Source organism: Mercenaria mercenaria, chromosome 10 (assembly GCF_021730395.1).
Source record: "Mercenaria mercenaria strain notata chromosome 10, MADL_Memer_1, whole genome shotgun sequence".
NCBI lineage: Eukaryota > Metazoa > Mollusca > Bivalvia > Venerida > Veneridae > Mercenaria > Mercenaria mercenaria.
Window position 1 is genome coordinate 66416335 of NC_069370.1, and position 287786 is coordinate 66704120.

General features: G+C 35.5%; 3 protein-coding genes across 12 annotated transcripts; 2 read left to right on the forward strand and 1 right to left on the reverse strand.

Annotated features, from left to right (window-relative positions):
• Positions 1 to 7460: 7460 nt before the first annotated feature.
• On the reverse strand, positions 7461 to 52935 carry LOC123561375 (SID1 transmembrane family member 1-like). 3 transcript variants are annotated; one of them, XM_053553249.1, is made up of 23 exons: positions 52630 to 52935; positions 50036 to 50166; positions 49143 to 49289; positions 48445 to 48586; positions 45503 to 45586; positions 40551 to 40704; positions 39516 to 39609; positions 38197 to 38252; positions 37512 to 37568; positions 36201 to 36412; positions 35624 to 35697; positions 33660 to 33726; positions 32832 to 32980; positions 29821 to 29869; positions 28819 to 28936; positions 28292 to 28428; positions 26334 to 26436; positions 25096 to 25169; positions 23595 to 23641; positions 21604 to 21718; positions 20092 to 20202; positions 18530 to 18643; positions 7461 to 16384 (listed from the first exon to the last, which is right to left on the reverse strand). In XM_053553249.1, the coding sequence occupies exons 1-23, from the start codon at positions 52876 to 52878 to the stop codon at positions 16322 to 16324; spliced, it is 2547 nt and encodes an 848-aa protein (XP_053409224.1). In that variant the 5' UTR covers positions 52879 to 52935; the 3' UTR covers positions 7461 to 16321. The 3 variants fall into 3 exon arrangements, 2 of the variants coding, with proteins under 2 accessions (XP_053409224.1, XP_053409225.1); XM_053553250.1 differs by lacking the exon at positions 21604 to 21718 and adding an exon at positions 22812 to 22917; XR_008372831.1 differs by lacking the exon at positions 7461 to 16384 and adding an exon at positions 22812 to 22917 and having other exon boundaries at positions 18625 to 18643.
• A 9493-nt stretch (positions 52936 to 62428) lies between these two features.
• On the forward strand, positions 62429 to 78222 carry LOC123561374 (transmembrane protein 147-like). The gene is made up of 6 exons (XM_053553251.1): positions 62429 to 62580; positions 68988 to 69123; positions 75385 to 75521; positions 76265 to 76349; positions 76868 to 76989; positions 77665 to 78222. Exons 1-6 carry the CDS (start codon positions 62504 to 62506, stop codon positions 77798 to 77800), a joined length of 693 nt encoding a protein of 230 aa, XP_053409226.1. The 5' UTR covers positions 62429 to 62503; the 3' UTR covers positions 77801 to 78222.
• Positions 78223 to 103224: 25002 nt separating this feature from the next.
• Positions 103225 to 219164, forward strand: LOC123561373 (uncharacterized). Of its 8 annotated transcripts, none has more exons than XM_053553253.1 (100): positions 103225 to 103325; positions 106028 to 106148; positions 106750 to 106919; positions 111138 to 111325; positions 111782 to 111907; positions 112535 to 112756; positions 113449 to 113597; positions 114068 to 114179; positions 114850 to 114971; positions 116813 to 117010; positions 119247 to 119478; positions 119791 to 119910; positions 123932 to 124099; positions 124323 to 124426; positions 125516 to 125594; positions 126123 to 126413; positions 126783 to 127018; positions 128007 to 128085; positions 128470 to 128613; positions 130326 to 130502; positions 131508 to 131603; positions 133167 to 133339; positions 134008 to 134152; positions 134652 to 134792; positions 135526 to 135648; positions 136333 to 136545; positions 137810 to 138021; positions 138337 to 138384; positions 138900 to 139071; positions 139301 to 139454; positions 139733 to 139896; positions 140668 to 140844; positions 141240 to 141449; positions 141965 to 142100; positions 142420 to 142563; positions 143462 to 143613; positions 144084 to 144282; positions 144838 to 145088; positions 145639 to 145732; positions 146244 to 146417; positions 147049 to 147356; positions 147611 to 147754; positions 148135 to 148594; positions 152641 to 152745; positions 153372 to 153386; positions 157780 to 157890; positions 164128 to 164181; positions 165262 to 165540; positions 169513 to 169533; positions 172029 to 172228; positions 172716 to 172873; positions 173698 to 173815; positions 174433 to 174546; positions 175674 to 175815; positions 176197 to 176354; positions 176782 to 176952; positions 177155 to 177444; positions 177979 to 178105; positions 178404 to 178612; positions 179365 to 179473; positions 179841 to 180004; positions 180442 to 180613; positions 181331 to 181567; positions 181979 to 182221; positions 185285 to 185320; positions 186285 to 186490; positions 186790 to 186956; positions 187363 to 187513; positions 188211 to 188367; positions 188827 to 188931; positions 189319 to 189493; positions 189808 to 190042; positions 190243 to 190483; positions 191631 to 191850; positions 192488 to 192606; positions 192915 to 193056; positions 193275 to 193387; positions 193658 to 193760; positions 195091 to 195250; positions 201155 to 201303; positions 201752 to 202116; positions 203126 to 203356; positions 204011 to 204203; positions 204639 to 204825; positions 205310 to 205419; positions 205818 to 206060; positions 206185 to 206364; positions 206983 to 207143; positions 207863 to 208055; positions 208632 to 208865; positions 209348 to 209625; positions 211360 to 211507; positions 212302 to 212407; positions 213233 to 213512; positions 214176 to 214377; positions 214980 to 215185; positions 215620 to 215756; positions 216233 to 216356; positions 216732 to 217012; positions 217443 to 219164. In XM_053553253.1, exons 2-100 carry the CDS (start codon positions 106051 to 106053, stop codon positions 218005 to 218007), a joined length of 17205 nt encoding a protein of 5734 aa, XP_053409228.1. In that variant the 5' UTR covers positions 103225 to 103325; positions 106028 to 106050; the 3' UTR covers positions 218008 to 219164. The 8 variants fall into 8 exon arrangements, with proteins under 8 accessions (XP_053409228.1, XP_053409232.1, XP_053409231.1 ...); XM_053553254.1 differs by having other exon boundaries at positions 103276 to 103348; XM_053553257.1 differs by lacking the exon at positions 185285 to 185320.
• Positions 219165 to 287786: the final 68622 nt, after the last annotated feature.

Genomic DNA, 287786 nt, shown 5'->3' on the forward strand with positions numbered 1-287786 from the left:
TTCTCCAAACTTTAACCATATAATGTCAATAAAAGCTTTAGAAATTAGAATATTGGGTGAACTCGATGTTCAATGTCACCTAACGGGTTTATATATTAAAGTGGATTGAAGTCAAAGAATTACCTATACCTTCAACAGTAGAAATTATGTATTGATATATTGAATTTCAGTTGTTGAGGAAAAGTGAAATTTTGACAGCTATTTAATTTTATCTGCATTATTTCATAAAAAGGGCATTGTTCACATGCAGACAGTTTTGTGAATGCTGTAAAATGATATATTGTTTACTTATTTTTGAAATGAAATGTACATTATGAATAACAAACAAACAATATTACCCTAGTAAACCATTCGACAAATGTAAATGTAGAAATAATCATGACAGATTAAATTTTTGCTAAATTCATGGTTTTTGATGTTTTGCAAAAGAAGAAAAAAATAAATAAATTACATTTATTTTGTTATATTGTATAAAAAATTAACAGCTTACATAAAGATTAATCCTACCATTACTACACTAATTTTAAATTTGTGAAAAAAATCTAATATATTAGATTTTGTACATAGTATGACCTGTGAGCAATACTATAGTGTATATGCTTCTTTATCTAACAACATTTTTTTCCTCAGCCCTTTTTTTTTTTAAGTATATCAGTTATATAATGGTAGTTAGTAAAACTGAGGCTGCTTCCAGTTATAACTAATACATACAGTCTTATACATTACTAGTCAGTCACATCTCCCACACCTGAAACAAAGGAGTATGTTGACTGAATTTGGAGATACTGTCTTTTAGTCAATCAAAGTATTTGATTTATTTTAAGGATCAAACAGAAGTCTCCAAGCTAGCCAGTTTCAATTCTCACAACTGTTCAGACTAGTTGGATATTGTTTTAGTTCATAGTGTAGTAGAGTACCATATAGTTCAAATCTAAGTGCCCCCAGTAAATGTTTGCCTATCTGCACTTATAATTCTATTCACATATTTACAAACAAAAATTTTAAGTGCATGCATAAAGTATTATTTTGCACACTTATTTTTTATTAATATGTGTAAATATATTTGTGCAGATGTTTATATATAGCTCTGTCCTATTAATAATGAACCACAAATACTATTTCAAAACAAGTTGAGAAACTTGGTCAATTTCATTTCAATACACAAGTGCGATCAGTCAGAAAATGATGTTGATGTTAACATAATACAAGTCTATTTTCTTTCATTCATATGTAAATCTGATTAAGTCAGACTGTGATGGGTGAAAAAAATCATGGAATGGGAGCTCAATATTCACAGCAATACAATTATCCAGTTTTCAAGCTGCGCTGGTTTCAAGTCAGGATGGCTTTACAAATTATAAACAACTTTTTGAAAAAATAAGACCAATTGTTTTCAAGTGGTTCATAATTATGACTCTTAGAAACTAATATTTTATGAGAATTTATTGTAGAGCAAGTAACTAGTTATATATTTATGGTGCAATCAAAATATTTATGGTTTTATATTGCACCATCACAGTAAAAAAGTCATGCTTTGTTATGAAGTTTGATTATTCTTCATAATATATATGTGTATAAATCTCCATGACTGACTCACGATTCCAGACTTGTTCAAGAATTTCCCATAACCATGAGAAACTTAAAATCATGATTATGCTAATTTCTGGTCAATCTATAGTTTTCATGCCTGCAAAACTAAACAAAAGGGTCAAGGTGACCACACGCCGTTCACCTGAAACTGACACATGAATGGTAATATCATTTTGTGTTTAGAAAAAAAGTTTTTCATTTTAAGGTCCTGCAGTCCTCATAATCAGTCAAGCAGAACCATTTGAATAAATTTAAGAGAGTACCATATAAAGAGGCTACTGACCAAGTGTGGTGGTGATCCAAGAAGCAGTTCAAGAGAAGGTTATTTAAAAGTTTTTCTATATTTACTTCTGGTGGCTCCAAAAATCAGTCAAGTGAAACCACTTGAACCAAACTGAAAAAGGACTTCAAAAACATTCTACATTCAAGTTTGGTAAAAATTCCTCCAGTAGTTTGTGAAAAGAAATTGTTTAACCATTTTTTCATTCTTAGCTTTAGTGGCACTAAAATCACCGAAGTAGAACTACCTGAAAAACTAGATGCCCATGGGCATTATGTCGAGCCCGCTCCTAACTGTGACCTTGACCTTTGAGATAGGAACCTGGAGTTTGCGCATGACACTGTCTCACCGAGGTTAACATTCTCACCAAATATAAACAAGATTGCTCCATGCATGTAAAAGTTATGGTCTGGACAAACAAATCTGGACGGATGCATGCACCGACAGACGCAAACACCTACATACACCAAACCGAAATTTGGACGACTATGTCTCCACTTCCGTTAGTGGGCTCGACAAAAATTGAGGAGGACCTTACAAAGGTGCTACAGGACATCCATTTAGTAGTTCATGAGAAGTTGTTTAAAGGTTTTTCTATTTTTAGCTCTGCAGCCCCTAAATTCAGTCAAGCAGAACCATTAGGATAAATTTGAGAGAGTACCTAACAAGGGTGCTACAGACCAAGTTTGGTGATGTTCCTTCCAGATTGGAAGACATTTAAAGCTTTTTCTCATTTTAATCTGGTGGCCCTTTGAATCAGTCATGCAGAGCAATTTGAACAAACATAGGAGAAGATCTTATGAAGATGCTACTGACCAAGTTTGGTTATGATCCATTAAGCAGTTCATTAATTTAGAAGTTGTTTAATGTTTTTTTTTTACTAAATTATAGCTCTGGTGGCCCTAAAATAATTCAAGCACAACCATTTGAACAAATCCGAGAGAGGACCTTATAACAATGCTACAGACCAACTTTGGTGATGGTCCATCAAGCCGTTTACGAGCAGATGTTAAGCTGAACCATTTGAATAAATTTGAGAGAGGTCCTTACATGGCTGTTACAGACCAGTTTTGGTGATTATCCATCAAGTGGTTCATCATAAAAAGTCGTTTCAATGTTTTTCAATATTTAGCGCTCTGACGGCCACTCAAATCTGTCAAGCGGAATTATCTGAGGACCACACCTCAGAAAGGTGCTACAAGACCAAGTTTGGTGATTATCTATCAAGCAAAGGTTTTTCTATTTTCAGATCTGGCGGCCCCTAAAAACAATTAAGCAGAACCAATTGAAGAAACTTGAGAGAGGACCTCACAATGATGCTACAGACGAAGTTTGGTGATGATCCATTAAGCAGTTCATGAGAAATTGTTTGAAGCTGAAAAGCTAACCCCAGACAATGGACGATGGACACAGGCCAATCACAATAGCCAACCCTGAACTTCTGGTTCAGGTAAGTTAAAAAGGTAAACAGTACATAACAACATGCAAGTTACCCATTACTTCAGTCTGCTTTTACACTATCCTGCACAGCCATTAGCATTCCCATTAGATTTCACGTATCCAATAACAAAATCATTAACAGTTCAAAAAATCACTTTGTTAACACATTTCTGTATAAAATAAAATAATAACTGCAATAAAACATTTCTTGTAATTTATAGTTTTTATATACTTTCCACTTTATTTCTTATAATCTATGTTTTCTTTTATATGAAGCAAACACAAAATTACAAACTATCACTCACGATATATTTATCATAAACTGGCTTTGAACAAAAGGAATTTTCGCAATTAAATATGCATGTTTACAAGTTTCAAAGGGACTCTTTTCAATACCTCAATTAAGCTAAGGTTTATAAACATAACCTTCAAACGCTATCATGCCTTATATATCATGCACGTTTCACGACGACAAATCTTGCGGAACAGTGAAATACATCGACCCCCAAACCCAAGCTCTGAACAATGAACTTATTGTTTTTTTTTCACAAGATAATATTTATGCTTATGATAATTTTTTGAACATGATATAAAAGTGTATGTGTGATTTTGGCCAAAATTGGTCCGAATTAAATGAAAAAAACAAACAATATTCCTTAAAAGGGCAAAACAAGTGGTCAGGTCTTTAAATTGTATTCTGAACTTTTTTATGAGAAGTTACAGTAAGATATAAGCAATAGCAACAAAGATATGACAGAAAAACAAAGGTTGCCAAAAAACTTTTACCTTAAAAATAACCTAAGTATAACATCTTGGTGACCTTGACCTTGGGTACAATGGGCCCAGCCCCTGCACATACTTTGTTTGCATGCTAAACAATGTTAATGTGAAGTTACAGTAAGATATAAGCAATAGCAACAAAAAGAAACAACTAGAAATGTGTCACAGACACTGGTGTCCCCGTAACATGAGAAAGGTCACAGGCATAAGATATTTAATGTAACAACTAAGGGAAGTTAATCTTAAAAATAAAAAAAAAATAAAAATGTCTTAAGTCCACCAAAAATCCTTACATTCTTACCAGGCAGAGATAGTGGAGCTAAAAATGTGAGCCTTTAGTATTAGGAACCCATTTATGTATTGTCAGTTTTATTCTAAGTGAAAATTTATAATTCCATAATAGGAAAGAAAAAGATCAATTTCAGGTCTATGTCTCAACAATTAAATCAATAGAGCCTTCAAACTTTTTCAATCATAGCTACCGAACAAGTGCGTGGGCAAATAAAAACTAATTTAAACCAAAATATGTTTATAAGCCTTGAAAAGGGTAAGATTAATACAGATTAAATATTACCAGAGAGTAATATTTTGTCGGTATGTAGTAATTATGTTTAAAATTTTCTTATACCTGTTGTATATAAAATAGAAAATAATGACACAGATAAAAGATAAAGATGCAGCTACTGTGTCACTATCACTGAGTTCACATTTTGGTTCAGGGACTATTGAATCATACAGTAAATATTATCTCAAGTATTTATTATAATTATGGTGAGCGGAACGTAGGTTGTCATTAACTACCTATACAAACTTTAAAACACCTACGTTTACCGTTGATATTATCAAATATTGGCATATAAAGTCCAAATACTAGTAAACGCATAGTTTGCATTTTCTTTCAATATGATAATTATTGTCAATAAAACAAAACTATGCTTTTGTTTACTTTGAACATTAACGAAAACCACAAGGTATAAAAAATAGTTACGTGGGCCCTGGTGCCTCCACTTACTGAAACTGTACTGTCATATGTTACCAAATGTAACACTGGGTAAAGTTTCATAATACCATGGGGAGTGGGATGTCAGTTGGTTAGGAACAGGGACACTTTTAAAATATCAGACACAAGTAAAGGAGTAACAAACATTTTTGTGGGCTGGGTAGGGGACCAGGAGAGTGTGTGTGTGGGAGGGACACTGCAGGGGTCATTATTCCCAAATAAAACTTCTATTGCACAACTTCTTTTTTAAGCTTTCTCACTACGTCAAGGGCCACAACTTTGGGCTGGTTGAGTGAAATCTCAAACAAAGCCCCAGGTCCATAATTTTGTATACTGAATATATTCCAGTAAGGTTTCACTACTCTAGGTAAAATACTTTTTGAGATAAGGACAATTTTTCAGTCCCTTTAGACATATTTTGACTAAGTCAAGGACCATAACTCTGATCCTACTGAGAGAAATAAAAGATTGAATTTTGTTTTGTTTGTGTTCATACATGCGTAAAACTTGCATAATAATGCACATTATAGGGCTTTATGTGAAATGTGAGCATTAAAAGGAAGGCACCGATTTTTCATTTCTTAATGATTCTGCTTTCTGTAACAAAGCAAATCCTATGCAACACCTTCATGATAATTCAACAAACTGTAAAGAAATTAGCAATGCAAATGTAGAAATTCCAGCTAAGTTCACTCAAAGTGAAATAAGACTTTAATTTTATATTATAGTAAAATTTCACAAGTATTTTTTCATGTTTACATGTATAAAATGAGCATCTAGGGTTTTCGACTTACTCTTGCCATACTTAGTTTAACTCCGACTATTTACTATGTTAACTGTATCTGACTCCTATTGTTTTGTGGTCAGTATCTCAAAGGTTACTTAGAAAACTTAGGCTTGTGGCTATCAATGTTGCATTTATCTCATGCAAAGAGCTCTGGCATAAAATTACATGTTAAAAAAGTATTTATAGACTTGTGTCAACTTTGTTAATTTTCACACTCATATTATTGCATGCTTTGACCTTTAGCCTGCTAAATTTTAAAAAATGGCCAGGTCCATTATTCAGTTTAGGCAGTACCACTTTTTATTTGAAGGGGTGTTCACTGAAAATTTACTGACTGAATAGTGAACAGTTAAGACCATGATCAACCTGTACAGATGTGCAAGCTGCTCTTGTTCTTGCATACCAGACTTGGATTTCTGGGGATTTCACCAGTGCTGGAAAACTCCATCCTTTACCCTGGGGTGTAAGATGACTCTCATACTGTAAATGACGTATAACAAACTATATATATGTACAGAAAATTTGTGTAGTAATAATAATGTTTTACATAAAATGGGATAAAAATAAAATACCTTGATAGTTTCTCTTTTATAACATATCTCTCTTATAACATATTTCTCGATTCGAAAAACATCATTTTACAGAAATAACATAATGTTTCAATGCAGATGATAAAACAAAACCGGAACTATTACGTTGTTTTCAACTTTGTAATGTCATGACATAAAGTTCCCGCGTTTTATTAGTATGCTACATTAAGACAAAAGTGCTATAAGAAATCATTTGTTTGAATATATTTTTAGTATTATTTTTTTTAATATGGCATGCAAGAAAAAGATTCAATCACTGGCTGTAGCTGATGTGAATATCTGGCTCTCAGGTAACTGTTAACACGGTTACCCTCAAGCCAGATATTCCCATTTGCACCTACTAGTGGAAGAATCTTATAATTTGCACTGGTCGCAAAGGCAGAATCCCTTGCCACCAGCAGGCTAGAGGTTAAATAACAGAATAAAGTACAGTAGTGACCAATACTGGCCATGCTATACTAATGGAATCATACCATCAATTGTGATAAAGTGCCTTGCCCAAGGACACACCGCAATGGAAGTAGTCAGTATTTGAACTAGGGGCCTTCACCTCCGTAGGAAAGCGTCTTAGCCCTCTTGACACGCAGCGTCCACTATTTTGATTATAATCAATTTTATTCGATTTAGTATTTTTGCAGTTAGTTACAAAATATATCTGAAAATTGATTCACATTTTTATATTTTTTAATGTGGTTGCAATCTGTTTGAAAAGTTTTATAGGATGAACTACATCTTAAGTTATGCCCCTTTCATATTCTAACCAATTCCATGATTAAGGATGTTAGTCAAAACAATCCCCATTTTGGTCAAAACATCCCTAGAGCGAAACATAGGTTGTTACAAAAAAAAAAAATTACCTTTTGTTTTTAATATTCCAAGTTCAGGAAAAGAAAAAAATCATGTAGTTTACTTGCCTTCATTAACGAAACAGAATTAAGAATAGTCCCCTAACACACATACACAATTGTCACAGTAATAAATCAAGAAACGAAATTCTTCAGTATAAAATGTTATTCACACATTTTATTTACGAAAATTCATCCAGCAATACATAAGAGGTATAAACCTTAGGTCTAAGGAACAATAGACATTGTAATGTTTATCACGAAAACAAATTTAGTCCTTGCTTTTCTCATATACAATAGGCCAGGACATGATGTAACATAAAACTTTAATCATAAAAATACTGCATTAACAATACTATAACAATAAATTAACACTTGCACAGACAAGTTCAATAAAATTTCTTAACAATATATCTCTGTTGGAGTCAGACTTTAGACGAAATCATACACAGGTAAATACACAGGTAAATAAATATGGCCTTTTTTTCTAATTTCTGCACAAGGAACTTTATTATATGTCTTTTGAAAAGCACACAATATAATTATATTTAACTGAAAATAACTATTACACCATTTCATTCTCTACTGAAAAGACAGTTCCCCACTTTCTTGTGGAAGGATTATACAGTTATTTCTTTTCAATATTTCCTAAGTTTTTGCATGTAAATGTTGCTTCTACACTATGATATCATGGAAGTTTTATAAAAATCCATTAAGAAATAAAGTGGTAACTGTCTTTTTTTTACATTTTGTGTGTGAAAAATAGCTGAAATTTACAAAGCAAAATTCCAAATCAAAATATTTCAAAACTTATCAAGATGCAAGTTTTGAACATTTAAAAAAGATTGTATTATCAGCCAAGGAGTTATTTTGAATGATATATAATATCTATGGTATGGTCATATCTACAGAGAAATCAAGGAAAAACTTATTACAGGAAAGGGTGGATCAAACAGTAACAGACACTGATCATACATTGTCTACTTTTTATCATGAATGTTTTAATGAACAGGAAATTTATTTTCCGTTTTGGAAAACAAAAGTAGAAGAGAATATGTTTATCAACTTTTATCCTAAATGTAACTATACAGCTGATTATCATATGACTTTTATCACATATATACAGCAAGACTTTTCATGATTTCTTTCGAAAGAAAAAATATATATATACTTCTTACAGACACAAAATACCAGTGCACATTTTCATCAGTTATACAGATTTTTGTCAGTCTGTCTGAGGAAACTCTGACTAGAATGCAACATTTACAGGTGGAATGGTGGAATGGTGTGTCTTTGGCAGTAAAAATATATTTGTAGCTTGTCAAGTATTTCAATGATGCACATATAATGCATAGAGAAAACTGAATTTTGATCCCATAACCTTGAATTTTGAACGACCCAAAAAAATTAATAGGGATCTTCCTCCAGCCCACTCGTACAAGTATAAACTGCTTGAGCAAGTAAGTCAACTGGTACCAGACCATTTTCCTTATATTTTCCCTGTCCCATAGCTACTTGAATATTCAATGTTTTACAGTAATTAGTTCCAGAAAATGTTCTTATTGGAAGCTGGAATATTAAACTAACATAAGCATAAAAGAACTGAACAAGGAACTGAAAAAATACAGATTTATCATCATCTGTCTCTTTAAGAATATGACTGAACAATTACACAGATAACTATACAATATCATTTCATGATCTGTTAAATATGATATAAGTACAAAGAAAGTATAGGCGAACAAGACGGGGATATAGTTAAGTATGGCTAAGTACAAATAACAATGCACATGAAGAAACAGATTTGAATAGATTTGCTCGTAAGGTATGTAATGAACATTTGGGCAAAAACATTTTTTCCGCACCACAGGATTTGATTAATCCTTAATTAAGTTTTCAAAATTTCATGATATTCTGTGAACATTTAGCAAAAAAACAAAATTGTTTGTTTGCAGCTAGACTGAATTCAAAGGTATAAACTCTACAAAAAATGTAATTCTACAGCAGTTTATAGAATGTGAGTCTTGGCAAAAATAAGTTTTTTTGATCAGCATTAATGTTTAAATCTATTATCCATAATGTTGGTTTTAACAGACCTTCTAGCACATGGTTCTGTATGATATGAGTATTTAAGCTGAGTTTCATGACAGTCTTTCAAAGGGTTTAGGAGATATCAACAAGATACAAAAGAAGTAAAAGGATTGATCGGCCGATAGATGGACAACATAAAAGCTATTTTTGTCTTCAACAAGATTAACAATTCTGGGAATGAATCTCCATCCCACAATCCCATCAAAACTGTGAAGGATCACAGTAAGGTAAGATAGACAGTTACAGATATGTTTAAAGGGGCATGTATCACACAAGAGGGTCATTAAACCTAAAGCGCTCACCTGTGTACAAGGCTTCAAGTGTTTTTATAAGTACAGAGTTAGGTTTCTTCTATGTTAGCCTATATTATATACATGTAACACGCACTTTTGAACCTAGGGCAATAATTTAAACAATTATGGTAGACATTACAAATCTGATATCACATGCCAAATATCAAGGCTCTAGCTATTATTGATTCAGAGAAGAAAAGAGACCATGTCCCCTGGCATCCATGTTTTTTAACTAATCAGAATAACTTGAACAATCTTAGTAGAGGGTCACACAAGAACCATTTGTGTAAAATTATTTTAAAATCGGGCTTGCAGTTTCAAACAAGAAGATTTTTAAAGTTTCCACTATATACATATAGGGAAAAGTGACCACGCCCTCAGGCAGCCATGTTTTTTGACGAACAAAATAACTTGAACAATCTTGGTAGAGGGTCACACAAGGACCATTTGTGTAAAATTATTCTAAAATCGGGCTAGCAGTTTCACACAAGAAGGTTTTTAAAGTTTCCACTATATACATATAGGGAAAAGTGACCACGCCCTCTGGCGGCCATTTTTTTTTGACGAATCAAAATAATTTGAACATCTTGGTAGAGGGTCATGCAAGGACCATTTGTGTAAAATTATTCTAAAATCGGGCCAGTAGTTTCACACAAGAAGATTTTTAAAGCTTCCACTATATACATATGGGGAAAAGTGACCACACCCTCTGGTGGCCATGTTTTTTGACAAATCAAAATAATACAAACAATCTTGGTAGAGGGTCACACAAGGACCATTTGTGTAAAATAATTCTAAAATCGGACAAGCAGTTTCACACAAGAAGATTTTTAGTTTCCATTATATACATATAAGGGAAAAGTGACCACGCCCTCTGGCGACAAAATAATTTGAACAATCTTGGTAGAGGGTCACACAAGGACCATTTGTGTAAAATTATTCTATTATAATATATGTATTATATACATATAGGAAAAAGTGACCACGCCCTCTAGCGGCCATGTTTTTCGACGAATTGGTATAATTTGAACAATCTTGGTTGAGGGTGACATAAGAACCATTTGTGTGAAATTATTTCAAAATCGAACCATTGGTTTAGGAGGAGATGTTGTTTGAAGTTTTTTCTATTTTTAGCTCTGGCAGCCCCTATGTGCAACCAAGTGGAACCGTTTGAACAAATTTGGTAGAGGACCACCCAAGGAACATCATGGCCAAGTTTCATCAAAATCCACTCATTGGTTTTGGAGGAGATGTTGTTTAAACACAAATGTTGACGATGGAAGGATGAATTGACAGACACAGTGTGGTCACAATAGCTCATCATGAGCACTTTGTGCTCAGGTGAGCTAAAAAAGAAAAAAACATAACAATATCTTAAATTATAAAACAGACAGTAAAGCAAATAAAATATCAAAATCAAATATATTATTATATGATACTATATACAGATAAATATTTTTTCATTTTACATAACATTTCTATGACTGAAGCTTTAAAGATTTTCTAGTCATTGTGAAACCTTTAACATGTTTGATTTATCTTTTCATGGTTGAGTCAATCAACGAAATTAAACCCCAATGGACAAGTAAAATTTCCATTCCTTTTGTATTCAAGCTGAAATCCATGACAACTTATCCCAACAAAGTAAAGTCAAACCTGTGTTAAAGACCACCTGTGAACAGAGACCACCTGGCTCTAAAGACCACATGTTTTGTTTCCCATTTTAACATTTACAGTGTATTTAACCTGTGAATAAAGACCACCCACCAATAGACAACATTTTGGCTCTCCCAAGGGTTGACTTTATAGACAGGTTTGGCTGTACCTGTTCTGGGTCAAACCACAGAATTTTGTGCTTACAAATAAATGGTTTTACTGTATTCTAGTAACTCAAGAAGATTTTTTTTTATAAATATATACTGTCTAGGACTAACTTTCTTATTTACAAGTTAGTACTAAATAATGGAAGTGTTTTCTAAATTTTGAAAATTTGACATTAACCTAAAGGTGTGCCCCTTTAAAGCTACAAATACAACAGTAAAGTTAAATTGTGCTCACACTGGATTTGTTATTCCTATATCAAATAATAACGCTCTTATTGTTTAAGCTTATTCCTTTACTTGTCATGGATTTTTCATGTAACCCAGCTTATTTCTGTAATAAAGTTACGAGTTAGTCAGAGGTTTCTGAAAAGCGTTGTTGCAGTCCAACAAAAACTGGAGACTCTATGTGCATGACCAAGCTTAACCTACAAATTAATCTGGTAATTTTATAATTCAATGCAAGATCTAAACAAGAATTTAAAAGTCACTCTCACTCAGACTTTATATATTAAAATTAGGAATGTGTCCATAGGTCATTGAGTGGCCCACTAAATCATGTTAGGATACAGAAGTTTGTTTCCAGTAAGTAATTTCCCTTTGACAATAGAATATTACACTTGAACCCAAAGTGTGATATTGAACTTTCAGCAGGACTCTATTCAGATTCATGCAGAAAGACAGGCGAAAGAAAAACAACATAATTATGTAATAGTTTGAAGCAGATATATGACTCTAATGCCAGAAAAAGTCAGACATTAAAAATAATTCTCATATCTAAGACATAATATTTATTACTGTAGCAAAATCCATTATCAACAACAAGTTATTTTAATATACAGTTGAACAATGCAGTTGAACCTGTCATAGTGGTCACCTGTATTAAGAAACAACTTGTCTTAAGCAGTCAATCATTCTTCTTCACCAAAAAAAACTTGTATCAGTCAGTCATCTTCTTGAAACTGACAGATTGTAAAACACCCTTGGCTGACTGCTTAATACATGTTTTACTATATATTATACACTGTATTGAACCAGTAAATGATTTTTGTCTTTCTCTCATACAAACAAATACATATGAGATGATACATACATAATCTACATATAATTTTCTTTTAATCATAATTCATGTATCTTATAAAACAAAAAGTGTCATCACTGCATCATGTAATTTATCATTCAGCTCTTCTCCAAGGTAAACAAAACTTACACTCTTCAAATAGTAGAAGTAAACTTTTATCTAGTATGAAAATTGTAGCCATTAATTATGTAATGTGTCATCTAAGTTTTAAAACTTAAAAAGTTTCAAAGATATTAGTTTTGAATAGAAAATGAACGCTCAATTTAATATTGATCTAGTTCTGTGCAGAAAAAAATCAAAATTCCTTTTATCGCCTGAAAACATTTTCTGCGGATTAAAGTATTTAAACAAGAGGACCATGATGGTCCTGAATCGCTCACCTATCCCCACAAGACCCAGTGTTGAACTGAGTATGACGTCGTTATTTCTATTATTTGACATAGTGACCTAGTTTTTGAGCACATGTGACCTAGATATCATCAAGATAAAAAATTCTGACCAATTTTCATGAAGATCCATTGAAAAATATGGCCTCTAGAGAGGTCACAAGCTTTTTCTATTATTTGACCTAATGACCTAGTTTTTGAAGGCACGTGACCCACTTTTAAACTTGACCTAGATATCATCAAGATGAACATTCTCACCAATTTTCAAGAAGATCTCATGAAAAATATGGCCTCTAGAGAGGTCACAAGGTTTTTCTATTTTTCGACCTACTGACCTAGTTTTTGACCGCACATGACCCAGTTATGAACCTGACCTAGATATCATCAAGCTGAATATTCTCACCAGTTTTCATGAAGATCCATTGAGAAATATGGCCTCTAGAGAGGTCACAAGGTTTTTCTATTTTTAGACCTACTGACCTAGTTTTTGACCCCACGTGACCCAGTTTCGAACCTGACCTAGATATCATCAAGGTGAACATTCTGACCAATATTCATGAAGATCTCATGAAAAATATGGCCTCTAGAGAGGTCACAAGGTTTTTCTATTTTTAGATCTACTGACCTAGTTTTTAACCCCACGTGACCCAGTTTCGAACTTGATCTAGATATCATCAAGGTAAACATTCTGACCAATTTTCCTGAAGATCCATTGAAAAATATGGCCTCTAGAGAGGTCACAAGGTTTTTCTATTTTTAGACCTACTGACCTAGTTTTTGACCGCATGTGACCCAGTTTCGAACTTGACCTAGATATCATCAAGGTGAACATTCTGACCAATTTTCATGAAGATCCATTGAGAAATATGGCCTCTAGAGAGGTCACAAGGTTTTTCTATTTTTAGACCTACTGACCTAGTTTTTGATCCAACATGACCCAGTATTAAACTTGACCTAGATATCATTAAGGTGAACATTCTGACCAACATTCATGAAGATCTCATGAAAAATATGGCCTCTAGAGAGGTCACAAGGTTTTTCTATGTTTAGATCTACTGACCTAGTTTTTACCCCCACGTGACCCAGTTTCGAATTTGACCTAGATATCATCAAGGTGAACATTCTGACCAATTTTCATTAAGATCCATTGAGAAATATGGCCTCTAGAGAGGTCAAAAGGTTTTTCTATTTTTAGACCTAATGACCTAGTTTTTGACCCCACCTGACCCAGTTTCGAACTTGACCTAGATATCATCAAGGTGAACATTCTAAACAATATTCATGAAGATCTCATGAAAAATATGGCCTCTAGAGAGGTCACAAGGTTTTTCTATTTTTAGACCTACTGACCTAGTTTTTGACCCCACGTGACCCAGTTTCGAACCTGACCTAGATATCATCAAGGTGAACATTCTGACCAATTTTCATGAAGATCTTGTGAAATATATGGCCTCTAGAGAGGTCACAAGGTTTTTCTATTTTTAGACCTACTGACCTAGTTTTTGATGGCACGTGACCCAGTTTCGAACTTGACCTAGATATCATCAAGGTGAACATTCTGACCAACTTTCATAAAGATCCCATGAAAAATGTGACCTCTAGAGTGGTCACAAGCAAAAGTTTACGGACGCACGGACGGACGACGGACGACGGACGCCGCGCGATCACAAAAGCTCACCTTGTCACTTTGTGACAGGTGAGCTAAAAACAAAACAAAAAAAAACAGTAGTAAAATCAAAGCATATGTCATCAGAGAGGCAGACATTTCAACAGGTGTACATGTATACATATGTGAAGTAAATCATTATAATATTAAGAGTCCACTCAATGTCTAAATAGTTTATCAATAGGCTTACCACAGGTAAAAAGACATGTTCTGGCACAGCAAAATAAGATATGGCAAATGTTTTATAAATGTGTTAGTCTAAATTTCGTTAAAGAAGCAATATTCTCTAATTTAATAGCAATGTTTTCTACCTCGACACACAGGTACTACACATATTGTGTATATTATTACAATGACTCCTTATATAAATTGCTGGTCCACAGTTCGTGCTACTCGCCAGTCAGTAGAACAATACTAAATTCAAACTTGAAGAAAAAAGGAAAGAAAATATTTCTGATGTCATGTAATGAAACAGTTATTGAATAGCATGCAGGTCAATAGTCAAAACTACTGGCCCTTGGTACTTCAACTCTTGGGCAATAGTTTTGACTACTGACTGGCAAGTCATTCAGAAAGAGTATACTGGTAATACAATTCTACATGTACACATACTCACATACATATTAAATCTTAGCATGTCAAATATTTAGGAAACAGCAGCTTCTAACAATGCAGAAAATAGCAATGTGAGTTTGGCTTAGCAATATATCAGCAGTTATGCATGATAAAAAAATGAAATAAAATGGAATGTCAAATGACATTCAGGTAATGTTTGGAATGTGCTGATATCAAGCAGACAGGTTATCAGGAGGTAATAGCATAGTTGTCATGGACAGAGTCTAATATTTTAGAATTTAGGACATAATCTTAAAATGGTGGAATTGGATCTACATACTGAATACACAAACAGCTTGGGTACCATATATTGCAAATTCCTAGTTTTTTTGTTGTTTTTTTAAGTCATAAAAGAAACTAAAAAAATATCAAATGAAAAAAAGGCAGACTTATACAATATATTTGTCTAGATTTAAAAATCTAAGATTGTTTGGCATCATGGGTTGTATAAACATCAAACAACAAGGAACACATTTTATACCTGCCATATTATTACTCATAATGGAATGTATAGAACCAATGCCCCATTCTTTAAATTACTATGAACTTAAAACACTTTAAGAATTCAACAGAAACTTCATTCAGGTATTCAACAATACCATCAAACCTGCACATACATCTGGACAAGCCAAAACATGGTCTTTTACAAGGAGGAAGCTGTTATTCACAGGTCAAAATACACTACAGATCAATGTTCACATTAGTTACCCGAGTCAAATACTGGTTTCAATGTTTAAATCAGAAATAAAACTGGAGGTGTTTAGAGTCACACGGTCTCCGTTCACAGGTGTTGTCTTGCAGAGTTATCTGTAAAGTAACTATTATGGAATATAAAAAATCTCACACATGGTTATTCAGATACTATAAGTTTTTGAGTATAAGTTCCATAGTATTGTGGAATGTTAAATCTCACTTAAGATGAGCTGAGATACTTATTCTGGAATATCAATCAGGATTAACAGACACTAAACACTAAAGCACAATATATGTATCACATGAGAAGGCTTAACGTGGCACTGTGGGTGATATTTTCGTAGCATTGAATTTTACCCAGTAATCAGAACACTGGGATTTTGTCTCTCCTTGTCAGGATGATTTCATCGTCTAAGGTGAGTAAAATCTGCAAAGAAAAACATTTACAATGCATCAACTGGAACAATACAAAACTATTATCAATATTCCTCTGTGAAAATGTCTTCATTCTTTCTATAGCCTTTAAAATAAATTTGGATGAATCAGAAATAAAGCCTTTTAAACATGAATAATTTTCTGTGACTGATAATTAAGAACTTACACTGGTGTGAAACCACAGCAAAACATGTTATGCATATGTAACAAATGCCCTGGACAAGGAGTGCTCTTGCATGTGAGACTTACTTTTGAGATGCTGACCAGGCACACTTTATTATGCACAACATTTACCCAAAGTTTCATTGGAATTCCTTGAATTGTTAAGTTGAAAAGTGTTTCAGATTGATCGACAAACTAATAACCCAACTAAACAAGAGCTGTCTGTAAGACAGCGCGCTCGACTTTTCTCTGAATTAGAGCTTTGCCAGTAAAAAAAATTCTAAGTTAAAAAGGGACATAACTCTGTCAAAATTCAAATCAGAGTTATGGGAATTGTGTCTCCTGGTGTAGACTTTGATAGTCAATAACTGTTTTGAGTTTCAAGTAAAAAGCTTGAACAGTAACAGTGATATTTGACTTTTAACAAAAAATTCTAAGTTAAAAAGGGGAATAATTCTGTCAAAATTCAAATCAGAGTTATGGATATTGTTTCTCCTGGTGTAGACTTTGATGGTAAATATTGTTTCTCCTGGTGTAGACTTTGATGGTAAATAAGTATTTTAAGATTCAAGTCAAAAGCTTTGATAGTAACAGAGATATCTGACTTTATCAAAAACTTTAACCAAAAATTCTAAGTTAAAAAGGGGCATAATTCTGTCAAAATTCAAACCAGAGTTATGGGAATTGTGTCTCTTGGTGCAGACTTTGATTGTATATAACTATTTTTAGTTTCAAGTCAAAAGCTTTAATAGTAACAGAGATATTTGACTTTATCAAAAAATTAAAAAAAAATTCTAAGTTAAAAAGGGGCATAATTCTGTCAAAATTCAAATCAGAGTTATGGGGATTGTTTCTCCTGGTGTAGACTTTGATAGTAAATAGCTATTTTAAGTTTCAAGTCAATAACTTTGATAGTAACAGAGATATTTGACTTTATCAAAAACTTTAACCAAAAATTCTAAGTTAAAAAGGGGCATAATTCTGTCAAAATTCAAACAGAGTTAAGGGGATTGTTTCTCCTGGTGTAGACATTGATAGAAAATAACTATTTTAAGTTTCAAGTCAATAGCTTTGATAGTAGCAGAGATATTTGACTTTATCAAAAACTTTAAGCAACGGCGACGCCTACTCTGGGGTGAGTGCAATAGCTCTACTTTTTCTTCAAAAAGTCGAGCTAAAAATGGACAGACAGGGTAATTACTATACACCTCCCTTTGGAGGGCATAAAAAACAACAGTTTTCAATCCATATTTACCTACATTATGAAGTCTGAACTAGATGCCCAAGGGCAACATGTCGAGCCCGCCAGCTGTCGAAAGGACTGGGAGTTGCACACAAAACTCTGTCTCACCGAGACAAACATTTGTGCCAAATAAAAGGATTGTGCCAGGTTATTTTATAATCCCACATTCAATGACGAAGTTATTGTCCGGACAAGGTCAATTATAGCCATATTTGACCTTTAAACTCCAAGTGTGACCTCGACCTTTAAGATACTGATACTGGTATTGTGCGCAACACACCGTCTCATGGTGGTGAACAATTGTGCCAAGTTATTTTAAAATCCCACAATCAATGACAAAGTTATGGTCCGGACAAAGAAATCTGGACGGACGCACTGACGCACGCACGCACACCGAACAGCCATTTGGACAACTATGTCTTCGCTCCCTTACAGGCTCGACAAAAATAGTATTAAGAACAGCCAATATTGAATTTACCAAAGCTTTGTTTATAGCAAATTTATACCAATGAAATTTTTCTGGTCAGTCTGTAGCTGTAGAACACACCTTCATGCAAGGTTTCATTAAAATCTGTGCTGAACTGAACAATGACATAGCAAAAAGAAAACTTACCTCTTTAAAGTTTAAATTTCAGACATATCAAACACGGCGAATATGGGCCCTGCCAACCATAAGCTAGCCTCTTTATTCTTTAGAATAACTATTTATTTGTGACTGTAAGACTGACTTACCAGGAAGGAGAAAAAGAGGCTTATTGCAGACAGGAAATGCCAGACATCATGTTTGTCATAAAACTGGAACAGAATACATTCCTTGTTCCCTTCACGTGACCCAGCAGGTGATAGCTGCAATATATGCATTGCATTTCAGTATATCATAATAGGCTTCATTATATGACAACATTTTGAAGTACATCACATGTTACAGAATATATGGGCAGACTCTAATTACACCAGATACCAAGTGAATTCTACACAATGACTGCACACATGAACAAAATTGCTCAGTGCAACACTACAAGTGGCAACTGAACCGGATGATTTAGTCATCTATCTGTTTCTTTGTTTTGTTGGGCTTAATATTACACTGACACAATTATAGGTCATAAGGCAACTTTCCCGCTTTGATGTTGGAGGAATACCCCAGGTATCCCTCAGTGCATAATTTCATCACGGGCAGGTACCTTGGTAGAACCATCAACCTTCTGTAAGCCTGCTGTATGGCTTCCCCATATGAAGAATTCAACACCCACATGGGTCAAACCAACATCGGTGAGGGGCAAAAGTCATTCAAAGTCAATGATCTTAACCGCTAGGCTACTGAGGCCCCAGATTTCATAATCTATGATGAACAACATGTCTCACTGTAAAGCTACAAATGGTAACTGAACACTTGAATGAATTTTTTCAGTGTAAAAATACATCTGGCAACTAAATGCATGAATGAAAATAACTCAGTGGAACACTACAAATGGCAAATGAATATATGAACAAAATAACTGAATGAAACATTGCAAGTGGCAACTAAAAAATGAATAAAATGCCTCAGTGTAACACCATAAATGGCAACTTAACACATGAATAAAGTGCTTTTGTGCAACAGTACAAATGACAAATAAACCCAAGAATGAATGTCTCAGTGTAACACTCTATGTTGCCACTGAACATATAAAAAAAAATGCCTAACTGAAAAACTACAAATGGCAACTATACACATAAATAACATTTTTCAGTGTAACACTACAAGTGGCAACTAAATGCATCATATTATCTTTTATTATTAAGTGCATTGACACAGGCTGACCTTGTTATCATATTAATAGTCCATTTAAAATGCCACAGCACAAAATGTTGATATTAAAAAAAAAACAACCAAAGAGTAACAAATGATGATAACTGCACATGAAAAATAACAAGAGTAGGACAGTCAATGCTCGACTATTCAGATTGTTGTCCCAGAAGCATGAACATTTCCCTATATGACAAAATATCTATAGAGTTTCAATCCAATACCAGCATTAGTTTTGGAGATAGTAACTTGCAAGCCAAAAAATTTAATGCTAAAATTTCTGTTTCCTTTTATAGCACCTGCAGATATCCTCTAAGATATGTTGGTGCCATTACCCTAATGGGCTCAGGTGCAAACCAATCCTTCAGAACTCTGTACAAGTTGTAACACAAAAAAATATGTTATATCCGTATTAACTAACAAAAGTAAAATATTGTTTCTTTACAAAAAAATGACATATATTAACATAAAGTGTATCTCAGCAGAAAGAAACTCAGGAACCAACCTGCCAGGTGGTTAGATGAGCCACAAAGAAATACAGAGCAAATCCCCAGGTGACCGCAGCAAGTAGTATGAATAATATTGTCAACTTGGGTATCTTCTCTCTCGCCCACATCTAAAATATGAAATATAAATGATATTCTTAGTTATATGGCCAGCAGGAAAAAATTCTTGAACCTGTTTTCAAAATTTATTGTTCAAATGCATTTTGTTTGATGAAACTTGGTGCAATGATATGAATTACACAAAGCATGTGGCCAAGGAAACCAAACTGGACTGACAACCCTTGTCAGATCATGTCACCTCTGAATATCAGATAGTTGTATTTTACCAGTCACTGCCAAAGGAAAGCCTACTTCTGATACTAGGTATGAAGGACATTTTTATTCCTACAATTACCATCAATGAAAGATAATTAACAACTGCCTTTTGTGAAAGATTTTACCATTTATTAATAACAGATATAACTCATACAAAAATAAAACAATATGAAGGAGAATTAAAACAAAACTGTTATAAGAGAGTTGTTTGTAAGACACAACCGCCTGCCAGAGGAGGCTGGGTATGTAAGCTTCAGTTTCAAGTCTCCAGTAACCTGTGCCTAGTAAATCCAGTAACCTGTGCCTAGTAAATCCAGTGACCTGTGCCTAGTAAATGCAGTAACCTGTGCCTAGTAAATCCAGTAACCTGTGCCTAGTAAATCCAGTGACATATGCCTAGTAATCCAGTAACCCGTGTCAAGTAACCCCTAAACAATAAGGCCCATCATTCTACTGAACATAAGACATCATTCTATGAAGACTTTCTGCTTGACTGCTGTAGATCCAAGCTTTCCTCAGACATTTACAAACTGAGCACAACTTTAACCACATTGTGACAAAAACACCATAGTGACTACAATACCTCTCACTTTATACAAGTAATCACAGTAAATTGGATATGATTCACAACTGTTTTATTTTCGTTAACATTTGTTAACAGAGCAACATAAGAATACAATACTCTTGTAAATATAAATCAATACTACTGTTATAAAGTCAACTATGAGGAGAGAACACAGTGAAGCACCACTTGTTTGAGCATGGATGGCTCGAGCACCCATCCTCACTTGAGCATGTATGGCTCGAGCACCTCGCCTCACTTGAGCAAGGAATGCTCGAGCACCCAGTCTCACTTGAGCATGGATGGCCCAAGCACCCAGCCTCACTTGAGCAAGGATGGCTCGAGCACCCAGTCTCACTTGAGCATGGATGGCCTGAGCACCCAGACTCACTTGAGCATGGGTGGCTCAAGCATCTGGCCTCACTTGAGCAATTCATGCGACTCAAGAATGTTTTTCTTACATTTTCTATATTTGATCTCTACAAAGCCTGTATTTTTTGCTCATCCCCTTGTTACCTTGAGTAATTGATGTTATACTGTACCTAATGTAAAAACACTGGGTGTTTTTTTAAATTGCAAAATAGAGATGATGTGAAAATTTATCCAATTTACAGTAATTAAAGATTCAACTTACCTTAGAAACAAGATAATAAATTGTATACAGAAGAAGGTTGACAATGAATATAGAAAGCAGGTAACTGGCAAAATCTGAGGTCTTGGTCTGGTTCTTGGCTATACCATATATTGCACTGTAAACAGAGGTACCAGCATGGGGAAAGTCACATATATATTTGGCAAGGGAAAATGTTTTGCATGAATATTGTATATTTTTGAAGAAAGGAATACCTTACTAGTTCTGGTATATAATTCATCAGTACTGTTATAATATATAGGTCATACTAGCACATGTACTAAATATTATATTTCTTTAGATTTCTATCAGGCCAACAAAATTTACCTGCATCTTTGTCAGTTGTGGGAATGCTTTTAAAACAGACCACTGATAGGTAAATATTTTAAATGTCCCCCTTTTTTAAATCCTGAATTTCAACATTTTTTGTGGAACATTTTTCTGCTGATTTCTGCTAAAATAGCCATACTGGAAGTGATTTAGAGACATTTTGCAGGGCATATAAAGGCTTTATAAGACTAACATTTTTATATACATTTAAGGATGCACATAAATGTTCCAGAACTTTGATTAGCCCTTTTTTCATTTTAATGAACAATTTCACACAAAGAAACACTTACTCCTTTAAGAAGTTTTTATGTTAGTGTGTAAAGTAACCTTTGGTTAAAACTGGAATATGACTATTTCATGAACGAATCCTTATGAGTAAATAAATTCAGACCTATCCCTTTTGAGTTCCTTTAAGATTTGTGCTTTGGAAATGTCTTACTGGCAATTTCTAAGAACAATTATAATTCAAATCACCATGACAACTAGCAAGGTATTACTTTCTCACATGTAAAAGTGTTCTGTAATATACCCTTCTGAAACACCCTAATTTGGGCGGCTGACGGCTCTACACATGAAAGTCTTCAAAAACTGATAACGACTCAAGAAGATAGTCATGACACTGATCCAAAATATCTTATTATTTTTCTTCCTTTTTCAAATAACACCGGTATTAAACAGAACAACTGTAGACTGACAGTAAGCTCACTATGTAGTTTTGTTGATCTGTCAGAAAAGGAAGCTGAACTCAGACTGTGTCCTCTGTCAATATTACTTTCAGGTTGGTTAACAATCTACATATTGACCAAACAGTAAGTCTATGAAGGTGTAATATCCGTGTACATTTGCTTGGAAAAAAGCTGGGAAACAATCAAAATGCTTACCTTCATAAACACATAAAATCCCATATATAACGCCAAATTAACAATGAACACGGTTAGTAAAAGACTGGCAAAATCTGAAGGGGCTGTAATTCCTGCGTATAATCCTCTGTATAAATTATTCATTTGAGTAAATTTTAACCTGGTAATTATTTTATTTACTTCATCACACAAATATAAACGAGATGTATGCTTATTTTTTCATTAGCATTTTAAATCATCACCTTTGTCCAAAACAATTGCTACAGTTGAACAATATACAAAATTGGGATTTTGCAGGCACTTGACAATGAGTTTGAGCAAAGTGTGGTGTTCGAATTATCCGTGTTCAAGTGAAAACAGTTTGACTGTATTTATACAAGTATCTGTCAAATAACATTGAAAGCCTGAGGACTGTTACATTCATTTTTCTTGTTATCTAACTTTCAACCTCATACCATGAACCAGTCTGATATTTCTCTTTTAAGCATCAGGTATTATCTTTTCTTGTTCTGTCTGTGATTTCACTTTGAAGTATTACCTCACATCTTTATGTGAACCAGTCTGAAACTTCAGTTTCAAGCATTACCTCAAGGCAGGTCTCTATTACTATGTGAATTGCATTTAACTTTTAAGTAACTAAAGAATTTTGAAAATATCAACATAATTTGGCTAAAGTTTGTCTACATAACAATACTTGACTCAAATTTGACTGTTTGTCCAAAGAGTAGCAATCAAGGGGAGGCCACCCTCATGGTTTTACAAAATAACACATCTTTGTTCCAAAATGAATGAAATTGCACTTACATGCCCCAGTTCACAGCATTTCCAAGAATGAGTAGGATAAGGCGACTCTGAAATATTTCATTACAAATCTGACCGCAAAACAAAGTACAATACCATTCATATCATCTATAAACATCCAAGTCTTTCTTTGCTTTAACTTCTGAAAATTATGGGAATATTTACTCAAGTCTACATAAATTATTTTCTTTGACTCTAGGTATTTACATATGAATAAAGGAGCAAAACATTATACATAAACATTATACATAAATTTATTTGAAACAAGAGGGTCATGATGACCCTGAATCGCTCACCTGAGTAATATGAGCCACATGTTTAAAACGGCAAACTGATGCTAAAATATTAGAAAGTAGGTCAGTAAATCACATTCATGGTCACTGAAAGTCAGTTTTCAGACCGGTGTGCAAAACTGTACATGTCATCCAAATTACAAGACTGTATCTTAAAAAACAAGAAAGTAGGTCAAGGTCATGGTCAAGTGACCCCTAATCGCTTGGGGTCATCAGGTAATTATAATTAAACAGTGTAGGAAATGTGATCTGGTAATTTTTGAAGTATTTATTCCTATATAACTCATATAAAAAGTGACCCCCAGGGCGGGGCCTCTTTTCACCCCAGGGGCATAATTTGAACACTCTTGTTAGAGAGCCACTAGGCAATGCTACATACCAAATATCAAAGGCCTAGGCCTTGAACTTTCAGACAAGAAGATTTTTAAAGTTTTTTTTTCTATAAAAGCCTATGTAAACTTGGGACCTCCAGGGCAGGGCCTCATTTCACCCGAGGGATATAATTTGAATAATTTTGGTAGAAGACCATTAGGCAATGCAACACACCAAATATCAAAAGCCTAGGTTTTGTGGTTTCAGACAAGAAGATTTTTAAACTTTTTTTCCCATATAAGACTATGTAAAATTTGTGACCCTCGGGGCGGGGCCTCTTTTCACCCCAGGGGCATAATTTGAACAATCTTCATAGAGGACCATTAGATGATGCCACAAGCTAAGTATTGAGGCTCTATGCCTTGCAATTTCGGACAAGAAGATTTTTAAAGTTTTTTCCTATATAGGTCTACGTAATTACTAAAACTTGTGACCCCCCAGGGCGAGGCCTCTTTTCACCCCAGGGGCACAATTTGAACAATCTTCATAGAGGACCATTAGATGATGTCACAGGCCAAATATCAAGGCTCTATGCCTTGCAGTTTTGGACAAGAAGATTTTTAAAGTTTTTCCTTTCGGTTGCCATGGCAACCAGAGTTCTGCATGGAATTCAAATCTTTGAATAATTTTGAAAGGGGGCCACCCAAGGATTATTCCTGTGAAGTTTGGTGTAATTCTGCCCAGTGGTTTTCAAGAAGAAGGTTTTTTAAGAAAAAGTTGACGGACACACAACTAACGACTGACGACGGACACTGAGCGGTCACAAAAGCTCACCATGAGCCTTTGGTTCAGGTGAGCTAAAAAAATAATAAATCTTTATGTAATAGTTCCATGCTTACCCCATAAACTGGCCTGCTACATTTCAACCAGTCCGATATTATCATTAACCAAAGTCTGTTACATATGTAACGATCTGAATAATAAACCAATAATATTTCTTTACAATAAAGCTATCATAATTCAACACAACTGTCAATCTAAAATGATCAAGATTGTTGATTGGCAAGACCTTCAATACAGTTGAACCTGTCTTACTGGCTGCCTGTATTAAGAATCCACCTGCTTTAAGCAGCCAGTCAGCTAAATTCCCTTTTTTTCTTAATTCAACTTGTCTTAAGCAGCACTGTGCCTTAAGCAGCCAGGTCACAGGCGCTTGAAGCTCTATCAATAAATATATGCATTACCATACCCCACCCACCTAATATACTATGAAATAGTACAGATCTATGATCTCTTCAAGAGATCTAACCTGCACATATATTTCGTTGATAGAGCTTCAAACACCTGTGGCCAGATGGTGTTCCTTCACTGTCTGGCAACTTTATACAGGTTTGAGTGTAAACAAAAGATATTATCAAAACATAAGTCTTTACAGGTCAACTAGGTATACAAACTACTGACCATACAATTTCCTGACACAAAACCTTATGCTTTGACTTTTGATCTAATGAGGTGAAAAACAAAAAAGGTCATCCACTGGTTACAGATAAATATACTATCAAGTTTGAATGCTGTAGACCCAAGCATTTACAGTTTTTTTTATCAGAAAACTTTTTCAGACTTAAAATCACTTTGACCTTGACCTTTGACCTTCAAAGCCTATGAGTTACACACTTACATAATGAACCTATATAGAACTGGATTCAGTCAACCATTCTCCTAAAGTTTGACAGAAATAGGTCAAACTCAACACAGGTCTTCAACAATAAAACAAAATATTCATTGTTGACAGACAGGCCAGTCCACCAAAATAAGCAGAACAATATATATGCTTTTCTAAATAAAGAGTGAGGCATAATTAAGGATGATATAAGCATATCCTTTTTAGGAATTTTTATGACCGTATCCTAAAATCTCAAACAGATAAGTTATATGAAACATAGCCTCTGTTCATCCTAATTCAGATAGGGCTGTGGTTAGACAGGCAATTCATGGCTTTTACAAATAATATTTCTCCAGGTGCCACTGATGTCTCCCGGTGCCACTGATGTCAGGTGTTTTCACCAACGTTAACATCAGCTATCATGGTTATAAAGCATTTTTTAAAGAAACCAAACTGTAACTGTTATTCCCTTACCTATTTGCCACCTGCCCATGTAGTATAGGTGCACACTGAGAACAAGTGAGGCTCCAAGATACACTATCGCAAACAATATCCAGAATATATTTGTTCCATAGACCTGGAATTGTCAAATGTGGCAGCATTAGCATAAAATTGTGATGTAAATACATAAACCTGATATAAATGTCTCTAAACTACACAGTATTATGTCTGTATATCGAGGGCTTTGAGCGAAACTGGTCTATCTGCTTCTATTTCTATGTACAGATAGACCAGTTTCGCTCTAAGCCCTTGATATATTTATCCAACATGTCTAATGTATGTGCACACAATGGCTGAAAGGACCAAGATACTTCCCAATAGAGTAAAAATACCTGGGTTTGATTCCTGGCATCTTCCATTGCAGAATGACCTTGAGCAATGTAATTTATCACTAATGCCTCAGTTGACCCAGTTTTAAATGAGTACCAGCAAGTTACTAGAGACAAGGTATAACTAGTTTTAATTGTTCTCAAAAATAGGATTGCTGAAAGCTACATACGCAAAGTTCAGGTTTGAATATCTTCATTTGATACTGAGAATTGACAGAGGAAGTGAAAATGGAGTTTATAAACCTAAGTAGAATGTTGATTTTGTTTGTTATGAATGCATCTCGGTACTTTTGAGTTACTATTTTTTTTTAAATATTTTACAGAGGACCCATTTACACACTACAGTACAACCTCTCCAGAGCGGTCCTCTCTTAAGCAAAAACCTCTCTATAACATCATCAACAAAATTTCCCTAAGCTGGAATATACTATCAAATTTACCTCTCCAGGGCAACAACCTCTACATAACTCAATATTTGTATCTCCCAAAGGGTGTTGCTCTACAGAGGTTGCTCTGTATATACTAATGTGTTAACAAATTTTTGAGGAATTCTTACACCCCATGCCCCAAATATTGTGAATGAGACAATGAGTCATTTTCAATGAAAGCAGTCAAGCTACATTTTGGACTAGTTTACATCAATAGCAGTGAAAATACTTACTATCTAAGTTTACTACACTCAATGGCAGATTCCTGGACTTCTGACCAGTACTTGTGCCTAAGTAGAAACAGTAGAGAACTGATCAATTCCATTCTCACCTGCCAACTTTGAGTTTAGGAGTTGGACGCTTTACTCCTACACCACTTCATAGGGCAGACTAGAAAAAATAACATAACTAGAGCTGCTTTTGAGAAAAGTGCATGTCTCTCACAACTGCCTAATCATAATAGATTGGCATTTCTTTTCCTTTATGTATCTGAGTCAACCACGCACCAATACATGTATCACTGGCATCAGTGTACAGAGTGATTTTCAGTAATTCAATGGCCATAATTCCAAAGTGGCTGGGCCCAATTGGCTAGTTATCGAACTTGGCTGAGAACTTATTGGCAAACACATTTTGTTCAAGTTTGATGAAGATCAGATGAGAACTGTTCGACTTAAGAGCGCGGACATCAGTGTACAAAGCCATTTATGGTAATTCAAGGGCCAAAATTCGGAACTGCTTGGGCAGATTTGGGTAGTTATCGAACTTGGCCGAGGACTTATTGTCAAACAAATTTTGTTCAAGTTTGGTGACGATCAGATGAGAACTGTTCAACTTAAAGAGTGGGGACAAGAACTGTGACTGACAGACAGACACACACAGACAGGAGTAAATCAATATGACTCCCACACCACGTGTACTGTGTGCTGGGAGACATAAATATTTGACCTTTGTGACCTTGACTTTTGAGCTAGGAGGTCTCGATTTTGCATGTGACATTGTCTTGTTACAGTGGTTATTTGTGAAAAATTATTTCAAAAGCCAACAAAGTTATCAGCTAGGCTAGAGTTTATGCACACAAACAAACATGGAGATGTACACACATGCATGCATGCACAAACAGGGGTAACACTATAGTACATGACAGGGCATAATAAATAGATGTATAACATACCACACCAATGACAGCTATAATAATGACTATGGCCATGACAGTGTACGAGAAGTGAGCTTTAGCGCTGATATCTGGGTGACGATTCTGGTAGATCTTCAATATACATAGACATGCTATGATATACATAAATGATGTGTCTGAAAGTAGTAATATTTACAGTTCAAATATGTTTCCTTGTTGCATTCAAAATGCCATGAACATTTTTGACCACAAAGGCATAACAATTCAAAGTTAACAATGCTCGACTGGATACGATTTTTTACATACCCGTATCTCTTATATCCAATAAATGCATTTTACCAGCCATTGCCCATAAGGTGGGTTGTGTTATGATATTAGAACATTTGTTTTTCCAACAGCAGTTGTTAACTTGAGTATTGTTGTCAGGGATCTATAAGTTCAAAAACATGTTACATTAAGTAAGTATCTGGTAGCTCTGTCTGTATAGCATCAAAATATTATTCCAAGGTCATAAACTAAAGATTTTTCGAGCAATTCATTTCATAGACAATATTGGTAGAACTTACCAAACTGAAAGTTAGAGACTGTAGGGCACACATGGTAACAAGCACTCATAATTCCTTCCATACACAGGGCAAACCCCATTGCATAAAACAAACCAAAATGCTGTGGTATTCCAAACTTCTGCAATAATAATTAAACAACAATAAAGATCATAAATCAACTTTGATTGAAAACTGAGTCATTAGTTCAAGTGCTTTCTAATGATTTTTCATTACATGCGTTTCACACCTACCATAAACAAGGCGATTTGTAACAGATTTACATCAATTTTTGACCAATAAAATTTGCGGTATTTACTGCAGGTTACAATGTCATCACCATAGTGATGTACAATCTCGCAACGCTAATATACAAAGTGACACGTCTGACAGCGACAGAAGCCATTTTCGCGTGTATCTACTATGAAAGCGAAGTTTGGTAAATTATATAAACGAACATATTTGATCTTTCATTTGGATTTTATTTATTTCTTATGATCTTATATTTTTTCCGAATATTCGAATAGTGAAACAATATTCAAATATTCGTGTCATGAACGAATATTCGAATATTCGTTGCCATCCCTAATCATAATGTCAGTGGGTAAACACGCCAACATTAGTAGATCTATGTCTCTAACACAAATCAAAGTTCCCCATTTCTGAATTAGTTTTTTAGAAAGTAAAACAAATCTGAAATTGTCATAGAAACATAACTTAGTGTAAAATCTTGCTAAATCTTGTGATAAAAAACGTGACATCTCCTTTATTGTTGAATAGGTTTTTTTTACACTTAAATCAGAAGTTGTCTAGGTGTTTAATAAACTCATTCGTATGCTCCTATCTGAACTGTTTGAGCAAGAAAACAATTGTATTCAAAATTGACTCAGATGTTTAAGAGCTATAACTTGCCTTGGACTTCTGTAGGATTTCAGCAATTTAACTTTAATAACTCTATAGACATTGTGTTTACATAATAAATCAAGTAAGCAGCAATGAAAATAATATGCAAACAGCACAACTTACCTTGTGTCTACCCTCACTTCTCTCTACAGCTTTCCTGTGTAACAATTCCCTAAAAATCGAGGTAAAATACTGTAAAATAACTTAGTTTCGAGGGCATAAAATTTCATACCTTCCACACAAATTCCACAATTTTAAGATAAAAGGAGATTATAGAATAAGGATTTTTGTACTGCTTTTCCTATATAACTACTTGGATTCATACAATGACAAAATCCACCAAAAAAAGACCCCACTAACTATAATGATTTGACAGTAATACATCTAAAAGACACTTCTGGGCACTTACGTAAATGAATGAGGAAGATAATGTTACACTTAAAACGTCATACCAATTTCACATTGATATTCTTAAGAAAAGCATCTTTAATGCATAAATATGGCAAATATATTCCCTAGAAATGAGTGCTCACCAAAACAAGAGCTGTCACAGGAGACAGCATGCTCAACTATTTCGATGCTGGATAGTGAAACTGGACACATCTGAGGAAACTGGAGCTGTCACTGGAGTGACTCCAATGGGAGATGAAAATATTGCACAATAGCCCGAGTCAAAAATATTAAGTAATAAGAGAGGTAAAGATAAAGTGTATTAAACACTATATAAGTATATTCTAAGCACAAAGGGGCCATAATTCATTAAATATTGGTGCAAAAGTTATGCATCTTGTGTCATATGATGTGGGTGACGATGTGGAATGACTACTTCAAGTCTGAATTAAATATGCCTTTCATAATAACTGAGATATAGTGAAAATGCATCAAAATTAACCTTAAATTCTAAGTCAAAGGGGGCTTAATTCATGAAAATATTGTGCCAGAGTTATGCATCTTGTGTTATATGATGTGGGTGATGATGTTGAACAATTATTTTAAGTTTGAATCAGATCCATTCAGTAATAACAGAGACAGAGTGAAAGTGCATCAAAACTTTAACCTGAAATTCTAAGTAAAAAGGGGGAACAATTCATGAAAAAATTGTGCCAGAGTTATGCACCTTGCTTCATATGATGAGAGTGATGATGTTGAACAACTATTTTAAGTTTGAATCAAATCAAATCCATTCAGTAATAACAGAGACAGAGTGAAAGTGCATCAAAACTTTAACCTGAAAATCTAAGTGAAAAGGGGGGATAAATCATGAAATATTGGTACCAGAGTTATGGCCCTTAGGTCAGACAATGTGGGTGATGATGATGAATAACTATTTTAAGTTTGAATCAAATCCATCTAGTAATTACAGAGATAAGTAGAAACAAGGCAGTCTGAAAGACAGCTAAATTCCCCGCCACTGCTATGGATAGTGAAAGGGTAAACCTTTGATTTTAGCTGTGACCTTGACCTTGAACTGACATGGTTGACTCATGAATTCTGCACAACGTCTTGATGAGGTGATCATTTGACCCAAGTTTCATGAAAATCCTTCAAGGGGTTTAGGAGATACAGAGCTGAAACCTTTGACCTTCAGTTGTGACCTTGACCTTGAGTTGACATGGCTGACTCATGAGTTCTTGATGAGGTAATCATTTGACCCAAGTTTGATGAAAATCCTTCATGGGGTTTAGGAGATACAGAGTGGACACAAAATGGAAGGCTCAAACCTTCGACCCTTAGTTGTGACCTTGACCTTGAGCTGGCATGGTTGACTCATAATTTCTGCACATCGTTTTGATGAGGTAATCATTTTACCCAAGTTTTATAAAATTGCTTCAAGGGGTTTAGGAGATATAGAGCGGACACGAAATGGAAGGCTCAAACCTTTGACCCTAAGTTGTGACCTTGAGCCGGCATGACTGACTCATGGGTTCTGCACATCATCTAGATGAGGTGATCATCTGACCCAAGTTTGATAAAATTCCTTCAAGGGGTTTAGGAGATATAGAGCGGACACAAAATGGAAGGCTCAAACATTTGACCTTGAGTTGTGACCTTGACCTTGAGCCAACAAGGCTGACCCATGGGTTCTGCACATCGTCTTGATGAGGTGATCATTTGACCCAAGTTTCATGAAAAACCTTCAAGGAGTTTAGAAGATATAGAGCGGACACAAAATGGAAGGCTCAAAACCTTTGACCCTAAGTTGTGACCTTGACCTTGAGCTGGCATGGCTGACTCATGGGTTCTGCACATTATTTTGATGAGGTGATCATTTGACCCAAGTTTTATAAAATTCCTTCAAGGGGTTTATGAGATATAGAGCGGACACAAAATGGCAAGCTCAAACCTTTGACCTTGAGTTGTGACCTTGACCTTGAACCGACAAGGCTGACTCATGGGTTCTGCACATTGTCTTGATGAGGTGATCATTTGACCCAAGTTTCATGAAAATCCTTCAAGGGTTTAGGAGATATGGACCGGACACGATTTTGTTACGGACGGAAGGACGGAAAGAAGGAAGGATGGAAGGATAGACGGAAGGACTGATGGACGCAGACCATTCCTGTTATCCCTCCACCACGGCGGGGGATTAAAAAGAGAAAGTGTAAAAAAACTTAAACCAAGGTGGGGACGCGGAAAGACACCAACGCTGGGTCGAGTAGGATAGCTCTCCTTATACTTCGTATAGTCGAGCTAAAAACAATTTGTCAAAGAAGTATTTATTTTTTTTTTTAATCATATAAGATTCTTTCACTTATTTAGGAATGTGTGAGCATAACCAGCTCAAGGATACTGTTTAGGCAGCAACAAAGCTCTTTGCTCTTCAGAGTGACTGGTTATGTTCCTTTGGTTACTCAGAAGATTCAGAATATACTCCAAGTCAACTGAGTGTAAAAAGTAGTGTTCTGGAAAGTTCATGAAGTGTATGGACTGTTTTAAATGAAACCTGGCTCAGAAGAACAGTCATGTGATAAATATTTATGATAATGGAAAACAGGTCTTGGTTCCTGGCCACCATGGATGATCTCAACAGGGCTGGGTACCAGAGGCTCAGGAAGTGAGAAAATCTTTCTGCACTCTGATTTCTAAAAATGTTAGGACATTGTGTAGAATGACTAATCACTTGAATGGCTTACCTTCTTGCAACAAGGATAAGGAAGAGTATGCCCAGGAGAATATATCCTATGTTACTATAGATGTTGTTGAATGAGCTAACTCTGCCCAGTGGATGGGCACATGCAAAGTTGTAGTAACATATATCCTGGTCCCCAGTGAAATTCAAAACCTGAAAATTTTACAAAAGTAGTTATACCGGTTCAAAAGGAAGTAAGTAAAAAATCTTTTCATAAATCACAGGTAAAACAAACAAACAAAAATATCATTATCAGGTGAGCTTAATTGACATGTTGTATTAATCCTCCATAGTTTTGGTTTAAGCTACAAGTAAAACTGTTTCAGATGAAGATGATATCCAAACTGCTTCAGGTTTGTACTCACCAGTACAACTCACCTCTGGCACAAGTCTGCATAAAGTGAATTTTTCAGAACAACAGGTTTTTATTATGGGAAATGATGCATCATCAACAGTTAAAACAAAAGAGAACTAAATCCATAGCATGCCTTAAAACCTCTAACATGACTTTTCACAATGCTATCAGCTCGCTATTTCTGTAGTGTTTAGGCTTATTATTGACAAAATGATTCCAGCAGTACCTTGTTTTCCTTTCAAATTGTGCAGCTATAAAGATACCATACAGTCTAGTTTTTTTATAGTCACTGTCTTTGATTCAACTGCCACTTTCTTGTAGTAAGTTTGTATGTAAGAAGGAATCTGAATCTTACATGTCACTGGGCTAGGTTCAGGCCTGTGCATCTAGGGTGTACCTTCACCATTTCAAGCTGTAAAAGTTACCTTAGATACAAGAGTCAAATATAATTCAACAATACGATCAGCTACGTCTTACCGTCTGATAGGTCATAACAAGCTGTATCACTGGCAACCCATAAAATACTGCAATGATGAACAAGTTTCTGAAAGAAAGAAATATCAAAATACAACAAGAGTAAACATGCTACTAATAAATGATACCGGTAATTATGGAAAAATCATTATACCTGATGAAGATCAGTTAAGGTTGCAAACAGTCAAATAATAAAAGAAGTTAACCTACTCAAACCTAGTAATGTCTTCCACTGAATTCTTTTTCATTTAGGAACTACTGAAGTAAGTAGGTTTCTCACCATTCAAGATACTACAGTAGTAATCAAAGGTTTACATATTGTAATTTTCACATGTGCCTATGAGCATAACATTACTCAGTCTGGCAAATCCCTTAAAATATTCTGAAATATTTGAATATTTATAAACTTGTTTTTAATACAACATCATCCTGTCCATAAAACAGATGGTATAACCACAGGCATTGTTGCATATGGCACTGAATATGATTTAGGTATAAGGACATATTTTACCTATTACACTGTTCTGATCAATGAATTTGATAAAACTTGATTTTTATTTGATATTATATAACAAATAGTACATGACACTTCTGTCCATATATGGTTTGTGAACTGGGCAGTTAGACCAAACATGCAATATGAACAAAGCAATATTTTTGTTCAAACTGCTCAAGTCTGTAACTTGCCTATTATAAACCTTACTATAAATAGTTACAAAGCTACAAAGGACAGAATCTTGTAACCAGCCAAATAACTGAAGTAGGTAATATTACCAAAAGTGTGCACTATAACAGGTACATTTCCTGCCAGGGAGGTGTGACCTTATTTTTGACGTCAGTTTACTCCGAGTCCTTGTGATAAAAGTTTGTTTACTACAATATCTTATATAATTGATTCCAGTAATAAAGTGATTGTTACTGTGTTAAGGTATATTATAAATAAACAAATCATTAAAAGGCAATGACGTTCCCTACTAGGTCGTTAGTACAGTTAAATTTATATTAGCACCCAAGTTTAGTCTTGCTCATGACCACTTCCAGACCAACATTGCCATTACTAAGTGTATAATATGGTCCTCAGTACTATGTACAGTGAAAAGTTGGGTCAATCAAAAATCACTGCCCCAATCAAGAAGCCCTTCATGTGCTTCTGTCTGATTTATTTCTGTATGAAATTACCATAGCTGGGCTAAACATCTTTAAGTGTTGTCCAAGTGTAATACCTGGCCCAAAGCTCACAAAACATTATTCCAGCTCAGCAAAATTATGCATCACAATTTCTTCTTACATCTTACACCGCCTCGGTAGCCTAGTGGTAGAGCGTCCACTTTGAGTGCGGGAGGTCGTGGGTTCGATCCCCGGCTGCATCATACCAAAGACGTAAAAAATGGTACTAGTTGCTTCCTCGCTTGGCGCTCAGCATTAAGAGGATAGTGCTAGGACTGGTCAGCCCGGTGTCAGTATAATGTGACTGGGTGGGGTATCATGTCACGTGTCTACGGCGTGATATTCCAGTGAGGCAGCACTATAAAGCTGGGCATTGTGCTCACTGTTTCAAGTAAACACCATCGTTTATATGACTGAAAAATTGTTGAAAAAGACGTTAAACCCAAACACACACTTACATCTGTTGTTAGGGTCGCAAGACTTCAGTCTTCTATAACCCCCTCATGGATTTGTACCAAGTTCTGTTCCGGATGGGTGGTATACTTGGCATTTCCCATATAGGTATCGAGTCTATTCTTGAAACTGTTGATCAATGGTGCACTAACAATAATGTTTAGGAGTCCATTTCAAATGAAAATTGGAAAACAAACTTAAATTTTCTATGTAAGTACACTATGTCGATATGTGGTTGGTTAGTAAATAATGGTAACTCAAGCATTTTGCTCATTCCCATGCATCTGTGAGTGATCAGTGTTTTACTATAGTAGTAAACTAATGAAGACAAGAAAAGTAAAACTTACTTGTAGTAGAGTTTATAGGTTTTATCCGCTCTTTTCTCATTTTTTCTTGCAAGATCAACTACAAACAGGGCAGTCTGCAACAAAAGAAGTAAATAGTTTTATGGAAAAGTATCAATGTCTGAGTTAGATATTTACAGACTTCTTGGTTATAGCACAGACATTTTATACCACTAATACCATAGACAGTAGATAGGGTACTAAATCATGAGTGGAGAGTGAACAATTTGCAAGTAAACAATTTCAATCTATTTGGTTTAATTTTACAGAAAAGCCAGTGAAGTGGTTGTTATGAATGGACAACTAATGGGGCAAAAAGTCTATATATATCTTACAGTTCTTCCTATGTTTGTACTTTGTAATCAGGTGAGATAAAAATTAACAACCAATCGGATAAGTGTCATGTTCATGGACTGACACTTTACCCCTGGCTTGCTAAAGAACTTTTTTGAAATGGGAGTGTCTTTTGTATCTTGTACTATCCTCCAAATTAGATTAGTAACAGTTTTCGCCATAATGGTTTTCAGTGGCGACTATAATTGCTAGCAACTCTTATTTTTATAATAAATGAAAATTTTACTTTTGTTCTGAAAATATTCTTATCCTGGTCAGCATCTTTGACCATGTCAAAATCTTCTGAATTGATTGACTCCTGATCTTCAGCCCTGGCATTTGATTGGTCAGTTGCTGATCTAGAGGCAGGATTTGAGGCGGGATTTGAGATAGAACCATATCCTTGGGCTCCACCTCCCATTCCACCTCTATTTTCTATAATAGGTTGTCTTGTGTCATCTGAAAGGAAGAAAATGACAAAAATACAGAAAACTTTCATTGAAATATTGAGGATATTTGTTTTTATTCCATGAAAGATCAACTCAGTTGTTACCCAGATTACTTAGTACCTAATTTTGTCTACAGTTAATTAAAACAAACAATGACCATGTTTTATACTAATCAGGAAGATCATTAACTAAGTTAGGAATGATATATCTAGTGACCTAGTTTGAGTTTTTCCATGATTTGATCCAGTAACCTATTGCTTAACCTTAAATAATCCAGTTTCAAAAATGACCTAAATTTCATACAAACATTCTTACAGAGATACCAACGGGAATTATTTTTCAAAACTTTGAAACGATCGCAAATTTATCTGCCAAAAATATTTCCTATATACATTTAGAAGGAACATGTTTTAGCATGAGAATTTAAAATCATTTATTGCCCTACAATGTTTTAAATATACTAGAAAATTCCTGACAATGGCAGGGAACTTATTTTGTATATATCTGCATCAGCAAGACAAGAGATAAATATAACAAAATGACATCACAGCGAACCCTTCTAACATGTCATGTCAACGAAAATACTGGGTTTTTGTATTGCCAAACAATAAACACATCTTTAAACAATTTAAGGATGTATTTTTACAACATAACATCACCCATGGTAAAAAAGGTCATAGATATATGGTTGACATTTTTTTTATGAAAAACAGAAGAATTAAAGAGTCCAATTTTTTTTTATCAAAATATAGAGTATTTGTTATTTGTTTTCATTACATTAAGGATTGAAATATTTTCAAGAGTTGCTCAGCCGCAAGTGAAAATGAAGTCATCTGTTCCCAGGTGAAAAATCAAACAAATTTTCTTTTATTATATGTTTTTGGTGATTTTAACCACATTTCAACCAATTTTTAGTTCTGTACCAAGGAAAACATATATTTTTTTTCACTCAGAGTCAATAACCATAATGTATTTTCCAGTGCAATTTACTGATATATATCACTGTTTTACTTCAGTTTTGTATAACAGTTCTCCATTGGTCATGTAAGATGTTGTATTATTTAATCGCGAAACATGAAACAAAACTGAAGTAAGAAATAGACCATAACCTTGGGTTCTGCTCCCACGTATGGCACTACTATCTGCAACAGGTTCTTTTAACTCTTCTGAAAGAAAAAAAAATAATAAGTAAACATTCTTTTAAAGACCTGTGGAAAAAAAATCTGAAAATTACTGGAAAATATTAAGGGCTGTCATTGACTGTACAAATTTTATCAATATTTTTCAAACAGTTTTCCTTTAATGATATTCTAAAATGCTGTATTAAAACCACTGACCTATAGCCATTTTGTTTAGATACTGATATCACAACAGCTGGTTCATACAGCCCCATTGTTTGTAACAGACTGGATACAACAGGAGAGATATTATGTTACTGAAAGTATCCTTTCACCAGCGAAAAATGTCTTACATTACCATATATCTAATTTTGTTCAATTTTAAGTCACAATGGCATAATATATGTCATATGGCAACGTTTCAGCTTTTACTGGTTGAGGAAGACACAGAGGTACTAATCAACAAATTATTTCAGGCACAGGCAGGCACCAGGGTAGAACCAACAGTCTGCTGTAAGCCAGTTGGATGGTTTTCTCACATGAAGAAAGTATACAGTCATCCTACATGGGGTTTCACACTCACTGAGTGAGAGGCAAGTGACTCGGAGTCAGCAACCTTTACAGCTCAGCCACAGAGGCCGCTGTCTGATATATAAAAACTATGAAGGCAACAAACCTTGATTCATTGAAGTTTCAAATGTTGTCAAATCAATGATACCCCAATTCTCCTTGCTGAAAACAGAAACAATTATGTTACTAAAAACACAACTTGGGCAAACAGAACAAAACAATAACTACATGAACCAACAAGGCACCTTTTTAGTATATTATGTTACAGTACAGTAATAAAACACTGAAAATTTTAAGTTCACCCATACCTATATATATTTCTCCTTCCAGAAATTAAAATTGTAGAAACATGTTTAAATGTATTTATACATAAAATAGATTATAAGCCTGCTGAATAATTTCATGAAGGTGTGGCCTGAGTCAATTATTCTATGCAGTGTATAACCAGTTCAGAGTGTTTAAATATATCAAAACAAGATCCTGCTATATTTATTTCCATTCTATTGTGTCTTTCATGTAAATAAGTGGATGAACATTGAAACATTATTTCTTAGTGCATGTAGAGCACCAAATATAGTAGGTCTACATGACATTTCAATAACATTAAAACCTGGGAGAATAATTAAGAAGTGTGTAAACATCTAGCGAGTTAGTGAGTTATTCTGCCAGACTAATAATTAATTCAGTGTGTGTGAATTAACTGAAACACCATTCTGTTATATCCTTCAATTCTGAAATGTATTTTATGTCAAACAGTAGATCCAATGTGGTAGCACTTTTTCTTCATGCCTGTATGGTGCCACATAGTATGTCAATGTGATGTAAATACGAACATCTTTTAAGGAAAATGTACAATGATTTTTTTCACATCAGAATGCTTATCAAGCAACTTCTTACAAATCTATAATACATAAAGATTCTGCATGCATTTGGTGACTGGTGAAGTAGAAAATCCTGATACATTTATTATTATATTATTGTAATTCCAGAATAATATAGCGTCCTTTTCATGGTAAACACGTTCAAAGGAGCTCTACATAATATAGCAACCGCAGCCACACAGGGCGCGAAATTCATCCTCCACTAGTACAGACACAGAGTGATCTGATCATAGGGACAGAGTGAGATAAAGCCCCTAGAACAGATAGAGAGAAATCTGCTTTTTAGATACAGGCCTGCCTTGCTAACTTAGCCTACCTCTTTGCCAATAGACAGTCTGGTTCTTTAACGTGTCCGGTGTATAGCACCGATACATGCAAAGCCACCTTTCCTGGGAAGAACCAGTACAGGCCTCTTAGGTGGGAGACACTCAAGAGCAACTCAGAAATTTTCAGTGACTGGACCAGGATATTCATACCCGGACCTCTGGATTGACAGTCAAGCGTGTTAGCACTAGACCACCTAGTAGAAGAACTCAGATCTTACCATCCATGATAGAATATTCCTATCAGAAGAGCAACCACATAAAATGCTGCAAAAAATGCTGCCGCAATCAACGTGGCTCTGTAATACTGAGAACCTGAAATAATTTTTTTTTAAATTTGTGCAACTGTTTACATTCTAAATGAATGATTAACTTCACACTTTTCATGAATATTTCACATTTTTAACCATTTTCATACTGTACATGACTAATTCTGCCTCTGTGACCAGTATAGATCATGATCAGCCTGCACATCTGTGCAGTCTGATCATGGTCTGCACTGTTTGGCTGAATGTTCGCTATTCAGCCAGTATCTTTTTGGAAAGCACCCCTTTTAACAGTTAATGGTATTGTCCAAATTGAAAGATAGACAAGTTCATTATAGAAATTTAGCAGGGTAAAGGTTAACAATAAGATGGATAAGGATATTTGTTTGTTTTGAGTGAGTATTGCATATAGTTATGAGACATTTTTTATATTTTTTACAAGCACTTAGCACAACTGAAAATGGAAGAACTGTGAGATGCGGTGAGATACATTCCATAATCAGGGAAACAAATTTTCTTTTTATTTTATTCTAATCTGCATTGAAATACACATTTTGCAACAAATTTTAATCTCAGTACTAGAAACAGACATGAAAACGACAATACTGTCAGATGTCTTGTGATGTTACAACGCAAATGACAGAATGTGCCATTTCATTGTATTAAATACTGGTACAGCATAACATTATAAAAAGCTTGTCAAGTAACTTCCTTTGACTATCAGGACAAACCATGACTACAAATTTCATCCAATATTACCTGAAAACTTAGAAGGAAAAAACAATCTACAGTTAGATTGGAAAAGCTATTTCACGCACAATGTGTGATATGCAGTGAGTGCTATTTCATCAGTTAGCATAAAATTTTAAAAAATCCAATTCTAGTTGCTCAGTATGTTTCACCGTATGGATTCAACATGACAAAGAGATGCATGAAAATCAAACTGACTTATAGGTAATTAAGACACCAACAAAATAAACAAATGCTTACTTGATATGGTTTTGCTAATGTTTATGGTGACATTTTTTTGCCTGGTAGTACTGACCCCTGCTGGTGGCATCTGATTAATTCCATCAGTACAGTCATAATCATTTGGCTTCACCACAAGAACAACAAAGAAAGAGCCACTTTTGTAATCTGACTTCTGAAATAAACAGCAAGTTTTTCTTATCAATTACAGTTGTTCATACTCTGAAATTACATATAAATTTTAAACGTATCGAAATCACTAATTCATGAATATGTAGCATTGCCTGCGGCACAAAATGTGCCGCACTGAAATGAAGGCATCGCGCTCAAGATGACTGCCCCCCTCACGATGCTAGCTGCGGCACCATCGAGATGCCTGCGGCATTGGACTGGAAAGTCGGCAGAACGAGTGGATATGCCTTTTCCTTGACATGTATTTTATCTCATTCAAGCAGATATCATGTCTTTTTATAATATACTACAGAAATACATCATTCCCTTTTTAGCAGGAGGTGAAATGACTTGGAATATTCATTGCTTCTGTAATTTTCACGTTACTGTATCCGATGAACAAGAGCTGTCCGTAAGACAGCCAAGCTCGACTATTCGAAATATTGTCACAGAAGCAGGAAATTATTACCCAAAATGTTAAATATCAAAAGAGTTTTAAGTTCGAAAGGGGACATAATTTGACTAAAATACATATCAGAGTTATGGGACTTGATGTTATCAACTAGTTTTATAACCCGAAGAAACATGTTAAGTTTCAATTCAATATCTGCATTAGTTTTGGGGATAGTAACTTGCATGTTAAACTTTAACCAGAATTTTCTAAGTCCAAAAGGGGGCATAATTTGCTCAAAATACATGTTAAGAGTTATGGAACTTGACCCAGTGAGGTTGGTAATTGACCTTGAAAAAGAATAAATAAGTTTCAAAGCTATATGCCTTTTGGTAATAGCTGTATGTACTTGCACGCAAAACTTTAACCAGGATTTTCTAAGTCCAAAAGGGGGCATAATTTGCCCAAAATACATGTCAGAGTTATGGGACTTGGTGCTATCAACTAGTTTTATAACCCCGAAGACATATGTGAAGTTTCAATTTAATATCTGTAGTAGTTTTGGAGATAGTTACTTGCATGTAAAACTTAACCAGAATTTTCTAAGTCCAAAAGGGGGTATAATTTGCCCAAAATACGTGTCAGAGTTATGGGACTTGACCCAGTGAGGTAGGTAATTGACCTAGAAAAAGAAAAAATAAGTTTCAAATCTATATGCCTTTTAGTAATAGCTGTATGTACTTGCACGCAAAACTTTAACCAGAATTTTCTAAGTCCAAAAGGGGGCATAATTTGGCCAAAATACATGTCAGAGTTATGGGACTTGACCCAGTGAGGAAGGTTATTGATCTAGAAAAAGAAAAAATAAGTTTCAAATCTATATGCCTTTTAGTAATAGCTGTATGTACTTGCACGCAAAACTTTAACCAGAATTTTCTAAGTCCAAAAGGGGGCATAATTTGGCCAAAATGAAGGTCAGAGTTATGGGACTTGGTGCTATCAACTAGTTTTATAACCCCAAAGACACATGTGAAGTTTCAATTCAATATCTGCATTAGTTTTGGAGATAGTAACTTGCATGTAAAACTTTAACCAGAATTTTCTAAGTCCAAAAGGGGGCATAATTTGCTCAAAATACATGTCAGAGTTATGGGACTTGACCCAGTGAGGTAGGTAATTGATCTAGAAAAAGAAAAAATAAGTTTCAAATCTATATGCCTTTTAGTAATAGCTGTATGTACTTGCACGCAAAACTTTAACCAGAATTTTCTAAGTCCAAAAGGGGGCATAATTTGGCCAAAATGAAGGTCAGAGTTATGGGACTTGGTGCTATCAACTAGTTTTATAACCCGAAGACACATGTGAAGTTTCAATTCAATATCTGCATTAGTTTTGGAGATAGTAACTTGCATGTAAAACTTTAACCAAAATTTTCTAAGTCCAAAAGGGGGCATAATTTGCTCAAAATACATGTCAGAGTTATGGGACTTGACCCAGAGAGGTAGGTAATTGACCTAGAAAAAGAATAAATAAGTTTCAAAGCTATATGCCTTTAAATGATAGCTGTATGTACTTGCATGCAAAAACTTAACCAAGGTGTGACGCCGACGCCGACGCCGACGCCAGGGTGAGTAGAATAGCTAGACTATTCTTCGAATAGTCGAGCTAAAAACAAGCGCAGAATAACAATATTACACATTTTTCTTCACAAACTTGGCATGGATTTGTCGACAAGATACAACTACATCCCGCTGCATTCCCCGATTTCGAAATAGTTTTTATTGTAAAAGACAACAACAGCTGTCCGTAAGACAGCCAAGCTCGACTGTTCGAAATATTGTCACAGAAGCAGGAAATTATTACCCAAAATGTTAAATATCAAAAGATTTAAGTTCGAAAGGGGACATAATTTGACCAAAATACATATCAAAGTTATGGGACTTGATGCTATCAACTAGTTTTATAACCCCGAAGAAACATGTTAGGTTTAAATTCAATATCTGCATTAGTTTTGGAGATAGTAACTTGCATGTAAACTTTAACCAGAATTTTCTAAGTCCAAAAGGGGGCATAATTTGTTCAAAATACATGTTAAGAGTTATGGAACTTGACCTAGTGAGGCTGGTAATTGACCTAGAAAAGGAATAAATAAGATTCAAAGCTATATGCCTTTTGGTAATAGCTGTATGTACTTGCACGCAAAACTTTAACCAGAATTTTCTAAGTCCAAAAGGGGGCATAATTTGCCCAAAATACATGTCAGAGTTATGGGACTTGATTCTATCAACTAGTTTTATAACCCCGAAGACACATGTGAAGTTTCAATTTAATATCTATATTAGTTTTGGAGATAGTAACTTGCATGTAAAACTTTAACCAGGATTTTATAAGTCCAAAAGGGGGCATAATTTGCCCAAAATACATGTCAGAGTTATGGGACTTGTCCCAGTGAGGTAGGTAATTGATCTAGAAAAAGAAAAAATAAGTTTCAAATCTATATGCCTTTTAGTAATAGCTGTATGTACTTGCACGCAAAACTTTAACCAGAATTTTCTAAGTCCAAAAGGGGGCATAATTTGGCCAAAATGAAGGTCAGAGTTATGGGACTTGGTGCTATCAACTAGTTTTATAACCCCGAAGACACATGTAAAGTTTCAATTCAATATCTGCATTAGTTTTGGAGATAGTAACTTGCATGTAAAACTTTAACCAGGATTTTCTAAGTCCAAAAGGGGGCATAATTTGCTCAAAATACATGTCAGAGTTATGGGACTTGACCCAGTGAGGTAGGTAATTGATCTAGAAAAAGAAAAAATAAGTTTCAAATCTATATGCCTTTTAGTAATAGCTGTATGTACTTGCACGCAAAACTTTAACCAGAATTTTCTAAGTCCAAAAGGGGGCATAATTTGGCCAAAATGAAGGTCAGAGTTATGGGACTTGGTGCTATCAAATAGTTTTATAACCCCAAAGACACATGTGAAGTTTCAATTCAATATCTGCATTAGTTTTGGAGATAGTAACTTGCATGTAAAACTTTAACCAAAATTTTCTAAGTCCAAAAGGGGGCATAATTTGCTCAAAATACATGTTAGAGTTATGGAACTTGACCCAGTGAGGTTGGTAATTGTCCTAGAAAAAGAATAAATAAGTTTCAAAGCTATATGCCTTTAAATGATAGCTGTATGTACTTGCATGCAAAAACTTAACCAAGGTGTGACGCCGACGCCGACGCCGACGCCAGGGTGAGTAGAATAGCTAGACTATTCTTCGAATAGTCGAGCTAATAACCAAAACCATTCAATTTTACTCACCGTGCTCGTTATTTTTGTAAACATCCTGCGCAATGCCTGTGTCGTCAGAAGCACGATGCCTTCATTTCAGTGCAGCACATTTTGTGCCACAGGCAACGTTTCATTACCGTGTAATTAAACTAAAGTAACTTGTCTATTTTTTTAATGAAATGTTTAATTTTTACCTTAAATAATCAGTGTCCACAAATAAATGCAATGTAACATACTCTATTGCATCATTTTGAAACGGTAAAATCTGAAAAAAATCGTCTAAAAACTGTTATTAAGAACAAGAGGGCCCTGAAGGCCCTGTATTGCTCACCTGAAGAAAGCAGGTCAGTAGGTCATATTCATGATCACTGAAGTCAGTTTAAAGTTCAGTGTGCAAAACTGTACATGTCATCCAAATTTCAAGGCTGTATCTTAAAAACCAAAAAAGTAGATCAGTAGGTCACATTCCAAATGACCCAGATTCAAACTTTATCTAAAGATCATCAAGGTTAACATTCTGACCAAGTTTCATGAAGATACAGACATAAATGTGGCCTTGAGAGTGTTAACTAGCTTTTCATTTTATTTGACCTGGTGACCTAGTTTTTGACCCCACCTGACCCAGATTTACAACTGACCTAAAGATCATCAAGGTTAACATTCTGACCAAATTCGTTAAGATATATCATAAATGTGGCCTCGAGAGTGTTTACACGCGTTTCCTTTGATTTGACCAGGTGACTGAGTTTTTGACTCCACTTGACCTAGATATAAACCTGACCTAAAGATCATTAAGATTAACATTCTGACCAAGTTTCATAGGGATATTATCATAAATGTGGCTTCTAGAGTGTTAACAAGCTTTACATTTAATTTGACCTTGTGACCTAGTTTTTGAACCCACCTGACCAAAATTATGACCTCTAGAGTGTCAACAGTCAAACTGTTGACTGCTGACAGACGGATGGACGACAGACACAGGGCGATCAGAAAAGCTCACCTTTGAGCACTTCTTTGTTGTTTTCTTTTTTATTGCAAGCGTAAACATGCAGTATATTAATGTCCGAGTGTAACGTTTCTTGGCACTTAGTAATATCTGCATTTTGCAAAATACGTTAATAACACACCTCTATAGTGATAGCCCCTTGGGTTGTCATAGTCTGATATTTTCCCTGGTACTTCACATCAGTGTCCAAGTCAAACACAGGGCACTTAAATAGAAACTATACAACATATATTAATGACGAAAATATTGTTTGTTAAATCTGACATAAATACCAATTTTTATCAATCTGACATAAAGACATAGTTTCTTGAAGATACAGAATAATATATAAATACTGACATCAGCTGGTACTAGACAAAGGTCTCACATAATAAAAGGTGTTGGGTAATAAAGTCTGTCAGTTAACAGGAGCTCGTAGAACACAAACTGCCCCCTTGATGCATTCAGTAATTGCACAAGGGGTCATCTGTTAGTCATGATCAACCTCCCTATAAAGTTTCGTGATCCTAGGCCCAAGCGTTCTCAAGGTATCGTTCGAAAAGGGTTTAACTGTTCCTGGTCAATGCGACCTTGACCTTTGGCCTACTGACCTCAAAAACTATAGGATCATCTATTGGTCATGACCAATCTACCTATCAAGTTTCGTGATCCTAGGCCAAAGCATTTTCAAGGAATCATCTGGAAACGGTTTTAACTGTTCCGGGTCACTGTAACCTTGACCTTTGACCTACTGACTTCAAAATCAATAGGGGTCATCTGCTGGTCATGATAAACTCTCCATCAATTTTCATGATCCTTGGCCCAAGTGATTTTTAGTTATCATCCGGAAACCGTTTAACTTTTCTTGGCCAATGTGACCTTAAACCTTACCTAATGACTTCAATAAGGGACATCTGCTGGTCATGACCTATCTCCCTATCAATTTTCCTGATTCTAGGCCCAAGCATTTTTGAGTTATCGTCCGGAAACTGTTTTACTGTTCCTGGCCACTGTGACCTTGACCTTTGACCTACTGATCTCAAAATCGATAGGGGTCATCTGATGACCAACCTCCCTATCAATTTTCATGATTCTACGCCGAAGCATTCTTATGTTATCATTCGGAAACCGTTTAACTGTTCTAGAATCTGAAATGCTTACACTGTCCCAATCTATCTACAATCTGAAATGTTTACAATGTCCCTATCTTTCTACTATCTGAAATACTTACTCTGTCCCCATATTTCTAAAATCTGAAATACTTAAACTATCCCAATCTTTCTAGAATCGGAAATACTTACACTGTCCCCATCTTTCTACAATCTAAAATGCTTACACTATCCCCATTTTTCTTCAATCTGAAGTGCTTACACTGTCCCCATCTTTCTAGAGTCTGAAATGCTTACACTGTCCCAGTCATTTTACAATCTGAAATACTTACACTATCCCTATCTTTTTACAATCAGAAATGCTTACACTGTCCCCGTCATTCTACAATCTGAAATGCTTACACTGTCCAGGGTTCGAATTTAGCCAGATTTTCTACTTGCATTTTTTCGCAAGTGGTATTTTTTTTAACTTGCTAAATGAAAAAACAACTTGCATTTTCTATATAAATAGTAACTTATTATAGATTACCAAAAAACCCACCGGATGCCGTAAACGTCATCAAAATTGGCGCAGGTTCTTGTCAGCAGTTGAAAAGACATGCGCACGGGAAATGTATCGAGTGTAAACTTCCGTTTATGACGAAAGATGAAAGAGTGCTCCGAAATTCGTCCTGCAAATGACGAGTTGTTAAAGATAGGAACACTTTTTTTTACTGTGTAAGATCAAGACGACCGTTAGAAATGCACATTATTCGGCCAAAAATTTTCACTCGCAAAAAAATGCTGGTGTCTGAAATCTCACCTCGCAGTTTGAAACTTGCACTCGCATTTCGCAAGTATGCGAGCTTAAATTCGAACCCTGCTGTCCAAGTCATTCGACAATCTGAAATGCTTACTCTGTCCCCATTTTCTTACAATCTGAAATGCTTACACTGTCCCAATCGTTCTATAATCTGAAATACTTACACTGTCCCCATCTTTCTACAATCTGAAATACTTACACTGTTCCCATCTTTCTACAATCTGAAATGCTTTCATCCTCCTCATCTTTCTAAAATCTGCAATTCTTAACTGTCTCCATCTATTTACAATCTGAACTACTTACACTGTGCCTTTCTTTCTACAATGTGAAATACACTGTCTCCATCTTTCTAGAATCTGAAATGCCTACACTGTCAAAATCTTTCTACAATCTGAAATGCATACACTGTCCCAAACTTTCTATAATCTGAAATGAGTCACTCTACAATCTGAAATGCTTACACTGTCTTAGTCATTTTACAACCTGAAATACTACCAGAAATACTATCTGAAATACTTAAACTGTCCCAATCTTTCTAGAATCGGAAATACTTACACTGTCCCCATCTTTCTACAATCTAAAATGCTTACACTATCCCCATTTTTCTTCAATCTGAAGTGCTTACACTGTTCCCATCTTTCTAGAATCTGATATGCTTACACTGTCCCAGTCATTTTACAATCTGAAATACTTACACTATCCCTATCTTTTTACAATCAGAAATGCTTACACTGTCCCCGTCATTCTACATTCTGAAATGCTTACACTGTCCGAGTCATTCAACAATCTGAAATGCTTACACTGTCCCCATTTTCTTACAATCTGAAATGCTTACACTGTCCCAATCATTCTATAATCTGAAATACTTACACTGTCCCCATCATTCTATAATCTGAAATACTTACACTGTTCCCATCTTTCTAAAATCTGCAATTCTTAACTGTCTCCATCTATTTACAATCTGAACTACTTACACTGTCCCCATCTTTCTAGAATCTGAAATGCCTACACTGTCAAAATCTTTCTACAATCTGAAATGCATACACTGTCCCAAACTTTCTATAATCTGAAATGAGTCATTCTACAATCTGAAATGCTTACACTGTCCCAGTCATTTTACAACCTGAAATACTATCAGCATGTCCTCATTTCTACAATCTCTGAATCACTGACCTTAGTATTCTGGATGGAGAGTACAGCACATATTGTATCTGCAGATGTTGCTCTAACAAGCACAGACTGAACACCTTCAGGAAATGTATACTTGGCAAACACAGGATTAGACGGTGAACTTGTTACCTCATGTTTATCTGTCCTGTAGTAAAAAAAAGGTTGTTGACATCAATTCATACCTTGTACTAATAACTTCTTACAATGTTTGGCTTAAATCACACTGGCAGTACAGGAGACAAATAAATCAGAGCAAACGTATCTTTATTTAACAACTTTAAGCCTCCCATAAACCTGCAAAACTTTAATTTGTAGAAATATACTTACAATATGACCAAATTGTTTGGCACTTCTCATTTATCAATATATCAAGTTTTGATTTAAACCAGCATTACTGTAAAAGTAGTCCAGGCAATATGTTGTTGCAGACAGACAGACAGAAATAACAATCAAATCCTTCTCCCAGTACTGTACAGTCAGTAACTTATTGTGAAGTATTTATCACTAATTCATTAACTATCCATATTCATGAAAATAAATGTTATTATCAGAAATATGCCTGGGTTACACAAAATGACCAAATACTGCAGATATCCTTCAACACAGAATCAATATTCAACATCTAGCAAACTTTAAGCCTCACAAAAACTCTTCATTTTACAGTATTGGAAGACATTAAGAGTTTTTACTTAAAATATTACTCTATCATGAAGTTATCCTGAAGGATTGCCTTAAGTGTATACGAGACATTTTTCTTGGACTGTGTTGAAATCTCCACGTTTATTTTCTGCTCTGTATGATTTGTGTCCACTGGACAAAGTGTGCGACTAACACTTTCATATTCGTATCTGAAAAAATGAGAAATTATGAGACTGGAAGTTTAAAGGTTTGTAAAACTTTGAGATTTTGTATGTACAAAATGTATATGCACTTTCTTCAGATGTACTGACAAGCACTATGATATTATATTGTACATTTATTTGACTATACATGTATTAGTAATACTCAGTGGACCAAGCCAAATCAAAACATTTTTCAAATCTACATAGTTGTGTAGGAAATCTGACATGGACAAGTGCACAGAATGAATATTTTACTTTTGACTTCCACCAAAAGGCAGGAACTTAACTACTGCATGTTGATAATACACTTGTAACAAGTAGTTTACAATCCCTGTCACAGGTACTTATAGGCTCGTAATTTTCACTTATAAATATCCTGTGACATCGATCTTGACCAAGAAAATTTTTTGGGAACATCTACTGACCACAGAACAATCATCCTATGAAATCTGACTGTTGTAGGTCCAAGCATTTACTAGTTGGTTTAAACAATATTTATTAATCAAATATTTTTTATGTACAATACATATTTACAAAAGCTAGGGATCGAGTAGAAAGCTAATAAGCTTTTTTAGAAACTCTTTCCATTTACTAGTTGTTCATGGAACACTGTTTTCAGTGTCAGTGTCACTCTGACCGTGACCCCATGAAAGCCAAAATCTTGAAACTTAATGCTCAAAAAATTAAATGATTTTACAATAACACTAAATTTTGTGTAAAGAGCTTTTAGATAACAGTAATAGGTATCTTACAATAAACTTGAATCTTGCATCAACAGAGGTATTTGCCAGGACATAACACTTCTTGCTTGCCGGATGACAACTATGGTCGGGTAATCTTTCTCACTCTCATTTGCTGTTGTAAATATCCGCACTGCACGTGTCTAAAAAAATTAATACAGTGTTACATTTTGTTTGTTTGTTGGGTTTATCATCATAGCAACACAGTTATAGGTCATATGGCGAATTTTCAGCTTTTGGTGAAGGAGAGACATGCAATACAATGGGTAAAGAGGGAATACTCCCCTCTCTCAAGTGTAGTTCAAGTGGGCGGTTGTAATGATGCAGAATTAGTCTGGCTCCCGGTGTTTTTACTCTTTATCCTTTCACTTTTTTCTCACTATTAACACTTTAATCATGACTAGAACCCTTTTCCAGTCTCACTTATCCTGACTGTAGGGATAATGCATGTTTTTTCGTGTTATAACATTTGCAGAATATCTTATAACATGAAATGAACATACGCTAATGCTATTCTAGCATAAAACGCGGAAAAAAAAATGAATACATTCTATGTTAACAACATTAAATTTCCATGAAATGCACAGGAATATCTGAGTTGTTTTTTCACACTGACGTCATTTCATATGAATTATCTGTTTTGGGGCCGTAATACGCTTACGCTTTATCATGGAACGTGCATATATATAAAAAGGTGTTATAACAGCACGCGAGCGCGAGAATCTCTCTGTTAACACACATTTTTTCTCTCGATAAAACACCCCCGAAAAGTGAAAAGAACAGCAATTTTATGCTAGAATGTCAGGTTTTATTTAGTCCAAATAACAGGACGTTTCCAGACAGCGTGATAACATTTGACTGTTGCTGTCTCCATCACATCCAAACTTATTCTGCATATTTCTGTTAGGAAATCCCAAATTAAAATCCTTTGGGAACGTTTTCTGGTACATGTACAAATTATTTGTAATGATTACATCTCTGATAATGAATTTATATTGACATTAAAAAGCATAAATTCGCCTCGCTGACATTTTATGAATGTATATTTTGTGTTTTATTTCTGTAATTTAGTGTCATATCAGTAGTCTGCTGTTATTGAAACCAGTGTCGGGGTAGATACCTCCTCGCACCTGTCACATCATATTTTCGAAGATTTAAGTCTCTTTAGTTACTTAAAGTTATGTAATAAATTCAACCCATATGAAGTTTCTAAATGAATATTAATGTTTAATTTATTAAAGCGAGTAAGTCTGACCAATATATTATGACTTTTTTGGATTTTTTAAAGTCTTCGTTTTCCTAACAGTAAAATGCAGATACAGGTAAGGCTTAGAGGGCTGACAACTATAATATATCAGATCATAAAATAAGTCATCCTGATAAGCCAAATGACAGTCCAACAAATTTGATACAATCCTATGAAATATTGAGTTAATTTTTTTCATATGGGCAATATCCCCACTCACATCAAACACTCGAAAGACCAAAATAGTGGAAGCAATTTCTGATGAAATTTTCATTGTTGCCGACGCTTTACATGCTACAAGTTTAAATGCTGATTATGTCATGAATTGGCCATAAATTCAAATAAAACTTACATGTATCAAAAGGGGATTCAATTCCTCATTGATTTATGTAAAAAAATATGAAATTATATCCAAAATTACAATTTTTCTGGTAATTTAAAGCTATGTATGTACTATACAAGATTAACGTTTACTGTGTCTACACGCCAATGATTTAAACCTATGTATGTACTGTACACGATTAACGTTTACTGTGTCTACACGCCAGTATGAGCAAGCGATAAAACCAATAACTTTACATGATTGTGTACTGTGATTTATCCTCCATTATTTTGGTCCTTCAAAGTTTTGACGTTTAGACTGCCCCATCACAAATATAAAACAATCTGAACATTGAATTATTTTGACTAAGCCAAATGAGTAAGGCTAGGTTTTATTTCTCTCTCACCTTTTACAAATAATCTGACATGCACTTATTGTATGTATGTCAAGTCAAGTCAAGTAATATTTATTTATAAAGTCGGGGATAAATAACACTGGTAGATCTACATAGTACACAGAATGTATTGATACTGCTTGACGCCCCTTCCTGCCTTTAACACTCGCAAGAGGGGTTGGCAGTATTCAGAGACAGACAGATAGATAGAAGTCATCAGTTTCTCATGAGAGTCAGTGCGCAGATGCTGTGGTTCCACACTGGTTAGGTTACCAAATAGAGGTGTGAGGCAGTATAAAGAGATAGTTTGTTTGTTTGTTTTGAGTTTAACGTCGTTTTTCAACAGTATTTCAGACATGTAATGGCGGACAGTTAACCAAACCAGTGTTCATGGATTCTGTACCAGTACAAACCTGTTTTCCAGTAACTGCCATACTTCACATGAATCATGATGGAGGACTAATGTTTAACTGACAGCAATGGTTCTATCAAATAGCACCATACGCCCTGCCCGAGGATCGAACTCGCGACCCCGAGATCCGTAGACCAACGCTCTTACCTACTGAGCTAAGTGGGCGGGCTATAAAAGAGATAGATAACTTAATGAATTCTGATGGTGGACACCACCATCAGAATTCATTTACCTTAGTATCTGTTGCTGTATAACTGTATATAACGTTTCTATTGTCTGTGACATCTCCATGGTAAGTCGTGTTAAACTGAGCAGGAAGTGGTTCTATCAAATTGAGACCCAGTAATCTGGCGGTCTGCACAAGTTTGTATTTACTTCCTTCTTCCGTTGCTAAACTAACGCTGCTTGAAGCAAGAAAATGAAGTAAATAAGTTGTTAACGTAATGTAAGGGTAAATTCTTCGTTTTATTACAACTGTCATTTTGTTTTTGATAAAATAAATCCACTCTTCCTCTTCCTGTTCAAAACAACTTTCACTTTCGGATGGATGGGTCTTACAAAAAGCGGCAAGAAAAATTGTAGAGCAGATTGTAGCGACAAGAAGCGTCAAAAAGCATTAAGGTAGATTTTGTCAAAAATTGCGAAATGCAATCAAGTAAACTTACAGTGTCTATGTAGTCCGTTTCTGACATGTAGCATAGATGAAACTTGACTGAAATCTCATGTTAAACTTTACAGTACTTGTTTCGCGTCCAAGAATAAATATCACTTATGAAAATCACTGACTAGTCCCTAAATTTCGTAAATTGTCAGACGAAACAGCCTATATTTCAGAATTATCTCATAGTGGAATATCACAGTCTCTAAATATGTTTGAATGCACTATGGAGTGTCTATGGATTGTCTCTCACTAATCTCGAATGGGTACAATTTCACTATTGGTCTGGTAGTGGGTCCGTCACTGGTACTGATCTTCGCTGCTCGCACACGCCAACCTCCGCAAGGAATAAGTTCCTCAATAACTGCGAGTTTCCACCGTAATCTGGGAACGTCATCGTGCACCTGCACAACGTCTCCTGCTCTTATCGTCTGTTGATTGTTGCCGGTTTGCGCATGTCGTTCTCGTAATGACGTCAGGTAGTCGTTTCTCCCTCTCGACTAGAACCTCTGGAATAGCTCCTGCTGGATTTGAACCGTTTCAACATGTTTTGCTTGTTCTGATTGTTTGCGACATCGCTTTGAACATCGTTGTATGGTAGCGTTGTGAGTCGTCAACCATGGAGTAAATGTGCTGTAGTGAGTGGCTCGGGCACTAACGTGTCGGACGTGAGGTCTACCGTTGAGAACAGCTTCGGTCAGCACTGTCTGGAGGGTTTCGAACTTGACGAATGAACGTCCAAGTGTCTTCTTTAGGCTGGTCTTCACCAATGCGATCATTCTCTCCCACCAGCCGCCGAACCAAGGAACTCTATTGGATATGAAACGCCACTCAACACCTCTCTAAGCTGGTCTCACAAGGTTTTGGATTCGAACAATTGTTTCAAACTGTTGGGAGACTGCGTGGTAAGTATTAGCGTTTTCAGATATAATGATATTTGGTAGGGATCTTCTGCTTCTAAATCGTCGGAAGGTTTGCGGAAATGATTCAAGTGTCAAATCGTGTACACGTTCTAGGTGGACTGCCCGTGTCGACGCACAAGAGACATATGTAAGCCTTGGACTCATTGCTGGACTCCATGCGGAGGTAGAGTGCTCCACTGTAGCGGACCCTGGTGACTGAAAATGGTGGTGAATTGTCGACCCGACACTTCGGTGACAGTGGTGGATCCGGTGCAAGGTAAGGCTTGGAGCTGACTTTACAGCAGGTAACACATGTTCTGAGTAGTGACTTCATTGCCTGGCGTATCTTGGGGATCCAAAACCTCTGTCATAACTTGAGTTTCATGGGCGTCTAGTATCATCAACCTTGTGAGTGGATGCTTGGCCGGTAAAACTATGGGAAATTTCTATGACTGCTTGAACATTCGCAACTGAATTGGTACTTTGTTTATCTTTGACAGGGTTTGTCGTTGCCGTGGTTTCTGACATCATTGATAAAACCTTCGTGTTTGGTTTCCATGTAGGCTACTGGTCTTCATTTGTGATCCATGTAGGTCCTTTAAACTACAGTATGTTTCTAGAAATTGTGTAGCCGGCATGCCTCTGGTTAGAAGATCTGCTGGATTCTCGTGCGTGGTACAATATCGCCATGTTGCATTTCCGGTTAATTAGTCGATCTAGTTGATCTCCGTTACGCGTGCCCTAACGAATCTGTTAGTTGTTTCTTTAGATTCGAGCCAATATAAAACAATTTGGCTGTCGGGCCGGTAATACGTCTTCTGCTGTATATTTTTTTCAAAGTTTGGCGAAGATTTTGTGTTCATCCGTGCTCCTTAACAGCTGCCAGCAGTTCAAGTTTTGGCAAGGTAAGTTGATTAAGCGGAGCAGCTCGGTTCTTCGCCATTTTCAGTATTGATTACATATGTATGCCTTGGTGCTGGAGTCTACGAAGATATGTAGATGGTGAGTGTCGTCTGCTACGTTATAGATAGTTTACGAAGTGAATTCTTCGTGAAAAAGAAACCGATAGGGAGGGAAACGGAGCGTAGCAGAGTGATCGACCAAGATTTTTGTCTCGAAGAATTCTCTTCATGGACTTTACCCAACATATAATCGGTAAAAAATGTTCTGCACACACGAATGTTTTGGGTGACTATATTTTTATCATATGACACACAACAAACTTGAATATATCAGATTAAACATCAATCAAAGCTTAACACAGAACTGAAAACGAAAATAAAAATCAAGTATCCTTTCTTGAGTAATCCATGAAAGAAGTCTCCTAGGGTCCACTGTCAAAAATAGTTAAATCACTGTTTTACTACCAAACACTAATAATGCGTATATCCTCCACGCTGAATGTGACACTCTGCTTGATATCGCTGATTAATACGAACAACAGTACTCCGGTGAATTCCAAATATCGCTGCAACATCCTGGGGTCGCATACCAGCTTGTAAATGTCCCAGGGCACGAGCCCGGTCTTCATTAGTTAGTCGTATTAACGGACGCCATGGTAGTACATTAGCCATTACTGTGACAGTGGCCAAAATTTGAATATGGATCGCAAGTTTATTTTCTTTTATAAAATTCATTTTACAAACAAAGTAATTAAGTTACTAGGTGTTTGATTGATCAACAATAGAATAAATTACTCACATTCAGGACTTTGTCTGTGTGTATGTTCAGTGTGTGAGGAAAGAATGCAAGCAAGACTATTTTGAGCACTTTTCAAATTTACTGCTAATTTTGCCATTTTTTAAGGCTTACCCCAGTGCATATAAACTGTTATAACGTGATCATTTATGTATCGATTTTCATTCTGTTTCGACCAGTGTCCTTGTAATAGATATCTGTTGACTATGGTAAATCCAAAAATGCATGTAATTTTTTAATTTGCGCTGTAATGAAGAAAACATCCAGCTGTGCAGGACTTTTTTTACCGAGTATAGAATGAAAGCTATGTTTGACCAATCAGAATTTCAGAGTCAGTCGTGTTCATTTAATTTATGTTTACACATCGTATCAGATTCTCCGCCTACCTTTGACTGACACCTCGAAGTAACAAATATGTGTCGGCTTCCTTTGAAATGATATACCTGTACTTAAGAATAAATATGCTGAACAGCAAAAAAAAAACTATCCAGGTGTATTGTTTAAAAACATACTGAAATTTATAAATTTGACCTGTTTTCTTCATACCACATTACACTTGAAGAACTTCACGTTGTAAATGAAAAAAAATCAATCAACCGTGAAGTCAGTAGTCCCACAATAGCCGTTTTGCACGAATTTCACGTGCGCGTGTAATTAACGATATTCTTTGAGGAATTTTATTCTCATTGGAAACACTGATGATTGATTCACTCGAAAAACAGCATTAAGTTAAAAAAAAATATTGTTGGTTGCATGGCACTACTGAATCAAATTCAGCGTGAGTCCGCAATTGGGATGTTACAATGCAACTGCCGCGCAGAAGATATAGCCAGAATTTCGTGCAAACTGACAGTACTGACTTCACAGTTGATTGATTTTTGTTGAGCCCGCTTGTGGATGCGATAGTTGTCCAAATGGTTGTTCGGTGTATGTGCGTGCGTCCGTGCGTCCGTCCGGATTTGTTTATCCGGACCATAACTTTGACATGCATGGAGCAATCTTGTTTATATTTGGCATGACTGTTAACCTCAGTGAAACGGAGTGTCATGCGCAAACCCCAGGTTCCTATCTCAAAGGTCAAGGTCACACTTACAGGTCAAAGGTCAAATTCAGAAATGACTTTGTCCGGAGTATTTCTTCTTCATGCATGGAGGGATTTTGATGTAACTTGGCACAATTGTTCACCATCATGCGATGGAGTGTCATGCGCAAGAACCAGGTCCCTAGGTCTAAGGTCAAGGTCACACTTAGAGGTGAAAGGATACAAGAATGACAACTTTGTCCGGAGCATTTCTTCTTTATGCATGGAGGGATTTTGATGTAACTTGGCACAAATATTCACCACCATGAGACGGAGTGTCATGCGCAAGAACCAGGTCCCTAGGTATTAAGTCAAGGTCACACTTAGAGGTCAAAAGTCAGATACAAGAATGACTTTGTCTGGAGCATTTCTTTTTGATGCATAGAGGGATTTTGATGTAACTTGGTACAATTGTTCATCATCATGAGACGGAATGTCATGCGCAAGATCCTATAATTACTTCCCTTTGTTGTTACTATAAATAGCTTATATTTGTAACTTTTTTATTACTGGTCGTAGGGAAAAACCAAGACCACTTTTCTGTAGTACAACATGCATGTTACATCCAATTTTCAGGTGAATTTTGACCTATCTCTACTGGTGAGGATTTTTGTGTGGACTTAGAATTTTTTTTTATTTTATTTTTATTTTTTTAAGATTTACGTCCCTTAGTTGTTACTTTAAATAACTTATATTGTAACTTTTTGCAATCTCTTTTTTATTTGGCATAAATGTTTGCCCCAATGAGACAGGGAGTGTCATGTGCAACTCCCAGTCCTTCTGACAGCTGGCGGGCTCGACATGTTGCCCGTGGGCATCTAGTTTTAATTTAACACGTGAAGTTCTTCGGCTTTATAGATTTAAGTTTTTTATTAAACAATACCCCAGTTATACATCCGGATAGCTCCTTTTGCTGTTCAGTATATTAACGAAGGGGCGGTCATTGGTAGGCATGTGCATTCAGCCGACGCTCTTCAAGGTGTACAGCCATTCTTCAAAATTAATGCTAAAGTCACATTGGTCTTCAGGAATAAGAAGCCACATTTTTTTTATAAATAACTCGCTCTGATTGGTCAAAAAGTAGGTTGCACACTATTATACTTGTGTCGTTTGCACAAGTTGAAAACCATCTGGGAATCTGTATCTGTGTTGCGCTATTTTAATCGGATGCTATGTTAATTCACTTCTGTTGTAATACTGTGGGAAGTGGTGTATACCAAACCTACTCCGCTTCCAGATCTTTTGCAGCAATATATTTGCCTTAGACGTCACAGTGGCTAAGCAGACCAAGTTGGTGGTAGATTCGGGATGTATTGTGCAAAATTAAACGTTTTGTCGTCATAATCGGGATTTTGTCTATTGGTTTCTCTGGATACAATATAATATTTGCGTCTGGTTCCCATCTGTTGCCGAGTAATTTTGTAACATTGTCTTGGTCGAGTTTGCTTAGATGCATAGCTTCATGTCGTAGTTTCTGACTGTTTGAAGTCCATGGTCTGAGTGTGAATCCCGCTTGGGACATCATCTCTCTTGATGCACGGAAATATCTAAAAATGTCAAGTTTCTGACTGTTTGAAGTCCATGGTCTGAGTGTGAATCCCGCTTGGGACATCATTTCTCTTGATGCACGGAAATATTTAAAAATATCTGCTTCTTGTTTAAAAATCTACGTAAAGGTCGTTTCTCAAACTTTTGCTGACTAATTGGTGTTCGTTGATTTCTATGTGTTTCCGTGTTTCAGAAGTGTGGCATTCAGTATAAATGGTGAACACACTGCACCAAAGAGAACGGATTTAAACGTTAGGTCTATTGATATCTGTTACAGCTGCAAATTTCTTGCGTCGGAATCGGACCAATATGGCTGTTAAATCATTCACTTGCGGTGGCGTTGCCAGGAGACATTCGTTGAGATTCGAATGATTACGCGACATGCGGCAACTACAATCGAACACGATGCGTATCGGTGAAGTGGACGAGTCCTTTTCACTGAATGATGTGGAATGTAATAGATTCTATTGTCTGACAGTAACTGATTTGAATTTTCTGGATTAATTTGTTATTATCATTATCATTATTATACCAGATTTATATAGCACCCTTTCCATGATAAACACATTCAAAGGCGCTTTACATATAGCAAACGCAGCCACACATGGCGCGAAATTCATCCTCTACTAGTACAGACACAGAGCGATCTGACCAGAGAAACAGAGTGAGATAAAGCCCCCAGAACAAATAGAGAGAAATCATTTTAGATACAGGCCTGTCTGGCTAACTTAGCCTAGCTCTTTGCGAATAGACCGTCTGGTTCTTTAACGTACCGGAGTATAGCAGCGATACACGCGAAGCCCTCCTTCCTGGAAAGAACCAGTACAGGCCTCTTGTTTTGGGTTGCTTGGTAACCGTTGCTCTGATACCTCTAGATCTTCTATAAATCCTCTGCGTTCTTACTCTTTATTTTTTTCCATATTGTTCCAGAGATGTTAGTTCCTGGCGTAATCTGTGCACTAAATTCTGAGTTCGACGTAAGACAATTTCATAGTTTGTCGGTAGCTCTGTATGATCTGGTTTCCAAGGTAACTTGGCGACGTACCTATTACCGGCGTATATGATTGACTGTTTTTGGTATTCTTTCATATAGCTTTTCTCTTCTTGTTGAACTTCACTCGAATGGATACCAATGCTTTCTAGATTCCAAAAGCTTTCAAGGTCGTTGTTTTGCGTAAGGAGGTTATAACATTCAGGGTATAATCTGTCACATGATTTCCTGCTGCTGGTGCCCGGACCGGACCGGAGAAAAAATATCCAATTTTCGATTTAACTGCTGTGGGACCTTGACCTCGAATAACTTTATCTTCCACGATTTTCTAGTAGAGCACCGATCAAGAATTCAACTTCAAGGTAATGTCATCATTTACCGGATGCGCTAATCTAAGGCCTCAGAGGTAAGGTGACTTTGTGACTGTAGTTTTGTAAGGGAACTGCTAACGTGGGGATGTTGAGTACATTCACTGGAACTTTAATTAGGGATGTGGCTATTATTGAAACGGTGGCTGTATCTGAGTGATGTATTTGGTTGCTCTGACTTCCAAATGAGGCTAGATAAATAATGTCTGTTCCAGTGCGGGTAATGTTCAATTTCTCTGCTAAGCTATACGTAATGAATTATCTTGGCGAATCTTCATCAAACAAAAGTTTCGTATCTACCGTCTGGTTATCTGAAATGACTGGAACTATCGCCGTCTTCAACACTATACGTGAAGAATGCTGCACAGATGTAGAATTCAGTACTGAAGTACAACTGGAATCGTTGTTATAGGTATGCAGAGCTGCAGTGTTTCTGCATTATGTGTGAGTTCTGTACTTTGGCAGAATTAATATCACTGGGAGGATTTTTAGATATACTCGTGTGATGTTTTTTGGTGACAATTTCTGCATCTGTTACTGGATTTGCACTTGGAAACAGGATGAGATCCCGAGCAATCGAAGCACCTAGGCATTTGGTCTTCACAACAGCTATTCTATATCCATAGTCTTTGATTGTGTTACAGTTACTGAACATGTGAGAATGGCTAGAACAGAAAACACATATCTTTGCAATAGTTTTCTTGCCTTGTCCTACCTGGGGTTGTGCAGTTGAATTTTCTTCCCCTTATATTCTCTAGCAACATTCTTTCGTATTTCGGTAGGGCAATTTGTTAAATATCACAGGCACAAGCAGTGTTCCATTACTTTCCTGACATTCACCAAGAAATTCAAGACCGCGGATGTAATTTTCAAGTTTGTCATAATAACTTCTAAACTTTGGAGTGTTTTACTGGGTGCAGGAAGTTGTAGTAGGGCTTGAATTTATGAATGAGTAATTGTATGCACCTGACCGAAACGCAGAGTCTATTGCCTTTGCATAATTAGCGTTGGTGAGCGCGAATCTCTCTATTGTACTTGCGGCATAACCTTCTAGCTGGCACTTCAAGGTAATTATTGTATATCGGTAAGACTCGGGTTTGTATGCACAGTAAAGTTAAATGAGTCCCAGAATATTTGCCAGTGTAAAAGCTTACTATCAAACTTCGGCAATAATAATGATTCAGCCTGGACCCCTGCCTACAGAATAGAAGATATCAGGCAAGATTAATATTTATCTTCAAAATCATTAGGGGTATGGTGCCGGCAATCGACAAAAATAGTTACTTAATACTGGAACAACTGATACGGGGCCTGGAAACCGGCATTTATCGTATCTTATGCTGTCGTCCAATCGAAGCGTATGCCGTAGGTTATTCTGCTATTACTCAAACACTTACGCCTTACTGTTTAACTCGTCCTTTCAGTGAAAATCTGGGAAAGCATTTGTTGATTTTTTTGTTGAAAACAAAAGTTCTGCCATGAAATTATTGCCTGCATCTGTTTTTAAATGGAAAATATCTACACTAATGTTACTTTTCGCCCTGTGAAAATGGCTAAATGTAGACTTGTCTTACCCAGAGAGAAAGATGTCGTTTTTACATGATATTTGCCTTGTTGATTCAAAGTATTTAGAACAAAACAATTAGGACATATTTTAATGAAAATAGCAAGTCTAAACTGTAAACTGTTGCCTAAAAATAAGTGTTTATGATATTGCTCTGTTCTTCACCATTTAAATGCGTGTTAAACCTAGATGATTTTCTGCAGTTTTATCTAAAAGTTCGGAATACTAAATGTAACTTCGTTGTCGGCCTTTTTAAAAAAAATATTTTTATTTTAATTTAAATACATTGTATTTTTCACACATCAGTTTTAAGATTAAATTTATTAAACTAATTTTTGGAGTTTAAACAACAATTTCGTTTGAAACATTCCCTACGTTCAAGAAGAATGTTTGTTTCTGTAAGATAAGATAAGATAAGAAATTCATTTATTAAAGTGACATGTGTAACAACAATGATATGATACATACAAACAAGAAACATGAAATTTACACCCGGCCCAATGGACCTATATGTCACCTTGTTTATAACGTACATGTATTTACAATCTGTATGTAGAAATCTGACATTATAAACAATAATTATAATTATGGCTCTACAAGATTAAGAAAAGTGTCAGCTTTCTGTTATTTTCCATTTTTTAAAATTCAAATCCAACAAAAATCGGCCCTTTGATAAAGGTTTGAATTTACGTGGTAAAATATTTCTTCAGGGAAGTGAGCTCGAGTTAATTCATAATAATTAAGCATATCACCACAAGCAGTCGCTTGCTGTTTTTGCTTCAGAATCCCTTTAGATCAATCTCTGATCATCTAATTATTGCCACTTAACATGTGACTGGTAAACCCTTTGAACAATAAGTGTTATAGCTCCATGATTAACATGAGGTAATATGCTAATTACACGCTAATCGATAGTGGCGAAAACAAAATATCGATCGCTAACGACTGGTCGATATTTACAGGTATGGACGACAGTATAATACAGATAAATGTATTGATTTATACGGAGTTTCTACTCCCCGTATTAGACCTTCCTGCTTAATACCGTGCAGGAATGGAGTAAATAAAAAGACAGTGTTACATGCGCAGAGACAGTGGAGAGCTTTAAGTCAGCTCTCACACATCGTTACTAAACAACCGGCACTCCCCCTGACGCAAGATAAAGAATCTTTGTCACACCGAATAATCTTGACGTTTAAAAGTTCTCTTTGGGGTAGATAAAAGGATATTTGTACAAACAGCACGCTGTGACAATTATAACCGGTGCCCGAAGGGAACTTGGACGAATTTGACAAAATGACTTTATTTCATTTTGGTAACTGTGTAGCTTTAGCGTATGTTCCATACGTGTTAGTATACAAGTGTTCTGGATTGTAAGTATCTTTTGGAACAAATATATTTTCCAATTCTCATCAGAAAAGGTCAAATCCAAACCATCCATTCCTAACCGAAGTCTTTTATCACTATACATTTCCACGGTGGGGAAACCACGTGACTAACTTGGGTAACGTGCACGCAAAAGTGCTAAAAATAGGCCCGCTTCAGGTATGTTTTTTCACTTTAACTTTTTTGATCCGCAATTGTTTTAAACGAGATAACGTGCATAAACCCGCAATAAAAAGCTCTTTCATCGGATATATGTAACTTGATGAAACCCTCCCGTTTTTACGTAATCCTTGCCCAACCGATTCGAAAGATGCAAAATATTTGGTAACGAACACGTCTGTTCACAAGTTACGCACCTAGCACAGATTCTGCAGAGAATTTCCGCTGGAATTTAAGTTTAAAATAAAGCTTGTCATTGTCCAAAGTCCTGTACCAAATAATTAACATGACTATTCAGGAATATTAAAGATATTGTAAGACAAAGGGTGGGGTAACGTACACGTTGCGGTTTTTCAGGAGGTGACGTACACGTCATTTTTCCCCAGAGGGTAACGTACACGTCAAAGACTATTTATCATGCATGTAGACCATCTTTGTCTTTAAATGACTGAATTGTTAAAAATTTTGACATTGTTAAAAAAGATGCAAATGCTGGGAATAGGCTGTTTTTCTTTCGGTATGTTAGTATATACAGAAATGCTACAGTGAAAATGTGTAGCGTCGGTCCTCATCCTAGCTTGGAAATAATTACACGTTTACAGCTCTTGTATATCTATACATAAATAGGTAAGATGATAAAAATTTGAAATTATTTTGCTCTAAATCCATCATATGCGCAACTGACCATGTATCTTTGAGTGAAAAAGTTGACAGTTGCTTACGGGTGATGGAAGCCTTGTTCTTTCCAGTAACGATAGTTAGTTTAGTTGTCCGCACCATATGATTCTGACTTTCGAAAGAGACAAACAAAAAGAAGTATTAAATACGCATATAGGTATAATTGTTGCACCGGGAGTAACAGCAGTAAAACTATTATCTATTTATAGCACGGAGAATGAATATATTTGCCAGGAGTGCGAAATGTCTTTTCGGAGAAAAAGTAATTTAAACGCGCACGAGAAGAGACATAGTGGAGCGTGAACCTACCACTGTTGTGCGAAAAACTTTTTTTGGACGACCCATTTTCTAAAAATAACAACAGAAAAAAAACGTGTTACTTTTCTTTTTGACATGTTTATATTTTGTATATCATTGATTTTACTTGGATTCCATACAAGTTTCTTATACATACAGAGAGGTAATTAAAAATGGAGTCAATAAGAGTTATATATCCTTATCACTGCACTATCTTTCACTGACCTGTATTAATGTACAAAGTATCAAATCAACCCTTCATAGCTTTTGGCTTGGCTTCAGTCAAGCTCCTTGCTTTTCCTTTTCATGCATAAAGGGAGGTGATTCAAAAATGGGGTCAGCTAAAGTAATGGTTCTTTGACACTGCACTTTGCTTCACTGACCTCTATCAATGTATCAAGTATTAAGACAATCCTTTATATGGTTTTGACATTGGCCCCAGACAAGTTTTTTCCATAGATAAAGGGAGGTTATTCCAAAAATAAGATCAGTTAGAGTTATGGTTCTTTGACACTGTACTTCCTTTCATTGGACCTCTATTTATGTGCAAAGTTTCAAGTCAATCCTTTATATAATTTCGACTTGGGCTTCAGACAAGCTTTCTATATAATGATAAGGGGAGGTAATTTAAAAATGTGACCATTACACTGCGCTTCCTCTGTCAATGTGTAAAGTATCTTCAAATTCTTCAAATAGTTTTTGACTTGGGCTCTGGACAAGTCTTTTTTATAAGGATAAGGGGAGATAATTGAAAAATGGGACCACCTAGAGTTATGGTTCTTTGATACTGCACATCCTCTCACTGTGTTCGATCATTGTATGAAGTAACAAATTACACCTTTATTACTTCTTGAGTTATGCTCCGGACAAGAAGCGTGACGGACGCCAGCCGGTCGCCAACGGACAGAAAGACGGACGACGGAAAATTGATCCCTATATGTCGCAGCTACTTTGTAGTAGGCGACACAAAATCTGTCTAAGTCAACTGTACTTGGTTAAAAAAAATCAACTTTTTTGCGACATTTTCTAACTTTTTTTGCGATCCAATATAGCTTAGTTTAGTAAAATAGTTAATTGTAATCTCGTTAATGCTTATATAAGGTATTTGATTTTGTGAATGAACAGCCTAAACATAACCGAGGCTGTTACTTAAAGCTTTGGATGAAAACTGATGCATTTATAGATCTATATTATCAGAATATGTCAGCATTTATAATTTAATCAACCATGGAATGACTATGTCCTTAGATATGCAAAATTTAGGTCAATACTGATATGTTGTTTCAGTAAGGAGGTCTAAATAAATAACTAGCTGACCAACAAACTGTCACTAACCCACAGAAAGAATAACATTACTCCCGCACGATAATTTAAACGACAACGTGTTTATATTATTGGCTGATTGTTATGGTCCCATGCATGATAGAACTCAAACAGTTTGTCAATGATTCAAATAAGGTGCATGCTGTCATATTAAACAAAAAGATTTTCTGTATTGTAACGTTTTAATAAAGAAAAATCATGGTTATCAAGCATGCTATCGTTCCAGTTATCGTTCAGAATTTATACTAATTTCAGCATCTTTTTAACAATATAAAAAATGTTTACAGTTCAACGGGTCATCAAGAAGATTTGAACATATGGATTTGATTAAACCCTGCTGACAGACGGACATGGTTTATTCCCAGAAACCTAATTAACTTTTGATAGTTGGAGAAAAAAAAGTTGACATTTAAAATGGCAACTGCTAACAATGTCTACTTGTCAAAATAACATACACGATTAGACCATAAAATTCCAAATGCTATTCATTTTCACTGTAGCATTTCTGTATATACTAATCTACTGAAAGAAAAACAGCCTGTTCCCAGCATCTGCATCTTTTTTTTAACATTATCAAAATGTTTACAGTTCAGTCATTTAAAGACAAAGATGTTCTACAAGCATGATAAATAGTTTTTGACATGTACGTTATCCTCTGGGGAAAAATGACGTGTACGTCACCTCCTGAAAAACCGCAACGTGTACGTTACCGCACCCTTTGTCTTACGATATCTTTAATATTCCTGAATAGTCATGTTAAATATTTGGTACAGGACTTTGGACAATGGCAAGCTTTTTTTTAAACCTACATTCCAGCGGAAATTCTCTGCAGAATCTGTGCTAGGTGCGTAACTTGTGAACAGACGTGTTCGTTACCAAAATATTTTGCATCTTTCGAATCGGTTGGGCAAGGATTACGTAAAAACGGGAGGGAGTTTCATCAAGTTACATATATCCGATGAAAGAGCTTTTTATTGCGGGGTTTATGCACGTTATCTCGTTTAAAACAATTGCGGATCAAAAAAGTTATAGTGAAAAAACATACCTGAAGCGGGCCTATTTTTAGCACTTTTGCGTGCACGTTATCCGATTTAGTCACGTGGTTTCCCCACCGTGATTTCTTCTATCTATCTATCTGCCGTTGACGTCAAGCCCCTTGCGGGAACATAGACGTTTTCTGCGTCAGAATCAAAAAGAGAAAGAAAATAGTGAGACAAAAAATTTAGAATGGAAGAAACAAACAATAAATTTGGTGATATCAAAAAGGTTAAAACTTGAGTTTGCAGGATAACTAGGGTGAGACAAGTTCTACTAGGCAGTAGGCTGCAAACTGCAACACTGAACTGCTCTGGGATAGGGAGGTGGGCGACACTGACACTGGGGGGAAGTTGGTTCCAATGGTAAACTGTTCTCGGAAAATAAAAAAACTTCAGGGTTTTCCTTGACGCACATTTTTGTGCGTTTTAGCACACTGATTTTCAAAATGACCCTCAAAATAATTCTGAACGCGTCATTGTTGACGCAACTCAACTACCGAACGAAATTACGACGACACGAATTTTCGTACCCAATATTGTAAGTAAGTACCGATTCGCGCGTAGGTATGAAGTAGTAAAGGTAGACTGCGTTCTAGGTTTAATTATCGGCTCCATATCGACGTCTCTTTATACAGTAAACCATTCAACAAAATGGTACATCAACAAAAGATTACGTTTTTCTTGTCATCTGCATGGAGGAAAACCCTGTTGAAATGTCCTCGACCGAAAATGTAAACATTCATATATCCCTATATATATATCATTTGTCATCACTTCGAAATGAAATGCTGGCCATGTATCAAAGATTCAAAACAGTCCTTTCGTATCGGGCTGCGAAAAATTTTGCAACACTACACTTAGGCAAAAAATCTTCACGAAACTTGTTGAGAGATCCCTCTGTCATGCAGATGTACTCAAAAGGTTGCAATTACTGTCTGATTTCTAAAAAGTGTAAAAAATTAATTTGTTGATGTACTAGTATTTCTTTTTGTTCTTTAGTAATCTTTACAGTACTTTGCAAGTTAATTTATGATAAACAGACTGTTTTCTTTTGGATTTTTATATATTTCAAACCCATTTTATTCATTTTTTTTAAACTTAAAAAAATGACCCCTTGAAGTTGAAAATGACCCCCAAAGTCAAACATGAAGGGGTCATAATGACCCCCTATCAAAATTTCCGAGGGAAAACCCTGAAACTTGTAGTAGTCAGTGGTTGCAGTAATTAACCTATAACTTAGGGAATGGTCATTGGGGTCAGGTAATCTACGATTGGGATAGCAACCAGATCATGATGAATCTTATGGAAGAGTGATAACCTAGAATCTGTACGCCTTTAATTCAGTCGACGAAGGTTTAGATAGTGTAGCATATCTGTTACACTGGACGTGTGACTGTAGTCGGTCTTGGTCCAATGGGCGGCTCTCCTTCGCACGCTTTCAATTTGGTCAATTTGAGTTTGGGTGTGGGGCGACCATACCGACCATAGTTATGGATACCATAACTAAATAAAGTATTTTATATACTGAAGGTGACATTTAGTTATGGAATTGTCCTCTTTCAAAATCAGCTGTTTAAGACCAGCGCATACAATGTAAGTTCACTGTTAGAATATTGCCAAAAAAAGTAACATCTACATATAATTCTAATATTATTAAAATGTTTTGTCAAAAAAAAATTGATATTAAACCTACATATAACAATTTTATGCTGAAATTCCATTACTTCCTTATTCTACATTCCATTTTAATCTATTTACTGATGCCAACAAGAATCTTGCAGGTGCGCGCATGCGCCATTTTCAGAAAATCCTTGATTAAAAAAGAATAGGCTTAATTATTATTATACCAGATTTATATAGCGCCCTTTTCATGATAAACACTTTCAAAGGCGCTTTACATATTCTGTGCGAAATCATCCTCTACTAGTACAGACACAGAGTGATCTGACCAGAGGGACAGAGTGAGATAAAGCCCCCAGAACAGACAGAGATTTTTTCAGATACAGACGTTTCCGGCTAACTTAGCCTAGCTGTTTTCGAATAGACAGTCTGGTTCTTTAACATGCCGGGTGTATAGCACCGATACACGCAAAGCAATCTTTCCTGGGAAGAATCAGTACAGGCCTCTAGTTAGGTGGGAGATACTCAAGAGCATCTCAGAAATTTCCAGTGCCTGGACCGGGATTCGAACCCCAGACCTCTGGATTGACATTCAAGCGTGTTACCACTAGACCATCGGCCCACCTAAGTAAAAAAAAGACTTATCAACAACAGTAAATACACAATTTAAAATGTGTCTGTGGAAAATATTGATTTATTTCTTTTAAAATTAAGATTTAATTCAATACGGAAAAACTTTGGAAACCAAAAAACAGATGATTTCTTTCTTAATTAAATTTTAATTTGACACAGAAAAACTTGGGAAACCAAAAATCAGTCACATGGTTTACAGAATACTTAGGTTAACGTCGATTCTGAAAATGGTGAATCGACGAGAAAAACAGCAAATTTGTAGTGGTTTGAAACATCAACTGAACTGATATTTGATATGTAACATTGGCTAGTAGACTTTTACAAACTTTGTTGAAATCATGACCCCCGGGGTAAAATTGGCCTCGCCCCAGGGGTTACTTGATTGTACATCGAAAATCTTGTTTAAACCTTGAAAAAAATGATTAATACTAAACACTGCAGCTATATAGCATAATGGCTGATACCCCCTCGTCGTAAAACTGGTGTTATTTAAAGAATTCAAGATTTTCCATAAGATGCAGTCACTGGTCAGCGTCTCTTTATTCTCATGAATCAGTATATTGTTGAAATTACTCTCCCGAAGTAATGTATCAGTTTGAAAATTTTAATCTGTGATATCATCCCTAAGCATATCTTTTCTTTTCTAGGTCAGAGTACAGTGCATTTTGGAAATGTGTACAGGCAGGTGGAGCATACCTGTTTACACAGCTGTGTAAAATGTTGGTTCTTGCAACATTCTTCCCTACCACAGAAGTTCCAACAGGCTCACTTGACATCTTAGGAGTGAGTATTTCTCAAATTGATACAATATCTTATTTTTCAGGAAAGTAACCTTTAAACTGGTTATGAATAGCAGGACATGTGTAACAGAGAGTATTAGGTCAAGGTAATGGTCAGACCCATTCTGTTACCAAATGTCAAATTATGTTAAGTGAACTATCAACACTGGTCTTTTAGAAAGAGGAAATTAAACTTATGCCATAATACATCGTCAGTTTGTGTATATGTACATATGTGCATGTGTATTGTATTTTCAGTAACCTTTCAGGGCTTTTTATAGAAATTTACAGGCATATACCCCTCAGAATTTTTATCAAAATATCTTACTTTTTTCCACTGAAATTGACTTATTCCTAAAATTTTAGGCACTTTAAAATACTTTTCAAGAAAGAAGATGTATCATTTTTATACGCCCTTTTGAAAAATGGGACGTATTATGGGGAACGCCCCTGGCAGGCGGCTGGATGGGCAGCATCTACAGACTTTGTCCGGAGCATATCTTCTTCATACATGGAGGGATTTTGATGAAACTTGGCACAATTGTTCACCATCATGAGACGGAGTGTCATGCACAAGAACCAGGTCCATAGGTCTAACGTCAAGGTCACACAGAGGTCAAAGGTCAAATTCAAGAATGACTTTGTCCGGAGCATATCATCTTTGTGCATGGAGGGATTTTGATGAAACTTGGCACAATTGTTCATCATCAGCTGATTACCGAGCATATGAAAAGTGCCCTGCAAGATTTCTTCATGCAAACTTTAAATTCGACGTTTAGTGATCAAACCTTAATTTCAACAAGAAAATCCACAAATTTTAATGAATTTGGAAAGCAAAAATAAGTTTAAAATGTCCGTTCATGATTCTAATTACACCCGATGACATACAGTATGCAATTTTTCCAAAATTCACTGAAAAAACTGGCTTTCAATGCAATTTTTAATGAAAAGTAGCATCATTACTTGAGGAACTATCTCAGGTTTACCTTAGTGGACCAAGTTAAGTGAACAGAAACAACATTCAGACGACATTCCGCAAGTGTACCAGTATCCGGATTATAAGTACGTTTTGGATACATTTTTACAAAGTGTTTTAGCACTTTTATTAAAAAATAAAAATATTGAAGAAAAACCTCATCAAATTAACATGAATTTTGATAAATATTAATTTACAATATGAGATTATATGACCTGAAACAGACATTGTTATTATGCTGTAACATGTTCTTGGTTTTATTGTTTTATTAGCTATTTATTACGTAGTATTACTATATAAGAAAATAATAGTCAATTGTATCGACGTGTTGGGACAGGACTCCTGTATTTTGGAAAAGGACCCTTCAAAATATGGACCCAAGGGTCCTGGGACTCTTTGGTTTTCAGGTCTAATGGAACCCCTGTTCATGCATGGAGGGATTTTGTTATAACTTGGCACAAATGTTCACCACCATGAGACGGAGTGTCATGCGCAAGAACCAGGTCCCTAGGTCTAAGATCAAGGTCACAATTAGAAGCCAAAGGTCAGATACAAGAATGACTTTTTCCGGAGCATTTCTTCTTCATGCATAGAGGGATTTTGATATAACTTTGCACAAATGTTCACCACTATGAGACAGTGTCATGCGCAGGTCCCTTCTTTAGAATTACTTCCCTTTGTTGTTGACAGGGAGGTTGATGATGACCAGCAGATGACCCCTATTGATTTTGAGATCAGTAGGTCAAAGGTCAAGGTCAAAGTGACACGGAACCAGAGCTCCAGATAAGATGCGTATTTGCGTAAATACGTTTTGAAATTTACAAAAATCGCATTTAAAATCAAACCTACGCGTACTGATACGCATTGAAAAAAACGGGATACGTATGGGTATTTCTGAAAAAAAACAAAAACATTGACAGTCAAAGTATCTCTGGCTGTTGATATATCGCAGTGGTCAGTAACTGAAATTAAGATGTAGTGTAAGATGTAATGTATGCAGTAAACAAAATGTTAAAACTGTTTGAATGAAGGCTAAAAAAATATTCAGGAAAACAGCATTGGTCGACAAAGGCACTTTAGCGGAGCACATGAATATCAGAAAATTATACAAACAAACAGTTATTATTATTACCCTTTTAAATGATTTCTAATTCGGAAAAACCATTTAGAATTCTAAAATACCCTTTTGAAAAAATATCTAGGAGTAAAATACCCTTTGAAAAAAAAACTTTTTTTCAGAAATACCCACATGTATGGTGCTTCGGCTTTTTTAACAGTTACCCATAATATATCATAGATCACGTGCTTAGCGATAGGCACTGTCCGAGTCATCTCTTGTCACACACTTTAATATACTTGAAGAAGAAAATGGCATTATTTTACGATATCGTTTGCGTTTGCTTTTATGAGACACCATATTTGTTTGTTGTACTCGATTACAAAAAGGATGTGCTTGATTTATGATAAAATTGGATTACGCACTTTAAGCGAGTAAAATACGTATCCCGTTTTTTCAGTGCGTATCAGTATGCGTAGGTTTGATTTTAAATGCGATTTTTGTAAATTTCAAAACGTATTTACGCAAATACGCATCTTATCTGGAGCTCTGCTGTAGGGAAAAATCAAGACCACTTTCCTGTGTTACAACATAGATGTTACTTTCAAATTTTAGGTATATTTTAAGGTATCTCTAACTGGTAAGGAATTTTTTTTTGTGGACTACACAATCACAGTATTAAAATTCCATTTGCAAATACAGGTGCTAGTATTAAGAAATTTGTTACGACGGGGGCATATTGTGACATTCTGGCACTCTTGTTAATTTTGGAGAAATATACATAAAATTGACTTTTGGAAGGAAGTATTTTTATTTTTAAAGGAAAGGATGTAAATTTGCATGGAGGTTCAAGTGAAATGTGAAAGAACCCAAAATTTGAAATGTGCTTGAAGTCGTCCATAGAATGCCTCTTTTTCTGTTTTTGTGCCCCCCCACCCCCCCTTCCCCATGAGTGGTCGGGGCATATAGATTTGACTTGTCCGTCCGTCCTTCCGAGAATGTTGTGTCACGCATAGCTCCAAAAGTATTTGACGTAGAGTCACAAAACTTTACAGGAATATTGGTCAGCATGTGTAGTTGTGCACCTGGGGTTTCGCGTCTGGATTCGTTCAGTTGTGTAGGATTTATGGCCCCCGACTTAGTTAAAAATTGGTCATTTTAATGTTGTGTCGTGCATAGCTCCAAAAGTATTTGACCTAGAGTCACCAACGTTTACAGGAATGTTGGTTAGCATGTGCAGTTTCGCGTCCAGGTTCATTTAGTATTGTAGGAGTTATGGCCCCTGACCTAGGAAAAAATTGTCAATTTAATGTTTTGTCGCGCGTAGCTCCAAAAATATTTTACCTGCAGTCATTATTTCACTACACAAGACCAGACTTCTTGTCCAGACTTACTCAAAAAAGAAGTTTGTGAAACATGTATGTTAAAATGTACTTGACCTAGAATCATAAAACATAAGAGGATTGTTTTATAGCCTATGAAGTGTTCTCTTTTGGATTTTACTCAGCTTGGCCAGAGTTATGGCCAACTAAGTGAAAATACACATAAGGTTATTAAAAGTTTGTGTTGCAAACATCTTAAAAATTGTTTAACCTGAGTCATTAAACCATGTTACAGTGGCCGGAGTTGGGGGCACCTGTGTCCTATGGACACACATCTAGTTGATTTTTGATTTTTTGTTTTTTTAGCTCACCTGAGCACGAAGTGCTCAAAGGTGAGCTTTTGTGATCGCCCTGTGTCCTTCGTCGTACATCCGTCATCGTCGTCAACAGTTTGACTTAACACTCTATAGAGGTCACAATTTTGGCTCAATCTTAATAAAACTTGGTCAGAAAGTTACTCTCAATAAAATCTTGGACGAGTTCGATATTGGGTCATCTGGGGTCAAAAACTAGGTCACCAGGTCAAATCAAAGGAAAAGTTTGTTAACACTCTAGAGGTCACAGTTTTGGCCCAATCTTAATGAAAATTGGTCAGAATGTTACCTTCAATAAAATCTTGAACGAGTTCGATATTGGGTCATCTGGGGTCAAAAACCAGGTCACCAGGTCAAATCAAAGGAAAAGCTTGTTAACACTCTAGAGGTCACAATTTGGAGTGTTACCCTCAATAAAATCTTGGACGAATTTGATATTGGGTCATCCGGGGTCAAAAACTAGGTCACCAGGTCAAATTGATGGAAAAGCTTGTTAACACTGTAGAGGCCACATTTATGACTGTATCTTCATGAAACTTGGTCAGAATGTTAGTCTTGATGATCTTAAGGTCCAGTTTGAATCTGGGTCAAGTAGGGTCAAAAACTAGGTCACCAGGTCAAATCAAAGGAAAAGCTAGTTAACACTCTAGAGGTCACATTTATGACCATATCTTCATGAAACTTGGTCAGAATGTTAATCTTGATGATAGTAAGGTCCAGATTGAATCTGGGTCATGTAGGATCAAAAACTAGGTCACCAGGCCAAATCAAAGGAAAAGCTAGTTAACACTCCAGAGGCCACATTTATGACCATATCTTAATGAAATTTGGTCAGAATGTTAATCTTGATGATCTTTAGATCAAACTTAAATCTGGGTCTGGTGGGGTGAAAAACAAGGTCACTAGGTCAAATCAAAGGAAAAGCTTGTTAACACTCTAGAGGCCATATTTATGACTGTATCTTTATGAAACTTAGTCAGAGTGTTAATCCTGATGATCTTTAGGTCAAGTTCAAGTCTGGGTCATGTGGGGTCAAAAACTAGGTTACCATGTCAAATCAAAGGAAAAGCTAGTTAACACTCCAGAGGCCACATTTATGACCATATCTTAATGAAACTTGGTCAGAATGTTAATCTTGATGATTTTAAGGTCAGATTAAAATCTGGGTCAGGTGGTTGAAAAACTAGGTCACTAGGTCAAATCAAAGGAAAAGCTTGTTAACACTCTAGAGGCCACATTTATAACTGTATCTTCATGAAACTTAGTCAGAACGTTAATCTTGATGATCTTAAGGTCAATTTTGAATCTGGGTCATGTGGGGTCAAAAACTAGGTCACCGGGCCAAAATAAAGGAAAAGCTAGTTAACACTTTAGAGGCCACATTTATGACCATATCTTAATAAAACTTGGTCAGAATGTTAAATTTTATGATCTTTAGGTCAGTAGGTCAGGTGAGCGATACAGGGCCTTCATGGCCCTCTTGTTTTTTCTTAGTGTCCCCAAAATTAGGGAAAAATCTTTAAAATTCATATTAAACGTAATTCTTTAGTTCCTTCAGAAAAGTATACACGATATATCTATACTTATCTGATAACATGTTTGAAACGGAGCATTTTTCGGCTTTTGAATTTGTAAACAGATATCTTGGTAGATGGTAACAATCCATTTCATTGTTTTTCTAGCAGCTTGGATGATAGAATTTAGAACTGAGGGTTCATTATAATAGACCTTTTATCATATCTTGCACACACAGTCATTTGATGAATAAATGTCTGTAAATACACATAATCACAAAAAAGGATTCTACCATTTTATTTCTGAAATAAATATTTTCCTGACTCAAACCAATGGGGGGTGCAAGTTTACATCCGACCCACTAACAATGAAATTTCAGAACAGATTGTAACTTGTGTTCATGTACCTGCTTTTAGAAAACTGTTGACATTTCCAAAGTTTATGTTAATTGAAGTGTTTTCTAGTCAGGTAGTTGTTAGAAAAGAAAATTTTATCAATTTTAACTTGATAAATAGCATTAATTCATTGCAGGTCAAAAATTTAATTTTCTTGCCAAATCACCTCACCATAAATGAATGATTTAGAAATTAAGCAATTAGAATTGTATGTTGTATGTCTAAAATTAATTTATCATCAAACTTAATATTTAAAGTTAACTATAAACAAGAAGATTTGGCAGAACCTTAAGAATTAAGAAAAGTGTTTTGATGTATGCAATAAGACATTTAGGACCTTATTGTTAAGAAAGAAGATTTATTTTAAGGTTTTACCAGACAAATATAACTTCCTTAACCCTAACTATGCTGGACACAATTGATTTTGCCTTTGCAGCCAGTGTATATCATGACCAGTCTGCACATCCATGCAGTCTGATCATGATCTTCACTGTTTATTATTAAGCCAGAATCTTTTACAGTTAATGGTGCTGTCCTTATTAGAAGATGGACAAGTTCATTATAGAAATTCAGCAGGGTAAGGGTTAATAGCATTGATTGAAAATGTTGATGAAATCTATTTATAGGAGCTGATGAAGTGTACTGTGGACTTGGCAGATCTGATTGGACTATACTTTGTGATGTCAAAAACTGCAGGCAAAGGTCAACTAAAATTTATGATAGCTGGACTAGGCTGGGCTACAGCTGAACTTGTGATGACAAGGTAGTGAACAGTATGGTTTGATTATAGATCTATATTTTGGCCGTTTACCTTAAAAAATTCCATCAAACACCTGGACCGGGTTTATCAACCCTGGCTTACTTTTGTGAGCAGCCTGAAAACTCCAGCATCAGATTGTTTCTGTACATGTATGTTATTGTTAAACAAAAATACATGTAGAATGTGTTTCAAATACTTAAAAGACCAGAACATCTTCTGCAACTGTTTAAGAATAGAAATTACAGCTTTTGCTGAATGCTTACGGTAAGTATTGGCGGGTAACGTTAGTTGAGTTGTTTCTGCTAGCTGCAAGAACATTTTCATCAATTTTTCTTTTTGTATGTTTTTATTATGAAGCAAATTTTTGAGTTAACAGTTACACTTATACAAAGTGTCAGTAAAAACTATTTTACAGTCTCAGACAGTCTGAGTATAGTTGTAGCATGAATTTTAGTATCAACTTATTGTATAATCAGGTTAATTACTGTATAACAAGGTCACTTATTGTACAACCAGGTTAATTGTTTTATAATGAGGTCACTTATTGTACAACCAGGTTAATTGTTTTATAATGAGGTCACTTATTGTACAATCAGGTTAATTGTTTTATAATGAGGTCACTTATTGTACAACCAGGTTAATTGTTGTATAACGAGGTCACTTATTGAAGTTATTGTGTAACAAGGTTAATACTTGTATAACCAGGTTAATTATTGTATAACCAGGTAATATTGTTATTTTAACAGGTTCTTGCCACTTTGGGTTGGTGCGAGAGGTGTAGAATTTGACTGGAAATATATTCAAATGAGCTTTGACTCTAATATCAGTTTGGTAAGTTATATTGTTAGTTTTTCTTTGAGGAAAACAAAATGTTTTGATGACATTGAAAAAAATCAAAATATAAATTTACAAAGTAATGGTTCTAGTTGGAGCAGAAAAAGTTAGCCTGTTCAGACTCAAATTCTGCATGAACTTGAACCATTTTGATGAAACCTAAAATGAATATTCAGTAAAGAAAAGAGGGCATTTATTTAAATTGTGATAATCTATAGATTCTAAAACATTAACAAATATTGAAGCAAACATTATTGAATTGCAATGGTAGGGTGTGTGGGCGTGGGGAGTATATAGGGAAAGGATGACGTTTTCAAATTATTTAAAAATAAAACTATGGATCCAACATTTGTAAAAAGTGTGCGTGTGTTCTTTTTTCTGAAGATTTTCCAGCAGGTAAGTTAGCAGATGTGTGGTGTGCTTTATTCTACATACTGTTTGTCTTTAGTTGAAAAATACACAAAACATATATACGTCAGAATTGTGCATTTAAATAGAGTTTGTTACTTTTTCAGGTGCACCATATTTGTACAGCCATGTTGGTTTGGTTGTACAATAGAAGTGATCTCAACAAATCTTTTGTGCCAGTAGTTTTAGCATTACTAGGGTTGAGTTGTTACAGACCTTTGATTGTAGAGTAAGTTATTTTTGCACTTTGGAGACATTTTTATTATGATCACAGTGTGATATGGGATCGCAAGAACTTTTTAGTTTGACTATACAAAGTATAAACAGACTTCACTTACTTGTGCAACATATGCATCCGCATTAATGTCTTCAACATCAAGTGGACATGTACATGTAAGACATGGACAGCCCATTTTTTATACGCCCGAAGGGACATATTATGTTATAATGCTGATGTCTGTCTGTCTGTCTGTTAGCAATTTTGTGTCCGCTCTGTAACTCTTGAACCCTTGGAAGGATTTCTAATGAACTTGACACAAATGTTTACCACATCGAGACGTGCAAAGCCCATGTTTCAGATGCCTCCCTTCAAGGTCAAGGTCACACCTAAGGGTCAAAGATCATACCTTCAGGTGTATATTGCTAAGCATTGGGGTACTCTGGTTTTTCACGAGTTATGCCTCTCTATTTTGACTTTACAACTAATAGTATTCATGGAGAACTGATTTTCTTAGATTTTGTGGTTGAGTATGCACAAAATTAAATCACAACAAACATTTTTAACAAGTATAATTCCCATTCATTTTCCATGAAAATCTAAAATTTACAAATTCTTGTCCCTACAAAACTGTCATTTTGGCATATTCTTAAATGATTTTATAGTACATATATTTACCTTTTGCAGGATACTTACACATGCAGTGGGTCTCGGATCATGGACATTGTTGACAGCTAAAGCTTTATTTACCGGACTTGTTGGAACAATAGCCGTACAGATGTACCTGGGAATGGCAACGCAGGCAGTCAACTCTTACTACTGACATTGTAACTTACCAGTGTCATCCAGCAACAGCTTTATGCATAATTAAACATAGATTGCAGCATTGAGAAAAAGAGGAAGAAATAGATTTTTCGTTCAGTGCGAATGGAAAACTTTGAAAAACTGTCAGGAGTCAATTTGAATTATTACAGCTGTGTTCTGTTGTTTTTTTTTAAATTTATGTTAGGAAAGAGAATTGTGTTTAGTTCCCAGTAGATAATTTTATTGTCAGTTTACTTGACTGACTGTTACTGTCTAGTTCAGTGTATAAATTTCATATATTATCGTAACTATAGTTGGATTTGTTTGATACTTTTTGCTTTATTTCATCATTTTTTTTTTAACTTTTAAATGTAAACAGACTCGAGAAAAAGTATGAACTATTTATATGTATTAAATACTTCAATAAATTCTGAAAGTGTCTTTCTGTGTTGATAATTGTATTTTAATAGCATCAGTTGTTGTTGCTGAAATTGCTGAATTCACAGACTTTTTTAAAAATTGGGCAATTTTAGAGCTGAAATTTAAAAAAGCCTTTAAATCATCTTGATGAATCTTTATCAAACTTTGTAAAGCAGCATATAAATTTTTTTCCAAAGGGTGCACTTAGCCCAATTTTGGGTCACTAGAGCTAAAAATAAAAATACATTTAAACAACTTCATCTCACAAAGTGTTTGATGCGTTTTCATTCAATTTTGTCAGTAGCATGAAAGGACATCTCAGGGGTGTGGAAATCCCAATATTTTTCACTTGTCCACAGACAAGCGAGACATAAAATTCCACTTGCCCGCAGTCAGTTTCACTTGCCCGGATTTTCAACAAAGCCTGCATCAGACTGTCAATTATTCCTTATTTCGGGCAAGTGTTTTTATGATCAACAGGTAGAAACAAAAGCAAACATAATACATTGTATTACTGTATGTGACAAAAAAAAGCTATCAATACTTTTACCTGCATACAAAGCTGAAGTCGCATCCGCAAGGCTGGGGAACCTTCAATAGATTCAGTACCTCAAAAATGCCATACTGAAACTTTGCTTGTAGACTCTTGAAATGATCTTACTCATTTAGCATTGTACCCGCGATCTCTCTATGTTTTTGTTTTTAGCTCACCTGAGCACAAAGTGCTCAAGGTGAGCTTTTGTGATCGCCCTGTGTCCGCCATCCGTCCGTTGTCCATCGTCAACAATTTGACTGTTAACACTCTAGAGGTCACAGTTTTAGCCTAATCTTAATGAAACTTGGTCAGAATGTTACCTTCATTAAAATCTTGGAAAAGTTCGATATTGGGTCATCTGAGGTCAAAAACTAGGTCACCAGGTCAAATCAAAGGAAAAGCTTGTTAACACTCTAGAGGTCACAATTTTGGCCCAATCTTATTGAAACTTGGTCAGAATGTTACCCTCAATAAAATCTTGGATGAATTCGATATTGGGTTATCAGGGGTCAAAAACTAGGTCACCAGGTCAAATCAAAGGAAAAGGTTGTTAACACTGTAGAGGCCACATTTATAAATGTATCTTGATGAAACTTGGTCAGAATGTTAATCATGATGATTACAAAGTCCAGTTTGAATCTGAGTCATATAGGGTCAAAAACTAGGTCACCAGGTCAAATCAAAGGAAAAGCTAGTTAACACTCTAGAGGCCACATTTATGTTCATATCTTAATTAAACTTGGTCAGAATGTTAGTCTTGATGATCTGTAGGTCTGTTCAAATCTTGATCAGGTGGGGTCAAAAACTAGGTCACCAGGTCAAATCAAAGGAAAAGCTTGTTAACACTCTAGAGGCCACATTGATGACTGTATCTTAATGAAACTTAGTCAGAATGTTAATCTTGATGATCTTTAGGTCAAGTTCGAATCTGGATTATGTGGGGTCAAAAACTAGGTCACCGGATCAAATCAATGGAAAAGTTAGTTAACACTTTAGAGGCCACATTTATGACCATATCTTAATGAAACTATCTTGATGATCTTTAGGTCAATAGGTCAGGTGAGCGATACAGGGCCTTCATGGCCCTCTTGTTTGTTTTTTTACCCGACATTGACTCCCGTTTTTGTCAGTGAATGAATTTATCCAAAAGTTTTTGCAAGAACTGTTTATGTTTCCGGTTTCTATTCATTGAGTTACCATGTGCAAAATCAAGGAGACCGAGACCAAGAGCGAATCAGAACGCAGAAAAGGATGCTAAATTTAGATGCAAGTATATGGTTTTTCCAAAACTTCAGCAATTGAGAGGCCCTCGGTGGGTAAAACATGGATTTTGTAGGAAAGGTTATTTTTTCACCTCCATAAACTTCCTTTTTGCGTAATTTTTACCTGAAAATGTATGTTTGTCTGCTGACAAAAAGGAATGAAAAAATGCACTTATCCGCGGGCAAATAGTCCCGAGTCTGACAAGTCAGACATAGGAATTCCACACCCCTGCATCTAAGATTTGTTCAGATGGGGATTTTGACCTGTGGTGTGTTGTTACCATTCAACATTCAGGGTGTCATATATATATTCAAGGTTGTTTCTTTAAGTGTGCAAGATATTTTTTCATGATTGAAACATGCTAGACGGCAATATTGAGAATTGTACAGTCATTTATTTTGTTGTTACGGCAGGATGAAAATAGGGCATTTTATCCTGCACTAACTTTTTAGCTCACATGTCACAAAGTGACAATGTGAGCTTTTGTGATCACGCAGCGTCCGTCGTCCGTCGTCCGTGCGTGCGTGCGTCCGTGCGTGCGTCCGTGCGTGCGTAAACTTTTGCTTGTGACCACTCTAGAGGTCACATTTTTCATGGGATCTTTATGAAAATTGGTCAGAATGTTTATCTTGATGATATCTAGGTCAAGTTCGAAACTGGGTCAACTGCGGTCAAAAACTAGGTCAGTAGGTCAAATAATAAAAAAACCTTGTGACCTCTCTAGAGGCCATATTTTTCATGGGATCTGTATGAAAGTTGGTCAGAATGTTTATCTTGATGATATCTAGGTCAAGTTCGAAAACTGGGTCAACTGCGATCAAAAACTAGGTCAGTAGGTCAAATAATAAAAAACCTTGTGACCTCTCTAGAGGCCATATTTTTCATGGGATCTGTATGAAAGTTGGTCAGAATGTCATCTTGATGATATCTAGGTCAAGTTCGAAACTGGGTCAACTGCGGACAAAAAGTAGGTCAGTAGGTCAAATAATAAAAAAACCTTGTGACCTCTCTAGAGGCCATATTTTTCATGGGATCTTCACGAAAGTTATTCAGAATGTTCATCTTGATGATATCTAGGTCAAGTTCGAAACTGGGTCACGTGCCGTCAAAAACTAGGTCAGTAGGTCAAATAATAAAAAAACATTGTGACCTTCTCTAGAGGCCATATTTTTCATGGGATCTGTATGAAAGTTGGTCAGAATGTTCATCTTGATGGATATTAGGTCAAGTTCGAAACTGGGTCAACTGCGGACAAAAAGTAGGTCAGTAGGTCAAATAATAAAAAAAACCTTGTGACCTTCTTAGAGGCCATATTTTTCATGGGATCTTCACGAAAGTTATTCAGAAGGTTCATTTGATGATATCTAGGTCAAGTTCGAAACTGGGTCACGTGCCGTCAAAAACTAGTCATGTAGGTCAAATAATAAAAAACATTGTGACCTCTCTAGAGGCCATATTTTTCATGGGATCTGTATGAAAGTTGGTCAGAATGTTCATCTTGATGATATCTAGGTCAAGTTCGAAACATGGGTCAACTGCGGTTCAAAAACTAGGTCAGTAGGTCTAAAAATAGAAAAACCTTGTGACCTCTCTAGAGGCCATACTTGTGAATGGATCTTCATGAAAATTGGTCAGAATGTTCACCTTGATGATATCTAGGTCAGTTTCGAAACTGGGTCACGTGCCTTCAATAACTAGGTCAGTAGGTCAAATAACAAAAAAACCTTGTGACCTTTCTAGAGGCCATATTTTTCATGGGATCTGTATGAAAATTGGTCAGAATTTTTATCTTGATGATATCTAGGTCAAGTTCGAAACTTGTTCAACTGCGGTCAAAAACTAGGTCAGTAGGTCTAAAAATAGAAAAACCTTGTGACCTCTCTAGAGGCCATACTTTTCAACGGATCTTCATGAAAATAGTCAGAATGTTCACCTTGATGATATCTAGGTCTTGTTCGAAACTTGGTCACGTGTTTTTAATAACTAGGTCAGTAGGTCAAATAACTAAAAAGCTTGTGACCTCTCTAGAGGCCATATTTTTCATGGGAACTATATGAAAATTGGTCTGAATGTTCATCTTGATGATATCTAGGTCAGGTTTGAAACTGGGTCAACTGCGGTCAAAAACTAGGTCAGTAGGTCTAAAAATAGAAAAACCTTGTGACCTCTCTAGAGGCCATACTTTTGAATGGATCTTCATGAAAATTGGTCAGAATGTTCACCTTGATGATATCTAGGTCTTGTTCGAAACTGGGTCACGTGCCTTCAATAACTAAGTCAGTAGGTCAAATAATAAAAAATCTTGTGACCTCTCTAGAGGCCATATTTTTCAGTGGATCTTCATGAAAATTGGTTAGAATTTTTATCTTGATGATATCTAGATCAGATTCAACACTGGGTCACATGAGCTCAAAAACTAGGTCACAATATCAAATAATAGAAAAAAACGACATCATACTCGGTTTAAAACTGGGTCATGTGGGGACAGGTGAGCGATTCAGGACCATCATGGTCCTCTTGTTAAAGTACATGAAACTTTGTACAAGGAAAGATAATATGTTTTATGTGCTTGTCCTTCTGTTTTGTGAAAACAAATGGATCCTGTGATAACACTCATAAAGTTCAAGAGATTTTTTCTTGAAACCTTGTGTATAGATGGAACACAATATAGAGAAGATGTGTCTTGCTTTTAGCTCGGCTATTCGAAGAATAGTCTAGCTGTTCTACTCACCATGGCGTCGGTGTCACACCTTGGTTAAAGTTTTGCATGCAAGTACATACAGCTATCATTTAAAGGCATATAGCTTTGAAACTTATTTTTTCTTTTTCTAGGTCAATTACCAACCTCACTGGGTCAAGTTCCATAACTCTGACATGTATTATGAGCAAATTATGCCCTCTTTTGAACTTCGAAAACCCTGGTTAAAGTTTTACATGCAAGTTACTACCTCCAAAACTAATGCAGATATTGAATTGAAACTTCACATGTGTCTTCGGGGTTATAAAACTAGTTTATAGCATCAAGTCCAATAACTCAGACCTGCATTTTTGCCAAATTATGCCCTCTTTTGGACTAAGAAAATCCTGGTTAAAGTTTTGCGTGCAAGTACATACAGCTATTACTAAAAGGCATATAGCTTTGAAACTTTTTTTTTTTCTAGATCAATTACCAACCTCACTGGGTCTAGTCCCATAACTCTGAGATGTATTTTGGGCAAATTATGCCCCCTTTTGGACTTAGAAAATTCTGGTTAAAGTTTTACATGCAAGTTACTATCTGCAGAACAAATGCAGATATTAAGTTGAAACTTCACATGTGCCTTCGGGGTTATAAAACTAGTTGGTAGCATCAAGTCCCATAACTCTGAAATGCATTTTGGTCAAATAATGTCCCCTTTTGAACTTAAAACTCCTTAGATATTTTAACATTTTGGTTAATATTTTCCTGCTTGTGGGACAATATTTCGAATAGTCGAGCATCGGCTGTCTTACGGACAGCTCTTGTTTTCCTTCCATTGTTTATCTATTCATCCATCTGTCTGTTCATACATTTATGACAAATGGTGGATTCTGCCATGACTTTAAAAGTGCAAGTGATTTTTAGCTCGACTTTTCGGAGAAAAAGTAGAGCTATTGCACTCGCCCCGGCGTCGGCGGTGTTGCCGTTGGTTAAAGTTTTTGATAAGGTCAGATATCTTTGTTACTATCAAAGCTATTGACTTGAAACTTAAAATACTTATTTACTATTAAAGTCTACACCAGGAGAAACAATCCCCATAACTCTGGTTTGAATTTTGACAGAAATATGCCCCTTTTTAGCTCACCTGTCACGAAGTGACAAGGTGAGCTTTTGTGATTGTGCGGTGTCCGTCGTCCGTCGTCCGTCCGTGCGTGCGTGCGTAAACTTTTCCTTGTGACATCTCTAGAGGTCACATTTTTCATGGGATCTTTATGAAAGTTGGTCTGAATGTTCATCTTGATGATATCTAGGTCAAGTTCGAAACTGGGTCATGTGCGGTCAAAAACTAGGTCAGTAGATCTAAAAATAGAAAAACCTTGTGACCTCTCTAGAGGCCATATTTTTCATGAGATCTTCATGAAAATTGGTCAGAATGTTCACCTTGGTGTTATCTAGGTCAAGTTCGAAACTGGGTCACGTTGGGTCAAAAACTAGGTCAGTAGGTCTAAAAATAGAAAAAGCTTGTGACCTCTCTAGAGGCCATTTTTTTCAAGAGATCTTCATGAATATTGGTCAGAATGTTCACCTTGATGATATCTAGGTCAAGTTCGAAACTGGGTCACGTGGGGTCAAAAACTAGGTTAGTAGGTCTAAAAATAGAAAAACCTTGTGACCTCTCTAGAGGCCATATTTCTCAATGGATCTTCATGAAAATTGGTCAGAATGTTCACCTTGATGATATCTAGGTCAAGTTCGAAACTGGGTCACGTGGAGTTAAAAACTAGGTCAGTAGATCTAAAAATAGAAAAACCTTGTGACCTCTCTAGAGGCCATATTTTTCATGAGATCTTCATGAGTATTGGTGAGAATGTTCATCTTGATGATGTCTAGGTCAAGTTCGAAACTGGGTCACGTGGGGTCAAAAACTAGGTCAGTAGGTCTAAAAATAGAAAAAACCTTGTGACCTCTCAAGAGGCCATATTTCTCAATGGATCTTCATGGAAATTGGTCAGAACGTTCACCTTGATGATATCTAGGTCAGGTTCGAAACTGGGTCACGTGGGGTCAAAAACTAGGTCAGTAGGTCTAAAAATAGAAAAACCTTGTGACCTCTCTAGAGGCCATATTTCTCAATGGATCTTCATGAAAATTGGTCAGAATGTTTATCTTGATGATATCTAGGTCCAGTTCGAAACTGGGTCATGTGGGGTTAAAAACTAGGTCAGCAGGTCTGAAAATAGAAAAACCTTGTGACCTCTCTAGAGGCCATATTTTTCATGAGATCTTCATGAATATTGGTCAGAATGTTCAACTTGATGATATCTAGGTCAAGTTCGAAACTGGGTCACGTGGGGTCAAAAACTAGGTAAGTAGGTCTAAAAATAGAAAAACCTTGTGACCTCTCTAGAGGCCATATTTCTCAATGGATCTTCATGAAAATTGGTGAGAATGTTCAGCTTGATGATATCTAGTTCAGGTTCGTAACTGGGTCATGTGCGGTCAAAAACTAGGTCAGTAGGTCGAAAAATAGAAAAACCTTGTGACCTCTCTAGAGGCCATATTTTTCACGAGATCTTCATGAAAATTGGTGAGAATGTTCACCTTGATGATATCTAGATCAAATTTAAAAGTGGGTCACGTGCCTTCTAAAACAAGGTCTTTAGGTCAAATAATAGAAAAACCTTGTGACCTCTCTAGAGGTCATATTTTTCAATGGATCTTCAAGAAAATTGGTCAGAAGTTTTTATCTTGATGATATCTAGGTCACATGTGCTCAAAAACTAGGTCACTATGTCAAATAATAGAAATAACGACGTCATACTTAGTTCAACACTGGGTCATGTGGGGATAGGTGAGCGATACAGGACCATCATGGTCCTCTTGTTTAACTTATAATTTTTGGTTAAAGTGTTTTGATAAAGTCAAATATCTGTGTTACTATCAAAGCTATTGACTTGAAACTTAAAATACTTATTAACAATCAAAGTCTTCACCAGGAGAAACAATCCCCATAACTCTGGTTTGAATTTTGACAGAATTATGCCCCTTTTTAACATAGTATTTTTTGTTAATTTTTTTTGATAAAGTCAAATATCTCTGTTACTATTAAAGCTTTTGACTTGAAACTTAAAATAGTTATTTACTCTCTAAGTCTACACCAGAAGAAACAATCCCCATTACTCTGATTTGAATTTTGACAGTGTTTGTCCCTTTTTAACTTGGAATTTCTTTTTACTGGCAAAATTCTAATTCAGAGTCAAGCACTGAGAAAAGTCAAGCATGCTATATAGATTGAAGGCAATGTATGGAATATGCACACTGTTTTGTTTTAAATCCCCTGCCACAAGTGTTGGGGGTTATAGGAATGGTCTTTGTCCGTCTGCCCATCTTTCTGTTTAGAACAGAAGAGAATGGAACAAAACAAAACTTTTATTTCACACATGTATAAGAAATACAGCTTGTGTTTTAACATGTGTACAAGTTGTAAGAAAAGAAAAAAATTGCATTCCGGTTGAATCACTAAATAGTTCTAACAATGAAAAGAAGCAATAAGAAATGCTTCAGTTCTCCAGTGGGGGTGGGGGGAGCTAGGAAATATTCATTAATGCCATTTCGCAGATGTTATAATCATTCCTATTACATAAAGGTATAACAGACTAAAGTTACTACACTTTCTATCAACATAATTCTACGTGTAATCTGATTTGCCTGCAGCATATATGATAAATCTTTGAATAAATACATAATAATAGAATCAGGAATATGAAACAACAAACTAGTTTCTTTACCGGCTCCTGAATATTTATGAAAGTAGTCCAGGCAAATGCTATGTACTGTGAAATCATTTAATTTCGTGGGCATGAAATTTCATGGTTTTGGTCAAAACGGCAATTTCGTGGGGATATGAATTCTTGGATTTCAACTTTGAACATAAAATGAATGGAAATTTTACTAGTTCGTTGGGACTAAATTTCATGGATTGACTAAACCACGAAATCCACGAAAATTAGTCCCCCACGAATATTAATGATTTCACAGTATCTAATTTCCAGTAAGTGCAATACGGACATAAGATTTCTGTTATTTCAGTATTTTACAAGTGAGCTTAAAATGATGGTAAACATGTTTAGACTTAATTCGCAGTTAAGTTGATATTGACATAAGATCAGACAGAATTGGGAGGTTCATATTTCTCATTTGGCTAACCTACAAAGAAAGCAACACAAGAAATGATATAGCATTTCAAACAATTTTGACATGTTTGTTTTATGTGAGGACAGAATTGTTCTGTGGCATGTTATAGTAAAAATAAGAGAGAGACTGGTAATACAAGCCCAACTTGCTTGAGACACCAGGTATATTAAGAGACCAATTTCCAGTTTCTGTTTGTGTTGTTAAAATGAAAATTATGTTTTATTAAGAGAACGTTTGTGATATGAGAATAGCTTTTTGCCCTTCCCTTGGGTGGTCCGTTAATGCAAGTTATACTGTAAATGGTTCTTTCGTCGTTCCGTTACAGCATTCGTTGTTTCTTGCCTTCACTCAAATGATCATTAATAACGGCAACACTGCGATAGTACAATTAACAATGCGACATCGCATTAGTAGGATGCGGAAACACAATATGAAGATGCAATATCGCACTTCTGCATTTATGAATCTTCCCTTAGCATTTTCGAATCAGGCTGTCGGAATATAGTCCCCTCGACCAAAGGGTGAAATTACGATATAACAAAGGTAAATCCAATTCGAGTTTAAATTGTATCGGACTTGCATTATGCGTTAATAGGCTGGTGTTTGACTGATCTATATTTAGTTTTACACATGAATAGTCACTTGTAAGAGTGTGTGTCACTTTTGGGTGAATATCACTTTCTATAGGCCTTTATATGACCAGTAATCGACCAATGTGATAAGCTGATAATGCGATCACCAAAGGCTTGCCCCTGTGCATATATATACTGACGAGATAAAGAAACGCCTCATTGAAATTTGGCGTTATTTTTTTCCTAACGCTTTTAATTGTTGTGAAATGTAGTAAATCTACATGTACTCTGACCGACAAACACAGTGAACAAAAACTCGCGCGATTTCATTCAGCCATTTGTTCACTTCATGTACTTGGTCATGATTTCCTTGTGCAGTCCGTGCATGTAAACCATGTGGTTTGATTGAACGATTTTTGCACATGTACATGTGTAATACGACACACAACCATATTTTCAACTATTCTCTGAAAAAAACATTAGTTTTCGTAATGCCGAGGCTGAATTCTGAAGAGAGGGCTCAGGTTTGGCTATGCTTGAATGTGGGCGAACGCAGGAACAAGTTGCTAGACGTTTTAACGTCTCTCGTTCGACAATTGTGCGTCTTATTCGACGTGTTAGAGACACGGGAACGTCTATCGATAGACCACGTTCAGGTAGACCGCGTGTAACGTCAATACGACAGGATAATTATATACGTCAACGTCATTTACGTGACAGATTTGTGACGGCGCAATCTACGTCACGTATAGTTGTAGGTAACCGTGGACGTCCAATTAGTCGACATACAGTGAGAAATCGACTCAGAGAACGCGGAATTACCTGTCGTAGGCCCTACCGCGGTCTAATTCTAACGTTACGCCACCGTCACCAACGTCTTATTTGGGCCCGCAACCATCGCGGCCAGCGTTGGCAGAACGTAGTGTTCAGTGACGAGTCGCGTTTCAACTTGTGGAACGCCGACGGACGTATCCGTGTCTATAGACGACGCCATGAATGCTACGCAAACAATTGCATTTTGGAGCACAATCGTTACGGTGGAGGTGGAGTAATGGTGTGGGCAGCAATCAACCATAGGTTTAAGTCCCAACTCGTCGTTTGCCAAGGTAATCTCACAGCCAGGCGTTACATCGGCCAGATATTACGTCATGTAGTTGTCCCTTTATTCCGTCAACGTCAAGGATTAGTCTATCAGCACGACAACGCGCAACCTCACGTTGCACGCGTCACCAGGGACTTTCTACAGGCTAGAAACATTAATGTTTTACCTTGGCCGGCGTGTTCACCGGACTGCGATCCGATTGAACACGCGTGGGATTATCTCGGACGGCGGTTACGCCAACGTCAACCCCAGCCAGCAAACGTCCGGGAACTGGTAGCAGCGCTGCACCAGGAGTGGGCCAGAATCCCACGGTATCTGTTACGCAACTGGTGCGGCTCAATGAGGCGTCGCCTTGCTGCTGTGGTTGCTAGCAGAGGTGGCCACACGCGCTACTGATTTTTCTAATGCAATTTCTCCGACCGGGCTATTAAAATTCAAGATTTAAGCTTAATGCGACAAATGAAATGATTTTTTATTGACCATAAATTCTTGTAAAGCATCTAATTTGCGAATGGAATTGTTCTTTTCTAATTTTGAATCACGGTTAACGAAAAATTGTATACCGAGTTTGAATGAGGCGTTTCTTTATCTCGTCAGTATAGAATTGTCTGTCCATCCTTTTGTCCTTCCTTCCATATACAACATACAGGAGTGACCCAACTTAGCTCTTGACCTTTTAATATATAAATGACCTTGACCCTCATATAACCTTCACCTTCAAACTTAAAACCTCAAAAAAACAACATTTTGGTCATGATTTTGTTCTTTGAAAATGCTGCTACTTGTTCCATCAGTTTTCAGTATTGGTTAAAAATGAAAATATAGAATATATGTATTTCGTATATCTACTGTCATGGGAACTAACTGCTATGATAAGTCTAGAATTTGTATGGTTATCTCTCTTGTAATAAATCACACTTCACATAATTATGCTAGTTAGGCACTCTACCATACATCAAGAATGAGAGGTATTGGCATTTTTCACCTTTTTTTTGTATGCTACTGGTACTGATGATAAACTCGGACAGAAAATGAGGTTTTTTACCAGTAACTTTCCCCAAGATGCTGCAACAGTCATTCCAGATCAAGTAATGAAAAGTGACCCAATGTCAGGCCTTCGGGTGTTGACAGTGAGCATGCGCAAAAACATCCTCTTCCCCAGTAATTTTGGATAAATATTTTTAAACAGATAAATATAAGTCATTTATTTATACAGAATATTTACCAATTTTGTTTTTGTTTACATCAGTAGGATTCTTAGACATCTTATACTGACTACATGATTGTCTTCAAGTTGGTATTTTCTTTGCAAGGGTGGGTCGGATGTCAAAACAATTTAAAACTTTAATGATGAGTTTAATAATAATGATTTTACATGCAAAATGAAGCAGACATTCTGAATGAATATAAAGTAAAACAACTGAAAAATATTGAAGGGATTTACATATACTGCTATTAAAATTACCCTACAATATTGGCGGCATATTTGTAACTTTGCATACTTCAGTGCATTACCAATAGCAGTGAATCTTGAAATTACAGACTAAGTTATAAAGAGTAAAGTTTCATGTTAAAAAAAGCAGAATAATGTAGACTTCTGCTGTAAAACAATTCTTGTTATGTATCTCCAGATGTAAAATGTATAATCATGATTCACAATCTCTGTGTAAAATGGTCATGTCATTTATGTTGTTTAATTAAGTGTAAGCATAGTACTGGCGTAATTGTTGGAAACACTAACTGAAACATGTAAATTTATTTAGCAGACCCAACAGGAAAGCCTGGATGTCTGGAATTAGTACTGGTACTAGTATTAGGATGGATATAGCTTACAGTATTTTTACTGAACAGCTGATGGTATCTATAGCAATACTCATTTTACAATGATTTATATGTTTCGGTTACTTCGGAACAATTATAGAATATGAGATCTTTTCTCAGAAACAAAATCACAACATTGATAAGCGTGATAATATTAAAACATTAATACTCCTGTTCTTGTCATGAAAATACTAATTTAACATCATTAGATTTTGCTTCATTCACAACTTACAGGTTTGAAGCTCATACCTCTGCCTTAGCTTTGAGCTTGCAATCTTGCATGATTTCTTATTTTCTACTTGTATGGAGATAGCGGGGTGGTGAGTTTGAGCCCTGGGCAAGGCGTATGTTCTCCGTGACGATTTGATAAAAGACAGTGTGTCTGATATCAATTGTCCTCCACCTTTGATTCATGTGGAGAAGTTGGCAGTTACTTGCGGAAAACAGGTTTGTACTGGTACAGAATCCAGGAACACTGGTTAGGTTAACTGCCTGCCGTTACATGATCACGCCATGTACCCGGATAATCTTAACTCTGTTCAGCGACCCTAACTCAGTGCCAACATGGCTGACAGAAAGACGATGTATGTAGTTAATTTCCTTGTCTTTTTTCATTTTTTTATGTGAGTATGCAATGTTAGCGTAAAACTTTTGATAGTCATAATATCCTGTATTGATAACATGTTTTGTGTACTAAATATTTCAATCGAAATGTCACATTATGTGGCTGGAATTCATTAAAATGTACTCAAAAAAGTCTTCAAAATGAACATGTTTTATGTTTCTAACTGTTTTAAAGTACCAGAAATTGCAGTAAGACCTTACTTATTAAATGTATTAGTTCCATAAATATCTCTTTGACAATGTTTAACAGTATCAAAGTTTGAAATTGATTTTTATAGCTTAAAAATTGTATTGATTATGAGGTGGGTTTAAATTTGCGGATAATTCCTAACTAGATTAGGAAACAGTGCTGGATAAATACGAACTTAGAATGGATAAACACCTAACCAAACGAAAACAGCTGTTCGTCTGTGCTTTTTTATGGACTGTTGATGCTCGAAGTTCTTTGATCTACCCACCCCTGCAGGGATGTGGGATTCCTATGTCCAACTTATCCGACTCATGATTTTTTTGCTGGCGGACAAGTGCATTTTTCATTTTGTGTGTCCGCGGACAAGCATACTTTTTCAGGTATAAAATGAGAAAAAAGTAAAATATCATTTAGATTGTGTGTTGCTTCAAGTGTATGGAGGTGATACAGATAATGGGCTCTTTGACTAGGTCTCGCGCACACTGTAACTCGGTGACTATGATAAAATATCAGAGAAGATTTAGATACAAGAAGATTTATCTAACGTCGGATAAGTATAAATATATAACACTAGCTTAAAGCTATTTTCCGGCAAACACATGTAAATAAGCTCAACATAAGTAAATCAGCTGTAATAAAATGCAAATATGTTAAAGCACATTAAAGCAAATAAAGCACCTGGCGCTAAGTAGATAAGAAACAAATCACAAATTATCACATACATGTTAAAGCGCATTAAAACAAAATAGCACTTAGGTACTAGCAAATAAATGGGAAAAGTAATTTACCACATACAGATTTAGCACATTTAAAGCAACATAAAAAAGATTAGCTGACACTACACAAAAATAAGAAGAGTCACATTTTACAACATGCATTTAAAAAAAACATAAAAGAAGAAATCATATACATGCTAAAGGGAACATAAGAACTACTTAAAGTAGCTGAAGAAAAATATTTGCATCATCATCATATAGCATTCTGTAAGTAAGGCCAGTATTTTTTTATTATTAGTTTTACCGATTTTTTTGGAAAAAAGATAGGGTCGGCGGCGGGAAAAAAATTAAAAATAAAATCCTCGATTGTAAAGTATTTTTGCAAAATCTCGACCTAAACTGAAACTACTAATAAGACAACACTCTTACCAATTTATTTGACGATTATTGAATCAAACTTGTGAAACAAGTTGGCGGATAAAAGTTAAAGACAGTCGTTATAGTTTTATTTTTCTCACTTTTAATTTTCTTTGGTTTACAGTACGTCCAAAATGAAAAGTCCCAATGGACACCCAGCGTGTCCAGACACGGTGCTCGCCAACCACGCTGTTTCGCCGTGAAATCGCGGTGAATCGCAGTTTTCAAGATTGTTTTAAAATATGCTATTTTCCATTTTATTTTATCCAAAAATGAAAGGAAATATATATATGTATGATAACATTAAATAACATCGTAATTTTTCAGTTTCAATGTTCGTCTGCTAGTTGATTTTGGAGACTTTTCGTATTTTGCAGGTAGAGCACTTGACAAGAAGCGTATACGATGAGACTGTGCTTAATAAACAATAAAACCTGTGAATTCAGTTGTTTTATTTAGAGTTCACTTTTCAGTTTTATATGTTCGTTGCAAACTTCTGTTGTTATACTAACAAAAATTTTAATACGATAACGTTATTTAACACCCTAACAATTAATCTTCGTTCACAGTTTGCATGGAATTTGATAATTATTTAAGAGGTAAGTTACCAGTTAAAATCAATAATTTTTAAATAACTTGTTAATTTGTTACGAATTTATTTGCTAATGTAACTATCAAAAAGAATTTTGAAATATAATTTTAGTACAATATAGAATATCAGAATTGAAAGTTTTTGCTCAGGAAACAGTGGTATTCACTTTTATATAAACAAAGCAATCATCCATTTAAACATTTCGATGCACGTCTACATGTCTGAAATAACAATCGAATTCTATCACATGACATGTCGAATTTCAAGAAACTATTAATGTGTAACATACATCTGTATTAAAAATATAAATTTTATCTGCTTTTTTTCAGGGCAAGAAGAAAGCTGTACACGAGCCTTGGAAGCAAGAACTTACAATTTAATGTTTGTTTTGTTAATAACATAATTTTATTAGCATTAAATGTCATAATATATCTATAGCATCATATAATACAAAGACCTGTGTATTGATAGTGCTAACAGATTATTTTGTGTTCATCATATAATTCATATATGACAAAAATTGTTTATTCTCCATTCTGTATTATTTTCGGCAAAATTAAGATATTTGCATATTTGTAAAAAACATGTCAAGGGTTCAACGCAACAAGGGCGTATCTACATATAATTATTATATGTAGATACGCCCTTATTGCGTTGAACCCTCGATATGTGATCTTCTTCATAAAGTTTGGTCTGTGTAATAGGCTAAGGGGAACAGCAGCAAAAAATAAATACAATACACTGTTTTGTTTTAACAACTGAAGGTATATTTGTCACATAATATCTGTAATTATCACATGACGGTTTATAGAATATGTATGCCTGTCTGTCTGTATTTTATATAAATAAACTTCAATTGTTGGTATCGTTTAAATCTATGTACATCTTATGAATAAGAAATAAAGAAATGAAATTAAATGGAAGCATTATAATTTTTATGAGAACGCAACATAACAAATGTTTTTTCTGTCTATTGCAAAGCATTCTTGGCTTTTTTTGTTTAAATTGTTTGTGCTTCCTAATAAATGTTATATTCCGTTAAATTTTGTATAGAATAAAAGGGAAATAAAAAAGATATAGAAGGCCGATTTTTGTTTTCTGCTCCTTCCCTCCTCTGGTGTTGTGCTGTAATTTTCACTCTTGTTGAAAGTTTCTTCCCGTAAGCATAGATAACAACTATTTTACGCTTTCATTATTTATTATACACCATGTGGAAATACATATTTATAAGTGGCTTTAAAACATCCTTTAGTGAACGGTCCCGCACGACGGCCAAAAATCTAGTAGTATGTGATTATCACTGTTTGAAAATAAACTTCTTTTTATACAGTTATTTGAAATCAAAAGCATTATCAAAACTACTCATATAGTCCAAACACGACGGTCTAGCTGAACGTGCCTCACGTATGACTAGCTTTAGTACCGTGCGGGACCGTATTACTAGCCACTAACGCGTCATGCTCCGAAACTTTACTTCTTGTTTCTTTCTAATTTTATGTACTAGTAGTTTGTGACTGTACCTGAAATAGAATACAATAATTGCTTCGTTACATTTCATTTATCCCTTAATTCATTGTAAACATTACGATAATAATAATACGGTACCGTAATCGTAGCCACTGCCTTACGATAATAAATCAGTGCAAAATAAAAATAAACGGGGCTACAAGTAAAAATGAAATTGATTTAAATATCGAACAACTTTTACGAGTTGAAGTTAATATTAACTGTTTTGAAACTGCAAATAAGTTTTTACTCGAAAACAGTCAAAAATTTAATTACTCTTTATTGATAACAAACGTATGGGCCGTATTGAACGGGCACCGACAAATTATTATCTAATTAGCACTTATTAACCAACATGAACTTATTAATTATAAGTAACTTACCAAATAGTTTTGCAACATGTGAAAATGGGCAAACATGCTAAACGAAAGAAAGAATTATGCAGTTTAATTGCAACGGAGGTGAGTAAAACATTTATTCCAACATGTAATGTTAGTAGTAATTGTTAGTGGACGTTTTAACAATTTTACATAGAATTATAAACATAAACAAAGGAAACTAAAAGGTTTATAATTACACATCTTATAAGCTTGGTATTTACCTGAAAACAGAAAACAAAATATGGGAGCAAAAATTATCTTTCTACAATGAAAAACGGGGTTAATTTAATTAGACGTTATATACACAGAGAATCACCGCGATTGCACACCACGACACAACGTGTCCGCCGATCGCTGGGCGCGGATAAACGGACACGGTGTTCGTATCGATGTGCTTTTTGTTGCACGAAAAATTGACATCTCTTTTTGGACGTACTGTTGGTATAAAAGCCGCACGTTTAACGTTCAGTTACCGTTTTAATTATGGTCAGTTGGCGGATCACTCGTGTGTGCATCAGTTTTTGACACTTCGATTTTTTTCTGAATTTTTTTTTTTTTTTTTTTCACTTTCCCAAATTTTAGGGTCGGCGGGTCGGTAAAACTAAAGATAAAAAAATACTGGCCTAAAATTAAAAAAGGAAAACAAGGGTTACACACAGAGAACTAAAAGGACATTTAAAGACATCAGAAACGTAAACAACTTTAAAAAAAGTATTATGACAAGTTTGTAAGTAGAATTCCAACTGCTGAGACAATAAGTCACTGTCAAAGGAAATATTTGAGCCAGTAGTCAGCCAAATTAAAATCAAAAGCACACAGAGATCGCAAGTATGACTAAAACAAGTCGGAGCGTTTTAAGAGTCTTTCTCTAAATTCATCTGGCTTTGCACCATTGCGTGGGCAGGCAGTGTTTAGGGCATGACCTCAAAAGATCCCGAACACTACTTACCCGATTTCAGACTTTTATAAACGTTAAAAGGCAAATATTTCAACAGCTTATTATTTACCACAGTTACTGTGATATGCTTTTCTTTTCATTGTCCTAAATAAAGAACTCGATCTCCAGTCTATTTGCGCTTTCATGAAGGTTTAATATTACAAATCAGAGCAAGTGAAATTTGACTATGAACAAGTGGATTTTTAAGTTCCGTGGACAAGTGAAAAATGTAAGGATACCCACACCCCTGTCCCGTCAGTCCATGCATCACTCCCCCACCCCACCCCACCACACCACACACACACACACACACACACACTTTTCTTCCCTATTTACCGTCTGAAAAAAAATCATATTTAATAATTAATCATAAATCTAATCCCATTTAAACAATTTCAAAAATATTCCATTAGCACCTCTATAAAAATCTCTTACACCATACGATATACAAGATTTGAAACAAACACAATTCTTCTCTGTGTGTGCGTGTGCGTGTGCGTGCGCATGCGTGTGCGTGTGTGTTGTGTGTGTGTGTGTGTGTGTGTGTGTGAGAGGGAGAGGGAGAGAGGGCTGGGGACTACAGAACTTCGAACATCGGTGGTATTAAATAATTTCTTATATAAATATAATAATTTTGACTTTTATACGGAGTTCTTTTTTTCAGGTTTAATCCAGATTTTTCCAAACATTGCTATTTGCATAATATTAAAATTATGAAAAAATATTTGACTGTAGTGGGCATACATATAACATCTTGTAAAATTAATGACAAAGTTCGAAGACAATACCGCTTATAAAGTAATGTTTACAATAATCACACCATGTACATGTCAACTCATTCATTTCTATAAAATACTAGTCAGTTAGGTGTTTATCCGTCACGCAATTTCGTGTAAGTTAGGTTTTTATCCATTCCTCGTGTAAACTGAGTTCGGTTTTTATTAACTCAAAGTTAGGTTTTTATCCCTTTTCTCGCTGTCAGTACATTTGAACATGTATTGTGTCAACATGTAGTGGGTTAACAACATAGTGTAAACGGGCCTATAAAGCATCATATCTTTGCTTTCAAACAACAAAATAGCCGAGGCATCAAAAGCATAGAAGTATTTTTAAAGATTTTTTTGTAAAAGTTTTCATTGAAAAAGTTGCCTTGTTCGTCGTTTTTCCACCTGCAAACACAAGGGTTGATATATTTAACATGATGCATTTTGAAATGAACATACACTTGATCAATGGAGATAGATATAACAACAGAAACATTCCTTTATACATCGTAATTACACAGAAAACAAAGTTGTATCGGCTTTACATCCGCCATGTTGGCACTGAGTTAGGGTCGCTGAACAGAGTTAAGATTATCCGGGTACATGGCGTGACTGAAATACTGTTGAAAACGGCGTTAAATCCAAAACAAACAAACAAACATATTTTTACTTACTACATTTGTGGCGAAAAACAGCAGACAGGTATGCAAAGGTGCTACTCATCAGTGTTTCTTGTCAGCTTTGGATTGCTAAAACACTTTATACCTTCTTTTTTCAATTTTTACACAGATTTCGATAAAACGTAACATGCTAGCAGAAATTACTATAACAAAGAGCTCGATATAAAAAGTTTCAGCAGTTTAGATTTCATATTAAGAAGTTATTACATTTTAAGGTTTTAGAGCTTTAACGTCAAAACTTCATAACTAGAACGCTGATAATGACAAATACCAATACATTAGAAACGGTATGTTCAAGAATTTAGAGAAGTAATAATGTCACATATCTTCGGCACGTTGGCCAAGGGGCTTACTGCTGCAAGTAACACTGTCGTTCATATGAATATGAATGACACACATGAAACTTTTAACCTTTAGCCTGCTGTCGGCAAATGATTCTGTCTTTGTGACCAGTGCAGACCAAGATCAGCCTGCACTTCCGTGCAGTACGACCTAAATTTAATGATGGACCAGTCCATTATTGAAATTCAGTAGTGTAAAGGTTAATAAATCTTCTAACGCAACACTTAGTCTTTTGTAATAAATTAACTCTTTTTTTAATTGCACGCATAATTAGAACAATATGTTTATTAGCATGTCAAATTTACAGCAAAATCAAATGAGGCAGACATATTATTCTTCTTAGTTTCAAACCTCAACCCAGTTTGAAAAAAAAATATGATAAATTGCATTTATTATGGTAAATTGCTTACATTTTTATGGTAAAATTTTCTGGATAATCCCGAGACACTTCTGAAAGAATGTTTAAGAAGTAGATTCTATTTATTATGGGATTTTAGTTCATTGCAAACTTGCTGACACAACAAAAAATGGGATTGGCAGACAAAGCACAAACCAAAAGACATGTAGAAATAAAAGGTATAGATATAGGATCAAATACACTGTTACATTTATGGTAACTAATGAGGTGTTCAGCCTCCTGCAATTGTAAAAATGGCAATGTTATATTCATACTCGCACACAAACTATAAAACTGTGATTTGTTTCTGGAATAAAATATCTAGGGAACATTTCTGCAAAAGCAATGACACTTTTGTTGTCTTTATTAAACTGCGTTAGCTCTCAAGACAGCACACTCAACTATTCAATGCTGGATATTGAAATAGTTCATCTGAGGAATCTAGAGCTACCATAGGGATGAATCCATTGTGAATGACTATGTTGGACGACAGTTTAAAAGGCACAATACTTATGAAATATTTCAGGGAGGATTGTAGAACCTGAGTCATGTGATGTAGGTGATGATACATTATAACCATTTTAAGTTGAAATCAAATCCATCTCGTAAAAGGGAGGGGGCTGTGGTCTAATGGTTAAAGTGTTTAATCTGGGTCGTGGGTTCAAGCCCCACTGGGTTTTCCCCGGCAGGAAGCGGATTTGAGAGTAGTTCAAATAAGCTGAAAGCTTTCATCATAATGGAGCAAAAATAAATTAGTGTAAACTAAAATAGAGATAGATTGAAAGTGCATCATAAATTTATTTTAAACTGAAATTCAAAGTAAAAAGGGGACATCTTTCATGAAATATTTGTTCCAAAATTATGAAATGGGCTTTATAATAAGAGTGATGGTATAGAACATTAGCATTTTGAGTTTAATTCAAATCCATGCAATTACAATATGGATATAGCAAACATGAATAAAAATGAATCCAAAATTCCAAGTAAAAAGTGGACACGATTCCTGATATGTATATATTGGGTTATGGAGCTTATTTCATATGATGCAGGTGATTATATGGAATAACAGTTTTAAGGTTAAAGCAAGTCATAAAGTAAAAAAAAACGATATAAAATGAAAGTTCATCAGTACTTAAAGTGCGAAGACCAGTTTGAGCAGGATAGTTCTTGATATTCTTCATACAGTCGAGGTAAAGTTAAAAATGTTATTAATGAAACCATGAAACTGTGATCTGATTCAGAAATGAAATGTTTAAATGAACTTTCCTATCAAAAAATATACAGTTACCTATATACAAACAACCAAGGGTATTTTGGTTATATAGTTTTAAAATCGAGTGACCTCCCTTCAGTTGTAATGTATTACTAGATTGACTTGTGTGATGTATTGCTCTAAATGCAGCTTAATTATTTGTGAATTATGCTACATATTACAAATGATCTGTTCACTTAAATGTTTTCTATGATTGTCATGAAATCAAAAAAACAAAAAAAAAAAAAAATTACAGATTCCCAATGCAGAATATGTAGAAGTATCAATAAAGACTTGTTTGTATTTATTTCTGAATTCCATGATTTGCTCCCATGCATTCTGCTTCACTGTTACTTCACACTGCAAAAGAAGAGACATTTTTCAAATTGTTCAGAAAATATTCAGAAATATTAGGTGCACATACAAGAAGTAATTGAACCATTAAAAGGTAATCACCTAAACTTCAATATTTTGACCTGTATCAAAACAATCAGTCAGAAAGTTTTCTTATATGAAGATTTCAAATTTTTGCAAAGTTATTTAGAAGCCAGTTATGGAAACAATTAGATCAACAAGATAGATTGAAGTCTTTGACCTTCAAATGTCACCTGACATTGCTTGCTACCTAAAATTATGTCAGTAATTTGACATTTCATGCATGTATTGCGCATTTGATCACCAGAAGGAAAAAGTGACAATCTTTAGGACAGACCTCTAGGGGTTAATAATTTAAAGAGAGAAAATAAAAACTGAATATTTAAACATGCAATTTGTTCTGAAATTAATGTCTGCAAACACTCCAATATTCAAATACTGACATAACAGCGTGCATACAAAAACTTTTCCAAAAATTGTCAGTTCCTACAACTGATACAGAAATACTTAAATACAAAATATTGATTAAATCCGGACATGGAAGCAGACGCGGAAACGGACACTGATTTCTTCCAAAAGTCAAGTGAAAAGCTCGTTTACCAAAACAAACTGAGCAAGGGGATTTTAGTGTTCTTTTTTCAAAGGAAGTTACCTCCCTTTAATAAGAAAACGCGTTTTACACAAAAATGTATTTAAAATTTTGATTATCTTAAAAAGATATTTTTTTCAAAGTGCAGCTTGATTAGTAAAAAATTGTTCTAATTTAAAATTTAACGATCTCCTTACTTATTAAATGTTTGCATACGCTATGTTTCTCTGATGCACCATAATGAACAAAGGCCTGCATCTATTTAATTACATCTGAACATCATGGTCTGTAGCTAGTCTGATTTCTTCACACATTTCACTAAACCAGAAGAGAATTCTTTTTCATTTCACAGTGTTAAGAGTCGGAAAATTTCTAGATGCACATTAAAATGCTTTTGCACAAATTATTTTCAGATAGATAGAATGCCAGAAAAGTCCGAGAAAATGTGTGTCCACAGAATAGTGTCGAGGTATGTTGCTTATTACAGCCAGACGCCGGTCCATAGTTTGTAGAATGATATATCGTTATGAATGATATAATTTGATTAGATAAAAACTAATCTAAGAGATTCAAAAAAGAGATTCAACAAAATGAGCTACTGGCTCATTTTATTTCTTTCCAAATGACCATTGACTTCTTACTGGAAACTTATCTGTCTAAATCTGGATTTATCTCGGAAATGAATCAATAGTCCATTTTTCCGATGTCCTGCCAACTAGTCTTTGATTCAAAAACTGAATTTTATATGATATTATAAAAACACTTATGCTTGCAGGTCAATAGTAAAATATCTTTCGGACCTCGAGCAAACTCGACCAAATCATTCAGTGAGTGTACAAGCATGACTGTATCATTATATATTTGCAATTTTAGAACTTTACTGTCTGCTTTTTGAAATGCACAACAGATTTCTGCTGCACAAAACTAGTATTACCAATCTGATGTACTGAGTAGTTCTCACATTGATCAACAGGTATCAGTTCGTTGGTGAGTTGAGGATTAATTAAGTGTAGTGCGAAAATCATTTGACTGTGTCAAACAATAGAGACACGTATGTTGGAATGTTCTAGAATGCACATATCACACATGGGTCGAATTGACCTTGTTTTTCATAGAATTAGAAAGAAGTGTCCATGTTGGAGCAGCGAAATCTAATATGCAAACAGTACCTTATATTTTAGCCTTTTCACATTGAATATTTTACTCACTGATAAAAAATATAAAATGGTCAGCAGAGCCTCGCATTTTATTATTAAATCATTAAACTTCTATAAAACTTCTGTATATAAAAAATAATACTTTAGAGCCGCACCATGAGAAAACCAACATAGTGCGTTTGCGACCAGCATAACATAGCGTTTTAACATAGTAAGACACTGTTTTGACAAGTTAACACCATATCTTGACATAATAACATAGCTTTTAAACATAATAAGACACTGTTTTGACAAGTTAACATCACGCTATGACATGATAACATGAAATGTCCCGACATAAGGCAGCTGCGGCGTTCCATAGAAGGCCGTACGCTCCATAATGTTATAATGGAAGTCAATGGGAAAACAATTGGTGTTCTCTAACCTAATGCTCCGACAAATATTGACGTTGTCATCATCGGAACAAACTCTGGCCTTAATATGGCTATCTATTTCACTACATAAGCGCGTCTGCCAATTAGGGAAATCAGAATGTTATATGCCATACGAACCTATTATCTAAATTTTAACTAACTAGAACGCACTTAACACCCGCTGTTGTGAAGTAAATATAATTTGAAAAGTAGATCTCTCGGAAGCACCGAGAACAAGGTAAACAGTGAAAATTGCAGACTCGGTTTCATTACCAACTTTTAGTAACATCTCTAAACCGAGTCTGTTCGTGAGCAGTAATGGACTTTGCAACACTGCCCACGCCCCCTAGCACCGGCTTAAGCAGTATTCAATCTTCAAATCTAAACGAGTTGAAATCAATGATCCCGAAGGACCAGAAAATATAACAACACTGAGAGTCATATGAGGATGTGACAGTTATATTTTTTGGCTTAGTTTTATTGCTTATTGTATTGAGAAAAGATCTAGACCATTTTCATTGTGAATTTCCAGGTATAAGTTTTATTCTTTGAGAAAATGTCTACATATACACGTAATTGCTAAACGGCTATTTTCATGGGAGCATTTTTAGAGGGTGATATGTTTCTCAGAACAGATTATTTTTCTTATATGTAACATAACATGTCAATATATTTTTTTTTTCTATTTTTGATAAGAAGACATACCATACTAAATGACCATATATAGTTTTCGTATCATTGAAATGTTCTAAAGTTCTGAAAATGAGGTCTGAATATTTTATTGTTTATATGAAATAAAGAAGGAACTGAACTGGTAGAATGTAACCTTATAATTCTAATAGGTATATCCTAGAGATAGTACCTAAGTTTTTTTAAAATCATAGTTATGAAGTTAAAAACTTTGAATGAAGGCAAATGACCATATATTTCTCAAAAATAGACATATAGACAATATTTTAACCAGAAGCGTAGAGTTATGAGTATTTAATATTTTCATGTAAAAGAAAATTTTGTGACGAAGGAAATGTAACTCTTCTTAAACATGCAGAGCAGAAACATCAAAGGGACATAATATAGTGAATATTTTCTAATCGGATGCATTTTACTGAATATTCACTTGTATGACGTGTTTTTTAGAGTATGAACTTACTAACTGGCAGTACCAGTGAAGTGAAACTTACACTGAATCTTATATATTTGCCCTTTTAGCAGCCGGCGAACGGCAAAGACAGTGATCTTTGTCAAAATATAATCAATTACTTTACCAGTTTTGAGAGGATTTCAATTGAAAGGAAATTACAGTTACAAACTAAATACCTTTGTGCAACACATGAAGTCATTAGAATTCACTGTCAGTCAGAATTATGGCTAAGATCGACTGTCATTCATTCAACCGGTGCTATTGTAAAAACCACTTTATTTCGAAAAATCGAAGTACGCGAAGAGCTATGGGTACGGTCTCTTTATATCCCGAACGAAAGTACGGTACGGGCATGGTACGGGATCTTACGGGATTTAATATATTCTGTATCACCAAGCAGCAAACAAACAACATGGCGTCTAGCAGAAGTTTTGCAAGTTTACCGTTTTAAAACGACACTTATTGTATACACAATTGTAGACTAGGTAAATAACAAAAATATTCACATGTAAGTGTTCTAATAACAAACATTTTTTTTTATACTTTTAGAGAAAGCACGTAGGAACGCGCACCTGTTAAGCTAAGATAAGATTTATTTAAAGTCGGCAAGACATCGAACAAGTACAACATAAGCTCATGTGAGCTTTTGAACCGACTACCTGTTGTGAATGAATAAGACGCACGATTTCAAAAATTCAGTTATTGAGATGTAGAATATATCACATACTTAATCTGGTCGCTGGGGGTAGACTGTCTGACTACTTTAGTGATAGTAGGTTTATAGGCCACTTCCAACAGCCTTGCTAAAGGGTTAACCCTTTAGCGACGTGGTTAGAGTGTCCGCCTACAGATCAAGAGGTCCGGGGTTCGAGCCCCAGTAGGGACCTTGGTATTTTCTCTCCCAGGGTTTACTTTAATGGTGTCAGAAGTATTTGACGGACTCATGCGGTGGGCATGGAGTGTCATTCTGGAGAGCTGGTAAGCTCTGAAAAGTAAAGGGGGAGAAGTGTAGTGATAGTAGGTTTATAGGCCACTTCCAACAGCCTTGCTGTTGGGTTAACCCTTTAGCGACGTGGTTAGAGTGTCCGCCTACAGATCACTAGGTCCAGGGTTTGAGCCCCAGTAGGGACCTTGGTATTTTCTCTCCCAGGGTTTACTTTACTACGATACTTCGAGTCCCCGTTACCTTCAATCAATATGACAAACATTGGTATAAGAGTCCAATGCTATAGATATCTAGGCTAGCTATGTTGTGGATGATGGCAAGAAACCTCATTGAAGTTGTGTACCCAGTGTATCATACATATTGAGAATCTATAAATTTGAAGATATAAAATCTGCTTAAAATATGCATGAATGCTGCGCTTCCTTGTCCATAATATGGAACTATTTATGACAACACAGACAAGTTGCTTTTTTCTCAATTAGAGTCAGTGTACCCGGTTTCGCACTGTACGCGGTTTCGCACACCCAGTAAATTCATGTACTTTGTGAGAATAAAGCAGAAAATTCAACAATTCTTTGTTATTATTTCACGAAACTGAGTTATTCCCTACATAATTTGACAAAAGGGGTCCTTCCCCACTGGAGCCTCGTTCTGGTAAGTGCAGACGAAAACAATATCAATGGAGACCAGTAGGTCAGCTGAAAAATATTAAGTTTCATGAAAATAATGACTACGCAAACAACAACAAAGTGCAAAATAAATTGAAAAATCACTTTTCCATCATACAGGTAAGTATTTACCTACAACTTTACCTAAACGAAAAATATTTCAACAGTTATTGAAGTTCTCCCAACCTGCAAAATGCCTTCAACTTGATTGTTTACTTTACGTTTTTATTAAAACAGAGAACTTAATCGAATAATTAGACTTGTGGGGCTCTTTTGTGATTCAACAGCTTCTATTGTTTTATTTTTGTTTCATGTATTCAGTTGTTTTAGCCTTTTCTGCTTTTAGAAGTAAAAACACGGTTTGGTACCTAGCTTTCACTTTCATAACTGCTTTTAAATTTCATTTTCAGATGTTTTATTAGAAAATACATGTTTAAATTGAATTATATAAATGGTTAAAAAGTTAATTAATATTTTTCTGTTGAGTAACTGCATTGTTATCACTGAGTTCTATAAATAGCAGGGTGTGCGAAACCGGGTACACTTAAATGCAACAACTGGTCAAAATACGTTATCCGAATCAAGTACACTAAGAGGTATGACGTCATTGTAGTGGGAAGTGAAAGTAGCTCGTTTCAAATCGAAATAAGTGTGTTTATTAAAACATATAGAGGTAAATTCAAATTTAATAATTTTTAGCTAGATAGGAAGGTATTCTTAGGAAAAGTGTGCGAAACCGGGTACACTGACTCTAGAAGTGTGTTTTGTAGCATTTTGGGTTCCTTGGACTTGGTAAGTTATACTTTGCACATGGCAGTTGCATTCACTTTCCATTGAACAAGTAAAAGGTACTAGAATTGAATTGGATCTAACTGTGAAAAAAAAATGCAAGTAGAAAATCTTGCAGTAGTGTAGCCTTACTCATTCGGCTTATAATCGAGATGACTTATTTTATGATCTGATATTTTCTAGTTGTCATCCCTCTAAGCCTTAGCCGTATCTGCATTTTAGTGTTAGAAAAACAAAGACATTAAAAAATAAAAGAAGTGACAATAAACTGGTCAGAAAAAGTTTACTAAATGCTAGCTCTTATGAATTTGACATTAATAATTAATATTCATGTAGAAACTTCAAATGGGTTGAATATAGAGACTTAAATCTCCGAAAATATGAAATGACAGGTGCGAGGAGATATCTACCCTGACACAGCGGACTGTCAATAACACTAAATTTCAGAAACAAATCACAAAATATACATTCATAAAATGTCAGCAAGGTAAGTTTATGCTTTAATGTCAACATAAATTCATTATCATTGTACATCTACCAGAAATTGTTCCCAACGGATTTCATTGTGGATTTCCTAACAGAAATATGCAGAATAAATTTGGATGTGAGGGGACAGCGACAGTCAGAAGTTATCACGCTGTTCTGAAACATCCTATTATTTGGACTAGCAGTAGTAGAATGCTAGACGGACTGTCAACGTTCTCATAAGGGGTTCGACAGATATTGGAAGATAGGTGGATAGATAGACAATGGTTTAATATATATATATTCTATTTATTTTCAGAGTGTCAAGAAAAACCTGCAACCATGGATGACAGACTGAAGTGGTTGGAGACAAGAATTAGTTCCTCATTAAGGCCAAGGAATGAGGAACTAAAGAATATGTTCTTAAATGATGAAAACAGGTAATAGATTTAAAACCATCAAAAATCCAGAGCAAATTTTTGGAAAACCTCATTTTTTGATACACGAATTTTAGTCTGTTGTCTTAAGATACCACTTTCAGTTTTCATACTGATTACTTGACCTCTAGATAGCCTATAAATACAGGTCGTCTAGAGGTCTGTTACCAAACCCTTAGCCACTGCCTGCTCAGAATGCATTAGATGCAGCAAAAGGTAATGGAAAGATGTGGGTTATTTAATTTCTTAAACATTTGACTCCTGTGCATGAAACTTTGCAGCAAAAACTATCTTGAATCATTCATAACTTGACACTTGGAAAATAAACTCTTCATTGCATCAATTGATAGCTTATGGATTACCAGTGTAGCAGTTGTTTAATTTTTTACCTGTTAGGACTCTGGGTTGGTCAATAACCACACAAAGATTCAAGTTCTGCCGTTATAGATGGCTTGTAATGGGAAGTGTGTGTCAGTAAGAAAATACAGATGTTGTTAAACAAAATAATTCATTTCTCCCAGCTTACTTATAGGCCATTTAAACCCATTTTCAATAATTAATAGTAATTTATGTATCAAAATATATACTATTATTTATATTCCAGACTGGCCTTCTATGAGTTTATAAACAATGAGGACGTTAGGAAAATGTTTGTGTTTATAAAGCCACCATGTCAGATTATTGCCGCTCTACAGCCCCCACATGATCTCAAGTACAAGTCCATATTCTTCCTGAAGAGCAACACTGGAACAAAGATAACCAAGGATAATATCAGTGAGTAGGAATCCTCATGCAAAAGCAGGGCCTTTGCAGAATATACTTTTTATCTTTGCCATAACCTTTGCAGAACAGTTGCAGCACATGATTGCTGGATATATTCCACAGACGAGTAGAAATGGAACAAAACGTGCAATTATTCTGCAAATTTTAAGCTTTTGCAAATATATACTACACACACAGAATGCAAGTGCTTTGCAAACAATTTACAATTTACAGCTGCAACTTTGGCAAATACATCGCAAAGTGATAGCAAAGTATTTGCAACTTACATGCTAATAATAATATGCAAAGTATTTGCAAATACATAACAAATAGCAAGAAATGAATTTCTGAGGTTCAAAGAAAAGAACTTTGTTTAATATCTGAAAAACAGATGTGATTGTCACAAAACCATTCGCAGTTTAAATAACTATTAAAAATTAATCATTGTAGTAATCATTCAGTAACAATAACTAAAATCATGTGTTATGTTTCAACACTTGCTTCTGTAAAAAGTGTTTTATATAACTATCATTGTTTAACATTACCTTTTCACATGCTACAATTCTCTGGTTCTTGCAAGTGTCATAATAATATTGCTTAAAAACTTAGTACTGCATTATCCTTAATCAACAAAGTTTATATCCAGAAAAAATAATCAGTATATAATGATCTGTTTAACACAAAAGTCTGCATCACCAAAATATTTCTACTACATGATGTGTAAACATTTCCTCACAATATTTTCAAAAATCCTGCCATTTGAATATAGACCAATCAGAAAACAGAATGGTTAATTACTTCCTGTACCTAGAGTCTATCAGAAAAGCAAATTCATCTGTGTTAATTATTTGCAAACGCTTTGCTTTTTAATTTGTGTACAAAGTGTTTATTTGCAATACCTTTGCTAACAAAATGAGCTAAGTGTTTGTTTGCAGATGCTTTGCTGTCTGCTAATTTAATAAAGTATTTGTTTGCAAAACCTTTGCAGTCTGTAATTTATCTAAGTGTTTATTTGCAAACCCTTTGCTTCACTGTGGTATGTTTTGCAGACTGTTTGCAAAAGTCTGATGCAAATACTTTGCAATCACCTGGAATATAGTTTCCGAGAAAACAAATATTTAAAATATATTCTGCAAATACATGACAAAGGGTTAAATGTGTATGGGTCTGGACAAATTTTTGTATTTGATTGAATGACCCTTTGGTAGAGGATCTTATATATGTTACTGCTAACAGTTATTGTGAATGTAAGATTTACTACATGCATTAATTTGGGTAAAAGTTCCAATAGCATAAAGTAATCACAAAGTAATATGTCATTGTAGGGATAATACACGTTGTTTTGTGTATTAACATCTGCAGAAGTCCGCGGGATTGTGACCGAGACCGAAGGTCGAGGTCACAAACAAATCCCAAGGGCTTCTGCAGATGTTAATACACAAAACAAAAGTGTATTGTCGCTATTCTTGCATAAAAAACATTACACGACAACTAAATGCATTGTTTTCATATGTGATGACTTAACGATTCTGGTACATTTTTAGCTCACCTGTCACAAAGTGACAAGGTGAGTTTTTGTGATCGCGCTGCGTCCGTCGTCCGTGCGTGCGTCCGTAAACTTTTGCTTGTGACCACTCTAGAGGTCACATTTTTAATGGGATCTTTATGAAAGTTGGTCAGAATGTTCATCTTGATGATATCTAGGTCAAGTTTGAAACTGGGTCACGTGCCATCAAAAACTAGGTCAGTAGGTCTAAAAATAGAAAAACCTTGTGACCTCTCTAGAGGCCATATTTTTCAAAGATCTTCATGAAAGTTAGTCTGAATGTTCACCTTGATGATATCTAGATCAAGTTCGAAACTGGGTCATGTGCCATCAAAAACTAGGTCAGTAGGTCAAATAATAGAAAATCCTTGTGACCTCTCTGGAGGTCATATTTTTCATGGGATATGCATGAAAATTGGTCAGAGTGTTCATCTTGATGATATCTAGGTCAAGTTTGAAACTTGGTCATGTCCGGTTCAAAACTAGGTCAGTAGGTCAAATAATAGAAAAACCTTGTGACCTCTGTAGAGGCCGTATTTTTCATTGGATCTGCATGAAAATTGATCAGAATGTTCATCTTGATGATATCTAGGTCAGTTTCGAAATTGGGTCAACTGCGGTCCAAAACTAGGTCTAAAAATAGAAAATTCTTGTGACCTCCCTAGAGGCCATATTTTTCATGGGATCTTCATGAAAATTGGTCAGAATGTTCATCTTGATGATATCTAGGTCAAGTTTGAAACTGGGTCACGTGCGGTCCAAAACTAGGTCATTAGGTCAAATAATAGAAAAACCTTGTGACCTCTCTGGAGGTCATATTTTTCATGGGATCTGTATGAAAATTGGTCAGAGTGTTCATCTTGATGATATATAGGTCAAGTTTGAAACTGGGTCACATGCGATCAAAAACTAGGTCAGTAAGTCAAATAATAGAAAAACCTTATGACCTCTGTAGAGGCCATATTTTTCATGGGATCTGCATGAAAATTGGTCAGAATGTTCATCTTGATAATATCTAGGTCAAGTTTGAAACTGGGTCACATGCGGCCAAAAACTAGGTCAGTAGGTCAAATAATAGAAAAACCTTGTGACCACTCTAGAGGCCTTAGTTTAAAAATAGTTTTCATGGGATCTGTATGAAAGTTGGTCTGAATGTTCATCTTGATGATATCTAAATCAAGTATGAAACCGGGTCAACTGCGGTCAAAAACTAGGTCACTAGGTCTCAACATAGAAAGACCTTTTGATCTCTCTAGAGGCCAATGGATCTTCATGAAAATTGGTGAGAATGTTTACCTTTATGATATCTAGGTCAAGTTTGGAACTGGGTCACATGCGGTCAAAACTAGGTCAGTTAGTCTAAAAATAGAAAAACCTTGTGACCTTTCTGGAGGCCATATTTTTCATGAGATCTTTATGAAAATTGGTGAGAATGTTCACCTTGATGATATCTAGTTCAAGTACAAAACTGGGTCACATGCCTTCAAAAACTAGGTTATTATGTCAAATAATAGAAAAACCTTGTGACCTCTCTAGAGGCCATATTTTTCAATGGATCTTCATGAAAATTGGTCAGAATTTTTATCTTGATGGTATCTAGGTCAAGTTCAGAAGTAGGTCACATGAGCTCAAAAACTAGGTCACTATGTCAAATAATAGAAAAAACGACGTCATACTCAGTTCATATGGGGGCAGGTGAGCGATTCAGGACCATCATTGTCCTCTTGTTTTAATTACCATTCTGTTGTTCTTGGAGACGGTAAACATGTTTTAAATATCCAAAACCAGGGCCCAGAAATCAACTACACTTCCAAAAGCATGTAATGAAGGTTTTTAACCATTTTTTTTAAGCTGTCATTATTACAAACATGAAGTTGCCCATATTTTGTCAAAATGTCAATGTCAAAAGTAATAACTTGACATTCGAATTATTTTGAGTACGAACGTAGTGACAAGCTTTCAAATGTTTTATCCAAATTCTTCGTGAAATTAGATAAAAGCATTCCAGCTGATACACACAAAAACCATTAAAATCATTCCTAAAAACAAACAGTTGCACAAGTTACACAAAGTTCTTATACATTCACGGTTATCAACAAAAAATGAATCGACTCCGACTTCTAAAAGGGGTGTAAACAAGTGGTGGAGCGAGTACGTACATTTTTGGGGGTAGTGCATTTGGTTTTGGTAACTGATACAGCAAAACATACTATGGATTAGATTGCATCTTTTATGCTACAAGAAAAGAATATTATGGAAGAATCAAGATGCAGATACCAGATGTCAATCTGCGCAGAAATACATATACATCCCTGACAAAGCATTTCAAAAATAAAAATCATGTATTAACAGCACATGAATTGCCTTGTTTGCACACGATTTTTCTCCCTTTAATACACGGGCGGATCCAGTAAAAAAAGTAGTTTTTATGCAAGGATGTGAAATAACATAACCTTTTGTGAGAAGTCATTCTAAATTTAGGTTTATAGACATATTTTCAAATCTTGCACGATTCCTTAGAAATCTTAATTTTAGATGTATTATAATGGTGTTTCTCTTTGCACATCCTTACTGATGGGAAATGAATGTCAGCAGAGTGAAACTTTGGAATCCTTCTATTTTAAATTTTTATGAGCATAGAAATGTATTGCAATTAGCTTAGCATGTCATTTTGTATAATATAGGTGATGAAGTGTTCTACATAGACTGCACAAATATTCCTCTGGAGCACCTTGAGTTGATCGTTCGGGAAGTTTACTTGCCTCTGATGTGTACCAATCAGTCAGTTATGAGTACCACAGGGGGTGATAAAGTTATGGATGTCTTACACAGACTTATGTCTGCTGTAGAGATCACACAGGGACATGTTGAGGTAACTATAGTTTGATATATAATGAATCAGTTATGAATGCAATGAAAAGTGATGGTCTGATGTCAAAGATCACATGAGAACAATGTTGAAGCAGCTATTAGTTATAACAGCCAAAAAAACTGACAAGGTGATGTAATGCACTTAAAAATGTTGAAGAGTCAGATTGGTACAATATCTCACTGGACAATGTTTAAAAAACTTAATTAGGCTTTTAGGTCACTTTAATGTGGACAAGTAAATTCGAAACACTATAGATAATTTAACTGTAATTGAATGTTTAATTTCAAACATGTTTTCTAATAATAATCATTGTCTCTATGTATCAAAGTTTCTACCTTTTGTTTTATCTTTGTACATCCTTCCTCCATAGAAAACTATAAAAATGTGATGATTATAATTGTTACTGAAAACTATTCAGGAATAATTAATGGTATACTTTTCTGAACTATTTAATAGGGAAGAATAATTCTGAGTTTGCCATCAATAGAAGTGTTAGCTGAGGCAGCAGCAGCCCCAAATAGACGTGGAGCTGTTCTACATGTACTTGAAACCACAGTTCTTGGCTGGATAAAACAAATCAAGGTACATGTGCATGAAACCAGTTAATTGTTAGCCATCTGATTTATAGAAAGAACTTCTGAAATTGAAAAAAAGAGAGAGAAAATGCAGCTCCTTTATGATTATGACCACCAGTTTCAAATTGCTTACCAGACTGAGACTGTTTGGTCAAGCTTGGCTAGAGAATTCATGCATCTCGATTACACCCATTGAGTGGTTCTACCAAGCTACCTCCAGTGTCTGATATAATGTCAGAAAGGGCATCTTTGTGTTCAGCAGTCAAACTGGAAATTTGTTGTATGATTTTTATGTCAAGTTTAAAACAAACTCTCTTCAGTTTTGTCAGATTCTTGATTTTATGTTGATGGTTATTCGAAATGTGTGAAATCATTTGTAAATTCAAATTAAATATTTTTTTCTCATTGGATTTGTCCCTTACACATTTGTAAAAGTAAATGAAAGATTTGAAATCTGATAAATGTAATGAAAACCAGTAAAAGCTGTAGCAATAAACTTCAAATTTTTTATCAAAATTATGCCAATATGTAACATCATTACCATATTTATCTTAACTTTTTTCAAGTATACTGTTGTGTGATGCCATTACCATACCAATCATAAATAACTTAGATATTTTTTTTTCCAAATTAGGGAGTTCTTAGGCATGACCCCATACAAGACCTATTCCAGCATTACGGCTCTGAACCAGGTCCTCTAGATGAAATAAAGATGTGGGAGAGACAGCTGGGACGTCTGCATTCCATACTGAGACAGTTAGAGTCTGCTGTAGCGAAGGACATCCTACATAATCTTGAACAGGCACAGAGCCAGTATGCTCATTCCTTTAACCATGTCAGAAAGGATGTGAACAAGGTACCTGTTGTCCAGTTTTTGTAATGTTTGGACAACACAAAACTCTTTTATGATGTGATTTATTCAGGTCAGGATATAAAATACTGACAATCCCCCCCACCCCCCACCCCCTCTGTCAAAATTCCCTGGCTCAGTTTGACTAAAAAGGACAAAATTCCAATTTTGGTTTTTACAAACAATTTAAAACAATTAAGATAAGTCAAAAAGGGATATTTGTCTACTGAATTTAATTTAGTTGTAATATATAGGAATTTTCCCTACACTCAATAGTATTTAGTTTTGCCCTGAAATATCTTTAAGTATAGCCATTATCAACCAGCATAACAAATTCTTATTCTATTGTACTTGAGCCATCATCCAGGACCTCCATGGCTGAGTTGTTAAGGTCACAGACTTTGAATCACTTGCTCCTCACTGCTGTAGGTTTGAAACCTTGCTTAGGGTGTAGAATTGTTTCATGTGAGGAAGTTGTCTTGACAGGTTACAAAAGATTGGTGGTTCTACGCAGGTGTCTGCTAATAGTAATTTAAAATAATGCCTTGAGGGGCACCTGGGGTTTTCCTCTGACTCTTAAAGCTGGAAAGTTGCCATATGACTTGTAGTTGTGTCAGGTGGACATTAAACCCAATAAAAAAATGAGCCATAGCTTATATTTGAAAGGACTTTGATGTTGTTATGTTTGCATTTAACAGGCTGTTCGTGAGACAAACAGAATCCTGAGTTTTCTGAGCACCATGCGGTGGCTGTTAAATGAACTTCACCAGGCAGTTGAACCACTGGAAATGTTGAGACTCTTCAAACCACTCATGCAGGTTCTGTTCCTGGTGTGGTCAAACTCAACGTAAGTTGTATATACTTCATTACTTGTGTAATATCCATCATTACAAACTTTAAAATTTGATTTCTTAAATTAAGTTAAAGATGTCAGACTGAACTTTTTTTTCAGAAATTGAGACTTTTGATATATATTTTTTTAAATAATGGAATAATGCTAGGAGGGTCCCCTAGGATCTTCCTCCACTGTCAAAAGCTGCAAAGTTGCCGTATGACCTATAATTGTGTAGGTTTGACATTAAAACCAACAAAAAACAAATGTATACATTAATAATAATGGTGGCATTACTTTATTTCTAAAGATGAAAAATAACAAGAATGTTGACATATGGTATAATCCCAAGTAATAAGTATATTCTGTAGTTTTTAAAAATCAAGGATTAATGAATGCACAGTGTAGAAAAAAATGATAGATGCATGCAGAATACCTTAACAGTTTTATGTTTTGAATTTCTTTATGAATATATTCTTACACAGATACTATCATCAAATGGACAAGTTCCACAATGTGTTGAGATTGCTGTCAAATGAAGTTGTACACAGAGCTATAGCTCTTGTTGGAGAAGATATTTTAAGAGAACCCCTTGAGGTAAAAATTTTATTATAAATCTTCAGTTTATAACTTTATATGCAGTTACACAAAGTTAATGAAAAAAATGGGCAAGTAAAGCACTGCTTCTTTACCAGTATTTGCACATATTTACATACATTTAAGTTTTTTAGCTGAGGGAACAATTCATTGAAGGCAAACCTAGTGGTAATTTACTATTTAAAACACAAGCAATTAGAAAGAGGGAGTATTATATATCAGTCATGAATTTTAAGTGGCGTCATTTCACAAAATATAATTATGCAAGAAGAACACTTAGTCTAATAAGGCTGTTATCACGTAAAAAGAAAAACACAAAAATACTCAATGGAAAGTACTTTAAATGATGTCTGTTAGCATCTGTGCCATCCAGTCGGCATATGGAAGGTCTGTAGCTATACCCAATGCCTGCCCATGCATGAAACAATCTCTAGAGCAGCATACAGGGCCTTCCATCTTCTTCAATAGCTGTAAAAGTTGCCATTTGAGCTAAATAGTGTCTGTGTGACTCTATACCCAGTGTCATAGATAGTTCTCTTGTGTTGTACTTATTAATTAGAAGTTAAATTTGGAAGGTTTCTTATTTTAACCATTTATGAATCAGTTGTAATAAATGATTCACTTCTTACAGTTTTTCTCTAAAAGGTCTTTAATTTATTATACTTTATAGTCATACACAAAGCTGAAAGAAGCATTGAGAGTTTGTGCAGGGTTTAGAGGAACGTACCTGGATTTCAAGGACAAGGCTGATGATCAAAATGCCAAGAACATTGCTGAAAATGCTGAAAGATTGTAAGTTTATCAATTATTACATGTTTTTCAGGGAATAGGTGAAAATATAGCAGTGAAATATATCTGGTAATATCAGTTTTGTGCAATTCACATGGGTAAAATAATTTAAAAGACATGAAATAGGAGAAAAATGTATAGATGAAATAGGTTGTAGATGAAAATTTTCCCCAATAAAAGCAAAAAAATCCAAGAAAAGGCAGAACAAGTCTACATGATACATTCCAAACTATATGTAAATGAAAACACCTATAGAGAACGTTTATGTGCCCCAAAAAGCATCGGCCAGTTTCCCTTAGTATGACTATTTTGAACTAAATGATGTGAAAGTAGTCAAAAAAAGTCAAAATGATAAAATTTGATAATTTTCGACCCCACACCCCTTTAAAAATCTATTTTCAAAAGTTGGTCTGCTTAATGTGTGAGTGTTTAAGAAAAGAAATCATTTGCAGGAGGGGTAAAAAAATTGTTATTTTTGTTTGTACATTACTTTGCCTATTTTCAGTCATTTTTGGCCTGTACTGCAATACCAGGGGTATTTCTGCATTGCTTTTCGGCACATTTCCGAGAATTGTTACTGTGCAACTTTCAATCTGTTGCTTATTGATTCTCTTTTTATGCCCCCAAAGGGAGGCATATTAGTTTTCAACTGTCCGTCCGTTCGTTCGTTAGTTCGTTAGTTCGTTCGTCACAATGTTAACTTTTTGCATGAAGGCACTTAACTCGCAAACCACTGCACCCAGGACCTTCAAACTTCACATGCTGATAGTACTTATTGAGTATACCACCCCTACTGACTTTGGGGTCGCCAGGTCAAAGGTCAAGGTCACAGGGGCCAACGTTAACTTTCTGCATGAAGGCCTTTTACTTGTGAACCACTGCACCCAGGACCTTCAAACTTCATGTGCTGATAGTACTTATTGAGTACACCACCCCTACTGACTTTGGGTCACCAGGTCAAAGGTCAAGGTCACAGGGGCCAATGTTAACTTTTTGCATGAAGGCCCTTTACTCGCAAACCACTACACCCAGGACCTTCAAACTTCACATGCTCATAGTACTTATTGAGTACACGACCCCTACTGACTTTGGGGTCACCAGGTCAAAGGTCAAGGTCACAGGGGCCAACGTTAAGTTTTTGCATGAAGGCACTTTTCTCGCGAACCACTTCACCCAGGACCTTCAAACTTCACATGCTGATAGTACTTATTGTGTACACCACCCCTACTGACTCTGGGGTCACCAAGTCAAAGGTCAAGGTCACAGGGGCCAACGTTAAGTTTTTGCATAAAGGCACTTTACTTGCGAACCACTTCACCCAGGACCTTCAAACTTTATATGCTGATAGTACTTTATGAGTACACCAACCCTACCGACTTTGGGGTCACCAGGTCAAAGATCAAGGTCACAGGGGCCAACGTTAACTTTTTGCATGAAGGCACTTTACATGCGAACCACTTCACCCAGGACGTTCAAACTTCACATGCTGATAGTACTTATTGAATACACCACCCCTACCGACTTTGGGGTCACCAGGTCAAAGGTCAAGGTGCTGGGGGGCATTTGTCACCATTAGTGACAGCTCTTGTTTTTGGCTATATATGAAGTTAAATGTTGCCAACAGTATCAGACTATCCAAGTAAATTTCTTTCAGACATGAATACCGTGTTGATTTTATATTTTCAGTTGTTTTAGTTTGTTGTTTTGTATATTTACATCAGGGGATTATACACAGATTGAGAAAACAATCTTGTGCTGAAAACATAGGGATGTTGGTAGAAGATAAATTTTGTATTTGTGGCACTAAGTGATTTTAATCATCCATATTTTGTTCTGCTTTTCAGGGCATCCAGACCACGGGAAGGTACAGTTTTCCTCACAAAGATGTATGGACCACATGCCTTCGCTCCCCGTTATGGCCTACGTCATGGTGACAACAGCTCTAGTGATGGTTCTCTAGATGAAGATGAGCTTTGGACTGACAGCCCCTGGCCACCAAGAAATGCCCCTTGTTTTGACCTCTTGAATGCTTTCATGGAGAGGTAAGTTTATAGGTCTGAAGAGACATAAAAGTTATGTGAACTGTTTTGAGTGTACTGGGTTTACAAGTTATTACCAGAGTATTTAATAAAAAAATTTGACTAAGTTTAGATTTATATCAAATTAATTAGTTTTCCTTGTGAGGCATTTTAAAGGCATGTTGCAGTAAGGATGTAATGTATTTGTGAAATATGTGTAGTTATGAACAACATCATATGTTATTTAATTAATGTTTGTATCAAGGTTTACTGCCATTTGCCACTGTATGTTTGATTTAATGTATCCGATCCACAAATAAGCAAGTTTATATAACAGTGCAATTAAAATATATCAAATATTTTTGCCTGGTAAGCATATAATTTTGGTATCATATCTACTGAAGAAGAAAATATAAGTTACATTACAAAAATATTTATAGATTTTGTTATTATTATTCAATGATAATTCAATAGATCTAGTTATTACAGTGTAAGATTTGTCATTTTGCAGTCAAAAACATGACTGAAAGGACTCTTGCATATTATTTATGGTCATCTTATTTACTAATTCTAATGTAACAGACAAAACTCTTACAAATGACACCAAAAAATACCCCCAAAAACATGGGGTCACCAGGCATTGAAATGTTACCTTTTGTGGATCGGATACCTTGAAACAGTTTGAGTGAATATCATGAGAACTTATGTACATGTATTCAGAACACTTTTCAAAACTAAGGCATGTTATTAAAGCACTATGTTGCATATTACATGCCCTATGAGGTTATACATTGTAATAGGAAAAACATCAGACATATATGTTATCCATGTAAAGCAGTTGACAAAGTTAGATATTACACTGATTAAAAAAAACAAACCCTGCAGGTTTAGCTACTATAATATTAGATATGAAAACTAACTGATAACAGCTGTTTAATATTACTGAAGTTGCCTTGCAGCTTTGATGAAGCATATTCTTTAAGCTGAAACATTGTTGAAGCAACATTCCTTGGACTGAAGCATTGAATATGAATTGTGGGAAAACATGTTTTTAATTAAGTATTGTAGAGAAAAGTGTTTTTTATGCCCCCGAAGGGAGGCATGTTAGTTTTCAACTGTCCATCCGTTAGTGCGTCACAACGTTAACTTCTTGCATGAAGGCACTTTACTCACGAACCACTGCACCCAGGACCTTCAAACTTCACATGATGATAGTACTTATTGAGTACACGACCCCTACTGACTTTGGGGTCACCAGGTCAAAGGTCAAGGTCACAGGGGCCAATGTTAACTTTTTGCATGAAGGCACTTTACTCGCAAACCACTGCACCCAGGACCTTCAAACTTCCCTTGCTGATAGTACTTATTGAGTACATGACCCCTACTGACCTTGGGGTCACCAGGTCAAAGGTCAAGGTCACAGGGGCTAATGTTAACTTTTTGCATGAAGGCACTTTACTCGCGAACCACTGCACCCAGGACCTTCAAACTTCACGTGCTGATAGTACTTATTGAGTACACATCCCCTACTGACTTTAGGGTCACCAGGTCAAAGGTCAAGGTCACAGGGGCCAATGTTAACTTTTTGCATGAAGGCACTTTACTCGCGAACCACTGCATCCAGGACCTTCAAACTTCACATGCTGATAGTACTTATTGAGTACACGACCCCTACTGACTTTGGGGTCACCAGGTCAAAGGTCAAGGTCACAGGGGCCAATGTTAACTTTTTGCATGAAGGCACTTTACTCGCGAACCACTGCACCCAGGACCTTCAAACTTCACATGCTGATAGTACTTATTGAGTACACGACCCCTACTGACTTTGGGGTCACCAGGTCAAAGGTCAAGGTCACCAGGTCAAAGGTCAAGGCACTGCGGGGGCATTTGTCACCATTAGTGACAGCTCTTATTTCTCACTTTTTTGGGATGAGGGTTGTTCCCTTTCTGAGTGGTAAATTTGCCCAATAATAAAAGTGGTATTTTCTATGAAAATGTTACATTTTAATAAAAATATTGGTTCAGTAATGACTAAATTGAACAGATTGCCTAATGTTTCTACATATGCATTAAGGGGCCTGGCTGAAATACCAAAAAAAAATATATAGATCTAGGGGATTTTTGTCAAAATGGGCAAAAAAGCGTTCATTTTGAGCAGGGAAATGACTACTTACCAGTCAGTTTGTAAAGGAAGGAAATATGTCCTGTTTTTAAAAGAAGTAAGCTTTAAAAGGTGTCATTGATCAAATTTTATTTCTAGATGCAATGATGTACTAGAACTGGTAGAGACTACAAGACATTTCCGTCTACTGGCTGGGGCTGCAGAGATTGGAGGGGCAGGGAACATGAGTCTGGATGCACTGGTCAAGGAGATCCATGAAAAATACACACAAGCCATGGCTGACTTCTTCTCTGTCGTGGATAATGTGCTCAGTATTGATGGCTCACAGAACTTTGAAAGAGCTTTCTTTCAATTCAGGACAGTTGTCAAGGTGACTAATGTAGTAGTTGTAGGCCCTAGATTCATAGAAAACCTGAGTAAGAGATTAAGACTGGAGTTTTGATGACAGTTTTTCAACATTTTAAATTTTGGATGAGATGACCTAGATTCTACTACACAGTTGTTTAAAACTTGTCTTACAGGTGTAGATGTTTTAGTTATTTTCTTTTTTCTAGTCATGAAAACAATTTTGAACCAGATAGATGTATTAACAAAAATGAGTCATATATGTTTTATTAGCTAATTAAACATTTTATGCCTTTTTATCTGGCAAATTGATAAAGAAATGCTTGTTTTACTTCAGTCATTAGAGAAAAGATTGGCAGAGATTCTAAGGTTATCATACAACCAGTGTCCTACAGTAGATGCTCAGCTACGGTTGCTAGAGGTGTTTGAAGGTGTCAGTGGTCGAGAACTTGTGCAGGTAAATATGATATAATTCATTGTTATATGCTTGAAGTGAAGTACTATGTGATGCTATTGAAAATTGATTGCCCAGAAATAGTAGACAGTTAATAACCTAGACATGATAGGACATATATAACACAGATATGATAGAAAATAATCAAGACATTATAAAAGCACCGGTACAAAAGAGCATATTCATTTAAACTTATGGAAGACATTTGTGGTGTTGGGTTTGGGGAACATATTTTGTAGTAATAGAGCCTAGGCAAGATGATATAGGGTGAGAAAATATTAGGGATGTGAACGAATACTGAAATCAATATTCGAATATTTGGTTTGCCATATTCGAATACAGTACGTTCCCCTTATTTGCATATCGGTTAATCGCATATCCCGGATATTCGCATACGAACTTGAAGCACCGATCGATCCCTATATAATTACCTTTAAAGTTTTTCGCATAACTGCATTGAATTTTTAATCCGTCCCGCTTAATTGCATAAAACATTTGGCTAAAAGTCCACTAATTTGGTCGCAAACAGCGATAAAAATGATCAAAAGATGCCGAAAATTTACTGTGAATTGCTCTAGCCGATCAGCTGTTTCACGTCGCCTAGGTGACAATCGGTGTGTGACATCAGAAGTGGAGATCAAAGCTGTATAGTTTCCCCAAGATTTTCGTGGCATTACGTCATGTTTTCGCGCCAATTTGCAAATCACTGTTTGATCGTACCGGCTCGGTTCTTAAGTGTAGTGAAGTAGATCTAGTGTTGTAACAGTCAATAAAAAACTTCTTTTTAATTTGTTAAAGCGAATGTGCAATATCCCGTATAAACTGACAGGTAAACGTGTCAAACTATAATAGCGGATTTCTTACTCATGTGACCTATTTGCCCTCAAGGAAATTACAAAATGGTTTGAGAAGAATATCTTATTATAAAGTGTCGTGTCAAAAAAATACATGTACAAAGATTCATTCAAAACTTATTAAAAATACGCAACAACATTATTATTTCTGTTTTTTAACCACATTTTCTATGTACGTTCACGTTCACGAGGTCGCGCAACAGAACTGTGCAAAAATCGTTTTACTTTATATTTTTAAATTGCTGCTGCCTTTTCATTTTTAAAGATTTTTCTATTCTGTTTTTTGTACTTTCTGGTCAGAAGTCTGAATTTTATGCCCATAGTTTGTATCATCTATTTACTTTTAGAAAGTAATAAGTATTTAGGATCGCGCTGTTTGAAATTTTGCAAGTAATTTTATGAAAATCGACCGTTTTTATAGAATTTTGCCAACATTTCCGTTAAAACCTTTTTTAAATTATTATAGAATTAAAACTATATTCATTCTCAATCGGTGTTGAAAATCTGAAGCGATAAAATAAAAAAATGAATGCGTGACGTGTGTTTTTTGTATACGTGTCGATGAACAAAAGTAACGGCGTTGTAAGTTAGGCATTACGATAGGTCGCACGTGCTCGTGGAATGGAAAATTACCGGCATGGCGTTTTGTTATCTGTACGATTCGCGGGTAAATTCCAGTCAGTGGTAAATAAAAAATATTGTCGTTTACAGCTTTATTTGTTTAAAACATACACAGGTATGATTAATCACTCCATTAGTGACACATTTTCCAATTAATGTTGCCGTATTGATTCAAAGTAATAACCATTGCTCCTAGAGCAGCCGAAGCATACCGAAACAGATGCCATATACGTATATTCGGATAAACGAATAGCCCGGTTATTCGCATATTTTGCTTTTACAAATTGGGTATGCAAATAAGCGGACTCCACTGTATATTCGAATATTCGGCATGTTTTAATGGAATTTTTAAAGTCTTATTAAGTAATTGGCATATACGCAATATATTTCGCTGTTTAAAACGTTAATCATCGTACGTAATAAGGCCTAAAATGTTTGTTTCGGGTAACCTTACCCTACCTAGTTAGACCCGCCGACCCTAGTGTTTTATTTCACAATTCTGTCAGTATAATCAAACATATTAAACTAATTCAGATTTTTAGAAGAAACATTCAAATCGATTATAATTTAGAACTTTATCTAAAATTAGCAGGTCGTCCAATTTACGTGTCGCGCTGTTGTATTACCGCCGCCATTTTGAAAATTTCCTGTCGGCGTGTAAAAAGCCGACAAAGCCGACAAACTTAACGAAGGCAGACTTAAACCTCCTTCAACATGATCATATATTACTTTTTGATTTTATTATAATCTACTACAAAATTTATTTCAAATACGGCCGATTGCCCGGGCGCTGTGGATGAAAACCGAATCTGTGGACGGTATGAAATCTCTTACAAAATTTTGCAAAAAGATCGCCAATATCTACAAGTTTGGTATTGTTTTTGAAAAAAAAAATGTTCTAAAATTTGTTACATAAAAAGGCGCCAATAAGAATTAACAAAAGATAAAAAGATATCACATTTACGCCTGGTGCAAACTGTTTATCCGTAACGATGACCCCTGTCAATTATGCATTGCAACTTTCTTGTTAATTGGACAATTTTTGACATGTATCACATTTACACCTGTTGCAAACTGTTAATCCGTAACGGTAGCCCCTGCCAATTATGCATTGCATTTTTCTTGTTAATTGGACATCTTTATTAATTTGATATTCGATAAAAAAAAACAACACGACAGAACAAACAGTTTTATTCTGAAAAATAAAATACATGCTTATATTGCCCCAAATAAACTATACTCAATATACATTAATTTATGAATATTCGAATTTGATTTTCATATTCGAATATTCGGCCGATTTTCAAATATTCGAATATCCGAATATTGGTCCCATCGCTAGAAAATATGCATTCAAACTGGGACTCATTCCAGGGGCTTTGGAAGACTGCTAATATCTACCCGACTGCCTACACATCCTCTTCCCATTTTAGTAATGAAGTCCTATACTGTATTATAGTTCCAAACAATTTTAAAAATTGTACTCAAATTGCAATGGGTACTTCAAAGGTCAAGCAAGACTAACAAGTGTAATGCAATCAAGATCCCATATAGGGTGAGAAAAATGTGCAGTCAGGGCCTTGAACATGGGACTGTAGCTTTACTTGCTAAACAAAGTGGCTGCCTGACACATTCTGTTCTAATATGACCAAGTCTATACTGTGATAAAGATACATGTTGTATAGGACCCAGGGAAGATATTTGTGGTATAAGGGCTAGGGAAGATGTGGTATAGAGCCTAGGGAAGGTATTTGTGGTATAAAGCCTAGGGAAGATGTGGTATAAAGCCTAGGGAAGGTATTTGTGGTATAAAGCCTAGGGAAGATGTGGTATAGAGCCTAGGGAAGGTATTTGTGGTATAAAGCCTAGGGAAGATGTGGTATAAAGCCTAGGGAAGGTATTTGTGGTATAAAGCCTAAGGAAGATGTGGTATAAAGCCTAGGGAAGGTATTTGTGGTATAAAGCCTAAGGAAGATGTGGTATAAAGCCCAGGGAAGGTATTTGTGGTATAAGGGCTAGGGAAGATGTGGTATAGAGCCCAGGGAAGGTATTTGTGGTATAAAGCCTAGGGAAGATGTGGTATAAAGCCTAGGGAAGGTATTTGTGGTATAAAGCCTAAGGAAGATGTGGTATAGAGCCTAGGGAAGGTATTTGTGGTATAAAGCCTAGGGAAGATGTGGTATAGAGCCTAGGGAAGGTATTTGTGGTATAAAGCCTAAGGAAGATGTGGTATAAAGCCTAGGGAAGGTATTTGTTGTGTAGAGTTTATTGAGTTGAACAGCAAACTCAGATAGCCAAATGTAATACCAATATCAAAAGAAAAAAATGCTTACCCCACGAAATACCAGTAAGGCTTTGAGATATTTCCAAAATATCTTTGATGCAAAAAAATAAAGTGTCATTCTTTTTTAAGTTTTGGTTAAAAATAATTGGATGTTTAAAAAAAAAGGAAGGGAAGTTGTTCAATGTATAAACATATTAGCTAGATGTATCAGACTGAAATAGTTTACCATTATTGGATTTGAAGTGTTGTATTGACTTGTTTTCAGGCTCATCTACATGACAAGGACAGAGCTTTAGTACTTGCCTTTAACCAGGAGCTCAATGATGTACGTAAAATGTATGCAGAGGGACATCTGGATCCTCCCCAGCATTCTAATATGCCACCAGTTGTCTCCAAACTTATGTGGGTATCAGCACTGAAAGAAAGAATCAAGGTAAATGTTGAGTAGTGTATTTATTCCAGTTATTCCCCTAACCTTATTCTCGGGAGTCAAATTTTCTAAAAGAGGACTGATAACAAAATTAAATGCATATAATTTGCCATAAACAGTATGAGTTTCTTTGAATACAATATAAATTTGAGAGAATTCTATTGTACCAAAAAAACTATGATTAAGTTACTTTAATTTGGATATATATGAATATGGTTTATTTCAGAGGCCAATGGAGAAGATGAAACGGGTGAGTCCACATTCACTGGAGGGGGATGAAGGATGGCAGATGAGAGACAACTACATGGAAGTATTCAGAGATCTTGAAGAGTATGTGTCGTTGTTTTATTTTTAAGTTATAACCTGCTTTCAGTGAAACTAATTTTATTCAGTCAGGATCTACAGTGTCATATCCAAACAAATTTTTTGCTAAATTTATCTTCTAAATGTGAAATTGGTGAATTTGCGCTCCAACAGAAAAAAAAAAGCAAAACTTTTAGGCCCAAATCATGTCACTGCTTCTTGGATTTCAAATCTATAAGCATTTGTTAAGACTGTTGAAATATAAAAAGCAATAAGATTTTATGGGTAGACTTTGTACTGACTGCCTTCCTTGGTCCAGTTTTCTACTTCAAATTCATTAGATCATTTTGGGACATAAGCAATTCAATTTTATGAACAATGCAGTTTATACAATCACCTGCCATGAGGGAAAAACAAAGCCATGTAAGTAAACTTAAATAATAAGAATGTCAGTCATTAAACTCATAATATATTTCAATTTTCACACAAGATTACAAATTACAGGAAGTTATCTTTTTTGAACATTTATGCATATACTCTTGTTTTTGACTTCTAGTAATTATGGTCATATATACTAATTTTCATGTTTTAAGTATTATAAGCCGGCCTGCTTACCTCATAAGGGAGAGCACAGATCTATGGATCTAGGGGTTGTGAGTTTGATCCTTGGGCAGGATATATGTTCTCTGTGACAGTTTGATGAAAGACGTTGTGTCTGAAATTATTCGTCCTCCACCTCGATTCATGTGGGGAAGTTAGCAGTTACTTGCAGAGAACAGGTTTATACTGGTAAAAAAGTACAGGAACACTGTTAAGGTTAACTGCCCACTGTTTTATAATAAAAAAATACTGTTGAAAAACAGTGTTAAACCTGAAACAAACAAAAGTTAAGTATGATAATATTTTACAGCATCAGTCAAATGACACAAATAGTCACAAGAAATGCATAACAAGAAATATGAGGTGATGACTTTACTTGTTTTTAAACAAAAGATAATGTTCTTTTATATCACATTTGAAACCATAGAGATGTTAAGAAAAAAATAACAGAATAGCATAAATATTCCGGCTGCTTAATTTGGATACTTCAAAATATATGATGTTACATATTTTCAGCTATGAGGCACTTATAACTGATGAATGGAGGACAAATATCACAGCTGAGTTAACCATGAGATTGAAGCAGCCACTTTTGGTATGTGTTAAATTGTATTTTTCTTTGATTCCATATGAACAAAGGGTTCATGCAAGCTCATATCAAGAATGTAAGTAACAGCTCAAACTGTGGGCTATCATACCAAGAATGTAAGAACCAGAAACATTCCTAGCTTGAACATATTTCAATACAATGGACTGACAATCTGACAAATTTTAGAATTGTGTTTGAATTTGTGCATTGATCTTTGTATCTCATTAGGCTGGTTGTGTTACATTTTGTGTGTCCTGTATCCAAAGGATGAGGATGTTATAAAATGAAATACAATCAGTGAAATTTGATTCAAAATAGCAAGATGAGTGCGCTTGTATAAAATTCCTTTCATTACTGACATACCTACAAGAGTAGTTTGTCAAACTGACAAGGTGATACAGATTCAGAAAACTAAGAGTCAATGATGATACAATGTATTGTATGAACATGTTTGATAAAGCCTGTATTTTGAATGGAAATTTATAGGTAGATAAAAAAGAGTTTTTATACATGCTTCACTGTTTTATTTTATAGATAGCAGAAGAGTATGATGAAGACATTGAGGTGCGGCCACAGGTCGTTCATGTGAATCTGGATCCCCAGCTGTTGTTACTGTTGAAAGAAACCCACTATTTGAGCCACGAACCTTTCAATATCAAATTACCAGAGGCAGCGAAAGAACTGCTGAGGAACAGTAATCCATTTGAACTGCGTGTCACAGCAACCAGACTTGAAACAATTGTATCCAAGTACAATACAATTATGAGAACTATGACACAGTTTGAAAAACCTTTGTTTGAAAGGAAACTCTCCAAGATAGATATTGTAAGTACACATGTACTTGTTTATCAACTTTATATCTTTAATACTTGAATATGGCTATTGACCTTGAATCACTTGTCACTCATTTATTTTATGTTTGAGCTATGATACGGACATAGAATTCTTTTATTCAAGGAATATATCCATCGGACCTGTGGAATATTGGCTGTTCTACCTAGGTTTCTGGCTGTGCCCGAAATATTGTTTAAAGGGTCCTGTGGGGTCTTCCTTGCTATTAAAGCTGGAAAGATTTCATATGACTGGAGTTATGATATCACATAAAACCCAACAAAACAGGCATTTAAAGGTTAAATAGTTCACTTATTGATGTGAACAGTGTTTCTAAAGAATAGGTATTTTGTTAAATTTCAGTTGTTTGAACAAGGTTTACAAGAGTACACATGGAAGATGAAGGAATCAGCAGATTTCATTGAACAGGCCATGGCGCTTGTCTGTCTGGATGTACATCAGAATCTTGACATTGTACAAACCAACTCTCATGAGATTGCTGAGATCACAATCTCATGGTCAAAGGGTACACTTGATGTGTTTTCTGCAAGAGATTCTGGACTGTCATACTCAATGGAGGAGTTGCTTGGCATGCAAGCGTAAGCTTTTATGAAAATTTTTAAGATGATACGTGGTGGCTGACTGCTTAAAGCTGCCAACTTCAAATAACTATCCCCTTACCAATGTGAGTTTGAAATCCCTCCCTAATTATCATGCGTAGAAGTCATCTTGCTGGAGTGTGGAAGGTTGACGTTTCTATCAGGGTGTGTATCTGCGCATGAAATAAGCCCAAACAGACACCTAGATTGAGTTACTCAAAACTTTGACCACTTGGTAGGCTGTCTGGTGGATAATTGTAGATTCAATGATCAATGCATATTATGGTCTAATGAAAATTTTCAAACTGTGCCTGGCCCAGTGAACAGCTTAACCATTTGATAAAGTTACAGAACCTGCTGCTGGTGTTTTCTCTATCATGATAATCTGGAAAGTAGCCATATGACCTAAATGTTCTGGTTTCAGTTAAATCCTTATCAGACAGTTAAGATCATACATAGTATAGGCTTCATTGGATGTAGCTAAAATATATATTTGCCAGGTATAAGACCAAAATGTTTGCCAGAAAATCAAAATCAATGAATCTTTTTTTAAAAAGAGAAACCTCAGACTAAAATGTGCATCAGATAAAAAAAGACTTTGTCATAGTTATAGCTACATTGTTTCAGTTAATCTCAGATTAATATACATTTTTGTACTTATATTAGAAAAATAAAGTTCAAGCTATAGTAGAAAATTTCAATCAATATATACAGTCATTTGAAAGCGGTCAGTCTAATTTTTGTCATACAGTGTAGTATTTCCAAGTAAAAGGGAGGTAATTACAAAAAATATAAGAAGCCAATAAAATAAACATTTCTATAGGATTTCACTCGATGTAACAGGCCTTTTTGTTCATTAATGAATGCTAAAAAAATATATTAAAAATGAAAATTGTCATAAAATGTTGCTTTAATGTAGTTGACCACCTTTAATATGTTGCCAGTTGTGATTAGGAAAGCTTTATTAAGTGTATATTCATTATAACAGGAGATTGACAGAGGACCACGAGAGCTTGGTTGTTCCATCTGGTCACAAAATACATTCACTTGTGTTGAATTCATTTGAGGTAAGATGGTTTTATGTAATTTAAAACATTGACACTTGGTAATAAAATAAAGTAGGTTGCTACAAGGAAACGGCATAGCTTGAGTATGTATTAGTTTAAAGCTTGTAGAAATCTTTGTTTAACCATGCTGGAATTTTGATTATTTTCATACTGACTACTTAATTATTAGCTTTGGAATTGAAATCTGTATTTAAAAATTTCATAAATCAGGAAAAGTGGCAATCTTTCTTCTTTCAGTTTGTAAATTCTGTTGAAGACGGAAATGCATTATTTGTGTAGTTGTTGGGAAAGAAAACATATCATTAACACGTGTTAAACAAAGTTACCTGAAATTGCTCACTGTATCCAGTAGTTTGTAACATTTGAAACTTGATGATATTTCAGGCTGTACAGATATCTCAGGCATCACCAGCTTGGCAGGACTTCATTGATTATATAGATGCTATTGTGTTGGATGGTCTCAAACAGGCAACACTAACCAGTCTTAAAACCATGCTCAACAATCTAGTCCAAGCGAACATGGCAGAGGTTGTTTTTATATCATATTTTTATGTACTGAAAAAAGCAAATTCAATATTTTTGTTCATACTGAAGGCTATAGGAACCATCATATATGCAGATAAGAATTTGAAAACATTAAAATTTGTGACCACTCAGTGTCCCGTCGTCAGTCGCCCGTCGTCCGTCTGTCAACATTTTCTAAAAAAATCTTTCTCTTGAAAACCACTGGGCGAAATTACACCAAACTTGATTCTTGGGTGGCCCCCTTATAATTTTTTTTAAAGAATGAATTCCATGCAGAACTCTGGTTACCATGGCAACTGAAAGGAAAAAACTTTAAAAAATGTTTTGTCCGAAGCCACAAGGTGTAGAGCCTTGATATTTGGCATGTGACATCATCTAATGGTCCTCTATGAAGATTGTTCTAATTGTGCCCCTGGGTGAAAAGAGGCCCGTCCCCGGGGTCACAAGTTTTACATAGACTTATAAAGGAAAAAACTTTAAAAATCTTCTTGTCTAAAACCACAAGACCTAAGCCTTTGATATTTGGTATGTAGCATTGCCTTGTGGTCCTCTACCAAAATTGTTCAAATAATAACCCTGGGGTGAAAAGAGGCCCTCCCCCGGGGGGTCTCAAGTTTTACATAAACTTATATAGGAAAAAACTTTAAAAAAACTTCTTGCCTGAAACTGCAAGGCCTAGGCTTTGATATATGGTATGTTGCATTGCCTTGTGGTCCTCTACAAAAATTGTTCAAATTATGCTCCTGGGTGAAAAGAGGCCCTGCCCTGGGGGTCCCAAATTCAACATAGACTTATATAGGGAAAAAAAAAATCTTCTTGTCTGAAAGTTCAAGGCCTAGGCCTTTGATATTTGGTATATAGCATTGCCTAGTGGACCTCTAACAAGATTGTTCAAGTTATGTGTTCAAATTGTGCCCCTTGGGTGAAAAGAGGCCCTGCCCTGGGGATCATTTGTTTTATGAGTTATATAGGAATAAATGCTTCAAAAATTATCAGATCAAATTTCTAGACTGTTTAATTATGATTACCTGATGACCCCAAGCAATTAGGGGTCACCTGACTGTGACCTTGACCTACTGACCTACTTTTTGTTTAAAAATACAACCTTGAAATGTGGTTGACATGTACAGTGAGTTTTGCACACTGATCTTTCAGTGACCATGAATGTGACCTACTGACCTTTATAATATTTTAGCATCAGCTTGCCATTTTAAAAGTGGCTCATATTACTCAGGTGAGCGATTCAGGGTCATCATGACCTGCTTGTTTTCTCACCTGACTTTATAATTCAAAACGGTACTGACATATAGCCAAAAGAAGTCAGTCTTGTTGTAAAAAAAATCAAATTGGATGTTTCTTCCTTTTGGTGATCTGTGCAGGATTTGTGTAATCAGCCTTAAAGCATTGTGTGTCAATAATGTATTATTTAAGACAATTATGTTTTGGAAAAGTGGCTGAGTGATAAGGTTAATAACTTCGAACTACTTGCCCTTCTTCGATGTGGATCCGAAACCTCTCTTGGGGTGTAGGATTTTTCATGTGAGGAAGCTATCTAGCTGGCTTACGGAAGGGTGGTGGTTCTACCCAGCTTCCTTCACCTTTAAAAGATGTAAAAGTTACCATATGTTATTGTGAATAAAATGAATATGAATGGTAACACTGCTTTTGAATTTGTTAGGTTCTGTACATGATGCAAATGTTTAACCTACTTGCAGGACGATGATTCTGTTATCCCGATTCTGACAATACGTCTGGAGTTGATAGACAATCGTGTGGCATTTAGACCACCTCTAGACCAGACAACATCCGTGATAAGTGTCCAAGAACTGGTTCATCAGTGGCTTGATGGATTTTTAGCAAGAGGACGCCTTGTCAAAATGCTGGGTCCAAAGGTAAATCAACATTGTTTTGTTTGGCAATTATCTTTATTCAGGAGGAAAAAAAATGGATTGTCATTTGTTTGTTTGTTTTGGGTTTAATACTGTTTTTCAACAGTATTTCAGTCATGTAAAGGCGAGCAGTTAACCTAACCAGTGTTCCTGGATGCTGTACCAGTACAAACCTGTTCTCAGCAAGTAACTGCCAACTTCCCCACATGAATTATCAGAGATGAAGGACAGATCATGTCGGACACAATGTCTTTTATCAAGTCATCACGGAGAACATACGCCTCGCCCGGGGATCGAATTGCAACCCGCGATCCGTAGACCGATGCTCTCCCTACTGACCCAAGAGGGGGATTGTCATTTGATTAAAAATATTCATGATAGCACTTTAATGAATTACCAGTTCTACTCCATTCCAAATATTTCTAAAAAGTCATCATTAAAGGTACAAAATGTCAAGAAATATGTGTACAAAACAGGGTTTGCAGAGACTTGGAAAAGTCATTGAAAACAATCTTTCTCTTGAAATAGTGTAGTGTGAAAACTAGATTTTGTCATGGAATTATCAACAAATTATTTAAAAAGCCTTAAAATTTGAAAAAACGTGACCAATATATTAAATAAGCACTACTTTAAAAGATTTTCTTAAAAAAGAAAATGAAAAACTGATAATTTGCTATCAATTAGATGATTACAAGTTTTTGTCCTGGATAATTTCTGGGGCAAGGTTTTGAGCAGTTCAACATTTTACACCATTTCTGGTAGCCAGATGTATTTAAATGTTTTCGGTTTTTATCTCTCTCAGCATATAAAATGTCATGGGAAATTAAGAAAAGTCATGGAATTTTGTCAGCTTGACTCTGTGTGAACTGAACAGAACTAGGAGAAGTATTATAGGAAGACAATTTCCTTGTGTACTAATAGAAATGAGTGACAAGCAAGATGTATTTGGTTATAGTTTATTCTATAGATGGGGAATGAATGATGTGAACATTGAATTTCTGTTGACAGGGTACCTACCAGGACTATATCTCAGCTGATGAAGAAGTGAAACAACTCCTGGTTGATACAAACAAACTGGTAGAAGAAAATGGTGAAGAGTGCAAGGTAAAACATTGTACATGTAGCAGTATAATCCTTAGGGACTGAATCCATCTAACTTTTTGCTGGCTAAAGCTACAGTCACACATACGGATATGTCCATGGAATGGAATTGGTCTGTGGGGGTGCGCACACTGATAAGTAAGGAGCAGTTTGTCTTAGTACGGGAAAAATGGTGAGAAATGGGGAACAAAATGAAACAACACGCGAATAAGAATGAATAGGTACGGCGTACTACGTTGAACTACGTTTTACTGCGCCTGGCAACTTGCCCAGCGCGTGGATGGGTCTGCGGTGAACTGCGTTGAACTAGCTTAAGTACGGGCAGCCTCGGATAACTGCGTTCAGCTACAGATCAATTGGCATGACTACGTTCGCATTAAGGTTTAGTAACGGGTCGGTAAGTTTCATACAAATAGGCCACGTTTTGTCAGCGTTTTCATTATGATTATCTTTAACATCATGTCAAACTATGACAAGGTACGCTTCAGTACGGATAACTACGTTTAGTACATTTAACTACGGATGAATAAGTTTCAACAAAGTTGGACTAAAGTCACGCTGAAATGGCTACGGATCACTCAAACTTTTGTGCATGTTCAAAAGTTGGAGAAACTTGCACGTTTGGGATAAGTCTTGAATACGTTTTGACAAAGTGTTGGTACGGATTGATACGGATTACTACTTTGAAGTACGGCTCAGGTACGGATCGATACAGATTACTACGTTTCTATCCGTAGCTAGATGTAGCTATCCGCGCCGTATGTATGACTGTGGTATAATATAGAGAAAAGTCAAATATTGCAAAGGTCTTGTAAGTCTCGAGATAAATTTGATAATTTATTTGCATTCTAATTGTGCAGGTAGTATCAGGCAAGTTTTGTTTTGCTAAAAATAGAAATAATTTTAAATTTGCATCAGTGTTGTTTTGCCAGTGTAAAAATAAATATATTTGTAAATTAATAATTTGCCTCATGTACCAGTTATCTTGTAGACGTGTTGACTGATTTGGAGCCCCATTTGATTCTTTCTTCCCCTCTGACTCATGTGGGAACTTTTTCATTTATACTCCATGATTGTTTCTCCACCTCTCATTTATCTGGAAAAGTTTATTTACTTGTGGATAACAAAGTAGTAGACTAAGTATTGAATCAAGCAGCATTAGTTAGAGGAACAAGATCAGTAATTCTGTCAAAGTAATGCTTCTGTAGTGTAGTCAGAAGAACTTGGTTATATCTTAACCTACTTTTCCATTTTCTGTGTATTTTTGCATAGAACTGGCACTGAAATCACACATTTCACTATTTGAATGCATTCTACAGGAAATGATGGCAAGCATTGAAATCAAACTGGAAATATGGGTTTAATGTGCAAAGACAGTATGCATCTCTTTTAGGGTAGCAGACCACTTCTGACTGGCATTTCACTAGGAACTGTTCAGCCCTCATATTTTGTCTTTCTGTTGTTTTGTCAATTTGGGTTAGCACTTTGATTATTGCTTTTTGATAACTTATCCTTTCATTGTTGACTTCTTTCCATTAAACAAAAGATTCTATTATTCTGTTTCAGAAACTTCTGGAAATATTCAGTGATTATGCCTTCCTTTGGTTACAAGATGTAAACATCACGTTTGACGAATTTTTACGAGGAAATTTGACCCCAAATCCTCTACGTAGCCCTCACAGAGGACATGCCGGCAGTATTAGACAGCAGATGGCTGAAAGGTCTAGGACTGTATCCAGGTAATTAAACTGAGTCACAGGGTAAGAAATTAAGTTGGAGATCAGTTACAAGATACTGCTTTTTCACAGGTCAGTTTTAAAGATGAACTCAACCTGTTTGATGCAGCTGTACTTTTGTGACTGGTCTCCAAACTCAGGTTCTAAACCTTGGACACTGAGCATGTTTGTCTGTCTGTTTTATCTTACATAATGCTGCTTGGCAAGAGATTATTTATATGATAATAACAGTTAAGGAATATTCAACAGATTGGAACTTGGTGTCTGACCACTATTAGCAAAATAATACCATTAAAATCTGACATGAGAATGTCTGGCAGTGAGTTAGTCCATACATTCAAGTAAAAACATGTGCTTTGAAGAGGAATACCATGTCATAAAAACAGGCATTGTATAAAAACAGCATAATATTATAAATGTATGGCTTTTGCAGTCATTCTTTAATACTTGTGTATTGAAGGGTTTTAAAGTACTGTTTGGCCTTTGTTTGACCTTTTGCATACAGACGTGGCCTAAATCTGTAAGGCAAGGTGAAAAGTTAGAAAATACGTATAGGTTGTATCCGAATCTTTCAGAAAATGTTCTAACTGTTAATACTTACGTCATTGTTTTGTTATTGATTATTATGACCTGCAATGTTATGTTAAAACCCATCTCTTTGTTTTCTATAGGGCATCAACAGCCAGCAGTGTCCAGTCTGCTGGACAAATGGGAACAGCTGAGAGAACATTCCTTACACCTAAACACACTCAAGCCAACATGCCATCCAACGTGCCATCACTGGATGAGTTTGATGCTGAGATTGAAATATATCGGGTAGGTTTCTCTTTATGTGACTGTCTAAAAATTCAAGTTGGCGATATTTTGTCAAGTTTTTTGTTAATGAAGCATGGGATTTTTATGTGATTCTGATTTTACAAAATATGTGGGGAAAGTCTAGACAATTTTTTAACACCTGAGATAGTGACAGAATGATGATAAATGCATTGAAGATACAAGACTTAAATTTGAGTTCTTTTTATCTTCATACAGCTTCTGATATTTTTTTTCAATTTAGGTAAGCAAAAATTTTCAAACACTGGTCAAATGACATACTTTTTACCTCAGACCTGGGTACCTTACTAAAAGAAGAACTAATACTTTAAGTGAAAAAGTTATTCAACAACTGCATGCCCAGCTGACAGGAATAAAATTCTGTATTTATGTTATTATACAATTTGATATGAATAAAGACTGCTGTTTCAAGTAAATTATATATATTAAAAAAAGAAATTCTTAGATTTTGAATTAAAAAATCAGAAAAATATGTTTACAGACAGCAAGAGATGAGATACAGAGTTTAGAAGATTTCCACAACATCGGCTGGCTGAGAGTTGACCTGCAGCCTATAAAACAGGTGCTTACAACCTATGCTGCTAAATGGATGTGGACCTTCACAAAATACCTCTCAGATCAGGTAAATATTTGTTTTATGTTGTATGTAATATACAGGTTTGTGAGAACTAATTCCTCAGTTAAGGTTTTTCCTTTTTCAAGACAGTACATATTTCAGTCAAGGGAAGAAGTATTGGAGTCCATTTAGATTTATTGTAATAACAAGTACTGCAATTTCTGAAAACATCCCACACCATAGTATTACATGTTTTCACTCTATAGCCTACTTAAAATAAAAAAATGAAAAAAAAAATCCACAAAAACACTATTTTATGTAAAGGCTGCAACAACTTTAACACAAGGTTTATTGTACCTTAGCATGGAATGATTCCATAATTTTAGCATTTTATCTTTTTCACTTGCAAACAGTAGATATTTTACTAAATTAAACAGCATGTTTACTTTAGATATTCCTTGTTTTTGAATAGAATACAAGGGGCCTCCGTGGCCAAGTGGTTAAGACTTCAAATCACTTGCCCCTAAACGATGTGGGTTCAAGCCTCACTCGGGGCGTTGAATTCTTCACGTGAGGAAGCCATCCAGCTAGCTTACTGAAGGTCGGTGGTTCTACCCAGGTGCCCGCTTGAGATGATATAATGCACGGAGGGGCACCTCGGGTCTCCCTCCACCATCAAAGCTGGAAAGTCGCCATATGACCTATAACTGTGTTGGTGCGACGTTAAACCCAACAAAATAAATAAATGAATAGAATACATGTATATATTTTATATATATGCAATTTGGTCCTGTTTTAGGTCACTCATATGTTGGAAAAGTTAGATGATTTTTTGAAGCGTATAGAACCAGAGATAGAAAGTATCACAGGGGAAGAGAGAGACACTGCTTCATTCATGAAAATGATGAGACTATTCAATGAGGTAATTTCCTACTTTGTTCATGCAAATGTGCTAAATGATTTTTTTTGATACAACAGTTATTTTATAGTAACTGAAGGTACACCAGATGTCAATGTTGGTAATTGGGATTTCTTGACTGAATGGTTCAGGTACATGACTTCAGTAATGACTTGCCCTACACATTACTTACCCCAAACAACTATGAGTTCAAACCCCTCTTGAATCTGGATAACAGAAGATCACTTGGTGGTTCTGTCCAGGGTGTGCCTAGAATAATGCCCAGATTGGCTTCTTAGGACATCCACTGTTAAGCAGGGAGACACTATATGGGTCAACTTAATGTTGTTGTGACTTAAAGCGTACAGCAAAATAATTGTTGTTGGTTGTAACTTTTGTTAGGGAGCCTTTTTTTGATTACAGAATCCAATGTTAATCTATAAAACATGGATAATGTTAATTCTTATCAGAGGTTGTAATGTAACTAATTCACATTAATTTTGTTTTAGAATTCTGTAAGGAAAATGATAATATTATAATTGTATCTCTTAAAAGTGAGTGTTCTTCAAAGAATCATGTCGCCAGAGTGACTTCTTTCAGATAATTGAACCAGATAATTGAACCAAAAATCTATTTTAGGTACTATCTGTCTTCTATGTTAGTATACCATTAAGAGAAGTCAATATCATGTTTATCATATTTGTTCAGGTATCTGCTCAGCAGTCAGAGATGGATGGAAAGTTTGCTGCCATGCACAGAACCGTTCTCTTGTTGAAGAAGTATGGTCAGAAATTGCCTGATAAAACACAGCAGTTGTTCAATGCTGCACCCAGCAGGTGGAATAATCTCAAAACCAAAGTGTCACTGGCAAAACAACGACTTGGGCCAAGAATTCAGGAGGAGTCGGTCAGAATAACTCAGGTCTGTTATGAACTTAGCTACGATAGTGGGATTTATCTGTTACTATAAGATGTTAGCTAAATGTGAAGTAAAATTCTTATGAAATTTTTCTGTTCAGTATTGAAACAGTAGGAATCTCCCTTTCTGAGGATGTTGTGCTAGTGGTGTTTTAGGAGTGCTGAATGCCTTTTGTCTGTCTGTCCAACTGTTGTCTGCAATTTGCTTCAGGCAACTTCTTCTCATGAACCGTATGATGCTATTCCCCAAATAAATTTGTTCAAAAGGTTCTGCTTGACTAAACAACATGGCTGTGCTAAAGATAGTAAAAACTGGGGTCAGAATTGGTCCTTAGGTTTTAGGTTTGCTTATTTTACATTGACTTCTGTAGGAAAAACTTTTAAGATCTTCTTGTCTAAAACCATAATGCTCTGAGCTAAAATATTTGGAATTTAAAATTGTATAGTGGTCCTATAGAGGTAAAAATTGGCCTTGCTCCAGGATTCATTTGTTTTACTTAGGTTTATATAAGGAAAATAATCAAAAACTGTATTGCTGTTAGCTTATATATTTGGCATGCAGTGGTCCTCTGCTAAATTTGTTGAAATTATGCTCCCACGGTCAGAAATGGCACTGCCATGTAGTGTTTCCTGAAAGTCACATCAACCTTTTAAAGGTGAAAAGAATGTCCTGAATACTTGGTCTGGTGCATTTTTGTGTTTGGTCCCTTGGCTCCCTGGGCTAAAAATAGCAAGATTCTTAAATAACCTCATGTGACCTGCTTAATCAATGATCACAAACAGTGGTGAGAAGCATGCTAGCATGAACATTTCTCAAGGTTGTGCAAATGAATCCAGTCTGCTACTCATAGGGGTCTCCAGGGCTGAAAAAAAACAAACTTTAACCATCCTGTCATGAACCTGCTAATGGGAGAGATGTTCATAAAACTTGCATGAATATTTGAGGAAAAACTTAAAGTGGTATCCATTGAGGCTTTAGATAACATTCATGTAGAAGTAGCTTTGATGTTTAACTGCAAGTCCTACTTTGCAATCAGTCAACTGAATGTGTAAGACCCACTTGGGCCTCTTGTTTAATGTTTAAATCATATTAACACTAACTGGAAGCTTCGAACACAGTTCCTTTTATTTTAATATTATTGACTCATTCCCCGTGGAAATGCAGACAAGTATATCTTCTTATTTCTTTCTCTATGTCTTTTTTAATTGAAAAAGAGCAGATTTTTTTTGTCAGTTTAATTCAGACAACTTTTCATTCTCTATTTCAGGACCTTGAAGCGTTTGGTCGCCGGGTGAACTCTCTCAGCAAGGAGTTAGAGAACTCAGACATATACAATAGAGAATGTGAAATCGGAGATGCCTGGGATTCTATAGACAGCTTCTCTAAGAGGCTGACCATTCTTGAGAATGAAGCTCAAGATTTGATAGAATTGCAGGAGCTTCTTGAAGCTTCTGTTGTCAACTTCAATGTCTTACCGACGTAAGTATCTGTTTTCTAGGTATCTGAATCAGGATTTGCACAAACCTACAAAAAGTTTCTTAATCTTGAATTTTCAATAAATGGAAATACATTTCCCACTTGAGAAACAAAACAGTACTTTTAGATTTGTCTTACAGATAAACTTTCTGATTAAGATCCAAAAATTATTCCTACAGTTCATCTTAAAAAAGTATAAGATTTACACATAAATTTTCCATACTAATATTATCAAAGATCCATGTTTATTCTGTCATCAGAAGTAACCTTTGTTTGTCTCTGGCTCTACTTGATTTTATCTATTTAATCTCATTCTAGATGCCGACATGAACTGAACAACTTGAAACAAGTGTGGGAAACAAAGAGGTAAAATGAAACTTTCACTGTCTCAGACTACCTTTATTCCTATGTCTTTTAGTATGATGTGTGTGATTAAGTCTTTCAGTCTGAATTGATTTCAGTTTTATTGTGAACAAGCGGTTTCATGTGGTGAAGATTTTTCTGTTCATTCACAGTTAGCTTGATACAAGTTTAAAGTCTTGAAAAATGGCTTCTGCCAGAGGTTTTAAATCTACTTGCAGGAATCTTGTCTGGATGAGAGAGACATGATTAGGATTTTCTTTAATATTGAGCATTGATAAAAAGTAAGTGAGCAAGTGCATGAAAACAACCTATAACTTGATCAAAATAAAGTATTTTATTGTATCATAGCATCATGTGGCATGATAGGCAAGCAACAATCTGATGATTAATGCTTACTGGGAAATTTAATTACACAAGGTCACTATGTCTAAATGATATAATGACATAATTGGTTTTTATCTACCACTGGTTCGTATACTTACAAAAAGGGGCTAAGAATGTTATTGTGTTGGTTTTAGGGTAATTGATGAACAGCAAGGTGAGTGGAAGAGACATCGATGGCAGAAGATGAACACAAAATTCCTGCGTGATGAGACAAATAAACAGTTGGACATTGTACGAGCCCTGCCTGAGGATGTCTTTACATGGGATATTTACATGGGTCTTCATGAATCCATCACTAATATACAGGTATATCAAATTTTGATGTAAATTCTCACCATTTACATCCAGCTAGACATGTGCATGTTTTAGATTTACAGTATTCTACATCCTTAACAACACCTTTGAAGAGCAAATTTCTTTGTTAGATAAAATATTTAGTAAATACTCAAGCAAACAAACATCTTGTTGTTTATACGGTGGTGTTTGCTTCAAAGAGGTTGCACATTTTGCAATATTATGAGTGTTATTTTTCCAGGCTTGCCTACCATTGATTGACGACCTCAGTAACCCTGCAATGAGAACGAGACACTGGAAACAGCTGGTACGTGTGACAGGAGGAGCTATCTCTATAGACAACGACTCACTTAAGAGGATGACACTAGGAGATCTTCTTGGTCTTGGACTTCAGCGTAAGTTAGAAAACTACTGATCTATCTCAAACTGAAAATATTCATATTTACAAGTACATGTACATTGCAAATGTATGGCAAAGTTACAATAATTTAAAAAATAGCAATTTTTAACATGATTATTATCCATTTTTAAACTTAATTACTTTAAAATTGAGTTATTGAAAAAAATATGAAGCTTTGATCAAAATGAGTTAAGGAGGATTTTTCTGTGGTGATTTTATGTGTTAAATCCAGTGAATTTAGATATCATGATTAACATGAAAACTTTTTCACAGAACATGTTGATGATGTCCGAGCAATAGTGCAGAGAGCAGTAAAGGATCTGTCTATAGAACAATCCCTGAAGACATATGAGGAGGTGTGGTTGAGTAAAATATTTCAGTTCCTGGTTCACATACGCAGCAAGAGTGCTGAAATGGCAGGAGATGTGACAGTTCATGTAAGCGATTGAGACTTTTTTTTATATGAGTGATTGTGTTACACTTTTATGAAGTAATGTAATGTTCTGTTACACATTTATTTTTTTAATAGTTTAGTAATTTATTTACTAGTAGTGTAGATTTATAAATAACTTGCAGTAAGTAACATTTTGAAAATGGAGATATACATGTAAAGTGGAACACTGATTTCTCAAGGTGCAAGGGGATTAGTAAAATGCTTGAGTTATCTAGGATTTCAAGCAATCTAATGTGAATGTAAAATATCCATGCTTGAGCAGGCAATGTTTCACTGTACCCAGTTTCTGCCTGAACTATAGCTCTCAAAGAAGAAATATAATGGACAATAAAGACTCTTGCTTCCTGAAGGTCGGTGGTTCTACCCAAGTGCCTCCCCTTGATGTAGTAATGCATGGAGGGGCACCTGGGATCTTCCTCCACCATCAAAGCTGTAAAGTCACCATATAACCCATATTTGTATTGTGTGACATTACACCAAACAACAACATTAAAGATTCTCTTAATGAAAGTTGAAGATACTGATCAGTCATGTACCTTCTTAGGTATTTCAGAACTTTTTACAGTTTCATTTTATGTGTCTTTTTGAAATCTGATATATGATCAGTTTGATATATAGAAATTACTCTTAGTTCAATTTTTTGTTTGTTTTGTTTCAAAAGAAGTGCATCAAATTATCACATGGTCTGTGACATCAGAGAAGCTGCCATATTATTATATGGCAACTGTTTTAAATGCTCAAATTTTACTTACAGGATAATCAGAGTGAGATTTCCCAGAGTGAGACAGGTGACCAGAATCAGCCCCACAAACCAGGTCCCAGTCGCAGCCAAGTGAGAACAACAAGCAGAGTATCGAACCAGAGTTCTCACAGCAAAAACAAACGTAGTAGCATAGCCTCACTGCCAGCATCTCTACTAAACCTAGCTGATGTAAGTCAAGTAACTTAATTTCTGTTCATTTATGATAATAAGGAAATATTACATTGAAAGTATTGAAAGTAGATTTTGTTTTTACATTGTTTCTGCTCTGTTTTGGAGTAAAAGTTTCTTTTGTTGCAGAAACAAAACTAACTTGGTATATAATTTGACTTTATTAGGGACCCACTTGATAATGTAAGCTAAAAAGCACTTTCCTTTATATAATATGCAAGACCTGTTATTATCAGATGGCTCTAATCACATAGTTAGGCCTGTTATTATTAGGTAGCTCTAATCACATAGTTAGTAAATGCTAAACATTCAGTTTTGAAAGACAAAATGTAAAAGAAAGTCAATATACATAACCCATTGTGCAGTATTTAACTATCAGTCATGTATGATCATAGGACACAGGCCATCATGTTCTGCTGGCAAACACTGACCCAATTTTTGAGGAGCTCGAAGGTCATCAGGTGACCTTGCAGGCCATGCAGAGCAACAGTGCTGCTGGATCTTTCCTTGATGAGGTTGTCAAGTGGCAGAAACGATTGCAGACAATAGAAGCTGTACTGTCTACATGGTTAGAAGTGCAGGAAAAATGGGTGGAACTAGAAGAGGTTTGTATAGTATATACTTTGGTATATTTGGTGGGGATCTTGAATTTCAACCATTTTGAAACCTTTTCTAGAAATTTGATTCTTTAAACACAAGACAGTGCTTAATCTCCTTTAGCAGACACCAATATCCAAAATGTCTCAAATGAATTTATTGAAATTTTAAATAGGAAGGTTTTAGTGTGTAAACTGAAAATTTACATGAAAACTAGTGATACAAGCAGTCAGTTTTATCTAGAAATGAAATTTAGCGCTATATAAATGCCTGGCTCTCTTCTCCCACAATGCAAATGAAGTAACATTTTAAGAATCTTGTACAAAAGAAAGTAGATCAAAATTAGAATGTGATTTTACCAAAAATATGAAAGAGGAATTTGTCCACCATGCACAAATTTTAGCAAGAGTGGGGATGGAGGTGGGGTCTTGTCCATGTTTCTGTTCACAAGAGCAGTAGTTTTTTTACTGGGTTATAAATTTACATTCAAGTAAAGTTTTATATTTATTTCTTTTTGTTGTAGGTATATTCCAGTGCAGATGTAAGAACAGCACTACCACATGATGCTAACAGATTTGCCATTGCTAACAGAGATTTCCGACTGCTAATGAGGGCAACAGAGAAAAATCCCAACGTCCTGCAATGCTGCTCAAGAAAAAGTAAGTCCATATTTATACATATATTTAGCTAACTTTGTGTTGCCTTAGTGTGTTCCTTTCTACTGTATAGCTGATGTGAAATAAGTTTCTGATGTCTGTTTGTAGAATTTGTGATGAACTTGACACACATTGTTCTACCTTCCATATATTTTATATGAAAATGGCTTAGATTTCTTTGTACGTATTAAATAGTTGAAATCTAGAGATGAATGTCTTGCTACTCTAGCAATTCTGGAAAATTTCACTCAATTCATCAATGCTAGTTGTGAAGTATCTTGACAGTTAATACCACAGGTGAAATGTTCTTGTATTTCAACAGATATCCTGACAATACTGGAGCACATGAATCACAGTCTGGAACACTGTAGAAAGTCTCTGCTGAACCACCTAGAAAGACGGAGACAGATATTTCCACGCTTCTACTTCCTGTCTATGGAGGATGTTCTACACATTGTCTGTAATGGTAATATCAGTTTTCTTATGCAAAATAGATACTTTTGTTTTTAGCTTGACTATTCAAGGAATAAGGAGAGCTATTGCACTCACCTATTTGTCATTGTTAGTGTCCCATTTTTGTTACGATTTTGTATGAAAGTGGGTATTTTAAGTAACAACTAAAACAAAAGTAACAACACATTTCTTCACTGTGATGATATGACATGTATTGCTTAGGTCAGATAACTCTGTTTTGCTGCTATTTCACAAAGTTATGCCCCTATTTCAACTTATTCAACTTAGTTATTTTTGTGATGAAATCAAATATCTCTTTAAGCATCATTACAAATGGTCATATCTCACATGTTGGTCCTTCGTTGTGAATAATCTACCATGGGAACTACTAGTAATTTTTCTAAAAAATGTGAATTTGTTGTCTCATGCAAGCATCTGAATTTACATATTTTCTGTTATTTTTTTATCTAGAATAAGCTTTTGCCCCTCATCACTGTTGGCTTGAAACCTGTAGAATTCTGTCATGAAAGGGAGCAGTCCTGCTAACTTACAGAAATTCTGTGATTCTATTCAGGTGCCCACCCATGCCTTAAACAATGTTGGTAGAATCCCTAAGGGCCATTCTCCAGCAATAAAAAAAAGGCTGGAATCTCTTCATTTGACTGAAATACTGTTGCTGTGAATTTAACCCAGACAAAACAGACAAACTTTTATGTCACAGTATATACTGCTTGTACTTATAAAGCAAGTCCTTATACTTTCAGACAGATAAACCTGGCAGATGAGTTCATGAAGTATTATTTATGCCATTACACATATGGTAATGGGACTGTGTTATAGTAGATAAGAATATGTAAAACAGTTCTAATAAAAAAGATAAGATTAATGTACATTGATTACAAAATTTTCAGGTTATGATTTAGGCCAAGTTAACCTATACATCAGTAAGTTATTTGAGAATATTGGGAGCCTGGTCTATGAAGAGACAGATGATAATGACAAATATAATTTCATGATCACTGGAGTGCAGAGTGCCCTTGGAGAGAAACTCCATTTCCAACAGGTATGTGATAGCACAATTTACATTATATATTATTTTACTATATGAGTACTGCATGGTAACTTATTGTAGAGTATGCAATGCAACCAGATGAAAGGATAGCAAGACTTGAGTGTATTTAGTCTGTTCATGAGATGTAATGACATTTGCAACAATTCTTAGGCCTCTAATTGAGGCTTAAGAAAAACTCTACCATAAAGTAAAATTGAATGGACTCTATGGTTCCAAAAGACTGGAAAAAATAACAGCTCTGAGTCAAAGAATGGGGAACTATTAGAGTTGCACACAGCACATAGTATGACAATTGTTATGGAACATAAATAGATCGGTATGAAGATCCATTGGAAGCATAGAATGAAAGCAGACAGGATTTGATTGTGAGTCTATATAGATATGATTTATGAAGTTGGCTAATGTATTGAAAGTAAATGCTGTAACAATGTTACTAAGAACTTACTGTCTAACCATTTCAGCCTGTCACATGTGAAGGACAGATCGAGACTTGGCTCAGCAGTTTCCTGCAGGGTGTCAAAAATGCTCTGCAATTCCAGTTAGCAACCGCTTTAGGTATAGAGAAAGCTCCAATCAAAACACGCCAGATCAGAAGTGCAGGCTCTAGAAGGGTGACTGTCCCAGCTCAAGAATCTAAGTCAGCTTCTAAAACAAATAAAGGTAGTTTTGTGCAACATTTATAAATACCTAGGATAGATTTTCTGTATATAGTTCATTTTGACTAGATTATAATATGTAATGAGGCTTAATTCTTCCAACCCCAGTCATCCCATAAATATTTTCATTTTAGAATAAATATCTTAGTTTCAGTAGGATGTATTAATTTGTGAACTGCCATTTATACCATAACTGGTCTAATTAAAGTGTTCTTATCCTTTCCTCTCAGAATTGGAATTGGGGAATTATAGATTTGCCCATGCCCATTCATACATAATTTTTAGCGTCATGGTACATATTATTTTCAATATGTACCATAAATGCAATCATTCTTCATGGGGGCACCATTGTAAAGTGGACACATTTCTTGTCTAGCTCTTAAAACTGTTGTGAAATGAATAACCTAGACTTGACTATAATAGAAGAACCATTAAATGTGTAATAAACCTGTTACTTCTGTGAAAATTAAATATCAATTGATTTAATATAGGCTTAATGGATGGATACAGGTATATATTGTATGGTTTTACTTCAAGTAATGAAATGTTATACCTGTAGGTGAGAAGGCAGGAAGTCGCACAAGCAGTCGGGCTGGAGGTAGTATAGACAGCAAGGGTAACCAGAAACCCCCTAGTCGACCACCTTCTGTCACAGAACAGATTTTTGAGGATGGCTTAGAGGACCCAAAACGTTCCTGGACTTTAGATCATGTCACTGAAATCGTCTACTTGGCTACACAAGTACAAATGACTGAACAGATAGAAGCAGCACTAGTACAGATGGAGGAAGGAAAAGACGATGCATTAAAGGTTAGGTTTAAAACTTTCAAAATCTATTTGAAAGATCAGTTTTGGGACAAATGCTTTGTCTTCACTGAAATTATAAATAAGGTTTGATGATTTAAATGTAAGTTTTAAAAAGTACATCAGCAAACTAATTTGAACAATAGTTGAGGTTTTGAATTTTTAAATTGAAAGTTTGGACAAATTGTTTTGCAAGAATCTACATTTACTGTATTCTGCCCAACAGTCAATGATTTTAGTGGTAAGTTGAATGAAGAAAATTCTTCTTCCACATTTAAGAAAGTTGAGTTGTGTTGTAGCAATTTTTATTACTTGTCAGAATCAAAAAATAGTAGAGTTACGTTAAATTGGCTTATAACTTGATTCAGTCAAAGTTCCTTGCTTTGAAATGAAGCTTGTCTTATTTTTATCAAAAACAATTAAGCTATTTACAGATTTTGGTCCGAATTACAAAAAGAATTATAAAGGAATACAGGGAACTACTTTAAAATTCAATATGGGATCTTAGCCTGTTTATGAAGTAACATGTAAGTATGATGTTGATGGTGTATTACAGGATATGTTACAGAAGATCAATGAGAGTATAGTAGGTACTACTGTCTTACTGAAAGGTATTGAAGGCGAGAAAGAAAAGAAACATAAACATAAAGGTTAGACACGTTTTTATATCAGTATATCCATTTGGTTGATACTAATTTAGTTTAACTTAAGATGAAAGCTTATTTGAATCAGTACTAAGTCCAGTACTCTTTTCATATGAAGTGTGGTTATAACCCCAATGGGGCTTGAGCCAAGGATCTCAGGGTTGAGTGGTTGACACCCTTCACAGGTAATACAAATGATCTTTGCCAGAAAGCAGTATGTCTTATGTCAGCTACCCTCCACTTGCAATAGATGAGGGGAAGTTGTCAGTTACTGTCAGAGAACAGTGTAGTACTGATGTGAAATGCAGGAACACTGTTTAGGTTTAGGTTTAGTGATCACAATTATGTATAGAAATTACTGACAAAAACGTCATAATGTCGACTTATTCTTGAACTAGTAGAGATTATATGTTAGCACATTTGACATTGAGAGCCCTAACTAAAGATTTGTAAAATCTGTATAAATTCATCATGAATGAGCTGAAAAGTGAAAGGTTTTTTTTTTTATCAAATGTAGGACATAAAGATGGAGAAACAGATATTTTAGATGACACAAACTCTCTGGCTGGAGGTACGGGGGTTAGGAGTAGCAATGCACCTTCACTCGGTGCCTCGAGGAAAGGTTCTATGTTTGATATAGCAGGATTAGACACAACCCACTCACCTATACCTGAAGAAGGAGATGAACAATGTAAGAACGTGACAAGTTTTACATTTAATCATTCTAGTTTAAAAAGTCATGTCAGGGAACATTAATATTGCTTTGTTATGTTTCATCTAAATGGTAAAGGCTAATTGAATAAATTAAACACCTTATCTACAACATAATTTTCACAGTGAATAGAGATGATTTTCCCATATAAATTTACACGTTTGACCTTGTTTGTTTTTGCAAAATTTTTGTAAAGGAGTATCAAACTCAATGAAAAAATTTATCAGACAAATACAATATAACAGATGTTATAGTTGTTGTGAACATTTACAGTGTAGGGGTAAAAAGAGATAACTGGTTTTATATGACTTTTTATTTCTATACAAGTTCATGGAGAAAAGAAGAAAAGATAAGAAAACGCTTTAATTTTATTTGAGGCCATTAATTTACAAATCCAATTTAAAAATGGAAAAACAGTGAAGATAAAATACACATTACACAGTATCATAGAAAAGGAAGATTCATGCCATGTTATTTTTGTTAATCAGTCATACTGATTTTATTTGTGATTTGCTGCATTTTCAATAAAAAAAAGTCTCATCTCAAATATTGCTCTGGTTCAAAATTTTAAATAGATAAAAACACATGCATATTGTATTTATATATATAGCTCTGGTTGAGCCTACAACAATGGAACCAATTGATACAATGAATCTAGCTGCCATGTCACTTCCTCCAATGAAAAAAGAGGAAGAAAAGGAAGAAGTTGAGGAGAAACTGGAACCAACAGAAGTGAAACTGATGTTGTTTCCAAGTCAGATACATAAACTTAGTTGTTTATTATCCCTGCTGGCACACCTCAGAGACCTTGTTGAGGGGTTGTTGGTGATGGAAAGTGTGTCACCATTACAGAGTTTGGACTGGAAGTCACAACTTCAATATAGATTTGCAAAGGAGAACAGAGGTGTCAGTGTGAAGGTAAAGAAAAAACAATGTTACCAACGTTTACTTTTATGTGTCAAAGTAAATTTCAGTGTTTAAATATCATTGGGATTGTTTTTATTATACAGTTGTATGTCTTTAATCATATGTACGCCCTGTACACCTGAAACACCATCACAAGTTTTCTCTTTCATGGAATTAATTACAAGATCTTTACATGATCTGTTATTTCATATTTACTGGACATGTATGTAGTACGAAGATTTATGTGGTTGTGATGTATATTTCAGTGCTTAGATGTTGAGATGGAGTATGGGTTTGAGTATATAGGTTCCAGTGCGCGTGAAGTGATCACACCACAGACAGAGAGGTGCTTCGTAGCTATGACTCAGTCTATCAATGCCTATATGGGAACATTGTGTGTTGGACCAATTGTAAGTCATTTTTGTTTTGAGAAAAAACTTTGTTATATAAAACATGGATCAAACAGCAGAGAAACATCTTCTGGTTCTAGCTGATATAGTTATTACTGGTAATGATGTTTGGCATTTTCTGTTTGATTTTGATATTCTCAGTATGCAATGTGCCGCAGCCTCCAGTTGGTACAGAAAGCCATATTTTCATTTCTCATTTACATTAACTGCAGATGAATGCAGAATTAAGTTCTTGTGTCCTTTTTCTAAATATTAAGTAAAATAGTTAGGAAGAAGGAAAACCTAAATTGACCTTGACATCTTGCAAATATTAATTATTTTTTGTCAATCATTCTCTTGAAAGCCTGTTGAACACCATATTTCTGCATATGTTTTTACAGGACAGTGGAAAGTATGAATTAGTGCATGAACTGAGTCACAGTTTCGGACATGCTATGTACAAATTCAACTGTACCAAGAGTGTTGATTACTGTGGCCTACAGGACATTTTCAGGGGAATGGCTTCCACTGGCTGCTGGATATCATTCAATAACCTCAACTCACTACTGCCATCTGTGCTAAGTGTGTTTGCACAGCTTATCTCCACTGTGTTTGAAGCTCTTAGGGCAGGAAAAGCTGCTGTACATTTACAATCAGACGATATTCAGTTGAGCCCCACAGGGGCTTGTTTTGCTCTTATTGACAGCAGTGTGCCGGTGACGGCAACAAATCCGGACAAATTGCTCATTTTCCCATCTGTAACGGCATCATTGCCAGACCATGTGATGAGACAGTTTAGAACAGTTTCAGTATCAAGACCAGACCTTAGACTTTGTCTTGAAGTGATGTTGTTTAGTCAAGGTAAGAGCAATACACTTCTATCTAAATTTGATGAAATTCAACATTTGTTATCCCCCGCCGATGAAATCGGTAGGTGGGTATTGAAATGGCGTTGTCCGTCCGTCAGTCCGTCTGTCCGTCCGTCCGTCCATCCGTCCGTCCGTCCGCAGCCATTTCTCAGTAACTACTTGGTAGAATTTCATGAAACTTGAAACAAACATTAACCAATATACTGCGATGATGCCTGTCAAGTTTTTTTTTTGATTGGTCAATTTCCCTCAGAGTTATTGCCCTTGATTTAATAAAAAAAATCCGTCTGCAGCCATTTCTCAGTAACTAGCAGGTAGAATTTCATCAAACTTGAAATAGACATGAACCAAGATACTGCGCTGATGCCCATCAAGTTTTTTTTTTGATAGGTCAATTACCCTCAGAGTTATTGCCCTTGATTTAATGAAAACTGTCCGTCTGCAGCCATTTCTCAGTAACTAGCAGGTAGAATTTCATCAAACTTGAAATAGACATGAACCAAGATACTGCGACGATGCCCTTCAAGTTTTTTTTCGGTTGGTCAATTTTCCATATAGTTATTGCCCTTTAATTGTTTAAAAATCCACAGATCTGTACATAACAAACCAACCAATTGGGAGAATTTCATTAAACTTCTTTCATTCTTTTCCATGAACATTTATTATAAACATGTGATGTTGTGTACACCTGGTCACCACCTTACCTTGGTCACCCCCCTCACACCCCCCCCCCCCACCAATTTTTCTTTTTTTTTTTTTTTTTTTTTTTCATTTTTCGTTTTCTATCAATATTTATAATCAACATGTAAACTGTTGTATCCTCACCCCACCCCCACCCAAACAAACCATTCATTTCCTTTTAATTTGATTTTGACTAATGAAAGGACTTCGGACACTTTCTTTATGAATTTGCCTACTCCAAGAGTGAAAAATAAACTACTAAGAAATAAGTATTTAATTACATATGCCATCAAAATACATATTTGAGATTATTTCTTAAAGTCAAAGTTTCAATATTTGTTTCATAGAACAGTGATTTTTGTTCTAAATAGAATTACGTACCCTAAATATATATATAAATATAGATATAAAAAGTGTTTTGCTTTATACAACATTGTTCCCACCCTTGCATCAAAACCATATTTGGCCAGCATATGTAGATATTAATTATACACATTTTCTGTGACTATTGTGTTGATGCAAGGGGTGGAACAGTACTTTTAAACAAAAAATATAACTACAGGCTGTTCCCAAATGTAAAGTAACCAATACTTTTTATATTCATTTTTAAACAATTGATAGTCACATATTTTTACATCCGTTTGTAACTCAAATACTATACAAATGTTTGAAAGGTTACCCATAGGCATGTTATACATGTAAAGTAGTGAAAGAAGCAAATATTGTGAATTCATTATTATTCATTGGGTTAAAGTTTCATTGGCTTAACCTGGTTGTTTGTTACAGTAGATTGACAAATATGTGCTTTAACATACTTGCAACACATCAGGTAATCTTCTGCATGCCCCACCCCCTCGCGACGCACACGCCACTAGCGGTGAGGATGTAATTTGTTTTCCATTTTGTTTTATCTATTTTTTGTATTTCTTATATATTTTTTCATTTCTTTATTTTTTCATCTTCTTCTGTGCGTTTATATTTATTTTTTTACACACATACTAAATGTCACACTCATTCATCACTTCATGTTCTTCTTTCTGTGAAAACTGAATTGAAGACTGTTCTTTGCGGCGGACTAGGCCTAAACACCAAAAAAGAAGAGGCAATATGTGCACAGTAGTTAATCTTATCCTGACTATAGTCTATTCAACAGAAATAACGCTTGGCATTGATATGCCTGTGATGCATAGGTCAAGAACAGTAGCTTCATGGCAGGACATCAGTGACAGTTTCACATTCAGTGTGATGCCACGAAAGTGATGTGTCAAGCCCTTTTCAATGCAGATGGCATATATAAATACGGCTAGACGCGAAAACGAACTAAAAGATCCAGTTGAGTTTCAGGTGGATTTTTTATGCAGCGACCTGGATACATTTTTATTACATGTTAAGCCAAATGAGCCATGCCATGAGAAAACCAACATAGTGGTTTTGCGACTAGCATGGTCCAGACTAGCCTGCGCATTTGCGCAGTCTGGTCAAGATCCATGCTGTTCGCTTTCAAAGCCTATCTGAATTAGACCAACCGTTAGCGAACAGCATGGATCCTGACTAGTCTGCGCAGATGCGCAGGCTGGTCTGGATCCATGCTGGTCGCAATTGCACTATGTTGGTTTTCTCATGGCATGGCTCATTTGGCTTAAACATGTAATAAAAATGTATCCAGGTCGCTGCATAAAAATCCATCTGAAACTCGACTGGACCTTTCAGTTCGTTTTCGCGTCTAGCCATATTTATATATGCTATCTGTTGGTTTTCTTATGGCGCGGCTCAAATGTTATCTGTGCCACTGGTACTTATCCCAAACAAGAACCAACCCTGCGGCCTTGATCAGATGACTGCCTTTTCTTAGTATTAATGTTATGCAGCACACAACTATCTGCCATCACTTATAACAGAACTATACAGACATGTACATGTACTTAAATAACTACCTGAACCACTGTAATAAAACTGACCGGTCACTTATACATGTATACCTATTCACACATGAAATGCATCAATAACTTTACATTACGAACAGTGTATAGATAAATCAAGTACAGGTTGTTTGCAAAAATATTGTTCTATTTTTTATTTATTTGTAGGATTTTAATCTTAAAATGTTATTTTTTCCTTAAATAAAATGATTTTGTCACTTTATTCGACTGGAATTCATATATTTAAAACTTCCGTAAAGTGATGACAGTATATTTTTACGGAAATTAAACATTTTATTTTTTCAAGAAAAAATACCCTGGCCTAGATAAAATAAGAAAAACATCTTGATAGGAACAGGTACAAACCAGTTTCTGCTGTAATAAATTAACTAATACATAGAGGATAATTGTTGGTTTCGGTGTAATATCACATTATAATTTCACCGAGTGGGCACCAAAAGTGATATTTTCACGAGTGGCGCAGCCACGAGTGAAAATAACAACTTTTGGTGTTCACGAGTGAAATTACCGTGATATTACATCGATACCAACAATTTTTCTGTTTATTTTATGTCTAAAACTCTACTTTTGTTGTGTTTATTTCAATAAAATGTCGAAATTTGCGGGAAATTTTATCAGGAAGCATCGCAAAGATGACGTCATTTTAACGACGTCATCGTCATATTGTTTCCGGCTTTCAGTACGCTCGGTAAACTTTTTGACGTTAATCCGGGTATCAGATTTGATAATTTTCACTGAGTGGCCAGTGAGTTTATCAGGATATAATTCACCGTTATATTTCGATAAACCACCGAAAAACATAAAATAAATTGGTTTATCATTGACTCGAAACGACTGGGGTATTGTTTAAATACTTAATGGGAATTTTGCCTTCAAAATGTAAGCTAGAAGCATATGATAGTGTCCGAAGTCCTTATTTGCTTCTTGGTAACATTCTTAACTTTTTGCTGGATATATTTTTTTGCCGTTCCTCAACTCTGACCCTTTCGGCGGGGGATTCCAATTCATCGAATTTGCTTGTTAAGTGTTATATCTTTATGATACTTTTTCAATGCTGAAGAGTATACATTAGATTTATAGTGATATATGTAGATCATTAAGTCTTAATTTTAAACATACACAATAGATCAGGTTGTAATTAAAGCAAAATTGCTCCTTTTATAAGTGTAGTAAAGCTATATGATCACTTTAAGTCTGTAGGGAATGAACAATATGCTTGAGTTATGTAGGGTTTTGAACCATCCAAACATAAAAATATATGGCAAACATCCAGGGACCACATGAGTTGCTTGAATCTGCCCTTGTACAGCAAGCTGTGTTTCACTAGAATGAAAGCTAGCATATAAATTGGCAAGTTTTATTTGTTTGAATTTATGTTTAATAGTACCTAGATTGAATATGATACACATATATTCAGGATTTATCAATGGATCTGAGCTGGCTGAGAAGACAATGACGTTGAAAGAACTTTCCTGCAAGCTGCTTGGAACCAACACTTTCATCACAGAAAATGTTTCTCTTGGTAAATAATCTCTAATCACATTAATATAAATATTTTGTCAGTTTTAATTTTAGTAGCAAGAGATTGCTACTTTTATAGAATTGTAAATTAATATTTTTTAGTTTTAGTCAATAATAATCGCTTTTTTCATGAACTTTATATTTCTATATGTTTAGTTTTAGTAAAATTTAATCTCTAATCTCATAAACTGTATAATCCTTTCTTTTTAGTTTGAAATAATATCTAATCAGATGAGGCACTATCTTTGAATTGCTTAGTGTTAACTTAATATATTCTTTAATCTTATGATTATTTCTGTATTTTTATATTCTCAAATAATCTCTAATCTCTTGAATTTCCACAATTGATTAAGTTTATGAAGAATTTGAATGAGCAATACACTAAATGTTAAAGTGCACTGTGTCTGGCTTCCAATCTACCATGCCATTATCAACATTAAAGTTCAATGCCTTGAAATTATACATTTTTGAACAACTGCAAAATAAACCATTTTTATTTCTTATATGATTGTTAGGTGACATTAATGAAATTTCCAAGTTTTCTTTAGGACATGAATAAAGTTTTTGGGATTTAGCTTCTTTTGATGATATAAGTTTATACATGTTTGTAACTTTTCCTTACAACAGACAATATCTGGATGGGTAATTTTGTTTTTATGTGTTTTGCTGGATTCATACATGCAACTAATATGATCTCCGTAAACATTGCATATCTTCAGATTAATTGTGTTGATGAAAATGATTTCTATATATTGATTAAAAAAAATAAATCTAAAGTTATAAAATTTCACAATACAAGTATGTTTGAATAATCTGAAGTTATAAAAATTCATAATACAAGTATGTTTGGATAATCTGAAGTTATAAAATTTCATAATACAAGTATGTTTGAATCCAGAAGCTTTTATACCCCAAGTTCTTGCTGAAATTGAGGGCTTAATGGATAATTGTCACAAGTTATTTTTTATGTTAATTGAGCTACAATCTCCATTTTGCCCTCAAATGTTGTTGTTTATGTCAGTATATTGTGTTAATGCTTTGCTGACCTATCCAGACCTCTTCCCTTGTTTTTCAGGGTCTTTTCATCATATTGATAAACAAGACAACATAGATTTGATTAAGATTAATAGACTTCTTGTAATCAAAACTAACCGAATTTAATTTCAACCTACTACTGTAAAATCATGAATTTTCCTTGGGGACTAATTTTTGTCGAAGATTTTGCACAAGTTTTGAAATGTAATATTCCAAAGCGGATATTGCTATTAGAATGAATCACTAACTTCAGATCTACCCTGGTATTTGTGCTGAAACTCTGGTGTACTTAATCTGTTCTTATGACAGCACATACTAGGATAACTTTGCTTTGACCTGTGTAGAACAGAGTCACCTTCACTGATTTGAAATGTAATATGTTTAAATTAACAATTCGCTTATGAAAATATAATATGATAATACTTTATGTGTTTGATGTTCCACCTAAAAATATCCTAAAAATTTGTCAGCACATTGTTTTCACCTATCACATTCCCCACCTTGTTGATTAATCCAATATAAAAACTTGTATTGATTTAAGAACATGACTTTTGCACTGAAGAAGTTCAAATGTTGTCCTCAGTTTTGTTCTTGCCAACATTGTGTAGATCATGATTAGGTAGAGACTACCAACCAGAGGACAAGACCTTGATCTCTGTGCAGGGTTAATATTCTACATGCCATTGTGACATTATGTTTAAAATTGGTCCTCTCCTTTTTTGTCTCAATGTGGAGAAGTTATCAGCTACTTGTGTGCAACAAGTTAATACTGCTACAGTATTGAGACATAATGTAACATAACAGTACTGAAATACAATATACAGTAGAAAATTCTTCAACAAAAAAATTATTCAGTTTACTATACATAGCAGTAATAAAATGGTTGACTGTATTTAGAGATGTTTAATCAGATTACAGTTACCTTAATATTTTATATTAATTTTTTAATAAAACATTTTTGTAAGCTCAAAGACAAAGATTAACTTGGTACTTGACAGCCTACCCTGAACTCTGTTGTTCCCATTTTTAAGCTTTTGGGATGCATGAAGCTAGCAAGTTAACATCCAAAGCATGTTCTTTCTGAAGAATTAATTAGTTTTCCTGTTACATTGTTACTGTTATATATATTATATTAGTAATTTCAACTTTGATTCAGAATGGCAATTAAGGTAAAGGTAGCATTGCCATTGATTCAGAATGGCAATTGAACAGGCTAAGGTAACACAGTCATTTATTCAGAATGGCAATTCAGACAATGGTAACCTAGCCACTGATTGAGAATTGCAATTCAGGCATAAGAAGCATACCCGGCTGAGAAAATTCCAGAGGTTTCCATGGAATATCTGTGAATTTCCATGGAGTTGGATATGGAATACTGCAGAAAACTGTGGAAAAATGTCCAGGGATTTCCAGAGTACTTTCCATGGACAATTTTCCGGAGTGATTCCATGGACGTCCATGGACAATTTTCCGCAGTGGTCCAGGAAGTTCTACTGACAGTATTATCCAATAGCTATACATGTGATTAATTAGACTTTTTGCAGTACATGTATTGTGAGCAATATCACTTTAGTACATGCAATATGATTTTATTGCATGTGATCACTTTTGCAGTTTCAAACACATACGATATATATGAACAAGGAAAATGAATCTTTGCCAGTTAAAAGTGACTGATTAAGAATATTTTTAAGCATATACATACTTGTGAACAAAGATTAGTTACACTAAAATAATGACAAAATCATTCAAAAAAAGTGCATTAAGGTCATTTGTTTTAAATATGCATATTATTTATAAAATCTTTGTGAAGCCTTTTGTTACTTTAGCATTCATTGTTTTATGCTATGTAATGACTGATACACAAAGATACATGCATGTGTTTAATTAGCATAATTACCAATTTTTTTACAAAAATGTATGTATTGTTTCACTGGTCAGTTATGTAAACAAACTTATTTGAGCAATTTATACAATCCTCAATATTAACCTTGAACTGGATTACCTCACATAATCAAGTTTCACTAATTTCTAAACAACTTGTTAACATCAGACTTCTAGTTACACATTTTGAAAATTCCTCTTTGTAAGATCTGTTGATATTATTGGCTGAACTTGATCACATGGTATTCAAAGTCTTATGCTAATTATTTTCTGATGTGTTTAAAATCCCTCAGAAAATTGACAGAATTATTTTCCAGAGTTAAACGACCAGAAATTTTTCTAAGTGCTACATTTCCTCAGTGTCCGTAAACATTCCATGAACATTTTGAAAGATGTCCGAGTGATTTCCAGAGATGTCCGTGGGAAATATTTGCAATCACTCTGGACATGTTATATAACAGGTGACTTTTCCATACTATTCCATGGAAAGTACCTACTTTCCATGGAAGTTTTGCATTTGTTAGCAGTTTTTCCACAGTTACTCTAGAATATGTAGAGCTGGGCAGTCACAGATATAAAGAATAACCATTCAGGCGAAGGTAGCATAGCCAAAGATTCAGACTGGCAAAACTTACTGATGTTATGATACATATTATTGCATGTGAAAGTGCAATACATTAATATATGTTTGTTATTCAGTGTTCCACTAGAGATATTGAAAATATTTTGTCTGAATCGAAACAAATTAACTGTCTTTGTATGGAGGTAAATACGAGGGGCGTTCAATATGTAATGTTACTCCGTATGTAGTTCCGTCACCGCTTGTTATTTTTAGATGCGGTTTTCGGCACATTATAGAGCAATTTATTGGCAACACAATGTTGTATAAATTATAAAAATTGGTAGATTCAAAGTAAAAATATAATCATTTGAGTGAGGTGTACTCTGGGTATACTAGACAGTTTTATGTCCAAAATATTGAGACTGTAATAAGCAATTCCTTGATTCTGCTATTCAACAACTAGAACTATAGTTCAATTTTCGGTTTAAACAGATAGAATAAATCATGATCTATGAAAATTAAAATAAAAAAGTTTATAACACTTCTAAATTGAGTGTGTATAATTTTACTCAAAAAAATGATAAGGTGAGTACAATAAGCCTCTGCAATTTTGTCAGGCGCGATAATCATCGTTAAAAAAAATATTGTATTTTAAGTTGATACTAGTATCTTAATTCTCGGTTGCGAAACTAGTTCTTAAAACTTTGATTAATCGCTCTCAACACCCATTCCAGATGGAATCAACCTCGAGTTTAGTTTTTTTGGTTGTGTTGTAAATTTAAAATTGAAATAGATAGTTTAAAACAAAGCAAAAGCATCAAAAACAGCTGTACCTCATAGAAAAATGATAGAATTTTGTGATTTTACAAGTTGTTTTATTTTTCTGAGACTCTGGATGCCCAGGACAAACCTGAATTATAATTATGGTCCAGTATACCTGAGTACACCTCACTAGAATGATTATAGTTTTACTATGAAACTGCCGATTTTTATAATTGATATTGCATTGTGTTCCCAATAAATTGCTCTATAATGTGCCGAAAACCACATCTAAAAATAACCAGCGGCTACGGAACTACATATGGAATAACATTACATATTGAACGCCCCTCGTACTCTAGGGAGGTGTTGTTACAAGACGTGAAAATATTTGTCATTTTTTAATTCTGTGTCTGAAATGCCATTGTGAATCTAATTGTAAGGTTATTTAAAAAATATTCTCTTCTATAGATGGCAGGGTTGTGAGTTTGATGAGTGGGACATATGTTCTCCATGATGTTTTGATAAAAGACACTGTGTCTGAAATCATTTGTCATCCACCGAAGTTGGCAGTTACTAGTGGAGAAAAAGTTTGTACTGGTACAGAATCCAGGAACACTTGCTAGGTTAATGGCCCACTGGTACATAATTGAAATATGTTGAAAAATTGTGTTAAGCACAAAACAAACAAACAAACAAAAAATATTTTCTTATTGTTTACATTAGTCTTTTCCTGTTTTCATTTCCATTACCTGCACAGAAATATAGCCTGAATACTATTTTGACTGATTGTAGGTGTGGACATCAGTGCTGGCTTCAATGGGTGGAGTTTGAAAACATTGAAAGGAGTTGTAGCAGAAGCTGGGGCTCACCTGGAGACATTCACTGCAGAACTTAGCGAAGCAGGTAATCATGGAACTTTGGTTTGGTGTTGTAATTTTATCACTTGTTCAAATGCACAGTATTGAATCTGTGAACCAGATACAGTTTAAGATATTTGGGTGACTTGATATGACATCTCTTATACCTCTCTATATATCAACTTACCTGTAAACAAATGTAAGATCTAGGTCATATGCATAGATAGAAATCCTACTACCACAGTTACTACAGCCAGCTGAGCAGGTCAGGTTGGATTAAAGGAAAATTGTTTCATAATTGTTGCATATTATGTAAAACTGCATATAGCTGTAATTTAAAAATGTATCTGTTTATTTATGCTAACAACTTGAATTTCCATCCTCAACTGAGGCTGGTATTTGCTAACACCTCACAACCTTAATTCCTTTTCACTTCTAATTTTTTCCAATTTTAATTTTTTGTTAACAAGAAAAAAATTGAAGTGTCTTGCAAAAGCAACACTGGTCATGGGTGCAAAGCCTTTGTGGCTATTTTAGTGTTTCTTTTTTTTATGCCCCCGAAGGGAGGCATATTAGTTTTCAACTGTCCGTCCGTTCGTTCGTTTGTCACGTTAAGGTGATGTCACGTTTTGACGGTGAACAACAAAAAACCAAAGAATATTCAGTTCTTTCCAAAAACCGTTATATTATGATTCAACCAAATAGTTTCCTTTGTCTACCAGAAAGGAACAATTCTTATATCTTAATATTGAGATTTGGTACCTTTATAACAGACAATAAACTAAAACAATAGACATTCATATGTGCCCTTACAGAAGCAAGCCTCTGTGGCGTACTTGCTGCGTATTTGCTGTGTATATGCCGCGAACACAGTAGTACGCCAGAGGAGTACATTTTACATACACCACATGCCGCATACTATTTCGACGAGTACACAGCATGTACGCAGGAGGTCACTAGTACACTTCAAGTATGCAGCACAGACTCTGAAAATTTAAGGAGTACACTGCATGTACGCAAGAGGGACTTGTACAAGAAAATAGTACACTGCATGTACACCGCAGATACTTCGAAATTTATAACACTTATATTTAGTTGCATTAAAGTTGTTTCCCCTTGATGCAGTTACGCCATTTTCTTCAGATTTTTACCAAATTACATGCTACTAAAATTGATTTATTTCATTGAAAAGTGGATGAAGAAAAGCATACTAATTTATTTGATAACATCAATCTTCATTATTTTGGTAAGGGTAAATACTTATTGATGGATGTCACTTATCTTTTTTCTGTTTTTTTCTGTCCAAATGATCAGCATTTGCATAAGAAAGTTGGTGGGTAAGGAATTTACATTATCACAGCAGTTTCGCCACAAGAGTACACAGCATGTATGCAGCAGGAGTACACAGCATGTACGCCGCAGGACTCGGGCCAGGAGTACACAGAATGTACGCCGCAGGAGTACACAGCATGTACGCCGCAGGAGTACACAGCATGTACGCCGCAGGGGTAGTACACCGCAGGCTCATTTGCATGTGAAAAGTGTATGTGCCGCGTACATGCTGCGTACTATTTCCCGCATACTAAATTCCTCCAGCGTACATCCTGTGTACTATGTAGTCCACAGCATGTACACAGCAAGTAGTACGCGGCAGAGCTCATTTGCATGTCAAAAGTGTACTACAAACGTACTATCGGTGTATGTGCGGTGTATATCCTGCGTACTATTTAAAGCCCTTGATTTCAGTACACATCATGTACGCATCATATACGCTGTATGTACACAGCAAGAGTACGCAGCAGGCCTTTTTCTTCTGTAAGGGTGACGTCAGTGAGCTGAACAAAGCAATTTAAAGCACAAATATTTATGTGGAATGTAAAGTAAGTTACACACTACAATATCCGTCCAAGATACTTTCAAAAACAATGCATTTGCAGAATAGAGAGATAAAAATAATTTTGACAGCTCGTGAAAACTAATGACAAATTTTGACAGGTGTATGATGACTCATGACCTAATTATTTTTTTTCTGTTATTTCTAACTTCCAGTTTGATTTTCGTAAAATGGGTATTCTTTATTGTAGCTTACAACTCATACATTAAAACAATAAAAGAATATATTGTTACCTCACTGTCATTAGCTCATCTGATTTTTTGAAAAAAAAATGATGAGTTATTGTCATCACTTGAGCGGTTGTCGGCGTCGGCGTCTGCGTCGGCTTTGCCTGGTTAAGTTTTATGTTTAGGTCAGCTTTTCTCCTAAACTATCAAAGCTATTGCTTTGAAACCTGGAATACTTGTTCACCATCATAAGCTGACCCTGTATAGCAAGAAACATGACTCCATCTTGCTTTTTGCAAGATTTATGGCCCCTTTTGTACTTAGAAAATATCAGATTTCTTGGTTAAGTTTTATGTTTAGGTCAACTTTTCTCCTAAACTATCAAAGCTATTGCTTTGAAACTTGGAATACTTGTTCACCATCATAAGCAGACCCGTACATCAAGAAACATAACTCCATCTTGCTTTTTGCAAGATTTATTGCCCCTTTTGGACTTAGAAAATCAGTTTTCTTGGTTAAGTTTTATGTTTAGGTCGGCTTTTATCCTAAACTATCAAAGCTATTGCTTTAAAACTTGCAACTCTTGTTCACAATCATAATTTGACCCTGTACAGCAAGAAACATAACTCCGTCCTGCTTTTTGCAAGATTTATGGCCCTTTTTGGACTTAGAAAATATCAGATTTCTTGGTTAAGTGTTATGTTTAGGTCAACTTTTTCTCTTAAACTATCAAAGCTATTGCTTTGAAACTTGCAACACTTGTTCACCATTATAAGCTGACCCTGTACAGCAAGCAACATAACTCCATCCTGCTTTTTGCAATAATTATTGCCCCTTTTGGACTTAGAAAATCATTTTCTTGGTTGAGTATTATGTTTAAGTCAACTAAACTATCAAAGCTATTGCTTTAAAACTTGCAACAGTTTTTCACCATCATAAGTGGACACTGTACATCAAGAAACATAACTCTGTCCTGCTTTTTGCAAGAATGATGGCCCTTTTTAGACTTAGAAAATCATGGGTAGGACAATATTTCTATTACACAAAAAAAATCAGATGAGCGTCAGCACCCGCAAGGCGGTGCTCTTGTTTTGTCTATCCATCTCTCGTAGGAATTCCTATTGTTTCAGTCATTTGTCAGTAATCAGGTCTAGTATATTGCCCGATTGGTGCATCATGCACCAGTTGGTGTATTCAACAATACACCAATCGGTGTATCGGCTCAGAAATTAATAAACTGACTGTTATTTTATGTGTATTTGATATTTCCGCATCATGGGAAAAACAAAAGAACAACCCTCCGAGGTAAAGTTTTCAAATTATTTCATTCTTTTTGAAATGTATAAGGTAACGTAATGATAAAACACATTTACATGTACTACTTACATATTATTTATTTTCGAACACAACAATTTCTAGGGTTAAAAAACACTTTTGTTTATAATTTCTCAATACTACTGCAGCATGTGTTCCGCCATATTGATACCCGGGTATTCTGAGTGACTTCCCTTTGATTCTGCGCCAGAACGCTCGAAAAATCAGCATCTGTCTTAAAATTATGCTAAAGTATGGTGTCCAAAAAATGACATAAACCAAAATATAAAATTACCGCAAACTATTTGTTAAAAAAAGTTATCTAAGCAAGTGCTGTATAACCTACAAAATAAATTAATAAATGCACTCATGATATTGTGATAATGCATATTTTAATAGACTGAATACCACGGAAAGAAAGTCAGAAAAGGACACATGTCACTAAAGCTCATGCTAATCTTCACAGAGGGAAGATAGATATAGACAACTAAATTGAAGATCGATATAAAAGGAATTCAAGCTATAGATAATTATTAACCAAACTCCTTGATCCACTCTTGATTTATATAACATAATGACTTATATCATTCATAAAACCATCATGTTACTAACTTTGATATCACTTCTTATTGATAATACAAATGTTAAATAACTTTGAACGTTACGGGGTTTCAAAACTGACATGGTGTAAACCGATTTCTTATTTTATTATGTCACTACAGGTACACCATACATATTCAAGGTAATACACATGTTAATCAAATTTTGGGATGCTGGGAAAATTTTGTAGCTTTATAAGCGTAGATCCGAATCTGACATGGCTGCGATTGTATAAAGGCAAGGAAATTTGGGTAAAATCACTTTTGTTGGGTATTTAACTGGTGTTGCCTTACCTGTCAATGAATTATAATTATGTGACAGTGCATTCAATGTGAAAAACGCAAGAAACGCAGCAGTCTGTCGGAAAAAATGTAATGGCGACTGAAAATGGCCGATGTCATCAACAACATGTGAAGGTATCGGAATGTGGTTATTTCCGGTTCTCGTAATATTTTGTTTTTAAGTGGCATCCTACGTGTTGATACTTCGATTGGTGTATTGCTAAATACACCAATTGGTGCATGATACACCGATCGGTGCATGATGCACCAATCGGGCAATATACTAGACCTGGTAATTAGAGCAACTCACAGTGTTGCAATCATACAAAACACATCCCTTATTTTCACATAGATATTGAGGATTTATCTAATGAGCACATGTGTTGGAAACACAATTTCAATACCGACTTGTGTATTGTAATAATGCTAAACTATCTCAGCCGTGACGTGTCCTTAAGGTAACTTGACATGAACAACCAAGATGGCGTCATGAAATTGAGGTTGGTCACATTATTTACTCGTATAGATGATATGCTTCTACAGAGGTCTAAAGATGCATTTTAATCATTTAATACACACATGTACAATTGTAAAAATGCATTTAATTTATAAAATTATAAAATCAAATGTTCTGAAACTCACCAAGAAAACTAGTCAATTTTTGTGCGCATTTTGCGGAAAAGTTATGTATCCAAACTGAAAATAATTTATATTCTCATATCTTTGAATAAGTCCTTCAGGTGCTCCACCTATGCACAAAAGTACTTATCCACTGAGTTTTATGCTATTTGCTCTGGAATTTCATCAGTAAATTATAAATTTCAATATTTTGTTGCAAACAAAATCAGTAACAAGGGGCTATGCAATTCCAAAAATATGTTTATCGTAAAACTCACCCAGTCCTATGAACGGAAAATGAACCCAAACATAGCTGATTTTGGGTATATTACATTATGTTTTATGACCCTTGCATGTTCAAATGCAGAAATCCTCATCTAAACTGGCTCTATATTTTTTGGGAGGCAACAGAAAATGTACTTTATCAATAACATTAAACATACATTAATTTAGTATGGCCTAAGATCCACGCTTTCCATGAGATTTCCATGTAAGTAAGTAAAGTTTTGACATTGTGGGTTATTCAAACAGTAGCAAACACATTTGAACTAGGACACAGATTGAAAAGATTGTAAACGTTTTATAAAATTAAAATATAAACAATGTAGAATTACTAAGAAATGAACACATCACTCAAAACTCTTAATATGTGAGAATGTAAAGTCTCAGAAATAAAGACAAAGTAAACTTACATGTACCTTGAATTTTTTTAATGACCCTCATACTGCAAGCAGGTTTCAACTTTTTAGGGTGTAAAATATAGAAATTTATAATTTACTGATGAAATTCCAGAGCAAATAGCATAAAACTCAGCAGATAAGTTCTTTTGTTCATAGGTGGAGCACATGAAAGACATATTCAAAGATATGAGGATATAAATTATTTTCAGTTTGGATACATAACTTTACTGCAAAATGTACACAAAAATTGACTAGTTTTCATGGTGAGTTTCAGAATATTTGATTTTATATTTTTATAAATTAAATGCATTTTTACAATTGTATATGTGTGTTTTAAATGATTAAAATGCATCTTTAGACCTCTGTAGCAGCCGATCGTCTATAGGAGTAAATAATGTGACCAACCCTAATTTCGTGACGCCATCTTGGTTGTCCATGTCAAGTTACCTTAACTTTTTGCATGAAGGCACTTTATTCACGAACCACTGCACCCAAGACCTTCAAACTTCACATGCTGATAGTACTTATTGAGTACACGACCCCTATTGACTTTTGGGTCACCAGGTCAAAGGTCAAAGCACTGCGGGGGGGCATTTGTCACCATTAGTGACAGCTCATTTCTTTCTTTTTTCTGTTTTTTTTTGGTACAGTTTACACTTGCACATAACTGATGCAATATTTTGTTTATTTCACCCCGCACTAACCTTCACCTTGTGTGTGTGTAAGCAGATACTGAAAGTGACATTGAGGAGGATGAAGAGGAAGAAAATGGGTCAGAGAAAGGTCTGTATGACTCAGACACTTTAACTTTATGTCTGCTTCAATTGGGGAAAGATTAGATGAAGAAAGTTCAGTAACTTCCTGTTGGTATTTTTATGGAAAACATGAAAATAAAATAAAAATGGATAATTCTCAAACTTGCAAAAGTTCAGCATTTTGTCAGAAATTTTTTTAATCATGTTAGTTGCTCTTCTGCAGAATTTTTTCAAGATCTTTCTGAAATTTGGTGTTGTTTAAATAGTTTAGACAATAGCGTACCTTCTGGTAACATATTTCAATGTGTTAAACAATTGATTAAAAAGTTAATTTAACTAAGCCTTGAATATATTTCAATGTGTTAAACAATTGATTAAAAAGTTAATTTAACTAAGCCTTGAATATATTTCAATGTGTTAAACAATTGATTAAAAAGTTAATTTAACTAAGCCTTGAATATATTTCAATGTGTTAAACAATTGATTAGAAAGTTAATTTAACTAAGCCTTGAATATACTAAAACATTAACATTTGTTTGTTTAATGACCAAGAAATGTCTCAAGTGCATGATGACAGCTATAACAAAACTTTAAATATCATTTTTAATCTGTTATTGTTTAAACAACATAAGGTTAACAGGCAAATGTGTGATCTTGTACAAGTTCATAATTCAAACTGCACTTCAAACAAAATAGATGTACTTTTTGGATCTTTTAATCCCTGAGCCTAATTCACTATGTCTAACTGTTGCATCATACAATTCAGTAAAGCTCCTTCACCATACGTATGAACCACCCTCCACCGCATTTCATTGGAACCATGTTACCCAGTGAACCTTTTAACTGTTCTGTCACTTTGTATTAACTCTAGTAAATACTTTGTGTAGTGTTTTACTGAAGACACTTGACAGAAGACTTTATACTTAAAGTCAATAGTTCTCCACCCTGTTTTCATATAGGGAAGTTGTAAACTAATTTCACAGAAGGAAAAATGAAGATCTAAGGTAAAACTGGTGGCACATACATTAATGAAATGGAGTTAAAACTGGCAGTTACCAAAACACAACAGAATAACATGTTTTTACACTAGAAATGATGGTTATTTCAGCTGAGAAAGTACTGGATGGAGATAAGAGCTTGCGGCTGGAAGAGCAAGCCATGGTTACAGCTCTACGAGATTCCTTCTTGCCCCGCATGGTTGGTAGGGATGCTAGTGTGTTTGTTACACTTGTCAGTGATGTCTGGCCCATGGTAGATATCCCAATGGTGTTTGGTGGAGATGAAGATGTCATGGATAAACTGCCAGAAAGTAATTCTCGTGTCAGCTCTAAAGGTTCCAGTAGGATCAGAACTGCTAAAAGTCAGAGTTCGACAAAATCTGTGAGAGGTAAGGATTCACTGTTATCTCATCCTGCATAGAACACAGTACTTATTAGGAAAAATCTGTTTGGATTTCATTGTGGTGGTTGAAACTGTAGAAAAAATGTATTTATGTTTTAAAGACAGATTAAACCATTTTCAAAAAATATGATCGACATAAAAGAAAGCAATAGCTTTTCTTATATATTTCATGAACTTCACATTATTTGGAAATTTTGTTTATCAGTCTTTCATGAATTAACAAAAAAAAAAAAAAGTAAAGTTTTTGTGTTCTATCTGTCCGATATTTGTCAGAGGTTCCAGATATGCAGACTTTTCAGACATATTCTCTAAGTATTCCTGTCTTCTTTTCATACATGTTTAAAACCTATGGTACAATGCTTCTGCTCTTATTGGGGTTCAGTTTCTCTAATAAATAGTGTGGAAGAATACTCTCTTTGGAGGTTTTGAATTAATTTTAATCATTTTAGATCACCATTGCCCGCAGAATGTTTCTATTTATCCATACCTTAATAGTAACATTTTTGTACAGTGTTTAGAAACTATTTATGAATAATTTAGTAGCCTTAGAAACTCTTCCCTCGTATAATGTGGTATTATAATACATAAATTACTTCAGCCACCATTATTGTGTATGGAAAAGTATTATGTAATTTGAAGTTTTTGGATTAACTCTCATCTTCACAAATTTTCACAGAATATACAGATGTTACTGCAGGTGGCTCACCAACAGTTTTTACTATCTACTAAGTTTCTAGGGAGAAACTATTCTTTCGAACAAAATAGAAATGTGATTTTTTTTTGCATTCATATTTTTGCATAACAGGCTTGATATCTCAAGAAAAAAAAATTAATGGATCCATTATAGCATCAAATGCAAAAATGTTAAGATCTATACTCTTGTTTTCTTTTCTCAGATGAGAAAAAGGGTTTATTATATGGCAAGTATAAGAAGAATATCCCATGTTTTATCGCAATTTCTTAGTTTTAGAAGCACATTTAGTATTATTTCAAATGTGTAGAGTATTGCGTTATCTTAGCTGTGCTAATTACTGCAAACCTGCTTTACATTGCTGCATTGATGCAAAAGTCTATTCAAATATTGTTGGATGAATTGTTAAGTGGCAAAAAAAATGAATGATAAATTCTTTGAAAAGGTGAAAGCCATGGTAAGCAAACATTAACCTCTCACTAATCAGAATTTAACTGCTTCTCTTGTAAGTCCCCTACTGGTGAAAAACGGGAGGGGGCGTATGGTTGACTGTTCTTCTCTTGTAAGTCCCCTACTGGTGAAACATGGGAGGGGGCGTATGGTTGACTGTTCTTCTCTTGTAAGTCCCCTACTGGTGAAACACGGGAGGGGGCGTATGGTTGACTGTTCTTCTCTTGTAAGTCCCCTACTGGTGAAACACGGGAGGGGGCGTATGGTTGACTGTTCTTCTCTTGTAAGTCCCCTACTGGTGAAACACGGGAGGGGGCGTATGGTTGACTGTTCTTCTCTTGTAAGTTCCCTACTGGTGAAACACGGGAGTGGGCGTATGGTTGACTGTTCTTCTCTTGTAAGTCCCCTACTGGTGAAACACGGGAGGGGGCGTATGGTTGACTGTTCTTCTCTTGTAAGTCCCCTACTGGTGAAACACGGGAGGGGCGTATGGTTGACTGTTCTTCTCTTGTAAGTCCCCTACTGGTGAAACACGGGAGGGGGCGTATGGTTGACTGTTCTTCTCTGTAAGTCCCCTACTGGTGAAACACGGGAGGGGGCGTATGGTTGACTGTTCTTCTCTTGTAAGTCCCCTACTGGTGAAACACGGGAGGGGGCGTATGGTTGACTGTTCTTCTCTTGTAAGTTCCCTACTGGTGAAACATGGGAGGGGGCGTATGGTTCAGGGCTCCAGAAATTTTGATAACTCAATCGGTCCGAAACAAAAATCCTGACATCGGCCCTACCCCACCCACCGCATTCCCAATATTACATATTTTGTAAAACGTGATAGGGTAAAGAAATAAGCATGTCATGCATTAAAACTGTGTTACCAGTCACCGCGCGTTACCATACAATGAAGACAGTTATTCAGTGTTATGTGTGATCGTTACTTTGTTTAAATTTCGATGTTTTTCCGAGATAATACGAGGCATTGACATCGTGTGCGTAACTAGTCTAAAAGCCAACGCACGTGACTTCAATACCGTATACACGGCAGATACTTTCTGATGTTTCCTCATTCTTTGACGGAATTCTATAAAATACAATGCGTCAAAGTGAGTTACACGACACATATTCTCTGTTAAACAGCCTCAGTATTTAAAGAATACTCTGCCGCGGACCGAATGTGTACGTTATTTGAACGCTGAGATCGAATTTCCCGCATGTATAGTACCAAAACGTCACGCGGGTTGGCCACGGATATTTCATTTCACTTACGTTGTACTTCAATAAGCAACTACATTTTATAAAGTTATATGTTCTCTTCTGATGTAAACAAAATTTCATTTTGAAACGTTTTTTAAAAGACCGAGTTGATAAACAGTGCCGCTCCGGTTTTCTTTATCATTCGTGGTTGCCCATCCATTTTTTTGTTTTTTGTACAGTCGGGTTGCAAAGACGACTTTCTGCATTTGTTTCAACTGGAGCCCCAACAAATGAATCATGTAATTTTTTCAAATCAAGTAATTATAAAAATTATTTTTATCGGTTTTCCGTGTGATGTCTCATTAAATCAAAAACCTATAATGTACAATTATAACTCTTTGATTAAATGCAGCGACCATTTGTTTGTTACCGTGATCAAACATAGCCTTTTGAAATAAACCATCCGTCGGATTCTAAATAAAAGAAGTGGATCCCCGTCGAAATGATTTGGATCCAGTCAGAAACGTTAGGAAACCAGTCAAAAATGTTTAATACACCGCAGTCGGCTGTCTGCAAACATTTAAGGATGTGCCGCGCGAGCACTGATTGCGTCACGCGCTAATTACGGACCGATTATCAAAGTGACAATCAGACCGATTGACACGTTTATTGATTATCTGAAGGTGCGACCAACAATTTCCTACTTGGCAGGTGATCGTGTATTGAGATATAAGACCGAAATTTATACTTTTCTCCATTTTTACATGACCGATTTTTTTCGTTTTTTCACTTCACGAATCGGTCTGAAAAGTCAAAAATCGGTCCAAAACCGACAAACCGGCAAATTTCCGAAGCCCTGGTATGGTTGACTGTTCTTCTCTTGTAAGTTCCCTACTGATGAAACACTGGAGGGGTCCGGTTCGTGCCCAGTCTGTCCTTCTGTGGCAAAAAGTGGCCAAGTGGGATCCTGTGGTACAAATATATATAATTTTTCATGAAACTTCATAGATGCCGATTTTGAGAACATGCATGTCTTTTTATTCTGTTGCTGTGTTAAAAAAAATGTGGTTGCTATAGCAATGCTATAGCAGAAAAAAGTCCAAAAATATAACTAAAAATGTTGTGATAACTTGAAAAGTGCTATATATTTTTTCATGAAACTTGATAGGTGGCAGTATGCACGTCCTTTTATTTTGTTGCTGGGGCAAAAAAATGCGGTTGCTATGACAACAAAAATTCCAAAAATAGTTATTAGTAGTCCATGCTCTAATAGTCCAGTTGAAACTAAACATTTGAAATAAAAGGTAAATTTCATTTCATTACACCATTAATGATTAAAAGAAACGCTTATAATTTTCATACACTAATAGTTTCATTCATATTTATACAATTGTGGAAGGTAACTACCAGTAGGGGATGTATATTGTTGGACAGTAGTCTTACTTTTTCTATAACTACCATAATCAGTATCATATTTCAGTCATTGCATGTGTTCTGAATAGATTTTGGTTTTGTATTAAGGTCTTTAACAGTAATTTCTCAAAATTATTTGATATGTGAATCTTTGATTAACAGTCGAGAGCACGTTTAAAAACTAGTAAAAATGTTTTGAAATATTAACAATTTTAGGACTCCATGTAGAAATAATAGGTAAAATGAGTTCTAGTTGATCACCTGTTGTAGGTTCCTTCTAGTTAAAAGAAGTAATTGACTTAAAGGGGCATGTATACAGAGTGGAAAAAGAAGTGAAAATGTAAATGCAAACAACTGAATTTAGACAAAATCATGTATTGGTGTTAACAAAACATAGGGAGGAACTAATTTTACTGGTATATGATTACACTTGAAGAATATAATCTTGAATAGTACTGCTTTAACATATTTTCTAGACATTTTTATCTACTTAAAAAAGTTGTGATGCACATCTGGATGCATACCCCTTTAATTAGGTTTGAGCTTTTAAGTTTTCAACAGCAATATTATACAAGTTTTGCAGCAGTCTTTGTACCTCGTTGATCTGAGAGATAGAATAAAGATTACTAGCCTAAGAATATTTCTTTGAAATCATTTGATTTTGAGGGGATGAAAATTTGTTGCATTTTCGTAATAGGCATGCTTCTCAAGTTTTAAAGAGTTTTATGTATTTGTTGGGATTTTGATTTCATGGATTTATGCAACCATGAAATCACAAAAGTTGTTCCCCTATGAATGATAATGATTTTACATTACAGTCAAACCTGAGTAGAGAGACCACTGCTCAAGAAAGATCACCTTTTCCATTTCCCAAAGGGTGGTCTTTACTTACAGGTTTGACTGTATATGATTTTTATGCCCCCGAAGGGAGGCATATTAGTTTTCAACTGTCCATCCGTTCGTTCGTTCGACACAACGTTAACTTTTTGCATGAAGGCACTTTACTCGTGAACCACTGCACCCAGGACCTTCAAACTTCACATGCTGAAAGTACTTATTGAGTACACGACCCCTACTGACTTTGGGGTCACTGGGTCAAAGGTCAAGGTCACAGGGGCCAATGTTAACTTTTTGCATGAAGGCACTTTACTTGCGAACCACTGCACCCAGGACCTTCAAACTTCACATGCTGATAGTACTTATTGAGTACACGACCCCTACTGACTTTGGGGTCACCAGGTCAAAGGTCAAGGTCACAGGGGCCAATGTTAACTTTTTGCATAAAGGCACTTTACTCGCGAACCACTGCACCCAGGACCTTCAAACTTCACATGCTGATAGTACTTATTGAGTACACGACCCCTACTGACTTTGGGGTCACCAGGTCAAAGGTCAAGGTCACAGGGGCCAATGTTAACTTTTTGCATAAAGGCACTTTACTCGCGAACCACTGCACCCAGGACCTTCAAACTTCACGTGCTGATAGTACTTATTAAGTACATGATCCCTACTGACTTTGGGGTCACCAGGTCAAAGGTCAAGGTCACAGGGGCCATTGTTGCATGAAGGCACTTTACTCTCAAACCACTGCACCCAGGACGTTCAAACTTCACATGCTGATAGTACTTATTGACTACACGACCCTATTGACTTTGGGGTCACCAGATCAAAGGTCAAGGTCACCAGGTCAAAGGTCAAGGCGCTGCGGGGGCATTTGTCACCATTAGTGACAGCTCTTGTTTAAAAGTCAAGACACCCCTAAAATGATAGAGAAGTTTTAGGACGTAACTGGTTCTTGCTTGATTAGCAGAAAAGTTGGAAAATTCTTGCTTTTATGCTTGTTATAATTTCATCAAGAGATAAAAACTGTTTGCTAGTTTAACATTTCATTTTGTCATAAAATGCTTAGTTTATAAGACTTACATGGTCAGTAGTAGCTAGTTCAAATGTTAGAAGGATATTGCCAGACATTGATTTTGTTCTCCTTTTATCATGTGTTTGAAAATTATTATTATTGCCAATTTTGGTCTACTTATATCAATATTTAAACAAAGTTTATGCTTTAAGTTCTAACAGAAAGTTGCAAGAGCATTTCATTGGGGGAGTATTTAAACTATATAGGATGGTAGTTTGTTTTTCTGTCTGTATGTATGAATATATTAAAGGAATAAAATAAAAACTCAACAGCTATATTATTTTATCCACTTTTACTTAAGAAAAACCTTCTCACCTAATGTTTATTAGGTGAGAAGATTGATGTTTAAAGTACTGGGCTAGTAGCTGCATATATTTTTTTCTTGTCAGTTAACATATCCTTGTATCTCCTGAATGCTAAAATGCTAATATATTAATACAAGTAATATAACAACAAGCTTCTTCAGATGGCTTCATGCACTCTCTGCTCAAATTAAAGGCCAACATCAAGAGCTGGATAGGTTAAAAATGAAATTTCTGGGTGAAAAAAATATCAAAAGATAAAATTATATTTGCTAGACTTATAGATTGTAAATTAAACTGTTATATGGATGGCGATAGCTGTATTCACTTGATGAATTTACCTTTATTTCAGTGTAACATATTACTTTAACTTTTTTGCATCATTTCTCAAAAGAAAAATAAAGTTAGTTTGATTATTTTGAAGGATAAAGGACATTCACATTGTCATGTTCTCAATTTTATTTTACCAACTGACCGTTAAGTCATTTATCAAAATTGTGTGTTTCATCTTATAGAATCTATAAACTTGAACACACCTGTGGTGAACATGACACAAGGGGACAGATTTGCATACATTGATCCAAACCAGAAGCAGACATTAGAAGATATACAAGATGCTATTGCCGTGGCAACAGGTGACCTAGGACTACTTCCAGGTGTCGCGTTCCAGGCTAGAGTTGCTCAGTTGGCACAACTCAATGCTGCCCATCAGACTGTAAGATTTGTTCTTTTACAATAGATTACATTTGAAGGATCTCATTTTATTTGAGATGTAATTTCAGTGTGGAATCCTAGGATTTTATCTTGATATGCTGAAGCGTGACACAATTACCACAGTCAGGGATCATCCTATAGGGCAATTCAGGCGATATTGTTGCTGTAAAGTTGGCCACTTCGCCTAATTATCGCCTCCAGGTGAAATCCAAATTGCCGAGCTTTCAGACCATTTTAATCTGTTTACTTAAAGTTGTAAAACAGCTTTGAAACTTTGCACACCTGTTTATCATAATTGTATAAGTAAGTAGAATAAGAACCATAACTCTAACCTGCATTTTGTCCAAATTATGGAACCAGTACTCTTTTCTTAAATATTATCTAGCACTTGCAGACAAGCGATGGCACCTGCTGGCGGTGTTCTTGTTTCATTTCAAATAAGAAATTGCCATTATTTAGTAAGAAATGTCTTCTTATTTTGTTCACAGATATTTGTAGTAGGTCCAGCAGGCTGTGGTAAGAGCGAATGTATTAAAACATTCGCTGTAGCTGAAAGAGAACGAGGAAAAACAATCAGCGTACAGACTGTCTTCTCAAAAGCTGTTGAATCAGAGGAGCTTATGGGATATTTTGATTCCAAAACAAAGTAAGACTGCAAATACAAATGTGCATTTATATTAAATGAATCCACTTGATAAAAAGTGTATGATACATGTACTTCTAGCACGTGAAAGATAGTTATTGGATTCACAAGATATTTATGTGCAGATGCTGTATGCTATTTTGTATACATGTGCATTTGTAATTCAAGCCACACAGTTTGTTCTGTAAACAACACTTCTGAAAGGGCAATCACCTTGCTACAAAAGAAGAGAATAAATTAATGAGCCATGCCATGGGAAAACCAACATAGTGGCTTTGCGACCAGCATCCGCGCAGTCTGATCAGGATCCATGCTGTTTGCTAACAGTTTCTCTAATTGCAATAGGCTTTAAAAGCGAACAGCATGGATCCTGACCAGATTGTGCGGATGCGCAGGCTGGTCTGGATCCATGCTGGTTGCAGATCCACTATGTTGGTTTTCTCATGGCACAGCTCAGATGTTCTTTTCCTTTTGATAAAATTCCTCTAAACTAACCTCTTCTGAGCAACAACATCTGTTCAGTGCACACCTTTGAATTTTACCCAGAGGTGCTCACTTGAGACAAATTGCACTGTATTGGCATTTTTACCAGGATGTTGCAATTTTAGTTTTATTATAGTAACAAATACAATACCTTCTATTTTTGTTAAAAATGGAAGACATCAGTTTTCATGTTCTATCTGCAACCATTTCCTTATGAAAAATCTTATTATGCCAATTTAATATTTGTAACATGTCTGAGTTACAAATATCTTCTGTTTATATTGAATATTACACTTTCATTCTTAAAGATCTGTAACCAAGTCATTAATTTTGTTTATTTACAGGGAGTGGAAGGATGGTCTGTTTGCATCATTACTGAGGAAGTTTTGTGTGCAGCCACCAAACTCAAATTACAGTTATAAAGCCAAACCTGTCATGAAGATCATGCAGCTTGATGGAGAGGTGTGTCACTTTTCACAATTAACTATACTATATAATGGTTACAAAAAAGTCATTTAAATATGTACGATAAAGGAAAAAAGTTCCATTTTAACTCAATATTAGATTTTCTTGAATGAAAAATGTTTCCCTAACTTCTGAAGTAAAAGTGACAGTTTACTTAGATCTGCTCTGATTAGGTTTTGATATATTGTATTTATCAAAAACGAAAATTTTTCAACCCAGTAAAATGATTCTGCTGTTTGAATATTACTTGGAGCCCTTGGGGCCTTTTTCACAAAAGTTTCATCCTATCTTTTCTAAGTAAGACATTTTAAAATACTCTTCTGTCATAGGAACCTGAAACATTCTACAAAGAGGTCCATAACTCTACTTTATGACAGAATTATCTTATTTTAGTTTTGTTCAGGTTATACTAGTTGTCATAGTGGAATAGTTAAAACAAAAATACTTAAAATGATCTTCATGAAACAGAGTTCACCTAAAGTGCATTACATTATATAGATTACTGTTTTTTTTAATGTGGCGGTTGAAAAGAGATGATCTATATTGTCTCTTTAATAATAAAACATACCTTTCGCTATACATATGTTTTTTTGTTGTTTTTTTTAAATATATAGGCGGACCATGGTCAGTTAGAGCTGTTACAGAGTATCTTGATGAACTGTGGATCAATGGTCCTTGGTAACAATGAGAGAATTGCAGTACCAGATACACTTAGATTCATGTGGGAGGTGTGTAAAAACATTTTCTTTTCAATTTTAGTTTGCTTGTGCTAAGCTTACTAATGTAAATAATTACAAAAATCTTTGAATTGCACTTGACCATTATAAATTTGTATTTTATTGACCAACAGAGACGTGTATTGTCTGTTAGCTGGATGTGTTAGTTTTAGACTCTCCTTCTGCACTATATAGGTCTCTATATATTCTTTCTGAAGCATTGAGACTTTTTGCATTAAAGCTGTCTCTCATTTTGTTAAAACGTTGAAAACCTGAGTTATTAGATTGGGGTATGTCGTTGGTCGGGCGGGCGGATGGGCGGCGTCAAACTGGTGTTTCCGGTCAATAACTTTTGTTTCGGTAAAGATATTTGAATAAAACTTGGTATGTATGTAGCTTATATCAAGACAAAGGCTGGGATTGATTTTGGGGTTTCTGGGATCAAGGTCAAGGTCACTGTTACTTAAAATAGAAAAAGGGTTTCCGGTCAATAACTTAACTTGGGAATGAGCTATCATGATGAAACTTGGTGTATAGAAAACTTATATAAAGTTGTAGCTTGGGATTGATTTTGGGGTTTCTGGGATCAAGGTCAAGGTCATTGTTACTAAAAATAGGGTTAGGGTTGGGGTTGTGCTTTAAAGTTAGGGTTAGGTTTAGGGTTAGGGTTGTGCTTTAAAGTGGTGCACTGTGATTCAGTATACTTTTTTATTCTTATGAAAAGTGTTGAAAACCTGGTTTCGTGGCATTGCCGCGTTTCACTTATGAATCAGAAAGTATTCCTAACAAACATATAAACAGAAGTAAAAAAGAGCTAAATTTTGAAATACAATGCCCACATACAAAATGTATTTTAAAGTGAAGCTGTGAGATTGAGACATTTAATATATTAAATATTATTCCAAGGTTTATAAAACCCTGAGACAAGTCCTAAAATGCATCTCTACCATTGGTCAATTTCAAACTCAAGTTCAGATACGAGAGGTTTGAAACTGATTCCAACATCATAAAACTGACTGGAGACCAGTCTCAGAATGTATGTCTGCCATTGGTCAATTTTAAACTTGAATTTATACACAGCCAATCAGATGCTAGTTATTTAAGACTGGTCTCCAATTTTTATCTGACTCTCCTTTCAGCTTGAATCACTTGCCAAAATGAGTCCGTCACTGCTAGCTAGTGTAGGGGTGATGGTAATGAGTAATACAGATGTTGGCTGGCAACTCATGCTTGTACAATGGTTGGAACGTAGACCAGATACAGACAAAGACCTTCTTACAGGTATGCTCTTAATTCTTATAAGTAGGTTTTCAGAGGTGAGCTAATATTTCCAAAGATTTATTAAGGTGTATTTATATTTCTGTAGTCCAACAGTGTTGATACTAGTTGGACTATGTATTGAGGCCCTTGGTATGTGTAAACTGGAATCACACAAGCTTTAGGAACCTTTTCTGTAGCCAAAGTTGTAAACCTTTCTTGAATGAAGCTTTACTCCAGTGTGAACTGCTTAAGCAGCATTCACTACACATGTTCTAAAATTGAAGTCTATAAAAACGTTGTCAGTTAGACAAAAAGAACTTGTGCCTTAGAGCATCAAAGTCAGACACTTAGTCTAATAGAAGTTCTTTTTTAATGATCACCTTACATTTGTCATATTTATAGGTTTCTGTGATGTGTATATCTACAAGACAATCAACTACATGAGTGAGTGTACGAGACCTCACATGTTTACTAGTGCCAAGTCACCATACCCACAGTTCAAGAGAGCAATAATTCATACAGTGGAGAACATGATCATGACTTTTACCACATTGTTAGATGTAAGTCAGTTTTCATTATTTATTGAAGTTAACACCAGTGAGTAAAAGTTGTGCGAAATGTTTTGAGTAATAAATGTAAAACATTCACAAGTTTTGACTACAAAATTGCAGCTAATTTATTGCAAATTTGACCAATACACACAAACTTGCTCAGGAGACCAATCCATTAAGAAGCCACTTGCATTCATATACTACTTTTTCAGTTGTTGGAGAACAAATATTTTTTTTTAAAAGAAAATTTTTGTTCAAACACCACTTTTGCCCTTCCAGTAGGTAGACTTTTATTGCAAGTTGTATTTTAACCAAAAACCTAAAAGACAACTTTTTGTTTGTCCCTTAGAGGCTGCTTTAAACATGTTCAGCTGTAATCTAATTTTGCCTACTTGTATAATTTCTTATACTGATATTTTTTCCCTGTCTTAAACAGACCATTGTGAACCCATACCCAGATCTGAGTGATGTCGAGTTTGAGAGATATTTCAACTTTGCATGTATTTGGGCATTTGGAGGTACAATAGAGGTTGAACATAGAGAAGCTTTCAGTTACTGGTGGAGAGAGCAGTTTGAACAACACATTGACTTCCCAGATGAAGGCTTGGTATGCCATGTTGATTTTATTTGACTTTTATCTAGATCCATATTAATGCAATACACATGTATAGAGTATTAGAAAAAAACAACAACACCATTTTGCTGAATGGTATTAAAAATACGATGGAAATTAAATTTTTAGTAGAAAAATCTGGAGAACTGGGAGAATTTTTCTGTGTATAATAATTTGACTTATGGTTTCATCCCAGGTGTTTGATTTTATGGTGGATACAGAAACACATGAGTTTGTGAGGTGGACAGACATTATGCCAGCATACAGTGGGACACCCCACATTGGCATTCCGTCCGATGCCTTTGTACACAGTGTGCAGATAGAGCAGATTATGACTATACTGGGATTACTGACTGATGCCGGTAAATCGGTGCTCCTTGTTGGAGAAAACGGTTGTGGTAAAACAGCGATAGTGAATGAGAGGATTAGAACAGTGTGCTCTGGTGAAGTGGCGGAGGTCCTTTCTCTCACTGTGCAAGCTAACAGGTATTTCACAGCACGCTGTTAATACTACAGTTCAGTGAGGCTGATATGGTCAAGTTGTTACTAAGCTACTAATCACTAGCCTCTGTCGGTTCAAGCCCTGCATACATGGGATGTTGTATGAGGAAGCCGTCTCACTGGCTTGTGAAAGGTCAGTGGTTCTACCATATCTATGTCGGGAATAATGTCCGTAAGAGCTCCTGTGGCTTTTCTACATCATTAAAGTTAGAAAGTCTAATAAATATAACCTAAATTGTGTCTGTGTCACTTAAAAACAGTAATTTTGTACAGTATGGATTTACAGAATAATTTTAGAACGTGATAAAAAGCAGAACTAGTACTGTAGAGCTGGTTATGTAAACATGGCAAATTTGCTTTCTTCGAGAATATTATGATAAGCTCCTGCACATCTAAGTTGATAAGTCAACCCTGTGTGTTTGTCGACTGGAGGATACACACCCTTGTAAATGTCAAAAATTATTTTATGAGTTTGACTTAATGTGTGATAATTTGACACTGTGTTTTGGGTTTTGACAGGTTTACAAATTCCAAGCTGTTGTATGACCGTCTGGATGAGAGACTTGAATGGAAGCATGGTAGGACATATGTACCAAAGGGCAACAAAAGACTTCTATGCTTCGTGGATGATGTCAACCTATCAATGGTACTGTTTCACTTAAAAAATTGAGATATAGTTTTGGAGGGCTAAAGGGAGATCTAATTTCTCTAAATATTTATGAATGTCTATTCACCACGCTTAGAATTTCAAACATGTTAACGAAGAAGATTCCTTGAAAGGTTACAATTTTTAAATCTGAAAAGATCATGAAAGCTACAGTGCCTAAATTCATGTCCAGATATATGATTATATATAAGATAACAAAGCAATGGCACCAGAGATTTATGGAGATCTGATATTTTTTCAACATTATCGAAACTGTATTTCCATCATTTGATTACAGGTTGACAAATGGGGAGATCAGACAGCTATTGAGTTGATACGAGAACATATAGACGATGGCGGCTTCTACAACCAGGACACACATGCTTGGAGATACGTGAAGAACGTGACATACGTGAGCACCGTGAATGCAAACACGACAGCTAACATACCTAAACTGAGCCAGAGATTCCTCAGGCACTTTGCCATGTTTGCAGTGCCATTCCCATCGTAAGATATACTTTATTTCAAATTATGTTGGTCTAATTTTCAAATTAATGGGAATAGATCTGGTAATAGTTAACCTAATTATGTTAAAGAGCTATAAACTCAAACTCCCAAGCAGTTTTATATACTATATTGTTATTATTGTTATTAAGGTCAGCTAACAAAACATTTATATGATTTTACAGGCGTGATTTTGTTACATTTCAAGCATTTAAGAGATAAGTATTTATTGTAACTGGGTAGTTATTACTTCCAGTGCTCAGTTGTAGGAAATATATTTTAAAGCTGCAAAAGAAATTCAAAACTTTTAAAGTGGCAAATTCTCTTCCTTGAAATTGTGTTTTACAGTTGAAATGTGAACAAATATCTTAGTCCTCATGTCTTTAGTTTATAAATATTGCTTCTATCATTATAAGAGTTTGAGAAAGGTATTGAAAATTATTACATCTCCTTATATAAATCACTATAAGACCAATGTATTTTACTGAGCTGAAGTCAAAATTTGCAGAAAATAATGAAAACTTACTTCTGATGACATGTAACAAAACACTGAATGGCTTGCCAGTCGTTGGTCAAAACTATTTGCCCTCCTCTTGACAGGCAAGCCATTCAATAACCATGTAATATCTGACCATAATGTGTGATATTCACCCTGTCACAGGTGTAATAATACTGATAGTGTTTTCTTCTGTTGAACATAGCAGTAAAAGTGTTATTAGACTTAAAAACAATAGAAATTATAATTCTTTTAACAGAAATTCTGAGCTGCAGACAATATTTACAACCCTGACTCACACGCATTTCATCACACCCGAAACAGCACAGGGAGCAACAGGAGTACATCATAGTAACTTTGATGAAAAGGTAACTTTAGTTTCCTGATTAATGGTCAAATTTGTTTCGCTGTTACTGGATTTTTGTCACATGTTGTGTAAGTCAGAGAAGATGCTGCAATGAAGTCATTGTTGAAACTAGAATGGCCATGGACATCTGTCCTAATGGTCACATTTTTGTATGCATTAGATAGCAGAACTCAACTGTATTGTGCTTAATTTTAACAATTTTGACATTATCAAGAAATCAAGAATGTGGTCTATAACAATCATTTAGGGCATTGTAAAATCTATAGTTTTGAAACAAAACCATTTCATACCTGTACACATGTATGAAGTAGCTTCAGTGCAAATAGGAAAACATAATGGTAAAAATACATTGTCATACTCTTTTGAAGGCTTTGAAGAGACAACAAGAGAATGAAGAAATACTGAAGAAATTGTTGTCCATGATCGTCCAGGTAACCATAGAGTTACAGGAACGACTTAGATCTATGTTCCTGCCAACCGCACAGCGATGTCACTACATCTTCACGGTCAAAGATCTCTCGTGTATTTTCAAGTAAGATCATTATTACAGTCATTTATTGGTGTTCCAGAAATGGATACAAAGGGAGTATGAAAATGCTGATTACAATGTAATGACAAATGTGTGGTTACTTACAAGTGTTCTATTTATTATTATTTTAACAGGTGTATTGCTTTATAGTTTGTTATAAAGAGTTTTTTGCCAGTAAAGACTGTCAAGTCTTTGTTCTTGTAAAGAGTTCTTTAACAAATGTGGAGGACTTGGTGCAGTGGAGGTCCAAGTGACATTTTAAAAGAAACTACTTCTTTGAAATTCAAGATGCTGTGAACTTTAAATCGAATAAAATCGGTAAAAAATTTGTTGAAAAGTGTTTGGTTATTTTTGCAGACAAAAACTTGCCTAGTTGATACAGTAGTTTATTTTCATTTTAGATATTATTAAGATGTTAATATATACTTCCTGATTTACAGGAATATTTGCCTGTCCTTACAACCTGGAGTAGCCAAGAAGAATTTATTGTTGCTATGGCAACATGAGTGTTACTGGGTATATGGACACAGAATGGTGAATGAAGTAGACTTCCGCCGCTTCAGACAAGCTTTTAATGTTTCCACCAAGAAAGAATTTGCAGATGATGAACTGGTATTAAATTTATTTCCAGTTTTAAATCATGATATAGGCTAATGGTTTTGCCTATCAGTGATATTCATGAAGCAAAGTTGACTTTATAGTTTTAGATTTTTATATTCATTAAAATGCATTTGATAAAATGTTTTGGATGTTCAATAATTGTTGAATTCTACCACAACAAGAATGGTTTACAGTCATGCTGTAAGTAATAAATATCTTCCAGTGTTAAATTATTGCTGTAAATTCCCACAGTCAGTAGATCTAACTTTAACTTGAGGATATGCTCTGATCCTATTTATGATTTTAGTAGAAAATCATCATTTGCAAAACCTGATTGAAATTTTGGATATTGTGTGTATTAATCTGTATTACTTAATCTGACTTAAAGGTTATTGAACTTGAGTTTAGAGACCAGTGGCAGAATGGAACCTTGTCATGAGTTGATATTAAGGCTGTACTTATAAAAAAAACAACAATAAAATGCTGAAGATTTGTGACTGTCAGTTTTTTGAGAGTGGAGCCTGTTCTTGCTGGATAACCAGATAGAACATATAATGCTTGTATTTCATGATTTTAAAAACTCCAAGTTACAGTTAATGAAGACTGGACCATTGTTTATATTTTAATAAATAAAATAGCACAGACTTTGGTAACAGAATTTTGCACTTTACGTGTCAGTTTCAGAAACTGTGGTTGAGACTTGAAGTAACCCTTTCAAATATATTATAGGTACAGACAATGATTAGAACAAGACAGCCACAGTTCAGTAACCTGATAGAACAGGACAGTGGCATAGTGACCGCAGGTATGATAGATACCCGGCACAGCACCAAGGTGTCGGAGGAGGATGCCAAGACTGACCTGTACAAACCGTTCAATAATCTCAATGAAGTGAAAGATCTGATGAGTAAAGGTGTGGAGGAATACAACAAAATACATCCCAGGATTAAATTGTCACTATACAAGGTATAAATATTGCCAGATAGCTTGAAAAAATTAACTCAACACTTAATAATATCCACTAGATAGATTTGACCATGCTGTTACATGAATAATTAAGTTTCCACTACATTTTTTTGTTTTGATTGTTTCTAGATTCTTCTTACCTGTCTGTAATGTACAGGGAGTAATATATGAACACGTATATAATCTTCAATTTTTATTGCAAGTGTGAATAAAAAGTCTTTTCAAAATAGTTGTTGTTTTTTCCCGGTAGTTTTATGATTCTGTTTTCAAACTATGCTCTCTTACCTCATCTATTTATAGTAAGTATAACAATTACCATATTACTAATCTTCAAGTATACAAACTTTAGCAACAACAAAAAGCAACATGATTTTTTGATCAAATGGAAACAGTTATATTTTTATTGTTCAGGCTGTGGTTGATCATGTATGCCGTCTGGCTCGTACTGTCGCATCACCCCATGAGAATGCTCACTGTGTCCTGGTAGCCGAGGGCAGCCCTGGTCAGTCTACGGTTGTGGTGAAACTTGCTGCCCATCTGTGTGGTTATACAGTATACCAGATCAATCCAGCACCACTTGGTTCAAGTATTGAATACAAGATGGAGCAGTTTAAAGCAGATCTTGTACAAGGATATACCAGAGCAGGAGCAAAGGTAGGCAGAACCTGTGTTGTTTGTTAATTGATGTGTCCATTGAATACCAAAAACTGTGATCTCACAAGAAATTAATTATTTACCTGCTTGTTTTTAGCTCACCTGTCACATAGTGACAAGGTGAGCTTTTGTGATCGCGCAGCGTGCGTAAACTTTTGCTTGTGACATCTCTAGAGGTCACAGTTTTCATGGGATCTTTATGAAAATGGGTCAGAATGTTCATCTTGGTAAATTCTAGGTCAAGTTCGAAACTGGGTCACGTGCGGCCAAAAAGTAGGTCAGTAGGTTTAAAAATAGAAAAACCTTGTGACCACTCTAGAGGCCATAATTTTCAATGGATCTTCATGAAAATTGGTCAGAATGTTCACCTTGATGATTTCTAGGTCAAGTTCAAAACTGGGTCACGTGCGGCCAGTAACTAGGTAAGTAGGTCTAAAAATAGAAAAACCTTGTGACCACTCTAGAGGCCATAATTTTCAATGGATCTTCATGAAAGTTGGTCAGAACGTTTACCTTGATGATATCTAGATCAAGTTCGAAACTGGGTCACGTGCCTTCTAAAACTAGGTCAGTAGGTCAAATAATAGAAAAACCTTGTGACCTCTCTAGAGGCCATATTTTTCATGGGATCTGTATGAAAGTTGGTCTGAATGTTCATCTTGATGATATCTAGGTCAAGTTTGAAACTGGGTCACATGCGGTCAAAAACTAGGTCAGTAGGTCTAAAAATAGAAAAACCTTGTGACCTCTCTAGAGGCCATATATTTCATGAGATCTTCATGAAAATTGGTCAGAATGTTCACCTTGATGATATCTAGGTCAAGTTCGAAAGTGGGTCACGTGCCATCAAAAACTAGGTCAGTAGGTCAAATAATAGAAAAACCTTGTGACCTCTCTGGAGGCCATATTTTTCATGGGATCTGTATGAAAGTTGGTCTGAATGTTCATCTTGATGATATCTAGGTCAAGTTCGAAACAGGGTCACGTGCCATCAAAAACTAGGTCAGTAGGTCAAATAATAGAAAAACCTTGTGACCTCTCTAGAGGCCATATTTTTCATGGGATCTGTATGAAAGTTGGTCTGAATGTTCATCTTGATGATATCTAGGTCAAATGCGAAACAGGGCCATGTGTGGTCAAAAACTAGGTCAGTAGGTCTAAAAGTAGAAAAACCTTGTGACCTCTCTAGAGGCCATACTTGTGAATGGATCTCCATAAAAATTGGTCAGAATGTTCACCTTGATGATATCTAGGTCAAGTTCAAAGTGGGTCACGTGCCATCAAAAACTAGGTCAGTAGGTCAAATAATAAAAAAACCTTGTGACCTCTCTAGAGGCCATTCTTTTCATGGGATCTGTATGAAAGTTGGTCTGAATGTTCATCTTGATGATATCTAGGTCAAGTTTGAAACTGGGTCAACTGCGGTCAAAAACTAGGTCAGTAGGTCTAAAATTATTAAAATCTTTTGACCTCTCTAGAGGCCATATTTTTCAATGGATCTTCATGAAAATTGATCTGAATGATCATCTTGATGATATTTAGGTCAGTTTCGAAACTGGGTCACGTGCGGTTGAAAACTAGGCCAGTAGGTATAAAAATAGAAAAACCTTGTGACCTCTCTAGAGGCCATATTTTTCATGAGATCTTCATGAAAATTAGTGAGAATGTTCACCTTGATGATATCTAGGTAAAGTTCAAAACAGGGTCACGTACCTTCGAAAACTAGGTCAATAGGTCAAATAATAGAAAAACCTTGTGACCTCTCTAGAGACCATATTTTTCAATGGATCTTCAAGAAAATTGGTCAAATTTTTATCTTGATAACATCTAGGTCAAGTTGAAAACTGGGTCACATGAGCTCAAAAACTAGGTCACTATGTCATATAATAGAAAAAACGACGTCATACTCAAAACTGGGTCATGTGGGAAGAGGTGAGCAATTCAGGACCATCATGGTCCTCTTGTTTTGAAGATGATATGGGTTTTTTTTGCATTGAAAATAAAGTTTATTGTTGCTATTTGAACAACCCTCATCTGTGCTTTCCGGTTCAGGTATGACCACAGCATGGTTTCAGTCACATGACCTTAGGGATGACAGCCAAACATTAATACCTCTTATCAAGAAGCATTGTTTAACTCATTCTACCCTAAAGCGTTATCTCTACTTCCACTCTGCTGATATTTATCTTTCAGCCACCTAGGAGGTTGATAAGCCAATCTACCCTTGAATACCAAGAGATGTTTTGAGAGATAACATTGATTTTGCAGATTTTTGCTTGGGATATTGTTATTAATTAGTGACATTTGACATCAAATATGTGTTAATTGGTATGGAATTTGCACTATTTGTAAGTAAATTGAAGTAGCTACACAACAAAGCTAATTTCATGCAGCTGTGTAAGTACAGTCATTTTTAACAGACTGTTGAATTAAAAAACACAATACCAATGACCATAACCTCTCATCAGATTTTGTTTTGGCTAAACAACGTTTATAGAATTCTAAATATTATCATGCACAGATCTAAACAACAAATAAGAACAATTCTTAAAAATAATTTTAAATAAACATTATTGTCATTTTCTAACACTGATTTTACTCAGTTATATATGCATGCAGGCAATCAAAACGTATCAAATAAAGTTATTTCTCATAAAAAATAGTGTATGTATTTAATATGAAGATGTAATAAAATGAAAATAAGTGAATATTTCAACTATCTTAGACAGAAACTATAAGTTTGAAAATGGGATTATTTTGGACTAATTTTCAGATAATGAAAATTTGAATTTTTAAACAATTTTGTAGAGTTTCTAAAGTGTCGAAATGATTGAGTTGTTATTAACAGTTTATTCTATAGATCAAGATTAGCACCAAATAAATAAATAAATAAATACCCACGAAGATGATTTTACATTTCATACACACATGAGCATTGTCATATCGCATAGGTAAAGATGAAAGGTCTCGTGTGCAAGAGTGGAATCTTACATGTAAAAAAAAATATTTTAGTTCTTTTCTTTTCATTATGATATAATCCACAATTCTACCTGTTTTGTCCAGGATGTGTTGTGTGCATCGTCACGACGAAACTGTGCGGTATGAAAATGTTAAATAATTTTATGAGTTTTTTTATGAGTTAATTTTTTTTGTTTTTTTGTTTTTGTTTTTTTTTTTGCATTTCGGTATGATGCGTACATATTATTTTTGTGCGGTAATTATGTACGTCTCTCTTTATTGAAGTGTGTTTTTATAACGATACCCAATTATTTACAATTCATTTTTTCCACACTCGAATGTTTAGATCCATATTTATAGGGAATATACTCAACGCCTTTTCTAGCTCCATAGCTGGGTTCTTATTTTTAACTCTGCTAAATTTTGACAGATCTGAAAGATCCCGCAGATGGAATTATTTGCCGTGTACCTGGTGTAGCGACGAACGACAAAGTTTATATTTTTGGGTTGCGTTATTTCAATTGTCATTGCTCAGTGAATCTTCGTTGATATTTATTTATTCATCTTTTTACTTATTCTTTTATGTTTTTTATGTTTCGATCATATAAAGAATCATCAGTAATTTTCAGGCTTCAAGAAATCACAAATTATTACTTGAACGACGCTCGCTTTTACAGCTTTCTTCAGTGAAAGCATTCATTTTTTCACAACATCCGCTTTTATTTATGTTTTAAAAACGTTATGCAACAAAAAATTTGATGTTCCAAGTTGTTAGAAAGAATTAAAAGAGTTTATTTAAGACCAATGAAATGTGACGACTGAAAGCGTCACGCAGAATTCAGAGCTATTACTATAAAGACGCATGTATGCGGCGTGCGGTTTCCAGATGTAGATAACAACACCGCCTAGAAGCGGCACGCGTTATACAGATAACAATCTGCCGATGCATTAATGCGTCGCACGGGCAGAATGAGTTAAAGGGGATCTTGATCTCTTTGTTTTCAAAAGAGACTTCTTGAAATTTATTACATGTGAAGTATGGAAAGATAATGCAGAAATAACTTTAAAGGAATATAAGGTAAAACAATAGATTGCATATTTATAGGGAGAGAAGATACTACTGCTGTTACATGAGGAGGAACTGCTGGCTGAAGATTTCCTGGTCTTCTTGATTGAGTTCATCACAGGGGGCGCCATCAGTCACTTGTTCCAGTATGAGGAGCAGACGACAATTATTAACTCTATAAGAACAGAGGTCACACAGGCCGGCCTCACTTATACCAGAGATGTGGCCTGGAACTTCTTCCTCAAGTATGTCAAAACTTCTTGCATCTACTGGCATAGCTTGATAACTGTGATAACTGAAACATGTTTTTATAACATTTTTGCATAACTGGAAGAAAGAAATGATGTGTTCTTTTGTCTAATATTAAGATGAATTAATGATTTGCCTTTTATTACATAGAAATGTTGAACTTTGAAACTGGTTATGCTAAACAGTTTTGTAATAATTGTTTAGCTTAGCTTTTATGAAATGTGTTTTCTTTCTCCATTTTTTTGATATGAAAATATGGATGTGGTCTAAAGTTTTGTTACGATTCTTTTCATAGAACTGTGAGGAACAATTTCCGTGTATGTCTGATAGCTGGAGATGGTGGCAAGAACTTTCAGCGCCGCTGTCGAGAGTATCCAGCCTTCACCAAAAATGTGAACTTTATCTGGTTCCCACACTGGTCCAAAACACAGCTTGTTGAGCACGCCATGTACCATTTACAAGGTGAGCACAATCTGCCTTGTTAGCTGTTTACAGTTATTCAGAAATAAATATATTCTCTATTATGCAGTTACTCTTTACCCTACCATACACAGCTTGGAAGACTGGCTTGTTTTTATTTGTCTGTTGTGATCAGAAGGTATCTTTTACAATTTGTTTCCTTCAAAAGACCGTCTAATGACTATAGGATATTCATGATTTACACTGTTCACAAGTATGTGCATACAAAAAAACAGCAGACAAACTACACTGTAATGAGTTGACATAGCTCAGCTTTTGGGGATTGCAGTCATTTCAGTACATAATACATATGATACAACATTTTGTAAGAGCTAGGTAGCCATTACTTTTGAACAGCTGATTTATATGTTATGATATTGTTGCAAATTATATATTTCTGCTATTATAGAAATGCCTTGGATGAATGAGGTACAGCGGGAAAATGTTGCCCACATGTTGGCGTCCATGCATCTAGTCCTCCGACAACAGGATGGTCAGGAAAGGGACTCTGGAGAATACAGACATGTGACAAACACATCATATGAAAAATTTGTGGAAAGGTAGAAACTATTCTGTTTACACATTATACCAATAAAACACAAAAGACTTTCACTTTTCAATGAAAAAAGTTTTGTAATTTTGAATTTTTACACATGTAAATAATTTCTATTGATCAAGAAATTTTTGTTATTTGATGTATGTAAACATAAGTTTTCTGTATATAGAATAATGATACAATTCCTGTTAAATCATATTTAATTGTCCCCTACTAATGTATTGCCTGAGGATTTTTCACCTAAGGGGTCTTATTGTTATCTTCTGTCAGCCTGTCTTTTGCAATGATTTAAAAAGTACAAGGTATATTTTTCATGCAACTTTGTACATAGAGATCAGAATTGAAAATTTGCACAAGTTTTTATTTTGTTGCTACATAAAAACATGTAGTTGTTATGACAACAAAAGATGTTTTAGTAATATGACAGAAAGTGAATCATGTGATGTTTGTTCTTGTGTCTGTCTGTTTGACTGTCATAAAAGATGTATCATGCTATTAAACAAACAAGAGATTGTGGTAGGTTGCATTAAAATAGACAGTCCTTAAAACATATATAGCAAAGTTAATTCATAGCTTTCACTTCTTCTTATGCTACTCAATAATATTGACTTGGATAAGTTAATATTAAAAATATAGAATTGAAAGCCATATTGCTGCCATAACAATAATTGCCAGTACCAGGAAAATATTGTTTATTACAGGTTTATGTCAATTGCCAACCACCGTAATGACAATGTACAACAAGATCATGATGCTGTAGCCACATCCTTACATCAGATACGACGAGAGAATGAAGTTGCCGTCAAACTTCGCAAGAACCTTGAACATGAAATGATTGTATTGGAAGAAAGGAAACAGGCAAGTAGTTAGCAAACTGTGGATTTAATTTACATATCTTAGGTCAAGTTTGTGTATAGTTTTGCAGACATGAACTAGTATCAACAGTGTTCATGCTGCTACAATTTGTCAAAATGTGTAACTGCTATGAACAGTATTTATTTTCTCTGTTTGCATGATCATATAATGGATACAAATGTACTTTGAAAAGCTGTAAGTTTGCTTTTAGAATTTCAGTTTGTATTTCCATGAGGACCATCTACCAAAATTGGGTTCATGGTGTTGATTTCTCAAACAACATGCTGCCAAGAACTTTGCTCATTTTCTTTAAGAGCTTTAAATTTTTTCTCTGGGACAGCTGGCCTGATTTCATAATAATTTAACAATATTGTTTTTTTAGTGAATCTTTACTAAAATTGTTTGTTGAACCTATAGTTTGTTCTTTTCAGTAAATATTTGATGGGCATGTTTGTTTTACAGGGTACAATAAAGATACTGTCTCAGATAGGTCAGGACACAGCTATCACAGAACAGCAGATTAAAGTGGTCAAGGCACAGCTTGACAAAATCTCCAAACTAAAAAAGGTGAGAATATACTCTATTTGGGCTGAAATAGACTGCATGTACTCCAAACAAGGAATGTTCTGATGAGTCAATGTTAAACAGAAACTTTCCTCAAAATTGACATCATCTTACAGTATTATTTATAGGGGAAAAAGTAAATAAATGTGATTGTTTTATAAAGTGAGAATATAGGAATAGTTATCATTATTCTACTGCATGTAGCCATCATTTTTGTAAACAGCCTAATGGATGATCATTACTTCTTTCAGGTAAATTCACATACATAAATGTATATTATATGTTTATTCCAGATTGTTGCCAATACTAAAAAGGTAAAACAGAACATCCACATGTACAAGTTACATGAAATTAACTTTAACTAAATATAATATGATATGTCTATTGTAGTCCCTGCCTGAGTACCAGGTGGCCCATGAGAGAGCTGTATACAAGGCAATAGCTATTGTTGCTGATACAAAGAAGGTGGTACAGAACATCAACATTGATAAACTACATGAACTAAGGGCCATGCAGAAACCTATCATTGATATAGAGGACCTGATGGCAGCCATCATAATGATATGTAAGTTATGTCAAATTTTAGTTATATCAAATTTTATTATTTAGTCTTAGAATATTAGATGCAGTATAGAGCAACAGCTCTGCCAGTATATTCAAACTGTAGTTAATGCTTAGACATACAGACATGGGTTAATACATTAAACCATGAATAAATTACTAGACCTAATATATGAAATCACTATTAAAGGCCTGATATAGATTTTTGACAAAACTATCAAATTTTTGGAAGGATTATAGACTATTTGTTGACTTACCGGGATATCATACCCCAACTTGCTTTATACACAGCTTAATACATTGTTTTCTTTCCTTCAGTGAAATCCCCCTCAGCAGATCTTACATGGCAGAAAGGTGCCAAGAGGCAGATGGCAAATATTGAAAGGTTTATTGAGGAGTTGATGTCCTTTGATGATCAACAGTTGCCAGAATCCACACTTGCTCTTGTAGAACCATATCTGAAGAAACCAACATTTGAGCCTGATACTCTGGAACGCAAGACCAGTAACTCCGCTTGTGGCTCACTCTGTAAATGGGTGAGAGGGGTAGTCAGGTATGTGGACTTTGTGTAATATTTGGGGAAATTTTTGTGCTTCATATTCAGCGCTGATGAGCTATGGACTCCCCTGTTACTGAAATTATATGGCAATAATTTTTTACCTTCCATAATTTGTGTTTAATATGTTTAACAACATTTAACAGAGAGACTATTTTGAGAGACTTTTTCTAAAAAGAATATTCTGTTTTCACCAGGTATCACCGGATGATGATCTCTAAGGTTAAACCACTCCATCAGAAGGTTGATGAAACAACAGCAGCTGTTGATGATGCTGAACACAAGATGTCTACACTGGAGAACAAACGTAAGGCCCTGGAGGTGCGACTGTCTGGACTGGCTAAAGGGTTTGAAGAAGCTACTATTGATAAGAATGAACAGGAGGAGAAGACTGTGAAAATGAAGAAGATGCTTGAGACTGCTGCACAGCTGAGAAAGGTAAGGCTTATTTAAATTTTGATTTGAGTATAAAACAGCTTTTTTGTCAAATAACATACCCAGTGTTGTTTGGTTCCATATTAGAACCTATTTTTTTTGCAAATAACTTACAACTTGCTTCTTCACAAATCACTAACTACTACTTTTCCACTTATGTTAGAGAAGACAAATGACTAGACAAACATAGGGAAATAACAGCTCCTCTAATGATCAAACCATTGCATGTTTTAGTTATAATTTGGATTGTAGATTTTTTATCTATTTACGTAGCTAATCGTCATTATTTGTAATTACTCTGAATTATAATGTTGCATGTGAAATATCAAGGATATAGCACTATGTTTTAGATGATAAAGTTGACAGCAAAGGTCTAGTTATTCATATTTTCTATTTAGACTTCCATTTTTAGCTCGACTATTCGAAGAATAGGGGAGCTATCCTACTCGCCCCGGCGTCTGCGTGAGCGTGAGCGTTAGTGTGAGCGTCACACAAATGTTAAAGTTTGCGTACCACCCCAAATGTTTTCAAAGTCCATTGAGATATTGCTTTCATATTTTGCATACTTGTTTACCATCATGACCCCAGTCTGTAAAAAGGAGGAGGCAACTCTATCAAGCATTTTGACTGAATTATGGCCCCTTTTCAACTTAGAATAAATGTTAAAGTTTGCGTACCACCCCAAATATTTTCACAGTCCATTGAGATATTGCTTTCATATTTTGCATTCTTGTTTACCACCATGACCTCAGTCTGTAAAAAGGAGGAGGCAACTCTGTCAAGCATTTTGACTGAATTATGGCCCCTTTTCGACTTAGAATATGCTTATTGTAATGTTAAAGTTTTACTCATTGCTTATATTATACTATAAAGCACTGAGAATAGTTGAGCGCGCTGTCCATTGACAGCTCTTGTATATCTTTTGAACCGCTTACCCCTCACCACTGTGAGGTATAGAATTCATTTATTTGAGAAAGCCATCTAGCTGGTGTAAGGAAGGTCAGTGGTTCTACCAGGTGCTCCACTGTGATGAGGTTATGGAGATTTCTTCCACCATAAAAAGCTGGAAAAGTTGCTGTAATTGTAATTGTGTTGATGTGACATTAAACCCAGTGGGAAAAAAATATAGTAAACTGGTAATAAATTTCAGATCCTTAAAGGAGAAAGACAGCGCTGTCAGCAGATCTATGATTCTCATGAACGACGCCAAGTATCCATATCTGGAGGTTGTGCAATGGCAGCAGGATTTGCCACCTACCTAGGACCATATCATCATAATTTCCGCCGTATTATGTTGACCGTACACTGGCCTAACTGTCTTAGAGAGAGAGGAATACCTCTTGTGATAGATTCCATCGATGGACTTAAAGGTACTAAAGAAAGAAATTCTTTTAACTTACATCTCTTTTAAACAGTTTAATTTTCTTTGAAGTTCTGCACTGTGTCCTCCATTTTTGTAGGTCATGTGAGGAAGTCATCTATCTGCTTGGCTGATGGTTCTACTTTGTGTTTATTAATGACTGACGTATTTCTAATAGCTGGAAAGTCTAATAAGACTTGAATTTTTGTCAGTTTAACTTAAAATTCATCATAACAAAACATTGTTCTTCACTTTAGGGATTTTTTTTTTAATTGAACTGTTTCTATTTATAAATGCATTGGCTGATCTTTCTCTTTATCATTTTCAGCTGAAATCATATCTTAAGAACCTAAGATCATCATTCTGCAGTTTCCTAAATTTATGTTTTGATCACTGCGAAATCATTAAATTTCTCTGGCATGAAATTTCTTGGTTTTGACCAATGCAATTATTTTGTGGGAGTATGAGTTTTTGGATTTCAAGTTTCAAAGATAAAATGAATGGAAATTTATATATTAATTGGGATTAAGTTTGTGAATTGATGCAATCGAGAAATCCACAAAAAATTAGTTCCTCATGAAAATTAATGAATTCACATATAGTATATTTGAATGAATGGATTAGATCATACAACATGTATTATACAGGTCGTGTAATAGACTGGTCTATAGACTTCCTGAAGACAGCATCTGGTGCCAGTCAGGTGTATGACGTCGATTACACGTCAGCCTTACTTGCTGAAGACCACAATACAAAAATGAAAAAGGTAATTTCATAAATTTTAAAGTGTTTGAGTGAAGTTAGAATCAGTTTAGGTTCAGGATTTCTAGTCTTTGACACACATGAAGAAATAAAGAGTTCTTGCTGAGGATTTACACTAATCCACCATCTAAATTTTTGCTAACAAGGACAGAATCTCAGGTACTGGTATTTTGAGACTGGTCTCCAAATTTAGGTTTGTAACGTGAAACTTAGGTTTAGATTTAATTGAGTTAAAAGAAATAGACTTACTTCTTAGTGATCAAATGATGGCTTTAAAGAAATGATTGAACAATTTAATTATTGTCCTGGCAGGAACTTCAGGAGATTGCAGAAGAGGATGAAAATGCTGTAGAAAAGGAGGGTACAGGAGAGGAGAAAAAAGATGGACAAGAAAAGGAAGAAGGGAGAGATACTACTGAGAAGGAAAATGACAGATCTAAGGAAGATGAAAAAGGTATGAACTTTTAAATTTGCATGATTTGAAGAACTGACACATAGCTCACTTTAGCCATTTTCCTTTAAATTACTTGCAACCCTAGATAATTCAACCATTATACTCATCCCCTTGCAGCATTAAGCTATTGGTGTTTTAATGTACATTGCATTAGTATATACTACATCAAAGATGATTGAAAACTGGTATTAGATATATTTAATTTAATACTGTTTCAGACCGTGAGTCACCAGTCCTTGAAGAGAAATTTGAATCCCAGGAAGGTTTGGAGCCAGAGATGAGAGAGGATGCCAGTGCTGTAGATGAGGACAGCCAGAGTCAGTACACAACGGTAAGATTTTTTTATATTTAGCTGTATTACTTGTAGTACTCTCCAACCTGTATGCCACAGGTTTGATTCCCGTATGTCCACTCATCGCCATAGGTAGATCTCAAGAAGTTCTGTTCTTGTTTATCAAGAATAAAACAAACAAGATATTTCATGTTAGTATACATGTTTTAAAGATAACTTGCTTTATTTATACAGATAGTTTTTAAGCATTGTTATATACAGTAATCAATTAACAGATGTGTTTAATGGATGTATAACTCTTTTTTTCAGAGTACAACACCTATGTTGTCTTCAACACAGTATAACAGATACATGAAATCTCTCATAAAACTACTTGTTGGTGAAATCACTCTCAACAACTGGCTTAAACAAGGTAGGCACAATCTCAATTTTTTCAATACAGACAGCTTAAATTTTTTGTCTGTACAACCAGCTTAATATTTAGAGTATGAGGCTCATGCTAAAGAGGGGTTTGTTCCTTTTGATGATTAACTAATTTCTTCTTCATGCAATGGGGGATTTTGATGTTACATGGCACAAATGTTCACCATCATGAGGCGGAGTGTCATGCACAAGAACCAAGTCCCTAGGTCTAAGGTCAAGGTCACACTTAAGGTCAAAGTCTGACACAAAAATGTTAACTTTGTCTGGAGCATTTCTTCTTCATGCATGGAGGGATTTTAATGTAACTTGACAGATATGTTCGCCACCAATAGACAGATTGTCCTGTGCAAGAACCAGGTCCCTAGGTCTAAGGTCAAGGTCATACTTAGAGGTCAAATGTCAGATACAAAAATGGTAACTTTGTCCTGAGCATTTCCTCTTCGTGCATGGAGGGATTTTGATGTTGCTTTGCAAAAATGTTCACCACTATGAGACAGAGTGTCATGCACAAGAACCAGATCCCTAGGTCTAAGGTCAAGGTCACATTTAGAGGTCAAAGGTCAGATACAAAAATGATAACTTTGTCCGGAGCATTTCTTCTTCATGCATGGAGGGATTTTGATGTAACTTGGCAAAAATGTTCACCACCATGATATGGAGTGTCCTGTGCAAAAACTAGGTCCCTAGGTCTAAGGTCAAGGTCACACTTAGGGGTCAAAGGTCAGATACAAAAATGACAACTTTGTCCGCAGCATTTCCTCTTCATGCATAGAGGGATTTGGATGTAACTGGGCACAAATGTTCACCACCATGAGATGGAGTATCATGTGCAACATATTACTAAAAATAGATTTTTCAACTTCAGCTGAAAACTCACGTACTTTAGCAATTCCTTGAACTAAAAAGATGTGTAAGTTTCAAAGAACCTCTTATAACAAGGAAATAAAAAACACAAACTTTCTTAAAAAACAACAACAGTAACAAATGATTTTGGAATAGTTTTATATACTTGAGCTGACCTGGTTGGCTCAGTAGGAGGAACACATGACTGCTAGTCTAGAGGTCACATGTTTGGTCATTCGGGTGGACTGAATGAAATACATCAAGTATCCAAAGTATTTTGTCCTACAGCTCTGCTCTGTGTGTGTGGGTGGGGGGGGGGGGGGGGGGGGGGGGTTGAAGAATGTTGTCCTTTTAATTGTTGAATACTGATATAAAATCTAGAAACATAGATTAACTGCTTGTCATAATTTAACATAAAACTAAAGAAATGAGTTTATTTCATCAACAAATAACATGTTCAAATTTCATGTTGACAGATTTTGGTCCACGTCAGATAGAGAATGCTGCTATTCTATGTTCATCCTGGCAGAGACCCCCGATGTTGATAGACCCTAACAATGATGGTGCAGTGTGGCTGGGTAGATTAAATGCTCTCATGAACAACAGGAAACTTGTCTCTCTTGACATGGAAACTAGGTATATCATACAGTGCTGTATCTGTACTTTGAAATACATAGTATTTAAATGATAATATAGTGTATACACAAACTAAATGTTTTCTAAAATTTGTTTGCTTTCCCTTCAAAGCTTTATATTATGTGTGGTGTCTTCCCATGTATACATCCTGTTTTGTTAAATTTGAAGTGATTTTGATTAAGTCTCATTGTAGATAGTTATGATTTTACATGCATGAAGGCATACAAAAAAGATGATGTGTTTGTTTTTGGAAAAATAATCAGTTTATTCAGGGGAGGCAGTGAACAAAAAGAACAATTGATCTGTATTTATTTCATTTTCCACTCAATCCAAACTGAACTTTATATATCCAAAATATATATTTTTTTCAAATCCACAATCTTAATTGCCAATCCATCAAGTGTTGAATGTCCAAACTGGTAATATTTTGTTCTTAAGAAATACAGGAAAGTTTTTCAATAAGAGCTTACTTTAGGTTCTGCCCTGTCCCCAGAAAGCTTTTTATTTAAATGATTGTGGAAGGTTTCAGCACTTTCATGTATAATATGCAATGAAAAAGAAGATTCTGGAAAACACCTGTTTATCAGTGTTTGTGATAGACCCTCCTGGAAAACCATAGAATATAAATAACTTATTGACATACATGATGTCTCAAAACTAGGACAGGCTTTACAGTAAACAATGAGTAATCAGTATAAAAAAGATAAAATGAAGCATAATGTGGAATGACATATACATAACAATAGTCAGGCCTTCTGTATTAGACTTAGTACATAAATGTCAACTTAGCCTGGATTTGCCCTTGCAGTATTTGTTCTTGTACATTAATGTCAACTTAGCCTGGATTTGCCCTTGCAGTATTTGTTCTTGTACATTAATGTCAACTTAGCCTGGATTTGCCCTTGCAGTATTTGTTCTTGTACATTAATGTCAACTTAGCCTGGATTTGCCCTTGCAGTATTTGTTCTTGTACATTAATGTCAACTTAGCCTGGATTTGCCCTTGCAGTATTTGTTCTTGTACATAAATGTCAACTTAGCCTGGATTTGCCTTTGCAGTATTTGTTCTTGTACATAAATGTCAACTTAGCCTGGATTTGCCCTTGCAGTATTTGTTCTTGTACATTAATGTCAACTTAGCCTGGATTTGCCCTTGCAGTATTTGTTCTTGTACATTAATGTCAACTTAGCCTGGATTTGCCCTTGCAGTATTTGTTCTTGTACATTAATGTCAACTTAGCCTGGATTTGCTCCTTTTGTATTTGACTAAGTATGTTAATCTCAACTTTTACCTGGATTTCCCCCTTCTGTATTTGACTTTGTGCATTAATGTCATGACTGTGTTTTCCCATATGACGCCAGTACAAGTTTTTTAAGGAAGCAGACTGGAGAGTGGGTCATATAAGCTTGAAGCTTTCATCACAATAGAGCTAAAATAAATTAGTAGAAACTAATTCCAACATTCCCAGGTTTATGCAAATGTTTATCTCTAGTTCATCTTTATTTCATTTTTATGCCCCCGAAGGGAGGCATATAGTTTTTGAACCGTCTGTCAGTCTGTCGGTCTGTCGGTCTGTCGGTCTGTCAGTCTGTCGGTCTGTCGGTCTGTCAGTCTGTCAGTCTGTCCGCAATTTTCGTGTCCGGTCCATATCTTTGTCATCGATGGATGGATTTTCAAATAACTTGGCATGAATGTGTACCACAGTAAGACGATGTGTCGCGCGCAAGACCCAGGTCCGTAGCTCAAAGGTCAAGGTCACACTTAGACATTAAAGGATAGTGCATTGATGGGCGTGTCCGGTCCATATCTTTGTCATCGATGGATGGATTTTCAAATAACTTGGCATGAATGTGTACCACAGTAAGACGATGTGTCGCGTGCAAGACCCAGGTCCGTAGCTCAAAGGTCAAGGTCACACTTAGACATTAAAGGATAGTGCATTGATGGGCGTGTCCGGTCCATATCTTTGTCATCGATGGATGGATTTTCAAATAACTTGGCATGAATGTGTACCACAGTAAGACGACGTGTCGCGCGCAAGACCCAGGTCCGTAGCTCAAAGGTCAAGGTCACACTTAGACATTAAAGGATAGTGCATTGATGGGCCTGTCCGGTCCATATCTTTGTCAACCATGGATGGACTTGGCATGAATGTGTACCACAGTAAGACGACGTGTCGCGCGCAAGACCCAGGTCTGTAGCTCAAAGGTCAAGGTCACACTTAGACGTTAAAGGTCATTTTTCATGATAGTGCATTGATGGGCGTGTCCGGTCCATATCTTTGTCATTCATGCATGGATTTTAAAATAACTACGCATGGATGTGTGGCACAGTAAGACGACGTGTCGCGCGCAAGACCCAGCTCCGTAGGTCAAAGGTCCTAAACTCTAACATCGGCCATAACTACTCATTCAAAGTGCCATCGGGGGCATATGTCATCCTATGGAGACAGCTCTTGTTGTCTTTGTTATAGTTTTAATCTTGAAATAATATAGTGCCCTAATAAATAGCTTTTAAATCAAAATTTAGTAATTCTAACAATAGAGGCTTTATTTGTTATAATGTTGGAAACTTGTCTTAATATATGAAACCTCTGTTACATGATATTTGAGAAATAATGCCTGTTTTTTCATATTACAATATCTGCAGTATCTCAAGGGATTGGTTGCAGCCCTATTAGGGTGAGAGCACCAAAGTATCCTGAGGGATTCTTCAAATGCTATAATAGAAAAAAACAGATGCTTTAATGTTTGCATAAAACATGTTAAATGGTGAAAGATGATTATTATATAGTTCAGTATCATTTAATGTTAATAAAATAAGCAGAAATGCCAGCCTAGTCTTATGACATTAATGCCATTGCCTTTTGAACTTTATTGTGTACTAGGGCCATAATACTTTTAACCTTTTTCCATGTAACATTCATTGTAAAAACATGTTAACAGCTTGTAAATATCTACTCTAATAATACATGTTTACTGTCCTGTTTTTTGCCCTGGAAATGACAAAACAGCAGTTTTATGAAAGAATATCGATTAGCTTAAAAGGGAAAGATCTTATGCTTGAAAATAAATGTTCATGCACCTGTTTGAAATATAAATATTATCAATTTAAAAACAAATACATTTGGAACATGGTATCTCAAATTCCAGATCTGATCACAAATTTTCATTTGAGATTTGTACTGAAGTATGACAAAATTATACTTGGTGCAGATGTTTTTTGCTAAAAGTTTATTTTATGTATAGATTAACATGGCATATACATCTTTGTAGTCATTTTGAAAGTGCTCAGCAGTCCTAAACCCATTTCGTTCATAGTTTTTTGTTTGTTTTATTTTTTAAACACAGGGTCAAAACTTTATTTAGGGTAAACCTTTTTTAACTTGTACGATTTTTGAAAAAAATCTACGAGGTATTATCGTCACTTGACCGTCGGCGTTGGTTAAAATCTTTGTTTAGGTCTACCGTATATCTTGCAAAAATTTTATGTCAATAAGTTTGTACCACTAGCCACTTTCAGACTACTCACTTTTTATGTATTTTTGAGAGAAATTATTTTTTCGCCTAAAATGTGCAGGTCCCTTTAATTAAGAAGGAATCTTGACTGTGCTTGACAATTCCTTAATGATAGCTGGGATTTCAAGATAAGCAAATTTGAGATACTGAGTTTCAACTGTATGAAGACAAGAAGGAAATAAAAATTAGAAAACGATGTTTCAGTTTCTTAGCTTGACTATTCAAAGAAACTTAATTCAGCTAATAGGACTATTGCGCTCACCCATTCATCTGTGTTTCTGTCTGCATCCATATTTGGTTTAGTTTTTGCTTGTAAGTTGGTATGTCAGTAATCACTAATGGCATGCATTGAAGATTCAAAACACTTGTTCTACTTGATCTTCTGATATTTACTGCACAGGTTCCATAACTCTGTTTTACTTTTTTACAATGATTTATTTCAATTTATCAATTTTTTATTTTAAACTGTGTTAGAGTATACAGTTCTATGACTCAGAATTGTTGCCCCTTTTGTACTTGTCCTTATCATGTCTACATTTTGAATATTTCAACTTTTTTGATGACAAGCCTTTGAATAGTTGAGCATAATATTATTCTATCCTTCAACAGCTCTTGTTACGAATTTCAGTTTATAATACTACCTTTTCCATTAAATTTTGGTGGAATTATGTTATTTCTCCAACTTCCAGAAAGACTTACTCAAAAATTCTTTGCATTTAGAGGTATGCATGTGTTGTAATGTGTGGGAGTTTCCCCACCTAGGCAAGTTTTTATGGCATTTCAAAACAATGCCTCCCATAATATAACAATGTTGGATAACGAACATCATTCCACCTACCCGATATGTAACCTGCATCATGACAAAAAGGAACATGGAATAAAAAGTTACCTTTTTTGTAACTTTAGACATGTTTGATCTGAGTTACAATGTAACAACATATGTTTGTTGGATTTTTTATCAGTGTTTTTCTTTGATATTTGTGTATATTGCATATTTTTCACAAATAAAAGTAAATTGCAATCTAAAAAATTCAAGAAGATTACTTTGTGTCATGATGCTGCTCGTATTTATTGTTAGATCAGGAAAACCTGAAATAAAATACAGTAACTGTTGCTAAGGTTTTCTATCATAACTTAGACATAATTATATGCTAATATATTAATAATAACACTAATGCTTTTTTGTGTTGTTTTGCTTCATTTCGGCTGCTGTGCTGTGGCTGTGTGTTATATGGAACAACAGATGGTAGGTATTATATATTGTGGTTATAATAAATATGTGGCTAAACCCTCTTTAAATAAGTGTTTATTACTGTTGTCACTACTGTTATTATCAAGCCTTCCTTCTTAAACTCAATAGGTAGAGCTCAGATCTATGGATTGCGGGGTTTAGTTTTATTCAGAGACGAGGCATATATTCTTTGTGACAATTTGATGAAAGACATTGGGTCTGAAACCATTCATCCTCCACCTCTGATTCATGTGGGGAAGTTGGTAGTTTCTTGTCAAGAACTACTTTGAGAAAATTGGTAAGGTTGATTGTCTGCCATTACATAACTGAAATGCTGAAAATTGAAATATGCCATTAAGCCCAAAACCAACAAACAAAAACTGTTACTGGTATTATCTTTATAGTTATGATTATACATGATATGATTCATGTGGAGAAGTTGTAAGTTACTTGTGGAGAACTGGTTAGTACTGGTGGAGAGTCCAGGAACACTAGTAGGGTAACTACCCACTGTTGCATGAACAAAAATGCTATTGAAAAATGGTGTTAAACTTAATAAAACAAAGAACATGTCATGACATATGTGTGAATGCCAGCAAGGAATGATTGAGCAGATTTATAATAAGGGCTGTATTGCTACAAAATATTTAATTCAAGAAAATAACAGACATTTTGCAGGAAGAAGACATAGTTTTATTGAATTTATCAATTTATTTTCATAAACTCATAATGTACCTTTAATTTTAATATATGTAATCATGTAGTTTGTACTAAGACCACATATGTAACTAAGTTACATTTACACCATGTAAATCATATTCATGAAGAATTGAGATGTAATCTAGTAGGAGTTGATTGAAATCAAAGTGCAGAATTTGCCTAGGTGTCAGCTGTCACTTAGAAATCAAGAAAGCAGTCAAAACGTAAAGTTAACGTAAGTTTGCATTGCAGTTGATTGAAAACATGTATATTTAAAGTAACTTGTGGGTTAGAAGGGAATGATGGACATTCCCTTACCTCTGGTACTAATGTCAGGAATCCAGGAAGCTGCAGTTGAGATAATTCAACAAATTGTAACTGATAACTTTCTCTACCATTTATGTAAAATAAGTAGGTTAAAAGTAAAACTCTTAACAAACAAGCACGGCTTTTCAGGACGGATCCCCATGTCATCTTGACACTTGAGAAAGCAATCATGCGAGGAAAGCCTGTGTTGCTTAGGAACTGTCAGGAACATATAGACAACATTATCACACCCTTGATGCATCACAGAAACACTGCTAAGGAAGATGACAAAAACGAAGGTACGGTGCCAACTTTTGTCTTTGTAAGGTGGGTGTGAGGTGGGCATGGGCTTTATTACCAAGTGGTTAATACCACTTGCTCCTTAATTTTGGTTTGAGCCTTTTAAGGGGCCAGATACTTCTATGTGAGAAGCCGTTGAAGTGGCTTATACATGTAGAAGGTTGGTGGATCTAGTAAGGTTCCTGCTCAAGCTTGAAATAGTACCTAATAGGGCACCTGGTGTCTTCTTCCAATACAATAAGCTGGAAAGTTGCATTATGACCTAAATTGTGTCATTTTGACTTAGAAAGCAAGAAAAGAAGGAAACACATATATCAAATTTCTGAAACAATATTGAAGTTAGCATCTTAGTTGTTCATTGTAAGTTTTCAGTCTCTTCATTTTGATTTATGTGCTTCTACATAATTCCACAGACAGCTAACAGTTTTCTTGTTGGCATTATTTCAGAACCAAGAATGATCAAGTTCTGTGGCAGACGTATCCTGTGTCATGAAGATTTCAGGTTTTACTTGTCAAGTCCACTACCAAAACCAAAGTTCAATCCAGAGATAGCCTCTACCACCACCATTATAAACTTTGGTGTGTCACATGACACTCTTACAGAGGATTTACTGACCAGGGCTTTTGCTAGAACTCGGCCAGACCTGTACAAAGAGCGTATTCTAGCTCTAAAGAACGTTGAAGTTCAGACTAAAACATTGCATCACTTGTCAGTGACAGTTCGAGATAAAGTTTTAACAAACCAGGAAGCAATTATGGGAAGTGCAAAGGCTGTGAAGTTCATTACAGACTTTACAAATGCTAAAGTTGAGGTATGCATTTTTCAAGATTAATTTTATTATCATAAGTTCTCATTTTTGCTTACGGATATAATAATCCCTCTATAGCGGACTGTCTGTGACCAGATCAAGCATGGTGGTTGTATACAGGTTTGACTGTATTGGTTCTATTCAGTACAGTGAATCTCTGCTGTATCTCCTGTACACTGTCATGAAAACAGTTTAGAAACGCTTGATATTTCAATCATATTTGAATGACTAACTACAGTGTAACCTGTATTAAGCAGCTAGCCAAGGGAACAACACAATCTGGTGGCTTCAGGTAAGCAGCTACTGAAGACAAGTGGAAACTGGAACAAGTCAAATTGGAATGTCACACTAGGTGCTTAATGTAGGTGACTTCTAAGACTGCTTTTACTATATAGTACCTCTCTTAACTGATTGTTCAATGTGTACATTTAGCTGTCCAATTCTGTCATTCCTCAAATACTTACTCCTAAATAACTATGACAGAAACTCAGTACTTACATGAACAACTCTTTGAACCAAAATTTCTTTGACTTAATCATTCTAGATTGATCAAAAGTTCAAGAATAAAAAATATTTTCATCTTATCATCTCAAGCTTTTCGTGCCTCAAAAATTTTATTTAGGGGTTGGGGGCGGGGGGGGGGGGGGAGGCACTTAGATTTGCCATTGTTGGTAACTTACCACCATCTGTCCACTTGTCCATCTGTCCTTCTCAATTTGTGTTGTGCATAATCTCAAAAAGTGTTGTTAATCAGCATAAGTTTTGCACTTGGTCTTTTCTCTGGGATTTCATCTAGCCAGTCCATAGTTATGTCAAGTGACTTAAGTCAAGAATAATTGAGCAATTTTGTTCAGCATGAGAAGTTGTGCACTTGTGGGTTTTATTTGGGATTAAACTGCTCCTACTAACTCCATCACCAGCACAAAAAAAAGTAAAAAAAAAAAGTTTTTTTTACTCTTACAGTTTCTTCTAGTTCTTAAATATCAAAATGTGTATTTTGATCTTTTTGCAGTTGTCAAACAAATTGCAAGAGACATTCACACTGATGGACGACCTTGATGCACTGAAGGATGAGTTGTATCCCTTGGCACGCAGGGCAGCCATGTTGTACGCCATTACAAGAAGCTTACAGAGCATACATAATGAGTATCAGTTCTCACTGGAATATTTTATCAATCTGTTTGATGAAGCTGTAGGTGGTGAATTACCTGATGAGTTTATACAGGGTGTCAACATAGAGGAAGTAAGTATTTTCAGTTTAACCTCTGATAATGACACTTCTGTGTATTTGTTTATAGTATGTTATATTTTACCCCATTAACCTTTAGCCTGCTGGTGGCAAGTGATTCTGCCTTTGCGATTAGTGCAGACCAAGATCCATGCAGGCTGATCATTGTCTGCACTGTTTGCTATTCAGTTAGTAAATTTTCAATGAACACCCCTTCGAATAATAAATGGTATTGCCCAGATTGATTGATAGACCAGTCCATTTTAGAAATATAGCAGGCTAAGGGTTTAATTGACCCACTTATTTGTTGTAAACTTCCACTCCTGTTAAGAAACAAAAAATCGTATTGAAATGAAAACAGATTGTCTGGGCTCAGTGTCACAGCACATTTTTAAATTATGCCAAATGGATCACTCAAAAAGTGTTGATGGCAAGGTAATCTGGGTTGTAAAATCTCAGACTATACAAGATTTATATAATAAGAAAAGAAAGAATACATGTTTTTAGTTGTATAAGAGAGCTATTCTTGAGGTCATGAGATGGAATGCTTTACCAAATTATTATAAAGCTTGACACACCTCAAAGAGAGTTAATATAATTTAAGTATAATAAAGTTATGAGACTTTTAGTTTCCATAATATTCTCTACACCATTTTCTAAATATTTTAGGGATATGAGGATGATGATGACCTTTCAAGTCGGGATGGAGATCGTAAAACACGTGTCGGCAGTTCATCTTCGCATGGTTCCCGTGACGATACAGGAGAGAAAGGAACCGACAAACAGACAACAGCTACGAAACATGATGCTGGTCAGAATGAGGCTGACTTTGATGAAAAAAGTAAACAAGAACCAACAGAGGGTATGTAGTTACAAATATTGAGAGTAAAGCCTTTAAGTACCAAGTCAGTTGCTGCTTGATCAGAAATTTTCTTTTTACATATCAAGTATTTGGTAATGTTAAGAGTGAAACTTTGATATACTTGAAATAGCACAACCTTGGATATAAGGAATAATTTTCAGAAGCTTAGGACTTCTTTGTTCCATGTTAGAGGGGTTGAAGAAATTTTCATGGTGAAGAGTATGTAAAAGCAGGTCTTACTATGTTCATATCTCTTGGTCTGTTTGTATGTTGTTAAGAGCTTGTGATTTTTGTTAGTTTTACAGGATATATTGTACTATTCAATATGTTTTAAATTTAATTATAATGTGAAATTGTCCAAATTATTCTAATATCAATTCATAGACTGAAGTAAAACAAACTTAAGTTTTATACTTTTTTTCCTTTTAAATATAGAATCTGCAAGTACAAGTGCAGCACAGCGTCTGGTGGCTGGTACAGAGTCAGAAGAGTTACCTGCCCTTGAGCTACCCCAGACTGCTGCCCTGCCATCAGAAGGCGTGGAATACTCGAGCTTCTCAGCTAATCAAATCAAACAACTCATGGATAAGTTGACAGGTCTCGTCTACAGGAGAATTAGAGAGTAAGATATTTATATTACAAGATTATTCCGAGAAAAATATTATTTTAGAGCAAGATTTCAAGAGAAAGTTTGTACTGTTAGAATAAACATAGTGCTTTTATATGTAATGAGTGAGATTATCATACAAAATCTTTGACTGGGTTTACAGCTCTTTGTCGACATCTTTTCTGTTGGAGAAGTTACTTAATTGTGGTTGCAACGTTTTGTAGGTTATAATGTCTGATGAAGTAACAATTATATTGAAATTAAAAAAGTCATAGTAACTGTTATTTGTTTATTTTGCAGTTACGGTAAAATCTTTTAATTTTGTGGGCACAAAATTACATGGTTTACAATGTTTGAACATAAAATGAATGCGGATTTACTTGTTTATTTGGCTTTGGTTTTTTGGATTGATGCAACCACAAAATCTACAAAAACTAGCCCCCCCATGAATATTGAGGATTTCATAGGATAACTTGAAATATGTTTTGTTTGTTTGTAGGAGTTTGTATGAAGGCGACTGTTTATTGTTTGCTACCCTACTATGTCTGAACATACAGGCTGAAGGTGGAGAGAACTTCACCAATGAGGAAATGTCTCTCTTGTTACAAGGTTTGTATACAATCATTGCTACTACATTAAATGTAATAGCTGTGTTTTACATAGTTTAACAGAATGTAAAAATTCACTTAAAAAAAAATCAAAATACTATTCAAAAGTTATTGGCAACAAGTATCTTTGCTTTGGAACTCTATAATGACCAACAGTCTTTATCAAAAGTATTAATTTTGCTTGAAATTGTCATACTGGTAGAGCATCAGACATCTGCATTGCAGGTATTAGTTCAAATATGTAACTGGAGGCAAATTTTCACTTTATTCTGTGTAATTCTGGTCAGAATGTCAAGAAAATACAATATCCCAATACTGTATACTAAATTGCAAATGCTCTTTGTCTGAAATTAATGTAGAATAGATGGGGTTAACTAACAGAGGTAATGTTATTTTCAGGTAACCCTGGTCTTGGCATGCAGCTGACATTGGCTGACTTTGATTGTAAAGATGAAGCTCCAGTTTGGCTACCCCAGGAGAAATGGGAGGATATCCTGGCCCTTTCTGTGTTGCCTGGACCTTTAGATTCCCTCTGTGTAAACTTTGCTCAGTGTTCAGATGCATGGAAGAGCTGGTACAAGGGAGATTATCCAGAGCAAGAACCGTTACCACTATCTGTTACAGCTGCAGGGGCATCCATGGGTAAGTGATTCAGTTCTGTTTAAATTAGTATAAAAACAAGAACTGCATGTTACATATAAAAACTTGTCTCTTTTTCTCTACAATTTGCATGAAAAGATACAACAAAAAGTATATATGATTTCAGAAACGCGTCCTGGCTCCTCTGAGAGCACAAGGAGTGCAAAAGAGAACCAGACTAAATCACCAGATCTTGGACCGCTGACTGAATTCCACCAGCTACTCCTGCTGAGAATGTTGCGTCCAGACAGACTTCCAGTTGCTCTGGGCAAATATATCAACAAATATCTGACACTCAATCTGCCAGGTTAGTTTTGTATAACTAAGCTTTCAGCATTACTTTACAGTGTTATGTGGTCAAAAATTGATATTGTCTTGTCAGTTTTCAAGTTACAAGTAAAGATGGTTTCCAAGAAAACAGGAGCAACAATTAGTTTATACATTTTATATAATGTCTGCAACTAATCTCCACTTCTTATGAAATGTTATTGTTTTGAAGACCAGACTCGAGATGAATCATTGACGTTGGTCAACTCATAATTTGTGCTTGATCAACCAGGCAGTTGTTCAAGTTCTGAGTTTGGATACTGGAATCCCTTATACAAACCTGTCTTAATCAGCCAATCAAGGGAGGGATTATCAGTGACTTTTTAAGACTGGTTGTTTAGCTTGATGTAGGTTAATTTACTTGAAAAGTATGAGTAAAAGAATTGGCAAATGTGACAAGTAGCTGCTTAGTAGAGGTGATTGCTTACACATGTTTGACTATTTATACATGTAACTTCTTTAAAGTTTGCTATACATGTATAAAAACAAGGAATGTTGGTTGTCTGTTGGATGTTAATCAATTCTATATGTCATTGATTCTAGCATTTCTTATATTCATTGTTTATATTAAAATTGTTTAACATCTGTATTTTAACAGATCAAATAGAGTTTAACCTGCAGGATACGTTACGTGACTCCCGGCGTCACCTGGGAGTGCTGTTACTGCTTCCAGAAAGTTTAGCTTCTGTCAAGTCACAGCCAGTTACCAGGCTTAAAATGACTCATCCACCAGTTGATGTTCTCTTCAAACTAGCTAAGGTATTGTTTGATATGACTTATACATTTGTAGCTAAGATGTTTTAACTTGACTTCTTGTTAAATGGTCAGATACTCCAGTGATCACCATTATTACTGGAAAGTCAATTTTTAGTTATTGAGTTCAGTTGCATGTTGGTCAGCAGTAAAAATGAAGACATTGATTTTGTTGGTATTCTTCCAGATATTTCCTTTTAAGGTAGTGGATCCATACTGACAAACTGTGCAAATTGCATGTTCTCTGTATGAGAGTTCAGCTTGGCATTCTCTTGGATTTATTTGTTTTATTTTTTTCAAGTTATGTGTGTATTGAGGTTCTTTGTGTCCAAAAAAAACCTGGCATATTGTGTAACATGAATACCTAATTACACAAAAAATTGCCAAGTGTTGTTACGTGTCAGCTACCTTAAAGTACACATGATTTCAAACATAATGTAGTCCAGGGAACATTCTATTACCAAAGTTTTATGTACACTTTGAGTTGACTGAGGATAAGTATTATCATTTTAAAGAATCTGATTTAAAACATTTTTGTGAAAAAGAAAAATTCTACATATTATATAATAAGTCATGTCTTATTTTGATTGAAAGCTAGCTTACTTCAAGGTGTTGATATTAAAATCTTATATCTGCTTGTAAGCAAAGATGCAGACTGCATGAATCCATCAGTTTACTTTTTAAGGGCTGTTATGTCATAATAATTAATCTTTGTTTATCAACAGACTGAAAATGTCAATGTAGAACATGTACGTATTGGTGAGGGTAGTGAAGTACTTGTAGAGGAGGCTATTGATACTGCCGAGAAAAATGAGGGCTGGGTCGTCATAGAGGATCTGCATTTAGCACCAGAGAAATTCTTCAACCAGCTTAAAAAGCATTTGATTCGTGTCTATAGGAGCAGAGAAAAATTAAGAGGTTTATATGTCATTTACTTAATACTGGCAACTTGTATGGTTGATGGAAGTTATTTAGATATAACAACATTTGAACAATCAAAGGTAAAGCTAGAAACTAGGATAATACAGAGCCATTATCATTTTATGGGTCCAACAAAAATGGTCCCTTTTTCTCGCTTTTTACATGCTTTTGAATAAAAGGCTTTGAAGCAGCTACTATTGTAACTTCACTGCTGATAAGATTTGCAGTGATGAGGGTATAGTGGCATAATTGTCACATAACTCATCACCTTAAAGCAAAAATGTGGATAACTGCATTAAGCAGAGGTTGAATACAGAAGGGCAGTAAATATTAAAAGATGAGGACATTTTATGTATTAAGTATTGTCTGCCTGTCAGATGGTAATTTTTATTTGAAAATAACTTCTAATTTTGGATATTTTCAGTAGGTCGCTGAACCGTTCATTTTGTTTTAATCACACTAGTCAAAGACTTTACAAAAATAATGCTACTGTAAAGTTTGAATACAAATACTGTTGACTTGTAGTTTTGTGAAAAATGCCAAATATATAAACAATACAAATTTTGATTACAGCTAATAACCCAGAAGAAAGACAGAAGTCAAGCAAATTCTGCGTTTGGATCACGAGTGAACCAGGTCAGAATATCCCTGACTTTTTGCTTCTCAATCTCCACAAGGTGGCATGGAATCACATGACGATGGATATATTACAGCCAGATATTGCTGAGAGTAACACAGAGACTGGTGACGGTGGAGAAGCACCACTAGCTATAAACTACAAGTCTCCAATGACCTACCTACATACAGGTTTGATCTTTTATAAATCCTTTTTATCTATTGTAAGATTAGAAATTCTACAGAAGTAGGATTGTCATACTTTTTTATCTATTAAACTAGCTGTTAATTTTTTGTTGATATTAGCAAGATAATACATGAGTTAGTTATTCTTTTTATGAATAGAATATAAAATAGGGAAAAACTGTTGAAACTGACATTAATGGTAGACAAATTATCATGGATTTCATAGTTACATGATTCCAAGAAATTAAATTCTAAGGAATGTAGAAAATCTCCATTTATTTTGGTTTTAGAATTAAAATCTGCAAATTAATGTACCACTTAAATATCCTTTCTGACACAATTGTTGTTCCAGAAAGAAATTAGGTGTTTAGGACATAGAAATTTTATGAATAAACTGAATCTCACTTTCATGTCTTTAAAATCAAGTTATGCAGATACTGATGAACACTTTTCTTACAGAAGAACTTCATGGATTGTTTTTATTTCAGCCATTGTGTCAACCATGAAACAAATACCGACCAAGGTCTGGGAGCTCGTTCTACACGAAACACAGAATATTAGAAATATTGCATTTTCTATAGCGGTCATACAATCCATGCTAGCTGCTCGCCAGTTATTCGGGGCCCAGGGACTCAGTCAGTACTATCCGTTCACAGAAGTTCAGACTGGACAAGCTATTTTGCTAGTTGTCGGCAGACTTTTGAGGCCAACTGATGAGGAGGGAGGGGAACCAAACAAAGAGAAATTAACACAACTTATCACACAGGTTATTGTTTTCTTTTGTATTCTAAATTCTTTACTTTCTACAATAAGTTGCGTTATATTTAAGTCCTAGATATCTATGGTCGTATCTGCTACTTATGATCTTTTATAACCTATACATTTTTAGCTTGACTTTTCGAAGAAAAAGTACAGCTATTGCACTCGCCCCGGTTTTTGATAAAGTCAGGTATCTCTGTTACTATCAAAGCTATTGACTTGAAACTTAAAATACTTATTTATGATCAAAGTCTACACCAGGAGAAACAATCCCCATAACTCTGATTTGAATTTTGACAGAATTATGCCCCTTTTTAACTTAAAATTTTTGGTTAAAGTTTTTGATAAAGTCAGATATCTCAGTTACTATCAAAGCTATTGACTTGAAACTTAAAATACTTATTTACTAGCAAAGTCTACGCCAGGAGAAACAATCCCCATAACTCTGATTTCAATTTTGACAGAATTATGCCCCTTTTTAACTTAAAATTTTTGGTTAAAGTTTTTGATAAAGTCAGATATCTCTGTTACTATCAAAGCTATTGACTTGAAACTTAAACTACTTATTTACTGTCAAAGTCTACGCCAGGAGAAACAATCTCCATAACTCTGATTTGAATTTTGACTGAATTATGCCCCTTTTTAACGTAGCATTTTTTGTTAAATTTTTTTGATAAAGTCAAATATCTCTGTTACTATTAAAGCTTTTTACTTGAAACTTAAAATAGTTATTTACTATCAAAGTCTACACCAGAAGAAACAATCCCCATTACTCTGATTTGAATTTTGACAGAGTTATGTCCCTTTTTAACTTGGATTTTTTTTTACTGGCAAAGCTCTAATTCAGAGTCAAGCACTGAGAAAAGTCGAGCGCACTGTTTATGGACAGCTCAAGTTGGAAATTGCATTGAAAGGACCACAGTCTGAACATATAATCATAATTTTGTGACCCTGTTTATTGAACCTAAAATGAAATTCCGTTAATAGAATTGTATTGTATCTTTCAACACAATTTTTGGTCAGTTTTGGAAATGTGTACTGAGGGAAAAGGTCATATCTGCCTAGTAACCTTTTAATATTGGATATTTTAGTTTAAGATACTACAATCATATAGTAAACAGATCACAAGTAGAAGATACAACTTTCCTTAAAGACAATTGTTTAAAGGTGTATATACAATATATACAAAGTCGACAGGATAGATATATGACAGTAGTGTCTGTATTTAAAAGATTTCATTATGAGGTTTCAATATGGATATGAATGATGAGAAAGTTTTAAAAGCAAAAATTATACAATTTTTATAATTTTTTCAAAAGTACTGTTCTACACTTACAAGGATTTATTTCTGAGATGTTGATAAAGTTGAAGCTTATGAAGCATTTCTCTTACCCTTTACCATTAAATGAACTTTTTTAATGTACATTGACTGTTAAATATTTATGATATTTTAATAAGGTCCATATTGAGATACTAAGAAAAACACGTATCAAAAGCTAAACGGGTTAACATATCAGCTGAAAGTGCTGAAAATTAGACAGTATTTCAGAAGTTATTCTTTCCATATCAGCAATATAAAAGATACTATTTTCCTCTAGCAGACATTTTGACATTCCTTTTACTAAGGTGGGATGTGTCTAACTACCAGTACTGTGTTCAGTTACATTGTTTTCACAATAAGTTGCAGATATCTTCTTATAATATCAGTCAGTTCAATTACAGAGAGATATATATTTTACAGGTGATATACGAGAATACAGCATACAGTGAGTTTGACAGGGAATATGTGAGAGCAGTTGTCAGAAATGTTTTACATAATGTATACACAGACTCCTCTGGTACACTTGTACTTGGAACGGTAGCCATACCTACTCCACCTGCTAATGTTGGTAAGTACCTATAGGTTGTTCAATATAAATCGAAGGTAGTTAACCTGTAATGACCCTACAATTTCCTTGTTATTGAGAATACATAAATTGTCATTTTTTTTGTTATTATGGTTTCACTGCCTTAAAGCTTTTTTACATGCCCCCATTTTAAGAAAACATGACACACATACATTTTAAAAATTTTACTTGCTTGTGCACATACTACACTAACCACAATAAAATAATAATGAATAAATGCAAAATTCACTTTCTGATGGATAATGATAAAATTTTGTGTTTAACGGATTGTTCAAATAAATTCTAAACTCATGATTTTACCTAGCTTGAGTATCCTTGTCATGGTGCCCGACCTCCTTTGATCTAAAACTTTGGAAGTGTTTTGCCCCATTTTGCAAAGCTTTTGTTTTTCCAATAAGAAAGAGTGTCAAAAGTTAATAAATGTCTTTATACAATTTTGTGCAATGTCAAATTTTTAGTATTTTGACAGAGATCAGTAAATTTGCCACATGATAAGTAAAAATGCTAAAGTTAAGTTGTATCACTTGTTTGAACTTGTAAGAATTATTAGTTTGATAGTATCTTTCGCTTGAGCTTGTGAGAATTTTTAGTTCAGTTGTGAGATTCTCTTGTTTCAGCTGGTGAGTATTCTTAGTTAAGTTATATCTCTTGTTTGAATTTGTAAAAACTCTTAGTTTGGTTGCATCTCTTGTTTAAGCTTACAAGAATGCGTATTTCAGTTGTAACACTTTCATCCTGTAAGAGTTCTTAGTTCAGTTGTATCTCTTGTTTTACAGAGCCAAGTGAGTATGCCTGGTGGTATGAGAAGAACGTGGATGAAGAGTTCACTCTTGCTGCTTTACAACTTCATACCAGTGTAGAGAAGGAGGCTTGTGTTGCAAGGTATGCTATTTTGCCTGCTGTAGTTTTCTGTGGACATACTACACCATTGTAGACTGTAGTTTTCTGTGGACATCCTGCACCATTGTATATTTCCTGTGGACATCCTGCACCATTGTAGACTGTAGTTTCCTGTGGACATCCTGCACCATTGTATATTTTCTGTGGACATCCTGCACCATTGAATTGTCGTATATTGTATTTTTCTAATGACACCCTGCACCATTGTTTACTGTAGTTTACGATTGACATGCTATACCATCGTACATTGTAGTTTTCTAAGGACGCCCTGCACCATTGTTTACTGTAGTTTTCTATGGACATCCTGCACCATTATATATTGTTGTTTCCTGTGGACATCCTGCTCTTTTATATATTGTAGTTTCCTGTGGACGTCCTGCTCCTTTATATATTGTAGTTTCCTGTGGACATCCTGCTCCTTTATATATTGTTGTTTCCTGTGGACATCCTGCTCTTTTATATATTGTAGTTTCCTGTGGACGTCCTGCTCCTTTATATATTGTTGTTTCCTGTGGACATCCTGCTCCTTTATATATTGTAGTTTCCTGTGGACGTCCTGCTCTTTTATACATTGTAGTTTTCTGTGGACATCCTGCTCTTTTATATATTGTAGTTTCCTGTGGACATCCTGCACCATTGTAGAACAGGCATTATTCTGAAAAAGAAATGGAAACAAATTGGAGTTTTAGTTTCATTCGCAGATAAAATGAGGTTAATGAGAGAATAACACAAAAAATGACCAAAAACACCTTTTTTAACTGATTTACCTTTACAGTTTAATATATTGCAATGCTTACTGTTTTACAGCTCAACAGAGTTTATCACCCACATGGATCACATGTTTGAGACCCAAAATATGGAAGCAGGAGATGTTGCCACGAGTCAGGCAGATGTTATAAACATTAAACGCCTCAGGTCATCTCTAGATATCTGTTTAGAAGATTTACCTCCCTTGTTAGAGTTAGGCCAAATACCAGATACCTTGCAACAGGATTACAACTTCCCATACCATTGTCCCAGTGTGATCAGCATTGCAACAGCATCAAGCACAATGATGCCAGAAACCATTGGATACGTCCTTCTACAGGTTAGTACAGTTACATTCATATTAAGATACAGTTACTTTGCATATGAATATTTGCAAGTGATAAACTGGATGTGTTGCTTTCTTGCTTGATGCTTAAGTATAAAAAGTATAGTTTTAGGACCAGTCATCTTGATGTAAGTATAATGTGACTTGGTTTAGGTTGGGTATTGTGTCATATGTTTATAATGTGATATCAAGTGAGGCAGCACTAAGAAGATGGAGATGTGTCCACTGCAGTTCAAGTAAACACCATGATGACCGAAAAATTGTTAATAAGAGACAACACAAAAGTGTGCACACAAAACTTTATTGGTAATCTGAGAGGACATTACTGGTCAGAAGTAGATAAGTTACTATAATTTCCAAATATGTTAGGTAAAACATCAAACAATTTAAATGGCTGAAAAGAGTGAGATCTGCAATTCCATTTTAATAATCATATTTGTGAAAAGGCAGTAAAATCAGACTTTAGCAAGGGCTGCAACAGCAGACTTCAACTTGTAGAATCATAACTCAGAGGAAAGTTAAGAATGAATGTTTTAGCTGAATTTATGAGTTATTTATGTTTTCTTTTTCTTGGTAGCATTGGATGCTCGGTAATATTTATGAATTTTGTTGCATTCCTGTAACTATAGCATCACACACTATATTTTTTTCATGCAGGAATGCTTGTGGCTGAACTCGATACTGTGCCACATCCGTCAGCAGATCAGTGAGTTACATGAGAGATTGATGGGTGGTCCAGAAGCTCTGCCTCATGTATATATGACCACAATACTTAGTCTGCAGGAGGAACATGTACCAATTTCATGGGTACATCCAAACTCACAGCCATGTACACATTCCCTAGTCTCCTGGCTGCAAGGTAAACCAAACAATAAACTTGTACATTTGTTTTGCTCATAAAATAACACATTTATGTACAGTGAAACATTTACCAGTAATTGTGAACACTAGAAATTACATGATTCAACTTTTGAAGGGAATATGAATGGGACTTTCACCTATCATTAAATCCACAAAAATTATATTTGACAGTATGTCTTTAGTGTTGTCTGTTTTTAAAACAATTTGATATGCTAAATTGTGTACTAGGTAAAGTAATATTAATAACATGATTGACATACAGACAGAAACACAAAACATAGTTCTACACATTGCTGAATATAAGAATCTTTCACTTGGCAGGAAGTTCACATCTTGCCCGCAACCAGTGATAGATTCTTTCTTTGTTCTTTTTTATTCTACAAATGATATAAATGACTTTCATTTAAGCTCTATTTTCTTACAATAGCATACGAATTTATAAACATTTATGCATGAATGTAGAATGTTATGACATATTGCAGCAGGTTTGCCAACACCAGTGAAAAAAAATGGAAACTCTCTTCTGGTATGCCTTGGTGAAGTAGGAAATTGTGATTATCACCTTTAACAACACCAGACATTTCAATTTTATTTTGATAGATATGGAGAGACGATATGACCAGCTACAGTCATTTGTAAAATGTGGAATGGTGCCAACATTTACTGATGGTCAGGTTGGGGAGAATCCTGTTATTGGACATGGCAGACTGACTAAAATCTGGTTAGGAGGTCTTGTAAACCCAGAGGCTCTACTTGCATCAATCAGACAAGAGAAAGCTGTGGTCAGCCAGTGTAATATTGATGACGTAAGTTTGCTTATATGTTTGTTTTTGTATGGATTTTGTGTTTATTCCCAGTAAAATGCTACAGGCTTGCATATTTGTAGTGTTATTGGGGAAAATTATGAAATGAATGACTTGCCATGTTAGAAGTAACTTTTTTGTGTTTTCTAAGAAATTGAACTGTTAAATAAAATAGGAAACTTAATAAGGACGTGTCATTGTCATAAGTTCGGATTTTATTTAATCTTTTTGTAAACCTGTCCAGTACCATGTAAATTTGGAATTTGTAAAAAAGTGTTCTTTATAAAGATGCTGAGAATGTACAAATGGAGATGTATTACTTGAAAAAGTTCAGCATTAGTTTCAACAGTGCTCATCAGCTGTGGGATATCTAAAGTCCCAAATTCATTCTAAGGAAAGAAGTCTCATGTCTAAAACTGTGTTTGTTTTGTCCCCAGATTGTATTTGAATGTGTGGTCCTGGACACTGACAGTACTGCTGAGTATGATATAGATGAGGGTGGAATGTTTATTACATCTGTGTATTTACAAGGTGCTGCCTGGGATTATGATAATGACTGTCTACAAGATGCAAGGTAATGTTATTAAATAATGCAGCTACATGATGTAAGGTAACAGATTTATGTAACATTATGCACCTACATGATTTGATACAATAGAAGTAACATTTTTGTGTTTGTCATAAAAGATGTTAGACATCTACATGAAGGACGGTAATGACCATATCATGCATCTACATGATTTGAGGCAGTAAACGTTAAACAATATATTGACATTATGCAGGTAATGCTAGGCATCTACATGGTACTAGTATTACAAGTAATATGAGACATCTCCATGATGCAAGATATTATAAACAATTATGCATCTACTCTGTGGTTGATGCAAGGAATAAACATTTAATGAGGTAATACAGGGATATTTAAACTAAAAAAGGTCATTTATTCTATCTTTGCTCCATTTTTGTCATGCCAAAGAGACTTCTTTCTGAAGTCTTAACTAGATTCGATTGAATGAGAAACCTAATTTTGTATATTTATCACCATTTCAGCTCAGCATTGTTTCACATACCAAGTATTTACCTGAAACCAGTTATACGGGCAGAATCCCCTGATCCAGAGACCCAGGAAAATAGGAGCAAAAAAATATATAGCTGTCCTGTCTACATGAACAGGGTATGTTATATTAGTGTTACAATTTGTACATTCTCGAAAAAGTCTTTAACAATAGCTCCTCTCATTCAGGTTTTATGTTGAAACATATATACATGTCATGGTACATTGCTAAAATAGTAAACTTCTTTTTGAAGAAGACTTAAAAACATTCTACAATACAGACGCGTGTTGTTTTACATAGAAAACATAACTAAATTTTGAAACCTTGTCTACAGCCACAAGGCATTAAGTAAGTAGAACTTCTGAACTGTAAGCCAACTTTATGCCTCGTTAAAATGAAAGAAAAAATGATTAATTAATCAAGTTGCCATTTACACTTCAGTTTTTAGATGATCAATCCATAGAAATTATACATCAGTGTTTGTTTTTTCTCAGAGTCGGCAGTATGAGATTGTACAGTTACAGCTAAACTGTCCACCACCGACTGATACATGGCACCTTGCCAGAACCGCTCTTGTCCTTGATGCGGGTCTCCCTGAGGATGGTGTGAAGAAGTCACGCTCATACTTAATGAACCTCCGTGCAGCAGCCATGATGCCAACAGAAGAGTCGGATGAGGAATCTGAAGATGCTGATGAAGAACTTGAAGAGCTCGAGCCTGATGAGTCGGATACAGAAGAAATTGGACACTCGGAACCTTCTCAGCTCTCATATAGGTAAGTTTCATTTCCTTTTGTGGATAAATATTTCAGTCTCCATTAAATTACATCAGACAGTTATGCTCAGTTATGTAATGCTCAGTAAAGTAACAAAATTTCATTTGTAAACGTTTACTTGTACATGAATATTACAGTTTTCACTTTCACTAACTATTCATACTTCATTTAATATATATCATAATATTTAAATGTTTTATGTGGTGGCAAGGTTTCAGCATGGTTGCCTTTATTCACACCATCTGTTTTTTAAAGTTTCATAGTACTTTGTTTTTAAAAGGATAAAAAAGTGTTCAAAAGCTGTATAAAAGAACACAATGTTCTGGTGAGTTTGTACATTACTCAGTCATGAAACATGATTTAAACATGTTGTGTCCAAAAAATTAAACAGCCAAAGAAAAACGATAATATTTAGCTATTTTAATTTCAGACCCCTAAGTCCCAAGGCACCACCACTCCCACCGGGGCTCGGCTTATTACGTGAACCTCCAATGGATGAAGAGCCAGACTCTGCAAAATCCAAGGGTGGTAAGAAGTCCCCAGCAGACAGAAAAACACCCACACGAAAAACGCCATCCCGTACACCACCAAAAACAACTCCGCCAAAAGTGTCTCCAAGGAAAACACCAACACCTAAAGGGGACAGAACTCCAACATTACAAGCATTCCCTGAGGACAAGGACAAAACAAAGGAACAGAAAGAAACAAAAGCCGAGAGACAAAGTCCTGGAGGGCGATTATCCCGAGGCTCTAAGGGATCTCGAGGTAGACTCTCACAAGCCTCAAAGAAAGGAAGCGGAGATATTGATGCTGAGGATGAAACAAGACCATTTTCCCAGGCACATGAGGATCCACTAACACAGGTGGAGATTGAGACAGAAGAGGGAGCAGAAGGAACAACAGAGAAAGTTGAATCAAGGGTAAACACACCAGGAGAACAGAAAGAAGGTTCTAGAGTCGGAACACCACAAAAACAGAATGAAACTGCAAATTGATAACATATATAATTATATAATCATCTCATAATGTCTCCTTTAACAGTTGACAGTGCTTTTTAGTTTAAAGTTTGAATACATAAATAATATGAAACAAAGACTTTTATGTGGATGTTGTTTTGGAGATTAGTAGTTGGAATACATGGGATGAAATGAATATTTATAAGTTGGCAGTGTTTTTAATGTTTGAATACATAATATGATACAATGACTATTAAGTTGACAGTGTTTTTTAGATTGAAAGTTTGAATACAGTGTATGACAAAAGGACTACCAGAAAGAGAATGAATTGTTTTTAGTGCTAAATTTACACTCACACTTTACCTATTTTGAAATATATATGACACTTATATCCATCCATTTATCTTTGATGTTTTAGTAAGTTTTCTGTTTTACATTTTTCCTTCCTTTCATTGATAAATACAGCATTATCTGACCTTGAAGCATTAATTTCGTCCTTGGCTTTTGTGTGTTGTACAGAAGACTGGATGTCATTTAATTGTTTTTTGCAATGTGTCCATCCATTGAAATATTAATGAAAAGAAAAATGTTTTATATTATCTATAGATTATTGTAACTTCTCTTTTTCAGAAAAATGACCAGCTAAAATAAGTGAAGGGAAATTAGTGACTGCTTTTATGGGTTGTGTGATATTAAGATTACCATGTTATATTGATCGTGTTATATTATTTATGTCGAATAGCATGTTATTATATCATTATGTAGAGACTGATAATTTGCAATAAAGTTACTGCCTTCTACTACATTCCAAACACTGGTATCATTGTATAATGCAGACAGACACAGGCAAGTTGTAAACATTTTGTGTCTCATCTTCAGCTGTGCCTTGAATACTAAATATTTACAGTGGCAATTTTACATCTACAGTATCTATATTTGCATGTAATGCGACAAACTTGTAAAAAAGCAGTTCAAAATTAGAAATAGAAAATCAGAACAAATGTGCCAATAAGGAATAAAGTTGTGTCTATTTGATATTTCATTAAAGCCGTCCATTGATCATGTTATATTTGAATGTTATGTCTATTTATTATATGTCTGTTGTGATATTGATGATAAATTATTCTGTGTTAAAAATAAAGAAATATATGTATTTTTTCTAAATGTTTGTTAAACAAAATAAAGAAAAAACACCAGATGTAGTTTAGTTGTGATTTGTGTTGAATACAGATGTAAATGCACTTAAGAAAGTCCGCCCTGTCACTAAATCGCACTCTTCGACATTTGGGCACCACCAGTTTTAATGCATTATTCTGGGATCTCAGATTTCTCGATGGCATATATATGTCTAACGTGTTTACCACATAAGCAGTGCCTTATAAGTGCACAGGAAGCCAATGGAGTTCACGCAATGGTCATATCTGGATGTTCTGGTTACAATTCTAGCTGCCGTTTGTTGGACATATTGTAGTTTGTTCATTGACTGTTTTGGAATACCATATAGAAGAGAGTTGCAGTAATCCAAACGTGCTGTAACAAGAGATTTGGATGCGGTTGTGGTTATACATTGTTTGATGTGACTAAGTTGCCGCAACTGTGCATAGGAATTTCTATACACACTATACACATGTTGCTCCATCCTCATGTTCGAGTCCAGCAAAGCACGGATGTTCCTGACACTGCCTGATCGTTTGATTTCAGAGCCGTACACTGTCACAAATCAGTATCAGATAGAGTGCATTGAGTTCATATATCTTCTCGGAATGAATCAATGTTGATATCTATCATGTATTTTGGCTGTATTATGGCCTTTTTGGACTAGGAAATCGGTTCAAATTTCGTAAAAGTCCATGTTTAAAAACAAATATTTGACATGTACCCTTGAAACTTTGAACACTTGTTTACCATGATGTCCACCTGTAGGCAAGAGTATATATATAACTCTGTCAACTACTTTTGCTGAATTATGACCCTTTTTGAACTTTAGAAATGGTTCAGTTTTCGTACAAGTCCACGTTTGTCTGTGGCTTTAAAACTTTGAACACTTGTTTATCATCATAATGTGTACCTGTAGGCAAATGTACATAATGCTGCTACCTAATTGTGTTGAATTATGGCCCTTTCTGGACTTTGAAATTGCTTCAGTTTCTGGCAAGTCCACGTTTAGTCAAAACTACTTGAAATGTTGCTTTAAAACTTCGAACACTTGTTTATTATCATGATGTCCGCCTGTTGGCAAGAGTACATAACTCTGTCATGAATTATATGGCCCTTTTGGACTTCAAAACTGGTCCAGTTTTCATACTACAAGTCCACTATTTGACATGTGCTTTGAAACTTTGAACACCTGTTTATTGTCATGATCTCCATCTGAACTATGGCCCTTTTTATACGCCCGTTTGAAAAACGGGACGTATTATGGGAACGCCCCTGGCGGGCGGGCGGGCGGGCAGGCGGGCGGCGTCCACAGACCTTGTCCGGAGCATATCTTCTACATGCATGGAGGGATTTTGATGAAACTTGGCACAGTTGTTCACCATCATGAGACGGAGTGTCATGCGCAAGAACCAGGTCCCTAGGTCTAAGGTCAAGGTCACACTTAGAGGTCAAAGGTCAAATTCAAGAATGACTTTGTCCGGAGCATATCTTCTTCATGTATGGAGGGATTTTGATGAAAGTTGGCACAATTGTTCATCATCATGAGACGGAGTGTCATGCGCAAAAACCAGGTCCCTAGGTCTAAGGTCAAGGTCACACTTAGAGGTCAAAGGATACAAGAATGAAAAATTCAAGAATGACTTTGTCCGGAGCATATCTTCTTCATGCATGGAATGATTTTAATGTAGCTTGGCACAGTTGTTCACCATAATGAGAGGGAGTGTCATGCGCAAGAACCAGGTTCCTAGGTCTAAGGTCAAGGTCACACTTAGAGGTCAAAGGATACAAGAATGAAAACTTTGTCCGGAGCATATCTTCTTCATGCATGAAAGGACTTTGATGTAGCTTGGCAAAATTGTTCACCATCATGAGACAAAGTGTCATGCGCAAGAACCAGGTCCCTAGGGGTAAGGTCAAGGTCACACTTAGAGGTCAAAGGATACAAGAATGAAAACTTTGTCCGGAGCATTTCTTCTTCATGCATTGAGGGATTTTGATACAACTTGGCACAAATGTTCACAAGCATGAGACGGAGTGTCATGCGCAAGAACCAGGTCCCTCGGTCTAAGGTCAAGGTCACACTTAAAGGTCAAAGGTCAGATACAAGAATGACTTTGTCCGGAGCATTTCTTCTTCATGCATGGAGGGATTTTGATGTAACTTGGCACAATTGTACACCATCATGAGACGGAGTGTCATGCACTGGTCCCTTCTTTTGAATTACTTCCGTTTGCTGTTACTATAAATAGCTTATATTGTAACTTTTTCATTACAAGTCGTAGGGAAAAATCGAGACCACTTTTCTGTATTACAACATGCATGTTACATCCAATTCTGAGGTGTATTTTGAGCTATCTCTACCTGGTAAGGATTTTTGTGTGGACTTGTAATGTTTTTTTTTTCGATTTTTTTTTTTTTTTTTTTTCTCTTTAAAGATTAACTTCCCTTAGTTGTTACCATAAATAACTTACATTGTAACTTTTTTATAACTGACCGTAGGCAAAAACCAAGACCACTTTTCTGTGGTATCTCTACCTGGTAAGGTTTTTTTTTGTGGACTTAGAAAAATAAAAGAATTACAATAATTTCTAAAAAAAACAACATTGTAAACAACTAGAAAATTAAAATTCCATTTGCAAATACAGGTGCTAGTGTAAACAAATTTGCTGTGACGGGCGTATATTGTGACATTCTGCACCCTTGTTAGGATTTGGAAATCAGTCCATATTTTGCATAACCTGTTTTTTCATTCTACCATCATAGTCTACTTATACAGGCAAGACTACATAACTAGGACAAGGATTTTAGCTCAGTTATGGCCCCTTTTGATATAAAAATTAGATTAGTTAAGTTTCGCATACCATTCCATATATTGTCTAAACTGTTTGATATATGCCTTTGAACACTTGCTTACCATCATGGTCACACATTGGCATATAGTGCAATATAAGACTTATCCAGTTCACCGAAATACATGTAATTTGTTTGTCTTATGTATTTTCTTCTTTTGTCTGAAAATCGTCTGGTTATATGTCGACCATATACTTCCACCAATTGTTCGAATAGACCGGAAATACCACCACGGCAACCCATGAAGCAGGCGACAGGCTATCATAACATGCAATGTCCTCCTACAGGAACAGCGCTAGCCGCAGAACTGGGGACCAAGCTACGCCGCTAGACCTAAGCCAGACTGCACATCCGACCGCAGGACCTTGTCAGCAGATGACCAGACTCGTGTGACAGTGACTCAGGCCGGGAACCAAGAAACTGCACAGGAGAACATGGACTCAATTTAGGACAGTTGTGAGAAGAGTTTAGTCTTTTAGCTTGGAATGTTTGTGGTTATGTACATTAAATAATTTCTAATTTTGAACCTGATACTAGTTACTGCATGAATCTGAAATAAGACACTTATCGAATAGATGCTTTTCCTGTCCAAGGCCGAAATGTAATAAAAAAGCAAAACGCCATAGCGGAGGTGTAGTAATTTATTACAAGAGTAAATTTAAAGGACGTTTAAATGAAAAGGGTGTTGTTTTGGATCAAGTTAAAAAAGCGTACTTTGGATCATTAAATGATATTTACTCGTGCTGTTGTTATATATCTCCAGAGGATTCCAGTGTTTATAAGTCAAGAGATTCACTATTGTTCGAAGTTGATTTTTATGCCCCTGGCATCTACTGATGGGGGAGGCATATAGTGATTGTCCTGTCCATCCGTCTGTTCGTTCGTTTGTTCGTTCGTCCGTCCGTACGAGGTTAACCAAATGGGATCGTTTCGTCTAGCATCAATATGCCTTACTAGAATGACTTGATACTAATGCAGATGTAACCTGTGACCATTCCTCATCTTCAGACATCACCTGACCTCAGTTTGACCTTGACCTTGAACTTGACCTCGTTTTGGACTTAGGTTGCTTTGTATCGACAAGGATGCCACAGGGGGCATCAAGCGTTTATTGAACCTTGTTTTTTGATACGCTTGAAGAAAACATTCGCCACTATGACATTATTATATTATGTGGTGACCTAAATTCACGTGTAGGTCAAAGACCAGATACTGTACCACTTATTAATCTGCACCGTTATGTTGATTTACCTGATGAAAATGATGTACCTACGAGGTTTACTGTACGGTCTTCTTTTGATGAAACATCGAATAATTTTGGAAATAAGTTGTTATCGTTGTGTAAGCAGTCCAGTTTATATACATGTATAATGAATGGACGTAAGGAGCCAGGTCGTTTTACGTGCTTTAACTTAAACTGTAACAATGTAGGGGCCAGTGTTGTTGACTATGTTCTTTGCAATAGCAACCTATACTCTTTAGTTAATAATATGCGTGTTCATGATTTATCCGAATATTCAGACCATTGCTCTATCTCATTAACTTTAAAGCTGGAATACACAAATGATGATTGTGCTGATGGGAGGATGTATGGTAAGATTGTATGGGAAAACTGCGATGAAGATGTATTAAATGATGTATCAAATAATTATAAAAAACATTATTTGATAATGTCCGCAAATAACATTGATGTAAATACATGTGTAGATAATTTGTCGGATATTATTTTTGATATTTCTTTTGAATTATGTGGCAGACAATACCGTACATGCCAAACTAAACCGAGAAAATGTAAAAGGTCGGGCTTCGTTTTGTGGGGGTATAATTAACAAGCAGGTATTATTATGTAAATTATGCATCATTCATATGTCAAAAATTCCTATTAAAATCAGACATACAAATTAAGAATCTTACAGAATAAGGATTGAGCATGAATTCCTTTTAACTTTACAACAGACTGGGCGTTTCATCAGGACATTTGGTCTTTTAAATTGGAAAATCCATACATGATAATTGCTCTTTTTAAGAAAAGAGCACTTTATCAAAACTGACACTTTTTTCCTTCTGTAAAGATTTCTGTAACAGGAGAAGAAATTTAGTGGTTTCCTTCTCCTAAATGAGCTCATTACTTCATTATTTGTGAAATATAACTGCGAAATTTAAACAAGAGCTTTCCGTAAGACAGCAAATGCTAGACTATTCGAATTGTTGTCCAAGAAGCAGGAATATTACCCTAAATGTTAGAATATCTATTGAGTTTCAATCCAGTATCTGCATCAGTTTTGGAATAACTTGCATGCAAAACTTTAACCAGAAGTTTTAAGTTCACAGGGGACATAATTTGGCCAAAATGCATGTCAGAGTTATGGGACTTGATGCTATAACCAAGTTTTATAACCCTGAAGACACATGTAAAGTTTCAATTCAATATCTGCATTTGATCTGTAGATAGTAACTTGCATGCAAAACTTTAACCAGAACTTTTCTAAATCCAAAAGGAGGCATAATTTGGCAAAAATGCATGTCAGAGTTATGGGACTTGACCCAGTGAATTTGGTAATTTAGCTAAAAAAAGAAACTAGAAATGTGTCACAGACACGGATGTCCCCACAACATAAGAAAGGTCACAGGCTTAAGTTATTTATAGTAATAACTAAGGAAGGTAAATCTTAAACAAGAGGGCCAAAATGGCCCTATATCGCTCACCTGTTATCATTGTACTTAAGGACAAGGTAAAAAAATCATAATCAAGATCAATCAAAAGAATTATGAGAAAATATAGTTGAAGTTTTCTTAAAGTTACTTCAAATAAAATTAATTTCAAATCAGGCCAGTAGTTTCATGCCCAAAGGATTACATCAGAGGAGGTTAGGAGCAAAATTTTGACTGATGAAGCCCAAAGGACAGGAACAACAAAGGGAAGAATTTAACCAAAAAGAAAAAAAAAATTCTTACAAGGTACAGATATGTCAAAATACACCTAAAAATTGGAGGTACCTTCCATGTTGTACCACAGACAAGTGGTCTCGGTTTTTCCCTACGGCCAATAATAAAAAAGTTACTAAATAAGTTATTTAAAGTAACATAAAAAGGGAAGTAATTAAAAAAAATTATTGTATGTGAACAAAGGAAGGATCTGCCAAATAAAAACAAGAGCACTGCAATCGACGCAAATGCAGAGCAATATACACACTAAACAAAGTCATATGACTTTTGACCCCTAAGTGTGACCTTGACCTTGAAGTGAGCCATCCGAAACATGCGCTCTACACATTGTTTCGATGAGATGAACATTTGTGTCAGGTTTGTTTGAAATCCTTCTAGGGGTTCAAGAGTTACAGAGCAGAAGGGAAATTGCTAACCAACAGACAAACAGACAGACGGACACCGAGGCGATAACATTATATGTCCCTTCCCGCGTATAAAAAGGAATCGAGATCTTATGATGATTCAAGTTGTGTGCAAGTTTGGTTACTATCAAATCATAAATGAAGCTGCTATTGCGCAGACAAGGTCAAAATAGCTAATTTTGGCCCTTTTAGGGGCCATAACTCTAGAACCCATAAAGGAATCTGGCCGGTTCAAGAAAGGAACCAAGACCTTATGGTGACATAAGTTTTGTGCAAGTTTGATTAAATTCAAATCATAAATGAAGCTGCTATTTTGCAGACAAGGTCAAAATAGCTAATTCTGGCCCTATCAGGGACAATAACTCTGGAACCCATAATGGAATCTGGCCAGCTGAAGAAAGGAACCAAGATCTTGTGGTGATACAAGTTGTGTGCAAGTTTGGTTAAAATCAAATCATAAATGAAGCTGCTATTGTGCAGACAAGGTCAAAAAAGCTAATTTTGGCCCTTTCAGGGGCCATAACTCTAGAACCCATTATGGGATCTGGTTGGTTCAAGAAAGGAACCGAGATTTTATTGTGACACAAGTTTTGTGCAAGTTTGATTAAATTCAAATCATAAATGAAGCTGCTATTGTGCAGACAAGGTCAAAATAGCTGATTCTGGCCCTTTCAGGGGCCATAACTCTAGAACCTATAAAGGAATCTGGTCAGTTCAAGAAAGGAACCAAGATCTTATGGTGATATAAGTTGTGTGCAAGTTTGGTTAAATTCAAATCATAAATGAAGCTGCTATTGTGCAGACAAGGTCAAAATAGCTAATTCTGGCCCTTTCAGGGGCCAAAACTCTGGAACCCGTAATGGAATCTGGCCAGTTCAAAAAAGGAACCAAGATCTTATGGTGATACAAGTTGTGTGCAAGTTTGGTTAAAATCAAATTATAAATAAAACCATTATCATGCAGACAAGAAATTGTTGACGCACAAAAAATAGCAAATTCTGGTCCTTTAAGGGGCAATAACTCTAGAACCCATGACGGGATCTGGCCAGTTTTCGAAAGGAATTGAGATATCATGCCAATACAAGTTTTGTACAAGTTTGATCAAAATTGCTTGCAAAATATAGTCTCTATCTTCTTCGCAAGAAATTGTGGACGGACGGACGACGGACGAAGGGTGATCACAAAAGCTCACCCCATCACTATGTGACAGGTGAGCTAAAAAAGGAAGTAGATTTGATGATTAATTCCTTACAAACTTACTAAGGTCTAACAATGTTATTGCCATATCTACCATTGCCATATCTACCATTGGCAAGTCATTAAGCTGGCTTTGTTGAAAAAATGTTTGCATGTATTTAATCAAGTGGTCATAGCTCATGCATTTTTTCTTCAAGAAAATGTAATAATAAGGCCTTGTTCAGGACTCATTCATTAGCTAATTGTGATACTTAACTGTCTGAAGATATTGAATAAAATGTGACTGAAATCATCAAATCACAAAAGAACACATATCAAATGTTTCTGTGTGTGAAAAATATAACATTTTGTAGTCATACTGCATGTATTTATTCAGTTAAAAAAATTGACTGGTACCTTCCTTCATGGAAAAAAACCCTGAATATTTGGGAATTGTAATCTGAATAATTGCTGAACATTTCTGAATTTGTCTGAAAATCCCTTCTTTGCTAATTTCTGAATACTAATACTTCAATTGGCAAAATTCAGAAAAAAAATCAGAAATGTTCCGACATCAATTCAGAAATGTTTAGACATCAATTCAGAAATGTTCAGATTACTTCAGAAATGTTCAAACATAATATAGAAATATTCAGACATGATTCAGCTCCCTTACAGAACAAGCCTTCTCTGGTGAATGAAAAGTTAATAGAAAGTTAATGGAGCTATTCACAGCAGCAGTTCGCTGTTCATTCACCGCATCCGGTTAATGACTGGCGATCAAACTTCTTTTTTTACATTCTATTCACCACGGACTCCAGTGTTCGCTTCTTATTCACCGCAGGACTTGGTATATTAAATATTGTATCATTAATTCACTTTCTATTCACTGGAGAAACTTGAATTTCATGATTTGTAAATAAAATAGCTGCACCCGTTTTGGTGGCAAAATGGTTTGTATAGTTTGAAATTCTGGACCATGCAGAGCACAGCAGATTTATTTGAATGGCATGGTATCAGCTACAGTAAGTGCTTTTTTAATTGTCTATGACATACACAAGGCATTAATGTGATATTATTTTTTCAATTTTTTTGATTGATGTAATTCTAAACAAATGCAGACTTATTTTTGTGCATGTAAATGTATAGAGGTTTCCAGCTAATTCACTAGCTTATGGTCGAGCCCACTTGCGTTGAGCTCGATATAGTCACCACTTTGGTGTATGTGTGTCCGTCTGTGCGCACGTCCAATATTTTTCCAGACCATACTTTTGACATGCAAGGACCAATCTTGTTTATATTTTGCACGAATGTTAACCTCAATAATAAGGTGTGTCATGCGCAAACCCCATGTTCCTATCTCAAAGGTCAAGGTCACAGTTGGAGGTCAAAGGTCAAACTGAAGTTTGTCCGGAGCATTTCTTCTTCATGCATGATGGGATTTTGATGTATTTTGGCATGAATGTTCACCATTATGTGATGGAGTGTCATGCGCAAGAATCAGGTTCAAAGTCAAGGTCACACTTGACAGACCGCTGGCAGACTTGACATTCTGCCCTACAAGATGAAAGCTTTCTGCAGATATGCAGCAGACAGTTCACAGTTCATTCACCGCAGACTTTGCAGCTCATTCACTGCAGACAATTCGCAGATCATTCACCGCATAATGTTCGCAGCTCATTCACCGCAGACAGTTCGCAGATCATTCACCGCAGACTGTTCGCAGCTCATTCACCACATAATGTTCGCAGCTCATTCACCGCAGACAGTTCGCAGATCATTCACCGCAGACTGTTCGCAGCTCATTCACCGCATAATGTTCGCAGCTCATTCACCGCAGACAGTTCGCAGATCATTCACCGCAGACTGTTCGCAGCTCATTCACTGCAGTCATTCACCGCAGACCTCATTTGCATGTGAAAAGTTAATGAAAAGTTAATGGTCCCAACTTCATTTACTTTCTATTAACCAATCATTCACCAACCATTCACCGCATCCATTCACCACAGACCATTTTTTTCTGTAAGGGAGACATTTTCATAAATCAGTTCAATCACATTTAGAAAATCTCAGGCATCAATACAGAAATATTCAGCCATTTAGAAAATCTGAAAACTATATTTGTGAAAACTTCTGAGTATTTCTGAACCTTTTCTTAACATATGCTTTTCATTAACACTTTCTGCATTTGACTTTTATTTTAAGGTTCATATAAAGTGTTTGAGACCTGGTGACCTCTTGGGTAAATTTTCATTCTGGAAATTATACCCAACAGACCCATAATATTCATAACATATATATATATAAGGAGTTGTTCAGAAGAAGTAGAAAATACTTTATATAGAGGTCACCTTGTATGGTAATATGTATTTTGTCTTACAAAACATGTACTTAAACTGTCCACGTTATATTTTGTACAAAATATCAAACTTCTTTTTCAAACATATTTTTCTCTAAATTTGTTTTTGTTGTGTGTCTTACATACTTATCTAGGTACTTCGGGAAATGAAAAATAGTTTCGTACATTTATATTTGTTGAAATACTGCAGTTTTTTGTCAATTTGACAGCTCTACTTTCACTTTCATTTTGCAATGTTTGCATTTTTTTTGAAATGTTCATGGTTTGTAACACTTTCAACCCCTGGAGTACCTGGACAAACATGTTAGACACACAATGATAAGAAAAGTAATGACAAAATACTTTTGAAAAAGAAGTTTGATATCTTCTACAAAATAGAACATGAACAGTCAAAGCACATGTGATATAACACAAAATGTGTTTTTCAAAAGGGAATAACCTGTTTTAATAGTTTCTTCTATTTATTATGAACAATTTGGTGTATTGTTTATGATAGACCAAGGCCTACGCGGCTAAAAAAACTAAAACAAAAATTCACCCGAGGGGTGGTTTCAAAAGACTTTACTTGAACCTTAAAAACTTGATCTGTAAATAATCAATACACTTACATCAAGTTTTTTTTTGTTCAGAACTGAATAAAAATATTTTCTGTTTTAATAGTCCAGTACCAGAATAGAATAATTTAGGAGTAAGTTTTAGGAGTAACAATAATACAGACTTGTATGTTCAGTCATTATTTAGGTAAGGCTAGGCTGATATGATTACGTTTATAGTACATTATTACTATATTATAGCGCCCTTTTCATGATAAACATTTTACATAAAAGGGCAGTCACACAGGGTACAATTCAACCAGTACTAACAAAGAATGATCTGAACAGAAAGACACAGAGAGGTCCATGAACAAAGAGAAATACATTTGATACAGGCCTGTCTTGCTAACAATTTAGCTTTTTGCGAATGGACTGTCCAGTTCTTTAACACATTGCCCGATAGATTTTTGTATTTTGCAGATTTTCCCAATTAAGACAATTTCCGAGAGCAGTTCCCCAATGCCTGGTTTATAATGTGGCAGCCACATTTTTGCTATGAACACCAAGTGAATTAAGGAAAAATGAATATATTATTTTGTTGATTAATTGTAATATTGTTGAAGTCTATATACATGTGAGAAAAAGACAGTGAAGGGTCTTAAAAAGATCTTGGTTTTGAAAGGCTGTACCAAATTTTTCTTTCTGAAAAAAAAAAAAAATTAAAAATCTTTTTAACAGAATAGCAGTGATTGTTTAACATTTACTGAATACATAGATTATTGATGTGAATGTTAAAGGGAGAATACACACTTTATCCAAACATGCATTACTTACTCACCGCATGTCTTACTACTTGTATGTTTATGTATTGTGGGCCGGTGGCCTTTAATTACAAAATAAAATTGTCGAGTTGAGTTGAAATGATAATGATCATGGACATACTAATTTTTTCTCTTGTAAAATAATGTAATGAATTTATGAAAAAATATGCATAGGTATCTTTTGTGTATAAAAATATTTTTGAAATTGTGAATTTATGAATTCATAACAAGAAACATCTTTAACTTATTTCTGATATGTCATTTTAGAAGTATTTTAGAAAAATTGGTCAAATGGAATATCCTTAATTTACTTTATAATCTTTCAGGAATATTTCAGTAAAAGCTCAGAAAAATCATCTTCTGAAACTTTCCGAATTTGTCTCTAAATCTTTCAGATACAGTTCAGTACAAGTTCAGAAACACTAAGAAATGTCCACAACATAAACTCCCTGTTCAGAAAGATTCAGACTGCTGAAAATGGTTCAGACAGGGTTCAGTCTATGTTCAGACATGTTTGAGAAATATTCAGAAAAATAATTTCACCAACTGAGTCACAATAAGGTAGAAAATATGTCTGGCAGCCAGTATGTTCGGCCAGTAAAGCACTGCCGTATATAAGCAAGGGGTCACGGATTCAAGGGCAATATTGCAGACTTCTACCTAATATTAATATTGCACTGGCTGATATCGGTTTTTCAATTAAGTGAATGAATGAATGAATGAATGAATGAGTGAGTGAGTGAGTGAGTTAGTGAATGAATGAATGAATGTGCAGGCTGATCAAGATCTGCACTGTTCGCCTTTCAGTCAGTATCTTTTTTGGTAAGCATCCCTTCTAACAGTTAATGGTAGTCCAAATTGAAAGATGGACAAGTTCATTATAAAAAATTAGCACGGTAAGGGTTATTATGAATAAACCATTTACTCATCTGGAAATTATTAACATGTTATTTACTGTGTTCATTGGTATCAGTTATAGATATTAAATGGGTTTGTATTTATTTGTTGAACAGCAATGTTTTCCTAAATGGTTTACAGTCTTGCATTGACAGCAAGTAAATTATGGTCAACCTTTCAACGATGGGAAGTTGGGGCTCCAGTGTCCTGTGATCACCATCTTTTGTCTTTTCTTTGATTTGTTTTGGGGCATACTTATTTCTTTCACAGATAGCTATGAGGATAATATTGTAAACTTCCCGTTAAACTTGAGCATTTTTCTGAAAACATTTCAGCAAAACATAATATTTTATAGATATTTCATTTGTTTACTGAAAATATTAAGTAATGTTTAGCACAAAATTTCATGTTAGTGCTTGAAACTGCCACAAGATGCTTGGTAACTATTATCATATTATTCTTAAACATATTCTAGAAAAACTGTGCATTTTTCTGAAAACATTATGCAATAAATTACTGTTTTCAAGATATGCTTTTTATTTCCAGGAAACTTTAGGCTATTGAGATAGTATTCAGAAAAGTTAGAAAAATCAAGATAATTGCTCAAAGTGTTTAGATAGCTGTCTTACTGATATTGAGATACTAATGTAAATTTTCCAACAATATTTCCAGGAAACTTTCAGCTATTGAGATAAATCATCTTTTCAGAAAACTTCGCTTTATCAAGATAGCTTTTTTTAAGAATCACAATAGCTACCTCGCTGGCAGAAATATGCCAATATAGATTTAAATGCCAATTTTTTATTTTGAAATTCAATTATATAAAAGCAAGACTAACTTCAAGCAAATCAAGCTGGACTTTTTCTATAAAAATCACTATTCCCATAGAACTCCCTCCAAATAGATGACCTCTTACTGGTAATTTGTGACATATTAATAGACAAACTATAAAGTGATTCCAATATACTCTCAAAAACTTGTTTTGTAGGGGTAGTTTATTTATGTATTTGGGTTTTACGGTGCACCAACACAGTTTAGGTTGGTGCCAAACAGGACTACAAATTTTGGTTTCACATTTGTAGGGGCAGGGTTTTCATATTATATTTATAATAGTTATAATTCATTCAGTTTAGCTGCTATTATTTACCCTCTGGACATACTTTGTACCATTTGCATGGATGACCAATAAATGAACAGTTATGTGTTAAAATTTTCATGACTTATTCATGACTTACAGTGTACACAAACATTACTTCTCTACTTGCTGTGCATAGATAGTTATTTTGGATTTAGTATTTTTTGGTAAATTAATAAAATTGACTTAATTACATTGGAGATTGTTGCATCAGTCTAAAAGGAAAAATAAAGGTATGTGTTACAATTATATTTTACTTTTGCCTCCCAATGGCTTTACCAGATTTACTGGCTATAGAATTTAGGGATGAAATATGGTCAAAATCTAGGTATGAAAGAAACATGTTTTATGGGAAATTCAGGGTATTGTTTACCTTTATGAATTTAAGAATTAATAATAGGGACCACATAGGCCCACATTGTTCACCTTAGGATAATTTCACTGCAAAATACAGGCTGAATAGGGAATTACCGGTATACATGATTTTCATCAAACAATTTAGAAGTGCAATTCTGAAAAATTTCAAGGCCATTGTTAGGTTTTTGCACCTTCTTTTTACCTTAACTGTTAGGAAGCACCTGACAGTCTTTTACTTTCTCTAACCCCCACCGTGGCCCCAACACATGACCTTAATGTATCATATTGAGCATTTGCCATTACTATAAAAGAAGAACTTTGAAGAAGAAGAAAAACAAAATCTATTACAATGCATAGGCATAAGAGCAGGGTGGGGTATGAATGGGATTGCTAGGGCAAGTTAGAAACTGGGTCAAACGGAGTCAAAAACTAGGTCACCCATTCAAATCAAAGGAAAAAGTTTGTTAACATTCTAGAGGCCTCATTTATGGCTCTATCTTCATGAAACCTGGTCAGAATGTTTTTGTTGATGATCTCTAGGTCAAGTTCGAAACAGGGTCATGTGGGGTCAAAAATAGGTCACCCAGTCAAATCAAAGGAAAAGCTTTTTAACAATCTAGAGTCCACATTTATGACCCTGTCTTCATAAAACTTGGTCAGAATATTTATCTTAATGATTGCTAGGCCAAGTTTAAAACTGGGTCATGCGGGGGTCAAAAACTATTACTAGGTCACCCGTTGAAATAAAGGGAAAAGCACGTTAACACTCTAGAGGCCTCATTTATGACTCTATTTTCATGAAACCTGGTCAGAATGTTCGTCTTGATGATCTCCAGGTCAAATCCGAAACTGGGTCATGTGGGGTCAAAAATAGGTCACCCAGTCAAATTAAAGGAAAATCTTGTTAACACTGTAGAGGCCACATTTAAGACCCTATCTTCATGAAACTTAAATTGTTAAGAATGATCTTTAGGCCAAATTTGAATCTGGGGATTGTAGGGAATGTGTTTTTAAGAATACCAAATTCTGTTTTCAAACTAAAACTATGGGGTAATAACCAACTCACTCTAAAAACTTATCTGTTATTCTGCACAATATAATATTTAGATTTTGATTGTTTTCATGACTGTAGATATTACAGAGTAACTATGGAAAAACTGCAGACAAATGCAAAACTTCAATTGAAAGTAGGTATTTTCAATGAAAAGTTACCTGTTATATAACATGTCCAGAGTGTTTGCGAAGAATTTCCATGGACATCTCTGGAAATCGCTCTGGACATGTTTCAAAATGTTATGGAATGTTCACAGACACTGTGAAAATGTAGCACTTGGAAAATTTCTGGTTGTTTAACTCTGCAAAATAACTCTGTCATTTCCTGAGGAATTTTAGAAAACAGTAAGCTTCAGACTTGGAATACTTTGTGATGAAGTTCAGCAAATAAGATCAACTGATTTTACAAATAGATTATAGGAATTTTCAAAATGTGTAACTTGAAGTCTGATGTTAACATGTTGCGTAGAAATTAGTGAAACTTTGCCAGGTAAGGTAATTTAAGGCATAAAAAAAATTGTTTCTGGTATCCCGACCTACCTATTATGTTTGGCCGGGTGCAGGTCAAAACGTAAAAAAAAGAGAGTAAAAATGTACCCACATGAAGTCAAAATGTAACTACCCACTTGTGAAAGTCAAAATGTACCCATTATCTTTTTGCCTGACCAAAAATGTGATTTTTAGCTCGACTTTCAAAGAAAAAGTAAAGCTATTGCACTTGCCCCAGCGTCGGCGTCAGCAACGCAGTTGGTTAAAGTTTTTGATAAAGTCAAACATCTCTGTTACTATCAAAGGCATTGACTTGAAACTTAAAATAGTTATTTACTATCATAGTCTATACCAGGAGAAACAATCCTCATAACTCTGTTTGAATTTTGACAGAGGTATGCCCCTTTTTAACATAGAATTTTTAATTAAAGTTTTTGATCAAGTGAAATATCTTTGTTATATTAAAGCTATTAACTTGAAACTAAAAGTAGTTATTTACTATCAAAGTCCACACCAGGAGAAACAATCTCCATAACTCTGATTTGAATTTTGACAGAGTTATTCCCATTTTTTAACTTAGAATTTTTGGTTAAAGTTTTTGATTAAGTCAAATATCTCTGTTACAATCAAAGCTAATATGAATTAAAGCAATGCCTCAATCAGGAGTCGTTATAGTCCATGAACTTGCCCAGAAATGTTCGTTTGTATCAATTTTAAGGTAGATTTTGGAATAAAAAACAATACTGTTCATATCTGTACTGATGTGCAACATCTGGTTGTTCGGACAAGTTATGTGGACGCTTATTACGCACAAGGAAAAAGCGTATTCTTCCAAAAAATCAGAAGTCAGATGCTCTGTGCACGTTGCGGAAGACCATATTTTTAGTTTGATAGTATATCTCATTCGTACGATGGTATGTTTAGGACATATGTTATTTTTTTTTAGATTAAATTATCTCGTGCGCACGACATCTTACCTTGAGCGATCAACATCTTATCTTGTGCGCACGACATCTTATCTCGAGCGATCAACATCTTATCTCGTGCGCACGATATCTTATCTAGAGCGATCAACATCTTATCTCGTGCGCATGATATCTTATCTCGAACGATCAACATCTTATCTTGAGCGATCAACATATTATGTTCAGCAATCAACATCTTATCTCGAGCGATCAACATATTATCTTGAGCGATCAATATCTTATCTCGTGCGCACGACATCTTATCTCGGGCGATCAACATATCATCTTGAGCGATCAACATAATATCTTGGGCGATCAGCATCTTATCTCGAGCAATCAACATATTATCTTGAGCGATCAACATTTTATCTTGAGCGATCAACATCTTATCTCGAGCGATCAACATATTATCTTGAGCAATCAGCATCTTATCTCGAGCGATCAGCATCTTATCTCGAGCGATCAACATCTTATCTCGAGCGATCAACATCTTATTTCGTGCGCACGACATCTTATCTTGAGCGATCAACATCTTATCTCGAGCGATCAACATATTATTTTGAGCGATCAACATATTATCTTGAGCGATCAACATCTTATCTCGAGCGATCAACATATTACCTTGAGCGATCAACATCTTATCTTGAGCGATCAACATCTTATCTCGAGCGATCAGCATATTATCTTGAGCAATCAACATCTTATCTCGAGTGCACAACATCTTATTTATATATATTACCTTTGTGTGTGCATTTAGGTCCTTTGTAAAACATACGGACAAGTTGGTAATTAGGGTCCCACCTATTCCGCTGTTATTTGAACTTCCCACAAGTACATGTACAAGTTTATCACATCAATTTGGGCAGCAATGCATATAATTGGTCATCCTATCTTCAAAATCAAATGAACATAACCAATGTACATACTGCATGTTAGAATAGCAACACATTTCAGTTCGACTGATAAATTCGTGCAGAAAAGTTGCATGCATGAATTAAGGGAAAACAAGGAAATTATTAAATATATGGGCGAAGCCTACATACTAATATTTTTTTGTCAAGGACTTAAATTTATTTATCACATGTTTGACGTCGCGGGAGTGTAATAAAGCCATTACTTAAAAATGATAATACACTAGTGTAATAAAGCTTTGACGTCGACGTCGTTTATAGTATAGGAGACGTTGGTCAAATTGACTTGTTTATATAGCGAAAGAAAGTGGAAATTTTGATATTTCTACAGGGAAAGCTAACATGTGATAAAAAGAATATTACATTTGTGACTTTTCACATTGAATTTATCAAACTCGTTGAATAAAATGGATAAAATGCTCGGCAGAGCCTCGCATTTTATTATTTTATTCAACTCGTTTAATAAATTCAGTATGAAAAGACACTCGTGTAATATCCTCTATTTCTTTGCATCATCACTGATTCTTTTGCTGCCTTTTTTATCAGTTTGCGTATTTAAATTTCTAACCCTGCAAACATGTGAAACGGTTATAAGTATAATCGAAACAAAAACAAAAACGGTGGCAGCCGTATGTTTTTACTAATGATCTGAATTCACACAAAGGTCCTTAATATATATTGATAAGATGACCGAGAAAAGATGTTGATCGCTCGAGATAATATGTTGATCGCTCAGGATAATATGTTGATCGCTCAAGATAAGATGTCGTGCGCACGAAATAAGATGTTGATCGCTCAAGATAAGATGTTGATCGCGCAAAATAATATGTTGATCACTAAAGATAATACGTTGATCGCTCGAGATAATATGTTGATCGCTCGAGATAATATGTTGATCGCTCAAGATGATATGCTGATCGCTTGAGATAAGATGTCCTGCGCACGAGATAAGATGTTGATCGCCCGAGATAAGACGTTGATCGCTCGACATAATATGTTGATCGCTCGAGGTAAGACGTTGATCGCTCAAGATAAGATGTTGATCGCACGAGATAACATGTTGATCGCTCAAGATAAGATGTTGATAGCACGAGATAAGATGTTGATCGCTCAAGATAATATGTTGATCGCTCATGATAATATGTTGATCGCTCAAGATAAGATGTTGATCGCTCAAGATAATATGTTGACCGCTCGAGATAAGATGTTTACCGATCAAGATAAGAGTCGTGGCACAAATTAGATGTGATCGCTCAGCAGATTTAAGATGTTAATCGCTCAAAGATTAATATGTTGACTCGTCGAGATAAGATGTTGATTGCTTAAAAAAATGTTGAGCGCTCAGATAATCATGTTGATCGCTCGAGTTGATAAGAGTTGATCGCTCGGAGGATTAAGATGTAGTGCGACGAGATAAGATGTTGAGGGCGCTCAAGATTTACCTTAATCCTAAAAAAACATAATTGCATGTCCTAAACATACCACCGTACATTCGGTATATATCACATGTTACTGTAGAGGGATCGATTCCCTATTGATCTTAACTTGAAACTTAAATAGTTATTTACTATCAAAGTCTACCACCAAGGAGAAAACAATTCCCATAACTCTGATTTGAATTTTGACGCCAGAGTATGCCTTCTTAAAAATTTAGATTTGTGGTTCAATTTGATTAAGGTCAAATACTCTGTTACTATCAAAGCATTTAATAGGAACTTGAACACTTAAAATAATTATTACTATCAAAAGTCTACCACCGGAAAACAATGCCATAACTCTGATGAATTTTGACAGAGTTATGCCCCTTTTAACTTTTTTGGTTAAAGTTTTTGAGAAAGGAACATCTCGGTAATTATCAGCTTTTGACTGAACATAAATAGTTATTTACTATCAAAGTCTACATAGGAGAAGGAAACCAATCACGCATAACTTTGATTTGAATGACAAGAGTTGTGGCCCTTTTTAACTTTGAATTTTTGGTTAACGTTTTTGATTAAGTTCAAAATCTTGTGACTATCAAAGCTATGATATCAACTTGAACATAAAACAGTTATTTGCTATCAAATTATACACCATGAGAAACAATCTCATAAACTCTGACTTGAATGTTGACAGGTTATGATCTTTTTAACTTAGCACTTTTGGTTAAAGTTTATTGATATAAGTCAAATATCTCTAACTATCAAAGCTTTTGACATGAAACATAATAGTTGTTTACTATAAAAGTTACACTAGTAGGAAACCATCCCCCATAAACTCTGATTTGAATTATGACAGAGTTATGCCCCTTATTTAAACTTTGCAATTTTTGGTTCTTAAAGTTTGGTGTGAAGTCAAATATCTCTGTTACTATCAAAGCTATTAATAGTAACTTGAACCCTAAAAGAGTTAATTGGCTATCAAATTATACTCCAGGAGAAACAATCCACATAACTCTGATTTGAATTTTGACAGAGTTATGCATCTTTTTTAACTTAGAATTTTGGTTAAAGTTTTAAAAAGTTTTTTAATGGCAAGGCTTCTAATTCAGAGTCACGACCACTGAGAAGAAAGGTCGAGAGCGCTGTCTCACAGACTGATCCTGTTTTTAACTTTTTAACAAACAAGTTGCAAAGCTGCCCTTTTTGCTTTAAACATGGTCATTGAGGTAAGAAATCAACTTACTGATGCTATGCAGAACCCCTCTTTGTGTTCATATTTTGACACAAAAAAATTTCCCAAAAATCCCACTAATAAAAAAAAATCAAAGCAACCTTAGTTAAACTGACATTAATTTTTTTAGCATGTTACCAGAAAAACATTTTTTTATACGCCTCAATACAATTCAAAGTAATCTTTGGGACTTATCATAAATTGTTCAAAGTAAGTTTGTTTAGATAACTGACTAATGAACAAAACCCTAAAGTTGTAAATTGCTAATTAAACTGATGTGTCTTTGTGTATTATTCTTAATAGCATACAAAAGTGAATGCTATTTAAAGTAACCAAAGGTGATGCACAACAGGTACGGAAATATTATTTTGATACAATTGATGCAATGTTCGCTGGATGTTCGTTGGTTGGTCATTGACACGAACAAGTAGCTGTGAACTTTCCAGCGAACCAGTTGCGTGATCATCCAAAGAATTAGTTGACTGCGGAAATGTCTTGAAGAGCCTGAAAACAATGACTACCAAAATAGCCAGCACAGAAAAAAAGTGCGAAAACAAAAAATTAATAGGATCAGGGATTAAATTATCAATCCCGCAATGAGTGGTGGTGGTTGGGGTGGTGTGGTTGTGTGTGTGTGTGTGTGTGGGGGGGGGGGGGGTTATAGGAATGGTCTCCGTCCGTCCTCGGTACACCTTCGTGTCCGTTACCTATTCATAACCCCTTGAAGATTTTCATGAACTTGGGTCACTAATACCTCATCAAGACTATGTGCAGAACCTCATGAGTCAGCCATGTTGGCCTCAAGGTCAAGTTCACACACTCAAGGTCAAATGTTGTACCTTCCATTTCATGTCCGTCTATTCTCTGAAAACACTTTGAAGGAATTTTATAAACTTGGTCAAATGACCACCTCATAAGGACAATGTGCAGAACTTATGAGTCAGCCATGCAGCTCAAGGTCAAGGTCACAACTTCGGGTCAAAGTTGAGCATTTCAGTTTGTGTCCCGTCTGTATCTCCTTAACCCCTTGAAGGATTTCATTGAAATTGGGTCCAATGATCAGCTTATCAAAGATAATGTGCATAAACTAATGAGTCAGCCATGTGGGCCAGGTCAAGGTCACACTTCAGGTCACAGGATTTTTAGCCTTCCTTCCATATCCCGCCTATATCTCCTAAACCCCTTGAGGATTTTTAAAACAATTGGGTCAATGATCACCTCATCAGGACTATGTGCAGATCAGGAGTCCGCCATGCCTGCTAAAGTCAAGGGTCACAACTGAGGGTCAAAAGGTTTGAGCATTCCATTTTGTGTAGCTTCTGTATCTCCTAAACACCTTAAAGGATTTTTAGAAATTTGGTCAAATAATCACCTTCATAACGAAAAATTAGCATGAACTTATAACGCAGTTCATGTTAGCTCAGGTCAGGTCAACAATTTTCTATTTAGGGTCAAAGGTTTGAGACCTTCTCATTGGTGTCTGCTCTGACTCCTAATCTTTGAGGATTCATCTGAAACCTGGTTCAAATGATCATCTTACACAAAGACGATGTACAAATTTACAGTCAGCCATGCAAGCTCAAGGTCAAGGCTCAAAACTTAGGGAAATGTTTTAGCCTTCCATTTTGTGTCGCTCTGTATCTAACTAAACCCCTTGAAGGATTTCAGCAGACTAAGGTCAAATTGATCACCTAATCCGCAAACTCATAGTTCGCCATTGTTCAACTCAAAGGTCAAGGCACAAATCAAGGTAAAAGCAGTAAGATCTGTATCTCCTAACCCCTGAAGGTTTTCATGAAACTTGAGTCAAATGATACCTCATCAAAACGAGTGCAGCATCCTATGAGGTCAGCCCTGTTGGCTCAATGTAAGGGTCACAAAGAAGGTAAAGGTTGAGCTCCATTTGTGTCCGCCTCTGTAATCTCCTAAACCCTAGAAGGATAACCCAGAAAAAATTGGGTCAAGATCACCTCATCAAGACAATGTGCAGAACTCATGAGTCAGCCATTGTCGGATCAAGGTCAAGGGGTCAAAACTCAACATGTTTGAGCCGACCATTTTGTGTCCGTCTGTATCTCCTCTACCCCTGGAAGGAATATCAAGAAACTTGGGTCAATGATCACCTCCTCATCAAAACGATTGTAAGAAACATGAGAAAACTTACGAGCCAGCCATGTCGGCTTGGTCAAGGTCACGAACTGGGTCAAATGTTTGAGCTTTCATTTTGGTGTGGTCGCTATGTTATCTCCTAAACCCGTGACGGATTTTATGAAACTTAGAGCAATTGATCACCTCATCAAGATGATGTGCTAGAACTATGGGGTAGGCCATGTGTGCTCAAGGTCAAGGTCAGACCTCGCCGTCAAAAGTGTGATGGCATTGTATGTTGCTCTTTATTCTTACCCTTGAAGACCACCTTCTTATACGACTGCTTGGCTGTAATATTCTCCTTATGAAGGGGCAATGTGACTGAATCAAAATTCAACATGTCAGCTTAGGCAAGGTCACCAACTCGAAGTTTAAGATCCACCAATACCATCAAACCCTTTATTATCCATACAATGTCGGGAAGATAAGCGTCTTTCAGATGCCTGTTTACATCTACTTCATCAAACTTATAATGAGCTGAAATGTCATTGTTATATTTTCCTTTTAGGTATTCTGAATGAACCCTTGACAATTTTGTAAGTGAACAGTTACTGCTGTTACAACATGTATTAAATTAATAGATATTCTTTTACAGTGAAGTGGCACCTTTAAGGTGTAGGCTAGCTGAGCATTTCTAACTAGGAATTCAACTGAAGTTAGTAAACTTAGGCTTGAAATATACTAACAAGAGAAATGAAGCCTTGAAAATTTTCTAAGTGAGCAATTACTGCTGTTATAACATGTATGAAATTAATAGCTGTTCTTTTACAGTGAAGTGGTACCTTTAAGGTGTAGGCTAGCTGAGCATTTCTAACTAGGAATTCAACTGAAGTTAGTAAACTTAGGCTTGAAATATACTAACAAGAGAAATGAAGCCTTGAAAATTTTCTAAGTGAGCAATTACTGCTGTTATAACATGTATGAAATTAATAGCTGTTCTTTTACAGTGAAGTGGTACCTTTAAGGTGCAGGTGAGCAATTCTTATTATAGGTATGACTTCAGAATTCCTTCCATTTCGGTGCGGCAAGGAACACCTCCACTCGGACCGTAGCGCGTTTTGTACTAGTTCGGGCGCCGCGGTGGAACTCCATCAGTCGGACCGTAGCGCGTTTTGTACTAGTTCGGGCGCCGCGGAGGAAGCCCTTCATGCGGTCTGTGCGCATCACGGTGCGGCAAGGGATATTCCTCCAGTCGGACCGCAGCGCGTTTTGTACTAGTTCGGGCGCCGCGGAGGTGTTTCTTCATGCGGATGTTGAATTGTGTATATGCGCACTCGGTGCGGGGAGGAATTCAACTGAAGTCAGTTAACTTAGGCTTCTTGATCCTTGATCCTTGTATCTGTTAAATCAATAAATATTGCATGAACAGGATCTGTTTCCTGTCCGGTCCATAACTCTGTCATCCATGAAGGGATTTTAATATTACTTGGCACAAGTGTTTCCCATGATGAGGCAACGTGTCTTGCGCAAAACCCGGACCCCTAGCTGAAAGGTCAAGGTCACAACTTGAGGTCAAACATCAGCTGTGCTTTTTTTCTTTTCGGTCCATAACTCTGTCATCCATGAAGGGATTTAAATTTTACTTGGCACAAATGTACCTCATAATAAGACGATGTGTCATGCACAACTTTTAGACCCCTAGCTCAAAGGTCAAGTTCACACTTGGCAGTCAAATGTTCACATGGCATGAAGAGGGTCTGTTTCGTGTATGGTCCATAACTCTGCCATCTATGAAGGTATTTTAATGTTACTTGGCACAAATGTTCCCCATGATGAGTTGACATGTCATGCGCAAAAGCCTGACCCCTGGCTCAAAGGTCAAGGTCACAATTGGAGGTCAAATGTCAATAGGGTTTTTTCCTGTCCAGTCCAGAATTCTGACATCCATCAAGGGATTTTACTATTACTTGGCATAACTGTTCCCCGTGATGAAACGACGTGTCATGCGCAACACCCAGAACCCTAGCATAAAGGTCAAGGTCACACTTGGAGATCAAAGGTTAATGGGACATGTTTCCTGTGTATAACTTTGTCATGCAAAACAGGATTTGAATATTACTTGGCACAAATGTTCACCACTATGAGAGGGAGTGTCATGCACAAGAACCTGGTCCCTAGGTCGAAGGTCAAGGTCACACACAGATTCCAATGGTCAGATGCAAGAGTGACTTTGTCAGGAACACTTCTTCTTCATGCTTGGAGGGATTTTGAAGTAACTTGGCAAAAATGTTCACTATCATGAGACGGATTGTTGTGCGCAAGAACAAGGTCCCTAGGTCTAAGGTCAAGGTCACGCTTAGAGGTAAAATGCCAAATTCAAGAATGACTTTGTCCGGAGCATTTCCTCTTTATGCATAAAAAGATTTTGATGTAACTTGGCACTAATGTTCACCACCATAATGCACTTTTGTTTTTTAGAAATATGTCCCTTTGTTTTTACTATAAATAGCTAATATTGTAACTTACTTATTACAGGCCGTAGGGAAAAATCGAGACCAGTTTTCTGTGGTACAACATGCATGTTACATCCAATTTTTAGGTGTATTTTGACCTATCTCTACCTGGTAAGGAGTTTTTTGTGGACTTAGATTTTTTTCACTATAAATAACGTTACCTTTTTGATATTCGGCCAAAAATGCTATATGAAAACAGCTATAGGGTTTTATATATACGAATTGTAATCCAAGTCTTTTGTTTATAACATACTGTATATATTACAATATTGTTTATACATCATTGACAGATATCAGTTCATTATGCTATACTACAGTAGAGAAAATTAGGTGCCTTCCAGTAGGGGACTTTGTATTGCATGGCAATACTTCATTCACTTGTTTTATCAAAAATTCAAAACGTTACGCTGCATCTGATAAAACAAAACCGGAACTAAACATTGTTATTTGTCTTTGAAACGTCATGACGTCTTTCCTGTTTACGGACGTTGATTTCCCGCGCTTTGTTTAAATACGCTGCCATGAGAAATAGTTCTAAAAAGAAGCCGTTCGATTGATTTGATTTTATTATTATATCTTGATATCGGTATGCAAGAAAAAGATTCTTTCACTGGTTATAGATGGGAATATCCAGCTCTCGGGTAACTGTTTAGGAGGTTACTCGGTAGGAACCTCGTTACCGCCTAAACAGTAACCCTCGAGGCCGGAATTTATAACTAGTGAAAGAATCTTATATTACAGGCCGTAGGGAAAAATCGAGACCAGTTTTCTGTGGTACAACATGCATGTTACATCCAATCTTTCGGTGTACTTTGACCTATCTCTACCTGGTAAAGAGTTTTATGTGGACAAATATAGATATTTGACTATAAATAACTTATATGATACCTTTTTGATAATTGGCCAAAAAATGCTATATGACAACAACTATCACTGACTGTGTGTTTTTATATATACAAATTTTAATCAAAGTGTTTTGTTATAAAACAAAACGTATTGTATATATAGTACAATATTGTTTAAACATTATTTACAGATATCAGTTCATTATGTTATACTGCAGTAGAGAAAAGTAGGTGCCTTTCAGTAGGGGACTTTGTATTGCATGGCAATACTTCATTCACTTGTTTAATTTATATTGCACATTTATGCTCTATACACACATAGCGTACACGTTTGTAGTAAAACGACGACTGACAAATTTTCACATCAGCCGATCAGATGGGTTTTATAATCTAGACTTGTCAACTACGTTGAAAAACTATAAACTACAGTTCGATTGGTAAGCCATACGTGTTTACACGTTTTCAAACCAAAATTTCTCTACTTACAAAATGACTTTCTACTTTTTGATTATGTTTTGTTTTAGCTTGAGCTAACGTTTTTCTTATTCAAGACACACTAAAATATGGAACTCTGAGTTTATGTTTCAAAACGCAGTCTTTAAGGATATTCTTCAAACTGAAATTAGAAATTCATGTGAAAAATCAGAATCCTCGAAACAGCTTTATAAAAGCAAGGAAACAAAAAATAAATTATTAAAGTTAAAATGATATATCTGTAGGTAAATTTCCGAGCATGAAAGCTACGCTGAACCCTATCTCCACAGTGCATTGGAAGGAAATTGAAAATTTTAGTGCAAAATTTTGGTATCGTATGCAACCTAAACTGCTACAAAATAAGTATTTTCAAATCAAAGAAATGCCAGATTAGTGCATACAAGTGTTACTTTTTCAAGAAAATGTCGTTAAACATTCTAATGCGTAAAACACGCGCACATTTTTTTCTAAAATATTTGCCGTCATGTTTATTTCAAGGAATTAAATATATGATTGTTCCTTTATCTCAGATTTCCTTACTGAAATATATATGTCTTCTTATTGTGCTCCCTCCCCCCCCCCCACCCCCGTGAGTGGTGGGGGCATATAAATCTGGTCTTGTCCGTCCGTCCGTCCGTCCGTCCGTCCGAAGTTCGTGACGCTCCTAGCTCAAAAAGTATTTGATATAAATTGATGAAACCTTGCATGAGCCTTTATCATGATATGAACTTGCGCACCTCCTATTTTTCGTCTGGCTGCGCCCCCTATTTTCAGAGTTATGGCCCCTGAAATAGTCAAAAATTCACATTTTTACCTTGTGACACGCCTAGCTCAAAAAGTATTTGATATAGATTCATGAAACTTTGCATGAGTCTTAATCATGATATAAACTTGCACACCTCCTGTTTTTCATTTGGGTCTGCCCCCTATTTTCAGAGTTATGGCCCCTGAAATAGTCAAAAATGCACATTTTCACCTTGTGACATGCCTAGCTCAAAAAGTATTTGATATAGATTCCAGAAACCTTGCATGAGTCTTAATCATGATATGAACTTGTGCACCTCTTATTTTTCATTTGGGTCCGCCCCCTATTTTTACAGTTATGACCCCTGAAATAGTCAAAAATGTACATTTTCACATTGTGACGCACCTAGCTCAAAAAGTATTTAATATAAATGGTTGAAACTTGCATAAGTCTTAATCATGATATAAACTTGCACACCTCTAATTTTTTGGCTGGCTCCACCCCCTATTTTTAAAGTTATGGCCCAGGAAACAGTAAAAAAGTGCACTTTTTCACCTAATTATGTGTCTAGCTCAAAAAGTATCAGATGTAACTTCAGGAAACCTTGCTGGAGTCGTTATCGTGATGTGACCTTGCATACTTGGCATTCTTCTTGAGAATCTTAGCTCTTATTACAGAGTTATGGCCCTTGAAATAGACAAAATAGTGGATTTTTGTTTGTGATGCTCATAGCTCAAAAAGTATAAGGCCTAGAATAATGAATCCTTTTCATAAACTGTTTGTTGAGGCTATACCCCATTAATACTGCAAACATTTGAATTCTTGCCCCATATTTGTGACAGATGTACCAGGGGGGGGGGGGGGGGGGCACACCCTGTGTCCTGCAGACACATTCTAGTTCATGGTTAGAGATATCAATTTAGTATAGGTTTGCACTGTCCGATCTCCTTAATCTGTTACCGATCATTTACATTTAACGCCATGTGTAAACATAGTTTTTCGCTTTACACACCTCTCTCGTACAAGAAAGCCGTTTCACTTAAAATGTGTAAGCATCCGCTGGCAAAATATTAATGAAAAATCGGAACTTTTTCTAAAATAAAGTTCAGTTTCAATCATTTTCAAAATCTGGAAATATTGCACATTGTGTTGAATATATAAATAAAATAAACATCCAAAAAATAAACCATTTTATAACCATTCCGGGAACTAAACGTTTCAGCCGAACAACGCATTTCAAGATGACACAAAACTGATTTCTCTTTGTAAACAATATCAAAATTTACTTGAGAGAAATTGCTGAAAAAGTAAAAGTGCTTACTTAATTCAGTTTTGCGTCCTGTAGAAAACAATCAACTTGCAACTGTAAATGCAAGTATGTTCTATAATTATTCCAATATAAAAAACCGTCCGATCTTTTCCGTGAGAAATAAAACGAAGCAATTTTTTAAACTATTTGTTTAAACATCAACCATGTGAAATTAAAGGGCATGTACTATCACGACACTCTCGTGCATTTTGAACACTGAATTTACTTTTTTAAAGTATTGTGTCTCAGTTGAGCCAGTTACCTGTTAATTTCAGAGAGCATACATTAAAGAAGTGGTTATGAGATTAAGCATGTGTACGGTACGAATATTTCAAAGTCTACTCTATATATAAACAACGATAGAAAAGAAGTGTGCACTCGGCAAAAAGCAAGTCTATTATTTTGTATTCTGGACACTGATCCAAATGTTCGTAATTTTCAGATGAAGAACGCACGACCTTTTATTCCGTAGACAGTCTTATTACTGGACCGGTGTCAACACCACAGTAGTGTTAAGTCAGTGTCCATTTCTATGCCGGAATTGCAATACACATTTATTATCAGTTTTAAATCTAAATATATATATATATATATATATATTCTTTAACGAAGAGCCAAGATACAAAAAAAAGTTACTCTTGAGACATTTCTGATTTTAAAGGTCCAATACTAAGGAAAGTGAACATTTTAATTTCTTTTAAAAAGCACATAAACTATTTCATTTTATTGGAAAATGAAAGTTGGTATGTAGAAATTCGAAATAAATCGCAGTATATGTACAATTATTTTTCTATGAAGTATGAAGAAAGTTAAAAAGACCTGGGGGTCATTCTGTCGATTCATTGAAATTTCAACGTAATACACATACATTTCTTTGAGTTCCAAAGACCTTCTGTAAATTTTGACCTGCCAATCTTCATTATTTAGTGTCTTGCAGAAGTCTATGCACTGGCTATGAAAAAAATTGCCAACTCACTTTCCCTTAGTAATGGACCTTTAATCATCAGGTTTTCGCGCGAAAAGTTCAACTGATTGCACTTTGATTGTTTGGAAGTTATCTACAATTGTGTACAAATTATATTACCTCCTAACATATTTTGCTGTACATTTTTTCTGCGATTTATTCTCACTGTGTTTTCAAAAACATCTTGCATAAATTCTCATATTGTATAAAACATCGATATTTAAATCAAAATTGGTTAGTTTACTTCGCATGAAACATCTAATTAACAAGGAATCACTATGTACACATCTAACTTGTCCCGGACCAATATGCGGAAATACAGTGGCCAAATGTTTCAAGATTGTCTAAAAATATTTGCATATATCGTGATAAAGCAAATATCTCGATTGTTTATATAATTTATGAATATAAAATATTACGTATGTGTGAGAATGTTACGTTAAGTAATTTCGGTAGTTACCACAGAAAGTGCCGAAAATTCCATTTCCATCGAATTTTCCGTGAGATAAGCAGCGCGTCAGTACATCAACTCCAGTATAATAAATTAAACCATTCTTAAACTTGCACAATCCTTGAAACGAATTTTGGATCGTTGCTAAATCTTGTTGACATTAAGTCTTACAATTTAAGGCAGTTTGGTACACCATACATAGAAAAAATCTTGCCCACACATTGCACTACTTTTATGTATGCTGAAATACTTTTATGTATGCTGAAAATTTCGTTTTGATACATGCAGTGGTCAGATTTGAAAACAGATATTGTAATAAGTTTAGTTCTAATCAGAAGGACAATTCTCCTATGCATTAATTGAAACTCTGTACTAACTTTTGCCATTCATGATTTTAGCTCACCTGTCACGAAGTGACAAGGTGAGCTATTGTGACCGCTTGATGTCCGTCGTGTGTAGTCCGTCGTCAGTCGTGCGTCGTGAGTCGTGCGTCAACAATTTCTAAAAAAAATCTTCTTGAAAACCACTGGGCAGAATTACACCAATCTTCTCAGGCATGATCCTTGGGTGGCCCCCTTTCAAAATTTTTCAAAGAATTGAATTCCATGCAGAACTGTGGTTGCCATGGCAACCGAAAGAAAAAACTTTAAAAATCTTCTTGTCCAAAACCACAGGGCCTAGGGCTGTGATATCTGGTGTGTAGCATCATCTAATGGTCTTCTGCCAAACCTGTTCAAATTATCCCCCTAGGATCAAATATTGCCCCGCCCCGGGGGTCACATTTTTTATATAGACTTATATAGGGAAAATTTTCTTGTACAAAACCACATTACCTAGGGCTTTGATATTTGGTATGTAGCATCATCTAGTGGTCCTCTACCAAGATTATTCAAATGATCCCCCTAGGGTCAAATTTGGCCCCGCCCCGGGGGTCCCAAGTTTTACATAGACTTATATAAAGTTTAAAAATCTTCTTGTCTGAAACCACAACACTTAGACCTTTGATATTTGGTTTGTAGCATTGTCTTATGGTCCTCAACAAAAATTGTTCAAATTGTACCCCTTGGGTGAAAAGAGGCCCTGTCCTGGGGGTCCCAAGTTTTATATAGACTTATATAGGAAAAAGCTTTAAACATCTTCTTGTCTGAAACCATACGACCTAGGCTTTTGATATTTGGTATGGTGCATTGTCTAGTAGTCCTCTACCAAAATTGTTCAAATTATGCCCCTGGGGTTAAAAGAGGCCCCGCCCTGGGGTCACTTAGTTATTAAGTGAGTTATATAGGAAAAATACTTAAAAAATCATCTGATCCTATTTCCAAGACTGTTTAATTATAATTACCTGATGACCCCAAGTTATATGATGTCACTTGACTGTGACCTTGACCTACTGACCTACTTTCTTGTTTTTTAAGATACAGCCTTGAAATTTTGATGACTTACACAGTTTTGCACACAAATCGTAAAACTGAATTTCATTGACCATGAATGTGACCTACTGACTTTCTTAATATTTTATCATCAGTTTGACATTTGAAACATGTAGCTCATATTACTCAGGTGAGCGATTCAGGGTTGTTTAATAAAGTAATTGAAAAGGATTTATAAATGTAACCAAAAATTTGGAAAAGTACAGGTAAAATATCTTATTTGTTTATTTCCAAATTTCAGTTTGGCTTTTTTTATACAGCTACTTTTAGTTAAGGTCTTGCAAACTGAGCTGTTTTTGTGCTACGGAACAGCGGCATTTGAAAGTTTTGGTTCACTATATTTTCACACCACAAATGAAGGTCACTCTGAATTCAAGGTGGCGGAAGTACCTTAATGTTTATAAACATGATGTTTACGAAAACAAACTGTATGCGTTGTTTCTATAAGATAGGAATTTTGAAGAAATGTGACTGGTACACAATGGAAGATAAATTACCAATTGCTCAATATCCATAGTACACATTTACCGAACTACGTGTTTTAGGTATGAAATGCGCGATTGAAATGGGTCAGTATATTTCCCCCACGACCGTGGTTCTTATAGAATACCTAGGGGTAGGGCATAACATGTACAGAGTCTTTCTGTTCTGGTGTCAGTGGTCAGAATAGATAATTATCGGCTGATTATGTTCACACGTGATAAGATTTGTACATTGAAATGTTATTAGCCGAGTAAGCGGACAATGCGCCAAGTTTGAATAGACACACATTCGGTTTATTTTTCTGTTTATAATGAAGGCAACGTTATCAATTCTTAACTGCTGGTTTCTTTCTAGATAGGTGTATTTAAAGGGCAGAATTAGACATCAGAACGGAAACAAACTACACTTACGACAAGATCAGAAGAAACATAGTTGTTAAGGTAGCTCTGCACGTTTGAAAAATCCGGAAGTGATGGCGTAACGTCATTTATCCGGAAAACGTAGAAATAAAGCATGGATTCGGCATACGGAATTTTATGAATAAATGGCAACCTGTGAGTAAGTTTATTACATTGGTTCTGCTACTATCTTTCTAAAGTTAAAATATGATATTAAAGCATCTGCCACGCTAGATAATTCAAAATAATGTCTTGAATTTAGCGTGAAATGTGCGGTTCACTTTAATCATGGTCAAATATCTCGAAAATATGCACACGGGTTGATACATTTTATTTCACCAATTCATAGGCAATATACATTTTTTACAACTGTGAGAAGTTTCATTAAAATATACATTATAGAAAAAAATCTATTCGCGAAAACGTTATAAAAATTATGATTTTTCAGATAGACTCCCATTATGAAAAATTGCGTAGGTCCAATTTCTTCAAATCAGTCTGGCAAAAAAATCAAGCACCCGACCTTATCGTTTTTATTTGCTGAATTTTCTATGTATATTTTGAAAGTTTGAAAAATCAGAGTTTAATCAACGACAAGTAGGAACAGTAGAAAAGTTATCATAAAAAGTTTAGCATGTACAGAAGTAGAGAAAAACCAATATGACCGCCGTATTCAGAGAAATGAAGTAGTTAGTAATGCAGAGACAACACGGGAATACACTGAAAGTGAAATAGAATCAACTGTGAAAATTTGTGCAGGATATGTTGAAAACAGTTTATATAATGAGATTAATTGATATTAATAAAGAAATAGAAGAACGTTACGCAATCTTAAGACGGAGTCCTCGTCTTTTCTTAAGTATGTACCAAAAAAGAACTTTCCACAAAATAACGTTGCGTTTCTTTCATTAACTAATGTGTGCTATATTTTACATTTCAGAAACACACTTTGAGCAAGGCTGCGTTTTTATTGATTGTTTATTTTTTCTGTGCGTTCGTTGGTAACACATTTACTTAATAATAAACTTCAGATCATAGACTTATAGATTTACAAGTGCATTATGAACTTTCAAATACAATATATCGTCTCTGTCTGTAGTATATGGTACATATCTTTACGTGTAAGTGAGGGGTCTCCGTGATCGAGTGGTTAAGGTCCCTGACTTCAAATCACTTGCCCCTCATCGGTGTGGGTTCGAGCTTCACTCGGGGCGTTGAATTCTTCATGTGAGGAAGCCATCCAGCTGCCTTACGGATGGTCGGTGGTTCTACCCAGGTGCCCGCTCGTGATGAAATAATGCACGGAGGGCCACCAGGGGTCTTCCTCCACCATCAAAGCTGGAAAGTCGCCATATGACCTAAAATTGTGTCGGTGCGACGTTAAACCCAACAAAACAATTCACGAAAAGCAATGATGGTATCATTATTTATAACCTCCAGTTTGCTTTGACTTATGTCAGGAAATACTGTAGTATATGTTTTTAAAATTGAAACTATTTACAAAGTATCCTTTAAATACCTTGTATATATATTCTTTTTAATAAAGAAGATTAGCATTTTACAGAACACAGTTAATGTGTATGTAATTGTCCGAAAGGTAATTTTTTTTTCTGTATCAGTCTTACTTCTAACAGCTTAGTGTTATGCCAGTTCTTGTAACTTTCGGGATACGCAAATTACACCATTGTTCACTGTCCTGTAGAGTCTTTGATAACATAACTGACTGGAAGGTTAGTTTAGAAATTAAGGGAAGCAGATCATTTTTATAAATGCCATAGCCAACAGTACTATAAGATGTTTTCTGTATCAGTCTTACTTCTAACAGCTTAGTGTTATGCCAATTCTTGTAACTTTTGGGATACGCAAATTACACCATTGTTCACTGTCCTGTAGAGTCTTTGGTAACATAACTGACTGGAAGCTTCGTTTAGAAGTTAAGGGAAGCAATTTTTTTTTTTAAATAGCCAAAAGTACTATAAAATGTTTTAGTTTTCGTAGTTTACAACTGCATTCGGTAATGTCAAAAGACAAATCTACAGATCGGTCGTTATAGATCTAAACATAGGTCGGTCGGTCAGGGGATTTGATCAATGGATGTATCGATCACGATAGATTGATTGATCTATCGATGGATGGGTGGATCTGTCGATCAGTAGTTCTGTCTGTCTGTCTGTCTGTTAATAAATCACTACTTATGTACCAGTTTCAAATTTGTTTCATGATTTATGTGCTATGAACCATGTGTCATATTCTATGATCTTTTATTAGCTATATTGCTGGTACCAAATCAGTCTTTCAAATCATGGTTTTGTCACCTATTGTCCACAGTTGATAGATGGGAAATAACGCAGTTTTCTAATATATTACTAACCATAGGCTTGTGGCTATATATTTTTCAAAGTCTTCTAATTGTGTACAGTATAAGTGTCACATATATGCTATACACAGTATATATTTTAGACAAGAAAATACTTGTTAATCTAAACAAGTCTTGCGAAAACAGAAAGGCAAAATCACGAAATTCGAAATGCAAGACAAAGACGAGGATATAGAGGTTCTTTCCTAAAAAGGGAGAAAACTCTTACATATTCTTACTTCTTTTCAAATTCTACTTATCCTAACAATGACTAATCATCATACTATGTATTATAAAAAAGGAAAACAAAAGGATAAAAGAAAGAAATTGAACGAAAAGCTCAATGTCAATATGGAACAACATGCAATCTGAAGTGATGTTAATTATATGACCTCAAAGTATACAGGAATGCACTCATAAAAATAATAGAGAGAAAAAAAGGTGGATCTGGCGGATGCCGTTTCAGTGTATTATTATTTGTTAAATTCATCCTTTTTTATTTCAATATGAAAGATAAAAATCAAATATTTTCTTGTTTTTCAGTGTTTCTAACATTGCGGAAGAAGCATTCAGATTGAATAAAAGTGTTATTCAACATTATACCTGGCCAGTTGGAACCTCCAATGATTTCTTTGGAATAACACCAAAACATCAGTTCTTAAAGTCAGTTCTAGATCATCTGCCAAACTCAAATCGATGGTTCATCTTTCCTTATCTGGATACAGTATTGACAACAGGTAATGTGCATTTTGAATAGATTCTAGAGTTTGAGAAAATCGACATTTAGCAATATAGTCTATGGCGCATTGTTCGAATATATGAGTTCGTGATTTTGTTTGCTATTCTTTTTTTTTCGCTCACCTGAGCACGAAGTGCTCAAAGGTGAGCTTTTGTGATCGCCCTGTGTCCGTCGGCGTCCGTCCGTCCGTTCGTTGTCAACAATTTGACTGTTAACACTCTAGAGGTCACAATTTTGGCCCAATCTTAATGAAACTTAGTCAGGATGTTACCCTCAATAAAATCTTGGACAAGTTTGATATTGGGTCATCTGGGGTCAAAAACTAGGTCACCAGGTCAAATCAAAGGAAAAGCTTGTTAACACTCTAGAGGTCACAATTTTGGCCCAATCTTAATGAAACTTGGTCAGAATGTTACCCTCAATAAATCTTGGACGAGTTTGATATTGGGTTATTTGGGGTCAAAAACTAGGTCACCAGGTCAAATCAAAGGAAAAACTTGTTAACACTCTAGAGGCCACATTTATGACTATATCTTCATGAATCTTGGTCAGAATGTTAACCTTGATGGTCTCAAGGTCCACTTTGAATCTGGGTCATGTAGGATCAAAATCTAGGTCACCAGGTCAAATCAAAGGATAAGCTGGTTAACACTGTAGAGGCCACATTTAAGACCATATCTTAATGAAACTTGGTCAGAATGTTGACCTTGATGATCTATAGGTCAAGTTCAAATCTGGGTCAGGTGGGGTCAAAAACTAGGTCACTAAGTCAAATCAAAGGAAAAGCTTGTTAGCACTCTAGAGGCCACATTTATGACTATATCTTCATGAAAATTAGTCAGAATGTTAATTTTGGGGGGTCAAAAACGAGGTCACCGGGTCAAATCAAAGGAAAAGCTAGTTAACACTTTAGAGACCACAGTTATGACCATATCTTAATGAAATTTGGTCAGAATGTTAATCTTGATGATCTTCAGGTCAATAGGTCAGGTGAGCGATACAGGGCCTTCATGGCCTTCTTGCTTAAAGTTTCAACATCGTGTCTCTCAGATCCATATTTATATTTGATATAACTTTAAAAATCGGAAGTTTATGATTTCACTTACCTTTGAACCTCTTAAATGGCCACCATTGTTTTCCATTGACGTCAATAGTTAAAGTCTAATTTTTGGCAAAATGTAGGGCCCTTTTCGATGATATATTGTACAAAATACGAACAAGTATTGCTCGATTCGACTTTTAAAAAAGAAATGCCCATGCCTAAATTACTGGTAAGAGCAGAACCTGGAAACCTCTTTTATTCATTCAGAGCTGGAAAATTACCATGTTCCTACATAAAACCCAAATTCATCATGCTACACCAAAAAATAATCATATGCTTTGATTTGGCTGTAATTCATAAATATGAGTAATTGAACCTCAAAACAATTTATGGGGAAAAAAGAGGGAATAAAGAAAAAACATATCCTATTACCATAGTACGAAGTTGTTTTAAAATAGTGGTTATCTTTTTATGCCCCCGAAGGGAGGCATATAGTTTTTGAACTGTCTGTCGGTCTGTCCGCAATTTTCGTGTCCGGTCCATATCTTTGTCATCGATGGATGGATTTTCAAATAACTTGGCATGAATGTGTACCACAGTAAGATGACGTGTCGCGCGCAAGACCCAGGTCCGTAGCTCAAAGGTCAAGGTCACACTTAGACATTAAAGGATAGTGCATTGATGGGCGTGTCCGGTCCATATCTTTGTCATCGATGGATGGAATTTCAAATAATTTGGCATGAATGTGTACCACAGTAAGACGACGTGTCGCGCGCAAGACCCAGGTCCGTAGCTCAAAGGTCAAGGTCACACTAAGACATTAAAGGATAGTGCATTTATGGGCGTGTCCGGTCCATATCTTTGTCATCGATGAATGGATTTTCAAATAACTTGGCATAAGTGTACCACAGTAAGACGACGTGTCGCGCGCAAGACCCAGGTCCGTAGCTCAAAGGTCAAGGTCACACTTAGACGTTAAAGGATAGTGCATTGATGGGCGTGTCCGGCCCATATCTTTGTCATCGATGGATGGATTTTCGAATAACTTGGCATGAATGTGTACCACAGTAAGACGACGTGTCACACGCAATACCCAGGTCCGTAGCTCAAAGGTCAAGGTCACACTTAGACGTTAAAGGTCATTTTTCATGATAGTGCATTGATGGGCATGTCCGGTCCATATCTTTGTCATTCATGCATGGATTTTAAAATAACTATGCATGAATGTGTGACACAGTAAGACGACGTGTCGCGCGCAAGACCCAGCTCCGTAGGTCAAAGGTTTAAACTCTAACATCGGCCATAACTATTCATTCAAAGTGCCATCGGGGGCATGTGTCATCCTATGGAGACAGCTCTTGTTTTTTCTAGAAATAACTGTTTCACTTCTATCTTGTCAGGAAAATCGAACTAAATGAGCCGCGCCATGAGAAAACCAACATAGTGCGTTCGCATCCGCGCAGTCTGGTCAGGATCCGTGCTGTTCGCTTTCAAAGCCTATTGCAATGAGAGAAACCATTAGCGAACAGCATGGATCTTGACCAGACTGCGCGGATGCAAACGCACTATGTTGGTTTTCTCATGGCGCGGCTCAAATGTTTAGTCTTTCACGTAGCCTGGACCAACTTTCATTGAAATTCGTAAAAAAAGACATTCGTGTAATTACCGTTAGTTTGAATGTGTATTTTTTTGTTTTAAATTTCTGTTTTGAATTTCTGATAAAATATGGGACGAACAGGATTTTCTGCTTATTAATGCTGATAATATACTCGTTACACATCCATTATTTTAATTATGACAACAATTCATGAATAACTGGGCACGAATAAAAAGAACGGAATTCTCAATAAGTTGACACATAAAAACATAACTTTTCAAAATATAGGGAAACAATTCGTCAATTCGCCACAGAATAGTTTTTAAACAAATAAAGTGTTGTATCAGTTGCAAGTAGTCCGTGCCGTGAAATGGCGTTATAGTTTGTCAGATCTAAGGAAGCGATTTAACTGATAAGCGATATAGAGGAAAATTGTTGGTTTCGGTGTAATATCACGTTATAATTTCACCGAATGGGCACCAAAAGTGATATTTTCACGAGTGGCGCAGCCACGAGTGAAAATAACAACTTTTGGTGTTCACGAGTGAAATTACCGTGATATTACATCGATACCAACAATTTTTCTGTTTATTTTATGTCTAAAACTCTACTTTTGTTGTGTTTATTTCAATAAAATGTCGAAATTTGCGGGAAATTTTATCAGGAAGCATCGCAAAGATGACGTCATTTTAACGACGTCATCGTCATATTTTTTCCGGCTTTCAGTACGCTCGGTAAACTTTTTGACGTTAATCCGGGTATCAGATTTGATAATTTTCACTGAGTGGCCAGTGAGTTTATCAGGATATAATTCACCGTTATATTTCGATAAACCACCGAAAAACATAAAATAAAAGGTTCTAATAAGGAAGAAAGTTTAACTAGGAAAAAAAACTGCCATAGCTGTTTTTTATTTCGGTTGTTGGTGTGCACCAAGTCGTTATACAACGGCATTTAGAAAGATACTGACAGAACTTCAGAGGAGGAGGACAGCTTATTGGCTCTCGGCGTCTGTGGAACAAGTAATTTAATAAAGAACTGCTTCTTTTTGTTAGCATAAAGCAAATATTACACCAAACGGTATTATGTTTGTAGTTATTTGAGTCAAAACATGTTTTTTTGTGTGTTCAGTTACATAAAGTAACCGAAACAATTTTATGACATTTTAAGCAAACTGTTTTCGTATCTAGGTTTGTTAAGAAATAATGTGAACTGAAAAATTGAACGCATCTGTTGTACATTTTCATTTTATGGCTGTAAATCATACTGCCTTTTAGAGATCTTTGTATTTTTTCTGTTATTTTAGAAGAGATCCATGCTTCGAAAGGTGAATCTTAAGATGAAGTGGGGATATCCTTTATTGTGTATGATTCTCCTTAGTGTTCCACGGTAGTTTTACTTAAAACTGTCTTTAAAGGCCCCCAAAAATGAATTGAAAATGTATTTTAGACACATATTTAAGCTAAAAACAAGTATTACCAAAACGCAAGACCGGATAAAAATGTGTTTTCATTAAGAGCTTTTTAAGTGTATAGTTATACTTATATGTAGTAGATCTATATTTAACTATTTTTTTACGTTGTAGGAACGACATACATATGGGGACGATATCTAAACTACCCTTAAGCAGAAGAATTTAACATTTTAAACCAGGATGAAATCAAAAGGCATTTACGTCATCACCATGACTCGGCTTGGCACGGCTGGGACGCACAGATTATCCGATTATTTGTACACCACTACCCCATACTTTTACTATTACTAGTTCTAATAATTATTACTGTCCCCCGCCTTTTTCGAAGAAAAAAATGGGGTCATAGAAACTGGCTGCGTCCTTCCGTCCGTCCGTCTGTAACACTTCGTGTCCGGTCCATATCTCCGCCATCCACGAAAGGATTTTAGAATTACTTAGCAAAAATGTTTCCCATAACGAGATGACGTGTCATGCGCAAGACTCAGACCCCTATATCCAAGGTCAAGGTCAACCTTCACTTAGAGGTCAAAGGTAAACTGGGTCTGTTTCTTGTCCGGTCCATAACTCAAGGGATTTTGAAAAATCTTAGCATAAATGTTTCCCCTTATGAAACGACGTGTCATGCGTAACTGCCAGACAGCTAGCTGTAAGGTCAAGGTCACACATAGAGGTTAAATGTTAACACGATCTGTTTCTTGTCCGTTCCATTACACTGCCATTCATCATCGGATTTTAAAATTACTTGGCACAAATGTTCCCCATATTAAGGCGACGTGTCATGCGCAATACCCAGACCCCTAGCTCTAAAGTCAAGGGCACACTTAGAGGTTTCTTTTTTGGTCCGTAACTCTGCCATTTATCAAGGGATTTTGAAATTATCTGGCACAAATGTTCCATGTAATAAGTTGATGTGTCATGCGCAGGATCCAGACCTCTAGCTCCAAGGTCAAGGACACACTAAGAATTCCTGTTTAACATGGTCTGTTTCTTGTCCGTCCATAACTCTGCCATTCATCAAGGGATTTTAAAATTACTTGGCACAAAAGTTCCCCATAATGAGTTGATGTATCATATGTAAAGCCCAGATCCTTAACTCTAAGGTCAAGGTCATTCCGGAGATAGAACACTCTTAGTAAAATATGTTTGTCTGGTCTGTTACTTTTTTATGCACTGGTGTATATTTAAATAACTTTGCATACATATTCACCATTACAAGACATTGTGTCACGTGCATAGGTGAAGGTAACAGACAACCAAGTTAACTTCCTTTTTTTGTACATGAAATTACCTCCTTTTTATATGATAAAGTTCAATACATGTGGTTTTATATCAGTTATCCCACTAATTAAAAATTGAAATTATGTTTTAAGTAAGATGATTGGTATTGATAGATAGAAAAAGCTATTAACATTTATAGACTTGTAAAATAAAAATCCAGGCACAATTTATTACTTAATGGTACATATAGGCAAATGCAGCATTTATAGCAATACATTAAGTTGATATGTAGTGCAGCTCTGCATCGACCAACAGTAAAATTAAATTTGTGTGTATTTTTGAAACGTTTTTTAGTCATGGATTTCATTTGTTTATTAGTTACCTTGCTTTATATGATAAGGTATTCCATTGCATTTTTATTTATTTTCCCTACCAGTTTAGAAATAAAATCACATTGAATCTTGAAAATACAGGTATTAGCATTTAAAAGCGTTCACCAATTATAGATTTTTAGACATTTTCAAACGTCATACTGTCTTCTTGAATTATATGATATATAGTTATGATTTATATACGTTGTATGTAAATTGCTCTAGTAGTTAAAATATATTGTATTGGCATGTTTTGTAAAAATATCGCTAGGCGGGGACGTTGGTAACTCTGTTACAAATTTTTGTTTTAATGTTTTAATGTTTTTAGAGTTTCTAAAAAATAGTTTTAAGGTAGATTTTACCGATGTATGTGTGAGCGATGTGCACGAAGTGAAAGCTATGTATGCTTTTCTTCCTAGTCATTGATGAATCAAATACATCAGTTTTGTATATAAGTCAGATTTGCCAATTTTATTTGAGGGTTTGCCTATTGTTAGATGTCTTTGAAATCACCCATTATAAGTAATTGTCATAATGTGGTAAAATATTGTCGGTAAAATCAACAAAAAATTCAGCAACGAACTGGTTACCAGTCGAAAGAGCCGGGTGTCTATACACACCCACTACGTGTATGGTCAAAAATTTGAAAACGAGTTGCCAAATACCATATTTAAAGCTTTGAACAGTACCATGAGTTACCCGTGTGTTTCTACAAGCGATCGCAACACCACCACCTTTTTTTATTTTTTCTATTAGTTACACTTAATTTATATCCATTCTGGTTCAAGTCATAAGTTTCAGACTGATAATGTTTCTCGTCCGAGTTCCAAGTTTCAGTCAAAAGAGCGAAATCTATTCTCTCATCCCTAAGGTATTGACCAACAAACTTATCTTTGTTCACAACAGATCTGTATACAGTTAAGAGTAATGCAGGATATATGTTCGCGTATATTTTTGTACCTGAAGCCCCTACGGCAGAGTTCGACTCTGCCACTCTGATTCGGAGTGATCTACAGTCAACTCGTCCCCATTTTAGTTATTTCGTATCCTTTGACGAGTTCAAGAATGGTCATCCCCCCTACTTTTCGGCTTTATTTTTTGTCAAAGTTTCCTAGAATATGATTGATATAATTATGATGTAAAAATGTGTTCCTTGTTTTGCTTTACAAATACCCGATCGCATGTAAACGTGCAGAGTGCATGCACGTTTCGTAGCTTAAATTGTGCACTTAGTGCGGCCGTGTATCTTTTTTAAATATAGGCAGGACAGACATCCTTAGCAGATCATAAATATAACATTTCGTTAACGTTAATTCTAAACTATTAAAAAGTAGAGCCAACCGGTTTAAAAAAATAAAACTTACACAGATAACAAATGTTACATTTATATATTATTATACTTGACTGGTCTCTGATCTTTTTATAGAAGTTTCAGTCAGACGATGCATTTGAACCACAAACGAATCCTATCATTTGTTCATCTTATGTCTTCTTAATTAAAGCTTTGTCCCACTATATTTGCTCTTACGTCTTGATGCTCGATTCATATAGATCATAATTTATATGGCATTCTTTCGAATAGGTATAACCACATTGCTTTGCCAATACTTTGAACCTCATCTGCCTAAACTTGAACTCTTGTACAGCCGCAACAAATTCCATGTTTAAATTCAGCTTCTCGATGCTCAGTGTAAATATGAACCGCGCCATGGGAAAACTAACATAGCGCGTTTGCGACCAGCATGGATCCAGACCAGCCTGCGCATCCATGCTGTTCCGTAGTTGCAATAGGCTTTGAAAACGAACAGCATTGATTTTGACCAGACTGCGCGGATTCACAGGCTGGTCTGGATTCATGCTGGTCGCAAATGCACTATGTTGGTTTTCTCATGGTGCGGCTCAATTATGCTATCGTATATAGCACTTTATAAAGTAAAGGTATAACTGCTATGCGCTTGTCCTACAGCGCAGACGATTAGCAAATCCTCTTCTGTCTACGAAGCTGGCACGTCTGTTTCTTTAGATAAAATTTCCGCCCTAAAAGAAGGTGCAATACATGTAATATCAAAATGATGGGATAAATTACCCTGTGTAATCCGCAATGTGCCTACTTCAGTTGCTTCGTACTGAATTCCATCTCAGCTAGTATTTAAACTTACTGTTTATAGTTGCCACAAGGAAGCCGTATCGGCAACTCCATAGGGAGATTGTTTGGAATAGTGCAAAGGACGCTACGAAATTGCAGTAGCTTCCCTTGTTTTTAGCGTGCCAGGAGTAAATCAGCCATACACGGGACTCTGATCTCAATATTAGTATCGAACACCATTTCTGTGGACACATTTGCTATTTATAGCAGGGCGTTTTGATTGGTGCTATTTACAGAGTTCGTTTCTGATTGATGTATATTGTGTTTTACAATGAATGTCTGATTGCAACTAAATACAATTATTTGGTTCTTTTTTAAAGAATGTTTAAGATATAATGCGTGTCACTGGGATCCACTGTAATTAACCCAAATTAACAATAAGCTACTAAAATGGTATTACTAACAAAAATGAACCATAATTATGGCAATAATAATGCATAAATGGATTTGAGCAGTTAGCTTTGCTTAAACATTACGTTTGTTAATACATCTATACTGTGTTGGTGCGCCGTAAAACCCAAATAAATAAATAAATAAAATACAAATTATATTGACAATGGCAAAGACTGAAAAATACTCAATGTTTTTATAAATGATCAGGTCAGCTAAGAACAAATGTGGTAGACTTCGAGCTGTGTTTTTATACACAATTTCTCAAGAAATATGGTCCTGGTTGGGCAGATCGTCTATACATTATTATGAATTTCTACAGCAAACGTCTGACTTTATCCTATAGAAGAAAGATATTTGTGATCAGGTCTGCTAGAAATTGATTGAAGTTTGGTTTGTTTACTACAATATTTGTTAATAACAAAAACTGCTTCAATAATGGAATTTATAGCACTCGCTGTTGAGATTTTCTAAAGAAATTACAGAAATTACTGCGTTCTTATGGTTATCTATTGTCTGCGGATGCAATGAGAACAGATCCCTATGCTCAAGTAACCGTTAGGGTAAGGAACCCAAAGCTTGAAAGGCCGTAATCTATACACAGAGTGCGAGTCTCCTTAGAGCAGGGAACAGACCAATGGCAAATACATACTTGAAAGATTCATATCCTATTTTCATAAAGAGCAAACTAGTTTTGAGCGTTGTAAATAATGTGTTACTGACATGATTACACAAGGTTGCCCGTTCAACACACACTAAACTGATTAATCAGTGAAACAGATATCACATTGTATAAGTAATGTATACTTTTTCAAGAATAATACGCAAAAAATGAAGAGTTTTCACCATGGATACTAGAATACCAAGTATGTAAACTAGTTCGACCCTTGTCGACAGGTAACCAAAGATGAAAAATAAGCATGGAGGTCATTGTTAAATTTCAGGGAAATTTGACGTTTTACCCTGTTCATTCCTTTGCCTGGTGCTCTCCAACCATTCAAAGTACAACTTGTTGCTATTTTTTTCATTAAGGGTTCCCTAAGGCAAAAGTTCATTCCCTAAGGCAAAAGTTCACATCACTAGTTATCTTATGAAGCAATTACTTGCAAAAAAAAAATCTCTTAAAAACTCGAACAAATACCGTATCTTTTAATTTGGAAGTTGTAATAATTACTTAAATGTAGATGAGACATTGAAATGAAGTTACTTTCAGACGGACAATATATGCTTATTATTTCTCGTATCATAATCTATATCTGTTTAGTAATATATACTTGTTATGATGGCTTGTCATCAATACGAGATTGAAAACATGATTTCACAGTACAGCGAAGGTGACTACAATTTAGACATGCCGAATTAAGGTGCTCAAATTCAGTGGATTTATCAGAAAGAGTAGCCGGCGCAAGGAGTTGCAGTTGATGTGTTTTAAAAAGCTGGCATGAGATGTATTCCAAACGAAGGCGGTCTAGTTGCATATAATGTTTAACATTCCAACACGATCCGCAGCAGTTGCTATATAAAAGTACCCTTACAGAAGAATATGGTCTGTGGTGAATGGCTGTAGTGTATGGTCCGTGAATGACTGGTTAATAGAAAGTGAATGAAGTTGGGACCATTAACTTTTCAAATGCAAATGAGGTCTGCGGTGAATGACTATGGTGAATGAGCTGCGAACAGTCTGCGATGAATGAGCTGCGAACATTCTGCGGTGAATGATCTGCGAACTGTCTGCGGTGAATGAGCTGTGAACTGTCTGCGGTGAATAAACTGCGAACTGTCTGTGGTGAATGAGCTGCGAGCTGCATGTCTGCAGAAAGTTTTCGTCTTGTAGTTTTAAGAAAATATATAGTTTTTGGATGAAAAGCTGGACAGACAATGAACAATCACAATAGCTCATCCTGGCACTTAGTGGCAAATGATTTAATAAGCTAGTGAATTAGCTGGACACTATACATTTACATGCACAAGAATTCAAAGTTATGAAAACTGATGACAAAATTAAGTCTGCATCTTTTAGAATTACTTGAATCAAATAAATTGAAAAAAAATCCCATTTTACTTTTGACATGCCTTGTGTATATCATAGACAATTAAAAGGCACTTACTGTAGCTTATACCATGCTATTAACATAAATCTGCTGTGCTCTGCATGGACTAGAATTTCAAACTATATCAACCATTTTGCCGCCAAAACTGGTGCAGCTATTTTATTCGCAAATCATGAAATTCAGTTTCTCCGGTGAATAGAAAGCGAATTAATGATACAATATTGAAAATACCAAGTCCTGCGGTGAATAGGAAGCAAACACTGGAGTCTGCGGTGAATAGAATGTTAAAAAAGAAGTTTGATCGTAAAAAATAAAGAAGTGGTGTTATTGCAATGGCTGCAAATGTCTCAAATTATGGATCCGTTTTAGGAAGTTTATGTTCTATTATTACAGATAATGATAATCTATAATTTCTGAATGAAATACATGATGTATAAGCTTGTTATGTCATAGACTGCATCAAAATAAAATCTCGGCATGTGGACACTTGGCAAATATTCTAAATAAAAGAAAGTACGGTATAGATATACATCTGCACCAAGATGAAGAGAACATTTCTGTTATTCATATTGAAACATACTGTATCAACAATTTTACCTAAATTATTATCATAGTTCTAAAACAATCACTAATAATAAATGCTTCAAATTTAAAAGCTTGGCCTGTGATTTTTTTTAACCTAATTGAATCTCATTAGGCATATAGTCTAGTTAAAGAAATTATGTCTCTCTTCGGATGAATGTTTGGAACTGAAGACCTATATGTACATATTTTATGTTCCAATTTTAACGTTTATAGAAATCAGAATTTACGTAATCCTTGGATCATAGACAATGACTATTGTGATTCTTTTTAATGTGAATTTTGTCAAATTATGTTCTTTCTGAAAGGAGAATGGGACCAAATTTCTGCCAAAACTTCTGCTATGATAGACGTCTGGTATCGGAGAATGACAAACATCCATTTACATGTACAATGTTTGTTTTAAATTCAAATAAAAAACCATTTTTGAAAATTACTGATTAGAATTTTACTCAGACTGTTCGCCGAAATTCTCGAAAATCACTGCTTAATTTACTGAACTGCTAAAATTCTAGGTTTTTTTTAAGAGTAATCCTTTAGCTCCATTTTGATGTTTATTCTCATTTGTATAGCCAACAGTTTAATTTATTTCCAAGTGTAAAACTCTGGTCAGTGATTCTTAAGAGCGCGGAAGCTATATATGTGAAAGAGGAGAAGAGCAATGTGTGCATTTCAAAATTCAATGCCTGTTAATTTGGACCCCAAAACTTTTTTTTAAGTTATATCTACTGTACAAGCAGTATACAATGTGGTTCCAGGCTACATTGGAACCTGACATCAAAACAATACATTTGGTAAAATTTCACACGAATTAGTTTTTGTTACAATATTTGAAATAGTCATGATAAATAAAATAAAAAATAAAACTAGTGAAATTTAAATAAAAAAAGTCTGGCACTGATAGGGATCGAACTCACGACCTCTCGATTACAAGACGGGCACGCTACCTTTGCACCAACCCGAATCTATGACGTCATAATGCTCAATTAGATGTTTGGCAGCGGGATGAAAATCGTTTCACATTATTCACGGGTATTAAACAGGGCCTGCGGTACCGCCTAGGCACTTCGCTTCCTGTACCGCAGGTACTTCGCCAATGTTTAGAAAACAAGCGAGATCGGTGAATGATTTTTTTTTCGTTTTTAACATTTAATTACTGCATGGAGCATTTGTTTCAAAACTCGGGGAATGTAGCGAGGTGTACATATATCTTATGTAGATCTACATATCGAGGCTAAATTTTATGGCAAATGAAGAATTTCATAGAAACGCACGGACAAATAAGCTGGAAATGAAACGTAATTTTTTTCACATCAGCGACTGTTTAGACACATTTCTTTTCGCTGACCCAAACCGTATCGTCACTGTCGTCGTAAATTATATATGATGATATATATGATCTGCCAAAATACAATGTGTCCAGAAAATTCCTAATTTGAATTTTGAAAAAGTGCCGCAGGCACTTCGACGATGCTTCAGTCCCTTCGAGGTTCCGTATGTACTTCGAAAAGTATTGGGGCATAAATTTGGACCAAAAACTAACCAAATCTCCAATAGCTTGCTCCAAAATAGTAGACCAAACATAAAACTTTCTGTGAACAAAAGTCTGTCCAATTTCCATGTTGAAGAGTCCTTCAAGCAAGTCTTCAATCCAGTCATTTAGGAATTGAAAGAAGATCCAGATCAATTCAGAAAAAATGTGGTTTACAGTGATATAAAGTGGTATGTGGATTTGGGTACCAGGAGTGCCTAAGATGGGATCCTGAATTACGAAATAAGATTGCTAAATACCATGCCCCTTGTACTGAAAATGCATCTGTGATTTGATCCTTAAATAGTCTTTAACACTTCCGTGCAATGATATTTGAAAAAAAAAACACCTGTAATGTTTCTTTTCGGAATGTTCATTTCCCATATTAATTTTTAACGTACTGCAGTAAATATTACGTTATTTACTGTATGGCTGATGATAATTTATAATATGCCACCTAAATGTCCTGATTACACAGTCCAGACATGAACTACAAATAGGTCTGCCTACATATTTCGAGATACTGTTACATGGATACAATTATTGTATTTCTTAAGATTTTTTCCATTTCTTTGTTCAGGTACTCGACAGCTGTACATACTTAAGATCTGTCTGAACAAGTAAATGTAGAAATTATATGGCCTATACCTTATTATAAGAAAAGCGCTACTTTTTATACTGATCTTTTACAGTTATTATTTAATGTCCTAAAGGGAGGTAATCAAAACAACAGATTCAATAAAACTTTCGACTTTGCTCATCAATATTCAAACTTTTGACAAACTTTAGAAAGGATTAATGGCCGGATTTAACACGAGACTGATATACTTTATGTTCATAATGGAAACTGTACTGCCAAAAATGTGGCTGTAAGGCATTTTGATACATATGAAGAGACAACTCAGCATATCATATTGCTTCCAACAACATATACATTTTATAGCGGTTAAAATTAAAATCCACATGTGGCAAAAATATGCTATTTATAGGACATTACTTTTACTTATTTCTCACAGATGCGAAAGGATGTTATGGATGGGATGTCAGACGGACGAATACAGTTGTTGTTTGCAACTGAAGCTTACAGCATGGGTACAGATATTAAAGACATTAGGATCGAACTTACGACCTCTCGATTACAAGACGGGCACGCTACCTTTGCACCAACCCGAATCTATGACGTCATAATGCTCAATTAGATGTTTGGCAGCGGGATGAAAATCGTTTCACATTATTCACGGGTACTAAACAGGGCCTGCGGTACCGCCTAGGCACTTCGCTTCCTGTACCGCAGGTACTTCGCCAATGTTTAGAAAACAAGCGAGATCGGTGAGTGATTTTTTTTCGTTTTTAACATTTAATTACTGCATGGAGCATTTGTTTCAAAACTCGGGGAATGTAGCGAGGTGTACATATATCTTATGTAGATCTACATATCTATGCTAAATTTTATGGCAAATGAAGAATTTCATAGAAACGCACGGACAAATAAGCTGGAAATGAAACGTGAATTTTTTCACATCAGCGACTGTTTAGACACATTTCTTTTCGCTGTCCCAAACCGTATCGTCACTGTCGTCGTAAACTATATATGATGATATATGTGATCTGCCAAAATACAATGTGTCCAGAAAATTCCTAATTTGAATTTTGAAAAAGTGCCGCAGGCACTTCGACGATGCTTCAGCCCCTTCGAGGTTCCGCAGGTACTTCTAAAAGTATTGGGGCATAAATTTGGCTCAAAACTAACCAAATATCCAATAGCTTGCTCCAAAATAGTAGACCAAACATACAACTTTCTGTGAACAAAAGGCTGTCCAATTTCCATGTTGAAGAGTCCTTCAAGCAAGTCTTCAATCCAGTCATTCAGGAATTGAAAGAAGATCCAGATCAATTCAAAGAAAAATGTGGTTTACAGTGATATAAAGTGGTATGTGGATTTGGGTACCAGGAGTGCCTAAGATGGGATCCTGAATTACGAAATAAGATTGCTAAATACCATGCCCCTTGTACTGAAAATGCATGTGTAATTTGATCCTTAAATAGTCTATAACACTTCCGTGCAATGATATTTGAAAAAAAAAACACCTGTAATGTTTCTTTTCGGAATGTTCATTTCCCATATTAATTTTTAACGTACTGCAGTAAATATTACGTTATTTACTGTATGGCTGATGATAATTTATAATATGCCACCTAAATGTCCTGATTACACAGTCCAGACATGAACTACAAATAGGTCTGCCTACATATTTCGAGATACTGTTACATGGATACAATTATTGTATTTCTTAAGATTTTTTCCATTTCTTTGTTCAGGTACTCGACAGCTGTAGGCCTACATACTTAAGATTTGTCTGAACAAGTAAATGTAGAAATTATATGGCCTATACCTTATTATAAGAAAAGCGCTACTTTTTATACTGAACTTTTACAGTTATTATTTAATGTCCTAAAGGGAGATAATCAAAACAACAGATTCAATAAAACTTTCGACTTTACTCATCAATATTCAAACTTTTGACAAACTTTAGAAAGGATTAATGGACGGATTAAACACGAAACTGATACACTTTATGTTCATAATGGAAATTGTACTGCCAAAAATGTGGCTGTAAGGCATTTTGATACATATGAAGAGACAACTCAGCATATCATATTGCTTCCAACAACATATACATTTTATAGCGGTTAAAATTAAAATCCACATGTGGCAAAAATATGCTATTTATAGGACATTACTTTTACTTATTTCTCACAGATGTGAAAGGATGTTATGGATGGGATATCAGACGGACGAATACAGTTGTTGTTTGCAACTGAAGCTTACAGCATGGGTACATATATTAAAGACATTAGGAGAATATAAATTCTATAAAAAATACAGCTTGGATTTGACAAGGAAATATACATGAACAGGCTGAACAAATCCTGTATTGTACCTTCCGTATTGTCTGTTGCCGGACTACTTTCATTAATTTGAATGAGCTGACACATTTATAGAAATAGCACACACAAAACGCCACTCATTTCACTTTAAATCAACAAACATTTAAGATTTCGTTCGATTGCAAATAAACAAATAAAGGCGTCATTACAACAGTAGCTAGATTTGAGGTTTTGTATTCGGCTCTCATGGATTTTACAATGACAGATCATAGGAGTCTGAAATTCTATCAATAAGACCATAGAAGTCTATCATTACAAAAAATACCCCCTATATATATAAAATAAACACCAGGAATGAAACGTCGAAAACCCAGGGTCCCCTGAAAATACGCACGGAACACAGGGTGATCGAAATTTAGCGAGCGTGGTGAATAATCTCAGAAAACCTCAGAAAATGTCTGATTACTGTCGTAAAGTGTATCAGATTTGAACACTGTTGAGTGTGGTAGATGTATTTTAGTGTTATGTCTTCAACACGCTCTCTAGATTTCGATCACCCTGTGTTCCGTGCGTATTTTCAGGGAACCCTGGGTTTTTGAGTTTCATTCCTGGTGTTTATTTTATATATAGGGTGAGGGGGGGGGGGGTTTTTTGTAAAGATAGACTTCTATGGTCTTACTGATAGAATTTCAGACTCCTGTGGACAGATCACACCCGGCGAGTGCGTGCCTCGTGAGATCCGATCTGGCTAAGTCCACTCGAACCAAAAAGAACTATTATACCATCACTATTTCTTATAAACTTCAAATTAACAAAGTGTTAATAAGTGTGAGAATTATATCACTGAAACTTTCAAATGAATATGCTTAAAAAATATGCAGAACAATCTTAATCTGTTCAGTTTAACAGTTGTCAAAACTAAAATAAGAAGAAATACATTGTCATATATCACTTATCAAAACTAAGTACTACCTCTGAAATAAATTGAACTTTTAAAAAAAAAATGCCAATACTGTTCAAATGCAAAACTTGTACTTTATAGATGAGAATCAATATCTTACAGCGGATACAGCATGTTCGTTCGTTTTCGTTTAGGGTTTAACGCCGTTTTTCAACAGTATTTCAGTCATGTAACGGCGGGCAGTTAACCTAACCAGTGTTCCTGGATTCTGTACCAGTACAAACCTGTTCTCCGCAAGTAACTGCCAACTTCCCCACATGAATCAGAGGTGGTGGACTAATGATTTCAGACACAATGTCGTTTATCAGTCACGGAGAACATACGCCCCGCCCGAGGATCGAACTCGCGACCCCGCGATCCGTAGATACAGCATGTAAAATGCTAAAATACATTTTCTTCTTTAATCCTAATTGTATATTAAGCATAAACAAAAGACACCTTACTATTTAAACATGAAAAGACAACCTTTAAATAAATAGTTTTTAAATTTCCACCTGCGAAATATGTATCAAATGACAATGTTACAAAACAGATTGTTGCAGAAGAAATTGATCATGCAATATGTTTAGGACTTGTGTTCTGTTAACCTTTTTTTTACACTTTTTGAAGCGTTTTGTCAGAAATCATCCGCATATCCATACACTGCATTGTTTGCAAAAAACATGTCATTCCTTGATTTATATAAGCAATCAATTAATATAGATTGTTCAGTTCTTTAGCTATTCATAGACATAAATTATATAAACATAGTGCCAGATAATGTTACATATATACTATCATACAAAAGCAAATGCTTTGGGGCAGTTAACATATGTTAAATATCTAGTACATTACATGCGATTGTTTAAGTTATCATGATGCATAATACAAGTAATTACAACAACTATTTATACAAATATGAACAAAGGCTGTTTTAAAAATATTGCAGCAAATATTCAAGAGGTTGGAAGGGCTAGACAAGATGGAAAACCAACAGAGTCTGTTCTGTATTTCAACAATAGCGACATAGCAACAAACAGGAAACAGACAGAGGCTGCTGTTGCAGACTATTGCAGGGAAACTGGCTGTAGATGGGAGTTTTTGTGTAAGTATTTCAACTGCAGCACTAATCTCAATTGTACCAAGCATGATTACTGTGACAACTGCAGTAAATCATGTACATGTTATGACTGCAGTGACTCCGTTATTGAAGTTTTAGATTCAGCTGAAGTTAGTTATGAACAAAGCTCTTTCTCCCAGGATAAAGCTGACATGGTATTTGGCACATTAATGGAGTATTTTAAATCAGAAAACATGGATACCTCTGAGTTATTTACAGGGCTAACATCAACATTGGCCAGTAAACTTTCAAGAACCTATAAAATTTATAATAGCAAAGACAGGATATCCACCGATTTCAAACAGCTGAATCAGCAATACCAGGACAACATTGCTATTATAATATCAGACATTACTAGATTGAATTAATATACATATGTAAACCTCACATGTACAATGTAGAGGTAGATACTTATACATTTAATAAAGTCTAAAAATTTATTTCTAAGTCCTAGAAAAAATCAAAAATGATTTTACAAATGTGAAATGTATGATAAATTAATTTTGTTAATATCAATAACTTAAGGGTTAATATTTAGTTTAAATTTGTGATCTGCAAAGAATGACCACTCTTTCCTTAGGCCAGTACTTATTAGAAGAGATATCTGTTTGTTCACTTCCCTTGAACTTGGCAGCTTATTTATGGTATAAAATTACCTTTTAAGAAGCCGATAATTAACAAATAATCAAGGTTTTCTGTCTAATTACCGCAATTCAGAGTTCAGTTGTGTAGGAATTGAACCACGAGGGCATTAGCCCGAGTGGTTAAATACTGAAGCTTCTGAACGATGAACCGTGGTAAATTAGATGATGAATCACAAGAAAGCCTTGATTGTTTTCATTCTTACTTCCTCATTGACATATTCTTATAGATATGCTAGACTGCAATTACCCGAGGAGTAATGTATCGGACGGCATGCGGCAATTTGACGTCAAAATTTACCTCATAATGCTATCTTACCGGTCCGCATGTTTTTTCGTGTTATAACATCTGTAGAGGCATACAGACACTTAATAGCCTGAGCACCTATGAAAAAATGGTAGTCGCATAATGGCGGATTCAAATAGTTCTCAGTTTTTTTCGCTGTAAGAAGGATTTTTCCTTGAAATCATTGCTATATATTGGTTGAAATCATATTGCATGCCTATACTTGACATACTGGTAGCATTTGCATGTTGAAAAAAGACTCCAAACTGATTTAACATGTGAACTTTATTCATACACCCCTACCCTAAATTGTGATTGTCATTTCAGTGTAAAATTTACGGTGTGTCCGTTTGACCAGAAATATTTTTCTTGCATCTAACATGACCCCTACTTTTCTTTGGATATTTTTACAGTATAAATGTTGCTCTACAAGAAAATGTAAGTTAAAGAAATTTAAAATGGGTCTAGGTATGTATTGCAGCATTGTGAAAACTTGTCATTTTATATAGAATATATAGTGGTGGCTATTTAGTGTGTTATAACCTAGAATCCCGAGGGAACCATTATAGGACAGGGAACCAGATTAAGTCCGAAGACTGGTTGTCTGCATGAGCAACAGAGCACCCCGAATCAGTTACAGAAATTCGTAAACCGTGCCAACATGAATTCGTTTATTTCTTTTTCGTAATAAAAATGTATATGCAACTGAAAAAGACTTTGTAAACAGTAAGGAAGTGTAAAGGCCATCGAGTTTCTGCGTGGAGTGCAAACAAACAAGAAAATCCTAAAGCCAGTGCGAGAACGCGGCGAATGACGTCACCATCACCCCGGCTTCCCGTACATTTTGCAAAGTATGATATTCGCTGTAACAGGTCTGATGACACTAAATGTAAACTTCACTGTTTCAAGTGAATAGGTTCTCGCGAACTGTTTCAAGTGAATAGGTTCTCGCGTAGTTTCACTGAATAGTTTCTTCGTAAGCGGCTATATAAGATATTCCCGATTCTACGAGGTGCCTTAATTCATATTACTAAATCATAGCATTAAGCGGGACGCTTTCATAATCCGTAAACAGCAAACGTCTGCTGACCCCGATAATTGCTATGCGCATAGTCTACTGGAAGAAAACCGAACATCACCGATTCTAAACAAAAGAGCTACCTCTTTCAGAGGTATACGGTAAATCGCTCTGTCGCTAGTGCATGTCGCTATAAAAACGTCAACAAAGGTGAGTGTCATCATATTTTTTATTATTTTTACAAGCTCCTTCACGACAGAGCCGTCTCTCACAATAAAAAAGTTAATATTTCTTCTCGCAAACCATAGCTCTGTTAATAACTAGTACATCAAATTTTCTGAAACAAACTATTTTTAACTGGTTTTATTTGTTTACATTTTCACCGTAGGAAAATGTTTCAAGTTCAACATCAGTTCATCTGTATCTGGTCGTGTACGTACATTTAGGATGTGTCTCCTTAGAGGACAGACGAAATATTCAAAAGCTTATTACTGTTTATAAAGCTAAAAATATACTACTCCCTGAATTTTTGGCAAATATTTTTCCTCCTCTTGTAGCAGAGATATCTAATTACCCTTTGAGAAACAGCGATAACTATGTTGCAATAGCTCGAAGAACTCAGATTTATAGTAACTCATAATATACCGTCATCTACCGGTCTATGGAATTCATTAAATATAAATATAAGAAAGTCTGAATCCCTTAATATATTTAAATAAAGGTTAAAAGATATATTCAAAGCACCAAAAATCCCAAAACACTTTTTGATTGGTAAAAGGCTGCCCTCAATATTACATGTAAGATTAGGAAACCGATGTAGTAATCTGAATATCGATTTATACAGAAACCGTTTAAGAGATAATCCCAGTTGTGATTGTGGATATCCCATCGAGAATGCTGAACATTATTTCTTTCAGTGTATCAAATTTAGAGAACAAAGAATCGAACTATTTCATGAAACCAGAACTTTTCATCCTTTAAATGACACCCTACTATTATCTGGATCTGGCATGTACTCGGACGAAAGCAATTCACTAATTACTTTGGCGGTACATAAATTTATCATAAATTCTAATCGTTTTCAGTGAGAATAGCTACAACTTGTTATTTCTAACAGCACCTAACATTTGATATTTATTATAAATCAAACCTCAATTCATCTAAAACGAATACAGTTACTTCTGTCTTAGCCTAGCTTCTGGGAAACAGATCCATGAGGAAAAAATAGCAATATCAACATCATATCTAACATTAAACTAGCTATATTTATCTTTTTCAGTTTCAGTCATACTTTGGTCTTTTCTTCAATCTTTTGTAATACATGTTATAACTGTTTATTTAGTAAAACTACATTTATTACAATTAGGCTGAATTTCACGAAACCACACGAGTGTTAAGTGTTAAGCGTAGCTGTGATGAAACATGGCCCTTGATTTGTCCAGTTTTTTTATCTTTGCTTCTTCCCTTATGTCACTGGTTGGATTCCACCAAATTTCACAAGCCTAGTTGTGTACACTCAACAAAATGCCTAATCGGTCAGTTTATATTGTATTACTATTTTGTTAATAATGCATGTATTTACAAGAAATTTCACATACCGACATTTGAATAGGTACTGCAGCAAATATTTTATTTATTTTTGGCCATGCTGCATTTAACATCCAAATCTGCTTCCCGGCCATTCTCTTCACCGGACGGAGCAACTGCGACGTCATCTAAGGAACGTTCTCCCTGACTACAGGCGGACGTCGTCAAAACAGCGGTCCGTTATCACTAAACAGCGCTGACGTAACTTTCGTGCCTTTTCTTTTGTTGTTCATACAAAATGAACGTCATAATTTTCAATAAAATGTGAATATTTATCTATGACTGTAACAGTAATATGCATATGACTTGCATTTAGTGACACAAAAACGTTTACAAGCAGTCTAGATGCATGTGGCATGCGTCAACATGTACTAGAACCAACACATGTTGCTGGGCATACGTTGGATGTAGTGATAACCAGATGATAAGAGGTAAGGGTAGATTTCTCGGAAGCACATAACACCAAAAACACATCCACAGAGCCACGCATTTGCATAGTAGGCCCACAACAAAAATAAGCTGTAATGGAATGCTTCAAACATCCAAAAAGTACATATCAATTTATGCTAAATATAGATGGAGGAGAAGGAAATGGGAAGTGGCAAAATTGGGCCGAGGGGGGGGGGGGGGGGGGGGGGGGGGGGGGGGGGGGGGAGGATCCCGAAGGGGAATGTTGAACAAGGACGAATATACAAAGGGGATGCCACGTTCTTTAATAGCAGTCACACTACAACCTACATCACGATTGCGCAGACACTCGTGTACCAAAGATAAACATACGACCACGACTAACTGAATAACGTAGAAAAACGAACAAGCAACACATAAGGAAATAATAGGGCACCGTTATAGACTCACAAGCATACAAACGCACCCGCACAAGTAGAAAAACAAGACCTGTTACTAATGGTGACAAATGCCCCCGCAGCGCCTTGACCTTTGAGCTGGTGACCCCAAAAGTCAATAGGGGTCGTGTTCTCAATAAGTACTATCAGCATGTGAAGTCTGAAGGTTCTTGGTGCAGCGGTTCGCCAGTAAAGTGCCTTCATGCAAAAAGTTAACGTTGTGACGAACGAACGAACTAACGGACGGACAGTTGAAAACTAATATGCCTCCCTTCGGGGGCATAAAAAACAATCGTGTGCCGTCTTAAGATTCCGGCTGCCAAAACAAAGGGTAGCCACGAAAACTTACTCAAGGTAAAGGGGGAGGGGATCAAAAGTAGCGTAAATGCAAAGGAAAGGAGGGGTAATAGGGGGGATGAGAAGGAGGAAAAAGCGCTTACAACAAACAAGAAAATATACGCAACAGACAATGCAAGACAGACAAAACAACCAACTGAAAATAGGGGCACCGCCTTGGAACGGTCAGTAACCTATATAAAGAAAACTGGGGGTTTAAACGCGTTTAGGGCATGCCAAACTCGCACTTACCCTATCTTTAACAAGTTAGAAACACAATGTAAATAAAATCCCCGCTGAGAAAGGCTCTAACATTATTGCAAATATAACAGATAAATAAAGCAAAACATAAAATTCAGGTAAATCTAAGGTATAATTACCCCAAAGTACTCAACAACTTGTCTGAAGTCAGAGCAACAAGAGCCTAACTTTTAAGGGCACGACCAAGAAAACTGTAAGACAAAAATCAACTCCCTCCGTCCGTTGTATGTAGGATTTAGGAGTAAAGCATCATGGAGTCTTTTCAGATTTTATTACACTTTATTAGTCATCGCACCATCAAATAGGAAAGCGTAGCAATTAACTGTAGAGGGGTCAATCACTAGATTGGTCTCTCAAAATACTAGGTAAATCAATAAACTCGATTCCTTTATTTATGAAAGATAATTTTAGAAAGTTTCGTTTATGATCGGATTCAGAATCAATATGAGGTCTAAGAAAATGTTGTGTATAAGTTTGTATCAATGAAGCAGTGTCGTAAAATGGATGTGTACGCATATAAATATTATCAGCTTCTTGATCAATTTGCCTTAACGAAGAAACAGGTAAAGAGGTTAAACACGATAGCATAGCCTGTCTATCATTTCGCAGAACACCATGTGAAAGAGTATTGCGTCTTCTTGGGGAATAGATAGAGAATATATCAATTCCGGAATCTTTTGAAATATTTCCCTTTTGATAAATGTTATCATTTAAACCTAATGGAAAGGGTGTTTGTAGAAATTTAATCCATTTTTCAGAGACATGTCTGCACGGAGGGGCACCTGGGGTCTTCCTCCACCATTAAAGCTGGAAAGTCGCCATATGACCTATCAGGTGCCTTGCGACGTTAAAACAAAAAAAATGTCCGAGTTTTGCTTTGAAGCCAGAAAAAAAAAACAAAGACAAATATCAAACAGGGAATGCCATGCACCAAAAACGCAGCCTCCTCAAAACGAAACCCCCAGCACGCAGACGCGTGCACCACACACACACACACACAAAGCCAACACACAAGGACAAAACGAACACGCAGACGCGCGCGCACACACACACTCAAGGCCAACACATAAGGACAAAACAAACAAACAATGGAACACAGTGGGGCACCGCCTTGGAACGGTCAGTGGCAAAAACACCACTGGGGAGCTTAAACCGCTTTATGGTGCGCATCCAACCTCACTCTTACCCCCCACCATGTTTCAAAGACACGGGACAGTGTAACCAGTGTAAGTCATGTTAACCTCATATTTTAATTGTTCAACAGTTTGAACAGAAACATCTTTCACCGAATGTCCAGTTTTACGAAAATGATTGTATAAGAAAATAGAAAAAATAGAAACTTCACAGGTTGCTCAACACGACAAAAACGAAAATGTTACAGGCTCGGTTTGATTGAGCCTGTTCATGGACGGTAGTGGAAATGCATGCTACCGTCCACGCCCTCTAGTCCCGGGTTGAGCAGAACTCAACATTTACACATGCTAAAAGTACAAAAAGCAATTTAGAAGCTTCGAAATTTTTGATTATTACAAATTTTGTAACAGTGTTCCCGAAATCTGTTTTAAGAGGTCTTTTCGTTTGCCCAACATATTGTATGCCACAATTATGGGCATTTCATGTAAGAACATGATAACATCAGAGGAGTTTCAAGAAATGTTTGAATGAAAAACAAAGAAAAATATCAAACAGGGAATGCCACGCACCAAAAACGTAGCCTCCTCAAAACGAAACCCCCAGCACGCAGACGCGTGCACCACACACACACACACACTCAAAGCCAACACATAAGGACAAAACGAACAACACACACGCACACAAAGCCAACACATAAGGACAAAACGAACAAACAAAGGAACACAGTGGGGCACCGCCTTGGAACGGTCAGTGGCAAAAACACCACTGGGGAGCTTAAACCGGTTTATGGTGCACCTAACCTCCCTCTTACCCCCCATCATGTTCCAAAGACATGGGACAGTGTAAATAAAAGTAATCCCCTCCAGGTGAATCTCTTACACACGTAATAGAAACAAAAAGGCATGGCATGTAAAACACAAAAATGCTCGTGTATAAATATATAAAAAACAAACCTTAAGAACCAAAAACGTATGTACTCAATGCCTTTTCAGAAGACAGAACAACAAGAGAAACACCCTTAAGGGCCCGACGAAACAGGCCAGAGGACAAATATCAAAACAGTTCAGTCCTGGTAGGATTTAAAAACTACTTATCATAGAGTCCTCCCCATCTACCGTCAGACGCAATCAAAGAGCGAAGCGTAGTGTCCAACTGTAAACGGGTTGAACACTAAACATGCGGTATGTCTCAAAACAGTTGGGTCGTAACCTCTTTTAATAAAACGTTTGATAATCTTTCCAAATACATTTGGAAAATTACCATGACCCAAGATCTTACGAAGTTTGTAAACCACATCCCCATAAAAAACGAGTTTAGAAATACCTTCTCGCAGAAGTGTCTTTAAATTACTATTGAATTTTAAAACTAAATCAGAATTACGATAATAAAATTTAGCAAAATATTTACGCAATTTGTAATAACGGTAGCCTTGCTGAAGAAGTTTACCTGTAATATATTGATTACGTTCATTGAAATGCTTGACATGACTACACGCTCTGGCAAACCGAATTATTGAAAAATATATACTCCATAAGATGTAGCCTGAGGTACATCCCCATCCAAATGGGGAAAATTTACAATACAAAAATTAAAATCATCCCTCTTGTCATAAACTTTGGTATGTATAAAATTGTCATAAATAGGGAGATGTAAATCTAAAAACGAAGCATCAGTATCCGAATTGTTAGTTTTAATTAACTAAGCTCCCTAGGATAAATAGTACCCACCAATTGACCAAAAAACGGATTATCCATATTAAGAATATCATACTGATACTTAAATTTCTGTTGTTAACAGTAGAACATAATTATTGTCGAGTTAGTATTAAGATGAGGACAGCACATGGACCTATTAGAATGGAACTTAGAGACTGAGTGAAACCTAACGTGGAGGCAAAAAGATTTACAGAATTTATTTACCAAAACATATTAATTTCAGTGTGTCTCCCATTCGGCAAACCGAAGAAAAATCCTAACTTGATGACGTTACTAGAATAGACTCGTAGATGACGTCATAGTCTAGACGGATACAGAAATAAAAGTAGGGTAGGCCTACCGCCTAGAAAGGTTAATGAAAATTAAGTCATAGGAGAAATGTATAGAATCATTTAGTAAATATAATAATAGTAATAGTCCTTATATAAAACTCTTATAAATGGAATATGTTTCAACCAGGATAATTGTGAAATTGATCCAACAGGAAACACTAAAAACCTGTGGACGGTCCAGAAAAGTACGGCCAAAATCTTAAAAACAAAGAAAAATATAAAACAGGGAGTGCCACGCACCAAAAGCGCAGCCTCCTTAAAACGAACCCCCCAGCACGCAAACGCGTGCACCATACACACACTCAAAGCTTACACATCAGGACAAAACGAACAACACACACACACACTCAAAGCCAACACATAAGGACAAGACGAACAATAAGCATACACACACGCGCGCACACAAAGTCAACACACAAGGACAAAACGAACAAACAAAGGAACACATTGGGGCACCGCCTTGGAACGGCCAGTGGCAAAATCACCACTGTGGAGCTTAAACCGGTTTATGGTGCGCACCCAACCTCACTCTTACCCCCATCATGTTCCAAAGACATGGGACAGTGTAAATAAAAGTAATCCCCTCCAGGTGAATCTCTAACACATGTAATGGAAACAAAAAGGCATGGCATGTAAAACACAAAAATGCTCGTGTATAAATATATAAAAAGCAAACCTTAAGAACCAAAAACGTATGTACTCAATGCCTTTTCAGAAGACAGAGCAACAAGAGAAACACCCTTAAGGGATCGACGAAACAGGCCAGAAGACAAATATCAAAACAGTTCAGTCCTGGTAGGATTTAAAAACTGCTCATCATAGAGTCCTCCCCCTCTTCCGTCAGACGCAGTCAAAGAGGGAAGCGTAGTGTCCAACTGTAAACGGGTTGAACACTAAACATGCGGTAACCCCTACAAACGAGAAGAAATATGAGGCAGGTGTGTGAATGTTTGGGTTTAACGTCTTTTTCAACAATTTTTCAGTCATATAAACGACGGTGTCTACTTGTAGCAGTGAGCACATGAGGCAGGACTCTCTGAATAAAGAGAGCCAATATCCGGTCAATGCATAATCTTCAACATGGCTACGATAAAATTGATAGATAAGAGAAGCAAAACGCCCAAATATAATTACCTTCGACTTCCAGTTAGTGTAGAAAGTCAAACAAACAGCATCAAAATGTTGGAAAGGCGTTAAACCATGCGTCTACAGCCGCGCAAATAAATACTCGATGATTCCAAAGAATCAGTTAATCTATAACAACACTGAGATTTTTAGTACGGGGCAACCTTTTACAGCTACCACACAACACTAAATGTCCACTGTTGTGACTACAAAAGATAAAGTGGCAGGGGCCAGTTTCGCATTTGGCCCGAGTACGTTTTTTTAAATAAAATAGACATATGTACTTTACAGGCATATATATTCAACTGGTTATTTATGATGTTTATAGAACTAAGGATTCCTGCGTACGAGTGATTATTGTATAAAATAAATATGTGCATGTATCGATTTTCCTAGCTCCATGTAGACGGCCGGGTCTAAAACTTTACCTGAGGTAACGGAAGTCAGACGAATTGGAAACAGTCCTCCATCCATCCAGTTTCAGCTCAAATTTGCGGAAAAAGTAAACGGTTATGTGATACTTTTCTTCCCACCATTATTTTCGTCTGGCCACATGCTTTAAAAATATGCATGTGTTTTAGGTCAGTCATATGCAGATAATACGGTACAGGTCGCGAAAGGAGTGCATTTTGGGCCATTTTTGTCTAAAAAATTAGTGTCCTGAAACCTGCGTTTTACTCGTTTTTATCACAGAAGCAACATAGTCGGCAGACTGAAAATGTCACATAATGAAGTGCTATGTCTGTGCGAGACATTCGCTCAAAATTGCCTTGATTTTTTAAGATTTTTTTCGCACTGGTATCAGCGCATAGTTGTGGAGTTTTCAAATTTACTGTCCCTTGCCCCCATTAAGAGGTAAGGTAGATTTCAGGGGCGTAGCCCGAGTTAAATTGAAGTTACTCAAGGGGGAAGGGGAATTCCCCCTCCCGCCCGTGGGGGTCCGGGGGTCTCCCCCGCGAAAATTTTGAAATGAAGACGACAAATGGTGGCCTCTGGTGAGTTTTAAGCAATATTTAAAACATATTTTTTTATCTGTCTTCAGACAATATCTGATCTATAACATTCAGAATATAATCATAACAACTCATGTTCAGAAGAGTCAGTTCTTATTTTACTTAATCGCTTTATCATGGTCGGTAAAGTAAATGTGGCAGAATTTTGAAAGATTCCTCGTATATTTAGGATTTGGCAATTATAGCATGGCGCACCGGCTTTCCATATAGGATAGCCTTCCATAGTACTTAATACTAGTAAATGTCATTTCGTTTCCAAAACATTTAGCATAAGGTGTTTGGCATTTAGCATTGATATCTGATATTTAGCAATTGACAATTAACATGGCGCACCAGGTTTGTATAGAATGCAAAAGAAGAAGGCATGACCATTAGTATCACTTTGTTAGATCCGCTCTACACACTCGAATTCTTTACTCTGGGCTTATTTACTCCCATTATGTACAGCTGAATTATGGAGAGAGGTCCGGAAATATGATGAATTATTAAAGTGATAGAAGTATCAACTCTAAAATACTTTATTTCGTAACAGTAATAGTAAACATATCAACGAAAAAAAGAACAATTTTATGCATGCATTTATGTTAAGCGTATCTATACAATACTGACAATTAATACTCGGTCAGACAACGATGGTTAAATCTATGTAATAGAAAAAGCATTGAAACTCGAGGGTAAACGATTTGTACGAGGGGGCATAGCCCCCGAGTATAAATCGTTTACCCGAGAGTTTTAATGTTCTTTCTGTTTTGTATCATAGCCATCCATATATGGTAGTTGTAGGCGTTCCACACTGCCATATACAGCAGTTCAGTGAGTACTTAAAATCCTTGCTTTACAAAAGTGTAAAGCCCAGGTAAAATAAACCAATGCTAGAGCAGAAAGTCAATAAAATACACCTCGCTGTCTACTGTTCAAGACACGCTGGCATACTTTCCTATCCAACAGTGCGGTAACTAACGTGCGGGTATTAAATACCTGCACACTTTAAGACTCAGAGTATACGAATTACCTGCACCAAATTTGTTAAGAGAAAACACTGAGCTATGATACAATTTTAGAATAGAGCGCGAAGACAATGCTATGTAGCAGTAGTGTACATGACTGAATTACGAACATGGGGTGTTTCAATTTGTATAGAACTTTAAATGAAGTGTCTAATAAAAAACAATAACACTAATGTACATAGACGTAGTGAGTGCCTAACCCCACTTAGCCTTTAATTTTTAATGTCTTTTTCGAAAAATTAGCTTTCTTTGTTCTTTTTGCTTTAATTTTAAAGTTTACTCAAGTGAGTAATTGAGTATGCCACGCTACGCGCCTGGATTTCTCGGAAGCACAGAGCATGGTTTCACATGTCACGGTTTCAAATATCGAGTTTATAGATCCTGGACTCTCTGATTCCAATGGAAAGATGTCACGTGATCATTTTGCTGTGATGTTTGACGTTAAAGCTTCCAAACCACCCCCAGTACGAAATACTGTGTCGTACAGGAAATTACGTTCGATCATTCTTCTCATTCCGAGAAGACATACGAAGAATAGATTTCTTCAACACTCAGTGCATTCTATCTGATACTGATATTGATAAATTTGTGGAGGCATATTCTAGTAGTTAATTTCTGTAGTAGACAAACACGTCGCTTTGACTACCAAAATAGAAAAAGTGGAAACTCCACACGACAAAATGAAAATGTTGCAGGCTTGGTTTGATTGAGCCTGTTCATGGACGGCAGTAGAAATGCATGCTACCGTCCACACCCTCTAGCTCGGGTTGAGCAACATTTACACATGTTAAAAGTACAAAAAATAATTTAGAGACACCCGAAGATGTGTTCATACTGCGGTGCACATGGAACCTTCAATGATACACAAGCGTGTAATTCCATGAAAAGCGACGTATGGTCCCCAGATAAAATAATGGGTTTGCCCTAAACGAGAAAACAATGGGCAGAACTAAACAAACTGGAATATAGAAAGGGGATCTGAGGTGATAGAGCCTGCATATCACAGGAACAGCCAAAAGACAAAATTAAAAAGCAGGCACCATATCCAAGGGGTGATTATACAATACCCAAAGCTATAAAAGCGGGAGTATTGGAATCACCCAGGCCGAAATGGTCATGCTGAGAAACTAAACAGTACCAATTACACGACATAAAAGTCGTGCTGAACGATCTGAGAAGATCGAAATATAACAGCCAAGCCTTGTGTTAAGACCTTCATGTCCGTGGTATACCGAGCAACTTCACGAAGCAAAACATCAGAAACGAAAATTAGAACGGAAATGGCGTGAAAGTAACACCAAATTTACTGAACACAGTGTGCTGAAGTGAATAAGATACTAAAACAAGCTCGTGTTGAATATTATACAGGCAAAATTGACTCATGTGGGAGTGACCATAAGAGTTTATCTAAAGATTACCAAAAATCTTCTTGGCGATACAAATGGGGGAGATATTACCATCACATTCATCCCCACTGCATCTCGCACAAGATTTCAGTGACTTCTTCATTAGAAAGATCGAAACAATCAGAAACAATATAACATTGCAATCACAATCTGTATCTGATTTAGATGACACAGAAACTGAATACACAGGTGTATGTTGAGTTTACTCAGAAGACGGAGTGAAATCAATTATTAAAAAGTCAGCAAACAAATCGTGTGAACTAGAGCCTTTCCCAACATGGTTATTAAAAGAATGTCTTGACGAATTAACACCAGTGATAACAAAAATTATAAAATGCATCTCTAGATGCTGCGTATGTGCCCAAAGCGTTCAAACATTCACGAATAAGACCTCTTCTAAAAAGCCAAGCCTAGATTCTAATGTCCTAAAAAACTATAGACCTGTGTCAAACCTGCCGTTTCTGTCTAAAATCTTGTTGTGAAAAGTTGTAGATGTTCGAATTGAAAATCATCTGAGGAACAATGAACAACATGAAGTCAATCAGTCTGCTTATAAGAAATTCATTCCACTCGACCGAAACCGCCCTGTTTAAAGTCCAAAAAATCACATTCTTCAATCGTTGGATAAGAACAATGTGACAATTCTTGTGATGCTCGATCTCTCTGCGGCATTTGACACTATCGACCACGGGACGTTGATTCATCGCCTTGAGCGTCACATTGGTATTACAGGCAAGCCACTCGCATCGATGATGTCATGCCTTAATGACCGCTACCAGACCGTATGCATAGATGGTGAGCTATCACAACCAGTGCTCATGAAGTACAGTGTACCCCAAGGGTCTGTCCTGGGGCCGAAGATTTACACAATGTACACAAAACCAGTCGGAGCTATCTGCAGAAAGCACGGACTGAACAATCATTTCTGTGCGGACGATTCGCAGTTATATCAATCCTTCAAACCAATAAACAGAATGCCTATTGAAGAGACCATTCATCGCGTTGAAAGTTATTTTAAGGATATAGTGAGTTGGATGAATACCAACATGTTGAAACTCAATGCTGAAAAAACAGAATTAATCATATTTTCATCTGAACACAAAACACATTTCTGCTTCAAACATATCATTCTGTGAAAGTGGACGGCTCTGAAATCAAACAGTTAGGCAGTGTCAGGAACCTCGGTGCTTTCCTGGACTCGAACATGAGGATGGAGCAACATGTGAATAGTGTGTGTAGGAATTCCTATGCACAGTTGCGGCAAATTAGTCACATCGGACAATATATAACCGCAAACGCAACCAAATCTCTAATCAACTCTCTTGTTACATCACATTTGGATTATTGCAACTCTTTTCTATAGGAGATTCCAAAACAGTCAATGAACAAACTGCAATATGTCCAAAATACGACAGCTATCTAGAATCGTAACCAGAACATCCAGATACGACGAAGATCAATCACCAGCTTAGGTAGTGAACATGTTAGAAATATATAGGCCATCCAGAAATCAGAGATCGCAGAATAATGCATTAAAACTAGTGGTGCCCAAATGTCGAACAGTGCGATTTGGTGACAGGAGCTTTCAGACAGCAGCTGCGAGGTTATGGAATGTCCTCCCATCTGGCATAAGAGAGTGCAATAACTTGCAAAGTTTAAAAAAGCGCCAAAGACGCATTATTTCATGTTATTCTTTGGGAACTAATCTCACTAATTAACTGATAGAAAAGTGTAGGTACTTTGCCGGCCAATCAATTACTTTATCAAGAACTCTAATGTGACAGAATAATGTAGGCAGTATTTTTTTCTGTGGGATGTATCATGGATGTTCTCCGGACCGTTTAGGTGGAGATTGACACAATCATCCGGGACGGTTTGCATGCTGTGATGCATTTCACAGGTATCATACTGGTTAATTCTGTCTGTTCAAAATGTAAGATATCTTCTGTTCTATTCAGCTCGAACCAGTGTCTTTGATGGGTTGGTTAATGTTTTACGATATTCTATTTTGTTTCATGTTTTGATCTGCTTACCTTTAATTTAAAATGCTAGGTATCTTATTGCCGTAATGTAATTTTAAATTCTTTCTATAATAGTTCAATTACCATTTTTATTGAACATTATATAAATGTCTTTATGTAAAGCACTTTTGACGGTATTTTCGTATAAAAAGAGTGCTATTTAAATGTGGTATATAATAATAATGATAATAATTTATATTACGTCAGTGTATGGTTTAAGAGCAAACTCATTTTTTGCAAAGAACTGATAAACGGAAACGGACTTTTAACTTCATTTTTTTTTTCAAAAAAGGAAAATGAAAAAATATTTCTAGAGTTATCAACCTTCTGGTATCAACGATGTCATGTTTGTCAGTTTTACATACAGTACAAATAAATTACCGGAGATCCATATTAGAACTTCAACTATTCGAAGAATAGGTAGAGTTATTGGACTCACCCGTGCGTCTGTGTTGGCGTCGGCGTCCCGATTTGTTAATGTTTTTGTATGTAAGCACGTATCTCAGTAACTACTTGAGGAAATGGACTGAAAATTCACACACTTCTTTTTTGTGATAAATTGACTTTCAATACACGGGTTTCATAACTTTCTTTTACTTATTTACAATATTATGCCCCCTTTTCGACTTAACAATGGACTTTTTCATGTATCACAGAATTTAGATAATCACTAAAATATTAAAATGATAGATCTATCTTTAGTTAGAAACATGACTAGAAAATGTAACAAAAAAGACGGAAAGGCTTAATCTATCAAGTACTTCTTTAAACAGGACTTAAAACTATCTAAGGAGCTGCTGTCACTTATATGTTGTGGAAGCTTATTCCATAATGAACACCCACGGTACATGAATGACCTTTTACCAAAGCCCTTAACTCTGGATACAGAGAAACGGCCACTGTCAGCGAAAGTACGAGATAGATCATCAATGGATGATGCGGATGTTACTCTAAACCTAACCTAGTATTATTATTGTGAACAGAAGCAGCAGGGGTAAACTGTTCTGTCATATAAGATGGCATGACACAGAGTCATAAAGTCAACCCTACTGGCCACAGGTAACCAATTCAGGCTAGAAAACTGCTCCTTACCATGTGCCCTGGAATCAAAGTTCAGAACAAGTCTTATAAGTTTATTTTGCGTGAATTGCAATTTGTTCCTGAATTCTTGCGTAACAGAATAAAACCTAAAGTCTGTTCCATTCCAAAGGTTTACCCCAACTTTGGTGTCACATGACAAAACTACGACACTTACCGGCAAAGTAAACATGGTTTGATAAACTAAAAAAAAGTCACCCTCGAGAAATTTAACGATTTTTTTTCTGCTTTGCCAAATATCCAAATAAATGACAAATTTATATTTTCAACGGCAGTCTCCCATTGTAATTTCTTGTCGCCATTGGAGTTTGCTCTCTAAATTTGGAGTATTACGGGAAAATTCACGTGAATTTTATCGGGAGCGATTCAAGACTCATTTCGTTTATGAATGCATGTGTGAAATGAAATGTTGTATTCAAAAAAAGCTATAACAATGAACACATAATTTAGATCTAACAAAAATGTAAATTGACTCACTTTTAACAAAGTTACATACGTACACTCCAAAGTTATTCCAAGTCTCCAGTAGCTCTAATCCAATCCTCGATGAGTAAATTGTAAACAAACAAGCTCTTTTAAACATCAGTGAAATTCAGGCATCAATCGCACCATGCCCTTGAAACGATGACTTGTTTACAATAACATCATTTCCAAACGCATGGTTCAAAGATAACCTGTATTTTAGCATCCTTACTGAAGTATTTCAGTACGCCGCCCAGTGATAGTCGGAAATCGACGGTTGGGTGAAAGATGTAGATGTAGATGTATTTACAGTTCGCCACATATCCAATTTCTTTCACAATGGTCAGTTTTGAACTTCAATAAACAATATTCACCGGTTGTGTATGCAAGAGAAATCTTTTTCTCCGAAAGAAACTTGTGACGTATTAGACAAATGACGTAATCTTGCTGTGGCCATATGCAGATTTATACGAGGCGCACATGGGAAATATACCTCTAGGTTTAAATACACAATCAGCTGATAGATGATAGAAATCTTGACCTATCTATGTCACGCTAGAATTATACTTTACTTCTTGAAATATATATTTAAACAATGCTTAATTGTTTATCGTTTTATCAACCTATCTATTTTATTTCATTTCTTTTTTAAATTATGCTGTTTATATGGAAGCATCTC

Coding starts and splice junctions, on each gene's coding strand:
- LOC123561375 (XM_053553249.1), bottom strand. CDS start 52,878: ATGACAGTTGTAATAAAACGAAGAATTTACCCTTACATTACGTTAACA. Junction 39,610..40,550: donor CATTAGCAAAACCATATCAA/GTAAGCATTTGT, acceptor AAATTATTTCAG/GTTCTCAGTATTACAGAGCC. Junction 29,870..32,831: donor CTTATCCTTGTTGCAAGAAG/GTAAGCCATTCA, acceptor CTCGATTTTTAG/GGAATTGTTACACAGGAAAG.
- LOC123561374 (XM_053553251.1), top strand. CDS start 62,504: ATGACTTTATTTCATTTTGGTAACTGTGTAGCTTTAGCGTATGTTCCA. Junction 75,522..76,264: donor GCTGAACTTGTGATGACAAG/GTAGTGAACAGT, acceptor TTATTTTAACAG/GTTCTTGCCACTTTGGGTTG. Junction 76,990..77,664: donor TACAGACCTTTGATTGTAGA/GTAAGTTATTTT, acceptor TACCTTTTGCAG/GATACTTACACATGCAGTGG.
- LOC123561373 (XM_053553253.1), top strand. CDS start 106,051: ATGGATGACAGACTGAAGTGGTTGGAGACAAGAATTAGTTCCTCATTA. Junction 125,595..126,122: donor GATTGAAGCAGCCACTTTTG/GTATGTGTTAAA, acceptor TTTATTTTATAG/ATAGCAGAAGAGTATGATGA. Junction 134,793..135,525: donor CAAAATACCTCTCAGATCAG/GTAAATATTTGT, acceptor GTCCTGTTTTAG/GTCACTCATATGTTGGAAAA.